Source organism: Mizuhopecten yessoensis, unplaced genomic scaffold, assembly GCF_002113885.1.
Source record: "Mizuhopecten yessoensis strain PY_sf001 unplaced genomic scaffold, ASM211388v2 scaffold4121, whole genome shotgun sequence".
NCBI lineage: Eukaryota > Metazoa > Mollusca > Bivalvia > Pectinida > Pectinidae > Mizuhopecten > Mizuhopecten yessoensis.
Window position 1 is genome coordinate 1,951,673 of NW_018405386.1, and position 222,683 is coordinate 2,174,355.

General features: G+C 35.9%; 4 protein-coding genes across 14 annotated transcripts in view; 3 read left to right on the forward strand and 1 right to left on the reverse strand.

The window, feature by feature from the left end:
- Positions 1–90,815: 90,815 nt before the first annotated feature.
- On the forward strand, positions 90,816–130,652 carry LOC110448600 (serine/threonine-protein phosphatase 2B catalytic subunit 2-like). 5 transcript variants are annotated; one of them, XM_021494934.1, is made up of 15 exons: positions 90,816–90,967; positions 110,462–110,662; positions 111,299–111,423; positions 114,193–114,304; positions 115,738–115,883; positions 116,597–116,736; positions 117,124–117,201; positions 117,858–117,952; positions 118,818–118,943; positions 119,302–119,391; positions 121,175–121,192; positions 121,950–122,000; positions 124,599–124,680; positions 125,063–125,160; positions 125,739–130,652. In XM_021494934.1, the coding sequence occupies exons 1-15, from the start codon at positions 90,928–90,930 to the stop codon at positions 125,858–125,860; spliced, it is 1,524 nt and encodes a 507-aa protein (XP_021350609.1). In that variant the 5' UTR covers positions 90,816–90,927; the 3' UTR covers positions 125,861–130,652. The 5 variants fall into 5 exon arrangements, with proteins under 5 accessions (XP_021350609.1, XP_021350608.1, XP_021350611.1 ...); XM_021494933.1 differs by lacking the exon at positions 90,816–90,967 and adding an exon at positions 107,775–107,982; XM_021494936.1 differs by lacking the exons at positions 90,816–90,967; positions 121,950–122,000 and adding an exon at positions 107,775–107,982.
- A 1,824-nt stretch (positions 130,653–132,476) lies between these two features.
- On the forward strand, positions 132,477–208,995 carry LOC110448602. 6 transcript variants are annotated; one of them, XM_021494941.1, is made up of 19 exons: positions 132,477–132,527; positions 157,853–157,981; positions 169,800–169,885; positions 176,012–176,126; positions 176,768–176,842; positions 177,403–177,491; positions 180,079–180,152; positions 181,476–181,552; positions 183,987–184,070; positions 184,628–184,698; positions 189,245–189,322; positions 198,172–198,232; positions 198,577–198,652; positions 199,024–199,211; positions 199,623–199,871; positions 201,396–201,489; positions 201,838–201,989; positions 203,328–203,465; positions 205,073–208,995. In XM_021494941.1, the coding sequence occupies exons 2-19, from the start codon at positions 157,874–157,876 to the stop codon at positions 205,253–205,255; spliced, it is 1,998 nt and encodes a 665-aa protein (XP_021350616.1). In that variant the 5' UTR covers positions 132,477–132,527; positions 157,853–157,873; the 3' UTR covers positions 205,256–208,995. The 6 variants fall into 6 exon arrangements, with proteins under 6 accessions (XP_021350616.1, XP_021350615.1, XP_021350617.1 ...); XM_021494940.1 differs by lacking the exon at positions 132,477–132,527 and adding an exon at positions 154,300–154,439; XM_021494942.1 differs by lacking the exons at positions 132,477–132,527; positions 157,853–157,981 and adding an exon at positions 163,083–163,207.
- On the forward strand, positions 135,817–141,706 carry LOC110448603 (E3 ubiquitin-protein ligase RING2-like). Its single transcript, XM_021494945.1, has 4 exons — positions 135,817–136,239; positions 136,709–137,055; positions 137,636–137,698; positions 139,147–141,706. Exons 1-4 carry the CDS (start codon positions 135,824–135,826, stop codon positions 139,356–139,358), a joined length of 1,038 nt encoding a protein of 345 aa, XP_021350620.1. The 5' UTR covers positions 135,817–135,823; the 3' UTR covers positions 139,359–141,706.
- A 3,928-nt stretch (positions 208,996–212,923) lies between the features above and the next one.
- LOC110448604 (GTP-binding protein Rhes-like) overlaps positions 212,924–222,683 on the reverse strand; it is a 74,011-nt gene continuing 64,251 nt past the window's right edge. For both annotated transcript variants that reach the window (XM_021494947.1, XM_021494946.1), the window contains exon 3: positions 212,924–213,632. In XM_021494947.1, the coding sequence (XP_021350622.1) occupies positions 213,061–213,632 (572 nt within the window). In that variant the 3' untranslated portion in view covers positions 212,924–213,060. The remainder of the gene's footprint in view (positions 213,633–222,683) is intronic.

Here is a 222,683-nt window from a genome sequence, read left to right on the forward strand (position 1 = left end):
CAGGTACCTGTGAGTGTATTGTGTAAACAAATACATACAGGTACCTGTGAGTGTATTGTGTAAACAACTACATACAGGTACCTATGAGTGTTTTGTGTAAACAACTACATACAGGTACCTATGCGTTACGTTATGGGTAAATACACACACGTGAGTGTATATTGTTAGCGAATACATATCTGTGAGTTTATAGTGTTAATGAAAACATAACAGTGAGTGTATTTTTTCGTAGAATACATAACTGTGAGTAAATTGTGTATACGAACACATCCATGTGAACGTAATGTAATATATTCTCGTGTCCCTGTGTGTATGTATTGTGTGAACGAATACATACATAGGTGTGTGTGTACTTTGTGGACAAATACATGTAATAAGAGAGGAAACATGCACGGCCAGACCGGGAATCCAGACCGGGATTCGAATCTGGGACCCTGCGACTCTACAAGACCGTTCTACCGATTCAGTCCAGATCCGGTACATCCCTTCTTCCTTTTTTTCAAGTCTTCGCCCCCCAAAGACAACACTATTTACAAAATAGGATCAATCATCCCATTGTCAAGTGTTCACCCAATGCTTGAAACACCACTGTAACAGGAGACCTGGATCGAATCCGGGACAAAGAAACCTTCCCTATGTGTGCAAATGAAAGGACAGATAAAAAAACCCAAGCCAATTCAATAATAAGCTTCTGTTTGTTACAGAGATTGAAACGATAAGTTGAAAACGATTTTGTTTTTTTAATTATCGATCACACCTGTCCATCTGATGTCGTCCTCTTATACAGTCTTACTGATGTGATTGAGGATTGGCATGACCTTGCATTTCCAAGGTCAATTTCCAAGGTCGATTTACAAGGTCAATGTGATCCACTTTGATGGGTCGCTAGGAATTAAATCGATCCAGCGATTGATTCCTATCTTATATCACTCTGTTTTTTTCAAGAGCTGACGATTCTTATTCGATTCCAGGTAATTCTTGTCAACACATAAAACGTAGCGAGTTGGTAAAATAACAATTAATGTGTGCTTAATCGAATTGATTTCGTTCTCGAGCGAAATAATTTGATACGAACACGAGTTTTGAGAAGGACGTAACTACCGTCTGCTTTTTTTTACTGTTTTGACGATAGGTTCAACACTCACCTGAACTTTATGTGTTGAGAAATTGCAATTCAGCAAACACCATGTACATTGTGATAATGTCTGTATAGAGTCTCGTGCCAAATAAAAGGTCTAGCGGGTTTTTCTTCTTTTTATCGTTTTACATGTATTCCAGTGATTTTTTATTAAGTAAATTTTAAAACTAGGTTTTTATATACCGCTTTTATCACAACGTTGTTCGTAGGTCGTTTCAAAGCGGTTCACAAATTATGGTTATAGGGCCTTTGTACACAGCCAATATCTTTCTCAACTCCATGGGGAGCATACAGACGGTGCTGCCATTTCGTTGCTCACAGCTAGCATTCAACAATTCTAGCACTACCCAACCACGTACTCATTTACAGCTGAGTAGACTGGAGCAAGCGGAGTAAAGTATCTTGCTCAAAGATACAACACAGTGCCGTGCCGTGACTCGAACCCGCAACCCTTCGGTCACGAGCCATGGCGTCCTACCACTATACTACCGTGCCTCAAAGTACTCATGCATCATGCAATGTAGAGGGATAAAACGGCCCTGACCTTTAATTTGGAAGAGGACTACACACTACCATTCACTTAATTTTCACCAAAACTTATTCCTGTGACTATACAAAACCAAAACAAAGCAGTCACAAAAAGAAATATAAGATATGGACACATTTTCTTCTTCTGTTTCTTCTGTTTCTTAATATTTTACCACAATTTTGAGGGTGCTCACCCTTTTCAAATTGTGAATGCATTTATGTGGAACATGTGCGCCACCCGTTTGAAAAAGCCAGAATTTGATTTTACTATTCATTTACAGATCATTACGGTACGGACTCCCCCATTGTATATATGTTATTCTGGTATTAAAGGGATAATGATTGTGTTTAATTCATTTCCTTATGACCCCTGCCCGTCTTTGTTCGCCACACTTCTCTACTGTAGTTCCCCTGATGGCGGGAACTCTGTCACAAAGTTATGCAACGCAATGATTGATGTGGGAGTAGCTTCATCCTGGTGAATTCAAACGTGTTCGACAAACTGCTCTGATGCAAGGGGAATGAGAGCATAAAACAAAGGGGAGATAACCGTTCATAATGCAGCTGCAACAGATGGAAATCATTTGCGTGGTAATTTTTGTAATGTTTTGACCCATTTCCGCACAGCCCTCCCACACCAAGCTGTTATCATCACTCCTAGCATGTTTGCCCATCAAAGCATTAGTCTGCAGTGCATTGTCGACGATAGTGGGATTCAGGCCGCCTCGTTTCTCGTAAACAGCGATAACTCCACTCAGTATTATATTGTAACCAATTATTAACAAACATAAGCTCTTCGAATAACTGTAGTATGTGAAGTCTAAATGTTTGCAATTTCACGGAATACATCTTTGTCGGCCACGAGTTGGTTTATTTAATACTTGGCTTTGATGGATTCACTTGTTTAAAGAAATTCCGAACTACACTTCCTTTACTTATCGTTTCTTGGTAAATAACATGAAATACAATCCTGGTTTACCAGTAGGATCGTGTCTGGAGTATATCACTTATAGTCTCGTTCTCTGTCCATAACATATGCATTCCAGTTCGTCAGATGCCCAGGCACAGGTTAACAAACCTTTTAACATCATTTACTTAAAATTGCCTTTAACTTTCATCTCAAACGTGACATTGTTAGCTGTTCTATATAATGAATTCGCTGTTTACAATATACAACACTTCTATATGTTTTGAACGTACATTTTTTCTCCTTTTAATAAGTCTTAATTAAGTAGTTGTCTGAAGTATTTCTACAGCTGTGCGTATGTAAAATGTCCCTGATGACGTCATCGCTCAAAAGATTTCATTTCTTACCTCATTGTCATGAAACTTAATGTACATGTGTTCACAAACATTTCAGACTTTTGGGGTCAACATCAATCAAGGCCAATGTTATTATAAATAGAATTTTTGCATTTTGATTTTCATTGCACTTTTTCACCTGGGGTCAAAGCAAGGTTACCTCAAGTATAAATATTTTAGTGTAATCGCTATTCAGGTTCAATTTCTTATCTGTTTGTCATGAAACTTATAATATATATTCATAAATAGCATCTGTGTGAGACCATGCTTCTATCTTTTTAAGATCACCGTTGCTATAAATAGTTTATTTGACGTCATCGATCGTAAGTCGCTAAATATGGTCTTAACATTCACTTCTAAACGTGAGGGTATTAGTCTCATCTGCGATGCTTTGTTTGAGATTCATCAATGGTCTTAGAATTCAATGCTTTCCGAAAGTATAACAGAACAGACTTGCTATAGATCACTGCAAAACTACATCNCCTTTTCGGTGTCCTCTACTTAAAGGATACGGAACTGACAACTATTGATCTACTGTACCCATTGCAACACTTGGGATCTCTGGCTTTTCCTTTTCTTCCCTGCCTACTTTCCTTTTCTCTCATGCATGCTTTCTTTTTCGATGGTGTTGCCTTTGGCACTCGTCTTCATATTGCCCTTGTTCGTGTGCTTACCTTGTTACTCCCACTCTTGTAGATAACTCCACCCACTTGTGTATCCTGATTACACACGTCGGTGCAGATGCAACCACTATTGTAACCCTTCTTAGGGTTACCGTAGTGGTTGACGATACCAATACTTTTCAACTTCAACCATTTTTCTAACCATTGTACAATAATATTGAGTTGTGTTTAAAGCTTATTTTCAATAAGGTTTTATGGTAACCTTTTTATGCTTGCAATATCGATCGCAATTTTCGATCATAATATTTCGAGACTATCTTTTTTCCGGTTTATCTATACCTTGCCATTAAGACGTCATATATGTCTGTTGAAGATGATAAAACACACCAAGTCGACGAGTGTCGAACATTTATGACGATTTGTCAATGTCAATGTCAATGTCAATGTCAATGTCAATATCAATGTCTATGTCAATGTCAATGTCAATGTCAATATCAATGTCAATGTCAATGTCAATATCAATGTCAATGTCAATGGATATAGTCGTACTCAAGTGATTAGCTTAGAACAAATGGCTTTGGCGGTTATGATATTTCAAGACGGTGTAATATTATCGCTGTATTACCCCGCTGTACAGATGTTCTAAACATGGGACAAAATGTTTTGATGCCAACAGAACAACTTTCTGGGTTGGAATTTGTGTCCAATATGACAAACTATTCATTTAAGGTTTTTCAATATATAGCTTATAAGGTTTCTTAGATGCTTGGGGAACATGCAGTGAGATCAACAATGCATTTTGGCAAAATAGCGGAATTGTTTCACTTCCGGTTTACCCACATCTCGCCATCTAGGCCTCGGTGAATGCTTTAGATGTTTGCCACAAGCGTTTTACAATTGAGTTTAAGATTATAGTTAACTTTAATAAGTTGTTGTTTAAACAGTACCATACAATTTAGATAGACATTGTAATGTTAGGTTTTTATGAAAACTAAAGGAATCGTTGAAAATGAAACGTGACATTTATCATGAAAGGTACAGAAACAATAAAGAGACATCCGATCCAGCTGTGGTCAACCTCTATAGAATACAAACTATCGGAATTGGTTACCTTTGATCCAATATGGAAAACTCCGGCAAGATCTGTCTATACATTTAGTATGATACTATGAAGAGAGAGCAAAACAGTAAAACCACTTGCTGTATCTTACCACTGTATCTTAACTCTATACAGCTGTAACTTACCACTGTATGTTATCAATGTATCTTACCGCTGTATATATCATACCACTATATCTATTTTACTACTGTATCTTACCACTGTATCTATCTTAACACTGTATCTATCTTACTACTGTATCTATCTTACTACTGTATCTTACATGTAACACTGTATCTACCTAACACAGTATCTTATCACTGCATCTATCTTAACACTGTATCTATCTTAACACTGTATCTATCTTAAGACTGTATCTATCTTAACACAGCATCGTATCACTGTATCTATCTTAACACTGTATCTATCATACCACTATATCTATCTTACTACTGTATCTTACCACTGTATCTATCTTAACACTGTATCTATCTTAATACTATATCTATCTTAACACTATATCTATCTTACTACTGTATCTTATTACTATATCTATCTTACTACTGTATCTTAACACTGTATCTATCTTAACACTATATCTATCTTAACACTATATCTATCTTACTACTGTATCTTAACACCGTATCTATCTAAACACTGTATCTATCTTACTACTGTATTTATCTTACTACTGTATCTTACATGTAACACTGTATATATCTTAACACTGTATCTTATCACTGTATCTATCTTAAAACAGTATCTATCTTAAGACTGTAACTATCTTAACACGGCATCGTATCACTGTATCTATCTTAACACTGTATTTATCTTAACACTTTATCTATCTTAACACTGCATCTATCTTAACACAGTATCTATCTTACGAATGTATCTATCTAAACACTGTCTTTATCTTACTACTGTATCTTACAAGTAACACTGTATCTATCTTAAGACAGCATCGTACCAATGTATCTATCTCAACACAGTATCTATCTTACGAATGTATCTATCTAAACACTGTATCTATCTTAATACTATATCTATCTTAACACTGTATCTTACATGTACCACTGTATCTATCTTGACATTTTATCTATCTTAACACTGCATCTATCTTACCACTGTATCTTTCTAAACACTGTATCTATCTTAATACGGTATCTATCTTACTACTGTATCTTACATGTAACACTGTATCTATCTTAACACAGTATCTTATCACTGCATCTATATTAACACAGTATCTATCTTAACACTGTATCTATCTTAACACAGCATCGTACCAATGTATCTATCTTAACACAGTATCTATCTTAACACTGTATCTATCTTAACACATTATCTTATCACTGTACCTATCTTAGCACTGAATATATTTTAACACTGTATCTATCTTAACACCGTATCTATCTTAACACTGTATCGATCTTAACACTGTATCTATCTTAACACTGTATCTATCTTAACATTGTATCTATCTTAACACTGTATCTATCTTTACATTATATCTATCTTAGCACAGTATCTTATCACTGTATCTATCTTAACACTGTATCTATCTTAACACAGTATCTATCTTAAAACTATCTATCTTAACACAGTATCTTATCACTGTATCTATCTTATCACTGTATTTATCTTAACACTGTATTTATTTTAACGCTGTATCTATCTTAATACTTTATATCTTAATACTATCTATCTTAACACTGTATCTATCTTAACGCTGTATTTATCTTAATACTAGATATCTTAACACTATCAATCTTAACACTGTATCTATCTTAACACAGTATCTTATCACTGTATCTATCTTATCACTGTATCTATCTTAACACTGTATCTATCTTACCACTGTATCTTACTTGTACCACTGTATCTATCTTAACACTATCTATCTTAACACTTTATCTATTTTAACACTGTATCTATCTTATCACTGTATCTATCTTAACACTGTAGCTATCTTAATACTATCTATCTTACCACTGTATCTATCTAAACACTGTATCTATCTTAACACTGTATCTATCTTACTACTGTATCGATCTTAACACTGTAGCTATTTAATTCTGTAGCTATATTAACACGGTATCTTATCAATGTATATTACCGCTGTATCTATCTTAACACTGTATCTATCTTACCACTGTATCTTACTTGTACCACTGTATCTGTCTTAACACAGTATTTTATCACTGTATCTATCTTAAAAATGTATCTATCTTAACAATGTATCTTAGATATACCACTGTATCTATCTTAACACAGTATCTTATCACTGTATCTATCTTAACACTGTAGCTATCTTAATTANCTTAATACTGTATCTTACCACTGTATCTATCTTAACACTGTATCTATCTTACCACTGTATCTTACTTGTACCACTGTATCTATCTTAACACTGAATCTATTTTAACATTGTATCTTATCACTGTATCTTACCGCTGTATCTATCTTAATACTGTATCTTACCACTGTATCTATCTTAACACTGTATCTATCTTAACACTGTATCGATCTTACCATTGTATCTTATCACTATCTTTTTACTGTATATGTTCTCTCACTTTCCACCCATTCTCACAACCACTCCCAATAATCACTCTCCCTCACAGTTCCATATACATCCAATCAGAGAACATGTACCATGAGCAAGGAGTATCCAATCAGAGAACATGTACCATGGGCAAGGAGTATCCAATCAGAGATCATATACCATGGGCAAGGAGTAGCCAATCAGAAGTGACATACTTCCAATATCAGAATACAACTGCCGATGTAGCAGTCTCCAATCAGAGATGACCGTGAAATCGGTCATGTAGATGAAAGTGCAGTGTTGGTTCAGGTAACAATCTACCGTCGCTTCACGACAAAAACTAAACTAAAAGGCCAATCAGGGATTATGGGAGCTTTGATTACACATTAGCGCACAGATGGGCACTTCTGTGTTTGAAACAACAGCAGCACCTCTAGGAAAAAGTATAGTTTTTATATTAAATAAAAACAATCTACGCAGGTTTGCAGTTTTTGTAACATTGAATATCATTTTAAAACATTATTCTTACTATCAATCAATTTAAAGGGAGATGTTTGAGCGCGTTCTGAATAATTACATTTTGATTATGTTTTAAATAGTGATTTATCTTGGTTGATTCCAATGTGAGTAAGATGGTAGGTAACTGTTGATTTGTTTTATTCTATATCAGGTAGACCATCTATAGTTAAATCCCTTCCGAGTACCGCTACTAATCCCTGTAATTATCGCTACCAGTACTGATAACTGCTCAGGTCAACGGTCTACCGACTATCTCCTGAAACATATTAAATAAATTAATAAAGATAGTTTTATAGGCTGTATAATGAAGCATGATCTATGCCTCCCCTATTTTATATAGCTACCACAGGGGACTGTATCATGACCTTTGCTTTGCCTAGTACAGGGGACTGTAGCATGATCTTTGCTTTGCCTACAGTACAAAACTATCACAGGGGACTGTATTATGACCTTTGCTACGCCTAGTACAGGGGACTGTAGCATGATCTTTGCTTTGCCTACAGTACAAAACTATCACAGGGGACTGTAACACGAACTTTACTTCGGCTATAGTATATAGCTTCCACAGGGGAATGTAACACGATCATTGCCTCCCCTATTGTATATAGCTACCACAGGGGACTGTAGCTAAATCCTTGCCTTCCCTATAGTATATAGTTCCCACGGGGAACTGTAACACGATCATTTCCTCCCCTTTTGTATATAGCTACCATAGGGTACTGTAGCACAATCCTTGCCTTCCCTATTGTATATAGCTACCATAGGGTACTGTAGCACAATCCTTGCTTTCCCTATATTATATAGCTACCACAGGGGACTGTAGCACACTCCTTGCCTTCCCTATAGTATATAGCTACCACAGACGGGGACTGTAGCTCAATCCTTGCCTTCCCTATGGCATATAGCTACCACAGGGGACTATAGCACAATCCTTGCCTTCCTATTGTATATAGCTACAACAGAGGACTGTAACATGATAAAAAAAAAGCCTTGCACAAATAAAGCAAAATGGTGAATTAACAGCCTAAAAGTTGGTACCGGGGAAACCTCCATGTTTCATTGCATATTATTCAAAGTAGCAACTTTGACGGCCTGAACAAATTCATGTACGGCACATATTTATGGACAGTGGGATACTCTAGATCCAAATAAAGTATCTAAAATTGCCGAAATAAAAATATCATTTTTTATTTTAGTGTTGGTCACGTTTAGGTCGAAACATGCCCAAGTGCACATAACTCTATGAAAAGGGGAGAAAAATTCATAAAAAATAACATTTACATGTTTATGTCATACCAATACTGTGTGTATTGGAGTTGAAGTGAATCTGGCTGAAAATTGCGGAAAAATTGATGTGAAAAGTTTTTCTTGGCTGGAAAGTGAAAAGGGACAGAACTCCCTAAAACGTGAGAAAACTGCATAAAAAGGCCAGGTGCACATCTCCTTGTCATACCATGACAGATTAGCCTGAAGTACATTTCAAGTTACGATTGTTTTTAATTTCAACAGACCTCGAAATATTGGAATGACGGCTCATGAGCGATTTACCATCATTTAGCAGGTATCGCATGAACAAAACAAAAATTAAAAGAGAAGAACAAGAATGCCTTTTCGTCATTAAAGGTGAAAAGCGCTTGGATGTATTACAGAAGCAATAGGCACATGGCCATTTTTATGCAGTTTTCTCTCGTTTTAAGGAGTTCTTTCCCTTTTCTCTTTCGAGCTAAGAAAAACTTTTGACATCAATTATTTCAGATTCACTTCAACTCCAATACACACAGTATCGGTATGACATAAACATGTAAATGTTATTTTTTATGCATTTTTCTCCCCTTTATAGAGTTTCCCAGACCTCGAAATATTGGAATGACGATTCATGAACGATTTTTGCCATCATTTAGCAAATATTAAAATAAAAATGAGAGAGAAGAACAGGAATGGCTTTTCGTCATAAGAGGTGAAATACGCTTGGATGTATTACAGAAGCAATAGGTCTTGAAATGCATTAGTTGTTCGACATTTGCTGAAATCTATTCGAATAACTCAGACCGATTTTCAACAACAGCCAACAAATGCTCACACCAATCTTTAAGCCGAAAATGGTTAATGTACCATCATGAACGCCCGTTCCTGTCGGAGAAAATACTTTACTGAACGTACAAAACAAAACAATACTTAAACAACTTTGTACGACATGCAGAGGCCAACATATCAACAACTATGAAATAAAAAGTCCAACGAATTGCATCATCATGTCAATCGACGAAATTTAGCTTTGAACCCTCCATCACCCCCCTTTCCCACAATACATTGATTATGCACGTGAAGTAAATACCGGAAGTCAATTTTTTAGACATCCGTGACTGTCCTAGCAATATGTTCTTCCTGACACCAAAATCTGTCAAACTAATCATGACATTGGGAAGATGTTGATGAACCGGAAGTTGAGGATCAGACATCTTGGATATTAGTTAGATTCGGGTAGTCTTTCTAACACCGAAGTATAAATATACAAGTGGGCGAAATTAAATATTATTAATTTCAGTATCGAATATGTCATCCACTGGTGTTAATCGATTTACATTTGTGGTTGTACCTGCACTCACTAATGTAATAGGGTTGATTAGTACATTAGGTTACAATAGTGATTGCGTCTGCGCTCACCTGTGTGCCTGGTCGCACTTGTGGGTTGGGTCACAATAGTGGGTGTTAAAGACCTTAAACTTCGATAAAAACAAATCAGTACAATCGTTCCGGATATAAATGACACAAATCTAATTTTGACTTGAAGGAACTTATATGTCAGCATGGCCTCCTTAAATACGACTACGTCAAAACTCATCGATGTCGTGACATCCTATGTACTGGGTAAATATCGTCTTAAGGGAATGAAATAAAAATACCACTGCTACATTCATTATATCAAGGAAACACAAGACAATGGAACATGAGATGTGCCACCATTGAATATCTTGTAGCGTTTAATCTTCTGACAATTTTATCTAGATATCACCAGACAGCGATTCAGCATAAGTATAAATACCCAGACAGATTGGACTCGGCAAGGCAGAAATCGATAGGAAATAATTAGACCATATATCGGTAGGGTCGAAATATATTTCTTACACATTAAGACCTTGATGGCTTGTTAAGAATAGGGAAATGCTCAAGGTTGGTTATAGAGATGTATTCCTGACGTTCCGCGTCATTATAAGTCTTTACATGTACGTTTCCTCTGCATAAACGATCGGATATTTTGATTATCATTTGTTTACTATTTTACTACGGGTTGGATGATCACATACTGCTGTCAGCTCAAATTTCGCGAAAAAATATATATTTTCGCGCAAATTCGTAAGGAGAGGCGATCGCGAATTCAAAAAGCTCGCGAATATGTTATCTAGACGCATTTTAACAAAAAAATATGTATTCTCTCTTGTCCATTTTGCGTATTAAAATACTCGCTAATTAGTTGTAAAACCACCATTTCAATTTACCTCAACCATTTTCATTTTACTTTAGCTCATGGTGGTAATGAAAAATCTCAAATATACTAACATCGTAAAAACAATCGCGAATTTATAAGAAGTGACACGAAGGATACACAAACGGTTCCAGGCTAGAGAAGACAAGAAAGTACGAAAAAATGACGATAATTTTAATGTCGGATTTATGATCGCACGTTGGATAAATATTCATAAAGTTGGATACGCAGGCCTCCATGAGAAAAACTAGCCTCTGATCACTTTATATGTCAGTAAAGGAAAGTGATGTCAGCTTTCATCAGTTAAATAAATATTCAATAAATAAATTGAAGCACATTCAGACGTCTGTCTTAGTCAGTTAAGTACCAGTGGTATCAGCGTGTTTTCCTCCATAAAAATATGCCATGTCATCAAAATGTATGGGTTTTTTTTCTGCAGTTTTGACGAGATTGCTACTGTCATATGACGGAGAATTCGATATAAGTCACATTCTAGAAATAATGTATAATTTTCTCTCATTAAGACAGTTTTCCGTTGATGTTTTTACTCTCCTTCCATTTTCTATTTTTCCCACTTGCTACTAGCTACACCAGAGAGATAGGCGGTGTCGAGGACATCCACGCCACCAGACATAATACCGATGTCTGATAGTTATGGAATACATCTCCATGGGTTGTAATGGTGATAGAAATGACAAAGATTAAGAAGGGAATCTGAGACATCAAAAGTGTCTTAGGAGTAACAAGCTTTAACCTCCAGAACCGTTCATCGGAGACTGGGGTCGGACGACTTTCATCGATCTTGCGTACGTTCGGGCATCCGAAAGTATTAACGTACAATATTAAATTATCAAAATTTTCGGATACTTTCCGTTACCATTTTTCTAGAAAACGTTCGTGTCTCCTCTTGTGTAGACGTTTGCGCGACTGTAATGAAGACGTTCGTGTCCCCTCTTATGTAGACGTTCGTGTCCCCTCTTATGGAGACGTTCGTGTCCACTTTAATGAAGACGTGTGTGTTACCTCTTATGTAGACGTTCGTGTCATCCCTTATGTAGACGTTCGTGTCCCCTCTTATGTAGACGCGTGTCACCCCTTATGTAGACGTTCGTGTCCCCTCTTATGGAGATGTGTGTGTTACCTCTTATGACGCCGTTCAAGTCCCCTTTAATGTATACACGCGTGTCCCATCTAATGAAGAGGTGCGTGTTGCCTCCTATGACGACGTTCGTGTCTCCTCTTGTGTAGACGTTCGCGCGACTTTAATGAAGACGTTCGTGTCCCCTCTTATGTTGACGTCCGTGTCACCCCTTATGTAGACGTTCGTGTCCGCTCTTATGAAGACGTGTGTGTTACCTCTTATGACGACGTTCATGTCCCCTTTAATGAAGACGTTCGTGTCATCCCTTATGTAGACGTTCGTGTCCCCTCTTATGTGGACGTTCGTGTCCCCTATTATGAAGACGCGCGTGTTCCCTCTATTGTAAACGTTCGTGTCCCCTCTTAGGACGACGTTCGTGTCCCCTTTAATGAAGACGCGCGTGTTGCTTCTCATGACGACGTTCGTGTCCCCTCTAATTTATACGTGCATCGGCCGAGGAGTTCCAAGTGGTGTCACCTCTTATGAAGACGTTCATGTCACCTCTTATGGAGACGTGCGTGCTACCTCTTATGGAGACGTGCGTGTTCCCTCTAATGGAGACGTTCGTGTTACATCTTATAGAGACGTGCGTGTTCCCTCTAATGGAGACGTTCGTGTTACATCTTATGGAGACGTGCGTGTTCCCTCTAATGGAGACGTGCGTGTTATCACTGATGAAGGTGTTTTTGTTTCCTCTCACGAGGACGGAGATTTGTTTTATCACTCGTACTAAAGACGTTGTGTGTCGTCCTGTCACATCCATTATGGCGTTGTTGTCACCTCCACCGAAGGTGGGCATGTGTTACATCTTTGACAAGTAAATGCAGTTAAATAGTAAATACTATACTACCCTCAAACCCGTTATACAATATGTATTGAATTTATGTAACGTGCTCTATGCTAAACCCAGTAAAACGCCTGTATATGTACAGTTTAATTGATCAAGTTATCATCAGTTGATACTAACACATATCAGGACCATCATTTCCATGTATGATCTTTCCCGGTTGGCGTTGATTGGTCAATGCTATCAACGAATCATTGGCGTTACCGGAGATTTGGAACTTCCTCTTGTTTACATTGGCAACTTGTATGAGATAACGCAGAGAAAACGTATCGAAATCAATCTTAAAACATTTTATATCAACATGAATAGCTTGTTACCGTGTTATCTGGTCCTTTTTCTGATTGCTGGTGTGAGTTTGTGCAGGCTGAACAATACCAAATGAGCAAGATAACAGCAATTACGTCAGACGCCGTCTAGGAAAGAAATATCCCTTTTGGAAAAAAACCAAATGTCAGCCAAAATAAATGACAGAATTGATAGACCTAACATGTCATTGTATTTCGAAATAAAGTCTAGCGGATAGAACCGTGACAAAACCGACAAATGAACCAATGTGTATGTACTTCTAAAAGAGATATTTGTGTCACCTCTACTTGAGACGTTCGTGTCACCTCTACTTGAGACATTCGTGTCACCTCTACTGCAGACGTAAACTAACTAGACTTACCATCATGCGTCTATTTTCGACATGCTTGTAATACAAGGACATCTTATTCCAGCTTGTGGCGAGGTCAGGTACACACCGGTTTAAGCCAAAATATAACATTTGTGATAACATTAGCGATGTTTTATTTTTCAAATTGATTCGTTGTCAAACTTCAAGCGTTTCTTTATGTCTTAGTGTAGGAATATTAAATTAATATTGCACTAATAAAATAAAATACATGCACAGCATTTGATATAGCGCTCTATCTAGCTAACATAAGCCACTCTAAAGCCCTTTACAGTACATAGATATACAATTTTATACAGTCAATACAATTAGCATATATATATATTAATCAATACAATATTGAGGAATTCGCAAGAGCTGCCTTATCGGGCGCTAACTACTAGTCCTATGCCACCTGGTTAATATCTCCCTATGTGTGTTTGCCTGTGTGTGTGTGCTGGGGATGTATTGTAATTTGTTTGTAGTGGGACCGTGCTTCCAACGGTATCATTTATAGTGCCACCTCACTTGAATGCTACAGCACAGATACCGCAACACCCACCCCAATCCATTTTATACTCCACCTGGGTTGTTGGAGTTTTGTGGAGTTGCATACAAACAAATGTTCCAGACACGCATTGACAAGAAATTCAAATACATATTTATATATTAGAGCTTTCACTCAAAACACACCGTTGAAAACAAAACTGTAACGTGTTTAGATAGTTTAATTTAAACCTAATATAAATGGTTTACACATCGTCTCCCGCCATTTGCTAATTGCAGCACCCACTTGGTCTCCGTTAATATCCCTGTTCTGTCCTCTAACATTATTATCAAACTAATCCTTAAACACCGTGTGTTTGTTTTCAAAACTTAAAATCTGTGACAGAATATTGCTTTTTCAACGAAGCAGCAAACATAAACACTTCAATACCCTCTAAGTGGATTTGACACACATCAAGCCGAATCAATTCTTAACAGACATTTTGATTGAAGTAATGGTCATAAGAGAGTGACATTTTCAATAACATTAAAACATAAGCCCCCCCCCCCCCAATGTAAAAATATAAAAATAAAAAAATAAATCAAGAACGTCCTTCAGCCATGCTAATAAAGACGTGATAACCCACTAACGGTAGTTAATGGAATTGAAATTGGTTTATCGACGGCGACCATGTAGCTCAATTGGTAGAACGTCCGTCTAGAGTCCAGGGGGTCTGGGGTTCCAATTCCGATTTGGCAGTTAGCATCCGCGGCCATTTGATAGGAAATGGTAGCATCAGCTGATAAACGTGACAATGCCTTACGGAATGCTTGTTTTAAGTCCAAAACTATGGCCTATAGCCAAGTACTGCTAAATTATTACTGGAAGTACCAAGCTACTCGCAATAGTGATTTAAACCTAAGGTCAAGCCTAAAATCCAGGTCGAGTTAACAAGGACACCTTTCACTGATATTCCGTCTTTTCGTATTGCAGAGTTATCTGCTCTTGTGAACATGTATTGATTGTTACGTCATTGGTTTGTGTGAGAAAATTACGTCGTTTTCTCAAAAGTTGATGACGTTACACTCACAAACAAATGACGTAACAATCAATACCTGCTCACAACAGCAGATAACTCTGCAATTCCGTCGTCTTTGCGTATTGCAGAGTTATCTTTTCTTGTGAGCAGGTATTGCTTGTTACGTCATTGGTTTGTGAGAGGAACGTCATCAATTTTTGAGAAAACTACGTAATTTTCTCACACAAACCAATGACGTAACAATCAATCCCTGCTCACAAGAGAAGATAACTCTGCAATACGCAAAGACGGAATACGAAAAGACGGAATAGGTGTATCCCCGGGTGTACATAGTTTATCCCCGGATGTATATACGTTTATCTCCGGATGTATATTGGTTTGAACCTCGTTATGTCGAAGTAGTTGTGAGCATGAAACATACGACGGAATATTTATAAAACATATTTGGGGACATATTAAAAAATGTATGGAAATATATGTTTATGAAAATGTATGAAACATATTTGGAACTTTGATGGAACATAATGGAATATGAATGTGGATATATATTAAACATTTATAAAACATATATTTGAACGTGTATGGAAAAGTATGGAACGTGTGATGAATGGTGTATGGCATATGAATGGAACATGTTTGAGAATATGCACAATAAAAAAAATATTCATTGGACATTCATTGAACGTTTTCTGGAGTATTTTTCGAATTTGTTTGGAAACATTTATAGCATGTGTATGGATCGTATTTGGGAAATGTGTTTGATCATAAAAAGAATGTATGAAACATGAAAAGATCATGTTTAAAAAAACACATATGTGAAATATTTACGAGAACAATCATAACGCATTTCTAGAACATGTTTTGAAAAGTGTTCAGAATAATATGAACGCATACATGAGACTAGGTATGCAACATGAATGACAGTTGAGTAGGAACATGTATGAAATATGTTTGGAACGTGTATAAAAGAACAGGCAATGCAATGGATTCTGCAAATCAATTTCGGTTTCACCAAGTCCACAGTTTGGTCTGGTTTGGTTTGATTTTGTTTAACGTCCTATTAACAGCTATAGGGTCGTTTAAAGACGTGTATCTGTGCCGGAGGCAGGGTATGTTGGTATACTTGTGATAGGGCGGTTCTGATACCAACTGTAAAGTGCTATAAACACCATGCCTGAGGCACCAAGCACAGCATTTCCACCCGGTCACATTATACTGACAGCGTGTGAACCAGTTCACTAAGCCCTAAGCAGGAGAAGTCACATTGTTCATCGCTCCATGCAATTATTAAGCAGTGAAATACAGCAACCCATCTCCTATCCCCCGATTGTCTCTTTTCTTCCTGAAATTCTTTTTGTTTCCTAGTGCCTTGCTTGGCAATACCTCACTTTTGGCCATGAATTAATTTTTCTGTCAATAGGACGTTAAACAAAATAGAAGGAAACCAAACACACCTCTTGATCCTGCAGAGGATTGCTGTTAAGTATATTCCACATATTTCTGTTATTAACAGGCACCATTAACCGTGTTAATATTTCATCATTCATTACATGTACAAATCAACGAAAGGTTGGATTTAAACTAGAGATGTGCTTGATAGGATTTTCTGACGGTTACGCCATGATTTAATGCCGTTAAGCCGGAACAAGTGTAGCCATACACAGACACGAATTCTCCCGAGACAACATGCGAGCATTAACATTGACAATCATCCGTACTATGAAAAAAATCATGATTGGATGTTGTTTTTGATACCATTAATAGTTTGGAAAGGCTGGTATAAGTGCAGTCGTGTCGAACAACTTCACATCTTGACTCTTCGTAGTTAATCATATGGTTTTCCATACCTAATAATTCTGTTTTTGTTTGGCTTGTGATGTATGGTTTCAATGAAATCATATTCAGATGAGTATTGTGCCTATTGTACTATACCGTTTAGGATTTCAAGCAGTTAGGGAATGGCATATAAACCTACCGTATGCTTCGTCTACAGAGACATTGATTTGTTGATTTCTTGTTGGCCCTAAATTACTGAAATTGTCGATGGGCCGTCAAAAACAAAACAAAACAGGTAAAACAATACAAATATTTAATAAATTTCTAGCAACTTCAAGGAAAATGTCTATATTGTTTTATGTGTTACAGGTTGAAATAGTTTTTTTATTACTAATTTAAGACATTAGGTCACCGTAACAATATAGAATATTATACATTTCCGTGGAAAAGCAGCATGAACTACGTTTTGTCGCGGAACATCATACATTAATGTCGGGTAGTAACAAGGTTTAGACGCCATCTCTGATAAACAAACTGTTGATATTTAGTTGTCGTGGTAAGCATAAACCTTCCTTAACTGAAAAACAAAATATACCGCCAAAGCTTACTGTAACGGTGGACATTTTCAAACTGTTGATAGTTCTGAAATCTATATATTCCACTAATCTGTAATCTAATTCATCTATAAATATTTGCGTGTAGATATTTTCGCGCTTATTTACTTCACACGAAAACCGCGAAAATGTCCACGTCACGAAAAAATCCACTTTTACAGTATCCTAGCTTTTGATCTCTTCTTTCTTCTGTCTTCAAATCCAATGACAATCCCGTTTCTCTCCTCTTCCCTACTTCCGACTGTCATCCTATTAAGCATATTTTTTTTCGTCCCCTCTCCCCTTCCATTCCTTCCTTGGATGAGTGATAAAGCTAGCAGTATATTTGTACAGCTCATCAATATTCCTGTTAACATTTTTAGAAACAGTGGTTAGACTAAAGTGAGAACTGTCTGCACGTTATGCTGTCAGACCGGATTATGGTTTACTGGTTAGTAATCCGACCCCGGTGATCTTTTACAAATTATCACATACAAAATGGTTGTTTCTCTACCGTCTGAGCATTCCTCGACACATACTTACGCTTGCCTGCAGTATACGTACGAGACAACACGTTTCGGCGGTGATGTATATACAATATGGTCTAAACACCATTATGTTCGGATGATTATAGTAAAGCATACATAAAATAAACAAACGTTTCTTTAGAACTGTCTAGTGGTTTGTTTAATATGGTATGGTCTACGGTTGTAATGACTTTACTATCGCCTAACTGTAACAATTTGAAGATCCCTGTCTCACTGTACTGTGTCATTTGTGCTTTAAACAGTAGCCTCCCCTTAACTTCCGCTTTGATGTACTGTAGCATATTCTCGTTCAACCAGAATCTTGACCAATTGTAATTCTCTGTTCGGCGTAGTTTGCGTAGACAACAAGAGTCTGGTTGAACGAGACTAAACTGTAGCACAGTTTGGCAAGGACCAGGTAGCTCAATCGGTAAGAGCAATAGTAAAACAAATTAAAGTCCAGGGTTCGAATCCAAGTCAGCCCCGCTCAATTTTTACACAGAACACTGTAGTTGATTATATTTGTTATATGTCATCTGTATTATTTCCCATAAAAGTTCCGCAAGATATGCCCCCCCCCCCCCCCCCCCCCCCCATAAATTACCTACAACATCTATGGTAATGCTGGAAAAAACAGTTTGCGATATTAAGTTACATTTATGTCAGTAGTTCAACGATCCTTAAAGAATATAGTCAGTAGTGAATCCGTTAAATGTGTTGCTGTCTTAAGAGCGATATCCTTTGTGTGGGGTTAACGGCTTCGCAACAACCGAAGTTATATGAAAACGGGTCTCTATATTTCACGACCGAAGGAAAGAAAAGAAAAGACATCTAGAACCATAGTATTGCTATAGGGGCAGCAAATCACAGTTTTCCGCTTTTAATGTAAATTTCTATTGAAACATAAAACATATGTCATTAAAAAAAATCGAAGGCCTATGGCTGGCCATTTAATTGGTTCTACATATAAAAATACGAACAATCGCTTAGCTGATACATATCTGATACATACATGAAAAGCTACATCCAAATCAAAGCCGGTTGATTTTACTGTTATGCTGCTGCGCGATTCCTTTTGTCTTGTATTACAAGTATTAAATAATTCCATAACAGTTTTCAGACTATTCATTTTTTTCTTTCCCGCAAGCTGGCGTGCACAGAGTTACCTCACGGTCGTTTGTTATTGTTTCGAAATTGGTGTAAAAAATATCTGATAAATAACAGTATCGTGACCTGTGATATCTTAGATAGAAAAAAAGGAATCGCGCGGCAGCATAACAGTAAAATTAACCGGCTTAGATTTGGAGTATCCTCCAAATCATATCAAAACACTGTTTGTTACTAAAAAATATAATGTCATTCATGCTGTTTGCCAGTGTATGTGCAGAGCGTGACGTCATGATTTGCTAGTCTTGGAGGTTTGCCGTAATCTTGTAGCTGGAATGTATTCTGGCGTTGTTTATATGAAATATATTGTAGCTAAACGTTTGACTGCAAAATTGTAACGTTATAAAGGGTTCGATAGGCACCTTTCCATTCTCGCTGTATTCTATATTGTATTCATGAAACTATTCTTGTGCTCAAACAGTCATTCTGTGCTCAAAGCTACTTTCTTGTAATTGGCTTTAACCGTGTCTCCCGGTCAAAAAGTCAAGTCTAAACATTGTAAATGATATTTGGTTCTTATTCTCTTTCAAGTTCCTCCAGTTAAATGATCACGGGAATAAGAAATGGGGCTTGAGCACAAAATCTGAGTTTGAGAATGAGAACGGTTTCATGAATGGAGGCTCTGGGTTGTTCTTTTATTTGACCTTTAGAGTGATTACTGAGTCTTAAATAGACAAGTAGCCAATGGTGCAGTAAAATGTGTTGACTTTCTGCATTCACAAATAAAAGTTCTTTGTAGTGATGTTTTTACCCTTAATATGTTAGTATACATCTGCTGAGCACTGCACCGACAATTCAATTTAGATATCAAAAACCTATTTCAGCGATAAAAGTAAAATACATAATGAAACACGGAGATTTGTTCCGCTCGCACGTTAAATGTTCACCCTTGAGACAACGATGTTTTGAAGGTATACTGCTTTATTATTGTGTTGGCAGCGTTCAGCATCCGCCATTTATGACAGCGCAAAACGAGATTACAAAACTATGCTGGTAATATAGAACGGATAATAGAAAAGATAGTTTATGAGTGTACACCTATTAGGTCACAAGAAACTTCGTAATTGCATTTGTCTACCCAATATTCTGATAGACTAGGTAAACACGGTTGTTCAGAGAATCTGAAGGTTTAGCCCTTCATAAAACCTGCACGAATAACACCTCAACTGATTAAGGTTGTAATATACAGCACCGCAATATCATTGAGACACTTAGAATCCGTCTAGGGTAGCGAGGAGGGGGTACNGGGGGGGGGTTGGCAAGGAGTACGGCTAGATGCAGAGTATATGTAGGTCGAACGATTTAATGCAATAACCTGTGTAGCTGTTGGTATGAAAATGTGCCAACTTTATACTTACATGACTTACATGAACATACATTACCTTTTGACACGTTCAGTGTAATTCAGTAGTTCAGTAGAATATAATTAAATAACGACATAGAATTCTACTAATTACACTATGTTGAATTCTTTAGAAAAAACAAAACTTTAATCGCGTTAACGATTTCCACTGTGGCTTTGCCTTTCTTACGTTATCTGAGAAAAGTGATACTAAGACTACCGACGACTTAGTAGGAAACAATTACGAAGACTGTTCATCAGCTTGCGTGTGATCTGAAGCTTTTTTACACGTTGTCCTGACAATTTCATTCCAGTCATTTATGAGTTTGCCTGTCAACATCAGCCTGTTAGCGCGCCCGTTACCATGCCACGTCCGACTCTCCCACGCACACGTACTGCGCAGCACGGCATTGCGGGCGACACCTATCCTGGCAAAACGTTCGCAGATAATTTATAACGCCGATTCATACAAAACCTGAGTGGTATATTCGAAGATGCAAGCGTCACAACAGGAGACCTCGAAATTGCATTTTGTGTAAGGCAGTTGCTTAAGTTGTTCTGGAGAATGTTATCATTTTTTAGTACGTACCTTTTGATAGGTTTGATTTTTAATAGGACTCGAGGCATGGTCATCAAGTTTGGAAATATCTAGGCCAATTTTTGTAACGATTGGTCAGCTTGAATAAGATATTTGTAAACATTAATTGTTTTTACATAAATGCTTCAACATTTAGAACATTCAGGCTTCTTATCTCTAATTCAGAAAGTTTTCAGCACCGATTCACGCATAAGGGATATTTATTCAGAAATGTCAATATTTTTCAAAACATTTATATTATAAAAAGATCATTATCAAAAATTAAGATACCACCGCACTGAACAATTGCGCTATGGTCGTGGAACTCAGGAGACTGGATTTGATTTTCTTCCAAACTTCATCTCCTTAAACCCCTCAGCATTGTATCGTGCTGACAGCAAAGGGTATAGTCTAAAAAATACAAACTCTCCTGATATTCATGAGAGAGTGCCCGGAACGTGCTGTGACTCCACTTCTTACTGTGTACTTGTCAGTTGTGGCAAAAACATGGAACTACAATGGCAATTGAGACGGATCTCCAGAATAAAGATGTGTACGGTATCCTGAGGAATGTCGGTAATCCTCCTTGGCATCAGTGCTACCTTTATTCCGGCGAAACTCAGCTAGGTGCGTCTGGTTGCTGGCCACAATTGCGTATATGATTACACATGGTCGTGGACACTGCTAACAAAGAAAATATACGCTACTTACTGTGTCAGTCATATGTCGGACATAGTGTAACATGAGTGTAAACAAATAGACTGTAAAAAACAGGGATAAGACACCATTCATTGCAACCTAACACATTTGGGGACATGCTACCGTGTCAGGCTATGATGTTTCAGTGAGATAACACTTTAAAATAGCCCTTAAATGGCCGAATCATTCGTGAACACGTCCTCATATCAAACAAGCTGTTACGAGGAAGCAAAACCGAAAACAAGTAAACAATACGAGAAAGTAATCCTTTTATGTTACACAATGATTTCTTTCATTTCACTTTAGTAACACATCGTGACCGATTAAGACACATACATATATATATATATATATATATACAATATATATATAGGTCAAAGAAGTAATATTGACGGTAAAATCCCATATACCACTAGATACTAATGGAGGTATGTCCGTAGGATACGAATTACTGTTGGAATTAATTCCACACTGTAGGAATTACTTCTTTGCCCCATATATATATGCACATGTAACTGTTCTGTTTCACTGTGTCTTAAAAAAGGAGCGGATCGCTCCGAAAATTTGACAACCTAAACTTGTCCACACTGTTGGAATTACTTATTTGCCCGATATAATATTTTAAGTAATTCGTATCCTACGGACATCCCTCCATTAGGATCCAGTTTTATATGGGATTCTACCGTCTATATTACTTTGACCCATATATATATATATATATGAGGTTAAGTTAGCTTAATTTACCTGGTTAAGTAACATAAGTACACCTGGTTTCTTTCTTTTTAATGAATATTTGCGACATTTTTGAATTCTTGAGCGACTTCCCTTACTCATTAATAGGGAAATGCGTCCATCGCAAAACATTGATGCTTTACAGTAACGTGTAATAGTGATGGCCCGTCGCAGTGCAGAGCCGCCGTACAAATGAACTCCGACAGAAGGTAGCGAAAGCAAAAACAGGCGACATCATATTTTTGTTGCAATTAGATACTTTGCTCAATATAACAGTTGCTACATTTTCCATAATAAACTGACCAATCAGAGAGCTGCATTTACTGGGAAAAATAACAAAATTCCTCGTGATTATTGATTGTGACGTCGTTTGACGCGTCATTGACAGTTCTGTTACATATTTATATATATACGGTATTGTATATTTATCAATAGCAGTTATATATGTATGTTTCTCCAGTTTACTGGTTCTTTGCATTCGGTAAAATATGGTAAAATATAACCGGCATTCATAAAATAAATTGAAAACAGCGTAATCCCCATAAGCAACATTACTTTGCAAGGCAAACACATTTGTGTCATGTTAGTGTAATCTGTCCGGAATTTGAAAGGTTTTGACGAGCCTGGTGAAAATCGATGGTCTACCATGGAAATGCATGCAGATAGGGTAATACTACATGAAATCTGAATGATAGTACCGGATTGAAGAACCTATCCACATAGTGTTGAGAAGTTTATCCTGGCGACAGTAATGTGGGACTGAAGCCAGTGTGGTGTACTGAGTGAAAATCCTAGTATGACAAGTGGCGAGATATATATGCATCTATGATTCAAACATACCCCATAACCGACATATAACCCGCAATTTTGTAAGTGATTTCTATTATTTGCATTGCACTTCTATAAAATACAGTAAAGGAATGATGGAACATGGTAATAGTTGCATGTCCCTCCCCAAGTTTCATACTGCCGCTTCCTATCGCGTCTCTTCCCGTACCGTCCCGTCACACTTCTTTGTCACTGCTCTACTGACTTCATTCAACATATTTTCATCAAAGTTTACTTCGGATGAGTTCCTATTTCAGGGTCACAAGGTCAACGCCAAGTTCACTGTTACTATGTATAGGTCAATCGTTGCTATTTGTCAGCAGATTCATTTTCATCAGTATACCGACTTCAGGGACAAAGAGGGGAATTCATGGCTTACAGACGATTTCTATTCTAAACAAGTATCTACCTTTTATGATTGCGCTTAAACTCCCTGAACATTGGTTTTATTATCCTTGTACGTCAAACTTTTCATTGGTCTAAAAACGACTGTTTCCTTTTTTTATATTTTGCACTTGCATTATCGATTTTAAGTTGGAATATTCGAATGCAGTTGTAAAATTTATATGACAAGTTCAAATGTAATTCTCGTGTATGGTTGTTGAAAAATCCAATCATCGACCCGACACATTTTAATTTGTTATTTTCATTGCATTACTCATAATCAGGAATGTTATATATGTGTCCGATTGGTTAAAATACTACCGTTTTTTTTCAGATAGTTGCTTTTCTCATTAAACATGCCATTTCTCAAGGTCTGAGTTTTCAAGTCTGTACGATCGAGTCGTGCTTTTCGCAATTAAAGGAGAAGTGGTTTGAACGGCAGCGTATTGAGATGAGCTCCACAACAGCAGTATCATCATATTGGATTGGAACCTCACTAATGTTATCGTTATCAATCTCAACCCCACTTAAAACACTGGTATAATTCTCCTCAAGTTCTACAACCAGGCACAACATGAGTACCTCTCCTCTGTACAACAGATGTACCTATTCTTTGATTAAAATCGATTTTCTGATCGGGTTTGCATGGAGAAAATTTCGTTTTAACAAGAATAAGATGTGGAGATAGTAATCTTATTTGTTCGTAACACTAACACAGTTCATCTTTAATACTAATTAACGACACGTGATCAGTTTTAGCTGACTCTATTAGCCGATTGCTGTGTGAATTCAAACTTTCAATCAAAATGCTTTCGAAAATGTTTGCTTTAAAATGAATATTTTCGCGTTTTTTAAACTGCAGTTCCATAGTGAATCTAAGAATAACATGTTTTATTTCGAATTAAGAAAAAAATCAAAAACCTCAATACAAAACTGAAAATTCAATTCAAACCAAATTTTCACATCAGACCTTATGAAGCGTGATAAAACGGGGCGTTCGAATCCAGAAACTAGACTCTTAAAAATGGATAATTGATTTTAATATGACACATGATTGAAAACCATTAATAGAGGTTCAGGAAAAAAAGCTAAATTAAATATTTTGAACGTAGGGTTTCGTTTATACGGCTTTATCTGCGTTGTTATATTACTTCTTCATTTGCCTGTGTAATCACCATTTAGGCATTGATTCAGAAGCTGCAAATACGAGATAGAATTGCATTAGGTCCTATTACCTTGATGCAATTAGCGTTTAATTGATAATAAGTGTTTTTTCAAGGGCTTTGTTGACATACTGCTAAAAGCCTTTGTTCTGAATAATCGATAACATGCACAAAAGGGTTTTCATTTCTATCTATTTTGGTGTTGTTGTTGTTGTTGTTGTATATTTCGCTTCTGTTCTCACTAACAGAACCCTAACACAACTCTAGGGCAATTCACCGGTAACGAAGTCGTGTTTCAAACATCTTTTATGCTTACTTTTATTTATGACTTCCGTTCGTTCTTCATCCTTTTTATATATGTGATAACAACGTTTGAAAACAGGTACAATTTGTATGGAATAGTTATGAAGTTGATGTTTGTTTTCGGCTACACGATCGCGAAAAAGTCCTATGAAGACTGATGCTAAGGGAGTCACTGCCGAAAGAATGGATAGGAAAGAACAGATATAGGTCCAAATTTTGTAATTGGGGGAGCAAATCAGTTTGAATTTCTTCCCTTGAGCAGAAGGGAGAAAGAAACTCCCCGATTCTGCAGGAGGCCTTGAATTAATCACAATTTGCAGTGGGATGAAGCATATCTATTTTCTCCCAAATCTGCAGGGGCTTGTAGTTAAAGAATGTTTTCTGAAACGTATGTTTTTGTGTGTTTAACATGACATAATCAGCAAATGTTGTCGATAAGTATTATTTAAGGAATAACTGGAATATATTTTTCATGTTATTGAAAAATATATTCCAGTCAATCCTTATAATTTAATCTACTATACACAGTCCCTGTGGAAATCCACTTTTATTGATGGACTCTTTTCTCTTCGAAATTATTATTCCGCTGTATCATCCACTCAAAAGCGACATTACAAACGGCGACGTCATTTTTTACGCTATGGGCTGATAACATAATTTTTTGAGCCAATGAAAATGCTTGTTACAAGCAAGATTGAATTATCAGTTGATATTCAGTTGGTTTTGTATTAATATTTGTCAGAATATATTTTAAACGTTGATTTGTGTTTCCTGTTGGGAATTTCACTAAAGGATTTTGTACCTGAAGTGTCTTTAGAGAATTACAGGAGAAGACAAGCATGAAGTTTGACAGATGTACATCTAAAGAATCTTGCGGCAGCTTAACTGTAAAATTGACAGGCATTTAAGTCTTGTTTAGCTTCTCTGTAACATACAAAGGACATATAATGATCTAGCCATAAGACAGTTTTTATGCATGAATTAAATTCATACATGAATTAAATTATATAGCAAAGTGCATGCCTTCAGTTTTGTCATGACATATTCCATCCTCGATACACCAGGGGTGACGCTAACTTTCGGTCTCTGCACCCCTGGAATATGTCATGCAAAAATTGAAGACAATCAGCTAGCTTTTTGATTGGCCCCGGGTAAAAACAAATACCTGAGCGGCACCCGATTTCAAATCCAATCAATTTTCCCGTTACGCAACTTACGCTGAGCCTAGGGTTTTGCTATGTACATCAAAGAACCAAACTAGTCTTCTTGTCTCATCCACAAGGTGGCGTACACTTAAGCATTCCATTTTGCTATGACATATTCAAGGGATGCCGACAGCGTTAGTGAGCGTATCCCCTTGAGTATCGAGGATGACATATTCCAATGATGTCGATAAGAAATATATTTTGAGAGCGGAACCTTTGAATTTCGAAAATGTAATGATGCATGCATACGTTAACTTATTTGTTTAAGTGGCAATAGGGTCAAAGAGGTCAATATCTTTCAATACATATGAAAAACTGCAAGGGAGGTAATTTTGAAGCTTTTTCAGTATGTTTTTACATTATAATGCAAATATCCGTGAAAATTAGTTAAAAAGGTTTATAAGCAGTTTTTAAAAAAACACATTGTCAAATGCAATTAAAAAATGACGATTAAAATTCCGAGTTATCTCTCTTTACTGTGTAAAATCCCAATCGATTCCAACTTTTTGAGATAGTATTGTTTGCAAAATAAGCATTAATTGATCAGAAGTGTTATAAAAATTTCTCCAGGAAAAAAGTTACCTTATAAAAGGTTAACATCATGAAAATCGTCAAATTATGCCCGATGAAAATAGGGCAGTTCGGACAGTTCGTATGAACATGGCTACACTGCATGGCCGTGCCTCTCGTTTCTTTCATATATCAATTTACACGGAATCTCGTAGTGTATCTTTATTAAGTAGTAATGCTACAATTTTATCAGTCTGTGCCTTTATTACAGTTGATTACTTTCCCATGTTCGATAACCTCGACATGAGCAAAGACGGTTAAGATAGCGAACACTGTATCAACTGTTTACAGGTGTTATAATATACGTCACTGAACAACTGGTACACATTGAAACTACAAAGTCATGATAAAAACACCTGTTTCTAATACTTTAATATACATTATTACAAGCAAATTTATTGTATTACCAAACGCACCTGTACCAACAGAAATAATTATGACATGTCGAGCAATTGTTGAGAATAATTGACACACAATGTACATATTTAGGTTAACGTTCAAGCTTGTATATGGGTGGTGAACGGTGGTGTCATTATGTAAAATAGATACTTATTAATTATATGGAATAAAAAATAATATACCAATTAATGTTTGACCTATATCCCATTGTACAGTGATACGTAATTATTAACTCGAATGATATAACGTGTATTTGGACAGGTATGTCACGTAGGGTAGGCTGCAGGTCTAGTTAGATTACCTGTGGTGTGTGGTATATTAAACAATACACCGTCTAATTAGCCAATAGTCACTGACCCAGAAGAACAACAGAACTCCCCCACTCTGGCGAATGGCAAACGTATTGGCGCTACCGAATAAAGGTTTTATCCAAATATCAAATACAATTTTTTGTCTATTTGTTCTTTCAAAAGTACAATGTGTTCAATTAGTAGAAATATTTTGTATCAGGGGCATGCACAATGTCAAATTATGCGTGTTGATTTGGTTTCCTCATTATGTTTTACCTGTCGGCCGCTGTCAGTCTCAACGAACCAGATAGGACCCATATCAGATCAAACCACTGGGTAGGATCGGTATTCCTGGCAGACGGAACAATTTACCATTGTCTGCGAAGCGCTATATGCTATTATAAGCCCAAAATCGTTATGAGGACCAGTTATTTTCAAGGTGGTGTCACCAGAGGACGTGCTATTAGTGCTGCTGATAATGGCGGATTTTAATCGATCTGTTTATATTATGTCCATATAAATGTTAACACAATATATACCTTGGTATTGGATGTGACGTCACATTTTTTTTTAATGTTCCAACGTTGTAAATTGAGTATTTACTTCTCAAATTTGTTCATATATCATGCATGTAATCATTGGGTGTGGCTACTTTGCAGAAGTATAGACCGTATGTGATTTTGAACAGCAGCCCCCTCCCGCCCCACCTCCCTTTTAAACCACCAACTAAGCGAAATCGGTGTTTACATCATATTTAGAAGTTATCTTACTTAAACGTACACTCGACTCTTTAAAATATAAAAGCTTGATATTTGAATTCCACAATGTGACGTTCTTGTCGGCAATGGGTCAAGCTTACGTTTAATACTGATCATATCCGTGTCATTTAAATGCCCAGATGTAAAGACATTGCCTGATGCTTTGTTTGATTGCGATCTTGTTGTCCCGAATACGACCGCTGTGGCCTTTTTATTGTATGAAATTATCTGTTTACAACCATTGACTGATGATTTATCTAATAGTATCCTTGTTGTTTTGAAAAACGTCAGCGACATTTTTTCTGTATTAAATTATCTGAAGATTCTTTGTGTGATTATATTGCAAATTGATTACCATTTTATGGAGGTAAATTCCTAACGATGGTTGATAGTTGACCATTAGTACACAGCCGCGGCTACCAGATCATTCTTAAGCAGCCACAGATAACCTAGTTAGAGACTTTAGGGGCTATATATACACTCATTGTGCCACAACGACATTGACCCTGTAATGGCCATATAGAGTGTGACGTGATGTAGCCACGGTGTCGTCTAGACGGGGTATCGGTGGTTGGAGTTGTTATAGGGTTTTATGGAAACTCGAGATTGCTCAAGTTTATTACACATCTGACTTTTGGGTAGATAACACTTCCTCATTAATATCATTAACTTTGATGTTATGGTACAAGCAAAGCCATATTCAGCTGATATTAAAATACCTTGTCTGAACATAACCGAAAATGAACGATTACTCATTGAACTTATATGTTGCTTCATAATTATTTTTTTTTTTTTTATATTTGTCACAAATATGGAATGACGTGGGTTAACTCAAATCTCAGTACATCAAACCTGGGGATACATGACGTCTCATGAAATTTTCTCTTACCGCGAAATATATTTAGTACAAGTAACAAGTACACTGTTTCCATGTATTTCGTAGTCAGCGGCGATGTTGCCGCTAATAACATTAACCGGAAGAAACCGGAAGTTAAGAGGAGTATTCCTTACTTTACTTAACATTAAACAGGGAGCAGTCATTATTCAATACCGAGTCCATATAATAACACGAGCGGGGTCTAGTCTTTGGTGTATTACAGATTCTATTGATTGGCGATTTCTTCTGATCAGTTCTTGATATCGTTGACTAATTCTCAAGGACTCTATCTAGTCGATGCAGTTTGTTTGCGTGACTTGAGTATTGCTTAACAGGATTGGACTGCTGCTACTATCAATGTTCATTAGAAATAAATCTTGCTTTGTTCTGAAACACTATAACGTAATTACAGTGTGCAATATGGAAAGTGATGATACGACCGTTACCATGAACTATGTGATCGATGTCAACAAATGACTTTTTTTAAACCTGGCGCGTCTTCCTGTTATTTTCTTTACAACATGCTTCTGACACACTCTTTCATTAATATATTTTTGATGTTTTCGATACAATATTTTGTTCTTCGTAACTAAGACAATTCTGGGTTTGCTTAAAAAGATTCATGATAACTATACTTTTTGTATGTTGTAACTGTTGACATCATCGTAGGTAAGTAAACTTAAATGGACTAAAGTAACCGTCCTGTTCTATTCATCTTTATCAGAATGCATTAAACAAACCAGTTCGTGTGTTCTTATAATGACACGTACATTCAAAAATTCAATTGTTTAATCAGCAGCAGCATTAAAGTATACTATATCTACGTGAGATTATCCTAAAACCATTGTCATGCATTTTAAGCTTTGTGATGCACAAAGTATGGTAACAGATTTCCTTCACAAAGTGATGACGGGCGAGGAGGACATTAATCAAATATTACAACCCCAATGAGACGCTGGCGATATGAGGTATTGCAGCCATCGCATCCGAACAAGATATTTGATGGAAGGCCTCGAAGATAATAATTTTGTTGGAAATACCTGGTAGTTTATGTGCCACTTCGCCATTTTCTAATTTCTTTATACCATAATCCGTGTCTCATATGAGCTTAAGAATGCTTTGGGTTTTTTGGGAGGAGGGAAAGGAGGAGGAGGAGGGGGGCGGGAATGGATTCGTATATCTTTCAGTGTCATTGCCCTTTTTCAATTTCATCATATTTAAAAATCTAGTATATTGCTGCGCCAACGGTTTATTCAATTAATATTTTTTTAGTTTTCTTTTTACGACAATTTTACATTTTTCCGTAATATAAATGTATAACGTTTCTGTTCCAATGAAGAAATAAGAATATTGGAAAGTGGTCTATATAGACGCCTAATGTTTGTGGGTTAATTCTGTGTTCTGTGTAAGTGGGATCATTTTTTAAAGTTTAATTGGCCTGATGCATCACTTACGAAGGCACTATGAAATGTTCCGACTAACTGACTCCTTTTGAAGTCGTCCTCGTCTGAAGCTTTTCCGATTATGTTCAGACGCAAGTAAACAAATATAACCTCCAGAGTTATTGTCTCCAAATGTTGTTTCACTTTCATTGTATCTCTTGCTACATGATATTAAAGATTTACTCTGATTTAGCATAAGCCTTATATCATTAACCGGTCACTGAAGTCTTGGTCGCAGGATCGAGGCCAACGTGGGGCAGTCGTCAGGTACTGACCGCAGGTCAGTTTGTCCGGTTACTGCTGTTGTCTCCACCACCATAACCTGAATCGTCCTTGAATGTTTACAGATGTTCACAGGATGTAAAGAACAAGCAATTCAAACCAAGCTTTAAGTCACCAATTAGTCACCATAAGTCAGAAATTATGATTTCACTAGTTTTTAACCACTTATAATGAGTTTGATAGAACCGTTTAATATACCTATGAATTTGTTATTGATTTGAAAGAAATAAACTTTGTTTTTCAATTAGAAAGGTTTCCGTTAACTGTATAGAAAACGAAAATTTCTTAACATATTTGTTTTTATTTCATTAAATACCATTTATCTAAAATCAAAAACAACAACCAGTTATTAGTTTAAACACACGCGATCTGTTTTCGAGCTTGTTTATCAAATATTTATGGCCACTGGAGCTTAAAGCGGTTCATTTTCACAGCGATCCATCAGCGAAAGGTTCGCCGCCATGACATATTGTGTTTGTGTTTGAAGGAGTTTGATAGCACTGCGACAAAGAATTTTTGAAAAGATCACATGACAGCGATGCCAACCCTTAGAAGGGTCAGTTTAGGGGTTTCTTTACATTGAAACCTCACCGAAATTTCCTATACTTGACGATCCTTCATCCGTTATTCACAGAGACCCAGAGATGTCTTTGGAAAGAACAGAACTAAAAAGAGAAAAGGACAGATTGTCGTTTTTTATTACCATCAACATACACACAGCAGTGAGCACAGCAGAAAAGGCTACGAATCTTTAAAACAATGAAAAATGTTCTGCTACTGTTGGTGACAGAAAACGAACGTCTTCTTCAATAATGTTTTTCATTATTATCTCATTGAAGTGGCCGTGGATTTTTTTCAATTATGTTCTTAATTATTTCAGTTGGAGAATGATGATTCTTAATCAATCAATATTAAATTTCACCGAGTAGGTTATCCTGACAGGGTCGCCTGCTCGACTACGTGGGTTTTCCGAATTAAAACCCCCAACGCGCATCCCCTCAGGCAATCAAAATGACTAAATATCAGTTGATTTAATTTATATAATAACTCTTGTAAAATAAATATAACAGTTATAATATAAGGATTATTACTTTAGTTACGAATTATACAAATTTGGCGTACGCTTAAAACGTCCGACCTATAAAACGTGAGGTCCTTTTAATGTTTTAACGTAATTTGTCTATACAATATATATCGGAATACACCAGTAAGAGAAGGCAAGGTAGTCTAGTGGTAGGACGCCGGACTCGTGACCGGAGGGTTGCGGGTTTGAGTCACGGCACTGTGTTGTATCCTTGAGCAAGATACTTTACTCCGCTTGTTTCTAGTTTACTCAGCTGTAAATGAGTACGTGATTGGGCAGTGCTAGAATTGTTGAATGCTAACTTTGAGGGCCGAAATGGCAGCACCGGCGGTATGCTCCCCGGGGAGTTGAAATATTTTGGCTGGTTGTAAAGGCCCTATAACCATGGATAGTAATTTGTGAACCGCTTCGAGTCGAACTAGGTTGTGATTAAGTGGTATATAAGAACCTCGAATTATTATTATTAACATCCATAACTGAACCTTTAGTGTTACATAACAAACGAGAAATATTGTATTTTGTAAATGTCACCAGCAGACGAGAAGGTCGTTATGGAGTGTTAAGAAGTGTCATCATCCCAGCAATAGTCATACTCCGTTCGTTTACGTATGTATGCCCTGATGATCAAACACCGATGTTTCTTTTACAAAATGCTATCACCGTCATTAGTACTGACATGTCTTCCGCCTAAAAATTGCCCTTTACCATGAAAGGCAATTCGGAGCAGTCTTGTACTAAACCTACACCTCCTATGTCTGAAGGTCTGTTAATCACGAGACGAATTAAGATGTACATTCGTCTCAACACCTGACAATAATGTCTACCGTTTCACTGTCTGATGTTTGTCACCGATAAATGATAAAAAGCAATGTCCTAATATCGTCTTGTTTCCCCTTATTTCTTTTAAATGACAGTCAGGTTGTCATTGATTAGTAAAAGACGATTTTCTTTAACATATACAGCGAAATATTAATGCTAGCTTTGTGATTTTTCGATTTATGTTTCTTGAATTTATCCACGTATGATTTCCAACAGTATCAGTCGGTTCATTTCCACGTACACAAAAGCGTGGAACCTTATGAGTTTAAAGTATTAAATGATATAAATTTGAATTATTAAAAAGATCGTTTTGGTTTGTTTTTTTGGTTTTGTTTGTTTAACGTCCTATAAACAGCTAAGGAAATTTAAGGACGTGTCGCCATGTGTATGTGTTAGTATACTTGCTCTCTCGCGATAGCCCCGATCTGATACCTACTTTATAGTGCTACCCAACTGAAATACCACGCCGAAGGCACCCAGCACAGCATTCCACCCGGTCACATTATTTTAACATGGGGTAACACTAGTTGTTACAATTTCCCTAAATGCTGAACGTTAAGCAGAGAATAACAACTAACAGTTTTAAGGACTTTGGTATATCCTTGCCTGGAGACGGAAACCATTGCCTACTCCACTTGATCGAACGTTTAACACTAAGGCCCAAAGTGAGGCATTGCGTTTTATACGATAAATATAAACAATGAATAAGTAAAACAATAGCAGACGCTTTGAATGATAAAGAAATGTATTTATTTAAGGTGTAATTGGTACATATTAAGAGGTGTCATAGAATAGCACACTTCAGAGTCGTGGCGTCATGTTAAAGTGTGGTATGCTGAGACACCTTGATAGCCTATCATTGTATCTTTAGCTTAACGTAGGTGTGATGTAGCTTACTGTGAACTGTAAAACAAAGTAAACCCGCCGATTAATCAGTCTGAACTATGCGCTGATATACAGACATTGCCATGTAAATATGGCATTGACTCCAAGCCGTCTGTTGGTAGATTTAGTGTGATTAACATTGGCTTTTGTGTGGTGTTTACATCGTGAAAACCACATAACACATCATATTATGCCGGCGTCACCTTGTAACAGAACACACTCAAATAAACAAAACGGAAACATAAATGTGGTGAAACAAATTTTAAGTGTTCTTTGTACTCTTTACAGACATCGCCGTACGGTATTTTTTATTTAAATATTCTTTCTTGCTCTCCTGCAACGACTGGCGTAAATTCTGATGAGTTCTGCAATTACATTGTGATTGCAAGGTTGAAGACAAGGTTGCTAGGCATTAGTTGTTTACGTATCAATCCTAAAATGTCTTGTCAGACATGCGCGAGACACTGGGAGAATTGACGACTGACCACGATTTGGGCGTCCATGCCTAACGTTGCGACGTCTGTTTTTTTTTTTATACCCCTGTGTAATCTCCACCTTACTACCACTGAAACATGCAATCATAGACTGTCTTAGACATAAACTAGACACTGGAAGAGTTACCGACAATCCGGGCGTGCATGCCTACCGTCGAGACGTATTTGGTATACGGCCACTGACAGCATGCCTGTGCTCGACAAATTCAACCATAAGCAAGAGAGGCTGTTGTGAGACTACAGCAGATGTAAATTGGACGATCACGAAAACAAAGGCGCCTCGTTTGCCGAAGTATTTGGTAGTGAAATAGATATGATCGACATAATGTAGGTAAATGTCAAGATATATTGCGACCAAAGAGGAGCCTTTGGTATCATTAACATTCTGCAGGGTAAAGGAGATATTCTCGAAATCGTTTTTTCCTTACTGTTCAACTTCGAAACGTCATAAATATACCTGCTTATGAAACTAAAGGATCGGTCAAGTTTCTTATAGTTCTTCTTCATTTATCCTTGTATATGCCAAGGAGTTACTCTGTGACCTCTCATTAAAATGTCACATCCTATATGCTGGATATCATTGCACCACATAAAGGTATTAGTTACAGGGCGAAGTTCTCCAAAGCCTGGTAAGCATACCGATTTGTTATAGAATATTCAAAAACTGATACTTTTAAAAAAAAAAAGTCTTCGAAATCCTAATTATTTTTGTATTTTGTTTTGTATACAGATGAGTTTCTAGAATACCTTAACATGTCAATTGTGTTTTTAAATTCAATCTTTTTGAAAATATAACAGATTTAAGTTTAACGTTCGTTTCTTTGTAAGCTCAATAGGCTTTGAAAGAACCTGCCTCAGGTGTGATATGGGTAATCAGAGAAGGATCAGGGAAATGGGACTTAGTGATTCAGTGAATTGCGAAATTTGTATAGGCTTGCTGAAGGTCAAAAGAATTCAGTACAGAAGAGATAATATATTTGGATCCGAATATTGAAATCATTTTACTTTTACAATCTTCAACTTTATAGATTGCATCAATTAAGGGGGGGAAAATATTTCTTCACTTTCCATCTGAAGCGTGTTAACAGAATGTGGTGTTGTAGGACACGAACTGAAATTTCAAATTTAAATGTGACAAGATAGACAACATAAGTCGCCTCATATGATAATGTAGTGGGATAAAGAAGGCTGGTTATCTAAATGTTCTTATAGGTTTATATAAAAAAAGAAAATACAGTAGAAATTGATTATGAACCTTTTTTGTAAGAGATTTAATATTGACTTAGATATACAAGTTATTTGGTCGGGTGGTTCAGTGTATATCACACTTGCCCGATTCCCAGATAGGACGTGAAAAGGTATGGGGTCACCTGCCCGATCACGTGGGTTTTCTCCAGGTACTCCGGTTTCTTCCCACAATAAGACCCCCCGCCACCCCGCGCTAACACCCGGGCCTGTTGAAATAACTTGTTTCATAATTGTTGTAAAATAAATAAAGTTTATATTATACAAGTTATTTAAAATTGAACTAATATCTGACAGTATCATCAGTGATTTGATATGAACTACACAGACACAGACATCAACATCTGTCGTTAGAACCAATGACTGGCGGTGTACGGTTCATCCTTTACAAGATAAATTGAAATTAATATTTATTACCAAAGACATGTCATTATTATGGAAAATTTGCATAACAAAACAATGTATAAATACAATATTCACGGACATTCATAGTTCAACAACACTATCGACGTTTTGAGAGAAAGAATGGCTATCAATTAAAACGCACAAAGCCAAATAGCGCTGCAATTGATATTGATATTTTAACGAGAGATTGAATATTTAACAAGATGCTTATCTCAACAGCACATACATTGGTGTTGACAGTTGCCTGGATATGTAATATTCACTGTAATGTGCAAACTAGCATGTCAATATTTCAATAACTCAGACATTGATCATCAATGATTCACGATCGCTAGTCTGAACAAAACATAAACAAACAATAATAACAGTGAACACGTAGAAAGCCTGTATACAATGAATGGCTGAGGGTGCGAGTTAACGATAATACGCAAAACCTAACTACACGAAAATTGCCATTGATTAGAAATTACAGTATCTATTGCATATTCAATATATTATGAATATAAGCCAATATTCGCATGACTGAACAACATAGAAATATGATAAGAGACTAAATTACATCTAGCACTGACATGAAACATGCATAGAAACTGGTATTACCATGATAACGAGATATCGAATATTACACAGAAACTGAAATTGACAAGTTTGAGCTGAAGGTTTAGCTAAAACAACACAGAAACTGACATTGACAAGTTTAAGCTGAAGGTTTAGCTAAAACAACACAGAAATTGACATTGACAAGTTTAAGCTGGAAGTTTATCTGAACAACACAGAAATTGACATTAACAAGGTAAAGCAGGGGTTTTCACTAAACAACATAGAAATTGGTTTTGAACTTTCAACCCCGACTGAAATATGCATTGGGAGCATGTAATTGACATAGACATCGCGACAAGGGATTGGAAATTGATTTTTTTGAAATAAGTGTATCGGTAAACATAGAAGCTGACACTTACATTATGATTATATTTTACTGTCTTCACGTTTAGAAACTGGATATATGCCAAAATGTTCCTGGCTATCTATACTGACAATTTGATGGCACATTGAATATTACCTAAAATGGACATTGCTTAATTACGTGGACATAATATTGTCATCATGACGAAAAGTTATTCGGTAAAAACTTTATTCATTTTACAACAATTATGGAAATAATATAAAATTATGTAAATCACTCTTGTTGGACTGGATGTAAGCGTACAAGGGGTCTTAATATAGGACGAAACTGGATTACCCAGAGAAAAACAAACCTTGTCCGACAGGTAACCCATACCTTTTCACGTCTAATCGAGGAATCGAACTCCTGACGTCTTTGTGAGAGACGGGTGCGCTTTCCACTGCACCATCCGACCACCCAAAGAGATACATCAATGTATGCATTAAAGAAATATACCTCAACAGCGAAGAAGTTGATATTGATATTTTATTGGGTATGGAAGATCAATACCACGTACAAGCTGATGGAATTATAACGATTGATAAATCATTATGCAAACATAAAAACATGGAAATCGGGAAAATAAATATGAATTCAAACATGCAGTACCAGACAACGCCTAAGTCGACAATATAGTATTGCTTGATAATACTAACCGAAAATTACAGAAACCGAGAAATTAAACATAAACTAGCACGTGTAGACCTAACAACAGGAAAATATCAATAATGACATTTATACAGACTGTGAATGAAATATAAAACAATGTACATGTTTTAAAAAGCACGGAAATTAACAGTGATATCATGATTAAATATCAAACACTAACAACGCAGACTATGATGACATCATCAGAATAGGTGGAAAAGTGGTGACGTGTATCACGCACAGAAAATAACATCACACACACTGATAGTACATTAAGATTGACCATCTTTTGATGATTAAGCTAAAATCTTATGGAATTTCCGGAGAATTTTATCAATGGTTGGAAAATTACCTATTTCAGAGGCACCAGAAAGTCTTTTTGAATAATACTTACTCCCACTTAGGTTTCATTGAAGCAGGTGATCCTCAGGGTTCGATTCTTGGGCCTCTTTTGTTTCTTATCTGTATTAATGATATTGCTGATGTTTTTGAGTCAACCGCTCGTCTTTTTGCAGACGATACTTCTTTGTTAAAATCATCCTCTTCGTGTCTATCTTTTATTTTACCAGTTTAAGAATATGCTTGTGAACTGTGGGATGGTTGTACAACTTATGAAACAGAAATGTTAGAGAAAGCCCAAAGAGAAGCTATTCGCATAATTACTGGACTTCCTTCTTATGCCAGAATCGAAGATTTACTTTTTGAATCTGGTCTAGAAACTCTTTCGAATCGAAGAAAACGCAGAAAACTTCAACTTTTGTATAAGATGCACAATAAATTAACTCCGGACTATTTAAATGATCTATTGCCGTCTACCGTTGCAGAAAATAACCCTTACATACAATAATGATTATAAATGTCTTCCTTTCAGGCTTTCTCTAAGAAATTCATCTTTTATACCTTCAACTCTTCGCAGTTGGAATTCATTGGACCTTTCAGTACGATCATTGACTTCTTTACATTCTTTTAAAAACTCGTTAACTTCAAACGTACTATCTCCTCCGCCAATCTACTTAGGTTTCGGTGACCGTAAATTAAACATTTTTCATACAAAACTTAGATAGCAGTGTAGTCCACTTAAATATGATCGTTATAGGGTAAATCTTGTTGATAGTCCGGTTTGTAATTGTGGCCATCCCTGTGAAAATGCCTTTCACTTTTTTTGTGAGTGCTTACTTTTTAACGACGAAAGACGCATACTGTTCCAAAATTTGATTGCCTAGTGTTGATTTTGATTTAGAATTACTTTTGTTTGGTAATACCCAACTTTCGGTAGAAACCAATTCAAAAGTTTTTAGACAAGTGCATCATTACATCAAATCCATCAATAGGTTTTGATCACTATAATTATCATTCCTTATTTTTATTTATATGTGTACGTTGTTATATATGTTTATGGAATTGCATTTTATTATTTTGCCTGATTACTTTATTACATTGATCTTGTTCATTATAAAATTACTATAATGGGCTGCATGTCATGAAATTTGGATAATTTGTAATTTATTCAAATGCGNTATACATTGTATTTACCATATGTATTTAGGAGAGGACTTTTATTAAATTGTAATAACTTGTTGTCCAATCAATTTGTATATTTGTACAATAAAATATGTTTAAACTAATTAACCATCTAAGATCTACAGCACGATGAAAGATTGAATATTAACTTTAAAAAGAACAGTTAAGCACAAAAACAAAAACAAGAGACGTCACGATGAGAGATCACTTTTCATTATTATTATTATTATTATTATTTATATTCAAGACCATCGCAACACAAACAAAAATAAATATTGACCTTAACCCTTTCATCCCTATGTAACTTTAGTAAACTTGACCATGCATTGATCTGGATGAATCAGTTATGGTTTTCAGTGGTGAAAGGGTTAACATGCATAACTAAGCACCCCATAAAATCATAATGACGTCGTGCAGACAGAGTAACATTATTTAATATGTAATTATTTAACACAGAAATTAGTATTGAAAATTGATATTTAATATATCGAATATTGACTTTAAAACGTGTCAGTAGGCACCGCAGAAAATAATAATGACGTCACGAATTAAGACGGATTCATGTTATTTTACTGTCATAACTAATTAACATAGACATTAATGGAGATTTATTTTGCAAGGTAAAGAACATGACTGAACACTTAATATTGACGTTTTATTTCAACAACATAGAAATTGTGACGATATATTGAATGTTAATTGTGTAAAACTACTTTACATTTATGTGGGGGCCGTTGTTGCCAAGTGGTTCAGGCGTCTGACATTATGCTACCACTAGCCCTCCACCACTGGGTAGCGGGTTCGAGATCTACGTGGGGCAGTCGCCAGGTACTGACCGCAGGTCTGTATTTTTTCTCCGGGAACTCTGGCTTTCCTTCACCGCCAAAACCTGTCACGTCCTTAAATGACTATAGCTGTTAATAGGACGTAAAACACAAACAAACCAAACACTGCTATGTTAATTGTTTTATATTACATGGCGCTGCTACCCGTGTACACATTAGTCAGTGCACGAAGACCACTGATATGTAGACCCCGGGTCTCTCCCTGTTGGACGGTTATTGAGGGCACCACACAGTTGGTTAACCAGATGATAGGTATTACATATATTTATATATAGAGAGAGATCTCCCCGATATACTATCAGTATTGATCGGAATACTTCAATCCCATAATTAGTCAAACATTATGTATGATACTGAGACGTGAAATTAAATATATTTAGATGTTGAAGTAAATCATTTATAAGTATGCTGCAAGATATTTTTGCAATTGATGCATTTTTCATTAGATTCTATTCGTAGAACAGATTTAGAAATAGTCCGGGTGCAGGCCGGATTATGTAATCAAACGTGATCAGTTTAAAGGTTCTTCCCTTTGATCTGACGGCGCTAATCTTGCAAAATCTCGCGATACAGAGAACCACTCGTGACATCCTTGTCTGTAAAGGCAGTATCGTGTTGTTATGACACAGACGCGTTGTCCTCAGTACGTATGGCCTCATTAAGCGACATCATGCTGGTACCGAAGCCGTTACAGGAATACTGAGATATCTCTGATGAGATTTTTTCGATATTCGGAAAAAAATGCTCGGTTCTGTTTTGTCTCCGAAGAAACAGAATTGCAATTGTTAGTTCTTATTTTGTTCAAAGCAGGTCTTTACTATTTGCTCGAGATGAAAAGCTTTATAGCTAATACCGATGTTAAGATTTTAAAGGAAAGCAACACCAAAAGACTTCCATCCGTTCGATATGTTCAATATTTAGCAGCACGTTATTTCTTAACTCAAATTGTCTTTGCCGACTCAAAAAAAGAACGGTTGCCCCACTTATAAATGCTATTGTTACAATGTCATTTTCTGATATCAAGCATATGCGTTCGTGATAATTGAACACTAATGCGTATATGAAATTGACACTGCACCGGAGGCGACCACATCCAGGCAATGGGTTTGAAAATTCAGATGACGTCATGTTATGCACTTTACAGTCAGGGTGACGTCATACACGATATGGATTTGACACCCAAACCAACGTCATGCGTGCAATGGACCTGACACTTAAAATGGCGTCATGCATGTTGTGACCTTTACAATAAGGGTGACGTTATACATCATATGTCCATGACACCCAAGCTGACGTCATGCATGTCATGGACCTAACACTTTAAAATAGCGGCATGCATGCTATGAACATTACAACCAGGATGACGCCATACATGTCACAGACAAGTTTATGTTAAATTAGTGTTGGAGGTATGTGATAATGTACCAACTCTACCCCTACCTCGCCTCTGATTAAATACCAAAGGAATATTTTTTTTTATTCATTAAAAAATGTCAGATTGGAAAAAAGAAATACTTAATACATCATAGCGGCTACGTTTGAGTCCAACCCTCTGTCTCTGAAGCAATATAAGCATAACAGGATTGTGTAACAAGTATCGATTTCAGAGGGATACTATACCTACAGGCATGTCACTATGCAAGCACAAGCACAAAGCGTCCAGAGTCACGTGACTCGCCTCACTCTGCTGCAGTTTCACCTGTCGTGCCATACCGACGAACAATCTAGATTGAAAAACACCCTTCCAATGATAAAATTATCAACAGATAAAATATCATAAATAATTCAACATTTCAGCCGTAATTATCATCACTGTAATTTACTGGCGTGTGTATGCTCGATCGTGTACTGAAATCGTGACAATAAACAAACAACATGGCGGGAATGACCACTTAGGTAGCAATAGCATTGTCAGCATGCACTAAAGTACAAAACTAAGCAACAGCACTCTTCTGCTGACGGAAAAACACGAGCATAACGTTATAACAAAATATGTATAAAGACAGGAAATAAATTACATGGCTCATAACATCACGTCTAGGAATGTTTGATTTTTACTGAGATCTCTGTTGGAAGAAAACTTAATTTGAATTCAGTATAGAATTTAAAAAGGTACTAAATGGTAGAGCTATATCGCCTGCGTGTGGTATGGTGTTATTTCAACATAATTATTAAAGGTAATTTTCGCGACACAAAAGTTAAATTCATATTTAATTAAGGATGAAAGCGTGTAAACACACAATTCTTAACGACATTAAGCAGATAGGTGATGTTTGGCTTTAATAACCATGCTGTCGTGCCATCCTTTTATGAAAAAATATCGCTCTGATACCAAAGTTCATTTATTTTTGCTCCCAAGAGAGAAGCGTAGAATTCGAACTTAATATTGTGCAGATAATGAGATCATTGACGGGCACCTTTCTGTACCGGAAGTGGATATTATATGAGAGCACACATCGCCGGCTGAGCTAGAGTCACTATACGGATACTGTTTAAATGTGTACAAAACGAAGAGGATGTACTGGATAATTGCAGGCTAACCACGGACAATATTATATTGTCGCGACAAATTGTCCCACTGGAATAGCCGGAATACAGTCCTCGAGACTTGTGCAGGAACATCTTCGGATATGAAATATTGAGGTAATTGAATAATAGGAAATGGGTTTGGATGATGATGGTCTGCCATTTGGAGCTTTGTCACGGCGGAATGCTTTTGCAAACCCTTCAACAATACGTGTTAAGTCTCTAGTGGCTTTGGACACGTTTTTAAGTTAGAAGCGTTTATACAACCCAGATCGATCAATCTCATTGTCACCTAATACGTTTGACTTCGGTGGCGGTCCTGGCCTGACAAGACACGTGCGACCTGTTGTGTCTGACGTGACTCATTACCGACGTCTGAAATGAAAAAAAAAGTGCATTTTGACTGGAGTCTTGTGTTTATTGTAAAAGGGAAAATGTGTTTAACCGTCTGTAAGGGGACCACTGCATGAATGTGGCAAAACTAGCTACCTATAATCACACAAAAAACATGTGAATAAAAGATCGTTCACATTTTCTTATAATGATAATGATAATAATAATAATAGTTCGAGGTTCTTATATATATACCGCTTTATCACAACCTAGTTGGTAGGTCGTCTCAAAGCGGTTCACAAATTATTATCCGTGGTTATAGGACTTTTGCAACCAGACAATATCTGTCTCAACTCTCTGAGGAGCATACAGCCGGTGCTGCCATTTCGGCGCTCACAGCTAGTTTTCTACAATTCTAGCACTGCCCAACCACGTACTCAATTACAGTTGCCGTGCCGTGACTCGAACCTGCAACCCTTCGGCCAAGATCCCGTCGTCCTACCACTAGACTACCTTGCCTCCAATATAGTACTATTACTTAAAACAATACCGAAATAGCTTTTTAAATCAATTGACTCCATCCTCAACAATTTAGTATTGCAGGTGTAGGGGAAAGAAATGCCTGCTGTATCCCGTTGCATGTGTATTGAGAGAGGAGAGTAATGTGGGACCCCCTGCGATGGTTTTCTTCTGTGTCTATTACTGAAAGGACATTGAGGATAACAGAATCGAGCTGCTGTCCTCAAGGCAACACTTGGGATCTTTCTCGTTTCCTATCTTTCCTGTCTTTTTTCTTTTCTTTCTGCTTTCTCTTTCCGGAGGTTTCTTTTTTTCTGCTTTCTCTTTCCGGGGGTTTCTCCCTGGGCTCCCGTCCCCAAATGACCTTGACTGTTGCAAGGACGTGAAACCCCCAACAAACGAACAAACACTTATTAGAATTTGCTTTGCGATTTCAAGGTGTGTCGCGACTGGTTCTACTATTTCTACGTTGGAGTATATACTTAGACGTAGTAGAAACACACATGTGAAGATCATATTGTATCATTTAAACTGAAGAGCATATGTACTTCAATCGTCACTGCTATACGTCGGTCATTTTTTCTTAGAAAATAAATCTGAAGATGATATCCCCGTTGAAACTAATCTCGTCAGCGAATCTGTTACTAAGTTACTTAGAACATATTTTTCTGCAACTGAAGGATGCATAAAAAAGGCATTCAGCTTTGTAGAATTGTGCATTATTGTTCTCAGCAGACCAGAAATAGACGGTAGTATGTAAGGGGGACAGCTAATTATACCTCTATGTGTCGATACAGACAACAGTTGATAGCGAGTGGGGTGTAATTGACGAGCTGGAATTAGAGCGCAGGTTCGAAAACATGTCTGACAGCAAACTATAATGGGCATGAACACGAAAAAGCTAAACTTAAAGTTAATCTGTCAAATCACCATCAGGAACGTTGTAGTTCCCAGTGTTTCCCATGATACCATCACAAAAGATTAATTCCGAACGTCAGCACTGACATTCTAGACCCTAATATAAACACAATACGTTGTGAAAACGATACAAAAATAGAACGGAGGCCGAATCTCAGATTTTCTACCTTATATATATCTCATAAATCTGTCTTTTTATAACCCTGACTGCTACAAGGGCGTTAAACCCCGATTTATATATATATATTTTTTAATTTTAGTATGAAATTACGTCTCGCGGCGTGACGTCACTTGATTTTTAAGGTTCGTTTTAATATCGAAATCGACACAATCAATGATAACCTACTCACTGAAGTTCGCGAGAATTTAGTCTTGATCTGCACGATTCTGTGGGACCATTTGTAGATCATAGGGTTGTCTATCGTGTCGTCTGCTCGAAGACATGAAATTGAACGAAATCTATCTGCTATTGCATCTTTTGAATTTCCTTTTCAATCAGCCTTTCATTGATTTGCCTTGTCAAGCCAGTTGAAAGAATTACGTAATTTTTATTTGTTTTAGGTTCAATACGACCGTATATTGACGCCGTATAATTGCTTTCTTTGTGAATAAGTTTCCTCGTCAGCGAATATTGCAAAGGCAAGAACTTTTTACAATTTCGGAAATTTCCAAGTAACCTTTTAATGCTAGTGTAGAAAAACCGGACTTGGTTTGTCAATATAACATAATGTTCAATTGTCCTTTTGATTTCTCGATTTCGTAAAAAAAATATCTTAATAAATCGATGCTGGGATAAAATCATAATTAGATCGGTATTGCGGCCGCAGTGGCCAAGTGGTTAAGGCGTCTGACATTCTACTACCACTAGCCCGCCACCACTGGGTTGTGGGTTCTAGACCTACGTGGGAAAGTCGCCAGGTACTGGCCGCGGGTATTTGTTGTTTTTTCCGGGAACTCCGGCTTTCCTCAAAGACCAAAACCTCTCACGTCCTTAAATGACCATAGCCGTTAATAGGACGTAAAACACAAACAAACCAAACCAAAATTATGAGATCGATATAGTACACACACCATACCCATACATGTTCCATGGGTGTACGGTGTCAAAACAATGGACGGGATCAATACTGCTTTACAATTGCATTCATCAACAAGGTATTAATCGATTATCAATGCTGGATCTGTCACTCCCAGGTGAATCTCCATATACAATAAAATATATTTTTACCTGAAATTATTTGTATCCCTATTCAGATAGCTATAAATGGCGGTATCGCGCACGTGTACAAAACACGCGATCTCGTCCAAACATACTCTCCTTCATTCTCATTAATGATGTACCTTGCAGCATGTTACGTTCTTATCACTGTTCGACGCCATCTGTTTTATTTCCGAGAAGGGGTTGACGATTCTAAATGTAGGCGAGAGCGACTCAAATAGAAACAAAACTACATTATACAGTTTAAAAATAGCATCAGAGAACAAGATCGGTATCTGCATGCTGTTCACCGATACGAACGGACTAATGTGGACTGGTACAGAGATACAAGCGTGTTGATGAAACAGTGATGTTTGCGAGAGCTTATAGCTATAACTGGCTCTGCAAGCTTTTATGTGAACATGAATTGTATGTGTCATTACCCTCGGTGTGACAATCGTTAATACTTAAATAAGCTATCTGGATCTGATAGACTAAATAAATCAAGAATAATTTTAAAATATCTCCGTCTAGACATTATATTTCACGCACAGGCAATTTACATATTGAAAATTTATAATTTACAAATGAAGCCAGAAAGTCTGAATACTGAAAGGTTCTCTTCAAGAGCGGGGAGTAATTTTGTATATTAGATAATTCATTGCCAATATAATGATTTATCTGTGAATGACGTTTGACATAGTTCAAAGTAAGCCGACAGGGAACACGTGCTATTTGCAATTATTCATACGTTTAAATAATTTAATATCCGGAGAAATTACTTGATAACTGTACTGTAAACGTGAAATTATGTTTGTGTATATAATTCACGTATTCAAACTGCGACGCTGAAGTCCCGATTCCCCAAATATAATTACTGTAGTACACAAACAATTAGTTATTAAGTGCAAAGATCATTCTTGCATATCAGTGGAAGCTCGTTATTCCGGACGTTTCAGTTCTACAAACCAATATCCGGGCTCTTTTTTGAATTATTAACTTATAATATTTACGTCCTTCGTCGCTTAGTGCATCCGTGTTTGGTTTCAAAGTTCACTTGCACGGAAGATGAGGTTGAATTTTACTTAGCGCTTTAGTTACTCCGTTCGCTCGTCAAGAAGGTTCGGTTGGGATTTTCGGTCATCGCGACAGCTTGGTTCATATTAATACGGGGCCACTATAGTGTGACTTTAAATCGAATCCCACTGAAATGTTTTAATCTGGACACGGTAACATGACGCTCCAATGGCCATATTATACCAACAATGCTTTACTAGTCCGTATCGACACCTACTTAAACCGAACGTCAAACTGACGCTTTTTGGGTTTTTCCCGGTGGGAGACAGAACCCATAGTCTTAAAGTACTCAACGTCAAGGCCAGAAACAAGATATTGCAAAGAGAGGCAAAGACGAGGAAGATAAACAATATTGCAATGATTGCAGCAGATTGATTTCGGTGACTTTCGTATTCCCAGTAGATGACACAATAGGAAGTCCCGAATTCTGCAGGAGATTGACACATTAGTCGCCTCTAATAACATGCAAAGAGGTGGGGTACTTGAGGACTCAAATAAGGATATTTGCCATTTCGGAAAATGCTGTATGTTTATGTGTAACGTTGACTTCGTCAAATGACACAGTGTAATATCCTACCTAATAGCGAAACCGATCTCGTATTTTGGTACATGGGGACCAGCTTCCCGGTTGTACAACACGTTCCGCAAAGGTTTAATTCAATAACATTCAGACGCATGGAAGTAATTAGCCATACATATTGTTCTGTTCTTTCCAATTCCGTTCCGAAGAGAGAAATCGGGTTACTTTGTGTATTTGGCATTATAAATAGCCACAACGATATGATATATCTCTATCATGTATCATATAACTAAATGGTATAATTAGGAAGTGATCAAGTCCCTGGCAATACCTCACCAATGACAGAGTGTGTAGGCTGGGTCGAGTTCAACATTGTACCAACACCGTGTGTGACTTAGACAACGACAATGCTACGCGGCATTCTATTTCTGCCTGCGTAATGGTTTAGATATCTGAAAACTATGTCGTAACACATTTGATAAAACAGAAGGGATTTGTGACGTCAGCTGTACACAGTTGGCGTTTGTTGACGTCACTGACCATGTTTTCGATAAGTCAACAGTTCTGCTAATACGTAAAATCATGTTCCGCCGATTACACCGGGGGTCGCGACATCCTTATCAATAATGCTTTGCAATGGAATGGCGACAACTCATTAACGGGTATTCCGGAATCGATAACATGGGTCGTCGTCACGCAAATCATTCAATTTATGATCAAAACATGTAAACATATAATTGCAATCTTATAATGAGTACGATTCGGATTTGTATTATTAATGTCTCGAAATGGATGTTAACGTATATATATCTGGTAAAATGTCACATCGAGAGAGTAAAACCAAATATGGACATCTGGCACCTTTATTGATTTTCATCAATTATGACTAAATAATAAACGAAGGCTGGCATCAATGATGCTACATCAATATATGGTGTTTGTTACGCCACTATTTCTCATACCTAGCGCACGATATATCGTGAAAAATCGTGCTTAAATTCCCGTTTGACACGTCCCATTAATATCAAGGGGTTGACATGAATAGTTCTATATCAATATCAGACGGGCGCATCAAAATATCAACACACCAATGTCAAACGGTTGATTTCATGAGCTCTACACTAATATCAGACGGTTCACGACAATGGTTCCACACTAATATCAGACGGTTCACGACAATGGTTCCACACTGATATCAGACGGTTGACGACATGAGCTCTACACTAATATCAGACGGTTCACGACAATGGTTCCACACTAATATCAGACGGTTGATGACAATAGTTCTACACCAATATCAGACGGTTGACGACAATGGTTCCACACTAATATCAGACGGTTGACGACAATGGTTCCACACTGATATCAGACGTTTGACGACATGAGTTCTACACCAATATCAGACGGTTGACGACAATGGTTCAACACCAATATCAGACGTTTGACGACATGAGCTCTACACTAATATCAGACGGTTGACGACATGAGCTCTACACTAATATCAGACGGTTGACGACATGAGCTCTACACTAATATCAGACGGTTGACGACAATGGTTCCACACTAATATCAGACGGTTGACGACATGAGTTCTACACTAATATCAGACGGTTGACGACATGAGTTCTACACTAATATCAGACGGTTGACGACATGAGCTCTACACTAATATCAGACGTTTGACGACATGAGTTCTACACTAATATCAGACGGTTGACGACATGAGCTCTACACTAATATCAGACGTTTGACGACATGAGTTCTACACTAATATCAGACGGTTGACGACATGAGCTCTACACTAATATCAGACGTTTGACGACATGAGTTCTACACTAATATCAGACGGTTGACGACATGAGCTCTACACTAATATCAGACGTTTGACGACATGAGTTCTACACTAATATCAGACGGTTGACGACATGAGCTCTACACTAATATCAGACGTTTGACGACATGAGTTCTACACTAATATCAGACGGTTGACGACATGAGCTCTACACTAATATCAGACGTTTGACGACATGAGTTCTACACTAATATCAGACGGTTGACGACATGAGCTCTACACTAATATCAGACGTTTGACGACATGAGTTCTACACTAATATCAGACGGTTGACGACATGAGCTCTACACTAATATCAGACGTTTGACGACATGAGTTCTACACTAATATCAGACGGTTGACGACATGAGCTCTACACTAATATCAGACGTTTGACGACATGAGTTCTACACTAATATCAGACGGTTGACGACATGAGCTCTACACTAATATCAGACGTTTGACGACATGAGTTCTACACTAATATCAGACGGTTGACGACATGAGCTCTACACTAATATCAGACGTTTGACGACATGAGTTCTACACTAATATCAGACGGTTGACGACATGAGCTCTACACTAATATCAGACGTTTGACGACATGAGTTCTACACTAATATCAGACGGTTGACGACATGAGCTCTACACTAATATCAGACGTTTGACGACATGAGTTCTACACTAATATCAGACGGTTGACGACATGAGCTCTACACTAATATCAGACGTTTGACGACATGAGTTCTACACTAATATCAGACGGTTGACGACATGAGCTCTACACTAATATCAGACGTTTGACGACATGAGTTCTACACTAATATCAGACGGTTGACGACATGAGTTCTACACTAATATCAGACGGTTGATGACAATAGTTCCACACTAATATCAGGCGGTTGACGACATGAGTTCTACACTAATATCAGACGGTTGACGACATGAGTTCTACACTAATATCAGGCGGTTGACGACAATGGTTCTACACTAATATCAGACGGTTGACGACATGAGTTCTACACTAATATCAGGCCGTTGACGACAATGGTTCCCTACCAATATCAGACGGTTGACGACATGAGTTCTACACTAATATCTGACGGTTGACGACATGAGTTCCACACCAATATCAGACGTTTGACGACATGAGTTCCACACCAATATTAGAAGTTTGAAGACATGAGTTCTACACTAATATCAGGCGGTTGACGACAACGGTTCCACCCCAATATCAGACGGTTGACGACATGAGTTCCACACTAATATCAGGCGGTTGACAACAATGGTTCCACACTAATATCAGGCGGTTGACGACATGAGTTCTACACTAATATCAGACGGTTGACGACATGAGTTCTACACTAATATCAGGCGGNAATAATGTCACACCTATAAACCGAATATCTGGCATCACAAGTGCCACACAGTATTGGACAGTGGACATTAATAATGTCACACTAATAAACCAAATATCTGGCATCACAAGTGCCTCACAGTATTGGACAGTGGAAATTACCAATGTCACACCAATAAACCAAATATCTGGCATCACAAGTGCCACACAGTATTGGACAGTGGACATTACTCATGTCACACCAATAAACCGAATATCTGGCATCACAAGTGCTACACATTATTGGACAGTGGACATTACTAATGTCACACCAATAAACCAAATATCTGGCATCACAAGTGCCACACAGTATTGGACAGTGGACATTACTAATGTCACACCAATAAACCGAATATCTGGCATCACAAGTGCCACACAGTATTGGACAGTGGACATTACTAATGTCACACCAATAAACCGAATATCTGGCATCACAAGTGCTACACATTATTGGACAGTGGACATTACTAATGTCACACCAATAAACCAAATATCTGGCATCACAAGTGCCACACAGTATTTGACAGTTGACATTACTAATGTCACACCAATAAACCCAATATCTGGCATCACAAGTGCTACACATTATTGGACAGTGGACCTTACTAATGTCACACCAATAACCCGAATATCTGGCATCACAAGGGCCACACAGTATTTGGTGGTTGACATTAATAATGTCAGACCAAAATCTAATATCTGAAATCACAAGTGCCACACAGTATTGGACAGTAGACATTACCAATGTCACACCAATAAACCGAATATCTGGCATCACAAGTGCCACACAGTATTTGGTGGTTGACATTAATAATGTCACACCAAAGTCTAATATCTGAAATCACAAGTGCCACACAGTATCGCTGAGGTTGACATGAAAAATGTCACACCAAGAAACAGAATATCTGACATCACCAGAATTAGACGGTTGGTATTTGTTTTATCACACCAGTACATGACACCAACGGTGCCACACAGTATTGGGTGGTTGACATTTATCATATCACACCGAGATAGGATATCTGACACGAATGGCATCAATACCGCGTTATTGCTTTGTAAGCGACACGGAACACCGACAAGCACTAACTTTCCCTCTGTGGCAATCGGGCTCTATTGAGACTAGATGGCTATTGATCGCACTAGAGCAAGGTTTTATCAAATGTGTTCAACGGAGACGCCGAGTGTGTCACCTAACTGTTAGTTTTTATCTACTTTTGCACTCGACAAGATATTCCTAATGCAATTTGTCACTGTGGTCGATGTCGGATGAAGCGACCTCTTCGTTCTCTAAGGCATGTACATGTTCTTCGGTCTCCACAAGTGGAAACGCTGCAACCGGACTAATTATATTGGGCTATCATGCTCGTTGTTCCTATAGGGTTCACTGAGGCATTTCTGTTTACTGTGTGTTGAATAAAACATGCATTCTCAATCGGATCTCGCTTGATGCGTATTATACAACAATCCCATAAACTAGCGTCCGCCTACAACCCGCCACTGAGCCGCGCTCACATAGCATGCAGCATTCACGCTTGTGGGAGAGTACCATGCACGCGGCAAACGATCGTCTTACAATTGTCGTACTTTCGAATTTTAAATCGCAATCCATATTTTACGAAATATTCGTTCAAATGGACGTTTCAAGAATCTGGAATATCGAGCTCTCGAGATTCCATGTGTTCGGATCAATGAAGATCTATTGCAGAAAGTATTCTTAAGCCATTTGAATGAATGTGACATATTTAAATTTGATCGAATTATAAAAAAAATAAAGTGACGATTATGGCTCTCCTCACTGCTTGTATAATCTCCGATATATTATGTAAAATTGGCAACATAGAAGAAATTGAGACTTAGTTATTGAGTCGTTGCATAAAAAGATAGAAAACTCCTTGTAATCATGAACTCAAACAGGATTAGTTTAGCACCTTGATAGAAAAACTGCCCTTGATATAGAAAAAAAAAGAATACCACTCTCTCAGATGAAGGTATATCGTTCAATATCAGTCTGCAGTGGAACACCACGGGATTCCATATCGAGTTATACACGCGAAGCACGTATAGACCAAACCTAGAAAAGTTTTAATGATATTTCCTGCAATGTTTTTTTTCTATGTAAATGGAATGACAAATTGAATAAATGTCGTAAACAAAAATACGTTCAAAGGACTGGGAAGGAATTTGGGCTGTTAATAGACGGTTCTGTTGGAAAACATATATGTAAGATAATGCAGGAATAACTTCAAGCCATATCTTATGTAAAACCTCGTAAAAATTAGCCAACTGCTTCCAAGCATGTTTTTATGTTAGATAATGCAGGAAGAGGCCAATTTTGAAAGGTGATTCAGGAAAAAATCTAACGATTTCAAGGCATAGCTTATTTAAGAAAGTGTAGAAATGAACCAACTGCTTCAAGGCATTACTATTTGAATATAACGTAGAAAGGGGCCAACGTCTTTAAGGCATATTTTATTTAATGTAGAAATATACCAACGGCTTCAAGTCATGATTTAGGGAATATAACGTAGAAAGGGGCGAACGTCTTCAAGGCATATTTAATTTAATGTAGAAATGGACCAACGGCTTCAAGTCATGATTGAGGGAATATAAAGTAGAAAGGGGCGAACGGCTTTAGGGCATATTTTATTTAATGTAGAAATGGACCAACGGCTTCAAGTCAAGATTGAGGGAATATAAAGTAGAAAGGGTCGAACGGCTTCAGGGCATATTTTATTTAATGTAGAAATAGACCAACGGCTTCAAGTCATGATTGAGGGAATATAAAGTAGAAAGGCGCCAACGGCTTCAAGGCATATTATATTTAAGAAAATGTAGAAATGGGCCAACGACCTCAGGATGATTAATTGAATATAACTAGAAATGGGCCAACGGTTTCAAGGCATGTTATATGAAGAAACCAATAGCTTTAAATTATGCTTTCGATAAAAGGAAATACAGAAAAACTGTCCAACGGCTTCAAAACATGTTTTACGAACGAAAAGCATTAAGTAGCCAACAGTTTCAATGCACTTCCTGTATAAAATGATGTAGAAAGTGGCCAACGGCTTCAAAATATTATTTGTATAAGATCAGGCAGAAAGCGGCAAATAGCTTCTTGGAATATGTCCATGTGCCAGGTAACGCAGCTAAGATGCCAATGGCTTAGTGGAACAACTTTATGGAAAAACAACCGCGTAAATGGGGAAATGGCGCCATGGCTCATGCTTATGTCATCTACTTCAGGTGGCGAACAGTTAAGCAAATTACGACAGGCTACCGCTATGACAGTACATGTTAGTCATGGTTTTATGGCGTTTGTCGTCTCGCTTGGGACATTTGCCTGATTCACCCACCATTCGGCGGCATTAATTATCAATGATGCTGATCCACCCCCGTCTTAACCCAGACAACCGCTCGCTACTCTAAAGTTGGACTAATATTTGAGCCATATATACTAATTATTGTGTCTCTGGTATTAGTTGTTGATTTCAGGAAACAAATAACGGGAGATTTTAATTAAATTATGGTGATGTATACAAATAATGAAAGCAAAACACGACAACAGTGGTAATTCCCTCTGGCATATCATTCCCACGTGACCGTTTTTTTTGCACTTTGAAGTCTCGCGTCCCGCGTTCTGAACGAGATCCTGTGACATTGAGCCCTAAAACCATCACAGCTTTCTATCGATCTAAACGTCACATGAAAAACACACTACAAGGAAAGTCAATAGCGAATATATAATCATATAATATAATATGAATTATTTAAAACAAATTTCCTCGGGGAATGACACATTTTTCATCTGCTCCGAGAGTTCTGGGGCTAGCTGATATGACGACTGGCTTTGGCTAATGTACAGGATGAAACCACTGTCGGTTTATTGAGCGTTGACTTTTTCTGGAAACACAGAACAGAATTGTTAACATGACTTTGCTGTCTGTACTGCTGAAAATAATTACGTAACCTTTTTTTGAGAAAAGATAACATTATAGTTCACGCCTCGACAATATTCTTAATTCTCCAGAAAATATCGCTTGATCGGGTTATATTCATAATTCATTGACTTACGACACATTCAGCCCTGTTGATGGTATTTCATCTTTTTTCTCAACCAAGTTGCAAAAGAAACATTATTTCATATTTTTTTTTGAGATGGTTGTCTTTTTACATTCCAAAACCTTTTACTTTAAATAATAATGAAAATGTTGATTATCCAAGCAAATCCAAGCATTATACATATCGAGCTAAGTATCATTACATTGGGTCTATGTTAGAGTGATCACACCAGGTCTGGACGCATGAGTAATATTGCCAACATTTAAAATTGTAATCTACGTTAGATATGGATGTGCCTTTTATAGGACTTCCTATATAAACAGGACATATATCACACTGAAAAATTATGGGTTCTTTTTATGGATTTTAAACTCCCACTTCCACCTCTGCTGTCTACCGCGGTGGCCAAGTGGTTTTAAGGCGTCTGACGTTCTGCTACCACACACCCTCTGGGTCGCGGGTTCGAGACCTACGCGAGGCAGCCACCAGGTACTCGCCGTAAGTCGGTGTTTTTTTCTCCGGGAACTCAGGCTTTCCTCCACCATCGAAACCTGGCACGTCTTTAAAACCGAAACAAACAAACTGCTATCTACCAAATTTCTATTAAAACAACATGTATTTTTCACACTTTTCCCAGAACACATTCTGTACCCCACAACCCCAATCAGTTTCCGGATTTACCACACCAATTTTACTATAATAATTAATTTGTAAACTTATGGCATTATAACGCTATACGCTATGTAAACAAAACCATGTAATGTCCACTTAGAATACATCGCTATGCTATTGACATTGACCTCTTCATGCTCTTTATCCTCCTACAGACTGATCTGTCAATAAATAGATCATCTAAATACACTGACGCCCGCCACATCAGTAAATTACTGATATGTATTTATGACGGGGTTTTTTGCGCTATCTGGACTCTCTGACCTTTCGGGAAACATATATGCTTGCTATTTGTCCATGTATATCTCTATTTGATTATAATGATATCTCGAACTGCCAATAATGCTCCTCCGTTTGTGTTTGGCCGTGCTACAAAAAGAAATTTCATTAGTGGAGAGGCCTGCATCCTGTGAAGGTTCCTGTGTGATTTCTCACGGGATTCGGGGCGATCAAATCTGTAATGTAGGAGGTGTTCGTCAACATCGAGATCTCATCTCCCGCGAGATCCGTTCTATTTATAGCACTATTGGCGAGAGATCAATGAGATTACTAAAAGTATGAAAAAGCGAGAAGTTTTCGGGGCTACAGTTTGTGAAATATTTCGGACGTTTAAGAAGTTGTAGAGGTCATATGATTACAACTATGCATATTTAATAGAAATTAGAGCGAGCGTAGATGCTTTTTAATAAACGGAGAGATTGTTAAGCTAAAAATGGAAATACCATCACTTACAAAATACGCGCGGATGTGAGGGGGTAAACCTTTGTAATGACTTACAGAACGCTTAAAAAAGATTTAATAGTATTATTTGATGATTCGTTTAATTACAAGTAGTATTACAGGTATTGGAGCGACATTTGTAGATTCACGCTTTCGTTGTTCAAGTCTACAAGGTATAAATAAACGATAAAGTGTCAAATATAATAACTGTCAATCCGTTCCAATCATTGCCTTGTTTTCCTAGTCTATAATGCAAAATTAACCCATTACATTGCGTGTCGGTTGTTTTCCCCCTAGGATCAATAATTCATCAAATATCTGTTGCCGAGTAACCTTACACAAATGCCTTAAGGTAACATCTGTACCATCTGCAGTGAGAAATTGATATAGTGTAGAACTGGAAATTTTCGCGTTTTTATTTTTTAAACTATAAGTGGTGGTATTATGTTTGCGTTGGCAATGCTGCTACAGTTCATAAATATAGTGTGCCTATATGTTCTGTGGTGGCACATGCTTACGGTTATTTAGTAACTACAAAAGAAAAGAAAAAATCCACACCGCGAAATTCCATGACTGTTTAAAGCATCATATTTTATTGTATATCACCGAATTTTCTTTAGCGCTGAATTTGGTTTTGGGACGGGACGGTAGTTGACGTATTCGCAACGATTTCAGTTCGCAACAAGCTGATGTTTTTATTATTATATTCAGTGTTTAAATAAGTTCTCAACAATCTAGAGCATATATCTCCCAGGATTGGAATAAAAAAAAACTACAGTAAATCGGGTTGACTATCAAGCTGCCTCATTCAACCAGACTTCGATTGCTTCCTTAAGACACCACGCCGGACAAAGTCTCTCGGCGCGGAATTTGGAAGTCTGGTAAACTAGTAAGCATTTAAGTTTCCAAGATAGTGTCCGAACAGCTGACGCGGTGATAAATGCTCGCTGCTAATACCACTACCCGATCTCGCCGCTGAGCAATCAGCGATAAGGATACGCCATGTCTTCCTGGAACGGGATGTTGTCATTCGGAGATCCCAGGATATCACGTGATCGTATGACAGACTATTTCCCGCCACGATGATCTCCGGGGATGGCCTTGTGGAATACTGTACCTGGAGTTACCGCCGAATAAGTCAGCCTTACATCAGATAGAACGTAGTGATGAGGTCTGACCATGCAGTCCAACAGTAAGTCGGAAGCTAGAATCCGTAACTGACAACTTCCTGCTTTCATTTTGCAGCTTGGTACACATTTGACTGTCTGAAGTAAAGTCTATTTCGTTTGATAATGTTCATTTTAGGGCTGATTGTTGCTTTAAACGATTATGTGGAGACAGCTATTCCATTAAGCGTAATTGAAATGCTTGCATAATGTCCTCGACAAAGCGTTAACGAACGTTGAGAAATTTCGAACCGTAAGAGTAAATGTTTACTGGTTTTATAGGGACATATGCGGTGATACTACGGAATTGTCGCAGGCGAGGATGACGTTTACTGTTCATTAGTTATGTACTCTTGATGAGGTCATTATGCTTTTTTATAAACCTGAATTAAAAAAAAACCGATTTAAAATCCGAAGGAGTCGACAGCCGATCTCGTTCTTTCAATTTAATTACAACATAAATCACCGAACTGAAAGTCAATGATGTTGATATTTCGTTGCGTTTATTACAGTGAAATACAAAGGCCTAGAACTCAGAAACAGGTTCCCTAGCTCTCTCACAACTTGTCCTAATAATGGAGGATAAATAGGACGGCTTGGTGGTGTTCAGCACGATTAAAAAAATGGGTTTGCTTTATAAGATACCTTCATTGAAAATGTCCTTGTCACGTCAAAAAGACCTTTGCCGAGAGAGAAAGAGAGTGAGGGAGATGACCTATCAAGTTATATATATTTCTCAATCACCGTTTAATTTAATTGTTTAATTATAAAAATCCATGTGTCGCCTTTCAAATGTTAACTGTTGATATACATTCACGTCATGGTAATGGGAAAACATTCATAATGATTTTATAGAACTTAATGATATTGACAACTGACATTTGTTGCAAAAAAAAACCTGGCATACTGTCAAAGTCGAAATCTACAATTGTCCTGAACAATTCTATTTTCCTAATGCGTGTACTTTTTATCTTTTTAAAAATATAGATTGCCTTTGTGCCGTAGTTTCACTATACTGTCTGTCAGGGCTGCCCGGAGAGTAGCGAAATAAAGGCAGAAAACCAAAAATGTTACGTTTGAAAATCTGAAGAGGAAGTAACGCCTGTCATATAGTATCTGAAACCGACATAACGTATGGCTCGTTCCGGATATGCTTCCGGACAACCTCCATAAACTGGATCGGATATTATCTTTGATGAAATGCACTTTCCCCTTATCGTATGAATGTCAGTATCATCAACATGCATGGACGGATCAGACGCGTAAATATGCAGTATAATGACCCTACATTATACATTAATTGGTGCCATTATGAAGATATCGGGTTCCTGGCCAGCTTATTTACGACCCGATATGCAAATCCGATCCTGTTTAAAGAGGCAAGATATTACAGAAATTGGTCGTCACGATTGCTATCGGACCTCTTTTATCTCTATATACGCCTTCCACAAAACAATTTCGCGATGTAACAGCCGCAGACATTGGGCGTTGGTGCCTCGAATATACATTGTCTAGAACAATATACCCGGGGCTATCGGCGAACTGCGACAGAACCCTATTTCTGTAGATCTTCTATATAGACCTTTATGGATTAGAGCATACTAATATGGTACATTTCTAGGGGGTCAAATGATACATATATAGACATACACGATACACAAAGTCTTCAAAAGGTTAAACTATATAAATGTGTGTTTTATCAAATATTGCACAATTATACGTTTACATTTGTCATTTTCTGGTCAATATAATTACATTTGGAAGATTTATACATATATGTATTCATTTAAATATTTGTTTTGATAGATAGTGGTACCGTGGGGTGCACGTTTATTTGTAGTATTTATGATAAAAGAGACATTACCTCCATTGATTTATATATTTAAAATTATTTCACCATTTATCGCTTCACAATTCTTACTTCAGTTTCATATAATGTTCTACATAATAAAACTATGCATATGAAATAAAACCAAATAAAGACAAATCGGATAGATACCGTCGGTCAGTCGCCAAGGTTTTTGAAAATGAAATAAAAAAAAAAGTATCATGAACGTCAATAAAGATGCATTTTATACATGTACGTTGGTCTCATAACATTTCTGACAGCTGTAAAGCTATAGTGTAACAGAAGTGGTTCTAACGATCACCTGCCTCTCCCGTGTTGGATTATTGCACGAATTACAGGCGTTGTGATAACTTTCAGTGCGATGTTAGGAGAGATATATACATTGCACTGATAACTTTGATTAATGTATGTTCAATGCGCCGGTCTGAAAATTGCTTGGAGCTAGTTGGCTTTGGATGATAGAGATATTTGTTGTCACAACAACGACAATGGGCGATTTTTTTGGCGTCAACGATTACGCCTGGACCTCGGCATTTGAAATCCCTCGATGTATTGCCAATGATGACATAACCTTTCCTCCGTATGCACACACGGTTGATGCCGGTTCTGGGGAATGAATATCATTATCTCGATACATTGAACTAGCCATAATTTTATACAGCAAACATACAACTTTTATATGGGATTAGGTTTCTGTCATGTGAAAACATTTTAGCAGGATATAGTATTGATTTTGTTAATAAAATATTTCACAAACAACCTATTGTGATCTATCCGATGTATTACCTGTCAAATACCGTACAGTCAGAAATCGTTATAACGGAAACCTCGAACCTGCGTTAATTCGAAGAATTCGTAGTACCAAAATGGTCATGTCTATAATCTGGAATACCTTGTATATCTCGAAGTTTTTGCACGTTCCTTACGAGTTCGATATAAAGAGATCCGGCTACTTACTATGATATAATTTGTAAGTATCCGGATTCGTAAGCTCAATGACCTATCTGTTCAAGCTGATTACAAGTTACAAAGTATGAATTTTATATGGGTACCTAGTTGTAACATATGTGTTAAATTGCATCATACCAGTTTGTGTAGGAATTCAGACCATTTTCAGTAAAATTGCAGAATCAGCAGCTTCAAATGAAGGAGCCCGAGGATCGAACTCCCATGGGTTATTTTTTCTTTATTCTTTTTTGTTTCTTGTTTTCTTTCTTTCTTTATTCATTTCTTAATTAATTAATTTACCATTTTTGAAAAGGAAATTACAATTCTTCCGCAAAACCCATTGCCATAGCAAAAGGATAGGCAACTAAAATTCAGGGATAAATGACGCCTATAGATTAAAAGTCGTTTACGTTGGTATTACAACTCAGAGCACCGGGACTCCCTACCTCAATAGCACATCAAACGGAATCCAGCAGTGTCCAGCCTCGTTTGGTTTTATCATTTTTAACGTGTTTATACTTAAGTACTTGACATTGTCCCAACGATTAAAACAAGAAACAAAATGTTTACGTTCGCGGATTGAAAATTACTATTATCAAACAACGGACACGAAGATAATCATCTTGAAGCCGATAATTTCGAGGAAATGGTCGAATTGAAAATTTGACGAAACGTATCATTTGAATCAATACAGGTCAATCAAACAGCTGGGTCAAGTGCTTTTAAATTAAACGGTCCTATTGAATCGGCGTTTGAGTGTCCTTCTCATTCTCGCCAAACCGCTGGTGGTTCGTTTATCAGGAAACCCTGTTTCTATAACAGGCTTTTGCTGCAAACGTTCAGTTCGGTGCTGTCATATTGGTGGAAATGACGTTACAATGGTGGCCCCTTGTTCATAAGGAAAACCACGACCAGCTAATGACAATCAGTTTGCGTTGGTATGCAATCAACGTTGACAGATTCATACATGTTCCATTGTGATAAAAATGAAATTCGCATTGATATCTTAAAAAACATATTTTGCTTTCAAGTACTTGTATATGTTATTCATGCATTTGTCCTTTCCCATGATTTTCTAGTTAACATATCTTTAGATTTAAGATTTAAGCAAATTTTTCATGACTAACAATACCTTTTTAGCATGAATAGTTTCCAAGGTTTTCGTCAACTTTCTTTTGTGATAAAACAATTCGCAATTTTTCCAGGCGAGAAAAGTTATATGGTCCAAATTAAAACTCTAGTAGATGTAAAAAGACATACTCTATTCCGGGAAATTTTCGGTGCAGTGCTTCTTTTCGCGCATATCGCGGAAGGATTTAACCGCAATTTCAAAAATGCAGTGAAAGTTTCAAGATCCATACATGTTCATAGGATCTACATTGAGACTTCATACAGTAAGCTTAATTGACAAATCTTCTCTTGAATAAAAATGTTACTGCCCATTAAAACTATAGGCATCAGAACACTTTAAAAAAAAGGTCATGATTCATCGTTTTTAAATATCAATGACCGACCTATTCCCTTTAGCAAATTATACACTGTGCGAATATTAACTTTCTGACGAAAGCACGAAAATAACGATACACGAACTCAAAGTAGATAATTAAAACGATTGTCCAGAAATAATGCTGATGGAGTCACACGACCACAAAATCTATCTCCAGGCTAAAAGAGTTCCCAACACATCGACAAAATGGTCAATAGTGGAACACTCCACATATAGAAAACCTCCATTCAGTTTTTCTTCCATATATGGCACATTGACGTCACCAAACGATTGGGCATCGTGGACAAAAGTAGCTGTTTTCTGCAATCAACATAATGATTATGCCACCACGTAATACCAGTGGCATGACCCCTGTGATAGCCGATAGGAAGCCTTACAGCCGGGTCAACATGCCTTCATAGCTGGAATCTCAGCTTGTCCATACTTGTTAAGGAATATGTGATTGTTTAAGATGTGTCTGTGTGGTTTATTTTTCTTATCAAAATTTACACTAATGGCATATATATATAGATATGAAACATTATAGAAGGAATTTAAAAAAATGCAATAAACAGCGATCTAGCGTGTGTCAATAGTGTAGTCTTCTCCCCAATCGTATACGAAATAAAAACTCAAAAGGCAAATATTAATTTGCCGGAATAACCTGTCGTGAATTAGAAAATGTTTGTCAGTTGTGTATTCTTGTTAAATGTTCTAACAATTTTAATGCTAAAAATACTGTCATTATTACTGACAAAACATGAACAAAGATAAAAAAAAAAACATGAAAAGGTACAAGGAGAATAAGACCAGGTGGTGCAAAATGTTAAGCGTCATAGGTCTCATCGAGGACGTTCGCCCGGTAAATCTAGGCTAAATGCAAGTGATGTCACTTTATCGTAGCGAAAGCCAGGATAGTCCTAGTGACAGCAAAACAACAAGGCATACAAAGAACTATAGCTTAAAACATCAACCTTCATATCACACAAAGGAAATAGCATATTTCCAAATGTCCCATTCCGTCCCAGATAAGTATACTATCGTTTGAAGCATATGAGCCATTCTGTTTGAAAGAAACCCTGAATGCGTCTGTACCTGGCGTTCATTGACCCAAGTTATATATTCTCTCTAAAGCTGGTCTCTTTTTTTGCGCACTAGTCAACGGGTCTAAATTCATATTCAGGTTCCTAAAACGACGTTTACTGGCTAATAAATATACATTGTAATTGAATTATTCTTATTATAGCGTCACAGCAGCGGAGAACCATTTCTCTTATTCTTGGAAAGGAAGTGTACACACCCGCCAATAAAGTCCATTTCAGAGAGAAGAAGGCCTCGAAGACAGATAAGTGTGATAATATGAGTTGACACAGCAGCTCATAATTCAGAGCTAGGGAAGTGCGCACTTAATGATCATCTTACTACTGCCAAACGCTGTAACTACTTAATGATCCTCTTACCACTGCCAAACGCTGTAACTAGTTACTAGATACTGTTTCCGGCATGACTTTAAATTTGATAGATACATTATTGAAAGAAAACCATACCTTTCGAAACTATTATAAAAAAAAATATGTAAAAGGTGAAATAAACGAAATATAATCAACAATAGTGTTATGAGTGAAAACAAAATCAGCACGTTTAGGACGGGATTCGAACCCAGGACCTCAGATTGTTTATATTACCGTTCTAACCGACTGGGCTACTTGGTCAGTGGACCTGTGCTGGCTGTTTGTTTGAGTTGTATTACGCCCGTTTCACTACCGATTAGTTCGATTAACCAGAAAACAGTGGGGCCTGTTCGTTTATGCGGAACAACTAGTTTGTCTGTTTTTAAATATAATGTTTTCGGGAATAAACACTGGCGGACCTGCAAATGTTTATGGAGGCCTTGCAAGGCTTATAGTCAAGGCTTGTCTGAAAGCAGCATCCGATTACTAGGTCCAACCTTATTTCTTAAATGAACAACTCTGGTCCAACCGGTCAAACCGTTTGGATCGCGATAAACGAAAGCGGCCCAGGCTGTGATGGCCCAACACACCTACACTTATAACCAAAACGAAATTAAAGGGAATTAACTCTATATGCGAAAAAAAAATTGTAATGGGACAGGGATCCTTAATGAACTACAAATCGTTCCAAACAACATATGTTTATATCCCTAGAGTCTGTACTGCAGAACACTGCCAGGGAATTGTGAAAATATGTTGCAATCGTTCTGATAAAACCTATTATGAGGTGAAACGAGACATTGATTAGGACTTTAATGACATGTGAAATAAAGATTGTCATTAATTTTAAAACACACTACTCGATAACGTTACTAAACCGATTTCAGTCTCAAAACTAGAAATATAAAACGAAATAATAACAATATTTGAGTCATATTTTTGGACTAAATCGTCCGGTCTAATCATAAAAATCTTGATGAGCTGTATTGCAATTATTGAATAAAATTTGACCAATACATTTTTTTTATAATTTTATAATAAAATTGAACGGAGTCTTGATTAAAAAAAATGACATTCTTCAGATAAAAAGCTCAAAACTTATCTTTGCAGGCACTTTTAAAAGAAAGATTCAATTCGCAAATGTATATTACCCTAATGAAGTTTTAACGTCGCGCGCTATGACCCTTTTTTTTACTTTCAAAAGAGGGTCATCACCCTCTTTCAGTATATCCGGGGTTGGCAGGTATGTGCTCCACAAACAATAGATACATATATAAATACACCAGAACACCATTAGCAGGATGTCGAGGTGACAACATTGTATTTTTATGTCCGTCAATCTTTAATTCTCTCCGTGAAACAGTCGTTGTCGGTTTCTGATGTTACAAAGGACGCGACCGGATGCTGTTTCTGCACTGCACTGAATAACCGCAAGCAATCAAACGTGATAACGCAAACAATGCAGACAATGACTCCATGTTTAAAATTAAAAAGAGATATATCATTTATTTTCTCCGTTAAAAGTGAATAAATCAAACGGGATTTTATCGACGTTTTCAATTCACTACCAACAAAACATATGCGTCGTAAGGCTGTTCCGTCATGTGCGCAGATGTAACAACAACATCTATGGAAATTCCGGTTACGATGAATGTTGAACAAAACAGATATCGCCATTCTGATGGTGGCAGGTGAAATACTGTCATTTGGTGCCTGCTCTGCCCTTCATTCCAAGATCATTCGTTATTCGAAAGCTCATCAATTGCACAACAGCTCGAAGGGACAATAATTCGTCCAACTCAATGGTGTGAAATTGGCTTTTAAGGGCAAAAGGATTGACTCGATTCCTCAGTTGTAGCCCGTTATTACCCTAAGTGGTTTTTTTAAACAAAGTATGCATTTTATTTTAACATTAACCTCCCATAATTATGTCAAAAGATTCGTTCGAATTTACGAAGTAAAACCAACATTAAATCAAGTAGTGTTTACTTAAATTAATATCATATAGATATAATCAAGTACAACTACGTATTATATAATATAACTTAAGTTTGACACACCCGAAATAAGATAACATCTACTGTAAATGAAATAGTATTTGATATATGTAAAGTATTATTATATATATCTAATGTTATATATATTGAATGAAGTAATATTTATTATAAATCAATCATTACATACTTTGAATCAAAATCATATTATTAAAATAAAGTATTAGTTACGATAAATTAACAAACAAAAAATCGAAAATTCCTCTTCTCGCGAGTGTGTTGTAAGGATTCTAATACGCTATCAATGCGATTTTCAGAATCTCTTTTGGGGCACTTAAACGCATTGATTCTTTCATCAGAGACAGTCTAAACATCATCTATAACAGTGAAACAAAATTCACTGTGTTTAGGGTGAGGCCTTCCTTAGTAATAACATTCAACAAGCAACGCTCACCATGCTCTGTATTTGAGGCTATTCGTTTTATATTAAAAGTAACACACAGATGTTCAACTTTCGACCAATCACCTCTAGTCACAGGTTATCACCTGGTCACTTTTAAATATTAATATGTATCTCCGTATAGAAGTCGCATGGATCCGGTATAGCTTACAGCGAATCGGGCAAATGTTTCTGATTCCAATATGCCCTCTCCTCGCCAATTAATGCAACAATGGAAATCCTACAAATGTTCAACTGCTTACCGATGTGATGTACTTTAACATATGGTACATGAACATTAATGTGATGAGATGTATTCTGTACTTTTTATTTGACTATTGCTTTGAAATCTTAATAATACGTGATTGTTATCGAAGATCTTATATCAGGACCGAAATCAAGGATATTGATTCAATTCCCGTTAATTTAGCCCAATATCCATTCTCTTCTTATCGTACCATACTCTCATTTCCGCGACAGAAATACGAAACTAACTCTATTTGCAGTCAGCATGACTGTCTGTGGCGGGAAATCAATAGCCGTGTCACTTCCTGTAGAACTCTTTAGCGCTAAGATTCTTCTGCTCCAGTCACGTGGAAGAGGTAGTTGACCTTTATTCTTCTTTTTATGTGTTGATGCCGTCATTTATGGCGAGTATACCAAAGTATCATGAGCTGCAACAATATTTAATTTTCATTATTGATTTATGGTACATGTAAATGTAATGGGTATTATTAGGAAAGCAAAACGCATGTGAACTCGTCTAATCAATCATGTTTCGGTTGTTGGGATAAATGTCATTTTAGAATCATATCGTGAGCAAACCAATTTAAGAAAACATCATGAAAATACTTTTCTTCTTATTTCCATCTTATTGTAATTATGATAAAAGATTTTGTTCAGTCTGTCACAATTTTTATAGAATAAAATCACTTTATTTTGCGGTTTACTGACAGTTTGGTAACGAAACCTAGAGCTTTATTGCGGATACATCAGGAGAACACACTTAATTACAGTGCAATCTCGTTTATCTGAATACTTTTTTTGTTATCCCGAAAACGGCAAAAATAACGGAACTGTCCTCCAATCAGTGCTAGATATAATTGTGTATGGATATCATGGGTATGAGACACTTGTTCGTTTTGCAAAAGATAATATCAAAACCCATAGATTGAATAATTCTCTTCATAACAATATTGAATTAAGACAGACATCTTGTTTTCTGAGGTCAAAACGTTTCATTTCTCGATACAAAATAGCGCATAGCATGTGAGTTGACGAAGATTAAGTGTGTCTTACAGACAAGGGGCTCCATAGTAGACAATGTGTGGTATTTAGTTTTTGTGTGTTTGTCACTTCCAGTGTCAGATTTCATATCTTCCGAAATTCGTATCTTGACGTCAGCTAATTCTCATGCCCGAAGAATGTTATTTTTTTTATCAATTATAAATGTTCTCTTTATTGATATTTTTATTCGTGTTTATATATTGAATGTCTCGTATATGTAACTGTTTAGTATTTTGATATAATTATGATTGCAATATAACCATGCATAGATGCTTTAAAAATGAAATTTTCGTTTGTATCTATTTTCGATGTTTTCGCGAAAACAATTTAACCGTGAATATTAGGCCAAGTTGTGAATGTATATTCGTTTAACTGGCTTAAATTCTCACGTATTTGACTACCGCGAACTTTTGCATGAACGAACAGTTTAAAAACCGTTAAACCGCCAAAATATACTCGCGAATATTTTTTGTTACACAGTATGAATCATAACGCTAGTAAGTTACGTGTATACAGTGTCTAGGACGCAGAACATGTATGGACCACTGTGAACTATATACACTCCAAATCGTGCAACATACTGTCATTAAATTTAACAGTTGCCGGTCACGTGATGGTAGTCAGTCATTGTTTGGTCGGTGTTAATATAGTCCTTAAGCAAAACAGGTCTACATTACCTGGTAGAGCGTCGGATATTATACGCGGCTAGCAAAAAACTACTTTGCTATGTAATGCAGATAACATGTTACAAATATTCAATTAAATTAAAGCGGTATGATAGCCCCCGGGGCCCTTTGTCATAAGGCTCTCATTTCTGCAGAATCATGTGCACCGTGCCAACAGATATGCTAATAGGTGTCTCTTGGGTCAATGATTCACACCGACGTATTCCGGCAGGCGTGACCGAGTTGACTTTTATAGGCTTTCGGGCACTTCCGGTAGCATGACGAACTGGTGCATTATAAACATAGGCCTAAGATAGGAAATCGCAGCCAAAAATTGAAAGTGAAATAAATCCGTACGGTATTATATACTCTATTGGTGAATCTTTACATTCTCATAGAAGTTCTAATACATGAATACATATAAAACAAGTTACATATAAGTGAAGCCCAAATATCTTCTCTCCTGACAGCGCGACCAATGATTCTGTACGATCGCTGGCCTACTATACCAAAACGTTGAATATTGGATCAAGTTGAAAAGAAATTCTTGCAATTATCTGAAATAACAATTCAGAGACTTGCAGTGGAAATTCAGTAGCCTACAATTTCAGTCAAGTAGCATCCTATGATAATTCATACTATTATTTATGATAATAACTTTATCATAATAATATATAATGATGACTATGATAAGTCAAAGGATTGACAATGCGTTGATATTTCATTGGTTGTCTGCAGTTAAAATTCAGTGATCTGAAATGAAAATTTACGAATTGCAATGACAACTCAGCATTGACAATACAGTCGCCAGCAGAGACAATTCAGTCACCAACAGTGACAAGTTAGTCGCTAGAGGTGGCAATCCATTTGCCAATAGTGGCGAAATAGTCGCCAGCAGAGACAATTCAGACAGACGCCAACAGTGACAATTTAGTCGCTAGCAGTGGCAATCCAGTTGCCAGTAGTGATAATTCAGATAGACGCCCACAGTGACAAATCAGTGTCCAGTAGTGACAAATCAGTCGCCAGTAGTGACAATTCAGTCGCCAATAGTGACAATTCAGTCGCAAATAGTGGCAATTCAGTCGCCAGCAGTGGCATTACGAACGAGCAGTGGCGATACAATGGTTTGCAGTGGTAATTCAGAAGACAACAGTTGCAACAGTTTACTAAAGCGACAAGAAATCAGCGGTCTGCCGTTACAATGTCATGGCCTCCAATTTCATTTCAGTACAATGGATAATTCAGAATCATAACTATTCAGTTACAATTCAGTGGCCTCAAATTGCATTTTTAGTTACCTGAATTGACAATCTATCAGCTTGCAGTAATCATTCACGGGTACGTAATGAAAATTCATTGAATCGCAACGGTCTATAATGTAGTCCATCATGTCTATGCTAGTGTATAGAGAGACTAACATACTGCAATTTAAGTGACAATTCGGTGGTTATATGAAATCTTCTTCCCTATATACACGTCAAGCTTAAGTGCCTACTCCCCCGCGTCAGTTTATCGAACAGTTCTGCCTTTTCGCGTGATTTATTAGTAGTGGGCCTTTGGGGCGACCAGGGCCTAGACATGTCTGTTACACTAGACAGACATCGTACAGCCATGCCGTTATTGGTCTTGGGCCAGACGGGTCGTGATCGGGGAAGAAATGCTCTGGATTGACTTGCTCCTGTTTTCATTTCGGGTCAGGATTAATCCTGTTCGATTACTTAGTATTGGTAACGAGGCTCTCGAGATTTCCGGTTGAAGTCCAGTACATACTAGGACAGTCCATTTGCAAAGCATTGCTAGCCTCTTTCGGGCTTTCGATCCACAGTTTTGGGAGTGGTGTCTGTCGTATCGACTCAAACCAAATATTCCCAAAACCTAATTGCGGCCAGCTCATTAATGCGAAACTGTACTTATTAGATTGTCCCTAGTGAAAATTATAAAAACAAATCGAAAGGTTATAAGCTCCTTGTATTATTGTTCAGACAGTTGGCAGACGCCAGTCAATAGTTGTCGGTAAGTCTAATGGATTGTGTGTTTGTTAAAGTGTTTACCTTGACGTGAAGCCTCTGATTGGTCATACTTTCAGTAAAAAGCACAAAAGTCCTAAGCGACATAATACTGTTTCTAACACTTCCTATGGGTTTTTTTGTTAGCTCAAATATACATTTCATCATATTTTTTCAATATTTTCCAAGTATTCTTAAAGGTTTCCTATATTAAGAGGATACGTTTCGAATGCTTGCTGTCGGTAACAATACACACATCTTCCAGACACAAAACTAAAGATCGAAAGTCCCAAGAGGCGAACAATGTAAGCATCTGACTAAAACCGGAAGTCTCGAGAGCCTCGTTACACTAGTAAATGTGCTACAGGCAATTCATGTCCAAAGATCTGTATTTGCTAATGAAATAAAAAGAAAAAAATAACCTCTGATTAAATGTGTCTGTGTAAACATTAGAGAGACATTTTAATTCCCGATCGATCCTCGCAGGGAGGTACCGTGGAAACATACCAATTACGTAACACCACCAAGCAGTCAATCGGGAAAACCGTTCGTGCCTTTCCGCCATTCTTCGGGTGGAAAAGAATGACAGAACGAACTGAGTTGGATTTTTTTGATTTCCAAGCAGTATTAGAAATACATTTTTGCACTCTTTAAAATAACGGAGGTGAATAGTATGTACTATTTTTGATATTATGTAAATATCACCTTTTATTTGTTCATTTAAGTGCACATTGCTATGATTATCTGCTTGTTTAAATGTACAAAAGGATTGTAAGCCTTTGTTTTTGTTACACAATTTAAATAATACTATCATCCATATGTTGTTAAGCGCTTTAGAATAATTTTACAAATTATATAAGGCGCTATATAAATGTTATATCGTATTTTTATTATTATTATCATATTACTACGACCGGACACAGGACGAAAGTTTGATATGATCTTGCCTTAGTCGTCACTGGCCAACAATGTCTCAAATGAAACTTAACAGATACATTTTAAACAACACCAAGGTAAATGTACAGCAATTACGCGAAAACACATACCTGATCATTGTAATAACTTTATGCAGGTGCGTTCAAAAACAAATATCAAGGATCACAGTGCCATACATACTAAACATGTACTAATTATTCGTTAAGGAACTTCAAAGGGACAGTCGTGTGACAGGACGATTTCTGGGTGCTCCTTGCATTGATATACGTTGTTTTGTAAGTCAGAGTTCATACAAGGGGAAATTGGAGATCAAAGCTAAGTAAAGGTTTATAATACGTTGAGTCGATTGGCACAGAGTGTTTACCGTAGTTGTACGTGTTTACTATGTGAGTGACGGTCGTGTGGGATGAGTAAGACGCCTATCGTACATGTCATACATCTGTTTCCTTTCCATGTTGACCTATACACCTAATGGGTAAGATACCTAGACATAAAATACATCAAATAACCAAATGTCACAGCTTGTTCAAAACAAGTTTTTATTGGAACATGCTCCGGTTTGATTAAAAGCTTTCAAGTAAAAAACAAATACATAAATGAATAATAACATTTATCATAGTTATGATTCATCCTTTGAAACCAGAACTGCATTGAGGTTAAATGATATGCGTTACATGCTAAACATGTAACTTGACTTTAAATCATCTTCTTTTTTTGTTAATTAGCATTGTTTAATAATGGAAATTTACGTGACAGATATCAAATCACTTGCAAGTTCATGTTTATTTCTAAAAATGTGTTAGTAGTCGATTAACAAAGTCAAAATAAAATTTTATAAAACTTGTTTCCTTTCGTTTAAATCTCTGGGTGGAGCATTTTAAAAAAGAAATCTATGTCATATTAGTGTAGCATATCCCCTTAAGTATCATCACAATATCAGCATACTTCAATAATGTATCCATTTGCTCTGAAAAGTGGAACAATGAAGTGTGTTATACCAATGCCTGCCGGATGTGCCACTTTTCGAATCGGGCACAGCCTCAAATTGGAAATAGATTGGAAGTAGTCCCATTGTCTCATTTTCCACGAAAGCTGTTTCGCCATTGGTCCCCAAGGCCTCGCGCGCGTTACGTGACCACGAGACTGGAATCGTGACGTAGTTTGAGTGGGAGGTCGTATTGATAGAAAGTGGATTAGTTTCGTGTAGCGTAATAAACCAGGAAAATCAGTCTCGTCTATCTTAAGATATCTACGGAGGCCTTCTACTCGTGTAATTTTCTTTTTTCATAACAACAGCACCGTAATGACCTTGGCGAATGACTGGGGGATTGGGACAAAAAAGCTTTGTTGATCAAGAGATTGTTAGTTATAATACAACATTTACCATTGAATGGCATTGCTATTAAATCATTCTACCACTTTCAGGCCACTTTCAGATGGCATTCATATTGCCTATAAATTCCATGATCCGATTGTTGACGTCATCGTTATTATGACGTCACATTGTTATGCTACATACCACGGTCCCTTCCTGGACAGATAGCTGGTCTATTCATTGAACTAGCGTATACGATAACTGCATCATTTGAATTATATGTCGAATCACAAAAATATAATTGATTATTGTAGTAGGTAAATAGATTATGAAAATGGTAAATATACGTGTTGAATTGTTTTCAGATTGCATTCATCGTCAATAGCAATGCCAACTGAAAGAAATTCAATTCTTAAATATTTCAGATGGTCTGAACACTCTTCACTCCACAAAACTGTTCTATTAAAATGGGTTTATTATCTACAAATATATGTCAAATTGTCTTTTTATCTAATAGTCTTATAGTCATGTTCGTTATGAGAGTTCAAATACTTAAATTCTGAAAATGAATACCAGTACCCACTTGTATAAAACATCTCAAAGTTAAGGAAAGTCTCAAGCAATGTATTGTCAATGGGAAATCTTAGACTTGAGGAAATCTCAAGAGTTAAGACGTTTTATACAAGTGGGCCCAGGTACTTGATCAGGATTTTCGTTCAATTATACAACCTCCCTCCAAAGGCGTAGCCCACCTACTACTTAATCCTAACGGTACAACTTCCTTTTGTGACTTCAGCTTAGGAGGAATTGAAAACAACAATATTGATACACCATTCCTACACTTCAGCTTTTTACATAATTCCCTTTCTCTGGTATATTACTTGCTATAACTTCCACAATGTCTTTCTTGATATCCGCCGTCTTATGACTTGATTAACAACGTCATTATACCCGAACAAACAAACCCAAAATAGAACATTTATTATGAGACTAAAATACAATTTTCAAAATAACCATGCAAATATATTTTTCGCATTTTTCAGATGACGTCAGACTACTTAAAAAGGCCTGATTTGATCCTGCAAGGCTTCCGTATATTGGTGCGAGGTGCCTGGGCCAGTAGAGAATCTAAAAGGATGTTCCGAATGGGTCCAACGCCTACACCAACCATTGTCCTACTGGGTTTCCTTACGGTAATGCGAGGCAGCTAGGTAAGTAGCCATTCTGAGAGCAGGAATAAATGCTCTGCTAGGTCTCGGGGCTGCGGTGCGAGACGCTGTTGCTAGTAATGAAGCCGAAGCGGCCGGAATGTTGTGTTGACGGTTCCTGAAGGACATCCATACTTTGCGACAAATTGCTCGATAATGTAGTCTCTCTCACACAAACGCGCATCACTACCACGTGACAGGCGCATCACTACCACGTGACAGCCAAGTCGGTTTGATTTCGGAAGAAAATAAATCACCAGTAGATGGCGTTGCGCGTTTTGTTTGAAACATGGCGGCTGATATTTCATTGTGAAGATAAATCACAATATATGTGGTAGGTACACTGAAAAACAAGACGGTCATGTTGTTAAAAACAACATCCATCTGAATGTATTTCATCTAAGATCCTTTTTTCATCATCGAAATGTTCATATTTCTCTTTTGTTATCATTCAGAGGAACGGAAGTTTCCTACTGCGATCAATGGCCTAACCGTCACGTTTAAATATGTTTTTTTCTGAGACCAGTGTGAAATGTAACAGAACTTGTTCGTAATTCAGTAGTATTCAGTCATTGAGATACCGTAAACACACATACAAATCACATCTAATCGATACAGATACGCCTGTCTAAACCGGATATCTCTGAAACCGGTTTTCACTGGGTCCTATATTGCCTTTCGGGACAAGCAGGGATTTGGAATGTGCATGATCAACGAACAGTAGCCCTTTTATATACGGCTACCTCGAGTCGCATTATTTGGTTTAGAGAGTTTACACTCTACTTGCAGGTCTGTATTGTACATGCGTCTGGTCTTTACAAGCGTATGGATTGTACAGTGGTCGGTTAAGACAGGTTGCACTCTACACCTTGTTTTACAATTAACCTATATAATTAGTCGTGACAGGAGACTAACCCATTCCCTTTCTAGTCCGGAAGAACGTATTGGCCATTTCCGGTAAAAGTCGCTAATCGAATTATTTATCAAATTGAGGGTAATGGTATTACCGCAATTTACCCAAGGCAGGAGGCAGAGAGAAATGTGATATTTCGAAATTTGATAAAGCATTGCATACCCCGCAACGGAAGTTAATAATTAGTTTAATATGTGACGCTCAGCACACAAGATTAAATACAAAAGACTGTCTGACTCGATGTGGCATATGGACGTTCCTGTGAGGTTAAGAAATTAGATTACTGGGACGGTTCCCACCTGAAGATGAACACAGTCTTTTTCAGTTAATTAAACTAGATTGGAAAGTAAAGTTTTATGGACACTAAACATTTTAAAGAAATTAACTTTCTAATAAAAAGATTGTTTAGGAAATTGAATCCAATCGAAAGTAGAAGGACATTCCCGTTTGTGCTATAATTAGGCACTCTTGCTAACATAATGATATGGACTATTTTTGGAACGCGTTTATGCTGACGTAATAATGTGTCCACCTCCGGGTGTCCCAAGATCGATATAACATTAAATAAAGTTCAGCAAAGTTCAGCCAATCAGAAAACAATGTATGATACAATGTAAGATACAATGTATGATACAATGTATGATCAAATGTACTATATTTACAGTTGATAAATGATATCGAGTTTAGCTATGTATGCACCATATCACTCGTGCTTGATAAAACATACAGTGTATAACGTTTAGATACTTCTGACATCGCTATGTAGCAGTAGGACTAAGTTAGCATGATGAGCCGACTTAATTATCTTAAGTATGATTCGTAGCCAAAAACAAATCAGCAACATTCAATTACGTAACAAAATCAATAGTTTCATTCAACCAAAAAAAAATATTTCAAAGAAATATGTGCTATATAGCGGTTATATATTTGTGTTTATTCATACAGATCGATAGAGTGAACATTATTTTAGAGAACCCGGAACATTTCAATGACGTTGCGAAAGGTTTAATACGTAGATTTAGTTTAAACATATTTTATTGACAAGCGAATGGATTGGGCACACGTTATTAAACTTACACTAAGCCCCTTCCCAGCAAATTACAAGCATATATTTACAATAGTACAAGATGGTAGACTTAATTAATATACATATGTACACTATTTCATTTATAATGTTTTAATTTATAAACTGAAAATATCAGAGAGAGAGAGAGAGAGAGAGAGAGAGAGAGAGAGAGAGTAGTCCGCAATTATAATACATCCCCGTCATTATTAATGTATGACAGATGATATCTGCCTCAAAAACAACAGATAGTGTAAAAATTCATATCGGACCATGTGGTTGTTTTTTCTCCATGCAAACGGAAGTAGTGATATTCAATTCGTTGTTCACAACTTTCTGCTGTTCAAAAATACGTTCATTGTTGTGCAAAAGTAAGATTTTGATATAACGTCTTATATATTGTTATCAAATGCGTTAGTGTGTATAAATTGGATACATTCATCCATATTTTCAAATTTAGAAAGAAAACACTTTTAGTGTAATTCAGTGTTAAAAGATGGTCGAAGGCCGCTTACACACAGCAGAAGACGGACAGTGCTTCATGGATCCAACGTCCGCTTCTAATTGTTCCTGACTTTATTAATCAAGTTATTATTTTTTCTGTTTGCTGACTGTCGAATTTAATTAACAATTAGACAACTCCATGATTAAATTAAGGTCGACGAACGTCATCTGATTTAGCACAGTGGAAATAAACATGATTGCTCACCACGATTTTACACCATTACCCACCATCTCATACCATAACACACCATTTTATCCCTTTTCATATCATAACACATACTTTTTCACCATAACACACAATCTAATACCAAAAAACACCATTTTTTTCGTTCCAATATCATCTCACACCATTTTGCACCATCAAACTATCTAAAAAAAACAGGTGTGCTGGAACTCAAGATTTTTGCATCCTTTGTAAGAGCGTTGAAGTTTTTGAAAAATATTTGGAAGAAAATGAAGCTGCTGATCGAAATATAGTTAAATATTGCACCTGCCAGAACATGCATTTATTTCAAAAATAGTGTTATCTGCTAAATTCCTAATCTCGAAATCCTCGTCATGTTTGACATTTATGATAGAAACATCTCCTGTGATATTTTCTTTCAAGTACTTACGGGATTTGTAATGGATAGAAATGACAATTTATGAACACGGTGACGCATCCCTGCCAGGTCTCCTTCATTTGCGCAGGTCAACCTGAAAACGTCCCCCATGACCTACACAGATTCTAGTATATTGTGGAATCTCCATAATTAATACTGCTTATCCCAACATTGTTTTCTTTTAAATCACTTTTTAAATCTTTAAATAACGAAAACCCTTTAAAGAAGACATGCTAGTTTATAAAAGACGGACTGTAATTGTTTCAATGGCATGCAACTGATGTTGATGACTTTGATCTCTCCACCACTGGGTCGTCGGTTCGAGACCTACGTGGGGCAGTCGCCAGGTACTCATTGCAGGACGGTGGCTTATCTCCGGGTACTCCGGGTTCCCTCCACCACCAAAACCTGGCACGACCTTAAATGACAGCTGTTTGCAGGACGTAAATCAATGACCTGCAATTAGCAGACTTGACCTGCATTTTGACCATCTACGACTCTCAAAATAATTTTTGATAACTTAACAGGTATGGTGACGTCATTCAAATACATATCTGCATGTAAATTATTGTCCTCTAATCCATACAATCGATCGAGGGATAACTTTTATTCTTTTAAATGTTTTTATTGAATCAAAATAACATATATTTTAAAAATGAAATTGGCGATGAGAAGGAAAGTTTTTTTTTAACTAAAACAAACTGTACTATGATTCGAATGGGGTAATTGAAAAAAGGCTGGTTTTGAAAATTTGATAAACCCAATTGTTTGGTTGACATATTTTCTACTCTTGGAACTAGAACCTGAGATTACAAAATTACAATACAACAAGCATGATGGAAGAACTATGTTCTGCAACACTCTTAACTTAATTTTCCATAAAGTATTCCATTTGTGTTACACATATAGTAACACAAAACTCAACCTTAACAAACACAACGACCAGATAAAACGACCATCTGCTTCATACTAAAAGCAAATGCTTAAAATCAAGTTATACCCTTTTAAAACTCAGCACACGTTGGATATGTATTGTGGTATGGCAGGGTCAGTCCCAAAAGGTTCTTATTATTGTACAGCATAGATGTTACGACGGGAAAAAATAAAAAAAATAAATAATAAAAAATCAATTTCTCATTGTTTATCGCTGTCTCCGTATATAAAATATGTAAAAATATGTATGTTTTCAATCCTGCTTTGTTGGCAAATATAGCAACATGAAAGCCAAACACACATTGAATAATCCCGCAGAAACATGGTGATGGAATTTATTTTGTCCTGTTGCTTTTCAGACTGACTTATGTGAGTGCCTACTGGAAAAAAGTACCATACATCCATGTTTTATTTAATTTTATTTTAAGATCAGGTATATTTGTATGTGCTGGTTTTGGAAACAATGACAATTAAAGCAAATTCGAAAATAAAACATGTCCATAAAATAAATTGATTTGACAAAAAAACATATTTTCTGTTTCACGTATATCGTAAAAATGTCCGTCTCGCGAATTTTATATGTTAGCGTATATTCGCTAGGGGTGAAAAATCGTGAATTTGAATGTCTAATGAATATTAATTAAGTCAAAGAAACGATAAAAATAATTTACCAGTGACTTTTCACTTAGGGAATTCAGATTTTAGCGAATAAAGCGCAAGGAAAGAAAATCGCGAAAATAAATTTCAAAAAAAATGAATGATTTCAGTGCTAGATTTCTCTTGTGTGCACTGTTGAAGTTTTACAGTGTGTAGATCATATCTCGTTTCATATTCTGTTGTAATAAACTTGACATACTTTATACATAGTACACCAACCAGCTGCTGCAACCAACAAGCACGTGTTGTTTTATTAACATATATTGTATTGTCCTGTTTATTGCGTCGCCAGATGGCGCCAGTCCACGCCAATGCGTATCCTCGTGTCTGTATAATCAAATATAGCAATTTATCTGTAGTTTAGATGGATTTGTTTTATTTTATCATAATAGGTCAGTGTTTTTCTATGTTTATTTGTAAATCGGGTCAATATTTTCTATGCACCAAGCGAGGACTTAGTTTTATACAAAACCCGTGAACCGCTGTGACACAGTTTTGAGCTTAAACTTACAGCATCGTTATACAAAAAATATTCACGGTTTCTCGATTTTTTTCTTCTAAATTTCGTACATTTTTACCCTTTTATTGTAGTTGTCTGGGGCTTATTACAACGCTATTGCAACAAAACTTCCCATGCTGAAAGATACGTTTCTATAGAATAATCTGAGAATATTTTCGTACATTTGTGATGACTGAATTTCGAGGTATGACAGGTCATTTAGATGAAATCGATTTTGCTACGATATTTTTTCTTTGTAAAATACCCATTTATTCTCTTTCATGGTGTCCAGTTTCATTTCAACTCAATGAAAAAAAAGGTAGACATGCATGAAATATATTGTAAATTCGCGCGAATCGGGAATACTTTTGGAGTATTCTGTACATGTAATGGGGTTAGATTCGTGGTAGAAGTCAAGGTTTCACTAATTATAAATAATGTTTAATTTGTCCAGTACCATGGCATCTAAAGAGTACTCAGTTACACGACTTTATGTAACTACTCCGTACTGAAAACATTTTCATGGAGGACGGCTCGTAACCAGCCATCAAGGTAGGCAGCCATAATGTAAGTGAATTTAGTCGACCTACGGTGTCAAAAAAGTACAAGCATTGGTGTCAATACCGTCTCACCATAAAGCAAGCGTCCCACTAGTGTCTCACCATAAAGCAAGCGTCCCACTAGTGTCTCACCATAAAGCAAGCGTCCCACTATTGTCTCAATTTAAAGCAAGCATCCCACTAGTGTCTCACCATAAAGCAAGCGTCCCACTATTGTCTCACCATAAAGCAAGCGTCCCACTAGTGTCTCACAATATTGCAAGCGCCTGACTAGTGTCTCATCATAAAGCAATCGTCCCACTAGTGTCTCACTATAAAACAAGCGTCCCACTAGTGTCTCACTATAAAGCAATCGTCCCACTAGTGTCTCAAGCAAACGTCACAATTCCTTCTCCGCGAAAACAAATCAGCCTGCTGTGTCCCATTGCATGATCGTACAAAGTGACCAATGTGGGGTCCACTGCAGAATCGGGAGTGGTTTCTTCCTTAACTTCTGATCAGGAAAAACCAACAATAGACCTGTCATATTCTACTGTATTCCGTCTTTGCGTATTACAGAGTTATCTTCTCTTGTGAGCTGGTATTGATTGTTACGTCAGTGTTTTGTGTGAGAAAATTACGTCGTTTTCTCAAAAATTGATGACGTTACTCTCACTCACAAATGACGTAACACTCAATACCTGCTCATAAGAGAAGATAACTCTGCAATACGCAAAGACGGAATATGTATCGTAAAAGGCGACTAGTGTGGTGGCCCTGCATAGTCGGAGGTTTTCTTCCTTGTCTTCTACGTAAGGGATATGGAAGAGACCAAACTTGATCTGCTGTTCCCATTGCACTTGGGATCTTTTTCGTTTCCTGTCTACTTTCTTTCTTCCTTAGTTTATCTTTACAGTATGTCTCCCTAGGCACCCGTTCTAATATAACCATAGCTGTTGCGAGGACGTTTAACACCAAACAAACAAACGAAAACAAGCGTCCCAATACCGTTTCAATGCAAGTGATAGTTCCAATACCGTCTCAATAAAAACAATAAGCGTTTTGACGCAAACACCCAATATTGCTTTGATATAGCTTAGCGTCTTAATACCATCTCAATTAAAGCAAACGTCCCACTATCAGTTAAGTTTAAGCAAGAGTCCCAACATCAGTTCGCTTTAAGTAAACGTCCCAATATCAGTTGAGTTTAAGCAAGTGTTTCGGTACCGTCTCACACAAAAACAAGCATGTTGATAGCGTTAAATACAACCGATTGTCTCAATACTGTTTCGATATTGTTCCGATGTAAACAAAAAAATCAAGACCGTCCAAAATGTAAGTCCCTCAATGTTGTCTTACTATAAGCAAGCCGTCTCACGAAAACGGGGATCTCATTGTCGTCTAAATCTCTCAACATAAGGAGGTATAATGATGAACATCTCATCTTCTTTTTCACCTGTGTGACACCTAATGTTAATCTCGAGTGGTGGTCGTTAAGGTAGAGAGTCACTACGCTGTGTTATCTATTCAAGGAGGAATAGCTTCCTTATTTGTCTGGTTTTTTTTAGTATATCGGGGTTTCTTGCCTTTATCATGGCCGTCATCATTTGAACCTTGCTGTTGCGAGGACGTTAAACGCCAAAGAAACCAATAAACCTATATCACGGACTTAATCTTAGTCGGGAAATCGAACCCCGGCTGTTGTGGTTAAAGTCGAGTACGTTATCCACTGCGCCTACTTGCTGGCAGACCTACTGGTATAACTGCCACTGTGTATTGCTTATCTTTTCGTTTTCATATTTAAAATATCACCAGGATAGATGTTTTGCCAACTGTTAAAAATCCCCACTGTCCCACTCGACGAGGCAAGGTTAATAACTAAAACGGCAGTACCTGGCGTCAAGCGCTTTTTAAAACAAAATTAAAAGACAAAGAAACGCTTTCATATCTGATTCATTTGTTTGTCAGATTTAAGAATATAAATAATTTTTGAAATGAATAAAAACTTGCTAATTGCGTAAGCGTCAATTAAAGAGCCAGAGAAAGTTTTGAATAACTATTTTCGAGCGGTCACACAAAGGTAGCAGTAGTACTCAGTTTATCATGAGCATGTTTTCATACAATGCAAACAACAGTGTCGGTTAAGCCTTAATAGATGATACTCCTCGTAGAAAGGATATTGAGGAAATATCGATATAGACACACCGAATGAAATTATAAACCGATATATTTCATACGATTAATTGCCACGCCTTTTTTTCAAATTCTCATGCCAAAAAAACCCAAAAAACAACTTAATCCTCTCCCCTTATATTTGATGTAATAATGGGTTTTTTAAGTATACTTTTTACGTATATACTAGTATCTTGCTGCATAATTAGAGGACACGTGTACTTTTAAAAAGACACACAGCAGGCGTTCTATACTAAATTGTGTCATCGTCCCAGAAGCCTGTGGACTACACCACGAAGCCAATGGCGGTAATTGAAGTCTTTAATTAAGTCCATGTCTATATTTTTTCATGTGTGGTATCAAAAATAATTACATGGTAAGGGCTGTAGCCGCGTTATTGCCTCAGCCACCGTTGTCTTAGACCGTATGCGTTCTCATTACCGCGCTTCTAATCGACAATTTAAACGATAACCTTTAAGATATATCGCCTGGACCGACAGGCGACTAAATAAATGTAAAATACACTTACAGCAAGTCCTGGTCTGTTTTGTCAAATAAAATTCTGTTACTAGTAGTATTACGTAAATGTATTGATATCTTGCGATCTTGCAATAAATTACATGCACAGCACTATTCACTCTGCAAGAGAAATCGTTCACAAACACAACATGCTGAAATTCGACCTCTTTGAACCAATTGTAAGGTAAAATATAATTTATCATTGCCAAAATACTATATTTATGATTTGAGATACTGATGGTTATGGCTATCACGCTATGCTGGGAACGAGATTTTACGTAAGGGACACAATCCTGGTCGCAAGCAAACATCTATTTGCCACACTTCAAAATGAGGTCTATCTAAACGTCTCTTCCCTCCGAGACACTATATGTGGATGAGCGTGTGGTTGGTCACACATACTACAATGGATACATGTATATCTGGTAAATGGGGTGGTAAAACACGTTAGAGAGTTAATGATAATACGTGTACATGTTGATCATATTTAAGATTATTTCACTTCAATTATGTTGTGTGCTTGTTAAAATGCCAAGAATCTAGTGAAAAAAGCAAACATTTAACCTAATTTTGATTAAATAAAAAAATAAATAAAAAAAATCGGTTGATTCCTGTTTGTTCGGATGGTCGGGGCACAGTGGATGGCGCAATCACATTTACTAAGACAGCTAGGGTTCGATTCCCCAAACGGACGTGAAAAGGTTTAGAGTCACCTGCTCGACCACTCGGGTTTTCTCTGGATACTCCGATTTCCAATTTAAAACCTTCTGTGCGTTTCCGTCCAGGTCAACAAGTAATAAATTTAAGTTGGAAAAACTTATTTAATAATCATTTATGAATGAATTAAATTTTGTCTTTATAGCTGTCCGTTCTTGTAAAATCTCTTTATTGCAATTGATATAATTTCAAACGGAAACCCATTTGTCGAGAGTTCTGACAGAACACAGACGAACATTTCTGAAGGCCAATGAAACCCTAGCTGTTTGCTTGACCTTGACCTTCCTCAGAAGCAACAGGGGAGGGGGGATGCGCAATTAAGAAGAAATGGGTATCAAGTGAATATATCGAATCAGCATTGTCCCAAAGCCCCGATTACAATAGATTAGATGTATTCAGCAATATTACTAACGCCGCGATATACCGGTGTCAGGGAAGTTTAATCCCCTATCGCCACAGGATCTGTGTGACGGGACTATGTAATAACGGTGAAGCGGCAATTTTATGCCTAATCACCACTGGATTCGGGCAATGTGGTGCCCTGGTGACGTCCACTAAAGCCAGTAGTTATGCTTTATTAATGGGGTAGTTTTATATGATATGGAAACGATCCTATTATTGATTATATATTTTATTATTACACTTAATTACTTAATAGAACAATAAAGGCCTAACCGGACTAGTTCCCATAAGACAAACTGTCACGAAATTGAAAAAATCCATTTGCAAGTTAACAAGACTCTAACAAATTGTGACCATCAGACTCTCGATCGATAGCACGGAGCATTTATCCTCCGCCTACAACTTGGCGCAGATACTTATTGAACTTCTTTCAATGAAAGGCATTCAAGTTGAGCTGGTAGCCTTGCGCTTAACCAACCAAATAAAAAAAAAACTGTACGACTGTCCTACATAGAGCTCTGGCTTGTCTCAGGATGAATGAGACAGCGATAAGGCGACAAAACGATCTCACAAATCAAATTAACGCACAGATCGATTCCGATTGGATGTTCGATAATAAGAACGTCCGTGTGTCTGTTCTGGGTAAATATATTTGTAGGTATAGCAGACTAGGCCTAGATATAGCCCGGAGCTGTTTATCAAATATACACGCTGTTTATGAAGAAAGGGGAAATGACCACAATGAACGCCTACTATACATTCCAGTGGCGGATCAAGAGGGGTTTTTTGGGCTTCAGGAAACCCCCCCACCCTGAGATTTTTCTTTAAAAATCATGTATTTTCACCATTTTCCTCAATTTTTCCCCACATGGAAACCCCCCTAGGAAATTTGGAAACCCCCAAGATAGGTCTCTGGATCCGCCACTGCAGTGATTCATGACTTCCGGTTTTAGTTCCTGTTCACGATCCGGTTGCCCTACATCTGGTTCACGCAGACAGGCTTGTCATGTTATTTCATACAACCAGTAAACATAATATCTACATAGCTATCCGAGCTAACGATAATACACTTTTTACAAGTACATTGATACCACTAGGTCTCAAAGTCAACACATTGCTCTGACATTTTCAAATGCTGCGACTCTCCAACAATGAGCTTAGCGTAGGTTTCACTTTGGTCAATAACGCCAATATACATTTAGTGTGAATACGATGTGTATTTTATTCAGCACATACATTTTCAAAATTCTAAATATATTTTCGTTTTATTGTTCTTTGGCCATGAAATAGCTAATTGAGTGTTAATCGAACATGCTTAAGGGGCTCAATGCAGAAAAGAGGGGTTGGGGGTTGGATGGGGGGGGGGTAGGAAAATGACGACCATCGCAAAAATATTTATCTTTCACAATGCTTCAAGCAAAGACATTATTAGAACGGCAGCTTCTATAAGTTTTCAATTCACCACTGTTGAAAGTCATTTCTTTGATCAGTTATAAATAAGACGGAAGGTGTGGGAAGTGACTTGGTCACTAATGGGGTTATTCAGCAGACTTTTCAAATCCTTATGACATCGCATACGTAGACCCATTTGTCACGCCAGGGGGCGCTGTCGTAGGGAGAGCCACAATTCACGATGGCAACGCCGTGTAATTAGCAGGGTTCGTCGAACTCGATATTGTTACACAATCAACCGGCGTAATCGTCGTTCTCTGCATGTACCTGCAATATTGTCTAGACAGTAAACATTGTGGTGAATATTTGTTATATGATATAGGGAACATTTTACTGAGACCAACAACGCTTGCCGGTAATCTTGTGCACCTAAAGTCATTACGCCGGTGCTCGTGGAAAATAAAAACAGAACCACTGACAAGAAGGGCGCGTCACGCGGTTGGAATAAAAGTTACCCCGGCGGGCTACCCGGCGTACGGCAAATTGCGAATTAACCGGCGATGTACGGCTCTATGTGGTGGCTTAATGTACACGTGGCTTTAGCTGAGTGCGCTCGATTGCGATATAAGACGGTCACAATGATCTGCGTACACCAGTGCATTGTCTACAAATCGAGCGAACCCATTACTGCATCCGGATGCGCATGATTACCGGAATTGGCTGTGCTGGTGAATATGGATGACGACGAAAGCCCAGTTTTCCACTAACCTTTCATTTATATTATTGAATGTTAGAGAAACAAGTATACAAAAACATCTAAATTTGATTAGAGGAAATTCGATTAACAGATCGTATCGTATTTGTCCACCTTCGCCGTAAATCGTATGAACATAGACATGTATTGTTTTCGATTCCGTTTAAACGCTCAGCTGAACTCAAATTCACAGGACCAGACATTATAATTGGCTTAATGGTATGACATGAATATAATTTCTATAAACAATAAAGGTTCATTCCGTTATATCAATATATGTCTGCTGTCTATGTCCGAATAAATGGTCTGTACGTCTTTAAAAGTCTGAACAGAAGTACATTTGTAACCTATATGTCGCCATATGAGTACGTAACGCTATTTTTCTCACCCAGGCTATCGAATAGAGATATTCTATATTACAATGGGGACGAGGTAGTCCCAGGGCGTAAACAATGGCCAGTGTATCGGGTATCCTACAGAACTTACAACAGTCCAGCCCTCACTCAATAATGGGGCTTTTGTTCTACTTAAAATCTAAGTCAACAAATTGATGGTATTACCTGACCGTCTGTGACGAACCCCACACCACCAAGGCCATAATGTACAAGCTATACCAAGGTCGTCATTCCCATTATCAATGGGGATAACTTTTAGATTTCCATTATTTGTATCGAATTGTATGTATCTTGATTAGTAAAATTATTAACAAACTGACGTTTCTTTATCGAAGTAGTTCCGATCGACCGGTTAGCTTCATCTTTATGCACCTCGGGTTTTATCATTAAACTGTTTGTAACTAAGTAGCGTTATTGTGAAATAATATGATATTTCGAAATCGCAATATATTTAAGATAAAAGCATCTGCAGTAGTGCGATCAATAATAACATCGATATTGTTAACTGTCCGTGCTGTAGAGTTCATTTATTTCTTTTATTTACAATGTACTTTAATTTCACTAACAGGCTGTGTATATACGATATCATCACCTGTTTAACTGGTCCATACATGCCGCTACAAGTACAGTCAATGTCAATTCACCATAAAAAGCACAGCCGAGGATATGTGTCGGTTCTATAGGAACACATACCAACAGCACAACGCCTAACAGTAATACCTACCGGAAAAGTGAACCCCTTTTAGGAACACAAACACCTTCCTTGAACGACTACAAGCAGTACAAACACCTACCAGAAGCGTCTATCAAAAACACAAGCTACTAGAGGTTCCTACAAGGAACACAAAGACCTACTTAGAACACGTATCACATACACATGCACTTACCTGGAACCCCTTTCAGGAACGAAAACACCTGACGGAAACGCCTACCACAAACCATATAAACACCTAGAAACGCCTAACAAGAACACAAATACCCACTTTCAACGAACATAAAAATCTACAATGAACGCCTTCCACGAACATAAACACTTACAAGGCACGCCTACCAGGAACACAAACACTCACTAAGAACGCCTTCCACGAACATAAACACCTACAAGGAACGCCTACCAGGAACACAGATACCTACCAGGAACACAAACACACACTAAGAACGCCTACCACGAACATAAAAACCTACTACGAACGCCTTCCACGAACATAAACACTTACAAGGCACGCCTACCAGGAACACAAACACTCACAAAGAACGACTTCCACGAACATAAACACCTACAAGGAACGCCTACCAGGAACACGAATACCTACTAGGAACACAAACACCCACTAACAACTCCATCCACGAACATAACCACCTGTTAAGACCCCCTTCCACGAACATAAACACTTACAAGGCACGCCTACCAGGAACACAAACTCTCACAAAGAACGACTTCCACGAACATAAACACCTATAAGGAACGCCTACCAGGAACACAAATACCTACTAGGAACATAAACACCCACTAACAACTCCATCCACGAACATAACCACCTGTTAAGACCCCCTTCCACGAACATAAACACTTACAAGGCACGCCTACCAGGAACACAGATACCTACACAAACACCCACTAAATACGCATTCCAAGAACATGAACATCTACTAAGAACGCCTTCCACGAACATAAACACTAACAAGGCACGTCTACCAGGAATACAAATACTCACTAAGGACGCCTTCCACGAACATAAACTTCTACAAGGAACGCCTACCAGGAACACAGATACCTACAAGGAACACATATACCTACCAGGAACACAAACACCCACTATGAACGCTTTCCGCGAACATGAACACCTACTAAGAACGCCTTCCACGAACACAAACACTCACTAAGAACGCCTTCCACGAACATAAACACCCACTAAGAACGCCTTCCGCGAACATGAACACCTACAAGGAATGCCTACCAGGAACACAGATACCAACCAGAAACACAAACACCCACTAAGAACACCTTCCACGAACACAAAAACCCGCTAAAAATGCCTATGATGAACGCAAACACCCATTAAGAACGCCTTCCACGAACATAAACATATATAAGGAACGCCTAGCAGGAACACAAACCCGCTGATATTCTTTTAAGAACATACTTTATTTTTATTTTTTAAGTGGTTTTATTGTCGGCTTTAGGTCATAAACAATGAACATGTGCTTTGTTGCGTCTACACTTCGAAGGAAAGACATCTTTCTCTGTGGAACATCGGTCCTTTGTGAGGGTAATGACCCTTTTGCAATATAAACATCCAGAAATATGTAAATAATAGCTAAATATAATCGTTGACGTTGGTCGGTACAACCGCAAGGGTCGACGTACGAGTAATCCACAACAGGCCGCTAATGTCGCCTTAAGAGGTCAAGCTGCTTACGAACTGTAGATTATATCTAAAATCAGTACCGATAAGATCAATGGGATTAAATCGGGTCTTTATATATGTTTACACATGCGCTAAGTAAACAAGGATGAACAACACTGTTCGAAATGTCTCCAAACAACATACCTTTCTTTATATTAAAAACGGGGGATTGTTGTAGACGATCTACAGTGTATTGTCGGTGTAGGGTTGTTTTTAAAATGTGTCCTCTGCTAAGTTTCGGACACAGGGGCATGCCACGGGATCATTATCGATAACAAGAAACCAATGTTGTATAACACATAATCTCAGCCGGTAAGGGTACAATACATAATGTACATACTTCTTAAATTTACGGAAAATTTATAAATTAGGAAAATAATGGAATAGGTACAAGGTTTGTTTTTTTTTTTTTATTTAATTGATCGGGGCTTGTTTTATTATACAGCTTAAGTCATTTAAGAACGGGTCAGGTTTTGGTGGTGAAGGAAAACCGAAGTACCCGGAAAAACACACACCGACCAGTAACTGGTGTCTAACGTCATCAACACAACAAGGGTAAACTGCGGACGAGTGTCTATGGAGACATTGCCGAAAGGAAAGAGTAGAAATTAAAACGGAAAGATATATCCCGCGTGTTGAAATAGCACAGCAGATCATTTGGTATCTTTGATGTACCCCAGTTGGATATCACATTGAATCAACTTTTGGGCCCGTATTCATGAAACCCTTCTCGTGTTCAAGCACTTCAAAAAGTCAAAAATAAACATTGAAAACAGTTTTCGTCCTTAAGTCTATTCAATGTTTTCCCAAATCATTGACAAAAAAGGTTTACTTATTAATTCTTAGCCGTAACAAGAAATTCGGCTTGAGCACAAAATCCATGATTGAGCATGAGAACGGTTTTATGAATACGGGCCCCGATTCTACAGAGGTTCCCTTCCACATTAGTCGCCTCTTACAATACGCATGCAACACAGAGGAAAACCACCCTCGAGTCTACAGGGTGGTTGGTGGGTCCATTAATCGCCTCTGACGTCATACAGTTGGATACAGTAGGCCATGCAATTCATTCTATGAACCTGCGTAGTTTTGATGTTCCTAGGTGTAATGTAACAGGGATTAGGTAGCATGTCAATAAACTCACACTGATGTGAGTCACACGTGAAGTGAAAAGGTGATCAATATACCAGGCAATAAAAAACAAAATAATACTTCATTGTTATAAAAAAAACGGACCCAAAATCGATGAAACTTATTTATATCTATATATATATACCCAAATATGTTGGAAAGGAAAATATTTACATGGAGTCTCTTGAAAAGTACGAGGAGGGTGAGACCAAGTGCTTCGAAAGGATAAGCATCGTCTGCTTCATCGACAACACCCACTATGTAAATCTAGGTCATATCACGTCCTCATAGCGAGAACCGAGGTAATGATAACAAAACAACAAGGCATACTCATGACCATACTTCAAATATAATGTGTGACTGTCAAGACTTCTACTATAATTGAATTGAAACACACTTTATACAGTTTTAGTCCTTTAAGTTATAATATTTTTTTATGTTCAAATTGGATTTTATTCCACAGCATCTTTTGGGAGGGATGCCAGGGTTGGGGTGCCTGGGCTCATCCCTCTTACATAATGTAACCTCACGTAGGAGGCCTCTCTCCCTTCATTCCCTCTTTCTTTTTTATTTCTTCTCTCAAACTCCAAATCAGTCATTCTTTCATTCCCATTCATTAGAATAATAATAACATTTAATTTGATCGAAATGATATTTCATATTACCCTATTCATATTCAAATATTGACAGAACATTCATATTTATAAATTCATTTATATGCCAAAATCCTGCCTTATTGTTTCGGGATTGCTATATTTTCCTCAAATTTAAACCAGATAAACCGAATTTATGTAACTGATTTTTATTTATTTTTGGTTATGAGCTACATCTGCAAGTACTTTGAGACGATCTTCCACTCTTATTCTGACTAGTCGTAATGTACTTTATCGTAATCCAGGTAATAATATATGACGACCTCTTGTTATGAGATACTCTGTGATCGCTAGGTATGTCCCTGTATCAAGTTTGGAAGTGATGCTATGTTGTTAGCTATGTTCCAGTCAAGCTTTTCACTGATAGAGGCCAAAGGTCGAAATATAGGACACTGTGACCTACTTTTAGCACGCGACATCCGCCATTCTGAAAAATATGCTTACTCAAAGGATGACCATAGGTGAAATAGTAAAGAGGTATTTATCCTTTTCATAGAGCGTTATTGAATTTTAAAAAAACAAAAAACATTTTCCAACGGTACCAAGCATTTTTGTACATCTACCAGAAATGTGAAATGTGTTACGATTAAGTTAATAGTCGAATGGTCGACATCGAGAGCGTTCCACCTCTAGTATCACCATTGAGGGTGGTGGGTGTTTTACCAAGTGTTGTAATAAACATCGGGATAGATCCAAACAATCAGGTCCCTGTGCCCGGCTCCTGTGTTCTACAGCTTTACGACCAATGTCGGTGTATGTTTACCAGTTTACGGCCTTTGTATGACATTTATATATATTTTGCTTTTGTTTATGCGTAAACGACCATTGTATGGTATCAATATATCTAGTTGTCGTGTTTAATAGTTTACGACTGTTGTAAAGTACTCTTATGATCTTAGTTTACAATTGTTCAGGGTTTTACGGCGTTTTCAGACTGTAGTATGCGGCTATATGTGTCAAATAAAGACATCGTGAAACTCGTATGCGCTACTCAAGTAAAACTAGTTTAAAGACATACCTATACACACACACTCTAGAGCTATTCTTTAACTGAACAAATGTTAAAATATTTGTTTTAATTCAATTCCATTCTAAAATTTTGAGACGTGCCAAACTGCGAGGCCAAAACAGTGACAGGCCTATTTTCATCACAGACAACCACAATGTGTCATTGTAGATTATCACCCAACTGTGTGTTCCTGTCCCATCACGAAAGGTTTCATCGGACTTGTGTCACACAACAGAACAACCGTATATGGATTTTTCTAGATTCCGTGACTCTAAAAGTACCATATGAGCGTGCATACACTTAAACCATGCACCGTGAAGAAGTAAAGTGAAGCCGACACCAGCTGGTGAACACGCTGCCCTAAGGCGATGACAAAATACATACTCATCTGTGTTGTAAATATTACACAAGTGTAGTATGATGTCGCAAATTTCCTATATAATTTATATTGATACATAATATGTGACGGAACGATGTCACCTGTACCGGTATATGTATGTAGACTTAAATGACACGTGACCTATAGATAAGCTCGACGTAGCATTCCCAAATGACCCTGAGAACGCTTGTACTAGATGCTGTACTCCATTTGACATTCACCTTGATGCGTGACATAACAGTATATACCTCTACAACAAGTCCGGACCCGAGAAATGGAGCATATGTATTTTAAAAACACTTATAATACACACACACACAAAATACAAAATTTCGACCAGGTTATGAGCTTTGACAGGTTCTGTTTGCAATGGAAAGTTGTTTATTTTAGTTAGCATCGACAAATACTCCGTGTAAAAACTGAAAAGTGTGTCTAATTTTAAAAACGACTATCAACGTCAAGCGTGTGCATATTCAGTGTAAACGACATTTAAAGCATCGCTCGTGCGTTCTCAAGTGTAAACATCGGTGTCCATTATACTAACAGCAGGAATGAGTGCTGGGACCGGGGAACCCGGAGCTATCGTGACAGGTAGGTATATAGCCAGATATTTATAATAGCAAATGAATTCGTATATATATCATAATTGAAATTTTCCATATTTCAATTTCATGTATACAATTCCTGTCAACAGATTCTTTTGATAGAAAACGTGCTGTGTACTTTTTAAACCCTACTCTTTAGTGAGTAAGTGAAGGGGATATGATAATGTATATATAGGTGTACCTCATAACAAGTAATCGCCCCGTAAGTGTGAATAATAATTTAGTGTTGAGCTATTGCCTTGTATTGTGAAGTGAAGCATCAAAAATAATTTAGTGTTGAGCTATTGCCTTGAATTGTGAAGTGAAGCATCAAAAATAAGGATGCAAATCTATTTTTATAATTAGTTTATGCACAAGGTCAAAGTGAATTCTATCCTTAGCTTAACACAAGGTTCGTGTCAACAGCATAAGGATTATTAACAGATTCTACATCTATATATAGTGATAAAGTAAGTAATAAACATCGGTCAAATAGTAGGTGACATTGACGTGGACAATCAGATAATACAGTGGAACCTGTGTAAAGCGGATATATATGACGGAATTAATCCAACACGCACAAACCACATTTACTTCTCTTAACCCGAACATAGATTACCTAGGAAACCTGTGCAAAGCGGATTTATGTGACTGACTGTATCTATCACGTTTATCTCTCTGAACCGTACCTTTATCAATTCAGAATCCTGTTTAAAGCGGATTTCTGAGACTACATTAACAACGTTTACTACTTTTAACTCGAACCTGGGTTACATAAGAAACCTGTGTAAGGAGGCGGATTTATGTGACTCACTGCATCAACCACGTCAACTTCTCTGAACCGTACCTTTTATTATTTAGGAAACCTGTGTTCACCAGACATTTAACCAGGTCATGTTATAAGAACCATAAGAAGGCAACTCGAACTTCTGTGATGAGAAAACCTGCCTTATACGAACAAATAACGATCTCTATCGTTTTCAATTTATAAAGGTTGTACGCCCTTACAGACTAGCAAGTTAAAATCAGAACGTGAACGAAATGTGAACACTTTGGACTGAAACAAAATTACCGTTTATTTCAGTTCAAAAAGCTTTCATATAAACTGTATATGACATGGCTATAATACCATAGAGTAAGGAAGTATCGATACAATGGTCCTAAGAAATATGTATTGTAAATATGTATAAGTTACTCCTATCATTCCTATGTCAATGGTTCAGGGCCGTTTGCTGCCATGCCGTATCCTTCTGCATAATCGTAATAATATACGACCAATGTGGGGGTCTCTGCAGATTCGGGGTATTACTTCCCCTGTTCACGTCCTTCAGAGCATAAAAGAAACCAAAATTGGTCCACGACCTGCATAGCAACACTATAGAGATCTATGTTGTTTCTCGTCTCTCCTACACTTTCGGTTCGGTTGTATCTCCCCAGGCACCTCTGGTTATCCTGTTGTCAGAATAATATGACTGGGTAGGGTGTCATACTGCCGTGCCCGAGATATATTTCATTTAAGTAGAGACTGCATTTCTATCTGCTGTACATGTTATGCTACACAATCCATTCATCTGTAGTCATTGTAGGCGTATTCATGTGACATTGCCCGTTACAAGAACTCTTGACCTTAACAAAGCGAACGGATAACGAATATTCCTGATTATCTGAGTCTTGGTAAACGAGGTTCCACTCTACAATGTTTACCAATGGGAAAACAAAATGCGGAAATTAAGCTGACTGTGGTGATGTTATGGAGACCCAATAAACAATCAATATCGCTCGTGCCCCGGTAGTGTCTAGGCCACCGTGGAGTTATGACGGTCTGCCGCGGAGGTGTTCGCGCCAATAGATACACGTAGACGGGAGGCTGAGCTCCAGAGCATAAATTGTCGCAGTAAATCCCAGATCCGAATATTCTATAGGAAATATTGACGACCTTTTGTTTTGAACTCGTCATATGCCTTGTTCCCATGGATCTAAGCTGTACTTCTATTGCCCCTGGGTTCGGAAGAAGACATATATACTAAAGTAGATATAATATATTATAAGCTTTTCTATGGATTCCCTTCTCTGGATAACCGGCTTCGTCTATTTTGATGAAGCTGTGGATGCGCTGAATGAGATGTTACATCTTCAAAAGAATTTTTCTTTTTTTTAAAGCCTGCGATTTAAAATATAAATCTAGAGTTAGATAATCAGATTTATTTTCGACATTTTCCTTTTATCATTATGCAAATCAGTATGCTTTGTATGTTTGTTTGGGGATATTTGGTTTCTTAAAAAACAAGATAGAAATAAAAATGAGAAATGAAGATATGAAAATAAACCTAACTTTCGAAGGATTAACAATAAATTATGGTCTATCGGATATCCGTATAATTAGGGGGTATAGATAAAAGCCCTTCATTCAGTATGAAGCCCCATTTTGCATCACTTAAATATAATCATATGATAGGTTACCGATCTTCGTTCAACCAGACAGAGCAGGATTTCCGTCATAGAAATTCTTCTTCAAATTATATCGATATAATGATAAAACGAACGGCAAATTGATACAGTAACAACGTATTCTGAGTATTTCATTTTCGCGAATACATTGCGCGCTTATTTTTGCGATGTTCATATTTTACAATAATGTAAACTTGCAGAATGAAGAATGAAATGGTTTATATAAGTTGTAATGGGCTCGTCTCGTGAATATCTACATCTCACGTATTGTCGGTGATTAAAACTACAGTATTTTCACTTTACTAGTATACAGGCTACAGTGATTTCATTTTACTAGTATACAGGCTACAGTGGTTCACTTTACTAGTATACAGGCTACAGTGATTTTACTTTACTAGTATACAGGCTACAGTGGTTCACTTTACTAGTATACAGGCTGTAGTGATTTCACTTTACTAGTTTACAGGCTACAGTGGTTCACTTAACTAGTATACAGGCTACAGTGAGTTCACTTTACTAGTATACAGGCTACAGTGATTTCACTTTACTAGTATACAGGCTACAGTGATTTCATCTTACTAGTATACAGGCTACAGTGGTTCACTTTTTCACTTTACTAGTATACAGGCTACAGGGGTTCACTTTACTAGGATGCAGGCTACAGTGATTTTACTTTACTAGTAAACAGGCTACAGGGGTTCACTTTACTAGGATGCAGGCTACAGTGATTTCTATTTACTAGTATACATGCTACATTGGTTCACTTTACTATTAAATCAGCTTCAGTACGTTCCCTTTACTATAAGAGAACTATCGCAGGGGGCGATGGCACATTGTCCTTGATACCTTACCTTCTAAAGGCAATAAAAAACATTTTACATTATGGGGCCACATGTCAGCCCAATCAAAAGACAATCTTCACTTCCTGGTTAAATTAGGTATTTTTTTTATTATATGCTGTTCATTTATTTTTGACGTAACTTTGCACCATTTATAGAAAACGGAATAGTATCAACCTCATTCACTTGTTCTTGAATCTATTTTTAAACGTAAAATTGATTTGATTGAAATGAAATGTTGTTATTAAAAAAAGAAATGAAATTTACACTTAAGACATCCCTCCTCCACATATTTTACACCTCTTGTCACACATAATGGTGGTGGTGATTGCTTCACGTCACACATGGCCTTGACCTTCACAAAGACAAAAGTAAAGTATACAGGCTACAATGGTTCACTTTACTACTATACAGGCTACAGTTGTTCACTTTACTAATATACAGGCTACAGTGATTGCACTTTACTAGTATACAAGCTACAGTGGTTCACATTACTAGTATACAGGCCACAGTGATTTCACTTAACTAGTATACAGGCTAGTCTTCAGTGGTTCACTTTAGTAGTATACAGGCTACATTGGTTCACTTTACTAATAGACAGGCTTAAGTGGTTTACTTTACTAGTAAACAGGCTACAGTGGTTAACTTTCCTAGTATACAGGCTAAAGTGGGTCACTTTACTAGTATAGAGGCTACAGTGATTTCTCTTTACTAGTATACATGCTACAGTGGTTCACATTACTAGTATACAGGCCACAGTGGTTCACTTTTCTAGTATAAAAGCCACAGTGGATCACTTTACTAGCATACAGGCTACAATGTTTCACTTTACTAGTTTACAGGCTACAGTGGTTTTCTTTACTAGTATACATGCTACAGTGATTTCATCTTACTAGTATACAGGATACAGTGGTTCACTTAACTAGTGTATCAATATATCTAGTTGTCGTGTTTAATAGTTTACAACAGTCGTAAACTATTAAACACGACAACTAGATATATTGATACACTAGTTAAGTGAACTCACTGTCGCCTGTATACTAGTACCGTGAAACGACTGTAGCCTGTATAATAGTAAAGTGAAGTTCTTTAACTTTCTAATACTTAAGTAAGATTATTGTAGCCTATGACATGTCGCAAAGTGTATCAACTGTATCATTATAACTTTAAAGCGAAACTACAGTAGTTTTATTTAAGTAAAGTAAAACTACTGTAGCTTTAGAAAAGTAAAGTGAAACAACTGTATTTTTTACAATAGTGAAGTGAAACTTTTCTATTCTACATGAGTATAGTCTAAGTGAACCCCTGTAGCCTGTATACAAGTAAAGTGAACCACTTTACTAGTATAGAGGCTACAGTGATTTCTCTTTACTAGTATACATGCTACAGTGATTTCATTTTACTTGTGTACATGCTACGGTGGTTCACTTTACTAATATACAGGCTACAATGTTTCACTTTACTATTTTACAGGCTACAGTGATTTTACTTTACTAGTAAACAGGCTACAGTGATTGCACTTTACTAGTATAGAGGCTACAGTGATTTTACTTTACTTATATACAGGTTACAGTGGTTCACTTAGACCATACTCATGTAGAATAGAAAAGTTTCACTTCACTATTGTAAAAAATACAGTTGTTTCACTTTACTTTTCTAAAGCTACAGTAGTTTTACTTTACTTAAATAAAACTACTGTAGTTTCGCTTTAAAGTTATAATGATACAGTTGATACACTTTGCGACATGTCATAGGCTACAATAGTCTTACTTAAGTATTAGAAAGTTAAAGAACTTCACTTTACTATTATACAGGCTACAGTCGTTTCACGGTACTAGTATACAGGCTCCAGTGGTTCACTTTATTAATATACATGCTACAGTGGTTCACCTTATTAGTATACAGGCTACAATGATTTCACTTTACTAATATACAGGCTACTGTGGTTCACTTTACTATTAAATCAGCTTCAGTTCGGTCCCTTTACTATAAGAGAACTATCGCAGGGGGCGATGGCACATTGTCCTTGATACCTTACCTTCTAAAGGCAATAAAAAACATTTTACATTATGGGGCCACATGTCAGCTCAATCAAAAGACAATCTTCACTTCCTGGTGAAATTAGGTATTTTTTTTTATTATATGCTGTTCATTTATTTTTGACGTAGCTTTGCACCATTTATAGAAAACGGAATAGTATCAACCTCATTAACTTGTTCTTGAATCTATTTTTAAACGTGAAATTGATTTGATTGAAATGAAATGTTGTTATTAAAAAAGAAATGAAATTTACACTTAAGACATCCCTCCTCCACATATTTTACACCTCTTGTCACACATAATGGTGGTGGTGACTGCTTCACGTCACACATAATGGTGGTGGTGACTGCTTCACGTCACACATGGCCTTGACCTTCACAAAGACAAAAGTAATCTATAATCGATGGAGGCCAGAAGTTGCCAGTCAATGCGTTATTCCCATGAGGTACCTATGTAATGATGAAGGTGTCTATATATATATATATATTTATACATTGTTATATATATAATGGTGGCTGCATAATTCGACGAGAGCATTTTCCAACTCCCGGTAGATCACTGAATGGTTCTGTAATGAACGCATGCGTCTGCTTTAGTAACAACAGATCTGTGACATTTTGTCAATTACATGTTAGATCCATCACGGGATTTAATACCTCAAACNCCCCCCCCCCCCCCCCCCCCCCATTTTTTTTTTTAAAAAGACCCCAAGATCTATTAATTATTTTCTAATGTCTGCTGTGTAACAGAAGACACGGAAGGAACCAACCCTGACTCTGCAAGGAAGCCACATTAACCGACTCTTACGAGCATGCAGTGGGATACAGCAGGCCTAATCCTCTGAATCTGCACGAATTAGTACGTATATCCATACTTCGAGAGTTCACAAAGGTTAATGGACAGCAAGGTTCCCTTCCGATGAACGACAGGCCGTTCTGACAAATGTTCGGAAAACCTAAGGAATTTCTTTAAACCTAACACAACATGGGCCATTCAGAATAGACCGTTTTTCATTTTATACTGCTCCAATTTCCTAAGAAATGTTTGGACTACAGTTGAATGTCTTGGATACGTTTTTGCTTTATACAAGGTCAGGTTAAGACAGGTAATCCGTTCTAGTAAAAATGATAATCTATTGCTTTGATTTCTGCGAATAACTTATATTCATTAATATTTGAATATCAAATACATGTTGTATCACCTTTTGTTTAATACAAAGGTGACCCTTGTTAATACTGATAGTTGCTTCTTGTGAACTACCGGAAAGATAGTCCGCCAACAATATTGTTACAGGAAACGTCATTAACTTAATATCAGCAATGTTTCTATTTCGAAAGACCATGGCTAGTACATGGTGTGACCATAAGGTCGGTAGTTTAATAACTCTAATCTAATGATTATCCAGCGTCATTTTAAGAGAAATTCATACAATCAGAAACATGTAATATAATGTTGAACAACGATCCTGGCTAATGACATCCGGTAAGGTATATGGTAAATAGTCATATAGATAATAACATCTTGTGAACAGAGATAAAGGTGATTATGTAGTGTGGTCAGTTACTGGGAAGCTTCACCTGGTCAACAGATACATGCAATGTGGCATCGTTTGAACAGTTACAGGCAATGTCTATTTGTGAACATGTATAGAAAATAGCATCTCACGAACAGATATTTAGCAATGACATCTTGTGAACACATAAAGGCAGTGATATTTTATGAACAGAAATATTGTCGGACGTCTAGATATAGGCAATATCTCCTCGTGAACAGGTAAGACAATGACAACTATTATACTACACACGTGTGATCATATATATATAGAGAGAAATAAACGTCGATTTTATAATTAATTTGTAAGTAACATAATCCATACCGCCACAACTCATCAATGTGTAAATATGGACTTTTATCAATTAATGTGAACCGGATGAACAGTATTAACGAGTTAGTGAAATATGATCAAGTCATCTGCAAAAGCTTAAAAGCTTACAACGATGTAGACTACAGCGAAATATACAGCGAAAGACATCTGGTGAGAAGACAAAGGCAATGTCAACTTTGAAGAGATCAACTATGGCATCCTGTGAACAGATACTGTAACAGTGGGCTCAAATTTTAGCGTTTTATCAAGTTTTAATAAACTCGCAAATACCATAGAAAATCAGATACAAAAAAAATAAACTATCGCAACCATATTTTAGCAAAATACTTAAAGCGGAAAAGCGCAAAAATGAATACCGCTAAAACGTGTACGTTTACAGTATATGAAGTGGTATTTTGTGAACAGGTATAGACACCATGACATCTATCTATCATGGCTGTGTTAACAGGTCTCTGCAGTACAAGCTGGTCCGGCTACATTGTACAATGTGTGCTGCGAGTCATTGCTATTCACAGTACACAGTTTATTGTGCTGTATACATATTGTTGTAAAACGCCACATCATTCCCTTTTGTTCATCTATCGCCTCTCAATGCTGTTTTGTCTTTGTTCTTTTACAAGAAAAAGTTATTTAATAACGTGTCCTTCAATATAACGGTAATTCCTTTATAACGCAGACACTGTAGCTGGTCAGATGATGACAGTATAACGATGTTTTACTGTATGTGGTTGTTGTGGGCCCCTTACGTACAGCGCATAAAGTGTGTTATGAAAACATTAACTGTACTAGGTTTATTGTAGAACCACTGCAAACTAACTTTGTGGTGGACCAACAGTAAGAATCGAACAAGTTCGTTACAAGCCCATTGCCTGTGTTGTACATGGTTTGTTGTTGGATTATTTGTACATGGTTTGTTGGGAAACCGTTACTTACACAGTACGCGGTTTATTGTAGGCCCATTGCCAAAATTACGTTGTTTGTTATTGGGTTAATTTGTTGGCAAACCATTACATACAGTGTATATGGTTTATTGTAGGCCCATTGTCAATATTCCGTTGTTTGTCTGTGGCTATTTTGTTGGCAAACCAATACATACAGTGTACATGGTAATTGTCGGCCCATTGCCAATTTGTTGGCAAACCATTACATACAGTGTATATGGTTTATTGTAGGCTCATTGTCAATACTCCTTTGTTTGTCTGGGGCTATTTTGTTGGCAAACCAATACATACAGTGTACATGGTAAGTGTCGGTCCATTGCCAATTTGTTGGCAAACCATTACATACAGTGTATATGGTTTATTGTAGGCTCATTGTCAATATTCCGTTGTTTGTCTGGGGCTATTTTGTTGGCAAACCAATACATACAGTGAACATGGTAATTGTCGGCCCATTGCCAATTTGTTGGCAAACCATTACATACAGTGTATGGTTTATTGTAGACCCATTGTCAATACTCCGTTGTTTGTCTGTGGCTATTTTGTTGGCAAACCAATACATACAGTGTACATGGTAAGTGTCGGTCCATTGCCAATTTGTTGGCAAACTATCACATACAGTGTATGGTTTATTGTAGACCCATTGTCAATATTCCGGTGTTTGTCTGCGCTATTTGCATACATTGTATGATCAATAAACAAGACTTATATTAGTCTCATTGGATATATTGCACATGGTATTTCGTGAGTAAAATGAATACATTATATATGAACTCCTTCCAAACATTGTTCAAGGTTTGATCTCTTTGTCATTTTGACTCATTGCATACACATATACAAGGTTTGTTTTCGTTCCATTATACACATTATACCAAACTGCTAGTTATTTGGTGGGGATTGATTGGATGAATTTGACAAGGTTTGATGACGGTATTGTGCATACAGTGTACAAGGTTCGTGGTAGGCCGACATTATACTCAATATCTATGTAAATATTCGACTAGACTAGACAGGTATACGAGCAATTAGTCAACATATACACACAAATAGATGTATGAGATAATGTTTGTATACAAAATGTTCCACATCAGCAGTGTTGCAATTGATTGATATCACGACAACTGTGGCGCTGCACGTGTGGCAACGATGCACGTGATAATACATGCACACGATAGTTATACACCAAAGTACTCATCAACTATGGGCTCGCCTCCCGGTAAACATACAAAGACCTGTATGGTGGCGAATTAACGCTATGTCACATCTATATATACGCATGCAATACCGAGTTGTAATAACGCACACAGGCAGCGCAATAACCATTGAAATGTTTGGGATATACCATAGTGCTCTAATACTAGGGAACTTGTGACATTCACAGTACGTACTGGAGAGTTGACGGAAATATTGATCCCAGCTTGAATTAAGTCGTTTCCTAGCAGTTAAAAACGACCAGGCGGTGTCCAAACGGAGGACTGGACAGCTTTACAGTCATATTGTGTAGGAATTGATATTCAATATTTACAATTAATCATGATTAATTAATTAATAAAGGTATCCATACGTAATCACCCTAGCACCAATGGTATTGTAAGGATCTACTATGTTCCTGGGGTATAGTGTTAAATCGAACGCTGGCTTAACCGATGGAATCTGCTCCACTGCATATCCAGGTTTCGCAGGCTAGCACTGTGACTTTTTAGTGTGTTAGCATGTCCCATGATAGCGCGGGAGATAGAGTACGTACATTCAATACGTAGCCATGAATTGTGGCCTTGTGTGAGAGTTTTTCCTGTCAACAGTCCCAGTATCGTTGTCGCAAAAGGCCAATACTGTATATAAATCGTGTACTACATTTTCGAAATTTTAGTGACATATCTTAAACCCGTTTTCGCGGTGATTTCCAAGGAGAGCGGGGAGTGTCGAATGCAAATATGATTATATCGCTGAAATTATTAGCGTCCACGTGAATCGGTAATATAAGTGGTCAAAAATGTAAGTGAGTATTTGAATATAGGCTGGTAACATATCATTAAACGTACCAAGACTACATTAAAAAACTGAAAATGAAAAAAAAATACGTATGAAATTTATTGTTGCAACAACAACGAGAAAAAAGAATTTGAGTGAAATTCGTTCATTTTAGTTTATTGGAATGTTTGGAACATAACATATCTAACGTTTATATTAATTAGCATGAGCCATGATCAAAGTCAGACCCAACCATGTCTATCCGACAATTTTTTTTTAATTTATTTATTTATTTAAGATTATATATTGTAATCTCGACAGACCCTATGGTCAAGGTCGAAATAAAGGATGTATTCTCAAAATCGGTCATCTTGTACACTCAAGGTCCGAAACATAAAGTGTGGCCGACCGATTATACCAGGGTCAAGGTCAGACAAACGATGTATTCTAGAACCTATGTTGTGCCCAAAGTCAGACAAAACATGCACTCCCGACAGATCAGACGAAATATGGGTTGTATATCTTATTTTACCCAATGTAAGAAAAGGTCTGGAACTAAGTTATGATCAAGTGTAAGGCAGATATAAATGTATTGTATTTTACCAGTCAATATAGACGAACCCGGCCAGAAAACGCTGAAGGTCATGGACACGGCACTTCAATGATAACGACCTTATATTTGTAGACATTATATAACCGCAAAAAAATACAATACTACGAGGCCTTTACAGCCGTTCTTGTCGTATATAGTCTACCTTTAACAAACACAAGGCTGTATTCTTTAGCAAAAGTCAAAGTTTATCTTATAATTCATGTCTCTGATCCCAGAATTATAATATTGAAAGACACTTGGTTGTATTGGATCGAGGACTCTGAGTCAAGGTCAAGGTCGAGGTCAGGGGCGGCAGTGTACTGCATTGTCGTCGCGAAAGTCATAAAAGACATTGTTGTACTGCACGTAACCACTCCTTCATTTTTTGCAGGGAATGGCCCTTTAGTCGAGTAATGTGGGCCCGATTCGGGGAAGGGTTGGGGAGAGGAAAGGGGGTCGTCTTCTGTTTCCTCTGTTTATGTGATATTGCTTAACCAAACTTGACCTCTGACCCCTTTGAATTAATACTTGACATCTGTATGTGCACGTCTGTGCAATATATTGCTTGCAGGGCTTTTTTTTCAATGAATGATATATAAGGTGTTGTGGTAACTCAAAGCCGGAAATAAATTGTGTCCATTGCTTTATGAACGTAACTAAGAATAGCGTTAAACTTATGTGACGTATAAAATTTTAAAAAAAAACCATCAACACTTAAACAGCCTGTGTACCAGCAGAGATTAAGCATTGAGTCTTCAAGCACGCGAAATATGTCATTATATTTGTCCCTCTTAAGAAAGAATGGATTGATAATCCATTATATATCTCCGATCAATGATTTTATATCATTTCTTGGACATTGATTAACAAAATAATTCCTTTGTAAATACGTAATGTATTATGAACCTGTATGGTATAAGTCCTATGTGCACTGTGCGTGTAGACCAGACCGTTAAGTCCACTGTTCTACATTGACTATGATTTACAGTGACGTATGGTGTAGATGTGTTGGCTGATGTAGGGCTCTATGATATATGACGCACAAACAGTATGTTTTGACATACAGAACGATACACAGGAAGTGTGTATAGCTATAGTAATATTTCTATTTAGTTTTCAAAATGTGTTTAAATGTATCCATGCGTTGAAATGGTCACCAGAATATCATACTTTAATACTTAATTACTCCTGTAAGTTTTGAAATTCATATAATTAAGGGTTTTTCGCTCCTCCTTCCTGGTTTTGCAATCTCATTTACAGGATGTGTTGTGTCGATGACGTAACATTTTCAGATTCACGGTCACCAAAATCCTAGCACCGTCACAAGCGTCACTTTGAAGAGACATTTCTTCGGGTTTTGTCTTATTCATGCAAGTGCGTTCGCTATTTTTTTATGGAATAAATGTTGACCAATATAAAGTTTTTTACTATATGTTTTGATGTAAGTGTGTACGTTTTTCTATAGCCCGAGTTTCATCTTGTTCCAACATCAGACTTTTGAGCAAACGACGTATCTTACAAAATGCCAAAATTCTGTTGTTGGCACCACAGGAAATTCATGATAATGTTTATCGTATCTTTACTGAGCATGCGCTATATTTATTCCTAGTTGGAATGTCCTGTCAGGAATGTTGTAGATTTTGTCCGTTATATAGGAAACGACAGGTAACTAAACCGACAGCTTAAAGTAGGAACAGAAATTCATAAATAATATTTCCCTCTTCGTTTGTGTGCCCCCCGTAGATACATAGATGTATAAAACGGAAGTGGTGGCTTTAAGTGGGGACATCCTCGATCCCTTGTCAACACGCATAACGGACGCAATAGGAAACAGGTGTTTATAGTCCTACTAGCTCACCCCGATCCCTGTGGATATTTTAGTACTGTAGGTGAGACAAGCATTCCACAGTGCATAACGAACCACGTCCTTGACCATGCATGGCATGTACATATATCATAGGGCGTCTCCATTGTCTCGTATGTCTGGAACCCACAAAGCATATCGTACGCAATTACAGTTAAGGATAAACGGAATTTGCATAGGAAACATGTGCTTGTTGTTTAATTGCATTACATGAATCGGTTAATCTGAATCATCAAAGCTTCAAAATGCATTTAATTTAAACATCTAGTAGATCTAACCGACGAAACTGATGCATTTTGGGTAACACAACTGTATGAAAACTAACCGTTTATTTTTTGACGTCTTTCGGTTGTATTTTATTTGTTCCAAAACAAATGTCTGCAGAAGTCAATAAGGGATATTCAATTATTTGAAACTTTCAGTCAACTGATAATAAATGTGACAATTAGAAACAAGAATAAATGTACAACACAAAGCATATACTTGTAATGCTATACGTATATCAGAAACGTATCATAACTTCTCCAAGTTGATTTTGGGACAACCACACAATCTGAAATAGAGCATAAACTTGAAGGCAGGTCCTACCACACGGTAAATTAACTTTGTACATTACTGTGTAGTAGATATGTATAATGTGTGTCTACGTATGTAGGTTGATGTAGGTATAGGTATTGTGTATGCCCGGTTAAATTACTATCTAAGACTATAGGAGTTCTCGTATACAATTAGGTTACAGGGACCCACTACCCTAAAACTTGGCTCGAGTATGTGAATTCTAACACGCAACACTATACATGAACACAAATATATATGATTAACAGGAAGAAGCGTAACCTTCTTAGTAAGAGCGCAAACATACACAGACCAGTGACCTCGTGACTTCCTATCCCTTATTGTATAGTACAGACGGAGTTTTCAGTTTCAGTTTGCTGGCAATGTTTTACTTGAATAATGATGCTTAATGTTTGGCTTCAATAGGGATTCCAAACGCTTCAAAACGATTCCGGAAACTATCCGGAATACGAATTTCGGCAGAGAAACTGGAATTTGGAATTAACAGAACTTAAGAAACCTAATAAATATTATTGGCATTGTGTACATCAATTATAGCATTGGCGTATATAATGGGAACTTGCTGGAGTAATGATATCCGTTTAAACCAGGTTTAACTACACGTTTTAGAGGCGGAAATAATTGTACATAAACACCCCAATGGAATTTTTGACACGTATAAAGAAACGTATACGTGAGTCTGTGCGAACACCTTGTATCTGCGGCGTACTTCCTCCCTGTTCCAGTTGTAATGAACAATTTACAGTATGTACATGTTGTAAGATCTGGACAATAATTGCTGTAGGTCGAGTGTACGATGTGTTGTTAACCTTTAGCGGTGCACGTGCTTTGTGTAGCGAAACGACTTAACAGCGGGAAGGTTTCCTGTCGACGTTCTGAAGAAACCATGTTAACATATGTATACCTCATAGGACAGAACTACCGCGACAAGATGCCGTAACGCCGACAATCAGCGTCACCCTGGTAACACGTCATGTCCGTCACGGTATTACATTGACCATGCCCTTGTAACTCTTTATAATATTATATGTTATAATGATGTAAAACATGAAAATGACGTAAAGCTATGCATGCTCCCTACTTTACGTTTGCCTAGTACAACAGTGAATTGGAAAACAAGGCCATGTCCTTGACATCGAGATTAAATCGTTGGTACGGCTACCAAACACTGTCTGGTGGAGGACCTATTCACACTACTGTCCCCCCCCCCCCCCCCCCCTCATTTTATGCCTTCACAGCAAAGTGGAGGGGCATGAATTGTTCCCCGTTTTCCTTCTGTCTGCGCGTAAGTTTGTACAGCATCTTGGCTAGATTTTGCATCTTCTCCATTTCTATGATACGTGAAGTCCAGATATCAATATATCAAATGTAGGTCGCTGTGACCTACATTTTCCACTTCATTGACTTTGTTAAGACTTTGTAAAATTCCATCAAAGCAGAAGCAGGATATGTTTACTTTACAAAACTTTTCTAGCTATATATATTTACTTAGTAGTGTATATGGGAAAAACACCATATCGTGTTAAAATGATTGTCAGGGCAATTATCGGAACGCTAAATTTGCTGAACTCTGCGTTCGACCTTGATCCTATGTCTTAGCGAGCCACATCATTTCTTCAACATTTTAAAGTGTATCATCCGAATTTAAAAGTGTACAAATGTACAAACCTAACTCGAGCAGTATATAACCACTGCAGTGAAAATAGGATATATCGTTATAATGTATATGCATACAATTTTGAAGAGAACCACAAAAACGATCCGTTTGTATCCTCTTTAAACGACCTTGACTGTACTTATCATGCACGCGCACAGTATGTACATGTACAATGTCGGTTATCTCATGGTCGTTAGATTGAAGTATGATGCAAAATACAGCACATCGGTGATGTCGATAATGGTTTCTTTAACCAGTCAAGGAGAATTATTTACCGAGAAGGAAGTCGAAACACTAATTGGTTGTCTGTTGTACCCCACTTATTAATTTGAGCATAACATTAGTATAGACTTTGAATGAGGTGAATACGTCATTTTAACAACCTGAAAAAAAAAACATTATCAGAGGTAGAAGTCGAGCTGTATCCTACACAACAATAGTAACGGTTAATTATGTGACCGGAGTTTAACCCGGAGGTATGATTAAAGGATGAGATCATTTCTTAACAAATGTTGAATAAAAAGAAAGCATCATCTGTTCGTAAAGAAGACAACATGCGTCTGTCATAAACAGACGATTATCTTTAAGTTTGAGGTGTGCAGGTGTTCGGCATGAGGCCCCTGGCGAGGCAAGCTCTGTATACAGCAATCCGATTGCCATAGATCTTAGGTATTGCCGATTTGACCTTTCAAAGATTTCAAAGTAACCAGAGTATGAAATAAAAAGACAGAATAGCGACCTCATTCTGTGTAGAATGTGAAAACTCATGATATCGTCTCCCTGTTGGTTTTGGGCATAAATCATTGCACGGGATAATAGACATTTGTTCATATTTAAAATACGAACATACTCCAGAAAATAGTGTATTTAAAGCCGCCTTGACCATAATTTCCCCCCTAATAACCCCTAGACCAATAGAAATATTCCTTTTGAAAGCAGCAACACCCATCTAAGTTTGGTTTAGATATGATGTTCAGGCGATAACTTTCAAAAATCAACAATTTCGCAAAATTTCAATCTGTTTATAGCTACTGTGACCTTTAATTTGACCTAGGTCCCAAACCCAATAGTCATCTTCCTCTTCTTCAGCCATCTGAGATGTCGATTATTTATTCCCGGATTTAGCTTAATTTCGCTCATTTCTGAATGAGGGAAATAACATTTTGATACATGAAAAAGATCCATCAGAGAGACCAGGTAGCTCAATTGGTAGAGCGTCCGTCTAGAGTTCGGAGGGTTCCGGGTTCGAACTCCGGTCTGGCCGTGCATTTTCCCGCTCCTAGTATACTTCTATCCGCAAAAGAGTGATATCTGTCTTTTCAAAATACAAAGTTCTCATGTTTCTATTGGAAATATAGATTATCAAGTTAAAATAGATATATCACTAATTTATAACTATTTTATATAGTTTGTATATATTTGTATTTGGAAAAAGGTGATATGCTTGTTTCTTGTTGATTAATTAGAGATAACTTCAATTGAAATAGAAAAATCTCTACTTTGCTTTAATGTATCATAGTTAAAAAAATATTTTTTGCAGATCAATTTCAAATATCAAAATATTTATTTTAAAATAATAAAAAGTGCTATTACTAGTTTTATTAGCTTATGTATGTACTTAATGCATAACTCATTTATTGAAATATGTATATTTTTAATAAAAATGCAGAGATTTGAAAAAAAAGCTATGCTGGGTTATATATTAGAGACGTATATATTGTTATATAGAATAAAATAGCGTTTTTAAACAATTACAAATATTCTTATAAAGTTAAGTAGAATTATTACGGTGTCTGTCAATCATACAGACTCTGTGCTTTCATGATCCATATAGCAAAAACAACCTATTTATTTATATCTAAAAGTGCATGCTAGCCCTATTAAGTTTAATGATGAAAATATATATATTGAGTAAGCTTTGTTTCATGTATTGGCTATTCATGTACGCTTGTAGTATTATCGGTTAGTTAGGCCTGGTAGCGTCGCACCGGGCGTTGGCAAGGTTGCGCAAATTTCTGCGCACACTGATAGTTTCGTATGCAAATAAGATGTTGTTAACGCCATCTTGAAGGAATTGTTTACCATCGGGAAAATCGGAGCAAATCACAAAAATTGTGTGCCATCGAAGGCACATCTTTATGATTATTTCCCATTTAAAGTCCCAGGATGTCTACAGATTCCAAATTATCGACGACGGAAAGAGTCGTCAAGAGTAAGTATCCAGGTACTTTGCGACAAAAATAGCAAGATCCGCCATATTGGCTGTCAGCCATGACTGGGGTATCTGATACCCTTTTACGTCAGGTTGAAAAATTATTGATGCGCTTTTGCATACTCATAAAAGCTATCCATAGATCACTGTTGTTTGAAAATTATATGTATGTCTTGTTATATATATGCATATTTTGTTAATATTGCAGCCAGCATTAACGTTATTAACCCCATCTTCATCCCACTACCGCTGTTCAGGTGATTGACAGTTCTGTTGTTTACATTCCTAAACCAAATTTTAACACAGTGGCGCACCACCCGAAAAAAGGGTATCGTCCTTGGAATGTTGTCTTGTCTTCCGTCAAAAGTTTACTGTAGAAAAAATGCGATATTCGTAGTGAATACCATAAAATACGGGAGATCTCTGGTGCTCCTTGATATTTATGTCGGTGCCCGTTGCGGAGCCATTTGATTTCTGATGCAGCTAACATAATCAGAGCAAACGGTTGTTTAACTTCCAAATACAATCATTTTTAATAAGGAAGTCCTGTTTGGTGATTGTTCTAACCATCTTCATCCCTATGTTCAAAATATTTAGTAGGCATTCCATTCATTTCACCATGAATGTTTGCATACATTGATGACTTACCATGACAGGTCAAATATGTCTACTGAAATGTGTCGATGATTTGACCAAACATCAGCTGAACGCCATTTACTGTAGAGTGCAAAATATACATGCTTAAACAAACATGTGTTATTTACTAACGAGATGTAAAAGATGCCTTGGAAAATGAAACAATCGTAAAAAGTGTGCAGAAGAACAATTTTGATTGTTTTGTTTCCGAAACGAATGAGATGAAAGAAAAACATGGTTCGACAGTGCAGGGAGCTATAGCCACATCGGTCACGGGGTAAAACATTGTTATGATGTCCATGATCCTACATAGATGTCCTGATGGATGAAGCTACCTTTCTTTCTCAGGAGTCATCTACTCACAATATAACATACAATGTTGTTAATGATTTAAATCATGATGGAGATGAATTTCCGATCAAAATCTGATTATAGGTCCCAAGTCTTGCAGGAGTATTAACTAAGAAAATAAAAGGTCCAGCTTGTGTAAAATTAACTTGTGAATTAGCTAGTTCACTCAACATATAAAGTGTCAAACCCCTTTTGTAGGTATCTGCGATATGGAATTTCTTCCAGAGGGTGTAGAATTCATGTATCCCCCATATCAACATAAAGAGTGACTTTTTCTCCCACATCTTGCACAGGAATTTAATAATTATTGACAATGAATTGTGAAAAAAGACTGTATAAGATGAGAATAAGTGTAGTATACTCAGACTTGTACCTTGAAGTTTAAGCACAATGCAAGACCATTAATACATATAATTGTTAATTTCCATTTGCTGGTGTTAGTTGCAAACCTTGTATGCTGGTAGGTATTGTTCCGTTGACTAGAAGGATAATTAATCAAAATCGTGTTCACTTTAAAGATGAGGTCACATCAAAACAACAGCCAATGTAGTAATAGATATCATTGTGTATTCAATTTGTTTTTGTGTGCTTCCTAGTCGGGATTTAGAAAAAAAGTGTATTTCCTGAATTGGAGGTCATATAGTATACAAGTGGGTATATATTTTCCCTCGTATGGATGTTCCGGATCCACATGGGATTGATTTTATGATATTTATTTTGGTCTTTTAAACTGTGAAGCATTAATTCACTGGTACAGCACACCTTGGATATATTGTGTGCCTATTTTAAAAAGAATGTACATATTATGCATGTCACTCAATATCTTGTGCAATTATTTGGATAGCCAAACCACACTAATTAAGGCCAGTATAAGTTAGTTTCTGCAAATCATGAAATGCAAGTTTTTCTATTCTCCCGACTAGTACTGTCTACCCTGTAGATATATTTAATAAGAAAAATCCAGAAGACTCGCTTTGACCAAATTCATTTTGTAAAATCCAATCCTTTAGAATCATTTGATTTGTTGAAGTTGCACGTATTACACAATTGTTTTTGAGTGTCTGATGCCCACTTTCATAATTATGGTTGTAGCCTGAGCCAGATTTTTCAAAGTGAACAGAAAACTTGGCTGGCTCTGACAAAATCTACTTAGTTCCTAGTCCTAGGTCGAAGACCCAGGTCATGTCCAGCTTTTGGAATTGTACACCCTTGATGATTTTTTAAAACATTAGAGATGTAATTTTGTTACTTATTGCATACATTCAATCAATGGATTGCAAATGTTGATGCAAGATGTTTTGAAGTAGATTATGTGACTGTCAAACAACCTGCATTTAAAATCCTTACGGAATAGAAATGCAAAGGTAATTTTAACTAACATTGAATTTGCTCATATATTTTTGGCCATTTAAGTTTTGAAGTGCCCATAGACCTTAAGCTTGCACATGCTGTTTCAAGTCAATGTCTAATGTGTTTTGTTTTTTCTTTGTAGATGCACCCTTTCCACCAAGCCACAAGCTTAATTTGAGCGAAGTTTTTGGTGCTAATGGGAAACCTAAGCCAGAAGTTTTGAAACAGCACTTCATTTTGGAGGGTCGTGTGACAGAAGATGTAGCATTACGAATTATAAATGATGGTGCTGCTATGCTGCGCCAAGAGAAAACCATGATCGAGATAGAGGCCCCAGTTACAGGTAAAAGACAGTCACATTGCAAAGTACTGGTCGTGATTGTATTTGATCTATACTTGCTGACCTTTAAAATTTCTTCTGGCTGAAAACTCATATCGGCAAATCTAAAACTGTTCTGATGCCACCTATTTGACTTTACCTAGTTAAGCTATCTATGCTATTAATCAAATTTATTGAAAAGCAATATGTACGGAATAAGTTGGTTTTAAAAGTAAAAATGAGAGTAAAAAAAATATAAATCTTCTTCAAAAATAGAGACTTGGCAAATATAAATATTGTATGCAGTAGTCATGTTTAGTAGACTGTTTCACATTTTACTGCAAAGTTTGTATACTATGTTCTCGAATGCTGCATTGCTAATTTTGTTTCTATTCCCTGAACTTGTCTTTTATTGTATAAGTAAAAGCTTAGAGCGAAGATTGGACATGGTGTAAACCACCATCGCAAATTCAGTTGAATATTTAAACTACTTTACATGCAGGAATGGTATGCTCTTGGGAGAAGTTAATTATTGATCGAAGTAATAGTTGAATAGTGTTTAAAATGGCAATTAAATGATAGTATGATCACGATGGAATCAATGTGTAACTAAAATTGTCATCATGCAGTGAACACTCAAGGATGTGTTTTGTTTTGCAGTTTGTGGCGACATCCATGGACAATTTTATGATCTAATGAAACTTTTTGAAGTTGGTGGCACACCAGCAACAACTCGCTACCTCTTTTTAGGAGATTACGTAGACAGAGGATATTTCAGCATTGAAGTAAGTAAAGCACAAACACTGGAACATTGGTTCAAAAATTATACACTTTAAGGGTTAAATCACCATGGAAACCATGTGATATACTAGAATGCGTATATATTGTGATTAAGTCGACATATTTAATAATCCATTCATTTAATTAAGGCAGTGTAAAAATGCAAGTAATAACTTTTGTTTTGAAAATGTGGACTTGCTATGTTTGACAAATTATGTTATTTAAAGAGGCCTGTTTTATGTGTCAATTGTGTCGCCCCAAATAACCTTAAGTTCACATAAGTGTAAAAATTGACAAATCTGAATTCTTAATACTCTACTTTCAACAAGGATTTAACACAGTTGTCAGAACATTTTTGTAAATAGTATTTGGTTAGGTCTCATGTCAAGCAAGTTCAGCATGAATTAAATTACTACGATATACTATAATAGGTCTGGCTAAAGGGAAGGGAGCCACCATATACACTCATCTATTCAATGGTAGAATCACTTAAATCATATAGCTCATAGCACTATGCTGTGTTGTAAACATAAATATAGTCCCAACTAATTTCAGTATTAGTGCATAAGAAATATATATTACTTATTATCTATAGTGTGGAAGTTCTAAGACTAGACATGCACCAATGTCTACACCAATGTGATATAAAAAAAAGTCATAATATTTGCACAACGGCAAATGGATAACTTTTCTTTTAATTAAAACATGGTGTGCTGTAGTGTTGTTCCGATGAATTAATTTAGTCGACGTCTGGTTGTTTGTTTCTGAAAATCGATTAATCAATCATTGTTTTCCATGATCGTTTATAGTTTGACTAATTTAAGTATTAACTAAAAATAAACTTGGATAGTTGCTATTATGACCGCCGACAGTGAGTTGTTCGTTCTTGGGCAAAACAACTTGACCTAACATCCCACACAACAGGGATGCTGATTGGCTAGCTGGTCCACCTGACAACCAATCAGAACTTACGTTTCAATAGAAATGCTGCATACCTCAGTCGGTGCTTGACAATATGTCAAACCAGGACATTCCGGATATTAAACTCTATGATCATCCGGGGGCTACTGATTTAAACTTTTGGAAGGTATTGTTCCTCCTTAGCTGGATATAAATAAAATGCTTTGTTGAAAGTGTGGGCTATCTTACAAATAAAATGTTAAGTTTGACGGGGTGTCATCAGGTGAATGCCAATCCATCGCAGCATTTCTGAATACGAGATGCAGCTGTCACAGAATAATGGACATTGCAAACATCATCAATTTCATTTCCAAATACATAATTCTCAATAATTATAAGGTTCTGTTGACAAACGTATTGTTTTTGTATGAATGTTGTGCGTTATTAGCGAAATTCTCTAACATCAGGTTTCCCCCGGAAATGAAAGTGAAACTAGATTACGGAAAGCTTATATAACCTTTAATTACTGAATTTAAGTTTAATTTGATCGATCATTAGTCGATCATGATCATCAGTCACTTAATTAAAAGTGATGATCGAGTATGAATTTACAAGTGATTCCCAACACTAGTGTGCTGGTCCTGTACTACTGGAAATGTGATATTTCTTTCCTTGATTAAGCTTAACTATTTTTAAATGTAACGTTCAATTCATTGCCTATATATTGGAAATAATGAGTAAAATATTTTTTTAAAACATTGTGAAGTAGCTAGTGGTGTACTGTTAACTGGAAACATCTATTAAATTGAGCTTGACATGAGGTCGATTCGATATTCAATTTAGCACATGAAAGATCGATTTTGTAGGTTTGTCATGAAGAAGATCGATTTTGTAGATTTGTCATGAAGAACTGAAATTATTAAGATGCATACGGTTGCTTTTCAAGTTTAATCCAAAATGAAACGTCCCTTTCATCCGTTCTTGTTGATTCTCGCTTGAATCATGCCGGCATTCAAGCGTGGTAGCTTAAGCGTCATTACGTAATCAAGGTCATTGCAGTGTTTTGTAGGTACGGCTAAATTTATAACTGATGAAATCCGGAAATATGGCAAATGGCGGCCACCGGAATGAAAACACTTTCTTTTTCAGCGAAGGGATGGTGGGACATAAAAGTACCAACTCAATTTGAATCAATTTCAAATGGGTTAACTTTATTTACAATAATAAATGTCATATCAAGTACCAAAATGCATAAACCTGTTACGATTGCTATCATCATGACTCGTCTGCAGGAGATAGGAAAATGAATGTTCACTTCTCAAACGGTAATCTATCGGTTATCGTCAATTTTTTAAGTACCTTTTCTCATCATATGAACGTCTCTTAGAAAAATAACACATAGTTATATAAATATTTTTTAATGATTGGACAAAATGGCAATTTATTAAATGTATTCTTTTTGGTGTTTATTTCAACCGATTACCGATCGATCTTGAATGTCCGATAATCGATCTTGAATGTCCGATAATCGATCTTCAAAATCGGACCGATTCCCAGCACTAGAAGTAGCATATTTGAGCAAATTTGAGGGTGAAATTTTTGTATCAAATTGATATGAAAATTTCTCGATTTATATAGTAGATAATAAAAAAGAAATGTGTAAAATCAAGGCCTACAACCAAAAGCCTATTAATACATGTTGCTAATATTAATGCTGTAGTAAGATTCACTTTGATATTTTTTCAGGCTTTAAATTTAACATTCATTTCAAGATACTACAAATTTAATATATGGCATTTTTTTTATGTGTACTTAAGTATACATAAGAAATATGATATTTTCTCTTCAATAAAACAATTGTTTTTCCCTTTCAGTGTGTTCTATACCTTTGGTCCCTAAAGCTTCTACATCCAAACACATTTTTCATGTTGAGAGGCAATCACGAGTGCAGGCATCTTACAGAATATTTCACGTTTAAGCAAGAGTGTAAGTATACATATTAATCGGTGTATTGAGTCTACCCTAGGTATGGCATGCTTTCACTTTATTTAAAATAATGGCATTGATTTATTGATTTTAATTGGAGATGGTGCTAAATGTGTTTCCTAAAGTGTATATGTTGTGTCAATTTTGAGCACTTGTTACCAGATTTAAATTCTCTATAGATGAAATGATTTCTAGCTCACCTGGCCCAAAGGGCCACGTGAGCTTATGCCGTACTGCGGCGTCCATCGTCCGTCCGTCAACTTTGTCTTTTGAACGACTTCTTCTGAAGAACTGTAGGACCTAGGGTCATGATATTTGGCCAGTAGGTACCTGGGATGGAGTGCTATAAAGTTTCCTCATTAAAATGACCTTGACCTACTTTCAAGGTCACAGCGGTCAAATATGTTAAAAATTTCAAACAACAATATCCTAAGAACTATTTGAACTAGAGTTATGATACTAAAGTATGTTATGTAGACCAGCAGTGCGAATATTTTTCTCATCACAGTTTTGAGGTCAAAGGTCAACTTTAAATTCTAGTCGGGGGTCAAATGTCAACTTTGGTTAAAAGCTTTAAAAATCTTCTAAAGTTCCATCAGACCCAGGGTCATGGTACTTGGCAAGTAAGTACATGGTATGTAGTGCTATAAAGTTTCCTCATTAAAAAGACCTAGACCTGCTTTAAAGGGCACAGGGGTCAAATATGTTAAAAAATTCAAACAACAATATCCTAAGAATCATTTGAACTAGAGTCATGATACTTGGGTATGTTATGTAAACCAGCAGTGCAAATTTTTTTCTCTGTTACATTTATGAGGTCAAAGGTCAACTTTAAATTCTAGTCGGGGGTCAAATGTCAACATGGGTCAAAGGCTTTAACAATCTTCTTCTCAAATTCCATTAGGCCCAGGGTCATGATATTTGGCCAGTAGGTACCTGGGATGGAGTGCTATGAAGTTTCCTCATTAAAACGACCTTGACCTACTTTAAAGGTCAATGGGGTCAAATATGTTAAAGACTTTGAACAACAATATCCTAAGAACCATTTGGACTAGAGTCATGATACTTGGGTATGTTATTTAGACCAGCTGTGTGAATTGTTTTCTTCATTACAGTAATGAGGTCAAAGGTCAACTTTAAGTGCAAATCGGGAGTCAAAGTTCAATATGGGTTAAAAGCTTAGAGATTAAAATTTCAAGTTTCAAACAACAATATCTTCAGGACCGTTTACGAAATGTTAAGATGTCTTGTGTTCTATTTACCAAATTTGGTCTTAAGTTACCTATATGTCAGTTGCATGTAACAAAAGAAACAGGTGAGCGATACAGGCCCTCTGGGCCTCTTGTTGATAAGACTGTTGATATGAAATGTTTAAAGGTAATCGCTTGAAGAATTTCAAAATGTATCGAATGATTTCTTTCTTTCAAATGTAGGTAAAATAAAGTACACTGAGAGAGTATACGATGCTTGCATGGATGCGTTTGACTGTCTGCCACTGGCAGCACTAATGAATCAGCAGTTCCTCTGTGTTCATGGAGGTCTTTCACCAGAAATCCACACATTAGAAGATATAAGAAAAGTATGAAATGATTTATATGAAAGTCTGCTTTTAATTGAATGGTATACTTTAATTTACTATGCTGGTGCATTATAAAGGATTCTTATGAATCAGAATCCAAATTTTAACATTTGTGAAATAGAAATTGAAAAGGATAAAAAAATGAAGAAGTTGTTTGGAGTTGCTTGGTTATAAATTGAAGTTAATACCCCAATCTGTGTTAAAATGGCCTTTTAAAAATGCGCCATATCTGCAGTTATCCAGGGCTGCCCATGTCATAAACCTTTTTTTTTTTTGAAATGCACAACAGGTACATAAAGTTGTGTTTTTTTTCAGTGGAAAAAAAGTTCATTTCTCTTTTTGCTGTCAAATTTTTAGCATTATGGCAAATGAAAATAACTGAACATGCAACCTATTAAAAGTACGAAATAGCTGCAGGGATAAAAGCTCATGGTTATACTTGTATGTTCTTCTTTAGCGATTGAGGACAACTTTTTGTGTTATGTGCTCATTGAGGATGGCTTTTCAGCATTAAAAAAAAATAATGTTTATCACATCAATTTAAGTAGGAAGTAAATTGTATGAGTATTGAGTAATAATAGTAACATGCACTAATATTCCAGTGGAATTCAGAAATGAAAGATAGATTTTTTTGATATTGCAATAAGTATTCTCATATAGATAATAAGATCTCTCTAAAATAAAAGTAATCAAAATGTTCTTTGCTCTTTCAGTTGGACAGGTTCAAGGAGCCGCCTGCATTTGGTCCCATGTGTGACCTTTTGTGGTCTGACCCCCTTGAAGACTTTGGAACAGAGAAAACATCAGAACACTTCACTCACAATAGTGTCAGAGGTTGCTCATATTTTTACAGGTAAATTAAATAATTCATTTTGATAGAGATAATATGCAAAACTCTATTCCACTATGAAAAGCACAAGTTCTGAAGAATTTTAAATTTCCTCATGTATGTTTTAAGTTTTGGAAGATGTACTTCAGTGTCCAGTAATGATCTTTAGATTGGTCATTGAATTTATATAATTTATTCGTAGGGATATATTTTTGTCAGTTACGGATAGGTTTTAGATTTCAAATATATATTAAATGCAAAGAATGAAAAATCGCTTCACAAGATGTATGTTATATTAATAATTTATTAATGGCTGATGATGTTGAAACTTATAACATAGGAATACATCTATAGTCTATAGAATAACTAATCAAAGTGCCCATAGTCAAAATATTTTGTTTTCTCTTTCAGCTATGCAGCATGTTGTGATTTTTTGTCACAGAATAATTTATTATCAATTATTAGAGCCCATGAGGCACAAGATGCTGGGTAAGTAATCTTGACATCATATCTTGACCAATTGCATACCTAGAACTAGATTTGATATCTACACCTCTTTTCATTAAGGCTGTTCCAGAAATTTATGTTTTATGTCAGTTGTTAGTGTCTTCATGTCTCCCATCTGAAATAACTCTTTAAGTTCTAAAATGATATTGTCGCACAAATTTGCAGACTATACATTATAAGTTTTGTAAAACTCCAACTTTCAAATCAGTTTACTAAAATTTTGTATTATATAAGACAGAGTAAATACTTGTCTTATCCAGGGATTATAAAGGGCTTGGGCCATAGGAGCATTCAGAACTGAAATGACCTGTCATATCGGATAAAAATTTCTGTAAAAGTGTCGATTCTTGCACATCAATTTTTTTTGGCGAAATAGTCACAGTATGGAAACTTGCGCAATTGTTCTGAAATGTATATTTTTAATTTATTTAATCTCTTCATATTCACTTGTGTTAATGTTCATGCTAACTTTCTCGATGTGAAAAACGCAAGCATTTCTATGTAATGTTGATTATAGAAACCGGCCCACTGAAATAACCAAACTTAAAAAAAGGCCTTCATGTGGTTAAGACTTCCTAAATATGACTGATAAACTAAATGTATAACAAATTCTAAGATTTTGTTCCTTTTCATTGCAGATACCGCATGTATAGGAAGAGTCAGACAACAGGTTTTCCATCACTAATAACGATATTTTCAGCTCCAAATTACCTAGATGTTTATAATAATAAAGGTAAGTAGCAAGCTTTGATAGCTTTCACTGCAGGACATCAAGTAAAAACTCTATCGGCTATGACAAACAACATTGTCAACTGTATTGTTTGTATTGTTAGTGGGGAATTAAATTTCGCTTAAAGTTAAAGACTGCTAGTATTATTACCACAAATTATGATTGACATGACTTTATACAGACTCGCAAAAAATGTATAGAAGTATTTACCTGTTTACTATCGAATAATCCAGTTGTCCAAATTTTATCCAGCTGCACATTCTGTGACAGTGTTGATATTAATTTGATTTCAAACCTTCCATACAAGTGTTGTTATAAAACAATTAAGTAAAAACAACTCTTATTCTGATGTACTTGCTTTTATGGAAAGGTAAACAAAGCTCGCTTGTATATTGGACATATCCTTGATTCTACTGTTGCCGTGTGCTATAATCTAATCCGTCAACCAAGTGTACCAGATAAGTTACATGGAAGTAGCCAGTGGCCTTGAAATTTTGACTAAGTGCTGTTGTGCTAAATTTTATCCCTTTGAAAAAGTTCCAATTGGAACAACCGTGAAATATTTGTCCTGCAAAATTAAACAACTTATACTATATTTCCACATCAACCATCTCATCTTTTTAAGACTAATTCATCTTCCTATTCTCAATTTTTGGTGAGGTGTATTTGTTTTCAGCACATACATACAGGAGCACGCTCAATGATTCAATAGGACTGGTATTACCCATATCATCCTGACATGGTGGAATAATTGCCTAGAGATTTCACATTGTAAGACTCTCCTCCCACCAGAACAAAAAAGGATTACTGAGGATGAATATTTCCATGATTTCTGAAATCCCCAAAACAATAATTTGTTATTTTGTAGCTGCCATATTGAAGTATGAAAACAATGTGATGAACATCAGACAGTTCAACTGTTCTCCACATCCATATTGGTTGCCCAACTTCATGGATGTGTTCACTTGGTCACTACCATTTGTTGGCGAGAAAGGTAAGTTTGCATGAAAAGGCATGCATCGAGAAATGTAGCACAGATTACTCTGTAAAACCTTAATAGATTCCAAATGATTGAGGAGAAATGACTTCAGTGTGATGATTAACTTTCAGAATTGCATACTTTTGTTTAGTGACATGTGGTGATACTGTCTGCTAAAAACATCAAGAAAAATATTGGATATCACCAAGCCATGTGTGTTTGAGGTAATTTTATTCTCGAACTTGCTGGTCCATAAAATGGCTTGGGAGTATGGAACTTGAAATTGACAATGTTCAGTCGATAGCTAGCTATCTGTTCATATGGCCATCATTTTAATTATGTTGTGTTGATAACTTGATATGTTTGATTTCAGTGACGGAGATGCTTGTTAATGTATTGAGTATTTGCTCTGACAATGAGCTAACAGCAGAGGAAGAGGAGGAAGAGGAGGATGGAAGTGAAGGTATGCACAAAGTACCTGTAATCATTCCTATAGTACAAAGTATATGTTTACATATATCTGTCAGTGCAACTCCTATTCCTTGTGTGTGGACTGGTTACAAACCAAACTTTTTGCCCTGACTTCTATCCTTTTCGAAGTCAAAGATTTGTTAAAAACTTTCAATTCTCCTTTGTTACTTGTTCCAAAATCATATTGAAATGCTTACATGCTCTTGTGATGTAGCGGAATGTTACAGGCGGTCGCTTTATGAATGATCCGATTCCTATTGGTTCAAATTCAGGAGTGACATAGTGACTTAAGCTTATAAACATATTCTTAGTCTTTGCTAAGGATGCTAATACAGTGTTCTTCCCAGAATTTTTCTCTGCGTTTTGGTACTTAATTTTCCCCATTTTATTTTACTGTGCTTGTGATGCATAAGTCTCAAAAGACGTATCAAAATTCAGTCTTTAATTAGATGATTTGCAGATACATTATTCAATTGAACTTATCCAGTTGAATTATAAGAATTATAGTTTTAACAGATGGTTACAAAACTATTCGCTACCTTTTCATAGCATCTCCTCTGTTAATTTCTGGTACAATGCAATAAATAAGTTGGTAATTTTACCATACTGTGGTAACATTGAATTCTACACCTGATTAGGTATTAGTGGTCATAAATCACAGGCAAAAATACAAGTAGTAGCTTGTGTACACTGCTACACATTTAATCAATCCTTGTCCTTGTCATACAAAGCCATCAGTCAGACTTCAGCAGAAGGTCCCGACAAGAGAAATTGATATCATAATGGCCAACTAATGAGTATTGAATTAATTTGCAGAATGAAATGCACACATAACAGTACCACAACACAAAAAATACTGGGAAGGACACTGGTTTACAATTGATGCAGCAGCGCATTAGTTATTGGAGAGAATCAAGCCTAATGGCTTACTTTATTATGATATATCCATTTCTTTTTGAGACATCTGTATTTTGTCAAATGATCTATTACATTACTTGGCTTAAAAGCTTGTTGCTTATATACCAATAAGTCAAACAGGACCTTATTTTATATGCATGTTATTTTCAACCAGATTTCATTTATATTGGCTCGTGTTATTCATACTTGTGTAGTTATTACAACACTTGTTTTAGATTATTAAACTACCAAATATTAATGATATTGGTTAGTTGATCTTGTTTTAAGATGTAACATGTACAAAACAATATTCAGTTTCAGAGTTTCTCTTCACTTAAAAGATGCTGTAAATAAAAAAATCAAATAATGTGTACATTTGCCTCTTTAGCAAAAATACTGCAGGAGAAAAATGAATAGTATTAAAGAAGTTACCTTTACAGTGGAACTGCGAAAAAAGGAAATTTGGATTGATTTGTACATGTGCATCTTATAGTGTTTATCCCATACAGTCATGCTTCTGTAAGTGAATTTATGTGCTTAGGTACTGTAATCAAGTGTTCAAACAGTTGTTTGTACACACTGATAAAAGTTCAATGAACTTAAAAGTTATGTTTATTGAAAAAAAAAAAAAATGGAAAAAAAATTTGGAAACGTGTACAACATGTACAACTTTTTTTTTTTATTAAAGAAGAAAAAAAAATGGCACATAAAAAACATACAAGGAACCTATTATTTTGCAAGTTTTGTTTATTTCTTGTGGTTAGTATTTATTTTTGTTGCATTTTTATCATTACTATTTTATGATTTAATGCTTTTTTTTGTTCATTTTCTTCATGGTTGGTCTCCTTGACTTGGTTACGTTGCATGTGCTAACCTAGGGCCCCGCATAGCTAATGGTAAGTGGAGCCTCCAGATTATTATCCATCCGGCGTTCATCCTTTCAGCACCAGTTTTTGACTTACAATTTTGACGAGTGATTGATGTAGTACTCCTGCTAACTTATTGTATCTAGTTCTGTAAAGCCCACCTCTTGGTGTATAAAGCAAAATCTGTGTTGCTTGTTCCACATTACGTGTTAACACCTTTCCTAACTCACTTATTTAGTGCCACTTATCAAAAAACTGAATCCTCACAACCAAAAAATTAGTGATTACTTGTAAACTGAACCATTGTAGTAAATTCCTGTAACTTCTGTTTCTAATGGTCATGATATACTGTATACAGTATAGTCTCTGTATCTCCCCTGTTTGTAAAGGTCTGTATAGCATGCGTCTGTAAATTTAAAATATATCCTGTAAATTTTACCACAGCTAAAACATTTTTATCTTCAATTAATCAAACACTTCTTCATTTTTATCGATGTATTGGGTTTTGTATCTGGTATCTATTTTTTGGGTCACTTGCAAGATCTGATTCACTTAAATTTGCATATCATAGTTAAAACTTTAATCTCTTCAACTTTCCTCACAGGTGACTGGTCAGATAGCAGATCAATAGTTACTCTGCTGTATCTTCTAATTCTAGCTAGACATTTGCAGCTTCACATTTTCCTGATGGCATATCAATTAAGGCCTGATGCTGTATTGATTTTGGACAGTGATGCTGAATATTGTTTTCATGTGTAATAATTAAAGATAATTTGTAAATTGCCAGTCCGTCACAAACATGCTGGACGTGAACTACTTGTAGTAGACAGAGAGGCAAGTAAGTCAACAATTTTGCATGTCAATCAGCCATTTGTCATCAAGGTGGATGAACCGTTGAAATATACTCGGGTTTTGTAACATATTTTACTACTTCAGAATGAAAATCATACTGTTCCTCTGTTAGAGTTTATGTACGAACAGGAGTGACTGAAATGTAAATCTCATGTACATTTCATTGTGTGAATTGAGTTGTCCAGTGTGTGGCCGATACCTGCTTTTACTACCTTGACTATGTATTCCAGTTATGAAAGGTGTCCTTTGTTGTCAATTGTCTACATCTACAATCTTATTCTACGCGTGATTTTTCCAGTTAGATTAATACATTTTTCAGAATTGACTGTTTACTTGATTAATAAGTTTTTACTATCGCAATCTAAAATCAGAAATATTATCTTACCAATTTGAAAAGTTTAAATAAGTAGGTCATATAAAGTTAAATGTTTTTGTTCATATGTTGTTTGCATAGTATACATGTGTGTTCTTGTTATAGGATGTTGTCATGTGTCTACGTATAGTACGTGTTGACTAAATGTTTGTGTTAAGTACATGTATATACTAACATGTTGAAGCGTAGTGCTGCATTCCAGTAAATTAAAAGGTAAGCTTTTGACTGCTGTGGAAAATAAAAGGTTCATTTCTTCTGGTGTTAACAGTTCACATATAGAGGAATTCCAACCAAATGAAAACTGGATACTTGTGGTCTTAGTTCTGAAGTAGTAAAGTATGAGTCGGTTGGCTGCTTCATTATGACATGCAATATATATATATACACGTGTTATTATTTAGTATTAAATCACATAGAGTTGATATATACCCAGAAATTGGTTACAGCGTAACCTTATAAGTTGAGCGCTATTGTGAAATACACATATGTATAGTTGGATGACTAACAATACTGTTTTGTCACATGCTGCTTGACTCTCTGTCCGTACTACTAAACAATGTGATTAAGACCTTGCTAACATGCCATTTGTTATATATTTGCAGTGTTGTCAATAACATATAGAGCGGGTGCATTTCAGTAAAATGTAAGAGTCATTTTCCAGAGACATTCCGAGGCATCCCATGTTAAAATGTATACTTTGCAGTTGATGACAGGAAAAAAGACATTTACAAATGGCCAAGTCCCAGGGGACATATTGCTGGGTGCCAGTTTTTATTGACAACACTGTATTAGCCTATTGTTTTAATTTTTGCTTTACAGTTTTTACCATTTATATGAATGGTGTGCGATATATTGTGTCAAAAAGTACATGATTATTCGCTATAGTACCATATGCCAGTGTTTGAGTTTTTGCATGACGTTTGGCATAGATTAGATCTCTTATGTTGAAAACAAAATGTGATGAGAGTGTTGTAATCCCAACATTAGTGTAGATGCACCTAAATGGTTTTAGTAGTTGTTATATAGGTTGTTTCACTTGAAGGCAAATTAAGTATTACTCTTGATATTGTACATTTAGTTCTCGTGTATTGATAATTTGAATATTTATAATCCTTTTTTTAAGAAGCTCATACATGTAGAATGAAAAAGTATATTGTTGGAAATAGATTAAAGTGACTTTGTTTAATTATTGTTTACATCATTTGTTGTTAATTTAATGCAGGATTAAGAATGATCAAACACATGCAGCTATTGAGATGACATTGTGTACTTATTTTCAAACGTATTAAAATAACCACTTAAAGTTCAGTACATGTAATTGTTATAGTGCGAAAAGAATAAGTTATTTCCAATGAGATTGTTTAAGTAACTTCTTATAAAGATCAATCCAACTGTATGTATATGATATTGGAGCTGGCTACTAGGTCAGACACAAGTACAGCATGTACCTGTATGCATGTGTCATTGAATAGAAGTTGGTGGTGTGGTAAGGGTTTGATTTGCTGTTTCTTGCATTTAAATAGTTGGGTGTGCAGTGATTATTAGACAAGAGTTCATATTTCATGCCATTTTATATATTGAGATAAATAGATTTTTAAAAAACTATTTATATACATGATGTACTAGGTATATGGTTGTTGAGGGTTCATACTTCTAATTTGGCATTGTGGAAGTAGTGCATGTTGATAATTTCAATTTATGATTTAAATTGTCAAATGTCAGTATTTGTATTTGGAATTTTTGTTCAAATTTATTGCACAAGTAATTATGTACTTTAGGTGCAGTTAATTTAGATTTTCATGAAACAATGTTTAGTATCTGTTAGATCAGAAAGAAATGAGATGCAGCATGCTACCTCATATTTTAGCTAATTTATTACAGTGACAAATTACCAGCAATATTTCTGTGAAAATATAAATAACCTTTTGACCTTGGTCAGTTTATTTTAAGTTAACTAGCACTAGATTAGCTACCATGTGCCCATTGACATGCACAGTGAATTGTCAGTATGTAGTGTGGATTAGAAGTGAGGTGTGAAAGTGGTCTATTGTAAAACAGGTGTTTTGTCGATTTATTGCAGGTGCTACAGTTATGGCAAGGTGATTTAGAAACAAAGGTCAGTCATTGGCAAAATGGCTAGGGTCTTTACTTAGTTACAAATGGGACTGGGTACTCGTGTTTTTCTCTCAAGACTGTATTATTTCATTCCAGATGGAGCTGCTTCAAGGAAGGAGGTGATCAAGAATAAAATCAGGGCCATTGGCAAAATGGCACGAGTCTTCACTGTCCTCAGGTAGCTATACAGAGATCAATAGTAATGTACAAGTGACGCAAGCAAATGTTAACTCCATGTGAAAAAAAAAGAAGCATTTATGATGAAAGGATTGTTTGCTTGATCCATTGTTTATTCTAGCTCGACCTGTAATTTTCTTTCTGTAAACAATGCAGGCATGGTAACTTTTTTGCCTCATTAGTCATATGAATTTAGTTTGTATTTTGTAGAAAGTTGTTGAAATATTGATCCTGTAATTGCCTTTCAAACTATGTTTAGCTTTTGCAGTTCAAGCAGTTTCATGTCAATTGATTTGAATCTGAACTAAACAATTTGTGTAGATCATTCTGCAGCTTTACAGCAATCATGCTGATAACTTATACAAATTATTTGTGTTTTGCAGAGAGGAAAGTGAAAGTGTACTACAGCTGAAGGGTCTAACACCAAATGGACTTCTTCCCTTGGGAGCACTGTCAGGAGGAAAGGATACATTGACAAGTGGTATGTATCGCTCAATATAAGAACTTAAAAATAAAAAAAGTATAAAAAACACCCTTCCTGTGATTTGATAACTTGACAATTTTTATGCCCTTATATTATCATATTATTGGTGAACAAAAGATTTGCCTATGTTCATCCCATTTCGATCAGGTTCAGTCTTATTGCTCCAGCAACGTAATTTCTGAACAGATTTTGAAAAATTATACAAAGGTCAGTTATAATAACTGTCTGTATTTTGGGGTTCCAAGGTCATTGCCAAGGTAACCATTACGATATATAGCAAATTGTCAACAAATTAGTGACATCACTAAAAAAACACCTTCATTTCTGTATAAATTTCGATCAAACAATATTGGCTTGTGAATTTACACATTCATGTCTTACAATTTCTACAAGTTTTTGCATTGAACTACTGAGTATATTTGGAATGAATCTATATCGTTTTATAAAAGTTATGAAAAATAGAATATTAATATCTTGTTTAATTTTGTGTTAATTAAAAGCCAGTTTCTAGATATTTTATAGTAAAAACACATGATTTATTGTATTAAAAGTATATGACATCCTTTTTGTTTCAGCTCTTAGTGGTTTCTCACCTTCTCACAAGATCAGCGGCTTTGATGAAGCAAAATGCTTGGACAAAATGAACGAGAGGATGCCACCACGCAAGGACGCAGTCAACAATTCTCATAAAAGCTAAAGCTCTGACAATGTGATACTCTGTTGAGCTGGTCTCTGTTCACATGTGACCCTGAAACAAACTCATTTCAATTGTCAGATCATGCTGTGTGTGTGGAAGCATATGCATCTCTGGCACAAAGCTGGCCCTCCTGATCTTGGCAGCAGATGGATTCTGTCGAGGTTAAACCCTGAAGAGCGCATGTTCTGGTATTTTGATTTTTTGTAGGAAGTGAAATAATGTCTGCTGCTAAATCAGCAGTTAGCATAAACCCTAACTCGTCATGTCATAGAAATTCATCTAAATGCATACACTTGTACACAATATATATATGACAACCCTGCGCTTTCATTTCCTGACGAAGAAATCTAGTCAAATGTGGAGAAGTGTCTCTTCTAAGTCGGATCATGAAAACTTGCTTGCAGGAACAAAGATGGCCAGCTTTTTGTTAGAAGTGTAGTGTGCATGTGCAGTCTGGTCAGAAAGAACTTGACATGGAATGAAAGACAGCACATCACAAGCCATTTGAACAGTTCATTATCCAAGCTGATCGCCCACAAAATGCTAACCAAGGCATTACCTTCTGTGTCGGACAGTTCCTTCTCTCCAGAATAGTCCAGTTCATTTCTGCTGGTACTGCAATGGAAGTACAACAGTAGTTGAGGAGTTGTAAGGACACATCAGTGAAGCATGGAGCTAAGGAAAGATTCTGTGGCTGTGGGGTCAATACAAATCCTGCTGTGGAGGTTATCTAAAAAAAAGCGCAGATGGTGTTGCCTCAAGTTAGAAAAGTGAAAGGTTTGTGATGTAAGTACTTGCAGAGGAGTTCACCTGGAGGAGAAGTGGCATTTTAATGGCAAAAAATGTATCTGAAGCTGGTGATTGGGGAAAAAGACCCGCATGATATATGTATAATATATCCAGATGGAGATCTTAAGATCTGCATTGTTATTGAACAAATAATAGCTCTCTCTTGAGATATTTATTCAAAGTAACCTCCACTTGATATGGAGGATAAATCTGCTTCATCAGGATTGTTGTTACTTCTGTTGTTGACTTTCTCATGTTGATCCATGATAAAGCTGGTGGTGTATACCCCCTGCCAGTGATATACAGATTTTAAGTTTCCATATGAAAATCTCCTCCCAATTTATCCTAATTGTATAAAATATTGTTTTCTATTCCCAGTGAGTGCTTGAATTATTTTTTAGTAAGAGGTATCCATCTTCTAGAATGTGATGTTGTCGTCATAATTACTTTTCCATTTAAAGTTACATTTTAGTTACTTTTTCTTTTGTTGTTTATGTTATTAATTTAAAGATAATATATTTGTGTCTGGGTGTTTTTTGCTTAGGCAAATTTTGAAGATAGTATCTCACAAAAATGTTTTGTGTGTGTGAACTAATATATGGATACTGCAACTAAGTATTATAGTATGTACATCTGGTTGGCTTTTGGTACTTGCAATGTACCAGGGTATGATATTTTGTTTTTTGGTCTTTAAAAACAACCAGTTTGTATTCCATTCATATTTAAAACAATTTCCATGTGTTAGAATACTAAAAAAAAAAAAAATCACTGTTATATTGGTGTCGGCAATGGTAAAAACTTGAGTAAAACCGGATGTCTTTCAGGTTTGTAGCAACACTTTGAATCTCTTTCTTGACACCTCGGCTATATCACAAATGATAATTTAGATTCATGTCATCATTAAATAATTACTAGTTAAAAAGACACTATCAGACTTATGATTGAAAAAATGACAAATCTTTGTTCATGACTAGTTTTATGCACTGTACCAATATGAATATGACAAAAGTGTTGCCCATGTTGATCAAGTTTTCCTATGATCAAAGTATAGTTGCATTTAGTATTGATTGACATCTTAATTGGAGCAATAAGTGAAAATTCTAATTTATGATAACAATAATTGGGTGTTGATGGTTCGTTGACTAGTATTAAATACCGGAGGAATCCTACCTATTCTGTTGTCACATTGGTGATATGCCTTGCTCAAATTCAGTAATACTGTAGTGCTATAACGACTACGAATGTACATTGCCATTTAGTCTTACCATTGCTTTATATTAAGCTTGTGTACTTTTGGTACTTTTTGAAGATTGTACTACTGTAGTGTGCTGTAAAAATGAACCATTAGAACTATGCTGATTTAAATACTAATGTACCTGCATTTATTTTAAAGCATCTTCTAATTCATTCAGATCATTCCCAGAAACACGATATATATGATTTGTCATCCTAGTGAAAATTGTTGACTAGTACATTGTATCTTTATATAAGTTTGTACTGTCATACAAAAAAACAGTCTGTTACTGTCAAGAAAGAAACAATATTGAGTAAAGAAAATACATTTGATTATTGGTTAGATTGTAAGGCAAAGAACTGATATATAGATTAAAAGGAAATATGTTTCCAACAGGCATGGTGCTAGGTTTAAAGTGATGCACAGTAGCAACAAAATTTCTATCTTGTTCTTACTCGTTACAACAGTACTTTGTTTGAAGATAACTTCAAGGTGAATGAGTCTTTTAAATAAGTAAAATGTACAAGTGCTTGGATTTTCTTGTGTAATAATTTGTCTTTATTAGATTATTTTAAGATATTTTTATTAGGATTGAACAGTGGTACAATGCAGAAAAAGTGAACTTTCTAATTTCAAAACTAGACGCAATTATTTAGGTGGCAGTTTCAACTTTGAAAATCAAATTGGAATGTACGCAATGAGCTTTGCTTGACCGACAATAAAAATGTCTGATCATTTCACCTTGTTGGGTAATCACTGACATCCCATGTACAATGATGCTAATTTGCTTGAAGCGTACTAGAGTTGAATGATGATGGAAAGGTTGAGTGTGCAATAACAGTGTTGGTATTTTTGCTGAATGTTCTTTAAAAGAGGAATAAGATTTTGATCCTCGATCTAAATCTGTTCACTGATTTAGTGTAGAGGAGTACAACAGGCTCCTGTGCAAGTATGGTTAGCAAGCAAGTGTTTTGAGATTTGAGCAAATCCTTCTGTTGTTCTGTTTTCAGTTTATTAACTCCTGTCCATAACATTCAAGTTCAATGAAGATTTAATATTTGTTCCTCCTTTTAATACTCATTCTGTAATGATGTAATGCATATATCATCTGTGTTATGAAGATATAATGAGTATGTTTTTGAAATAATTATTGGTCCACCTACCTGATCATCATTATGAAACTATTCATTAAATTTTGTTTCAAAATCTCCTTCGTTCATTTGATAGATATTTTAATAGTGTTGGTATTCAAAATGTTGTATTTTCAGAATGTCAGTCAAGCTCAAAAGTTTTGCTTCAGATTTGCATTTTGTTTTTAAAGTACCAGTAGAAAAGTCACAATTTATTGTACACTACTGAAGAAATAGGGTGCCAGTCAAATGGGAAGCAGCTGTTTGCATGTGCTTTAGGCTTCAGTCATTTGGGGGAAAAAAATAATTTAATCAAAGTGTACTAGGCCTATTGAGATTTAGCAATGTGAAATGGTATTGATGGCATATGAAAACATTTCTTTTATATACGTGTTGATGAGTTCAATGTTGAAAAAAAAAACTTTCATGTTAACGTGCATGTAGTATAAACTATGAAATCCTATGTTGTACATGTATTTGTTTTTTTTCTTTTCTACATTCTTTGTTTGCTGTCGCTGTTGTTTTTAGAACAAATTGGCTTATGCCCATTTAAATACATTTGCTGGCATTCCACAACAGCAACACTGAACATGAGCTAAGAAAATTGATCTGTATCAAATTCATGTTTTAAGCTGTGATTTATTAATTATATATCGTTTCAAGTGATATTTCCAAACCTAAAAAGTCCCTTCATTAATAGTATATGTGAACAAATTACTTTATAGATTTCTTGTATAGGGGAGAAGATAAGTCGGTCATTGCAGTATACATATATCAACATGGAAGTGATTTGATTGAACATTAATAAGATGTTGGAATTTAAAAATTTTAACATTTTAATTACTGTCAATAAACGTTTGAATGAACTGTTCGATGATAAAAAGCTGCTTATGATGTCTGGTTTTTGTTGTGTTGTCCTGTGAAAGGCCCCATCTTTATCTGGGATATATACTATTACGACATGTGTCAGATGTTGGTAATTTAAAAAAAAAATCTATATTTGGAATTTAAAAGGTTGTCTTTAGAACAATGTCATACATTGTATCATTGTAAATTATTGGAAAACCCATGTCTAAAATGTTGAGTATTTTACGACCCTAATGATTATTTTAAACAAGCTGCGACAGTTGTGTATGGTGAGCTCTTGCTGATATATGGTAGCATCTGTTTTGAATGTGTACAAGAATAAAAATTTATCAACATATTTCGAAAAATTCAATGGGTGTATGATGTTGGCGAGATCCCAGAATTTGCATATATATTTGTCATCTGTTAATATGACTTATGCACAGATGATATATTGTAAAATGTTGTGAAACCAAAAGTTGCTGTAGTTGCAACCAATAGATTTTTTTCTTATCAATTCATATACTACTAATAACAAAAAAATGTTGACATTGTACACTCAATTTATAGTTAGATTTAGTATTTAAACATTTCTTTATTTACTGATTGGGGGAAAAACCAGACAGTGAATGAGGAAATATTTTTCTGCATTCTCACAATTTTGGCAGTTTTAGGTGTTGTTCCAATTTAAGGTCTTGTGCTTGAGTCGAGACTCTTATATTGCCCTTCACATAATTTTCTCTACCACCAAGATCTTTTTTATACTTAATAAATATTTACAGTGTTACCATTATTACTAGCCTTTTCTTTGTTTGTGAAGTATGATAGCAAAACCACCAGATTTGTTTGATGATTCAGACATTTTATCACCGCATACATGATGTATATTCATGTACAAGTGTTAATCGTTATAAAAGTACTCTTTTATGGTTTGATTTGAAGTGTTTTTAAATGCTGCTCATCAAAGACATGACATAATTTGTTCCAGGAGTGAGAAGACGCACAATATTTTGGAATGACGCCCTCTATGGATTTGGAGATAGATTGTCCACTATGTGTCATAATTATTAACAGATTAACACCAAACTGTTTAAGGTGGTAAATTACAATTATAGCTAAGCAAAGTTTAATTACAATCATTTGATCATGAACTTTGGTGTTGGGGTTCTTTGTGGAATTTAGTGTAAAGTTGAATGAAGGGAGATGACCTTTATAAGGTTAAGTACATTGCAAGTGAACAATTTTCTCCGGAATGTTGTGACCATCACTTTATCAAATAAACCATCAAAGATATCTCGGTGGAACTTGAAAGTATCTGCAGCACCTATTAAAGGTGTGCAATACATTGTAATACTGTAATTTTTGAAAACTGAAGTATGACTTCATCACGCCGAGGAGGTGTTTACTGCTTACAATTAAGTCACAGTGACCATCTAAAGGTCAAATAAGTGCAAAACTATGCGTGAATTTTGTCCTGACCTTAAATGAAACATTTCTTGAATGAAACTTTATTTGCTTAAAATCACTAAAATAATATCTGCAAAACTGCTGTCAGCAGATTTTAATGGGCTTAAGGATTTCCGTACCATTGCCAGCTATGGAGTGGAAACCTGTTTCTCGGCAGGGCTATAGGTTTCAAAACCTATTTCCGAAAAGAAAACCATACCTAGCGTGTAGGACTTTATGGGGGAAAATAAAGATGAAAAATATTTCAATATTGTAAAAACTTAACAGGGCTAGACTGAGATTTGAACACTTAACTATAGATTGTATTTTGCTCTCACCGATTGATTTACCTTGTCAATGGAAAGGTTCTGGCCCAATTGTGCTATAGTTAATCCGAAACGAAATTAAGGGGAGGTAACTGTATACGAAATAAACCCAGAATGCTATGGGACAGGAATCTGCAATTGAGAGCAGGTTCAAATCGTCTGACTTGCTTCAAAAGACGTCTCCAAACCGAATACGAATGTCTCAACAAATCTGTTAGTTTATCCCTAGCCCATGCATGGTGATCAAACATTACACAACATTTCAACTTCATTCCAAATTGAGCAAGTCAAGGCCCTTGATAAGATATCAAAATCGTTACATTTTGAAAGAAAAATTAAATAACCAATGCAATGATTTAACTTAGAATTCAATAGTTTCATAATAATAACAAAATCAGGAAAATTGCGATACTGTAAACCGGAACAGTGAAACTATCAACTAGATGTTAGATGGGAGGCAGTTTGATCAGCCCATATATTGGAGCACAACACATTAATCACACGTTCAAAATTGATGAAATATCTTGTTATTGTTTGAAGGACCTCCGCACCATTGCCATGAACTGTACCTATGCATAGGAAACTTTTTCTGTATGACTAGTTTTGAGCAATCATTTCTGACAAGTAAACCATATCTCGTGTACATGTGACATTTATGAGAAATAACTAAGAAGAAGTAAATAAAATACGATGAAGTGTTCAGAGTGTAAAAAGATCAGCGGGGCTTAACCGGGATTCGAACCCCGAACTACAGATTGATATACAATCGCTCTGCCCTTACAGCTATATCCAAACGGAAGTTAAGGGGAGGTTACTGTATATAGTATACGAAAAACCACAGTGCAGTGGGACAGGGATCCAGATGTATGACGTTTTTGGACACTGGTTCACAAACGGTAGGTCTCGTAATATAGACGGGTAAGACACGGACAAAGTCCGGTCGCCGATGTGATGCATACATATTTAATATTGACGCATAGTCAATGAGTCTACTTGTTCCCGTGCAACAACTGTCCTGAAAATGTTCTAATCAAACTGGGTATCATTATGCACTGACATATAACGGCAAGTCCCGGGTTAAGTTTGTCATCGCATACACATTTAATCGTATTTAATAATGCTTCGTGATAATTAAAAAAATGGTTTGGTTTCAGTTTTATATGCAAAAGCCTAGTGGCGAGTCTCGAACTAAGTTTTTAACTATGCCTACCATAATAAGAGGTTCGATATAAACATTTGTACATGCATACTGACGAGTCTACGGCTAAGTTCAATCATTGCCAATGTGTTTCATGCATATTAGCGTATAGTTCATGAAGCTACATGATTATGGTTGGTTAATATTGTTCCCCAGCTTTAATTGTCTTAAAAATGATTCATATCAGAACCATCGATTAAGAGAGGCCTATATAGTTTATGATATTTGACAAGTTTTCCGTGCACCTAATTCCGATGCTATACAACATAGTTGAATGTGTTGATATTTGGCCAGAAGCAAACTGGGATGAAGAGCTACAAATTTGTTCAAATGAATGACCTTCATCCATTTTCAAGGTCACAGGGGTCAATTGTCTTAAAAAATCTTTTAACGACTTCTTCTGAATAACCAATTAGAGTCCTAGGATAATGATATTTGGCCAGTAGCATGTTGGGACGAATGAACTTGACGGATATTTAAGGTCACAGGGGTCAAATATGTTTGAAACCTTTTAACAACTTTTGAAGAATAACCAAGAGCCTAGGATTATGATTTTTTGCCAGTAATTTGCAGGGATGAAGGGCTACCATTTTTGTTCAAATGAATGACCTTTACTTGTATTCAAGGTCACACGGGTCAAATATGTTTGAAACCTTTAAACAATGTATTCTCTGAATAACCAAGAGGCATAGGGTTATGGTATTTGGCACGTAGCATCCTGGGATGAAGGGCTACCATATTTGTTCAAATGAATGACCTTGATAAAAATTTAAGGTCACAATAGTCAAATATGATTTAAACCTTTTAACAACTTATTCTCTGAATAACCAAGAGGCCTTGTATTATGATATTTGACCAGTAGCATGCTGGGATAAAGCGCTACCAAGTTTGTTCAAATGAATGACCTTTACTTGTATTCAAGGTCACAGGGCTCAAACATGTTTAAAACCTTTATACAACTTCTGAATAATCAAGAGGCCTAGGATATCGATATTTGGCCAGTAACATGCTGGGATGATGGGCTACCAAGTTTGTTCAAATTAATAACCTTTACTTATATTCAAGGTCACAGTGGTCAATTGTCTTAAACATCCTTTAAACAACTTCTGAAGAATAACGAAATGGACCAGTATGGCGATATTTGGTCAGTCGCATGCTGGGATGAAGGGCTACCAAGTTTGTGTAAATGAATGACCTTGACCTATATTAAAGGTCACAGGGGTCAAACATGTTCAAAACCAAAATGCTCAGGATGTTGATATTTGGCCAGTAGCATGCTAGGATGAATGGCTACAAATTTTGTTTAAATGAATGACCTTGACTTATTTTCAAGGTCACAGGGGTTAAATATGTTAAAATCTTTAAACGACTTCTTCTGAATAACCATAAGGCCTAGAATGTTGAAATCTGGTCAGTAGCATACTGGGATTAAATGTTACCAAGTCTGTTAAAGTCTTGATTGTTGAATGGAGTATCACAAAATATGCAATCCTACGGTTCCATGATAAACTTTTAGCCAAACATCAATAGATGAAGGGCCGTTAAAATCGCCCTTCGTCCATCGGGCGTCACTCAACATTTTTTGTTCCCGCTATTTCTTTGAAAGATTGGACGGATTTTGCTCAAATTTCATATCAAGATTCTGCATGGTCCGTAAGTCATGTGTGTTTTTTGTGAATGATCGGAAAACAAGATGGCGCCAAGCAGCCATCCTGAATTTGGACAGGTTAAATTTGTCATTACTATTTCTGGACGTTATATCGATAATTATGAACGGGATATATTTAAGGATTTCGTGCAGTTAGCGATTTTCAACCGATAGGTCACACTTCACAATATTTAATATTCTTTCTTCTTTCGAATCCTTATAAGGACAACCAACTTCGAATTTACCCACTCACCATTCTTGTATTTGGAGACATCAACCAAAAGACTCGATCAATTCCTCGTCTGGAATGATGCTGAGACGATTGTATTGTGTCATTGCCTGGCGCTTATTGGGCAAAATCATCGATGTTTTCCCCCAGTTATTCGGTTTGTAGAAAGATTGGTACGTTCAAATGGCCGCGTAGTCTGAATCTTCTACTAAAGATGAAGAAAATAATTTTGAACAAAGGAAAAATGATATTGACCGATTCAAATTTCTTTGTTAATGATACAATGTTACTTCAAAACCAAGCGAATTATCTGGTGATTAAATCTCCCCACATATCTTGCAAAGTGGTATATTTTTGGGGGGGAAACCCCGTTTTAACGTATTGGACAGAATTTTACTTTCAACCTCGCACTGTCATGGACTTTATTTTCATACATTTAAAGACTAAAACCTAATCAAAATTCATGCTGTGCATCGGAAAGTGAATCAAACGGTACGCGGCGAAAAAAACATAATCCCGCCCTATTTTGCGCTCTTTGCAGGAAAGTGTTTCTGTGAAGATTTGAATTGGTTTTCCTTTCAAGAATTCATATGCTATAACAAAATTATTCAATTTTACCGTTAAATTAATTTTGTGACTGAAATCATAGTCTTTTGAATTAAGTACTAGTTTTTTAATGCGTGTGTGTTTTCTTTATCGTTAAATCGAACTAAGACTTCGGGTTGATGTTTCCTAAAGACCGATGTGAATATAAAGCGAAAGATTCAGAGAATTTCTTAAAAAAATGCAAACATCATATAGATAAGTAAATATTTATTAACAAGTAGTTTGTTTTGCATGTGAAGAATTAACAAAAGAATATGTTGATCTTTCGATTGAAATTTTATTTTAAAAGATGCAATCCCTGTCAAGGAAAAAACAGCATAATCCTTCAGAAACGACATCAGGTTAATGAGATAATGGTAGCACGTTTGTAGTTATTATTTAAATCTTTCAGTGTGTGGCAAGAGAAGGGGGAGTGCGAGCTAGTGGTCAAAGGGAAATAACCCATCTTTTTTTAGGCTCTCACCTACTGAGCATGCGTTAAAAAGTTACTTCCTCTGTAATCATAATCAAAATGGCGAACGAGATAACTCACGCACCAAACAAAACATGGGAATTGAGTCTGTACGAGCTTCACAGGACACCACAAGAAGCGATAACCGATTCTACAGAGATAGCTGTGTCTCCAAGGAGTCTGCACAGCGAACTCATGTGTCCAATTTGCCTAGACATGCTGAAAAACACGATGACAACAAAAGAGTGTCTGCACCGTTTTTGTCAAGATTGTATCATCACTGCCCTCCGAAGCGGCAATAAAGAATGCCCGACATGTAGGAAGAAACTGGTGTCTAAACGTTCTTTGAGACCTGACCCTAACTTCGATGCACTTATTTCCAAAATATATCCTAGTCGAGACGAATATGAAGCACATCAAGAGAGGGTTCTTGCCAAACTAAACAAGCAACATAGCACTGCTGCGTTGACACACAGGTAAACATATTACATGTTCAATACTGCAGTAGGCATATTAATTCAGAAGTCTAAAGTTCAGAATCATCTAGTATCAAGGGATTTTCCCCCACTTGTTATATTTTGCGTACATAAAATGTATTATGCAGTGTACTGTACACTACTAAAAAAAGGAGCGAACCACAATGGTTTGTTTTTAAATATAAGATAGGGAAAAAAAATGTTTGGTAAATAATCAATATATCGACTATGTCATTTAAAGATAATGTTTGTGTGAGGAACAATTCGTTGGTTCAAATAAAATAACAGCTTTGTTAGAAATTATTGGCCTATGCAGGACAACTTGGTTTGAAATAACTGAAATTCTGTCCAAGTGACTCTTGAAAGTTGTTCCCATATTAATAAAACTTGATTAGATATGAATCCTGACTATTATATTTTTCAAATGCAATATATGTATATTTGATTATTTTCTCTTTCACTTTTTTAGCATTGAAGAAGGGCTGAGATTACAAGCTATGAACAGGGCCCAGAGAGTACGAAAACACGCTACAGAACCAGATCTTTCCCGACTGGAGACAGCCAGCACAACGTCCAATGACGCAACCCCAAAGAAGAGACCCAAGCCATACTCTGATGACTCAAGTACTGAAAATTCCATAGGGGAAGGTGGTTCTGAACTTGGGCACCCTATTGAGCCTGTTGAAAGAGAAGTACATGTACCAGTTAGTGACATTGAGTTGGTGTTCAGGCCTTTGCCGATTGACTCCGAGTCTCAGGCAGCCCACTTAGATGCCTCACAGACAAGATATATCAAGACTACTGCCAACGCTTCAGGTAGCACAAGTCATCATTTAATTGAGGTCAAATTGTGTACATTGATAAATAATTTAAATTTTCAGGGATGTACTATTTCATGATAAGAGCATTAACCCACAGGCACTGGTAGATTTTGAAAATTTCTGAAGCCCATCAATTTTCTTAATAGATATTGAAATTTTAGCTCGTCCAGACATAAAATCAACACAACTGGAATTGTACACCTCTGATTGCATTATACATTGGAACTATCAAAATGTTGCTATTGTGAAGTTGTATTTAATGTGTGATATAGACTAACAATATAACTGTTGACTAACTGTCATAAAACTTTGAAGCATATATTTATTTTGGAAAAGTCTAGTTTCTTAATTATCCCTACATTCATTATTGTAAGATAGTTATCAGGTGAATGAAAAATGATTTCATTTACCTTTTACATTTGTATGTGTAGAAGAGATATGAAAATGTTAGCTAGTTGATTAATATCTGTATTTTTATCATTGTCTTCAATTCATGTTAAGGTAATAAAATGTATATGATATGACTATACAAAATGAAAGTCCTTGTAATTTGATTTTCCCCCGTTTTGTTTCAGTGGATCATTTATCAAAATATCTTGCTATCAGACTATCACTGGAATCTCAGAAGACTGAAGGTGGTAAGTATAACTTTCTTAATTTGTCTTAACAGCAGAATATATTGATATGATATGTAGTGTAGTTGTTCATAATGTCATAACCTGGGCTAAGTTCAAATCTCATCAGAGTTCTCTCCCTTTATTAGCATCCTATCATTACTAATGTTTAGGTTTGGGCAGGTGGCAAGTGACTGCCCAACGCTAGACAGTCCTTCATCTTTCCAAAAATATTCTGGAGTATACACAATTTCAATTTGATGAGCTGGTTCCAGTCAATCTTAACTCCCTTTTCATAGACTATTCAGCTTGACATCTTTAGCATCAAATTTCTTCATTACGCAGATATGTATAAAACATTTATCATATGTCTGATAATCTGTAACTTACCAAACAATCTGATTAAAATTATCTGTTACATGGCTCCGTCTGAACATCTGAGTGTGCCGCGGTCAGGGTTACGTTCAGGTGACCTTTATATTTATAAATACTCAATTAATTTTGACCAATCAGAGACCCTCTTTCAAAAGGGCGCTCAGAGTTGTAACAAATATGGCAGACATTGATGAGAATGATCTGAAGTAACAAAGCTGGTGTGTTACAGCGGGTGCGAAAGTTCTGAAGTTATTAGAGAGTGATCGTCTGAAACCCGAACAGAAAAAGATATTCGAAACTTAATTAGAGAAGAAAGACTGTATGGCGGTGTTGCCTACGCAATTATTGCCCAATGGGTACGTTTTCCGTGGCGTCGTAGAAATGTCGGTTCCCGCCGCCATATTTGTTTTGGTGAACTAATCTGTTCGATACCCCTCGCTATTTATCTATCGACCATGATATTCCGATTCGCTGGCAAACTTTTGCCAGCGCGCCTCTGATTGGTTCATCTAAGGGTCACTTGAACGTGACCCTGACCGCGGCACATTCAGATGTTCAGGCGTAGTATGAAGTTAACGAAGCCATGTAACATATGATTTTAATCAGATTGCTTACCAAAATCATTATAACAAGTTATTCATTGTACAAATAGCACATTTTATAATGATTGGGGATTCATGAAAGTGCATTTAAAACTGGTATCAAACAACTCCTTATTTAGAAAATAATGTAGGGAATACCTGTATAAATGTATCAATCTGTTAACTTGCAGTAATTTATTGCAGTTTGCAGTTTTCTTTTATGCTGACGTTTACCTTCGATGATGTTATTTACATTTATTCATTGTTTTTTTCCCATTTGGGATTTTTAAACAGGCGAATTGAGAAACTTTTTCGACTGGAAATGGGTCTTTCAAACGGACCTAAACCTGATAAACCGCGAAGTATTTTTTTCTACTTCTACCGTTATCATACAGTCTTTATTGATTGATTACACAGTGTTGCTTGAAAGTAAATATTCTGACAAGAAAATGCACCATAATCTTCGACTGATTAGTTCAGAATTTTTACGTGTATGTTGCCTATTTGTGTTTCCAGGTGGACCACAAAGTGATGCCAAATACAGTATCCATATAGCCAGTACGCCCGGGTGTTACACGTTACTGAGTGGAGTTATGACCCTGGACCAGGTCAACGAAAAATACTGGCGAGTTAACAAGCCACTGGAAATGTACTTTGCCAGTATGAAGAAGTCCGAGAAAGAAACCACACCCAGCCACACGCCTACCAAGAAAGGCAGTGACAAGTGAACAGTAACAATTTCAAGGCTTACTCTAAAAAGAAAATTTTGTAACTTATTTAAGAAAATTGTCAAACTGGATGTAGTTGGTTGTAATACTGAGCAAATTCCAATTTAACTCCTCCATCCCTGAAGACACATTTGAATTCTTCCAATTCAAAGGTTGAAATAGTTCATTGTGAAATTTCAGGGGTGAATGATATGAGTTAATGTTTTTAAAGACAAATAATTCAAACAACTTAACAGAGTGTTTCCAGTTTCATGTTTTGCTTGGTTCTGTTATGACTAGGATAGCTTTCCAAAATGAGGATTTTAGCTTTGTTTGTTTTGGTAGTTATATTGTACTGGGGAAAAATTCGAGAGGAAAACTTATGGAAGAAAGTATGTGTTTACGTCCGTGAGCACAGCATTACACGTTTACAAACTGTATGTATGAGTTTGATAGAGAACAGTGTGGCATTAATAGAATTTCAGCGCCTTGGGAGTGAGAAAGGAAATCTCAATTCAAGAGGAAATAGTCATAAGTTGCAGAATTCAAGGCTTGCCAAGTGTTTTACAACTGAGGAATCTTTTTGCTATGGGTTCAGATCCCCCACCCTACCTCAAGGGGGTGAACATTTTTGTTCTCTAACCCTGCTGGTCCTGACATAGAAATGATACGATGTTGTCGTTACAGACTTAATGCATTGTCGACATGACATCATTGTATAGTTGAAGTGACGGTATATAATTGTTTGCCTGGGGAATCCCCCCACCTCAACCCTAGGGTGAGACGAGGATAACTCCCACCAGGAAAAGTGTGGAAACAAACACCTGTCCAGGGTAAGAGTAAATACAAATCTGAATCTGAGAAGTTGATTATTTACTAGCACATTTAAAAAGTTCATTTCTCTATATGTTCATCACTCTTTGTATGGGACATTACAGCACACTCCTAACCAAGATAGACACATCTCGCACAAGGTGAAACCTGTGATTTGTGTATTACTGATATGAGAAATCTAAATGACACTGCCATAAAAAAAAGAAATAACCAGTATTGTAACATTATTGAATGTATTACATGTATACTGCCAAGAGGTTTGAATAATGTAGATCTGTGCAATGGTATTATAATGTTTTGTAGTATATCGTTTATTGTGTGTATTGTTTTCAGTGGTACATTTTGTGTATTGTTTTCATTTGTACATGAAGAACTGTAGAATGTATATATTCAGAAATCAGTTATCAAGAAGGGACCAAAGTGCTTTCCCCTAGTCCCCTAGAAAATCTTACTGGAAAAGCACGTTTGGGAGATCTTAAGTTAATATTCCAAATACTTTTCTAATTTAACCTTGTTGCTTAATTTAATACAATTCCATCAAGTCCTTTTCTGAGGAACTTTGTTTTGAATTGCTTCATTTTACGTATTATGAATAGTTCCCGATAACCAATATCATGTTATTCAAAAGTCAGTTCTAGGGCGATTTTTAGTGTGCTGTCGATCATGAAGTGAGTTTACAGAAGTTAAGAGGTAAATACCTTATCATACATGTAAATATTTGAAAGATTTCTGTGAGCTTTTGATGTTTTGTTACACGAGTATTATTATAGAATGTTTGTCTGGAAAAAATGTTGTGTATATATCTTCTGATATATTTTAACTTTCTTTGTTTTCATACCAAACATCTGTCAGAATTCTATAGGTTGAAGTCTTCCTATACCACTGTGAATGAATGAAATTAAAAACCACATCCATAGCAACCTGGCATATCAGGAATTAGTGACATCATAGTCTTTGACTGTTAAATGTTAGAGATATATTAATTTACAATTTCTCTGTATCAAACACTTTTAAATCTATTTTATAATTGTCAGTTTTGCCATGTTATTGAATGTAAGTATACAAGTGCCATTATATAGTTTTTATATGTATGGACATTTCTGTTAAATTTGTGTCAACATCATTTGGTAGCCTCGGCCTACAGTACTTCAAAGCTGTAAATAATTTACCACATTCAGGATAATTTTATCAACAGATTTCTTGTGTTATTTCTCGTGCTTCATTGAAGTAGTGATCATTGAGCTTCGTAGGTAGTTAGTATTGATTACTCTTCGCTGTAAAACAGTAATGTTTTAAATTTTGGTGCATTTGAATGACAGTATTTTTTTGACATTTACCCAGTCGAGATATTAAAGACAGGAAACAGGTTCAATTGTATAGCATGGACAAGTCTGATCGCAGTATGGAAATGTTCTGTTTGTCCCTATTGCCTGTATTGGATCATTGCTGTATAAGAAGTAGGGCAATATTGTGTTTGCAGCATGTGTTTGTTGTAAATGAACAAGTTATAATAAAGCAACATTTTTTTTATTAAATTGCTTTTGTCTATTTTCGTCAAGATATTAACAAATGAAAAAGTGACAATATGACAGAGTATGGTAACAGTGTGACATGTGACAATATTATGAAATGCTTTTTTGTGACAATATTACACTATAACATGCTACATTGTGACAATATTACATTATAACATGCTACATTGTGACAATATAACATTATGACATGCTAATTTGTGAGAATATTACACTATTACATGCTAATTTGTGACAATATTACAATATAACATGCTAATTTGTGACAATATTACATTATGACCAAATAACATTATAACATGCTACATTGTGACAATATAACATTATGACATGCTAATTTGTGAGAATATTACACTATTACATACTAATTTGTGACAATATTACAATATAACATGCTAATTTGTGACAATATTACATTATGACCAAATAACATTATAACATGCTACATTGTGACAATATAACATTATGACATGCTAATTTGTGAGAATATTACACTATTACATACTAATTTGTGACAATATTACAATATAACATGCTAATTTGTGACAATATTACATTATGACCAAATAACATTATAACATGCTACATTGTGACAATATAACATTATGACATGCTAATTTGTGAGAATATTACACTATTACATACTAATTTGTGACAATATTACAATATAACATGCTAATTTGTGACAATATTACATTATGACCAAATAACATTATAACATGCTACATTGTGACAATATAACATTATGACATGCTAATTTGTGAGAATATTACACTATTACATACTAATTTGTGACAATATTACAATATAACATGCTAATTTGTGACAATATTACATTATGACCAAATAACATTATAACATGCTACATTGTGACAATATAACATTATGACATGCTAATTTGTGACAATATTACATGTTATGCTACATGGTGACAATAACATGCTACATTGTTACAATATACCTTTATGACATGTTACAAGGTGACAATATTCCACTATAACATGCTACATTGTGACCATATAACATTATGACATGCTTATTTGTGACAATATTACATTATGACCATATAACATTATGAAATGCTACATTGTTACAATATAACATTATGGCATGCTACATTGTGACAATATGACATGCTACATTGTGACAATATACCATTATGACATGCTACATTGTGACAATATAACATTATGACATGCTAATTTGTGAGAATATTACACTATTACATGCTAATTTGTGACAATATTACATAATGACATGCTAATTTGTGACAATATTACATCATGACCATATACCATTATGACATGCTACATTGTGACAATATAACATTATGACATGCTAATTTGTGACAATATTACACTATTACATGCTAATTTGTGACAATATTACATAATGACATGCTAATTTGTGACAATATTACATCATGACCATATAACATTATGACATGCTACATTGTGACAATATTACACTATGACATGCTACATGGTGATTATATTACATTATGACATGTTACATTGTGACAATATTACATTATGACATGCTACATGGTGACACTATTACACTATAACATGCTACATGGTGATTATATTACATTATGACATGTTACATTGTGACAATATTACATTATGACATGCTACATGGTGACACTATTACACTATAACATGCTAAATGGTGACAATATAACATTATGACATGCTTCATTGTGACATTATTACATGCTACATGGTGACAATATTGCATTATGGCATGCTACATGGTGACAATATAACATTATAACATGTTACATGGTGACAACATTACATTATAACATGCTACATGGTGACAATATAACATTATGACATGCTTCATTTTGACAATATTACATTATGATATGCTCCATTGTGACATTATAACATGCTACATGGTGACAATATAACATGACATGCTTCATGGTGACAATATTACATTATGACATGCTCCATTGTGACATTATAACATGCTACATGGTGACAATATAACATGACATGCTTCATGGTGACAATATTACATTATGACATGCTACATTGTGACAATATTACATTATAACATGCTTCATGGTGACAATATAACATTATAACATGCTACATTGTGACAATATTACATTATGACATGCTACATTGTGACAATATTACATTATGACATGCTACATGGTGACAATATAAGATTATAACATGCTACATGGTGACAATATAACATGACATGCTACATGGTGACACTATAACATTATGACATGCTTCATTGTGACATTATGACATGCTACATTGTGACCATATAACATTATGACATGCTACATTGTGCCAATATTACATTATGTTGTGACAATATTACATTATGACATGCTACATGGTGACAATATAACATTATAACATACTACATTGTGACAATATTACATTATGATATGCTACATGGTGACAATATTACATTATGACATGCTACATTGTGACAATATTACATTATGACATGCTACATTGTGACAATATAACATAACAAGCTACATTGTGACAATATTACATGCTACATGGTGACAATATAACATGACATGCTACATTGTGACATGACATGCTAATTTGTGACAATATTACATAATGACCATATAACATTATGGCATGCTACATGGTGACAATATAACAATATAGCATGCTACATTGTGACAAAATAACATGACATGCTACATTGTGACCATATAACATTATGACTTGCTCATTTGTGACAATATTACATTATGACCATATAACATTATAACATGCTACATTGTGACCATATAACATTATGGCATGCTATTTTGTGACAATATTACATAATGACCATATAACATTATGACATGCTACATTGTTACAATATAACATTATGTCATGCTACATTGTGACAATATTACATTATGACATGCTACATTGTTACAATATTACACTATAGCATGCTACATTGTGATAATATACATTTATGACATGTTACAAGGTGACAATATTCCACTATAACATGCTACATTGTGACCATATAACATTATGGCATGCTGATTTGTGACAATATTACATTATGACCATATAACATTATGACATGCTAAATTGTTACAATATAACATTATGACATGCTACATAGTGACACTATTACACTATAACATGCTACATGGTGACAATATAACATGACATGCTACATTGTGACAATATTACATTATGACATGCTACATTGTGACAATATAACATTATGACATGCTACATTGTGACAATATAACATTATGACATGTTACATTGTGACATGCTACATGGTGACAATATAACATGACATGCTACATTGTGACCATATTACATTATGACATGCTACATTGTCACAATATTACATTATGACATGCTACATTGTGACAGTATAACATTATGACATGCTACATTATGACAATATTGCATTATGACATGCTACATGGTGACAATATTGCATTATGACATGCTACATCATGTTACAAGGTGACAATATTCCACTATAACATGCTACATTGTGACCATATAACATTATGACATGCTACATTGTTACAATATTACATTATGACATGCTACATTGTGACAGTATAACATTATGACATGCTACATTGTGACAATATAACATAATGATATGCTACATTGTGACAATATTACATTATGACATGCTACATGATGACAATATTGCATTATGACATGCTACATTGTGACAATATAACATTATAACATGCTACATGGTGACAATATTACATGCTACATTGTGACAATATAATATTATAACATGCTACATGGTGACAATATAACATGACATGCTACATTGTGACAATATTACATTATGACATGTTTCGCTATAGTGACACTATTACACTATAACATGCTACATGGTGACAATATAACATGACATGCTACATTGTGACAATATTACATTAAATCATGCTACATTGTGACCATATAACATTATGACATGCTACATTGTGACAATATTACATTATGACATGTTTCATAGTGACACTATTACACTATAACATGCTACATGGTGACAATATAACATGACATGCTACATTGTGACAATATTACATTATGACATAATACATGGTGACAATATTACATTATGACATGCTACATGGTGATTATATTACATTATGACATGTTACATTGTGACAATATTACATTATGACATGCTACATTGTGACAGTATAACATTATGACATGTTACATTGTGACATGCTACATGGTGACAATATAACATGACATGCTACATTGCGACCATATTACATTATGACATGCTAAATTGTTACAATATAACATTATGGCATGCTACATAGTGACACTATTACACTATAGCATGCTACATGGTGATTATATTACATGCTACATGGTGACAATATTACATTATAACATGCTACATGGTGACAATATAACATTATGACATGCTTCATTATGACATTATTACATGCTACATGGTGACAATATTGCATTATGACATGCTACATTGTGACAATATAACATTATGACATGCTACATTGTGACAATATAACATTGTGATATGCTACATTGTGACAATGGTACATTATGACATGCTACATTGTGACAATATAACATAATGATATGCTACATTGTGACAATATTACATTATGACATAATACATGGTGACAATATTACATTATGACATGCTACATGATGACAATATTGCATTATGACATGCTACATTGTGACAATATAACATTATAACATGCTACATGGTGACAATATTACATGCTACATTGTGACAATATAATATTATAACATGCTACATGGTGACAATATAACATGACATGCTACATTGTGACCATATTACATTATGACATGCTACATTGTCACAATATTACATTATGACATGCTACATTGTGACAGTATAACATTATGACATGCTACATTATGACAATATTGCATTATGACATGCTACATGGTGACAATATTGCATTATGAAATGCTACATTGTGACAATATAACATTATGATATGCTACATTGTTTATGACATGCTAAATTGTTACAATATAACATTATGACATGCTACATAGTGACACTATTACACTATAACATGCTACATGGTGACAATATAACATGACATGCTACATGGTGACAATATTACATTATGACATCCTACATTGTGACCATATAACATTATGACATGCTACATATGACATGCTACATGGTGATTATATTACATTATGACATGTTACATTGTGACAATATTACATTATGACATGCTACGCTGTAACGATATAACATTATGACATGCTACATGGTGACAATATTACATTATGACATCCTACATTGTGACCATATAACATTATGACATGCTACATATGACATGCTACATGGTGATTATATTACATTATGACATGTTACATTGTGACAATATTACATTATGACATGCTACGCTGTAACGATATAACATTATGACATGCTACATGGTGACAATCTTACATTATGACATGCTACATTGTGACCATATGACATTATGACATGCTACATTGTGAACATATTACATAATGACATGCTACATTGTGACCATATTACATTATGACATGCTACATTGTCACAATATTACATTATGACATGCTACATTGTGACAATATAACATTATAACATGCTACATGGTGACAATATTACATGCTACATTGTGACAATATAATATTATAACATTCTACATGGTGACAATATAACATTATGACATGCTACATGGTGACAATATTACATTATGACATCCTACATTGTGACCATATAACATTATGACATGCTACATTGTGACATTATTACATGCTACATGGTGAGTATGGTAACAGTGTGACATGTGACAATATTATGAAATGCTTATTTTGTGACAATATTACACTATAACATGCTACATTGTGACAAGATTACATTATTACATGCTACATTGTGACAATATAACATTATGATATGCTACATTGTGACAATATTACATTAAGACATATTACATGGCGACAATATTACATTATGACATGCTACATGGTGACAATATTACATTATGACATGCTACATGATGACAATATTGCATTATGACATGCTACATTGTGACAATATAACATTATGATATGCTACATTGTGACAATATTACATTATGACATATTACATGGCGACAATATTACATTATGACATGCTACATGGTGACAATATAACATTATGACATGCTACATTATTACAATATTGCATTATGACATGCTACATGGTGACAATATTGCATTATGACATGCAACGTTGTGTCAATTTTACATTAAAACATGCTACATGGCGACAATATAACATGACATGCTACATTGTGACAATATTACATTATGACATAATACATGGTGACAATATTACATTATGACATGCTACATTGTGACAGTATAACATTATGACATGCTACATTATGACAATATTGCATTATGACATGCTACATGGTGACAATATTGCATTATGACATGCAACGTTGTGTTAATTTTACATTAAAACATGCTACATGGCGACAATATAACATTATGTCATGCTACATTGTGACAATATTACATTATGACATGCTACGCTGTAACGATATAACATTATGACATGCTACATGGTGACAATATAACATGACATGCTACATTGTGACAATATTACATTATGACCATATAACATGGTGACAATATTACATTATGACATGCTACATTGTGACCATATGACATTATGACATGCTACATTGTGACCATATTACATAATGACATGCTACATTGTGACCATATTACATTATGACATGCTACATTGTGACCATATTACATTATTACATGCTACGCTGTAACGATATTACAGTATGACATGCTACATTGTGACAATATAACATTATGATATGCTACATTGTGACAATATGACATTATGACATGCTACATTATGACAATATTGCATTATGACATGCAACGTTGTGTTAATTTTACATTAAAACATGCTACATGGCGACAATATAACATTATGATATGCTACATTGTGACAATATAACATTATAACATGCTACATTGTGACCATATGACATTACGACATGCTACATTGTGACCATATTACATAATGACATGCTAATTTGTGACAATATTACATCATGACCATATAGCATTATGACATGCTACATTGTTACAATATTACGCTATAGCATGCTACATTGTGATAATATTACATTATGACATAATACATGGTGACAATATTGCATTATGACATGCAACGTTGTGTTAATTTTACATTAAAACATGCTACATTGTGACAATATAACATTATGTCATGCTACATTGTGACAATATTACATTATGACATGCTACGCTGTAACGATATAACATTATGACATGCTACGCTGTAACGATATAACATTATGACATGCTACATGGTGACAATATTACATTATGACATGCTACATTGTGACAATATTACATTATGACATGCTACATTGTGACCATATTACATTATGACATGCTACATTGTCACAATATTACATTATGACAAGCTACATGGTGACAATATTACATTATGACATGCTACATTGTGACAATATAACACTATAGCATGCTGCGCTGTAACAATATTACATTATGACATGCTACATTGTGACAATATAACATTATGATATGCTACATTGTGACAATGTTACATTATGACATGCTACATTGTGACAATATTACATTATGACATGTTTCGCTGTAACGATATAACATTATGACATGCTACATGGCGACAATATAACATTATGATATGCTACGCTGTAACAATATTACATTATGACATGCTACGCTGTAACGATATTACAGTATGACATGCTACATTGCCACAATATAACATTATGATATGCTACATTGCCACAATATAACATCATGACATGCTACATTGCCACAATATAACATTATAACATGCTACATGGTGACAATATAACATTATGACATGCTACATTGTGACAATATTACATTAAATCATGCTACATTGTGACCATATAACATTATGACATGCTACATGGTGACAATATTACATTATGACATGCTACGCTGTAACGATATAATATGTGAACATAAAGGGATATTGTGACAATTTGGCAACATGGCCTAGGAAATCAATTTTGTTTCACAACATTTATGAAATCAGTCTAGAAATGTTAAGCTCCCCTTACCCTTTAAGCCAAATGAGCTTATGCCGTGGTGCGGTGTCTGGCATCAGTCCCGTAAATTAATCTCAATAACCAGTATCGGTAGGCCTATGATAGTGAGATTTGACGCCAATAGTAGCTGGGAGGGAGGGCTACAATTTTTGTGTCGCCTGCAACGCGAGGCGACAAATAGGTTTTGCTTTGTCGGTTGCGTCATCCGAAATAAGGTTTCTGTGTGACAACTTGAGTTCCCTTGGGTTGAATGAACTCAAACTTGGTACACATATTGCATACCAATATAGCTCAGACAAGTTAGCATTTCAGGAGTTAACATGTATGTTTGGTGGAGTTATGCCCCATTAATACCAAATAAGGGCATTGTGTAGTAAATGCAAGANTTAGTTTACATGCTGATTTCCACATCACATCTAAACAATAAAATAAAGCTACCAGTATCTATGATATAACTCAGGTGACCACTAAGGCCCTTGGGCCTCTTGTTTAACGGATTTCTTTGAAACTTAGTAGGCTAAATAATCATGAGATGTTGTTGTGTTGCGTTGAAAAGAATTTTGATTCGACAATTTTTGCCAAAGTTATTGCCCTTTGTTTATTTCAGTATTTGATTTTTGTCCGGCAATCTCCTCCTACATTTTTTAACGGATATCTTTGAAACTTGGTATACATTATAATCATGATATGAAGTTGTGTCGCCTTTAAAAGGATTTTTATTCGACGATTTTGTCCTTTGTTCATTTCAATATTTGATTTTTGTCCGGCAATCTCCTCCTACGTTTTTCAACGGATCTCTTTGAAACTTAGTTTACATTATAATCATGAAATGAAGTTGTGTCGCCCTCAAAAGAATTTTGATTCGAAATTTTTTCCAGAAGAAATTGCCCTTTGTTCATTTCAGTATTTGATTTTTGTCCGGCAATCTCCTCCTACATTTTTTAACGGATATCTATGAAACTTGGTATACATTATAATCATGATATGAAGTTGTGTCGCCTTTAAAAGGATTTTTATTCGACGATTTTGTCCTTTGTTCATTTAAGTATTTGATTTTTTGTCCGGAGATTTTCTCCTATTTTTTTTTATAGCATGTCAGCTAACTACTCTTAGAATGATGCAGATCTTATTTAAATGTAAGAAAATATATAACACTATATGGCATTCGACGGGCGTATATTGTTCCGCCCCGCGGTACTCTTGTTAATCTTGAAGCAATTTATTTTGAATAACCAAAAGGCACAGTGCAATGATATTTGGCCAATTACTTGTTCGAATGAAGATCACTAAGAACGACCTTCTCAATACCCAAAAGTCACAGGAAGATGATATCTGGCAAGGAGCATGCTGGGATGAAGTGCTAGAAACAGTATTCAAATGAAGGACCTTGACCCACTTTCAAGATAACTGTGGTCAAATACGTTAAATATTTAAAACATCTTCTCATAACCAAAAGACCCAAGGTGATGATATTTGGCTTGTAGCCTGCAGGTATGAAGGGCTACCAAGTTTGTTCAAACAGATGACCTAAACCGGCTTTCAAGGTCACAGGGGTCAAATGTTTCAAAATGTTTAAACAACATCTTCTCAATACCACGGGTGATTGTATACAACCAGTAGCATGCTGGTATCGAGGGCTAGCATTTTTTTTCAATGAATGACCTTAACCAATTTTCAAAGTCACAAGAGTCAAATGTTCAAAACGTTTAAGATTTTCTTTCTTTCTAAATAACCAAAATGTCAAGTAATGATATTTGGCTAGTAGTAAGAAAAGATACCAAATCTATTTAAATGTCGCAGGGGCCAAATATGTAAAACATCTTTAAACAACTTATCTTCAATAACCAAATGTCCCAAGGTGATGATATTTAGCTAGTAGCATGCTGCATGTGATGCAGGTCAGATGGTCTTTGCTACTATTGAATTACTTTGACCAACTCTCTAGGTCACTGGGGTAAAATGTTTAAGATATCTTAAAACAACATCTTTTCAAGACCAAAGGGCCCTCTGTGATATTTTGTTGGAAGCCTACAGGGATAAAGGGCTACCAAGTTTGTTCAAATGAATGACCTTGACCACAATGTCACAGGGGTCGAATGTTTAAAATAAAGAACCTTTTTTTTCTCAACCAAACGGTCCATAAGGGGGGTGATATTTGGTTTGTAGCCTAATTTAGCCCATTTTAATACATATATTCAACCTTGGTTCGCTTTAGGTTTACTGGTATGAGATTGATACCAGGCGAGCGATACAAGCGCATTGGGCCTCTTAGTTATTTTAGTGACGTGGTTTAATGTTATTTTAATTGATAATTGACCTTTAATCCATGTAAAATCCTGTTTGCTTAATACTCATTGGGTCTAACAGACCGAGTAGTTATCACAATTATTAAGTATTTCACATCAGTTTCCGTTTTAACAATATTTATCAACTAAACATTGGTACGTAAAACCATAAGTGATGTTGATATTTGGAGTCTACCACGGTGTATTTACTTAGCATAATACAGTATAACATCAAGGCAAGGTCAAGACCGAACTGAACACATGATTGTTGACGTAAGGAATAAACCGCAGGCACGATATCGTTGTTGCCCAAAGAAAATGTCTTAAGGTTACATGTATGTGAAGAACATTAAAATATAAGACTTTCACTCTTCACATGCATGTAGGCCTGCAACGGTTTCCGATGGAGAGAAAACAAATTGTATGTAAACTTTATTTATCTTACAACAATTATGAAACAAATAATTTCAACTTATATTAATCACTCTTGATGGCCCGGATGTTAGCGCGCGTTTGATCTTAATGCTTTAAAACTTGTCTAGTCCAACAAGCTTATAACAAGAAAATGAGCAGAAACCTTTCTCATATCTGTAATATAGTACTTCCTTTAAATTCTTAGTGTCTTTGACCACACGGGCATCATAACAAGGAATATTAGGACGATGACCGAGCAGACGGCAAACATTCGCCAAGTACAGATTCTATTTAAAGATCCACGCCTCGATTGCCTTTAAAATATGTACCCAAATAATTGGCTAGCGTGTTGATTGTAAAACACGGTCACGGAAGTCCATAGTTCTTACGCGTACATTCACTCATTTTTTTTCTTTTTTTTTCATTTCAAGTATTTAAGGGTGTCATTGACAATTCATTGTTCGAGGATTACTATGAGTACCTGCAGGTGTCATTTGTGTCAGACATGATATGCATTGCTTCTTCGAGGGAGAGAAGAACGTAAGCTTGTCTTATTCAGATGTGAGACCAGTATGAGAATTAAAGCTGGTTACCTTTTGTATTTATGTTGTATACTGCATGGGAAACTTTCGCCAAGTCAAATTTTCGCCTTTTGCCGTTGAAATCCCTATTTGCCCGATGTTATTTTCGCCCTTCACTATTGATTACTATATTTATAGGATTTTGTTCATTAATATTTGCGGTAATGATAAACTCGCCCTCAATACGAAGGGCGAAGAAGGTTTAAGTTAACCTGTAGCGATTTCCCGGTTTAATACAGTGGTTAATTTCCAGTATACTAAGAAACAAGTTAATCTAAACAGGACTCAATTATGGTATATATACTGTATAACGATTATATTTTGGCAGGGGTTTTATTTTCGCCATCTTCGCGTCATCACTAAAATCCGCGAATTCTAATGTAATAATGGCGAGGTTCTTCAAGTTCATCGTTTGGTTATATTGTTTCGTTTGCCATTTATCATCAGCTGATAAACCGAAACTAAACATTATTCTTAGAAGTATAATGACTGCACACTCTGACCATGTAAATAGCGTTTGTCTGTAATTGGTTTGTTTTCCGGAACCCGAATGTTTTATGCTGTCTATTGTATAGTTTTGTCAACATCCTGCCCGTGCCGTTGTCGTATTTCTGATTTTTAAAATATATCAAATGTTCTTTACTTATTCAGTATTGTGATATTTTTCTCTAATCCTTATTGTGTTATCTTTAGAAATATAAGTAAAATAGGTTAAAGGAGAAACATTAAGTCCATAATTTGAATTTGAGTACAGATACGTTCGGGAAAACGGATTGTCTGAAGTACGAGACTCCATTTTAGACGTAGCCTTTCTTAACACTTGGTGAATAAATAATGTATCTTTTACATGGTACACCGGGAATTTTAAAGTGTCATGTATACGACTAAATGGCCATGTATTATTATAAACCGAACCATTAAAAACTCGAGGAGGAAGTACGACTCCTAGCTTTCTGTATTAAATCTGCATACCGATATCCCTTTAAACAGAGGTTGACTAGCATTCTTTGAACCGGTTCCAGAACGCCATGGTAAGCTTGCACGACACAAGTCAGTCGTGTAATGCTTAGCTTTAATAAATAAGTTAGGTACTCCAATAAAAACTCAAATAAATATGTATTCTCTAAACTTTTTTCTGTCTCGTATGTTATTTGTGAGACTTTTAAACGTGATGAGCGCTTTGATGGCTATATCGCCATTGCACGTTGCCGTGATTTGAGTCGCCGAATTTTTAACAATGGTTTGTGTAGAAGATCTATGACGATAAATAACCCGCGGATATTGTCTTAGTGTTACTGATCAAAGGGAGACATGATTTAGTAAGTATACCTTATCCAATTATCTTGAAATTCGTTTTAGATTAGAAGACATGTATGTTAATTTATTGGCTAAGAAACACAAACTGTCAGGTAAATTGAAATAATCGGTGATTGCATAACCTTGTATTGCATTATAAATTTAATTATATAATGCCGTTCTCTTTGAACACGAAACTGAAGCTTTTCATTTTTATGCAACAAATCAAAGTTTGTTTCACAAACTAGTATTATCAGATCTATGTAAGTTTTTATGTTATCACTGACGACGTTATAAATCTATCCCATGCGTGCTATGACCCGTTTGCAGTATACAATCAAAAACTTTGATACTCCATATTCACTTTAGCAGGTGAACATCAAGTGTCTAGTATTTTATTGGCACTGTTTATTAGCTTTAAGCCTTACGGCTCATATGCTTGGTACTATTACAACCTGGCTTAGTCGCGATGGTGAAATTGACCGACGTCGTGAGTATCGGGATTGTGTCATTGCTCATTAATTGAACACTGCTCAGTGTTTGACAGAGAAAATAAAAGAAAACACTTCCGAGTAATGAACTAGGTGCATCAGGTCATTGTTGATCTCTTCGATGTCCCTAAAGTTCAGGATAATGAAAACATCCCCAATTCTACAATCCCTCCTAGGGGAATTCGTTTTAAAGGACTCTTCACCAGCCACATACGATCCTTATTGTTATAGAATTTTCATATCTACATTGGAAGTTGGTCTTGTGAAATCAAAATCGACGACACGAGAATTGTGATAGGCTAGTCTATATCATATTACTCATTGACCACAATTGTTACTTGGTATATCTTTGGTATAGTCAATAATACCACTCCATTAAATAGTATGGTCTACTAATGTATTTAATAGTTAAAAAAACGCAGTCTTTGTGTGCAGCTAATAAGGTTGATAATAACACCAGCAGAATTAAAACTTGTTTGTACTCGCAAACTCTAATTTAAATAAACCACATGGATTAAATCTTTTAAATACCGGATACACGTCACTGAACATATGACACTTATACCTGATATGAACATACTGATGATTTAAACCCTTCCGTATTATCAACATTATGTTCATTCAAGTAAACAGAATCACGTAATAAATTCTAAATTTAAATTTGACACGTACGAATTCACTCTAGGCGGAGTTTATAATGCGATTCTGAGTAGTATGTGATGATTAATTCACTCCTTTAATTCAATTCGAATTAAATTAAAATTCGATATCATATTGACACGAACACTAAAGCTGAGGGAAATTATATCTTCGACAGCGCTTTCTTTTGTGGAAAATATGAGACGATTTCGAGTTTAATTTTCTGCTGAAGAAGATACTATAATGCTTCTATAAATTTAATTGATTAATTTGAATGAATATGATCTTTTATGATGAAATGTGTGTTATCTTATACATGTATACAGATTTCAATTTAAATCGACACAGTTAAGTATCGATATATGGATATTTCTGATACTATTTTTGAAGCAATTTAAGACACCTGGATAATAAATTAAAATTATTTTTTCAGTTTTATTGAATCACATGAACAATTTATCACCTTGTCTACATGTTTTTAGTTACTTATTGGTTATACATACTGGTTATACATGTCCTTCATCATAAATTGTTCAGTGGTCCATGTTTCTTAATCACAAACTATTTCTCTTGATTAAAGTTGATCCGTTTCTTAAACTGCGACAAGAAGATATTATGGTGATTTACAATGATGTATCTCAGTCTTTATCTGTTTGTCGAAGCTTTGACGCTCCTACCTGCTGGTTTGGGTAACGAATAAGCTTGCTGCCTCCTGCTGCATTTCCTAGAAGGCGAGTTTTGTGGAGTTCCCTGCGGAATTGGATGTTACCCGTTGTGTCTTATATAGGAGGTTTCCGAAGAAGGCAAAACTAATCTACTGTACCCATCGCAACACTTAGAATCTTTTTTTTACCTTTCTCACTTCCCTACTCTTTCGTAAGTGTCTCTAAGGCACCCGTCTTCAAATGAACACAAATACCATTTTAACGGCTGTGTATTTCCAAATGAAGTACAAGTTCCAGCTGTCAACATACAGTGTAAGCTATCAACATCTCTTGCACAAGAAGTCAACTTATCAAGCTTGTACTGTTTTAATGTCTTTGATCGAGGATTGTTATTTACAAGGTGTTTTTGTGTGTGTGTGTTGACCTTTTAATGCTGCAATGACGGTCTTATTTTCCACCTCTATATTCACCCCTGCAGGTCGGGGATCGAGAAAAGAATACACTGGCTGCAACCCACTGCATGTATCGTAAGAGGCTACTAAAGAAGGAACCCCTGCAGAATTGGGGGTTTGCTTTTGTGCCCTCTACATGGTGACACAAAAGCGACCAAAACTAATCTGCTGCACCTATTACAATTATTGGGATCTTTATATTCCTTTCGACTTATACTTACCTTTTATTCCCTAGCGCCGCAAGTCTGCATACTGATGTAACTAAAACACAAGGTCAAATTGAAATATCATAAACTACAAGATAGAGTCTGCGTTATGATATTACTGAAACAAAACATCAAATATAATGTTTTCTATAAATCCTTGCTTACGTCTCAATTATCATACAGTATAACAAATATGCTTAATGTTTGATTAAAGTAACAGTAGAAACTACTTCCACAGTTGCAAAATTTGAGTTCAACGACAATACGAAAAAATAAAAGGGGCCGCGGTGGCAAAGTGGTTAAGGTGTCTTACATTCTGCTACCACTGGCCCTTCACCACTGGGTCGCTGATTCGAGACCTACGTCGAGCAGTCGCCAGGTACTGGCCGTCGGTCGGTGGGTTTTCTCCGGGTACTTCGGCTTTCTTCCTCTACCAAAACCTTGCATGTCCTTAAATGACCATAGCTGTGAATAGGACGTAAAACAAAAACAAACCAAACCCCTAGCGCATTGCTTGGCAATACCTCAAATTTGGCTTCGAAGGCAATGTGTTTTCTCTCCAGGCCGGGACATACGAATGTCCTTGACATAGTTTTTATTCCCTGCTTAACGTTCAGCTATCAAGGTAATGGCAACAACTGGTTCACCCGTTGTCAGTACAATGTGACCGAATTGAATGCTGTGCTGGGTGCCTTCGGCATGGTATTTCAGTGAGATAGCACTATACAGTCGGCATCAGATCCGCGATATCACAAAGAGGCAACTACACCAACAAACCTTGTCTCCGGCAAGCCTACACACATGCAGGCACGACCTTAGTTGTTGATAGAACGTTAAAACCTACACTATCAACAATCAATCCACCTCGATACTTTAGAAAATACTGGTTAAAATTATTCAACGTGCATACAATTATGAAATTGGTCGAGCACGATAACATTTGTCTATGCAAATTAAGGAATTATGTTTTTTTATTTATATAGCTGACCCCAAAATAGCGTGTTATGATGAAGGAGGCGGAACCCCTGCCAAGTCGTCCACTCTACGACTGTCCCGCCACTCAAGCAGTCATGGCCTACCGCAAGTTCAGAATGGGTTTCACCAAGCGGAAGGTAAAACAAAATTATATCTGTATTTCCAGTTCCATCAACAAATATTTGAATTACAGTTAAATATAAACAAAAATAAGCACGTCGATAAAAATATCAAACAAGACTATGAGGAAGACCATTTCAGATATCAAGAAACGAAATAGAATTCATGTAGATAAATAATTTTATATGAGTGAATGCTTAACTATTTTCTTAAAATAACATTGTACATTCACACGAAATTGCTTTCGCCATGAAATAATCACAGGTTTATACATGTAGAACCTTTTTTTTTTGTTTTATGTTTGAATCGACATGGTTGTGTTTGTGGTTTCATGCTTTCCTTTGTGATAATATCATCAGTTCATGTTGATGTTTTTCGTTTCGAATGGTCTTTTTTTCAATGTTCTCCTTGTGTTGCTTACTTATCATTAAAAAAGGACTTATAATATACACTGTGCGTGAGATATATCCCTGTACATATATACCTGCTGTATCCCACTGTATGTCAGAAAAGGCCCACTGTATGTCAGAAAAGGCCCACTGTATGTCAGAAAAGGCCCACTGTATGTCAGAAAAGGCCCACTGTATGTCAGAAATGGCCCACTGTATGTCAGAAACGGCCCACTGTATGTCAGAAAAGGCCCACTGTATGTCAGAAAAGGCCCACTGTATGTCAGAAAAGGCGACTAATATGTGGGCCTCCTGATGAATCGGGTGTTTTCTCCTGTGTCTTCTGGTTAGGGGAACTTAAACAGACAACATTAACCTGCTGGCCCCATCGCAACACACGGGGAATTTTATTTTTCTCTTTTTTATTTATCTTTCTTCTTTCCTTTCGCCGGTGTCTCTCTATCATTCGTCTTCGTGTGACCTTGGATCTTGCCAGGAATTTATGTTTGATTGAATTTCATATCTAGATGTAAATCAGCGTCTATGGATGTTTTGTCTCTCTGCGGATATGCTTTTCTCTACACATAATACACATGTGCCAGGCCGATATCTTCAATCAATTGTCAAGGTTTTTGGTGATACCGTTTCTGATAAAAATACCCTTTATAATAACATGTACTTGGATTTCAATGTATGTCGTCTGGTTTTCTTGTCTAATGCCGATTGGAAATATTTTCTACAGGAATTTATAAATGGATCCGTAATAACTCCTGTTCTTATCGTCGAAAAACATTCACAAACACAAAAGACTTACTTACACACTGCGACAGATTTTATCAATGTCAAAGTTTTTCGTACATAAAAAATATTTTCATACCCTGCTGTCTAGCTTTGTAGTCTAAAGCTGGTTGGTCATAACACCTCTTGCAATACTAAACTATCCTTCATAGATTATTCGGTGAGTGTCTGAAATATTTCACAATAGACAAAAAGTAAACACCTCTTCGGGTATATTTGACGTCATGATTTATTTATGTATTCAATTTAAGTCACACACACAAATGAATAATGTAAAAGCAAAAAATCCGATGCAAATTCATATATATTATGATACACGTTAGCGTTCATGTGTTGAAAAATTCTCTGGGTTTGACATTATCAATCCCTATGAATAAAGTCGATGTCAGCTTTAGAATGAGGTCACAATTACCTATTAGTAATTTTTACCTATATATATATATTTGCATTTACATACAGTACTATATATACAAATGAACGTGTATTGTCACCCCTGTTTGAAATGTTTGACCACATGGTTAAAGATAAGTGTTCCGAGTAGTGAATTTAAATAGTTTTGCATAGACATGTTTATCCATAATAATTACACAAACTATATTTTAGATCCGGAAAGCCGACGCTTAACTTTCACATATATACTACAAATAATACTGAACTTGTATATCGTATACTACACTAAAAGTGTATGATGTGAAAACCCGCCGTCAATATTGAGATCACGTTACAGAGTGTTTACACAATTCATTAATAACCAGAATTAACGCAAACAGAAGCCAATCTATACATAGAATGGTTTACGTCGGGTCAACCTTCAAGTTTAGTGGCCAAATATGCTAGAAAGAGCACTATACTTTGCAAGATTATAAGTATTTGAGCAGAATAAAATAGAATGTGTATACCTTTTTTTGTTACACGGCATACATGTATTTGTTATATAGCCTTCGAAATTGATAGTAAGAATACTTTCATGATTTTAATAATAATAATAATAAGTCGAGGTTCTTATATACCGCTTTATTACAACCTTATTCGTAGGTCGTCCCAAAGCGGTTCACAAATTATTATCCGTGGTTATCTTTCTCAACTCCATGGGGAGCATACAGCCGTTGCTGCCATTTCGGCGCCCACAGCTAGCATTTAACACTGCACTGCCCAACGACACACCTATTTACAGCTGAGTAGACTGGAACAAGCGAAGTAAAGTATCTTGTTCAAAGATACAACACCGTGCCGTGACGTGGCTCGAAACGGAAACATCAGTTCAATTATTAACTTAAAGGTGCATTCAGTCTCGTGTATTTAACGTTCTTTTTTTTCCGGGAGCCACACTGCGAAAGGGGGATCTGATACTGACTATTGAGTGTTTTCGCATTGATAAACCATGCTAAAGGCACCAAGCAGAGTAATCCATACGGTCATATTATACTGACACCGGGTTTACCATTTGTTGCGATAACGCTAAATGCCCCACCTAAAAATCCCACCCATGCAGGTCGCGGATCGAGAAAAAATACACCTGCTGTTACCCACTGCATGTATCGTAATTGTGGGAAACCCCTGCATAATTGGGGATCTGCTTCTGTGCCCTCTACTTGGAGACACAAAAGCGAACAAAATAAATCTGCTGCACCCATTGCAATATCTGGGATCTTTATATTTCGTTCTACCTCTTACTACCTTTTATTTCCTTGCGACTTGCTTGGTAACACCTCGCTTTTGGCTATAATGTTGAACATTAGCCCAGGTGAGGAAGGCAATGGGTTCTGTCCCCAGGCCGGACACACCAAAGTCCTTAAAATGGTAGTTGTTATTACCCGCGTAACGTTAAGCATCTTGGGTAATAGTAACTGGTTCACCCGTTGTCAGTATAATGTGACCTGGCGGAATACTGTGCTGGGTGCCTCGGCATGGTATTTCAGTGAGATGGCACTATAAGGTCGGTATCATATCCGCGGACTCAGAAGGAGGCACGTACAACAACATACCATGTCTCCAGCACACAAACACACATGCTCGCTGACAAAACACACATGGATGAACGTTTTTAAATTACCGTAGTTGTTGATAGGACGTTAAACAAAATAAAACAAAACAAAACCTAAAAATCCTTAAAAATAAAATAAATAAACTTTTTCTTCGATAAGTTGTACGATTTCTAGACAAATATATGGCGGTATATGTAACTGTAAAAGAAGTGTCGATCATTATATAGGGAGTAGATGTTTCATATCCTCCATACCCGCATGGGATAACTGTATAATATCAGTTGAAGTAAACAAATTAAATGATATATTATCTCATTCACCACCTGTCAACGAAATGGGTACGTGTTTTGTCACTGTATTATCAGAAAAGGAAAAATTGACTGTAAAGTAGTCTTTTTGGACAAATGAAGAGTAACATGCATTCGGATATATGGGAATTTTAAACGGACTTATTTGCTTATACATTATTCATTATATTAAATTGAATACATAAACAACTCTGACGTTAACATGTACTCGAAGTGGTGTTTACAGAGCACTTTTTGTCCATGTGAAAGCTTTCAGACACCCACCAATTGAACTATAGGGAATATCTTGATACTCTCTCAGCAGAAGATGTGATCGAATCAGTCCAAAGTCACCAAACTAGACAGCGGATGATCACAATAAATTTATGAACTAACAACCTTGGGCACTGACTAAATTTGTCGCCACGTAAAATTGCCATGTTTTTTCCTTTGTGTATTTGAGTGCTCCTGAACAATAAGAAAAAAAAATGAAACAGGGCACATTGGTGCAATCCATCAACAAATGTGTCCAACCACTATTAAAAGAATGTCATTATTAACTCATTCATCCCTGATGTCACATTTGAAATCTTCCAATTCAAAGCTTGGAAGAGTTCATTATGAAATAGCAGGGTGAATGAGTTTGCATTTTGAGAGAAGTCACCATAAATGCATTAATATTTCCTTGCAGCAATCATAATACATGGATTCAAGTCTACATATTCTATATCATGCGATAATCTTGCCACTTTATTCATGTCGGCATGAAACATATGAATTATGTATTGCTAATGCATAATCCGTAAAGATAGTACATTATCCGGGACCAGCTTAAAATAAGCGATGGAACGGGTCAGTTATGACAGCATGTATAAAACGACCGAATTAAAGTTCTGATACATTTTGTATAAAGAAAATTACCCAAATTCTTCCATGTGTCTTCAAAAGTACGCTTTAACATTGATATTGTATCATGGAACACCCATTAAACTTCCTTAAAGTAATAAAGATACGGTAATGCAATATCGTTAAAAAAAGACCAACCAGATTTACATTCAGAGATCGTGGTACCGATGAATTGAATTCCCAATGATAGGTTTCGTCTAAGTAATTTGAAATTCATTTCAGTATTATAGTCGGTTTTATTTAAACTAGACCAATAACGGTAATTATTTTAACTTGAAAGTAATACCTCTACCGCGGTGTAGGGTTTCGTTATTTATCTAGGTTGCAGTATCGCTAGACGTAATTACACGTGCAAAGAACGAAGTGACAACACCTACGTATACCTTAAGATAGAGAGATTATTCCGAACCGATACCGTTGGTTTACTTTGAAGTAGGATTCATGAGGTGATTTGTACTGTATGGATGACGGAGGTACTTCAATTATGGATGGACAAACTTGATTAGGTTAGAAAACGTCCAAACAGATATCTAAGGGAATTGGAGTAACATAGGCGTGTTAGCATTGATCTATCGTTTTTGGATTCAGCTGTATCCTCAATTGTCAGCGTGGTCACGATAACGCAATTGTGTATGTGTAAACTACGGTAGCTGCACAGCTGATTGATTGTTCAAAGTGGACTCACCAGGAAGGATTATCTGTTTGTATGTTTACAGAATATATTTATATATATATAATACAGGAGAATACCATCTTCACCCATATTCAAACAGTAAATGGGGTATAAGGAAATAGAAACACACTCAAATATGGGCGACAGTCGAAAGGGATACTATGATAAAGCCTATTCGAAGATGGCAAATGCTAAACGGAAAAAGGTAAGTGTTTAGATTGATAGAGTATGTTATGTAAAAAGAGTACAATGCAGGTAGATACCACGACGCAGGCATAACAACGATTATATGTGATTGGTTCAAAGGACTTTTATCAATCTGGGTTTAACATCCTGTCAGTAGGTAGCAGACAGAACAAAAATATTGATTCCAAGTGCTGCAATGAATGAATCAAATCTTCATTGGAACACAAGAAGAAAAATATATGAAAACCCTCGATTCTGCAGGGGGCTCCACATAAGTCGCCTTTGGGACGCAGCATTCCTTAAAAGTCATGACGCTAGCATACGCAGCGTCTGGTGCCAAAGTTCATCTCATCTGCATTGCAGCACATCCGATGAGGTTTCAAATGTCCCCTCATAAGAAAAAAACAGATAAAACCCCTCGATTCTGAAGGGGGCTCTACATAAGTAGCCTTTGTGTCGCGGTATTCCTGAAAAGTTGTGACGTAGGCATGCACGGCGTCAAATTACAGAAATGATTTTAGAGACATTAGCATATATTTCTGGACAATAGGAACTGTAATCAGTTGTCATTGTGTTTTTTAGAAACAGTGCATCCCTTTCCTTACAGTGTCCTATCGTACAAATTTTTATCTTCGTAGGTCAATTGTGTAGTATATGCACGTGGCACAGCCTCGTGGTAGAAATCTACAACCAAACAACTTGAATTTTAAAAAGTTCAAACACTGTCAGTCTTATATCTATAGCTTGTACATGTGTATATCAATTATGATGAAATCGCTCACAGTCGTCATGTATTTCATGTAAGTCGTTAGCTGATAGTAAATTATAAGTGATATTTACGATATTTATTTGATTTAAGCTTAATCTTAAATAATACCTTATTATGACACGGACATTTTATTTTATTGGACCTATCTATAAATTGGCTTTCAAAATGTAAAAAAAAAAATTGATGTTAATTTATGACAAACATTTAAAGATGAAATCACAATTAATTCCTATATTCACGAGTTTGAAATAATTAATTCAAATTACATAGAAGTTTGCTGTTTCAAAAGTATAATACCACGTCAATCATGTGTACTTTAAATTTTTAAAACTTTATATTAGAAGGTTGAACTGTGGTTGAAATATGAAACATTCCTGTGGAGGTAGTAATCAATCGCTATCGAATGTCATATCTTTCCAGGTACGTCGGTAATGTTTTTGTATTTGTTGTCAATGTGAAAGAAATAGAAAGGTATCGGTATGTTTGTATATATGGACTATACACCATTGAATGTTAAATTGAAAAAATATGGTTATTTAAGCATATTCGATTCTAAAGTATGAGACGGTTTGTCCATGTTTTCATAATGACGTATTGTTCAACAGAGTTTTGTGTAGTTTTTGTGAACGTCATCAAAAGATGACGTACTTAATATGTGTACTTTTAACTATGACGTCATACTAAAACTCAGTTGCGCTGTGAATCCATAAATTGGCGAAAGCGCCAGAAACTCTACATTCTATTTTTTTTTTCATACAAAATGTAAATATGTGTATAAATTTTCCTCTTGTATATTAAACCTCTGAGATATGTAAGTCCTACGCGAAGATATAGATACAGTTATTTAAAGTATCCACAATGTGTGCGCTTTTTTGTTTGTTTTTTAATTTGTTGAATATTTAATCTAAACCTATTGGGAGTTTAATTTCCGACTATCGAAAAAATCAATCTCTGGTACATCACTGACAGGCAATCCATTGGCGCATTATCTGGGGTCCCTAGCGTGCAACTCAATACATTTGTAATCAGTTCATGTAGAATTCAATTTTAAGTTACTACTGCTAAAATGCTATAGCAATCTAATTATAATCCTCAGCTTTTATAGATATTCATCATCTATTTTACTGACATTTGTCAATGTAATAGATTCCAGTACAAGGTATAAACATTCACGAATTGTATCTTGTTTAAAGCTAACATTGCAAAAGAAAAATATATTTTCAAATACGAAAAGAATATCTCAAACTCATTAAATGAATATGCATTTCAGATTTTTAAATATCTTTTATTGCTCGGGTTGAAACGTTTATGTGCTGTCAATTATAAATGACACGCGATGCGATCGATGTGTGCATATGGCGTTATGTATTTTTTGCAGTTTTCAAGGTAAAATTATACTTACACCTCTAATCAGTTCTCGCCATGCAGGTGAACGATTGATTCTTATTCACATCTGACATAATGATACCGAGTATTTAATTTAAATATTACGTAATATTCACGACGTACTTACTTTGCATTATTGTGCTAATATTTCTAATAAAATCAATCCGTGATTGGTATTATCAATATAGATTAATTATAAAAATGATTATCCAAAAAAAAAGCAAAACATAATTAAATAAATAAAGAGAATATAGTAAGTAATAGTCATTGCTATAATCTGACTCTCGCATATACATAAAGAATGCAGTTTCAATTAATATTAACTTTATTCAGTTTACAATTATGAAATAAGTTATAACAACTAATATAAATCACTCTGGTTGTCCGGATGTTTAACGCACAGAGAGTCTAAAGAGTTCCTAGAAAAAATCCACCGTTGTCGGGCAGGTGAAATTCATTTTCACCTCCAATCGAGGGATCCAACCCCGGCCGTCTTAATGAAAGACCAGTGCGCTATCCACTGAGCAACCAGATCATCCGCTTTATAGGTTCAATAGATTGTTGATTCCGACGAGGATAAGGAAACATGGTGTATGAAAGCTTGGCGAGGCACTTTGTTTTTTTACAACCTGCCAAAAGAAACAGTGGCGACTTTTTACTCAGCTGTAAATATATTTAATGAGTGTGGTAATCTTTGAAACTTTGTTACCAAAATAATGTTTGCAGTTTATAAATAACTATGCGTATGCAATAGTTTTCTTTTGTTGATCACACACACACATCAAATGTAAATATACGGATACTGATCTAACAGAAAGTTCATGTATTATTGGTCAAGTTAGTTATTGATTCTATGATGGTGAGTGAATCACCCGTATATAGTATTACATTTCATAATAGAAGTATTTGTTGTTGAATCCGTGTAAATAACCCTACCTAAAATGGTCAATTGAACCATTATACATATACTTGATTCTGGCCGAAGTCATTGCGGTTCAGTGGTCAATTGTCCGGTGAGATCGCGGTTTAAATAGCTTTACCTTGCTAAGTAAAATAACCTTAGGCCTGACCAGACGTCATAAGCTCACTGGTCAATCACTAATATTGTGGCGCGTGATTTCTGTTACACAAGTGTCCATGTCGGTGTTGTTTGTCTTTTTCAATCTCATTTGAACTTTTGAACTTCTAAAATTCGATATACTAGACAAGAATGTATTATGAAATAGTTATGCTCAAATTAAAAAAGTTTTTTTTCCATTTTTATTTCATTTTTCAATACTTGTTTTTCTTTCGTCTTATATTATAAGAAGATGGCTTTTATAACATTTACAAAGAGTGTGGCAAATTGTAGTACTGTGGTTTGAATGTAGTTAACAAATGTATATGTTTATAATATACTGATTTTATGCAAACTCATGTACTGCAAGTTACTTAACTGTAACAAATGCAGGCTTCACCACGCACATGAACATCTCGCTAACTATAAAGCAATTAAAAGAATACCTTTTTGTCCAAATTTGTGCACTATCGCCTATAGACTCATTCAAATATTATCATTATATTCTAAAAGTGCTCAAGCTACATGTTCTCGTATATTTGTAGTGATTGTTTTTGTAAAGGCAAACATGTAAGATGTTCTTCAATATATGTATCATGTCAACGTGTCAATTCTAATACTCACGAATGAGGCTTTGTCTAATGCTGGTGTATTACTTGTAAGATTGTTATTTTGTTTATATGAAAATTCTGCGGCGGTGCTAAGATTAGATTTTCTTTAAAGTACCCCCAAGTGTTTAACCTCATATTGATCTTCCGGTGTCAATCGGTGTTGTTGGGGTGTCTGTTAGTTCAAAGCTAATCCCTTAAAGACCAATAACTTTAATATGTGTAATGAATCGATAGATAAGTTCTCCAGTTTTGTAAAATTAAATCCAAAATCAATGACATTTTACTTATCATATCTTACAGAAGTACGTTAAAATCGATGCTTTCATTAAAGTCTGGTCATAGAAGATGAGGAAACATTCGAGGAAGGTTGGCTTCAATTTTTTTTTGTTATTCAAAGTTTGTCTGATACAAACAAATGAACGGAGCAAATAAGTGTCTTTACATCAGGGAAAATGAATTTTGTTTGCCGAGGTATTTAAACACTGCCCGACCTTCTAAGTGGAGGGCATTAAGAAGTACGTGGCGATTTATTCAAAAGGCAAAAGTAAGTGCTTACAGTTTAGATAAATACGGCAATTTGCGTTCCATTTATAATAACGCAAAAAATATTTAAATACATTTTTTACATGGTTTATCTAAATGACCATAATTAAACTAAATTTGTCAAAATAGTTTTTTTGACTTAAGCGGATTTTTCTTTTTCTGTCATATGAAATACTATTTTAAATCTACCGACCATAAAGAGAGCGTGCTAGCATAAACGTTTCAACGAGGGAGCAATGTCATTAGGTGAACATGGTAGACACGGTGTAGTAACATACCATGTTAATTGGTAGAGGTGTATGTCTATACACTAACATAGAAACTCTAATCCACAATTACTGTTATCTTCCTTGTTGTCCAAGTAGTGTTAGCTTCAATCTTCCTTTAGATGAAACTCATGTATAAAATTATATATAGATTAACCCATTTTTGTGTGTTTGAGGAGGAACGTTAATATAAATCTAAATACTGTATATAGGTAAACCTCTTTGTGTCATTGTTCAACAGACACCAATTTACAATGTATACTTACCCGTTCTTTAAGCTGACTAGAGATCGCACTCATGATTTTGTAAGCTAATTAAAGGAAAGTTGAGTTGATAGATTTCTCGTTATAATGCTTCGTGTACTTGTTTGTACTATGTCAACACGGGGATATGTTTGGTTAGATAGGTAGGCACTGTTTGTTCTGTAGCGAAGGCGTGTTTCAATGATTGACCATCGTAGAAAATGGGAAGTGACCAAGGACTAATATTTAAATACCCATACCTCTCCTGTCCATCTACTACGGCTACCTGTCATGGATACTTAGCTTTTGTTCAAGTACCAGAACCAAACAGGAGGACTTTCAAAGGTGTGTGTGTGTTTGAGTTGAAAGGAAACTGGAAGTTGAATCTACTGAAGAAGTACACAATTATTGTTTAAGCAAACAGTCTGCGTCAACACTTTCTATTTTAGTATTGTAAAATGCGATCGTGTGTCAAGGAACTCGACGCTTTCGATTTGTGGCGATGCGGAATTATATTTCACATCATTTTCATCTGGATTTAGTTTGCTATATTCAGATCAATAGTGAAGCGACAATAGTGAATATACAGCAGTAAAAGAGTGATACTTACTTTTCAATACCATTATCAATAATAGTATACATAGCAAGTTTTTTACGACACAACCATGAGAAAATTAGCGGAAGAGATTGTCGATAGAGGATTATATGAAGTTAACCTGACAGCTTTGTTTCTCGGAGCATTGCTTCCAGTGGAAAAGGTATTTTGGGCCTGCATACACCTCATTTGTTCTCGTACTAACGGGATCTAGCTTCAGAGACAACTGGCGTCAGATTTTCCTTCTCATCTTTCGAAAATGTCACAAAATGTATTCTTATTTACATTCTATAGACTGATAACGTAAACTCGTTTTTTTCATACAGTATCAAAAATACATTAGACTCAAACTTGATCGATTTTTAACAAAGTCAACACTTTTGTAAAGCAATTCCTTCGTTCGTTAGTTAACTTCAAACTCGGTAACCCTCATGTCTTTTACAAAAAATAACTTATTCGAGTTAGATAAACATATTAGTCAAACATCACTCGTGGGGAAACCTCTACTTCTCATTAAAGGATAACAAGAGATTTGTGGTTTGAAACATGACAGCGTAAAATTAATAGCTCTGTATTTTATATACAATACGTGTCAAACATATAGTTGTATTAATTCAAATCAAGTAAAAGATCATTTGGCATGTGACAGAAGTGTGATATCACGATATGTGTTTCGACCCATCTGAGGATATGTCATATATTTTGAGTTGCATGTCATTAGTTGAGATTTTCAAAGTTCTACTTAACATTCATTTGTGGCCGTACTTTATGTGAACTAGTATTGATTTGATACATATATTTAATAAACTGTCATAATAGTGTGGTGCAAGAAAGAGATTTTCACACGGAATACTATGAAACAATTAACATTAATGGCAAATTGACAGGGATATAGAATCTTCCGTAAACATGTTTACATAACGCTACCGCAATACTTTGAACATAAGATACCCAGCATCAAATACAATATTATATTTGGTTTTTCATCAGAGGTAGTTGAATGGATTAGCTTTTGTTCAGCTTAAAATCAAAATCTTATACCATTTATCCAAACTGATGAATAGTTTTAAGGTCTACACTTACTGTGTTTTAGAATAAGGGATAGTTTGTCGTTTTGTATGAAGTTTAATTATCTTTTACAGAGACATGTTCGTCCTTTGGTGAGGTTCCGGAGGATAGCCCGTCTAGCTTTGATATGTTGCAGACTCTGTCAACAAAGCAAGGACAGGTGGGTAACAATACACCGTTATGAAAAGTTCCCTCTCTAACGGTTATCAACTTAGATGTAAGATATAATATGTATCTAATAAGATTATATATGAAAATATTCATATATATAGAAACAATAAACGTCCATGTTACCGTAGAGATGGAATACAATCAAAACACTGAAGAAAATATCCCTGGAAGTCCGTATTATGTGCACTTTGTTTATAACGTCATTATTTTTAATGTTTTGAGTATGTGTATTAAATTCAAATCGCATGAGGAGCCCCAAGATGGGCTAAAGTACTAGCGTGATAAAGTCTCCATTTTGTTTTAATGAAAAATATTCTATTCATCAATTCTATCGGATAATACAATATACTCATTGTATACTATACAATGCTTATGATCTATTATCTGAATAAGTTCCAGCTAATGGATTAGATATTGTCAGATTTTGATTTAATATTTTAACGCGGATTCGGCATTAATTAAACAAAAATATGTAAGGATGGAAGGCAAACTAAATTACCTCGATAAAAAAATACAATTATGGCGATCTGTTATACAAGTGTATGGTTGAACTAAATTGTAATAATACTGTTTAAATACACCTGCCTCGTAGTTAGTGCGATGTCCTGTTGAAATCGATGAAACCTAGTCTTTTTGGTTAATTGAAGTTTCAATCTAGGTCACAAAAACAATTTCAGTTTTATCTTAATTAGCTACCATATCGATTGAATTCAACCTTATACATTCATTACTGAGAGTGATAAAAAGTTCCTAGCTAGCAAACGAAATGAACACTTACATAAACATCAGAGGATTTTTTCAATATAAGTAAATATACTGTTGACTTAGGTAATGTACTTTATTGATACCATTAATCTTATTGTTGCATGTCCATGATTGATCCTACCTGTCGTCCTTATTAGCCTGTTAGTATAGGATCCCCGTACCACTGCTTAAAAAAATATTGGAAACTTTTTGTTCTGGCATGACTATAGCTTTAATAAACAATTTCTGAAAAGAACCCCTATACCATGTAGGACTTTCATGAGAAATGATAAAGATGAACTTAACAACAGTGTAAACATTCAATGGGGCTAGCTGGTATTCGAACCCTGAACTTCAGACTGCTTAAACTATCGCTCTGACTGAATGAGCTACCTGGTCACTGGAATGTCCTGACCAAACTGTGCTACAGTTATATCCAAATTAAGTGAGGTTACTGTATATATCAGTACACAGAGCAGTGCGACAGGGATTTTTAAATCACTTGGTTGAAATATAATACAATGATAATTTATTATGTTGCCGTTTATCATTTTTCAGTTACGATTTGAGTGATATAATACACAACGGTACTATTACATTTAGTTGGTCAAAGTTCTTTCAGGTAGTTCTGATTTTTTTGTGTAACTAACACCTCGTGTTATTGTTCCTTTATAAGAAGTATATATGACGGTATAAGAGGTGTTATTGACAACCTTTTATAAAAAAAATCGTTAAATGATATATATGAAAACCTATAACTTAATCGAGGCTCATTTATCTGTATTTATGACTTAATGTACGTAATTATTCTTATCTAATTGGAAATCTTGTTACTTACATCTTCGGTGTCTCCCTCTCAAAAGCCGAGAAAAAATATACCAGTCGCTATCTTGACATATTTATTCAGTAGAATAAAAAACGAATCGGAATAAGTGTCAGTAATGGCCTGACACCGTCATATACATATTTAAAGTTTAATATGTCGCTCGAGTTGATTGCAGAAAAGTTAAACAAGTCACCAATACAGGTCATTTCGGTTCAAAATATGTAGGGATTTGGTTACAAATATGCCTTCATTATAAAAATATAATATGTGGTGACTGATCCGATTCAACCGGACAGAAATATAAAGAAGAAGAAAAACAAACTATCTGAAGTAAAATCGACCTTCATGTTGGCCCATCTAATTACGTAAATGTATATAGAACTCTAATCGTCATTAGGAGCTATATTAGTATTCAAAAATGAAAAACTTTTGATTACAGTATCATACAAGTTGATTTAATGGCCGTTTTACGATGTGAACACTCACAATGCTTTGATCAGTAAAATATTGCAGGTATGTAACCTTGACTTGTTGACCTACCTACATGAGAACGTTAACCACTATGACTTTAACTAAACTATGTTTCCAAATTTAGGTTCAAGACATAAAAAGCTTAAAATTAACCGGAGAAGATATCATGATGTGTTTTTTTTGTATTAGTTTAAGGGTTAATACCGAAAAAACTGTGCACTTGTGTGCATAAACTGTTTCACGGATGTATGCAAAATGCACACAGTGTTTTCGGTATATACCGTATAAACCCCCAAAAATCCTGGCTATTCCTGAAATATATATAATAACAATATTTTTTATTAAAATATTTCTATTATTCTTAATATGAATAGAGAATTACATATTCTTATCTTGTCAGCTTATATCTATACATAACTCAAATATGTATATTATAGTATATATCTAATTTTATTTATCCCCGACCACAAACATGCATACATTAGGGCGACAAGACTTATATACTAATCACTAAGTTGACGGTATTTCCATTTAAAATAAAGTACCAGGTATGCTAAGTTTGATCAACAGTTCTCAATAAACTTTCAAACTGCTCTTCGTTTTACCTCCCTAAGTTAGTTTGTGAAATAATGCGATATCGCTGACCGGGTTCTGTGTGGCCCGAAAGCGATAAGTTATATCAGATACGAGTGCTAAAAGCATGGGCAGGTTATTATTGCTGGTTTACGGTAAAATGTAATTTGTTAGGTTTTAAACATGGACAAGAGACAACCAATACCTGAAGGATATTACATGATTTGGTTTTTTCATTACTTAAGTTATAAAAACACGTACTGTCAGTGACCTAATCTTTGCAAATATTTGTTTTTGCTATTTACTTTTTATCTAAGTTGTTTAGATTTCTCGCGAATAAGTGAATACATGGTCGAATCTCCGCATGAATAAATGTGTTATAATTTTCTCTTACCCTGGTCAGGTATATTCACTCTTTACCCAGTGAGAGATATCCTTGTCTCACCCTAGGATTCTGACGGGGTAATTTCCCTTTCAAAACAATTGTATGACGGCACAATCATTCGCCACCTTGCAGTGAGATGGAGAATCTGAACCCTCGAGGAAAGATTCTTAATAACAACCCCCCCCCCCACCCCCCTCATCCCCTCGGGTTAAGATTCTCCTATAAATGCAATTCACTAGTAGGAAACTTACTAAAACCCACGGCTATGTTTACTAATAGCATTTTTAGCAGGACATAAGAACGTAACCAGGAACAGTAAATATTCTTTTTTTTCTTTTCGGAGTTTTTTCCAATTTATTTCTTTTTAACACGAAAATATTTAACAGAAGTTAAGATAAACCATTTGGTACATTTGAGTACATATTTATTGTATTTCTTTTTATGGAAAGTCATGTCAGATAAATCATTACCACTGGAGCCGTTGTCGTCAACTGAAACAGGACCAGACAAAATTGACGCGTGACTAACAAGAGTATGTTAATTTTGATTCAGATATTAGAACAAACTCATTCAAAATGCAAAGTACATGTACACCCTTAAAAGCATTACGAGTATACCCATATTTACAAATTACATAACAAGTTTCAATAGCTTTTTTTACATAAATATCACATATTTGTTCTTCCGCATTTGTCCTTGAACATACCTTCTATTCGTGTTTTTGACAAAACATTTAAATTTGGTCTTCTTTACTTTCTCGGCTTTCTATTGTCTGTTCTATTAAGTAGCTGTAATTTAAGAAATCATTTCTTGAAAAGATCCAATTCAATTTGTCAGTAGTAACTCTTACTTTTAAAGATAAGAAGCTTGATAACACTTAGACTGGTAACTTAAACACGTCGAATTGGTTATACAAACAATAACGGTTGCTTAGCGTGCTAAAGTGGTTATTCTCGCCTTGTCAATTAAAGGGGTTAGACTTTCATCAGATTGTAAAATATAAAAAAAAATAGACTTTTTAATTAGTTGTGCACAGGAATTTAAAAACGTTGGAATGTTAATTCAAATAAACTAACCTATGAACAGGTATTATACTTTCGTAGAACATTTTACAGGACAAATTTATGTATTATATCGGTCTGTCGTCGATTAACGTCAGAAATCCGGCACTCTATAATATGCGGGAAATAAGCGACCCCCGCCCGGGTCGCACTTCAAACTGATATTTTAGAAACAAATCGTCACTTTCACACACATATCGCACATGGATATCGCCTCTTATGTAACGTGTCATGGGTACAGCAGGTGTTTTATTTCCTCGAACATTCGGGTTTTTTGTTTTTTGTTTTTGTTTTGTTTAAATAGGGTTTATAATAATGTATGAAATATGTATAACACTCGTTGAATTTAAAGCAAAAGTTACTCTGAAGCACCTGATAAAGATAGATCGAAAACTAAATCATTTGAAAGGATAACAGGATGAAAAAATATTCATAGACATGCAAGGTAAAACAGTACATACTGGAATATCAATAGCTCATTTGGGATTATCAACATAAAATACAACAACTTCACTTTCTGTGTAATATGATATCAATGTTACAGCAATCGAAATGTTTGAACAACATGTCTAGAAGGTAACACCCTCTTTAATCCTTAACCTTTGAAGTATTTTTCTTAGCTTTGGACAAACATGCCTTACAAAGGACGGCGTCACATGACCTACTACGGGGTCATTGGAAATATTACTCCCACTCGTCTTATCAATAACGGTAATCAATAACGACTACTGGAAAGTTTACGATATAGTTAAAGCTAAGTGGGAAAAGTGTGAACGTAGAAAATGTTCATTGAACTTTACTATATAAAAGTGTAAGTGTCTTTGTGTAGAATTTGAGTGGTCACTTTTACCCCGATCGACCACACATTTGATATCACTATAATTATAATAAGTGCCTGTGTAATGCCGAATTCTTTAGAAGGGTTACCAATGGAACACGAGAACACTTATCTCGCTCGGGTATGATATTAAGCATAACACCAGGGTTATTCAAAGCAATTTCCAGCAAGTAACATTATTCTTTATCAATCATTGCTGAAACCGCACATTTTAAAAGAAAATATTGAACACCAGATTTTCTGTATCATTTAATAAGGTTATTTTAGAACTAGCATTTTAAGGGATGCTCAATTTAGCCTTATATGATAGGGAAGAGATGGGGTGGGTTTCATGGCATAAGCCTCTTCTAGTCTCTTAAAAAACCTTTCTTTTACCAAAATACATAAGGGAAAACGATTTTAATATGTTAGTTGAATCTTACGTCTATTTTGAAAATCTTATGGATCCGTCGCGTTATTTTGTTTCAGCTATATACATCATGCATAGGATTCGCTTATTTACGTTTTATGTTGTGGACGCATATTTAATCTTAATCATGTAACAAACTTCAATTCCGTTGATATTTAAGTAATTAGTAGCAAATATTTCTAACTCACTTATTATCATTGGAGAATGTTACATGATGCAAGTACTTAAAACACATGAAATTATGTAACAATGAACATATTGAGTAGAAAATAACAAGCACTGCTTCTGAACTTGTAGTTTATCTTTAAACTGAATGAAACTCTGACACTTACGTATAATCTCGCCAGTCTATCATCAGGAAAATGTGATTGAGTGGGTGTCATGTTACGGTACCTTATGTTAGGTCATTTCAGTGAAAAGGTACGGTAAGGTGACTACTGGAAGGTCTTCTAATATATCATCATCATTTTCAATTGACTAGCTGCTGCAAGAACGCAATAACCTCAACAAACAAACTTTGAAAGCAAATTAATTGATTTTCAATTAAGATACCATATCTTACCATACAGACTAAGTGAGTGCAAATAATCATATAGTTATTGCACATAAACATTCCATTGTTGATAGTGGGAATTTTATAATTACAGATGCAGATATTTTAACAATTGCATTTTCTTTTGCTGTACTGAGAATGGGACTTTCAATTAATTATTTAATCCAAACGGTGATATGTTTAACACTTTATACACTGTTTCTGTACTGAAAGTGAGACGTATGACTCTTATCTATACTGATTCTATACTGGCAGCGTGGATGCTTCCAAGGCGGAGTACTTGTCAGTGATACAGGTGTCCCAGGATTACGCCCAGCTGGATAGAGGCGGACTGTTCTTCGACCCTAGTGACTTCAAAGCCAACAAACAAGTAAGCAGACTGTTGTTTTTTTTGAAAATATCTATGGTGAATCAATAGTTATAAAACAACATAAACACTATGCTACCCTTAATATAAACTTTACTGACAACAAACATATAAGTATACGTCAATGCTGTTATTAAATAGTTTGATAGTAAAGTTGCAAACTATCATGAAATTAGTTTCTCATTAAAATGAATTGTCTATTAATTTTTATAACATTTAAAAAAAAAATCAACCTATAAGAAAATAGATACAGTTGAACCTCGTTATCTCGAACTCCTTTAACTCGAAGACCCCGTTTATCTCGAAGTATTTCTCCGGTCCAGGCCAAATCTCTTATTTATTTTAGTAAATAAAACTCTGATAATTCGAACCCTGAAAAGTCGAAAAACTCTGATACCTCGAAATAAGATATTGGTTTCAATAGCGTGAATATATATATAAAAATTGTTTTCGCCCTTCGTAAAGAGGGCGATTTTATCGTTAGAGTGAGCATTAGTAAACAACACGTTAAACATAGTGATCACATGTCAAGGGCGAAATTAACGTTGGGCGAACGCCAATTTTACCAGCATGTGCGAAAGTTTGACTTGGAGACCGTTCCCGGTTTATACCAGGTTGAGTGATACATACAATTTCTTTACCAGATACGAATGCCACAAGAAGCTAGGCGAATTCTGCATGATATCCCACATAAAAGAGCGAAAAGGGATATTGATTATGTAAGTAAATTAATTAATCATGTTGACACTGCCCACCATTTCAAGCAGATGATTTGTATATCGAGACGTGTGCTCACGGTTCGTGCAGTAATCACATTGAAGTATAAGGGTTGGGAAATAGATATCGGCGAAGCGTGAAAAGAAAGGAAGGAAAAAAGGATAAATGGTGACACTACGAGAGGTGTGTTCAAGGGAGGGAGTTGCATTATAAGGAAGTGTTATTGATGATCACTGTAAATATTTCTACATGTTAACAAATATTCAAATAATTCAGCATTTGTCATTAAACGAAATATCATTCATATGACAGAAAGAGAAACATCAAAAGCATAAACAAAACTGTCCATCAACATAAATGGCATAGAGGTTTAACTTTATGGAACATGAATATAAATAAGATGACAAACAAGATCAACGTATACAAGAAAGATAAGAGAAGATAATTAATATGGCGATTCTGACAATAGGTATCATATATACATGACTATGATTTCAGTAATAGAAAATTATGACCTTTTGTCTATGTATATATATATATTTATGTCTTATATTATAAACAGCTCCGTATCGTTCTAAGAGGAATCAAAGCATTTGCTGAATATCCAAAGAAGATGCAGCGACAGCTTTGTCAGGTCGGCTGGTTCGAATCGTATGTATGCTTCTCTACAGTTTCTTTTACACGCATAAAGTTAAAAGCAATTCGAGTTTTCCCTCTTGTTAATGTTTTTACCTGTAATATTTCGTCGAAGTTTAAGAGTTATGTACCCCTTCCCCGTCACCGTTGAATAGTTTCTTGTTTCTGAGGTGTATAGTTTACGTGTACACTACACCTTCTCCACCGGAGGGTGATGTTACACAAACTCTACACTGTCATAACAGAAATATGTCGTGTTCCGTCAGTGTAGATAATATATATACCATACACCCTCGCCACTGAAAGATGTCAAGATTTTCAGACATGCAAATTTCAGATATACCATTGACTGTACCACTCCATTCCCCATTAAAGGGTTTCACGTTCCTCCGGTGACGACTTCATAATTATGTTCCATTGATTTAACCACTGAAAGGTGTAATTTTCCTTCGGTGTCGAATTCATAAGTATCATACACTTCATACTTGAAATATTTCCTAAGCATCAGGTGAGTAATCAACATAGTCTCCTCACTTACATCATTGAGTAGTTTCGTGTTTTTCAGGTGAAAATGTGACATGTACCGTCATCATCATCATTGGAATCTGTCCTTTTCCTCAGTTGTATATTTTACATGTTTGTTTATTTGGAATAGCGTCCTATTAACGACCTAGCTACATGTAACATGCACTTTAAACCCTGAAAGGTGTTATGTTTCCAAGGTGTAGATTTCGAATATACCATTCACATGTTGTTGTTTTTAGCTCACCTGGCACGAAGTGCCAAGTGAGCTTATGCCATGGCGCGGCGTCCGTCGTCCGTCGTCCGTCGTCTGTCGTCCGTCGTCCGGCGTCAATATTTTACTTTAAACGACTTCTTCTGAATAACCGAAAGGCCTAAGGTGTCGATATTTGGCCAGAAGCAAACTGGGATGAAGGGCTACAAAGTTTGTTAAAATTAATGACCTTCACCCATTGTCAAGGTCACAGGGGTCAAATATGTTAAAAACTTTAAACATCTTCTTCTCGATAACCAAACTTCCCAGGGAGATGATATTTGGCCAGTAGCATGCTTGGGTGAAGGGCTAACAAGTTTGTTCAAATGGATGACCTTCAATTATATTCAAGGTCACAGGGGTCAATTGTCTTAAAAAAACCTTTTAACAACTTCTTCTGAATAACCAAAATGCCCAGGGTGATGATATTTGGCCCGTAGCATGCTGAGATGAAGGGCTACTAAGTTTGTTCAAATAAATGACCTTCACCCATATTCAATGTCACAGGGGTCAAATATGTTAAAAACTTTAAACAACTTCTTCTGAATAACCATAATGCACAGGGTGATGATATTTGGCCAGTAGCATGCTGGGGTAAAGGGCTATCAAGTTTGTTTTGAATGACCTTCACCTATATTCAAGGTCACAGGGGTCAAATATGTGAAAAACATTAAATAACTTCTTCTGAATAACCAAAATGCACAGGGTGATAATATTTGGCCACAAGCATGCTGAGATGAAGGGCAACACATTTTGTTTAAATGTATGACCTTGAATCATATTCAAGGTCACAAGGAGCAAATATGTTCAAAATATTTAAACAACTTGTTCTGAATAACCAAATGGCTCAGGATGTTGATATTTAGTCAGATCAAGGACTACTATGTTTGTTAAAGTGAATGACTTTGACTTATATTCAAGGTCACATGGGGTCAAATTTGTTTAAAATCTTTAAACGACCTCTTCTGAAAAACCATGGGTCCCAGGATGTTGATACTTTGCAAGTTGCATACTGAGATGAAAGGCTATACAATTTGTTCAACATAATGATTTTGTTCGACTTTCAAAGTAACAAAGGTGAAATGTTTTAAAATCTTTTAACAGGTTCTTTTGAATGACTTTAATCATAAATACTGATATTTTGCCTGTAGCTTTATTTTAGATCACTTTTAAGGTTACAAGTGTGAGATTTATACCAGGTGAGCGATGCAGGCCCATTGGGCCTCTTGTTTACATATACCATAAACCTTCATCACAGTAACCTGTCATTTTGGTCAGGTGTAAATGATTTATTTACGAAGGATTGACTAATAAGATTTCATACAGGATCAAACGTGATAGTCTTTCTAAATCACATTTTTATGACATCTGGTTAAATTCATTAGGCTTTTCCCCCTGACCAGGACATACCAAATTACTTAAAATGGTAGATACTATTCCCTGCGTAACGTTCCGCATTTAGTATAATGGCCACAACTGTTTTACCCCTTGCCAGTATTATGTGACCGGATGGATATTGTGCCAGGTGACTTCGGCATAGTTTTTCAGTGAGGTAACGGTAGTTATTACTTTTGTGACCGTCTTTTTTAGTGTTGTTTGACCATAAATGTCTTAACTTATCGATGGGTTGTGAAAAAAATATACAAAAACAAAGCAAAACCTGAAAACCCAATAAAACCAAACCAGCATGTCTGGCCTGTTATACGTATTGAACCTAGCAGGGTTTTACGTAATATCTTCTTTTTATATAGATCCTAATAATGTCTTCAGCTGTTTGCACATCTCTATGTGATGTTTATCTAATATGAATGTGTTTTGTCTCTTAAGGTACGAACCTCGGCGTGCGATAATTCGTCAAGGTCACCACCCACATTCGTTCTACTTCATTCTCAACGGAACAGGTAAATATGGTCTCATCTTATTTATATACTATATGTAATAAGAACGTTTATCGATTAACAAAATCACTCCATTACGGAATATTTTCGTAGTCGAGGTCATTAATCCAGGCCTGCAACAGAAAAAGATAATATTCGCCGACACTCTACTCTCAGGATGACAATTCTCAAAATGCACAAGGACCCCGATAGATCGTTATCGGCTGCCCCGCGAAGATTGCTGATGTTCTGACACAGCATTGACATCAGAGTTATCGTCCCCCAGCAAATCTCAAACTTAAGTTGTCTAGCGATGTATATGTATATGTATGAATGTATTGTGTTAAGCTTAAAGGTGAATACAGGTTCTGAAGAGACACCAATACAAAAAGGAAATTTTCCTTAACAGCCCATGCCTTTGTTTTTCTGTTTCTGCAAGCACGGCATGTGGGACCTGTTATGAAGTTTCCCGTCAAATCAGGTCATAATGTATACATAAAATTATATATAAAAAACAGGTCTATTTCGGGATACACTTGTAACCTAATTAATGTCCTGTTAAGTCAGGTTTCACTAGGATGTTTGCAACTGTATGGCATTGCCAATATATACTTCTACCAAATTCAGATGACGTTCAATTTTTCCTGTAACTGCCGTGGCTCACTCATTCGCGTCATAATGATTATGACGTCACAATTGTTGTATTACATTATACTTTTGAGTTCGCAATACTCTATTACTCTGATATGATTTGGTTGTGTAGTCAATCAGTTACACATTGCTGAAACTAATTATGAGACAATCATAGATTGAGCACGATACTAAGCAGCAAATGTTTATGGTATGTATTTGACCTCCTTATAAGAAAGGCCAATGTGACGTGCTTAAGAGATATATATGCACACGCTTGTATTCCTATGATAAGAAATAAATCAATAGAATATGTGATTATTGGCTGAAATGTCACTGCGTAATAGACACTTTTCTTTTCCGACTGTCATATCAAACAACCCTCTTCATATTCAGTTCAAAATTAATTCAAAACTTTCGAGAGTAAAGTGACCTAAACGCCCCTCGGAATATATATCTATATTTGTTTTGAAGAGCAAAGTTTGGATAAACACGCGATAACAGAGGCAAACACAGCTAATATGTATACAGGTTTTCAATTGATAGGTTAATCCATGAAATGAACGCAGATAGCAATGTTGTGAGTTGTTTGTAAATGGAAAATTTGAATGAGTGTTATTATTGGTATGTTTTCGAAAAACGTGATGAAGCTACAATGTGCAATCAATCCTAAACAATAACTCGTCAAATTAATGTTTTTAAATTTATATATTGCAGTAATTGTTACGGCATTTGACAAAGACAATGGTGGAACCAAACTATTGGTCAGTCTTCACAGGGGAATGTCTTTTGGGGTAAGTTATATTTATTACTTATCTGTTTGATTTGCAGAGTTGTCGGAATCTCCACAATTAAGAATGCGCTTAATGAAAACCAAGTAATACATTCCTTTATTTTGGCATGGTATTTCAGTAGAGCAACACTCTAAAATTGACATAAGATATGTTCTATTGCAAGGAGGCAAATTCACCAACATATCCTGTATCCAACACACAAACACACATGCATGCACAAATTGCACACATTGAGGTCAATCTTTAAATTAGCTTAGCCATTACATGTACTAAGGCCTTAAACTGAATAAAACCAAACCTTCCATATGCGTTAGTTTCTGTTTGTCTTTTGTCTGAATTAAAGCAAAATTAAGGTTGTATATGAGGTTCTGATGAAAATTGCAATACTGTCAAAGAAACAGCTAATTATGCGACAGTGCTAATTTAGCGAAAGTTGCAGTGAAGTTAGTGCACAAATTCAAGACAACAGTAAACATTTCTAATTCAAAAAATCTTTTATATTCTACAAATTCAATTAAAAGCTTCCTGCATCAGTGCAGATATAATAAAGCATTTCATCGGCTGTACATAAGCTCATACACGTAAACTCATAAGGCCAAGTACATAAACATTTACATTAGACTTGTATATAATTAACTGAATTAAGTTGTGCCAAAAAGTCATAAATGCATTACACACCCAGCTGGATGTTAAATTTGAATAAATGTAGATACCATTTTGTAGATATCATCTATATCCTGTTGAATTAATGATTATTAAAACTCATAACGTGGTGTTCTGTCTATCTATTAGTTGAAAGGCCCCTGTGCATTTAATATATTGAAATGACACGGATATACATATATCGAAATTTTAAATTGCGTCTTAATGGATATGCCGATATGATAGAATTCCAATTTTGAAATGTCACGAACTGAAAACTACTGAAAATTCATTTATTACCGAAAAACTAATTGATTGCTACTGAATGTATTTCCTCACCAAGAATAAAATATCTGATGAAGCATATCAAAGAGAAGTACCAAAGCTGTAAATAGATAAGTTATGTGCATTTCATTAATAGCTGAGATGAGCTTAACCACTCCCTTTTTGTAAATGAATTCATTTCACGAGTAAACATCAAAGATTTTTCTATAATACGCGATTGAATATTTTCAATAACGATGATGCTGTTGCACCATTAATGTCCTCTGATAAGAACAATATTAACGAGTCATCAACTTGCAATAAAACTCTGGCTTCTATGTTAGGTCGACGTATATTTGAGATTACTTTATGAACCATGGGTGTAAAACGCAATCATGTATCTAACGTTCTGTCATCATTATGTCGTTTCGATGATTTTATTGATATAATTCTTTGAAATGTATTTTTGGTATGTGTTGTGACATTGAGTTACTGCACATAATAAAATATTCGTCTGTGTCTTATTTGCGGTATTCTACAAACAAACCATTTCGTTGACACGAAGTAACGCTGTTGTCTATACCTGTATTTTGAAACATTAAGATCGTATACATATTCACTTTTTATCACACACTTTGTCGCTCATCGACTTTCCTGTTCTTAATTGCGAGGAATACAAATTGCGTGTCACCCAACGTGTATGTCTTAATATATGCCACGAAAAACTCCTCTGATTGATAATTGAATTTGTAATAGTGCTAAATTCGAATTTTCCCGAAAATAAAACCACAAAAGATATTAATATTTTACAGTATATTGTTGACATAACAATGGTGGTGCCCATAATCCATACTAATCCGACAACTGATATAAGAGTCAAATGTCACCTGTCAAGTGTCCGGAAAATTAAAGAAAATATAAGTATTAAATTGTGTTGATATGGTGTTTACCGTCTATATAAATGACACCGCTTTGCTGAGATAATTAAAATGCTAACTAATTAAATAACTAGTCACTCCCCAAAAAAAATCTCATAAGTATAAACATCAACAGGTATATCTGGCCCGAAACGGATACATTTTATTAGTATCAAAATAAACCCATTTAATACCCGCTTTAGTACGTTAGTGCGTGTTTTATGTTGATATAGGTTGATATAAGTTATAATCTTAATTCTAAGTGATCGTATGTAAACACCATCTGGCATGTAATGGATACGAAATTAATAGATACCTAGTTTTATAGCGGTTAAATGTATAGTAACGTACATGATGAAAATGTGCCAACTATGATATGTGTAACAGGAAACTAGATACCGGTGTAATCGCACGTCGAGATATCGACTTAAACTAATTTATTTTTAATGTACTCAAATCATTTAACGGATTTTAAATTCGAATAGATGTGTTAAAAGATTAGGTTATAAGCCAGATGTGTGTGTGCATGTTTTTGTGTAGAGTAGTCGTTTTATCACACTGAACTTTAGGAGGCTAGTCAGTGGGTGACAATTTCGTATTTATGTGTGCAGGAACTAGCTGTAATCTCCCAGAGTAAGAGACAGGCCACTGTCAGTACACAGACTGCCACAGAGCTGCTCTGTATATCCGGCGAGGTAGGTGTACAATATACTGATAATACAGTATCATAATACGTCATCAGTACTCATTTTATTACATACAAAGGCAGCTTGTAGTGTCACACCATTGCATATTTGTTTGATATATAACATATGTGATATAACACTTTGCGATGTGATAAGAAACATTTCAATGACGTCATAAATTCTTGATATTTGGAAAACTTGTGTTATTTTACTTTGATTTTTTTTCTGTTTAAGTAATCACAAAATACATGATTTAATATGCGTTGGTAACTGAGTATATGATAAGAGTAATCCCAAACTCATTCTCATTACATCTGATAATTTTGAAAATTGCTGAAGCTTATCTCTTATTAATCACCTGTAGTGAGAATTAGTTTGAAATCCTCTACATATTGATAGAAAATCTTCATCTTTAGTTCATTGTTATGATCATTGTTCAAAAAGAATGATGACTTCCATCATATATCAAGTATCTTTGTCTCTGTCAAAACAACTTATAACGATTTAAGTATTGGTAAAATGACAGGACAATTTGTTCAACAGGAAAATGTCTATTCTTATTACAGGACTTCGAAGAAATCTTCATGGCGGGTGGTAAAAAGACTGTGACCGACCCCGATCACAACTCCTTCATCAAGTAAGTGATTTGCTAGTACCCAAACATTCGATTGACTTTACTTTTTATTATTATTCTTTAATGTGTTTTTTTAAAGACCTTCAACTTTACTTGGGTAGGTATCAAAATACTTACCCAAGGATCAAGATCAAATATGGATTTTTAATTCGAAATACTTTACTCGTCTCATGGAACAGAATAAATGTTGATAACTATTATCTTAAGTACCTTCGTAGCAGGTGTATAACCCTTTTATTTATATTCTGAAGTCATAAAGTAAGATCTAAGTCTCTTAACTGGGTTTAATTCTCGAAATGCAATATCTACACTGAATAAACAAAACGAAAAGGCATATTGATCAAGCACTTAGACTCACGACAAAGCACATACCGTTTGCATATTTCTCTTACAGGTGTGTGTTTGTTTGTCTTGGAACGATTTGGGTGTGATATAATCCATTGTATTTTATATTAATGCATATTTAAAGTGCCTTATCACAAAACATTAGTTAGCGTGCGCTTGTAGCTGGTATTTAATTTTGGCACGGTTTACATAAAAAAACTTGTTTAAGAATAATTTTTCTGTTGATTCCAAAAGTTGTAAATCCTTAGTAATATCAGAATGGTTTTTATTAACACATTTCGCGTTTCAATGTATGTTTTTTTGGCCAGATTGCAAAAAACTTGCATGGCTTATGTATCTGAGGATGCTTATCACGTGCGACGCTTCGGATGCTGCATCTGACCTACATTTTTCACTTGACTGACCAGGTTAAGAAGATTGGTTAGGTCACTTACCAAGTAACTACTTGTTCTACATCAACTAAACTTGCATGGCTTATGCATCTAAGGATGCTTATCACATGCGATGCTTCGGATGCTGGTTATAACCCACATTTTCCGCTTTAGTGACCAGGTTAAGAAGATTGGTTAAGGTCAGTTACTAAGTAACCAATTGTAGTACATCTAAACTTGCATGGTTTATGTGTCTTATAATAAGCATATCTCATCAGATGCTTTACATGAAAATGTACCGTAGCAACCCGGCCATATCGCCATTGGCGATTTCTTGTTTAAGGTTCAAATTATATTGTATTCCCCCATCACTGTTTTAGGAGTGATGCCAGGTTTGGGGTGCCCCAGGTTCATCCCTCTTACATAATATAACCTCATGCAGGAGGCCTCTTTTCCTTCATTCTCTCGTCCCTTTCATTTTCTCTCTCAAACTACCAATCATTCACTCTTTCGTTCTCATTCATTCCAATTATATTAAATTTGATACAGAAATCATTCCTTCTATTCATATTTAAATACTAAACATTCATATTTATAAATTCATTTACATGCCAAACAAAATTTCTGCTTTATTGACTTGGTATTGCTATATTTTCCTCAAATTCAGACCAGATAAACCGAATTCATGTTACTGAAAATGATGTTGTTTTTCTTGAGTAATTTGGATTTACTCAAAAAGAATGTCTGGGGAAATAAAAAATGTTCCAATAGGAATGTACTTACCAATTTAAACATATGTACACAGACACATAAACATAAACACTGTAGTCTACATACGTTTCTGAACATTGCTTTTCATTCGTTTGTCATTTAACACCATCTTTGAGTCTTCAATGGACAAAATGGCCAAATAGTGCAGTAAAATGTTTGCATTGTTTGGCAAATAAAACTTTAAATAGATGCTTCCTTGCTTCATATATCTTGTGATTGTTTCAACAATAGTGGTTCATGTGTTAATTAGAAAGTGTGAAATATCATCACTACTGTAATTTTCACACCTTCTACTATAACATCGTACACTACCGTATTTACTCCCGATCGGAAAGGTTAAATCAAGCGTTTATGAAAGCGAGGTTTCTTTATATTACAAACTGATGAGAGGAGCCGGATACCTACTTATTGGGATCGATTATGGTTCATAATTATGAGAATATTTTCAAGTATAATGTACTCGCTTGATCTGTTTGAGAACATACTCATTTATTAGATATAAATCATACTTATGGATTTTCAATATACGACACAATTATACATACAATGTATTGTTAGCATGACGTCAAACTCGTAAAACTATAAAAATATCAATATCCTATCCTCAGCGGCGAAACCGTTTTTTAACTGATCACCATAAGGATAAGAATGTATTCGAATTTCATCCTTACCAGGTTAAGAAAGGTTTCCATACCAAATATTGGTGTATTCTTTACAGGCATCGAATAAATGTTTGAGGGAGTGTGCTATTATAGATTTTAAGGTACTTAAGATTGAACCTTCCTTGAACTGTTGTTGATGGTTTAAAGATAGCTTATAACAGATACACAACTACAAGCCTTGTGTATCGAGTTAAAACGAATCGACTTTTAAAATTTAATTGTCACGTTATTAATATACTACATGAATAGGTCGACATTCATTGATCATCTTTATTGACAAATATCACTTAAAGTATGTATGGGGTCTCGATACATTTCGTCAGTAATTGAAATTCGAAACATTTTCAAGTAAAACAAGTAAACGCCTGTGTATACATTAGCGTGTTAAACTGACTCCCCAATACGTAGAGTAGTTAGACTGGTACACAGTCAATACACTATCGGCGTGTCTCTTTTTAACTCTAGATAACAGATTCAAATCCTGAACGTATCATTAATAGAGAATTATTAGATAATAGTTTTTTTGTTTAACGAATAAAAACAACAGTAATAATATTTTATATTTTCACCTCACACAATTGTGAGAGACTGTTTCAATATTTATAATATCGGTTTTGTTTTTGTTAAGTGATGATCTTTAAAAAGTTTCACAGATATCCACACAAATATTTCAGTGTGTTTGGTGACTGTGTTGATGTCGATTTCATACGATGGGACTAGGTAGATGTCAATAACATTCGATGGGACTAGGTAGATGTCGATTTCATACGATGGGACTAGGTAGATGTCGATTTCATACGAAGGGACTATGTAGATTTCTATTTTATACAGGAGAACATATAGATAGTGATTTCATATAAGTTGTTACTGATGGGGAAAGGAAAAACGATGACACCTATATATGAAAACTTTTTTTCAAAACCTTTTCGATGACTGATGCCTTTTCTTTTTTTCGTTGTCTCATTCAACTTTAAAAGGGCTCAGTAAAATAGAACGATTTATACAGATTTTTGATCTATTGATATTTCATTACATTGTTACTATATTCATTTCACCAATTGTATTTTGTTACTAAGACTCTTACAAAAACTAATATCTTCCTTAACATTTTCTTAACTTCTGCTTATCAATATTTGTATATTGATTCATAGAAGAACATATCTTAACTAAGACACATATCGAGTGAAGCATATTGAAAACAGTAATAAATAAGCCCTTTACCACTATACCTAAGTAACATTTATTGAACTGTAGCATTTATTAAACAAGATGTACTAACTAGGGTACGGTATTGATTGCAGGTGCCATATTTATACATTGTCTCAATTATTTTTATCAGTAAGAGCAAAAACATATTCGATGTTCTTTTTCAAAATTGTGTTACTAAATTGATTTGGGGAAATTATGTGAAATTCGACTTTTCGTATAAATCAGTGAAAAGCGGAGTAAATAACGTTTAATTCTAATCATGTGACAGAATATAATCAATCTTTACATACACCGACACAGGTAGCATTGATTAGGCCATAGGTACTCGCCAGGTAGCATCGAATAGGCCACGGGGGACTGCGGTAAATTTCTTTATCTAGTATTTTAACGCTACATGCGTCTTGTGTTTGACTACAGCTTACCATTAAGGGGAATGCCAACAGTCGGAATCATGTGTAAACGTTACAGATACGGAAAAGAAATATACACTTAATCACCAGGTGAAAACTGACTGAGGTATTGTTACACCTGTCACCAGCGCAGGGAGACTGTCCAGGTAACGCTAAATCAATACGCCCCTTTCGTATGGTCTGATCAATGTATCGACTTGCAGTTTTAGTGTATACGGGGACACCCAACGATATATCACTACACGCATGATGTCCTCGTTAGCCTTCATTGACAAATTCAACTTTTTTTCTTTGCTCTTGGATCTGTTCTTGAGCGTTAGTCCGTGAGAACGATATCCCGGTTCGAGTGACCGCCTTTGTGTATGTGATCGATGCGAAACTATGCACGAACTTATCAATTTCATATAGTTTATCATGAAAATGAAACATTAGAGACAAAAGGCTTGTCAACATTGTAACACAGTTTGATCGGCAGACCGTACGGGCGTACCAACTGATACCGTCTATCGGAATGTTAGGGGACCGTTCAGAGGACCGTTCCTAATGTCTACAGGAATTTATAAGCCAGGCGTGAACATAAAGTAGTTAGAACTGATGTACTGGGAGTTATTCAATGCGTTTTCGTCATTTACAGTTTCCATATTGATATATGTGAAATTGAAGTGCGTTTCCCAATTGACCATTTGAAAATTTTGCTGAGGAACAGTCGAGTGCGGTTGATAGAACTGGTGACAATGCCAGCATCGAAACTGAAAGATGCTTTAACCTTTATTCATTCCAGGAACATACGGTTTCTGAAGAATTGGCCTGTGCATCTTCTTGCCCAAAACCCGAATGCATGCATGTTCCATTATTTCAAGTAAGTATATAATGAATGTACATCCATATGCATGTTCTTTGATGAAAAATTAATGAATGAGTATAATATCTATTAAAATTATACACATGTCCTTGCTTTCAAAATAATCACTTTTAGATTATACACACATAGAACTTGTTTGCCTATATTTCAATAACTGAATAAATAAAAAGAGAATTGAAAGTATTGAATCAATGAACCACAGGGGTATATGTTCCTGGCCCCAGTTTCACGAAATTTATCAACCATACGAACGTTCATAATTGATATATTCTTCAACTTCGTGCTTTTTCTCAAATGTTTTTCAGTAGAGAATGACAACTTAACACAGCTTTATAAACATCTTATTGTTTCAATAAACCTTTGAGGCAAGAGACATTTGATATAAACCCAGGTATAAAAATTGAGAGCGCTCTTGAAAATAAGAATTCTTTTGATTCTGGTGTCTATTTTGACTTGGTTAATCGTTTTATTTATATATTTCTTCGAAATTGCCAAATGGGTAACTTCAGGTATAATTGACCAGGATGTCATATTCCATCAAATTGAATATATCTATCTATATATATGATTCAATGAGTATACAGTTTTTTTTAGTTTATAGAGCGTAACATACATGAATTTATTACATTTTTGCCAGTGAAATATCACTTTTTGATATTGACCAATCATAACGGTATCTTCTATTCGCTGCATTCAAAGGCAACGATTTTTTGTTCAGATTCAAACGAAGCGACGGTAGAATAAGTGGTTGTTATGGTAAATGTTTGGTACACACACTTAAGTGTTTACAAAAATATACAATTTATAACATTTTTATAAGCAATAAAACCAGAAAATAGCAGAAAACGTCGGAATTGCGTTGAGTATCCCATTCAAAATGGCGCGCAGCCTTGTTGTCAAGTATGACGTCATTAGGATATTGCACTAATTATTACGCTCCTGATTCCCGCCCTTTTTCAATGCATTACATTTTTTCATGTTTTATGCTTTAAAAATCTAATAAATAGAAAATTTAATGATGTCTTCAGTAATAACAAATATATATCACTCGTGTGGCTAATATTTTGATATTTTTTACTCGTGCTGCGCACTCGTGTAAAATATCAAAATATTAGCCATACTTGTGAAATATATTTGTTATTACTGACCACACCATTAAATATCCTCTATACACCTTTGTATATTCTTGTATAAGTTGTTGTCAGTCCTTTTTTCTATTTTCTAACATGTACGAATGATACCACATCTAAAAGAATTTGGAGATGATAACTGTTCAAAGCCTGGTTATCTTGCTACATAGTTAACATAAAACAGCATAGTATATTAGGAGAAAGATAAATGAAATTATCAACTTCAGTTGCAAGTGGATGGATTAAAAAGTATCATCTCAATGCAAGCAACACAGAAATATTTTTGCATTCTAAACTTTCTCCGTGATATCGATTTCAGAATTGAAGGTTACACCTTTCTAATCTACTTTGACAAACAACTCCTCGAATTTCAAGATTAGCTCTTAAGTTAAAAGTGAACTAAATCCAACCGCCAAATTGATATCCCAGAACCGGAAAAATCAAATTTATTAAATATTGCCGAATGTGTAAACGTTCTGCGACCCTTTAAAATAAAAAACAGAATGAGCCTGTACATGTTTCACGATTGGTTTCAGTATAATACATTAACCCTGGACGATGGAGACAAACACATATGATATAATTTATCATTGGCATGATTTGACCATATTTATAGTGATGAGCGAACGAATTAAGGTGTTAAATCGATTATTATGCATAACAATTTTATATTCACATTTAGTGGTAATTAGCTGTGGTTCCGTGGAACGAACTTTTCTCTGGAAAAGCTTTAATGCGCTGAATCTTTATAATGTCAAGTGTCCTCCATATGACATTTCATTTTTTTTTTTAATTCTAACTTAAGATTGCTATTTGACGAGCTCCATTTCCCATAGCTTGCGACTTTGACCTTTGGCTAGCTTGTGATATCGAATGACGCCGTATGTTTGGACATTCAAATTTCAGTTTGAGCAGGCTCAAATGGGTTTGTGATATTTGGATGTTTGATTAACCAAACTTCATACAAACCAAAGTTTTTTTAATACATTTAAGCAATTTATAATTTTCATCCATTTCTGCACGTCATGATACAGTCATGTATGAACCATGTGAGTTGCTTTGTTCTACAGAAACAACCAAATGGTTTCTTTGCATTAGAACAGACATTATTTTCAAATCTGACAACCTCGGAAATATTGATTTGATACATTTCCCGCAAATGTTGTTGTTTGCTTTTTAATTTCAATAAACAAGCTGCAAAGGAGAGAAATGAAAATGAAATGTTACAGTGTTAAGTTTTAAATAGCTGCTGATTTTTGTTGTCAATTAGTAAAAGCCACAAAAGGAATTCATAACAAAAAAAGACATTATTTTCATAAGAGAAATATGCAGATTATTTATACTAGATATACGAAGGGGAAACCTTTGTAGTCACACACTTCCGGTGAATATATTGATCAAAAAAATCCCAACTTTTTGTTTAACAAGTATGACAATATCGACTTTAAACATTTTGGAGTCAATATTTCCCCGTGTGCATATTTGCTAAACAGTAAGTTGTTAGCTATGTTAAATTGTTGATCACATTTCTATATGTTCAACCAGAGGTACATATCGATTGAAACGTTTAGACAGTATGCTTTAAATTAATCCATAAGTATACAACTTATTTAACGATATTGTATAGAAGTTACATTTAAAAGCTTAACGATACATTTATAGGTTCTGTCCTTGACATATCCCCCCCCCCCCCCCCCGATATATTTTGAATTATTTGGAATACAGCCAAGGAGTGAAAAAATGACTTCGAATGCAAATCCATATGTATCACTTAAACAGTATGAACTTTTCCTTTGACGTCATTTGAACAAGCGATAACAAAGCTTGCCTAAAAGTTTTTCTTTTTCTTTCAATTATTAACCTTCAAGTAGGCACAATCAATACACTACTTAGGTCTCATTTTCCTAAAGTTTGGCGGAAATGGCTATATATAATATTCAATTACAACAAGCTAAGAACTTCACCATTATTTTATATATGAAATAGTATCCAATAAAATAATTCATTTTCAAATAGACGAAGCTTCTGAAAGCGTTTTGTGAATCCCTGAGTGTTTAAATTTATTCAATAATCATTATGTAGTTAAGCATGGTTTACCCCAAAAAGCAAGAGTCAGATAACTCTCGAAAACTAAGAGACAGATAGAAAATCATTTTTATAATTTTCCTTATAAAACTCAAACATTTAGCTAACTTGAAGCCGGACATCTATCTAACCCAAAATTGTATTGCGTTTACTGTTAATAATTTGCACGTCGTAAATTTACTATGTATGATTTGATAATTGAGTTTGTCCCATTATTCACTGTTAAAGCCTGATATAACACATTGCATTGAAGATAAGAAGACAAGCTTAACTATCCTTGTTAAAAAATGAGTTGGAAACCGTTTGAAATTTATCGTCTCAATCTTTATTCTTTCTCTCGATCAATCACAGTTCTTACCATAACTTATCATTTTTAGTTTACAGTTCAGTAACTCAAGTAACACTACAGACCATATGACAAAACCCCTTAATTTCAATACTGCCCGCAGTTGCATTTTTACACCTTAACGAAAACAACACTACTCGGAATCAAATCTTGTTGTGTGCTCGCATATGTGCACTGGACGCGCGTTTCTTAATGTTATCAGTTATAACTCCTGGTTTGTTTTTAGAATAAATACTTGCTGGTGTGTCTCTTTGCTTAGACCCGGAGCCATCACTAATAGACTTGGTTTAGCACTAACATATAATAACGTGGTACGTTAACTAGACACCCTTTATATGAAACGCATTTGCATTTAATAGAGCATTCTTCCCTGCCCAATTTCCTTTTACGTCGTTAATAAGACATATAAGACACAAAACACTATGCATATATAGGGTATATCACAGACAATGCGACATTGAATCAGCAAATAGTTACCTTGGAACTCATGGAATGTTAATTAAAATGATCACATTTCATCTTTACAGAAGAATTCATCGTTGTCAAATGAATCACGATTAAGCGCCTGACCACTTTGTGTGTTTTTATTCTTAGACATCTAGACTGGCGGTGATTGACTTAATACGAGACGTGTGTATATAGTGTCTAAGAGTTTACACAGAAAGTCAATATCAAAACTTCCCTAAATATGCAGATGAGTGTAGCAGGTGTCATTTTAGGTCCTCTTAATAATTTTCCCACTGGTTCACGTTGAGTTCTCTTCTACTTCGTCAAAGCCACAGTGTCTTTTATCCAGACATTTCGTTTTTTATTAAGTGTCAGGAATGAATCAAGATCATCGAGCGATGTTGAATATATTTCAAATCATCAGTCATTTGTTACTTGCGTATTTTATTGTCTTCGCAACTAAGTCAAACACTTAATTCTCATTTTTGAGGACATGTCTGAAGATTAACATTAACATCTAGATGTACAACATGGTTATATTTCTAAACATTTTCTTCAGGTTGATAAGTATGGATTATGAAAAGTACTTTTTACACAACCGATAAGAGTTTCTATGTGACGTTTCGATGACTAGTACGGTATGAACACTGTCACCTTTATCAGACAAATGACCAGTGAAACGTATGCACACAAAGGTGTAAAATGTGTACGAGTTGTCCGCAATATCGATGTCGATTTGGCTACGCTATAAGCGTATGTACAATAATTGTTAATATATGTACCGAAATGACTCGATTCAGCTACGCTTGGTTGTTGTTAAAAATTCATGGAAAGATGCCTTATCTACCGTACCCTGTATCATTTAAACAAATAAAATAATGATTTCCTGCATTTGCTTAGCGATACAACATGATAGGTGTTCACTGTATAAAGGATATTTATTTTATGCAAAAAAATACCAGTCCACTTCAGATTAAATGTCACGAAAAATGTTTTATTATTATTAAATTTAATAGAATTCCCCGTGTTTAGTTTATCTTGATTGATGTAAAGATGTGATTTCCTATTAAAAATTTGATTTATTATCAATGATTTAAAACACAGGAGAGTGTGTTAAACGAATCAATTTTTTGTAGAAATGGAGGTGTTATGTCATAGTATCGAAATTGTTTTCACTCTGAGTTATTTTCTTAAACTCAAATGAGTTCATACATGTAATTTAGAAGGTTAATAGATATTTACAATGGGGTAATGTAAGTTAGACGATGATATATCATATAGCCTATTAAGTAATATAGTTAGCTTGTTCCTCAAAATGGAAATGTCAGGATGTGTCTTGAACTATAAGAGTGCATGAATATGATAACGTAACGAAATTGCTGGTTCAAATTACGTTTTTACCTGAGCTGTCGCAATGTTCGTATATATTCGATACCCTACCAAAGATACTCATCTTTAGACGTTTTGTTGTCTTCATTAAGCCAAAGAGGTATACACAAGTTCAAATTTCACTCTTTTTGTATTCTGTGACTTAACTAACAAATGATTTACCTATTACAATCTTGTAATTACCTGTAGCATCATTTAAACATTTGAGTATATAGCAGCACTTTCAATACATCGTGAACGTTTGTCTTTCATTCGGGCTTCACATTTGTAGGAATTATTTGTGAAATTGGTAAATAAAATGAATATCAATAAATTGAATTAAAAAAGAGAAACATAATTTCAAAATTTCAAAAGGAGTTATACTTCGGAAATATTCGATAACATTTAATAAGACATTGTCAATTTGACCATAATCAAGTTAGAGAATGTTGACTGACAAACGAGATCAGTATACATGTATAATTTACTATATGTTATTACCAAATATTTTAGCTAATAACTTTAATATTTGTAGTTAAAAACTAGTGACAACTGTCTAGATTCATAAATACATACATTGCAAAGGCTACAAAATGACTTTTTTGGTAGGTTTAGTGGCATGTTGGAGTGTCACAGCGCAAAGAAGTTGACAACCGGAAGTTTATAAGCAAAACCGGTGACCCAAAACAGAAACGCCCCCAGACATTTTGCCCCTGTGCAAATCCGCACACAGACATGGAAATATATCAATAGTATATATTTGTCAAAAGTTAAATACCTGAACATTTCATTTATCTAAAAATCTGTCATCAGTTCATTACTAAACTCCTTCAGTGACCCAGTAATTAGCCGGAACTTATTTCAAATAGGAACTACAAACGTATGAAACACTTACTGATTGGCTGATTTAGTTGTGTGAGACCTTAAAGGAAAACTTTACATCTTAAAATGTTGAAATGAAGTCAGTTTTTGAAAGTATATACATAACCGAGTAAAATTGTTAAGTTTGGTGGAAATAAAATGATAAGTTATGAAGAAAAACCAAGTTATAGCCCATGTAAACATGTGCTATTCAGAGTCAGCACCAAACAATTTTCATTTCACTTACTTAACATTAACCTCTAGCACACCAATTTAGCACACACTCAGCAATTTCATATTTTGCACACACATTTATTACCCATACTACTCACATATTTTTGAAAAGACATCTTGATGACTCTGTTTCTGTAATTTTTACAGTATCTTAAGTAATCATATACTTATTTTTGAGTAAATTTGATAGAATTTGGACAATTTAACACACTTAGAATTCACACAAAACTCCAAAATTCTACACAAAACATGAGTCATAAAAGGTTATCAGATATCCATCTCAACTGATCAGCTATCAATTATACAGACTTACATATAGCACTTCTTGCTCCCTGGGGTGCCGGCACTTTACAGGTAGAATATTGGGGGTAGGGGAGATGTAATTCTATAAACAGTTAATTATCTGAGTAAACATACAACAAAAACACATTAAATCAATAAACAGGATGTTGGTGAAGGTATATAGTATGACAGGAATAACCATAAATCTACAATTCACTAAATAAATTGGAATTTAAGTTGGATTTAGCCAAAATACCTATATGTGACACATACACATACAGATACTCACATGTGCAACTTTTGTAAAAGCTTGTTCTGTGGTGCTGAGGGGCTACTTGCTGTTCATAGTCTTGTTGCGCACGGTATAACTGTTATGTAGAGACATTCAACCTATGACAAAATAAAAAATTCAAAAACCATAAGACTCAACAAAAAACATGTTTAAATCTGGAGGGTCTGAATATGAAACTATGACAGTACAACTTCAGTCAGAAGCCAGCTAACAACTATCATACACTTGGAATTACCACATTTATTATACCGTACAATAAAATGGTGTTTAATGCTGAATTGTGCTTTAAAAAGTGTGAATAATATGCTATGTAACTTGTGCTAAAATCTGTAGTGTACTTTTACACATGGGGGTATGCTGAAACAGGTTATTTAAGATTCAATTTGAAACTTTTTAGAATTATTGAGTCTTTAAACTTGAATTTAATCATTGCTTTCTTTTAAATATAGAAATAAATGTAATTTGAATGAGGGAAGTGGCCTAAGAATGGCTGAGAAGAGGTGGTTGGACATGGAGGGGGAGGGGGGTGAAAATTGTGCAGGACAGCACACTATATTTCTGTTCTATGAAGATTTAGGTGCTAAAAGCTAGTACACAAATCATAATAGTACTATTGAAACACATGCAGATAAATTATTTCAGTACATTGAACACAATCCAAATAAAAACCTGAGTATTAGGGTCAGTCCAACTATACTGGCTTTAGCACAGAGCCATATTTAGCCCAGATTTAACCCAATTATTAAGTTTTATCAAGTTATATATATATTCACATACTGAACAAAATGTGCTAAGACCCAATAACAGTGGCTGTATCTAAAAAAAGTGTCTGGAAACACACAGAAAATGTGTGAGAGGTCAGGTTCATTGAGCACATGGCTATTTACCTTAAAGGACTCTCACAACTAAATAATTTACTATATGTTATTACCAAACATTTTAGCTGATAACTTTAATATTTGATGTTCAAAACTAGTGACAACTGTCTAGATTCATAAATACATACCTTGCAAAGTCTACAAAATGACTTTTTTGGTAGGTTTAGTGGCATATTGGAGTGTCACAGCGCCAAGAAGTTGACAACCGGAAGTTTACAAGCAAAACCGGTGACCCAAAACAGAAACGTCGCCAGACATTTTGCCCCTGTGCAAATCCGCACACAGACATGGAAATATATCAAAAGTATATAATTTTCAAAAGTTAAATACCTGAACATTTCATTTATCTAAAAAACATTCATCAGTTCCTTACTAAACTCCTTCAGTGACCCAGTAATTAGCCGGACTTTATTTCAAATAGAAACTACAAACGTATGAAACACTTGCTGATTGGCTGATTTAGTTGTGTGAGTCCTTAAATACGCCATTGTTACTGTTTGTATGTATGTTTATGACTAGCAAAACAGACTGGATTAATGACGATGCTATAACTTGAAGGTCAACAGAGTTTCAAATATCATTTAACTACATTCCTTAATTGACATGAAACATTATGTGCCAAATGTGATTTATGTAAAACTTACCATTCTGGATCGACTGGTTGTTCTCCGGTTCCTTTTGCGGAGTCAATGATGCCTTTCTTTTGTTTTGTTGTCTACTGTATTCCTGTTGTTAGTGTTCCATTCCAACTTTGTCCTTGTGTGTTGACGCGTTTGTATATTTTGTCTATATTTTACTTAATACATATCCATATTCGGGTGTCATTTTCTTGACAGGGACACTATTAGAATACTGTAAAGTAAAAAGCTATCTCATGACCATGTGAAATAAATATTTAATTGCTGTTTCGATTTTATTTCTAGCCGAGGCCAAGTGCTGGTCCGTGACAGTAATCAATCTGAGTGGATTTACATAGTTAAATCGGTAAGTGAAACGAAATCATCGCTAATGTGACTATACTGTTTAACTAAATTCCTCAGTTTCTTCGGTTTCTGCAATTCAAAATTTCTGTTAAATTTGAGACGCGACGTTGTTTGTGTGTATAAGCGCCCAGGTATTTTTATTTATTTTGTATGAAACTGAATAGACGAAAGAAAACATGTATTTCGTCATTATAATAAGATCTAACCATATACATGGAGGTCCAAATAAGTAACATATTGTTTAAATTCTTTTAACAGGCCGAATTTTAATGTGGTATCATGTTTAGTGGTAAATTCTTCGGGAAACTTTTAATGAAATTATTACGCATTTCTTCTTTTCTACAGGGAAGCTTATCAGTATTAAAGAAACTAAAAGAGGTTTTGCCACAAACGGAAGAGGAAATCTTGTTATCAAATCCTAGTAAGTTGGGGGTATTGTATATTTCTATAGTGTTGCAACTCACTTTTGTTTATGGCAATGGTTGTCTTTATTTAAATATCTACGTCGTATTATAGCCAAAGGAATGCCAATTCGATAAAATAGAAATATAAAGAACAACTGATTTCTTCCCGTTCCCTGTGGTCTTTTCATATTTGTTGTGGGCTCTAGATTAGCTTCTGTTTATTGATGATATGGTGTGGAATATATAATTACTAAGGATCATTCAAGTATCTTGCCACATGAATCCCGTAAGTCATACGTCTGTAAGACATGAATGAACCTAAGTAGTTTTGACATCTGCCATGACAAATTCATTTTTCTCCAAGTGCTGTTTCAAATTTTCATTCTAGATTTTAAAAAGAAAAAAGATAAAAAGCGAAAACCATACGGCACATGGCAGCGGCGATCTCACCAAAAGAGGCAGCGAAGTGTCACGTTATCTTCCCGGGAATCGGGATCAGAATCTACAAAGTCCTGGAAGGAATGGGAGTCGGAACCGGAAGTGTACAAATCTCAATACGAAATGGAGAGGCGATTGGTAGGTTTCAACCTCAGTCAATGTATTTTTGAAAGTCGGACCCGGAAGTGTACAAATCTCACTACCAAATGAAGAGGCAATTCGAAGGTTTTTAATCTCAAAGTTAATTTTTTCCTTTTTTTTTAAATCCATTTCATTTCATAGTAAAGATGTATATCTTTCTATAGTAATTGTGTTAGTTCAGTTAGTTTAATCATACATTTATAGCACCGTTACTTGTATAACTTTTGTGACCTTCTTTCAAAAAGGCAGTTAAATATCCGGAATAAGATTCATCAGTTTGGTATAAAAAAATAAAGGCAAAATTTATGTTCATGTTTTAAACACAAACTTAGCCTGTATTGGTAGTTAAATGTGTTATAAGCTAATACCAACATTCCGTAGACTTCAAAGTAATTTTGTGAATTATAGGAACGGAGTTTGCCTGGTTTGAACAACCCCAGCGAAAGACTGGGCGTCCTTAACTACGACTCAATCATTGACACGCACAAGGCCAGGATTGCTGGCAGCAAGCGTTCTGGCGAAGACGACGACGGTTTCAAATTACCTCCCTTGCCAAATGAAGATGTACTCTCTAAAGACAATTACAATAAAGATGAAGAGAAATCTGAGATCAGTAGTCAAAGGGTCCGGCTACCAGATATACGTAAAACATCAAAGGTATTTTAACATTCGCATTGTATGGTTATTTGTGGAGGTTTTCAATGCATTTGGTATGAAATTCGACCTCCAAGTTTATTACTGTTTGTTTTTAAAAGTGTTATTCTACGTTACATTTAACCTTATATTAAAGAGCACACAATAACGTCGTGAGTTCGATATTCAACATTGATTTTAACACACTCGGTCGGTTACAGGTAAGGTAATCGAGTTCTTATACTTAGGAAGTATGTATATTTATCTGTATATTTATCGCAAAGATGTTATGTGTGTTCCATGAAGAGAACCCAAGAGCGTAGTAAGTATCGCCAATTTGGTTTTATAGGAATCAACGTCCTATTAACAGCTATGATTATCATGCCTGCACGAGGGAAATAGTATGATCTTCCGGAGACAACTTTTGAAATTTACATTTTACCCTTACAACAAACTGTTTATTATTACGAAAAAGAGGTAACTTGAAAACAAAGTTACAATTCCCAGGTTTCTATTATATCTGGGGCCTGTTCGTTTATTTAAAGTAACGGTTTCGGGTATAAATCATTGTAAGTGTTTACACAGGCCTTGCAAGGATGTGTGAAGGCTCGCCTGAAAGCAGCATCATATTACTTATTCCGACTTTAATTCATAAACCAACCGGTTCAACCATTTGGATCGCGATTACGAAAGCGGCCCTTTTAAAGAAATGAATACGTGACAATTCTCCAAAGGGCGGGTCGAAGTAAAATGAAACTATAGCCGTCCACATGTGGCACAGCAGATCAGTAATGTTTTCTTTAGATGTCCTCTAAGCAGAAATGTACGCACAACAGCCATATTCTTTTCCCGAACCAGGAGAGATACTAAAAAGGCTGATAATGTTCGCGCGATCCATTATTTATATGTAAGAGATTGCAGTATGACTAACATAAAAATGAACTGATGTCGCAGTATGATTACAGCATGTTTTGAAAGGAAACAGAGGTCATGGCTGCTTAAGAATTTATTTTGTGTAGATATAGATCCCCGCTTAAAACATTCATCTGTCGATGATTTCAAGTATTTTTAGTTATGTGTATAAATGAGGGACCGTTTTATTGTGTAACGGAGGATTCCATAAAACATTCAAGAATTACAATTCTTTCCTGAAAAAAAGGCGAAAAAATATCTGATTGTAGAAAGATATGACATTTTCAGGATATTTGTCCTTAATATATATGTACCGCTATGTTGTTTTATCTTAATTTTCAAACTTTTCCTAAGATACAATGATAAAATACGCGATAAAGGTTGATTCGATATCTTAATGTTTTACATATCCTGTAACCGATTGTTTGAACATGCATTAATGCTACACACATAACTGTCAAATGTAGAAAATCAAAACGGCTTCAGGATTGTTTAGAAATATACAGATATATTGTATGCGTAACATAATTTGCTGTAGGTATGTTCGTTGGTATAAAAGGTAATAAATGCATATGGTACATTTCTCTATGGTTAGATATTATATGTACATTAATTCTATCTCTTTTATGACAACAGGGAGCATATTTATCTTCTGGTAAGCCTAATAGAAAAATCAGTAAGAAGGAACACGATCAAAATATTCAAAAAGAAATTCAGAAGAGAGAGCAAGGTATTTATTAATCAAGTGATATTCTTGAATATGCTTATTCAAACTGCAAAATATTTATTAGTTTTAGGTAATTGTTAGAAAAGCCGAAATGAAATTACATATTTTTTTCCACCATTGAATTGTCTTGAATAGCGACTGCTTCAGTATGCTTGACCTGAATAATGTTATCTTACATAATCCGAAAAGCTATTCAAATAATTGTCTATGTTGTTTATATTAAATTTGATGTGATTGCGAATGGGAACTGCCCCACTAATTATCTACGCAATTTCATGCTACCTAAAAAATGATAGTAATGTGAAGTCAACAAGCATAAATAAAATCTTATCGTCAACTATTTTTTTTCAGAATTATGGATGAAGAAAGCAACTCAGGAAGAAGGCAGGAAAACGATAGCGGAGGAGTTTGATAACAAGCCACCAACAGATTATAAACTCACAGAGGCTGATCTTCATCCCATGTTTATTCTAGTCAAAGTCCTGGAAAGGGGGCAATACTTCGTAAGTCCATGTTAACTGAGGGTCGGTTTGTAGGAGTTATATCCCTTTAAACTGTATTCAAACTGTTAGACTGTGTAACGAGTGGTTGGTTTTGATATATTGGGTTCATCATTGATAGGATAACATTTCCTCTATTAGAAACTTCAATAGGAAAAGTCTTTGAAAATAACTAAATTAAACTTCTTTTTTAAAAAGCGAGTGATTTACGATTGTGTCCTATAAATGGCAAAACTCGCCAACTATTAACAAGATAGGTAGTGGTATGGTCAGGAAAAGGGGATTTTATATTTTCAAATAGTTTAAGATAGTTCAATGCACGGTTTTTGGTCACTGGAGCTTTTTGCAAAAAACAAATTGCGTTTTGGATATTTCTGATTTTTTTCTTTTTCAAATGTGTTCTGAAGTTTCCATAAGTGTAAGGGGGGAACTCGAATTCAGAAGGTTGTTAAACTTAAGGATAAGAGTGCCACTGCATAGGTTAAAATCGTAAAGAACAGTGGGTTTTTTTGTAAATAGGATTGTTTCGGTGCCGTTTATTTGTAATTACATGATGGCAGTATTGATAAAGCGTATGCTTTATGTTGTAAAGGTCCTTAGTTTGACCCATGTAGTGCTTTCGTTTTCTGTTCCTATTTTTTGTTATCTCTCCAGCAACAGTTGTTCGGATAGGGATTGCCAGGGTTGAAGGGCCCTGGGATCAATCCCCAAAACAATAAATGCCATCAACGTAGGAGTTGTCCGTTCGCTTTCTATTTTGAAAACTTTCATATTTCAAACAACAAAAAATTCAGCTAAATGCATTACAACATGTGTTTTTTTCAAATACTTAAACCAATGGCTCACAGTTGTGACAGTTGTAATAACATTGTTTAACTTGTTGTCATCCTTTAGTCGTACAACTTCCACCTGAAACGGTATTTAAGCAGTTCATTCTCTTTACTATTAGGTTAATTATAGCAGTTATTTACAAATTGAAAGACTATTATCGGTTAATTTTCAAAATTATCACAAATACACGTTTGCCATCATAAACATTATGTTATGTTTGGTATTAACCTAGGCTCTCAACTCTGAATAATATAAGCTATGATCAATAGTTTTTCACCTGTTTAAATTATCATTCTGTATAACGCTTATGTTTCACGGAGGTGTTTTTTTCGCTTTATTCGCCTTCTACAAGAAACACCAAATATACATCCCGCAAAGGTTTTGTCCTCCTGACAGAGAGTTTGTCAGTACTAAAGGATATTCATTTTAATACACGAAATTTCCCGAAACAATTCCGAGTTCAATACAGTGAAAATTATATCCTGCCATTTCGTATTCTTTTGTAAACAGGGTGTTCACAGTGTCATTGGAACGGAGCTACAGCCGACCTTCAGCGTCGTCAGTAACGGTGCTGAATGTATTATGATCTCAAAGAAATTCTTCAAAGAAAAATCCACCGATTCTGTCAGACGCAATCTTGAAGAATGTGTAAGTTTATTAGGTTGCGGTCCCACGGATATATTTTTTGTGTCTGAAGCTATATCATATGTTCCTTCCGTGTAATAATGTTCCATGTAGCTTTAACATTCGTAAAAAATAAGATTACCTAGATCCCCGACAGTTCACGCAAGAATTAATTTAAGAACACTTGTATGTCTTTAGTTGTAGCTTGCTTCATTTGCGTCATGACAAAGATATTTCTGCTACACGTTTCGAAACCTTTCAAATGAAAATTGAACTTAGAAATCGAAGCCTTATAGAATTCAATGCATTTCAATTTTGTCCCCGTACTTTTTTTCTCGAAGCAGAAATACCAATTCCTTGTTCATTTTGCTTTATTACAGAATAAAGCAATATAAGATGAACTACTGTTTTCTTAAGTACTAAAACATTATCTCGAAATATGTGTGAGTTTGTTCAGGTGTAACTTAATTGGATATGTCAAGGTCTTTTATAAATGAAATCGTCATAATGTTTTAAGATATAGTTAAAATATGAGATATCTTAGAACAAATTATGATCGACCTGTCTATTTTGTTTGTTTGTTCGTGGCCTAACTTCCTGGCCACAGCCTGGGCAATAAGAAAACGGATGAATTGGAAGACTGAAAAAAGAGCAGCAGGTGGAATAGAAAATATATTTATTCCATACGTTTCCGTTGGGGCCACCGATCAGTTTTGGTGTCCCCTTAGCAAAAGAAACATGCGAAACTCCCTATTTGAATATGTCGCGTTGAATACCACAAACAGTAATCAATGTACGAAACAGCTTCAGAAACAATATGGCGTCCCACCAATTCCTTTGTAATGATTGACTAGTTATAATATTTGGGACGCAATATGCTGTGGCAATGTGTCGTCATTATTTTATAATAGAAGTCATTTTTATAATTAAAATTTAGAGTTGCTATGTGAAAATGGAAATGAGTTTTCTGCTGAAAGAAAATCGATACAAACCAATAAGTTTTGGTACTTTCTCATCATGGTATACTATATTCTAAACCGAAAATTCAATGAGCATTTTGAAGGCTTCTCTTTCTTATAGATTATATAACAGGATGCAATTAACCGTTTTCTGATGTAAAATTTGCAAAGTATTCGCAGAATATGTAAATCATTGTCTAGGAGGTAATTCACTTAAAATGAAATAATCACTACCGTATTATTTCTTTTTATAATTTATTTCTCTATCTTATTTTTATTATTATGTTATTTTAGCCTTATTAAAAAATTGTCAAACCCACACCCTCGAAAACTACCTTTTTAATTGCAATGTATAAGGTGTAATAATCAAAAGACAATAAAGGCAAATCCTGATCCTTTTTTATTTTGACACCATTTTATTAGGAATGATAATGAATCACAAAGATTTTTTTTAAACAAAATCATGGTATGCATTAATGATTTTTTATATTTTGTAATAACCCGCTATGCGAATTCATACAATCTAACATGTCAAAGAGTCATTATATTATATATATCATAACTTTACAATATAGAAACAAACCGGATCCTATTTTATTGGAAGTTCACCTACTGTCTATGTTGGATATGATTTATGGTAATTCATTATCAGTAACGTTTTGATGGTTACAGGAAAGTCGGTTCCCTCCTGACGAGGCCTTACAGAGATCTTTACAGAGCTACGTTAACTGGCAGGCCGACAGAAAGAAAATGTATCTCACTGTCGTGAATGATAAACAGAAGAGAAAAGAAAAACGACGCCAATATTTGCCACAATACACCGGTCAATATTGCTTTCGGACAGGTCCAGTATGATTAGGTCATTAACCGTGACGAGAATTTCTTTTCATCAACAATAGAAAGAGATAAGTATGATTCATCTTTGCACCGAGGGCAGTGTCACAGAAGAGCACAGTTATCAAATGTGATACTGATAACTGTAACTTAACAACGATATTGTGATTATTGAAGTAATCATAGCATGAAAAATGACCTGACCCGCACAGGCTTGGAACTGGTTATAAAGTCACGTGGCAATAAGGAAAATGAGGCCAACTCTATCAATGTCAACGAAGAAGCAATACATTATGGCTGTTATTTTGATATACGTACTGCATTGTTCTACATAGAAATATACACACTTACATCGAAGTGACAGTCAATTTCAGCTATTCAAATTGTTTTCTGCAGACAATCTAGAGCCACTGATGAGATTTATTGAAGACAGAAGTAGGTCACGCCACGTCAATGAGTAGATACAGGCAGATAACTGCATTTATATTAAGGGAAAATATGTAAATAAATAACGTCTGTATTCTTTATGAATCAAGAAGATGGAATCTACACGACAATATAGGGATTTATAAATGCATGGCAATATATAACGCGGGACTCAATATGCATAGAAACGAGGGACAAATGGGTTCTGTAATGATAACAGTTCCACAGAGAATTCCATTCTAGTCTTGCTACAGATTCTGGAAACAAACCGAACTAGTACAAGGGTGCAGTTCGGCAAACAGTGTATGGATTTTTATAAAGAATTTAACCCAGCTAAAATAAGCCGGTAATATTTATAATACGGTCGTTTCACTATCAAATGTATAAGCTTTCAGATAGGCAATGTTTATCTGTAACAAAGACTGCAATTGGTCAATAGGCGCAGACTTATGTTATATAACGAATGATTCTGGAATATTCATTTCCGCATCTAAAGCCGTAAAGGTCATGCTGTACCAACGTAAAACTGAGAGACATCCATCTTATATCAGACGGACAACTTAATACTTTTTTTTTTTTTACTGAATATACACGATTTTATTAAAATGATAAGCATATGATAAAAAAAAAACTCGTTTTGCTTTCCTTCTATCAGACCCTTCATTACGGCAGATAAATATGTTGATATGTATTACAACTTTTAAAATTAAAATCATAAACATTTTCAGGTTTGGGGATGTTTCATTGTTATGATACTTCGCCACTTTATATCGTTGTTAAAATATATAATTGTTTTATGTTGGATTGACTTGGAATTATAAGGATATTGTTTGTATTTTACCCCCAAATCCATGCAGTAATTATTTGGAAAATTACAAAATCGCTGTGCTGAACATGAATGGTGTTCGTCCCGGTACGGTCGCTCACATAACGTGCAACTATTTTCCCCATTCATAATATGTACTGAGAATCTTAAACTGACTATAACCCCTATATAATTTAAAGTTTTTTTGGTTTTTTTCCTTGTTACAAGTTTCTTGATTGGTTAAATGTGAACATATGACCAAAAACCCAAACAGTTTATATTTGTATTTGTAACATTACTTACAGATTTTCCGAATCCACATTTTCTAACCAACCAATGTCGTACTCACCCTTACATAATTTACACTGTCCTAGAAACAGAAAGATTTCCTGTTTTTCTTCTTTTTGGAATATTTGAACATAATAATTATTAAAAAATAGACTAGACGTCTACATCGTTTTTACAACAGTGACTCTCAGGTTCTATCGCCTGCTAGATATCAATCTGACAGTGTAGGCAGATTCAATCAAACCGAAACAAGATTAGGTGTCTCGCGCTGCTTCATTGTGTCATATCAGCCAGTTCAGCAACGAAATTAGTATAGGGATCGAATCTTGATGTTTTAAGTATTTGGGAGTATGCACAGACGTTGATTTTAGTTATACATACTTAAGACTAATTTCCACGAACACGACAACCCCGAGCATAGCTCCAGACTACCAGCACCCTATCCCTGAGTGATGCAGAGTTCGAATTACAACACAAAATGTTCCGATGTTCTATCGAGATATAGAAATGTGTTAAAACAAACACTGTTTTGTCGCGCGTGCGTCATCACCGGCCAACTTCCATGCATGATCTCTTATCCCTCTAAAGAACGACTTCACAACTTCATCGGTTTACAAAGTTGAAAACTCCTCCTAGATAGAGACGATACGATTATAGCTCAATCGAAATGAAATGGCTGTTTCTTCGTCAATTTTCTCAAAAAGCCGATTGAAACGGCTGAGGGAAATTCTTACGTGGCTCAGTCTCAAGATCTCAAAAATGACGCCGCAAGGTTCCGTCATATCACTACACGTAATTATTAAATTAAATTAAAACGTTCGTTATTTTAAAGATGTTTTCAGTTTTCCTGTCACTGAGATCCCCAAGAGAGTGACCGTACCAGCTTAATTTTCTCTTACCCTGCTAGCCCTGTCATATGTATAATACACCGTTGATGCTACGGGGCCGATGCGTTGTCAACTTAGCATTATGGGCGTGACATCATACATACTTGGGTAAGACAAGGATTTGTTTACCCTGGACAGGTAAATCCACACTTGGTTTGTTTCTCAACTACAATGCATATGATATTATTCAATTTGTCTTGTTTCAAACTTATATAGATTTAGGAGGTATATGAAAATAATTGTATTTCTGAATTGGTATCTCATTTGATCTTATAAGTATGAGAATTTAAAAAAAATGCCAAAGCAAACCATAACATTGTGTAAAAATTGAGAATGTGTGACTGAAATATAATGTGTTATGTTTAATGTACTGTTGAAAAACTTCAAAAAATAAATTAAAAAATAAATAAATATCCACATTTTTTCCGTTTAAGATATCATTTTCTCACATAAGGGTTGATAATTGGGATTCCCCAATCATCACAGTTGAATGACGTCACGTTCACGATGCATTGAGCCCGTATCATCAATATTTTATTATATATATACAAAGCAGACACAACAGGGTAAGAGAAAATCAAACCTTTACCCAGGTGAAATAGGGAATCCCAACCACAAGGGTAAAGTTGCAAAACAATCGGCAAGGTTTATGTTTGGGGTCTGACAAATTAAGATTCCCCTACCAAACCAAACTGGTTTATATTCTAGTATCTGGCTTTCAAGAGTGTGAAAGGCTATACGCAGGGAAAACACGTGTTACTGTTTCCTTTCTTCTATCATACCTATGATTTTTTTCATTTTTGGGTCGTCGCATGAAATGGTCAGTATTATCACAAACTGTTAATTTAAACAGCTTATGTGTATCATCTTAAAGTATGTTGAAGTACTTCTTTAATGTAATTACATTTCAAGGGAGATGGCTTTACATAAGATTTAAAATCTTGTTGCCAGATCCTATACATATTCCTATTAACCTGTGTACTTATTGCATATGATATATAAATGAATATTGTTTAAACCAAGCAGGGAAAGTGTGGCTACGCCTGTCCGGGCTTCAATAGATGTTGATGATCACGTTGTCGCGTCCTATTGATGCAGAACACCGTAAATATGCTTGATTCTACATTGAACTCTGTCTTCATTCAGCAAGACGTTGGATAATCGATGCATTTTGTCGCCATTTGAAATACAAGGTCATATTAATGGTTCTGTAGATCCATATTTAGGAACAGTTTAGTCTTTTCAACACGCTTCACGATATTTGCTCAATAGTGAAAATGCGTTCTGACAGATGTTCAGGTGAGAAATTAAAGTATGCTTTCAATACTTTCAGACACACCCTCAAATTGTACAAGAACAAGACATAAGTTATACAAGAGTCATAAATGATTAAATGATATAGCATATATTGTGTATGAGATATTCTATGTCCTATATAAAATATCTCATTCGATTTCTATATATATTACATAGAGCATAATATACATCGTATATTCTTTACGAAATACACTTTAATATGCATATCACATATAACGTAAATTGTAATACGATACTAGATGTGATACACAAGATATTAAAAACTTTGAGAATATTTTTTAATAATCTGGACATGATGCTATTTTGCAAGCCAACCTACTCCAATCTCACGTGAACTGAAAACATGCTAGTTGAAATTCTTTCCATCAATACCAGGGGAAAAAACAAACGTACCAAATCAATCGTAAAGGATTTTCCAGGTGAGTGACTTTGACTAGCTCAGGTAGATCAATTTCCTAGCAGTGGTCATAGCAACGGTGAGAGCGGCTCGTTTTTAGAATCACTTGATATATCAACATGAAGATTTCTTTACAGAAAGAATATTATCTTTGACAATACATTAAGCTAATGTTGTGTGATGAAACTAAGCGTTAAGAAGTTTTTTGATGTTTTTTTGATGTAAAATACAATCGGTGCTTTAATAGTAAACATATGAACGGATTCCCTATTCTTCTTTACAAAGCATTGTGAAATACAACAGTAACCTGCAAACGAATAAATGCTTTTCTGTCGACTCGTAAAAAGGGTGTATCAACATACATTTTCTAGCATGGTTGAACCCAGTATGAAACACGACACAATTTTAACTGTGATTTCTGTTGTGTGTATATAGTAGACTTTATTCCTCACGAATAGGTAAAGAAAGAAAGTAAAAGAGAAAACGATTACATCTTTTTAAGATATTCCAACCTGAGGATCATAAGTTGTTAAGTAGAGAAGAGACTCACCTTTGATGTCGGGTAACACCTTGGGGACGTGTAAATTAATACTGTTATTTCCTTTATAAACTAAATACAATGACGAGTAACATTATCTAATAATGAACTGTTGAACATTGAAAGGATTGAACATGCCGGATTGAATTTATGACATGCTGGCGAAAAGAGAATCATTTAACCCTCTCTTTGCTCCAGTGGTACGGATGTGTTACGATGTATAACAACACATGGTGAACAGCAACAAATTAAATGCAATGCTAGCAGGCAAACTACGTGCAAGTCAAGATTGATCAATGTTGACACATCCTAACTCTGAGCTAAGGATTGGGTGGAATTTTTTTTCTCATTTTGGCTTAAGTCAATAATTTAAAGATTAACCTGTCAGACAAATCGGCATAAAAAACAACCGTAATTGATTATTGGTATTATTGTTTTGTTTGTTTGCTTGTGTTTTGTTCGAAATATTATTTCAATGAACACTGTTTTATGCTATAAGGCGTGCCGCTCCTTTCTATTTGTGTTGTTGCACCCATATGGACTATTTACAGATAATCATTGATATGCATTTATCTTAATAAATCTTTCTTCGGGGAATCTAGATATCAATAATGAATCAATGAATACCACAATAGGAAGAGGATGGTTTAGCGACATTGCCGCAAAATAGCATGTTCACATAAAGAAGTCAGACAAATATTTCATAGATTTCCTTCCTGGAGCTCTTACTTATAAACGTATATAACGGTATAGATATGGCAAGACAATTGTATAATTGATATCCGATAACTTATTGTATAGGTCTGCTTTCCAATAAATATAGTTCCACTTACGGAAACAAAATATCTGAGAGGCTAGAGGACCGCTGATTAAATAATATCTAAATAGATCGTACGGAGGTGAAGCTATATAGCTATTTTTGTAGGCTTTATCTATTTTAGAAAAACTATTTTATCAGAATCGTATTTAAGGTTTTGCCGACCAATTAATCAAAGATAGACAAACCAGTCTTAGCAGCATCCATTTACAAAGAAGCAGCACTGGTTTCGTCAGTAATGAAATAACTTTGAAAACATTGACGAAATTAAAGCATACACACAAAAAACGAAATTGTGTTTAATATTTATTTTCTTTGGTAAAATGATATATCGTGGTTTTACTTCCATTATTTCAATTCCAATTAGTTTGATATTTTTCCACCAATAATAAATGTTCTAACCATCACAGAGGTAACTTCTTATCATGTTTGGTATTATCAGCTTTCGTGTGGTTACAACATTAGTGCCTTTCACATCATCCTCGTACACCTACCTACACGCTCTGTGTTTTGGCTTTATATTGTGTTGTTGCGGGATTAAAGTCCTTGCAACATCCAAGCCATTTGATATATAGGGTCTTGCGTCCTATTAACATCTAAGGTCATTTAAGGACGTGCTTCAATTTGTGTGATGAATACGTCTGTGCTAGAGGTGGTTTGTTGTTTTGTTTTTCGTCTCTTTAAAAAAGCACGGATCTGATGCCGACTTTAGATAGCAACCACACTGAAATATCAGACCGGGGGGAACCAGCACAGTACTCAAACTGATCACATTATAATAACAACGAGTAAACCATATGTTTTGATAAGTTTCAAAGCCAAACGTTCAGCAGAGAATACCAACTACCACTTTAAAGACTTTGGTATGCCTCCGGACGCAGACATGTTCACATGGGCGAACGTTCTGCAATACAGCGAAGAAAAAACAGGTGGCACCAAGGTAATGTTACGAAATATTTACAGATAAAGAATAGAAGATACATAGGATAGGGAAAGATAAAAATATGAAGACTATGGCCTGGGAGACATCGTGCGTAGAACAGGTCCAAAGTGTTGCAATGGAGACAGCAGGTCAATTTTGGTTTCTCCAACTTCGGTTAAGCTGAAAACACAGAAATAATCCAAATTCTGCAAGGGGCCTAACAATTATCCTCGTATATCCAAGGATACAAACATACAAACAAATCTGGCATGAACCTCGTACTTTCTTGGACACCTACGTAGTAAGTGTAATAATCTCCGGACATCCTTGGAAGTCTACGTAGACAGTAAGCGTAATAATCCCCGGACATCCTTGGAAGTCTACGTAGACAGTAAGCGTTATCATCTCCTGACATCCTTGGGAGCCTACTTACGTAGACAGCTTGAATTTTATATTGATTCTAGTTAAACTTTGGATATCTCCGTAAATTGTTTGTGCAATGCTTTCAGTAAATCCTAGCACATCTGCGTGTAGATAACTAGTTTTTGATTATCGTACCTCCTCGGACGTCTACCTCGCCAGCTTGCGTAATGGTCATCTACATCCTCGGACAGTTACGTAAACCGATAGTGTGGTACGTTTTTGTAAAACTTGTATGTTGAAAGCCTTTTTTTTAAAACCATTTTATGGACGAGAGCATTATCTTATTACTATTGAATAATTACAATTCGCTTTATGTTAAATGGGGTTTCCAAAGACAGACGGTAATATTTCACAACGAAATAACAAGATCGCTTTTCCTTAACATCGAGGTCAAAACGACAAGGGTCCAGATCTATTATACAAAGTATGTGAAATGAACATGAAGCTGAAGAGTCTGTATTAGAGCTTCTATTTCCCTTCTCCTGTCACCACATTTCTGTAGTCAATTAGATTTACTTAAACGAAACATGCATTTACTATCAAATCGAGGCCCATGTAGACCTTTATTTATGAATACAACTTATATATACAGCGAGATAATATCCGGAGCGTATCAAACTATTTTGTAGTGTCCGTATTTTCATTAAGCCACTTTTTATTGATAAAAACGAGATTTGTAGGATAACATTACTTTAAATAACCGAAAATCACCAAAATCTTTTACTTGATTTTTATTTATATATAAAGAATTGTTTGTCAAATGCACAGATGCCTTGGTGTTCAATTGAAGACATCGACTGAACAGTATTCATACCTGTGTTTGGATATTTCCAAAATGGCAGCGATGTCAATCATAGTAATAACACTGGTTTACTTTAAAGACACATTTTATTTTACAGTTTTGGACATCAAGGCTTACCGACACCAACATCCAACACATATTTATACATGAATATAAAATATATAATTTGGTCATTGTATGTTTGGATAGTACACTTGTGGAAAGTCACTGAATCACACACCGCAACTCAGTCCTGTGTCTATCACTAGTGGGAGTTGGTGGCACTTTAGTGACAGTACCACTAGTGTTTGTACGCATTTGCGCCACTAACAAGTCCGTACGAATACTTGGCCGACGCACGTTTGGCGCAATGGTTCCACATGCATCTGACATTTTGCGCCTTATAGACATCCCTCGCTTTCCCGACTGCGAACTATTTCCGCCGATGTATGAGGGTTGAACACGCCGATGTAACGACGGGCTCATTTCTGCAGGCAACTTAGCGAGATCAAATAAATTCTGGAATGATTCCTCAACATTGATGTTCTTTTTGGCGGATGTTTCAAGAAAACCACAGTGATGGTAAGCTTCTTTAAGCATTTCCGGTTCCGAAGGGTCGATAACTCTGTGTTTCTCTTTATCGCATTTATTTCCTACAATCATCATCGGCACGTGAGCTAGCCGTTTTGTCTCTTTCCGGCATTGACCTTTGCACTCTTGGATCTGTTTACACAACTTTGATACTTCCTCAAACGAATCTCTGTTGTCGATGCTGTACACTAGTACAAACAGGTCACCTGAAATACAGAAAAAAAACTACATACAATAATTAATCTGCCAGAGTGTTATCAGCACTAAACGAACAGGTAATGCAATATCCGAGCCTTTGACACATATCTCTGAATCAAAACCAGGTAAATCCAGTGTGTGCGTGTCAATGGCTCTTCATGAGCATGAACGCATTAGTTTGCCTGTGATATGTGAACAAGAAGTTAAGGTTCGATATTCTATCGACTATTTGACACCAGATGCGATATCTCTAAGATCAACAGATGCATGTAATGAAAAATCAAAACAAATGCATGTAATGAAAAATCTCACAACGCCTAGTGCTTGCCCTTTCTCATACTTATGCTGAAATATGTAATTACAATGTGTACTTGTGTACTAAAGATGAACAACAAAAACTACACTAATTGCCTGTCAAATAACCGATTTGAAATAAAATGAATATTTTGAGATTGAGCCTAAAATTAGCAACACAGACAAAACTGCTTATGCATGCAACTCATACTAGCTTTATTTGATTGGAGCTTGTATTAAGATCTCACCTGCATTAAGAGACTATCTTTTTTGACCTCCCAAGAGTGGTCTCCTAATACAGGTTTGACTGTAGATGTAATAAAATATTTATTTGGGCAAATAAGTTATAAGTTTTAGTCGAAAAAAACATACGGAATTTCCTGTTTTCAAACGAATTTATGACACAATAAGATAAACCAAACCTGGAAAATATCACACTGAATTACACATAGTCGATTCCTGATTAATTTTTAAACAACAAGTCCATTTTTATAATCCCTAATGCATTATTATTTACATAGTTCGGCCCAATTTATTAAAAACACATATTTAAATCACGTTTCAAGCACAGCACATCGCTATGTGCCGCAGTTGGATAATGGATCTCGAATTGCAATTCCTAAGAGTGTTATCAAGATATCAGCGAGTATTCCAATCACTCTGTTGTTACTCAATTAGATCTAATTACTTGCACTTCGGCCATCTCCGGGTCTCTTGGCTAGCATACTCTTTAGTTATCTTTCCCCGATGATCGATCGCTTGCGATAAACCGCAGCGAGCTGTTGCCTACAACGCCGGAGTTGTATATGAAATTTTTGCATTTGATATCGTGACGTTTGATTAAATAATCGATTCGGAAATTACCTCCGCTAGGAGTCCAGCAACAGGGGCGCCGTGACATATCCTCTTGGCATTACGTCACAGCCCATCGGTCATGAGGCTATGACATCCCGAGCGTCCCATGCCAATAACATATATTACTAACGTCTGCAGATGAAGCTCACTAGAATGCGTAATAATAGTTTATACTTCGTTCTGTCATATGTTGGCGAACGATCGAAAGTCTATAGTACAGTCGGTCATTAGTGAAAGACACTCATTTAGGTTTCCATGGACTGGTACGATCACCCTTCATGGGAAGTGCCTACAGCGCTGTTTAAGATGTAAAGTGGTACTTTGACTGATTATTATCGTACAAGACTGAAAGGTGTCTTGTTAGTGAATGATAATAATATTCAAAATTGGGAAAAGATTGCATATATCTGTCTCTAAACATTCCGACCCCTCATTTTATACAGTCCACATTATATTAAGCACTTGTCTGCAAGGCATTGCTAAACGTATTAATAGAGACATTACATCTACTTGTGTTAAGATCATTATAAACGCTTGTCTATAGAATGTGTTCCCTTTTCCAGCTTGAGTTTTGAGCCATACCCTGATCATGCGCATTAATGTTCATTTTGGCAAAATGCTGCCAACCGTCGATATAACTCTAGATGTGTCATAGCAAGGCAATTTATTGTTTCTCCATCGGTAATACAGCGCTTGGCATTGGATGGGGTAGCCTATCTGGCAACATAGCTTGGCACTCTTCCTATTGGTAATTGCGCTGGATATCGTTCTGGCAATCTTGCTGGTCAACAATCGATTTGACATTTTATGTAAAGAATGAGAACGACCCTGTTTCAAAAGTACAGTAGAAGTTAGCATTACTCACAGATAACTTATCTGAGATTATATTCCTATTATCACACCACGTATTGGGATGCAACGTTACCGAGAAAAATCTTGTCCCGTAGAAAAACTCCTTATTGATTCACCTTGGCCAATGTTTTATAACCCAGCGACGCATTATTAAATTCAAATTTTCAATATGAAGTTTTTCTTACTTATCATACATTTTATGTTTGTAGCTAATAGCTATTATTTTTAAAAAGTCATATTATGTCAAATATTCTATAATTCGGAGGTTAATGTTTATCCTAAACATAAGCTTACTTTATTTAGTTGAGTTGATATTAAATTCGATCTTCTTTAAAAGGTCTTATTTTAAATGATATAGTCATTCAGAGTAACGCGAAATACTTTAGTGTATATGATATTCCCGAGTACCAATTAACACCTAATTAACCAAGTAAAGATCATCATTCTGTCAGGATCCCTGTCCTACTGGAAGTTACTCGTTACTTCTTCTGTAGTTTCTCATACATACAGTAATCACCATGTAGCTCATTCGGTAAGAGCAACATTATTTGATTGGAAGTTAAAGGATTCGAATCCTGATCTTACACCATTGTATTCTTACACTCAGAACACTAATGTTGATTTTTTTCATATTCATTACTTTTTTGTAAAAGTTCAGCAAGGTATCCTGTTGATTTGGCAGTAATACCGAGATATTTGGTATGTCTTATTTAGAGGTATTTGATTGGGGAGTTAGTGTTAAACTCTCTGGGAAGGAGACGTCACACGTAATAGCAGCCTAACATACCCCCTTAATGATCCATGAACATAACGAAGCATTTTGTTGAACTACAAATCCGGAAATCTAACATAATAGCCTGTTCGTGATTGAAGCTACGGCCGGTGTGTGTTATTTGCATCTTGCCACATGGCGTGTACGATTTCCATATAGAGCGGAAACTGTGAGCAGCAAGCTGACATGCTATCTTACTCACACACAGACAGTCCAAAAGCTCCACAATCAATAAAATTCAACTTAAACACAAAAGCGAGAGATGGAGATCCAATGATTAAAAAATGTCCGTAGTTAAATGAAAATGAAGCAGTTAAATTCTCCCAAATCGTTACAATCAGATAGGAAAATATTCCGTATCAAAACCATATGTTCCCTATTCATTTTTTTCATGGACCATGTGAATGACATCATATCTGATATTATTGACACGTGATTTCAACAAGTCCAACCATTGTTACACTGTTTCTGTATCAAATGTGTTAAATGGCAGACAACATCACTGGACATGTCCAAATCCATATGCCAGATAGTGAACGTAGAAGGATCCATGCTCCCCGTTGTTCTTGAGATGAACTTTGGAATGTCCAATTGTCTAATGGCCGTCAACAACTCTGGGCAGAAGGTTTTTGCCAATTTCATGTCATGAATTTTGATCGGCGCCGATGCTTCGTGTGAGATAGCGCCCCTTGCATGCAAACATAGGGCTAGTAACAAGTTGAGTCATCATTTAGCTTGTTCGGATTTTCTAAGACAACCCTCCTTAACAATGAATGCAGTGCAGACATGTCATGATACTTCTACCTTATAATCAATTACGTGGAAGCCCTGTTGAAATACATATCAGTCTCCAAATAGAGAGATAGGATGGTTTGAATTGATAGTACACGGTCATTGCACACATGAGTGTTCACACAGTGGTGTTTTCTAATTCTCACCTATCTGCATGCGTTCTAATCACTCAATGATATGAACAACAGCATAAAAACTGTGTCGCAGAAGGAACAACACTACGATACTAAAGTGACAACAACATTACGAACAATATTGTCCTCAGCAACACTACGATACGATAGTACCCTGAACTCTATAATGCCGAAAACACAACGACACTATAGTGTCTCTCAGTAACACAACAACACCATAGTGTATCTCAGCAACACAACGACACCATAGTATCTCTCAGTAACACAACGACACCATAGTGTCTCTCATCAACACAACGACACCAGAGTGTCTCACAGTAACACAACGACACCATAGTATATCTCATCAACACAACGACACCATAGTGGCACTTAGAAACACAACGACACCATAGTGCCCCTCAGTAACACAACGACACTATAGTGTATCTCAGTAACACAACAACACCATAGTGTCCCTCATCAACACAACGACACCATAGTGGCACTTAGAAACACAACGACACCATAGTGCCCCTCAGTAACACAACGACACTATAGTGTACCACAGTAACACAACGACACTATAGTGTACCACAGTAACACAACGACACTATAGTGTACCACAGTAACACAACGACACTATAGTGTATCTCAGTAACACAACAACACCATAGTGTCTCGCATCAATACAACGACACCATAGTGTCTCACAGTAACACAACGACACCATAGTGTCCCTCAGTAACACAACGACACCATAGTGAATCTCATCAACACACCGACACCATAGTGTCTCTAAGGAACACAACGACACCATAGTGTCTCTTAGTAACACAACGATATCATAGTGTCTCTGAGTAATACAACGACACCATAGTGTCTCTCAGCATCACACCGACACCATAGTGTCTCTCAGTAACAAAACGACACCATAGTGTCACTCAGCAACGACACCATAGTGTATCTCATCAACAAAACGACACCATAGTGTCTCTCAGCATCACAACGACACCATAGTGTCTCTCAATAACACAACGACACCATGGTGTCTCTCAGCAACACAACGACATCGTTGTGTCTCTCAGTAAGACAACCACACCGTAGTTTCTCTCAGTAACACAACGACACGATAGTGTCTATCAGTAACACAACAACACCGTAGTGTCTGTCAGTAACACAATGACACCATAGTGTCTCTCAGTAGGACAACGACACCATAGTGTCTCTCAGTACCACAACGACACCGTAGTGTCTCTCATCAACACAACGACACCAAATAGTCTCACAGTAAAAAAACGACAACATCGTGTCTCTCATCAACACAACGACACCAGAGTGTCTCACAGTAACACAACGACATAATAATGTATCTCAATAACACAACGACACCATGGTGTCTCTCAGCAACACAACGACACCGTAGTGTCTATCATTAACACAACGGCACCATAGTGTCTTTCAGTAACGCAACGACACCATGGTGTCACTCAGTAACACTTCGACACCATAGTGTCTCTCAGTTACACAACGACACCATAGTGTCTCTCAGCAACACAACGACACCAGAGTGTCTCACAGTAACACAACGACATCATAATGTCTCTCAATAACAGAACGACACCATGGTGTCTCTCAGGACGACACCATAGTGTCTCTCAGCAACCCAACGACACCATAGTGTCTCTCAGTAAAACAACGACACGATAGTGTCTATCAGTAACACAACGACACCGTAGTGTCTGTCAGTAACACAATGACACCATAGTGTCTCTCAGTAGCACAACGACACCATAGTGTCTCTCAGTAACACAACGACACCGTAGTGTCTCTCAGTAACACAACAACAGCATAGTGTCTCTCAGTAACACAACGACACCATGGTGTCTCTTAGGAACACAACAACACCATAGTGTATCTCAGTAACACAACGACACCAAAGATTCCCCCAGTAACACAACGACACCATAGTGTCTGTCAGCAACACAACGACACCATAGTGTCTCTCAGCAACACAACGACACCATAGTGTCTCTCAGTAACACAACGACACCAAAGATTCCCCCAGTAACACAACGACACCATAGTGTCTCACAGTAACACAACGACACCTGTCTCTCAGTAACACATCGACACCATAGTGTCTCTCAGCAACACAACGACATCGTAGTGTCTCTCAGCAACACAACGACACAATAGTGTCTCTCAGTGACACAACGACACCATAGTGTCTCTCAGTAACACAACGACACCATAGTGTCTCTCAGCAACACAACGACATCGTATTGTCTCTCAGCAACACAACGACACAATAGTGTCTCTCAGTGACACATCGACACCATAGTGTCTCTCAGCAACACAACGCCATCGTAGTGTCTCTCAGCAACACAACGACACAATAGTGTCTCTCAGTGACACAGCGACACCATAGTGTCTCTCAGTAACACAACGACATCGTAGTGTCTCTCAGTGACACAAGGACACCATAGTGTCTCTCAGTGACACAACGACACCGTAGTGTCTCTCATCAACACAACGACACCATAGTGTCACTTTGTAACACAACAACCCCATATTGTCACCCAGCAACACAACGACATCGTAGTGTTTCTCAGTAACACAACGAAACGATAGTACCCTGAACACTATACTACCCTAAACACAACGACACCATGGTGTCTCTCAGCAACACAACGACATCGTTGTGTCTCTCAGTAACACAACGACACCGTAGTTTCTCTCAGTAACACAACGACACCATAGTGTCACTCAGCAACACAAGGACATCGTAGTGTCTCTCAGCAACACAAAGAAACCATAGTGTCTCTCGGTAACACAACGACACCATAGTGTCACTCAGTAACACAACGACACCATAGTATATCTCAGTAACACAACGACACCATAGTGTCTCTCAGTAACACAACGATATCATAGTGTCTCTGAGTAATACAACGACACCATAGTGTCTCTCAGCAACACAACGACACTATAGTGTATCACAGTAACACAACGACACCATAGTGTCCCACGGTAACACAACGACACCATAGTGTCTCTCAGTAACACAACGACACCATAGTGTCTCTCAGCATCACAACGACCCCATAGTGTCTCTCAGTAACACAACGCCACCATAGTGTCTCCCAGTAACACAACGATTCCATAGTGTCTCACAGTAACACAACGACATCATAATGTCTCTCAATAACACAACGACACCATGGTGTCTCTCAGGAACACAACGACACCATAGTGTCTCTCAGCAACACAACGAGACCATAGTGTTTATCAGTTAACACAACGACACCATCGTGTCTCTCAGGAACACAACGTCACCATAGTGTCTATCATTAACACAACGTTACCATAGTGTCTCTTAGTAACACAACGACGCCATAGTGTCTCTCAGCATCACAACGACACCATAGTGGCTCTCAGCAACACAACGACATCATAATGCTTCTCAATAACACAACGACCCCATGGTGTCTCTCAGCAACACAAAGAAACCATAGTGTCTCTCAGCAAGACAACGACACCATAATGTCTCTCGGTAACCCAACGACACCATAGTGTCTCTCATCAACACAACGACACCATAGTGGCACTTAGTAACACAACGACACCATAGTGCCACTCAGCAACACAACGACATCGTAATGTCACTCAATAACACAACGATACGATAGTACCCTGAACACTATACTACCCTAAACACAACGACACCATGGTGTCTCTCAGCAACACAACGACATCGTAGTGTCTCTCAGTAACACAACGACACCGTAGTTTCTCTCAGTAACACAACGACACGATAGTGTCTATCAGGAACACAACGTCACCATAGTGTCTATCATGAACACAACGGCACCATAGTGTCTCTTAGTAACACAACGACACCATGGTGTCACTCAGTAACACTTTGACACCATAGTGTCTCTCAGTAACACAACGACACCATGGTGTCTCTTAGGAACACAACGACACCATAGTGTCTCTCAGTAACACAACGACACCATAGTGTCTCTCAGTGACACAACGACACCGTAGTGTCGCTCATCAACACAACGACACCATAGTGGCACTTAGTAACACAACGACACCATGGGGTCACTCAGTAACACTTTGACACCATAGGGTCTCTCAGTAACACAACGACACTATAGAGTTTCTCAGTAACACAGCGACACCATAGTGTCTCTCAGTAACCCAACGACACCATGGTGTCTCTTAGCAACACAACGACACCATAGTGTCACTTAGTAACACAACGACACCATGTTGTCACTCAGTAACACTTTGACACCATAGTGTCTCTCAGTTACACAACGACACCATAGTGTCTCACGGTAACACAACGACACCATAGTGTCTGTCAGCAACACAACGACACCATAGCGTCTCTCAGTAACACAACGATATCATAGTGTCTCTCAGTGACACAACGACACCGTAGTGTCGCTCATCAACACAACGACACCATAGTGGCACTTAGTAACACAACGACACCATGGTGTCTCTCAGGAACACAACGACACCATAGTGGCTCTCAGTAACACAACGACACCAAAGTGTCTCTCAGCAACACAACGCCACCATAGTGTCTCAAAGTAACACAACGACACCATGGGGTCACTCAGTAACACTTTGACACCATAGGGTCTCTCAGTAACACAACGACACAATACTGTATCTCAGTAACACAACGACACCATGGTGTCCCTTAGGAACACAACGACACCATAGAGTCCCACAGTAACACAACGACCCCATACTGTATCTCAGTAACACAACGACACCAAAGTGTCTCTCAGCAACACAACGCCACCATAGTGTCTCACAGTAACGCAACGACACCATGGTGTCTCTCATCAACACAACGACACCATAGTGTCACTTAGTAACACAACGACCCCATAGTGTCTCTCAGTAACACAACGGCACGATAGTGTCTATCAGTAACACAACAACACCATAGTGTCACTCAGCAACACAACGACATCGTAATGTCACTCAATGACACAACGATACGATAGTACCCTGAACACTATAATACCCTAAACACAACATCACCATGGTGTCTCTCAACAACACAACGACATCGTAGTGTCTCTCAGTAACACAACGACACCATAGTGTCTCTCAGTAACACAACGACACCATAGTGTCACTCAGCAACACAACGACATCGTAGTGTCTCTCAGTAACACAACGACACGATAGTGTCTATCAGTAACACAACGTCACCATAGTGTCTATCATTAACACAACGGCACCATAGTGTCTGTTAGTAACACAACGACACCATGGTGTCACTCAGTAACACTTTGACACCATAGTGTCTCTCAGTAACACAACGACACCATAATGTCTCTCAG

Excerpts from the sequence above, each read along its gene's own strand:
- LOC110448602 (XM_021494938.1), top strand. The coding sequence starts at position 167,427 with ATGAACGGAGCAAATAAGTGTCTTTACATCAGGGAAAATGAATTTTGT. Across the intron at positions 169,886-176,011 it reads TGTCAACAAAGCAAGGACAG|CGTGGATGCTTCCAAGGCGG; the intron begins GTGGGTAACAAT and ends CTATACTGGCAG. Across the intron at positions 203,466-205,072 it reads GACGCAATCTTGAAGAATGT|GAAAGTCGGTTCCCTCCTGA; the intron begins GTAAGTTTATTA and ends TGATGGTTACAG.
- LOC110448600 (XM_021494933.1), top strand. The coding sequence starts at position 107,937 with ATGTCTACAGATTCCAAATTATCGACGACGGAAAGAGTCGTCAAGA. Across the intron at positions 110,663-111,298 it reads GATAGAGGCCCCAGTTACAG|TTTGTGGCGACATCCATGGA; the intron begins GTAAAAGACAGT and ends TTTGTTTTGCAG. Across the intron at positions 115,884-116,596 it reads CATTAGAAGATATAAGAAAA|TTGGACAGGTTCAAGGAGCC; the intron begins GTATGAAATGAT and ends TTGCTCTTTCAG.
- LOC110448603 (XM_021494945.1), top strand. The coding sequence starts at position 135,824 with ATGGCGAACGAGATAACTCACGCACCAAACAAAACATGGGAATTGAGT. Across the intron at positions 137,056-137,635 it reads GACTACTGCCAACGCTTCAG|TGGATCATTTATCAAAATAT; the intron begins GTAGCACAAGTC and ends GTTTTGTTTCAG. Across the intron at positions 137,699-139,146 it reads ATCTCAGAAGACTGAAGGTG|GTGGACCACAAAGTGATGCC; the intron begins GTAAGTATAACT and ends TTGTGTTTCCAG.